The sequence below is a fragment of the Triplophysa rosa genome, linkage group LG21, assembly GCF_024868665.1.
Source record: "Triplophysa rosa linkage group LG21, Trosa_1v2, whole genome shotgun sequence".
Lineage (NCBI taxonomy): Eukaryota > Metazoa > Chordata > Actinopteri > Cypriniformes > Nemacheilidae > Triplophysa > Triplophysa rosa.
This window is the reverse complement of record NC_079910.1, coordinates 15573511-15861868: the sequence shown is the minus strand read 5'-3', so window position 1 is coordinate 15861868 and position 288358 is coordinate 15573511. Positions and strand designations below refer to the sequence as shown.

The window sequence follows — 288358 nt, the reverse complement described above, 5'->3', positions numbered from 1 at the left end:
GAACCGAGCCGAAATATTTGGGGTCTGGATTTAGGATTAGAAAGTGGGTTAGTCAGCATACCATGGTCAAATTCACTTGAAAGCTTGAACTAGGTCAGCATAAAGTGTGACGGTCATTGCACCTTCAGGACAGGCTTCTGTCCGAGCTAAACACACGATGACCCTTCACTGCAGTAGTGTGTCATGACCCTCCTATCTTTGGCTTACCCTGCTCTACTCTTCGACAGAAGAAAGACACGGCTGGAGCTATTTTTAGAGCTCAGACTGGTGAATAATAGATCGTAGTGCACGTTTCTCTGCTCCATCGTGCATGCAATAGTGAATTCAACACACACTGTATGTCTCATAACCAAATCTAACAATTTTATGATGTGATGTCAGAATAAAGCACGTTATCATCCAATGAACTGCTATGAATAATGAGATGTATATGTAATGCAGACCAATTCCAGCGTAGCACGGTCAGCTTTCTTTGTTTCAGCATTGACAGGGAAGCTACTGTTGCTAGGCAACCCACGATACAGGTCAATCATATCCAGGCGGCTTCCAAAGAGGAGCATTGGGCGTAGTTCTCCATTTCAGTTCATGAAATGTTAATGGTACCACATCTGCTGGAATCCCGTCTCTTACTCAGCTAATATGAGTGACACACGAGTGTTACACTGCCAGACTGAGAGCGGTGCTCCAATGTAATAAAGTGTTTTCACATTCCTTATAATGAATTTGAATCTGCGGCGGCAGATAACCGGTCCTAGGATCCGTAACCCTTACAGATGGCTTTTGTTGGTGTAGCCTGACGTAGCTGTACGTCAATTCAGGAATATTATTGTAAATACAAAAGCATTAAGTACATTACAAGTGTAGCATTTTATGATATTTTATTAAGCCAGTTTACTCATTCATAGTATTTTAAAGCGGCTTTCCAAATTGTTTTAGTTTACACAAGACTGCAGAATGCAAATGATGGATTCTAACAGCACGGAAATTAAAAGCTAAAGTTGAAAATTGATCAGTGAAAACTGGCTAAAGTATTCTCGATTTGAAAAAAATATCTTGTTGAGGCTGAAATATATTTTCAAATATTTTTCATCGCTGTGTTGTTATAAGTGCAGATGAGGGACAAAATGGCAAAATCCAACAAAAAGTTGGAATAATATTTCACATTCAGTATTTATATCGAGTTGTATTTCACATTCAACCAAATAAGTTTAAAAGTAATCATATAAATATATTTTGACATGTATATGAAAATTAACCAAAAACATAGACAATAGAAACCACAAATCTACTATTATCTTATCAAAATATCAGTGTTTTTAGTTCAATTATGATAATATTAGGAGTATTCAACCTACCTGATTTATATTTGACTAAAAGTTTACCCTGCAGAAAAAAAAACACAATGAAAACCATCCCAGACATTTTAATGGTCTCCAGTAAAATACAACTACGAACCGTTTCCCATTAAAACCATTACAAAATTCCTTTTTGTATTAATTATATTCATTATTATAACTATAAACAAAAACTAATTAACCAAATTTCAAAAAATGTAACAAAAAAATAAAAGCTAATTTAAAATATGGATAAAAATACAACAAAACCAAAAACAAAACTATGATATTTCTGCCACCAATAGAATCCATCACATAGGCCGGTTATTATATTAATAAATCTAGTGTTTATGTTCCTGAGGATAATGGAGACAATAGTATGTACTTCATAGTAGGGAGCCAGTTATTTTGATCTACAGTGCTTTCTACAAAAGTGACTCCAGTTTTCTTGGCATTTACGGTAATTATTATAAAAAACAGTAGCTGTGAAACAGCTGTTCATGCTAAAACTGCAACAATGCAACCTTTAAAAAAAAAGATTTAAAAAGTTAAGTGCTTCTTGCATTCCAGTTTTTCTATTATGTTGCCGAGTTTAACCTTCATGTTGCATTCATTTGGCAAACGATAAAATAAAATCGCTTAACCTAATTACGAATCACTACTACAAAGAACAGTGGGGAGAGAGAGAGAGAGAGAGAGAGAGAGAGAGAGAGAGAGAGAGAGAGAGAGAGAGCGAGAGCTCAACAAAGCTCGGGCTCCTCAGTACGCGCGCGCGCGCCAGCCTGTTTAAAACAGCGCGCGCGCCGTTGAGCGAACAACAACACTGAGCACGAGACGCGAGTTTTCTCGCCGACTACAAAATGACATTCAAGAGTATCGGAATAGCCTATGATGTTTGAATAGCGAGGGTGCCGAAACGAGGTCTTGCGGATCCAGATGAGGAGCGCACTGGCGCGCGGACACTTTGAGCGTCGCTTCAGGATCTCACTGAAGGAGAAATCATGGTACAAAAACTCATTCTGCTCTTCTTCCGCAGGAGACTCAGTCAACGGCCGGCCGTTGAAGAGCTCGAGAGCAGAAATATCTTAAAACGTGAGTGGTACTGACCTATCTTATAAATATAATGATAAATGCATGACTTAATAAATAAACTATGGGTGTATAATTCACTGTTGGTAGCCTACCTAAATATAATAAAATTAATAAATAATTGAATAACAATATAGAAATGATATTGGCTGCCTTTTTTACATTCATTGTTTAATATGTAGGCCTACATTTATTTATTTATATTTATGTTTTTATAGTGTACCCTACTGCTGCTCATACGTTTTTCTAAATAAAATGTTTCTCGTGGTGTTTTGCTCTGAAGGTTTAGATTAGTTTTATAGACAAATATTTAATTGAATCATTTAAAATGATGTCTCAGACTTAATAGTAAGGGGGAAACGGTATAATATGGGAACTCCTTTAATGCATTAAAAAGCGTCTGGTGATACACTACCGCAAATAGAAGGCAAAGGGCGACAACACAGAAGTTAGGTCTTTTATTATTCTACAATTCTAAGTGACCCTAAATTTATGAACAGTAGTATTTGCATTATGTAATGGTGTTGTTTTCCATTGGTCAACCTACCACATGAACTCAGTTGGATTGCTGTAATCCGTCAGATTAGATACAGGCAGTGGTGCACAAACCAGTATTGCTTAAACGTTTGTTTGCTGGAGGTGGGAGTCCCTCCAGTGACCCCTGCGTGAGCATCAGATTCTGCAGTGTCATGTTCCTGTGCTTGATTACATCATTGCGTGTGGTCATCACGTCTCTCTTCCTCTTTCAGAGAGGAACGATCAGACAGAACAAGAGGAGAGGAGAGAGATCAAACAGAGGCTTAACAGAAAGGTATACAACACGACAACTGAATTCAATGTCATGTTCACTTGAACATTGTTGCTGTTGGTTTGAAAAATGACATCTCGGATCAGCTAGAAAAATCGAACACTCTTCAGACGTTATCGGCTTATAAATAAAGATCAGGGTCTTCATTACATACTTGTGTGTGATGTGATTTGAGTTGTTTACTGAAGAACACCACTTGGATTGAAGCTCCAAGAAATCATACAGAACAGAATTGGGATTTCAAATCGGGAGAAAACGGCATTGTAAAGGCATTAGACACGGTTTTGTATAAACTGGCAGGTTAACTTTGGCCGGTCACTGTTTACCTTATAGCTCAACCAGAGGCCAACAGTCGATGAACTAAGGGAACGAAAGATTCTCATCCGCTTCAGTGACTATGTGGAGGTTGCCAAAGCCCAGGATTATGACAGGAGAGCCGACAAACCCTGGACAAGACTGTCTGCAGCTGACAAGGTATGTGACACAACGCTGATGTCAGCAAATCTTTACGTTAGTCAATTCAGATAGACAGCACAGGAAGAGGTGAAACGTGTTTGTGAAGCAAATCTAGTGTCAGTAGTTCATATGCTTTTTATATTTAAATAACCCGCACGTTTGATTGTGTTTGCTCATGCTAGAGAGCCCTGGGCCCAGTCGACCGTGTCACTTGAAGAGGCATTAAAGGTCCTTTTTTATTTTACAGGCAGCTATCCGCAAAGAGCTCAATGAGTTCAAAAGCACCGAGATGGAGGTTCATGTTTCGAGCAAGCACCTAACAAGGTCAGTATGCGTGTGCGAACCTCTCACAGATGCGTCTGGGCTATTTTTAGATTCACAGCACTAAAGAGGTTTTTCTGCATAACAGGTTGATTCTTCAGTGCAGAGGCCATTAGAGCTTCGTCAGCTTGTTTTCACTAAGAATAATTATAATCAAGTCTTGTTCAAGTATGTGATGGTCGTGATTAGAAAAGTCACCTTTGTTGATTTTCTCAACCAGGTTTCACAGGCCCTGAGAGGGTTTTCTTCTGTGAAGAAAATACTGAAGGTGACGTCTATGTTTAAATCCTGGACATGCCTCTTCCAGAGCCGTGGCGTCGGCCGTGGGATTCTCTTATTCTTCCAGCGCCCCGGGCCGAATGGTGTTTGGGTGTGCTTAATGCCGGCGGCTGCGTCTCCACCACGAGCGGCGGCAGGGAGAACCTGAGGATAATGTGCGGCCACATTAAACATGAAGCTGTCAGAGTGAAGAAACTGAGGAATTGCGTTTTTTATGTTTTTAAACTGGACTGCATTTCAGTGATTGCGAAGAAAAGATGAATTCGTTTTGGGTAAATGTTTGTGTACTTGTGACCAGCTCCGCTCTGAAAAACCTAAAAAAAATACAGTAAAAAGAAAACCGTGGGGGTTGATAAATGAGTTTCATATTAACTGTACAAAGTCCTACTGAACAGGGTTGTTCATGTCATCACTTGAAAAAAAAATCTTTGTAAGCACTACTTGTCTTGAAAATATACAACTTTTTGGAAAAAACTCTTGTTTTGTTTTTAATATGCAAAAAGCACTTACGCAAGTTGTGTTAAATTAGCATTTATTTGCTGCTGGCTACATTGTTAGTAGTAAGTAGATAGTGGTAGTATTACCATCTCAATATTAAGCTTTTAGTCAAGAAACGTTTAGAACAGTCAGACAAAAATATTTATTCTCATTTGTCCAACATGGAAAAAATAACACAATAGTATCTGTAGCTCTTTCACAAACATTCCATCCCACATAACTTAATCTCTTATCTCTAATCAGCATTTACAAAGGACATGAATGAAACGATATGCGTTTAAGTCACACAATCTAATATTATAATGTTAAAACATTGTCTAAATTATGCGTGTTAAATGAGCGCCTGCTAACTAACATCACTCTCTGTTACATAAGTTCAATTTACCGGCTCTTGCTGGTAAAGAATCTTGAGAATCTTTAAAACTATATACTAGAGAAGACTGCTTTCATTCTTGTCACATTGCTGCTGTAATATACTGTACGACTGTTTCTACAGTCAAACTAATATCTTCCTTGTTGAACTTTTCACACAAATAAATCTGACGCTGCTGAAAGAAGTGTAACAATCCACAAATAAACAATTTTCTAAGATTTACTTATTTAATGGCTTTTCCCAACTCTTGTTAAAATTAAAATCATATAAATACGCAAGAAAACTTTTTTTTCTAGAGAAGAGTACAAATATTCAACCAGTTAAAAAGAATACTGCTTTAAAAGAACATAACATTTGTAATATTCAAGCATGTTAACATGTTTTAAGAACATCTAAAATACAGTTTTTTTTTCTCAGGTCAGAATCTGGATGCATCTTGGAGGAACAAGGTTTGTAGTCCTCTTCTCACATTCAACAACTCTTCCTCTTGCTACGAAGAGAAAACAAACGGACTCAAACTTGACTGACTATAAAATATCTGCCCCACATTGTATCTGCTTGCAGTGGCTTTACTTCATCTCACCATTTCTTTGAAAAAGCGCTCCTGAACTGACTTCAAGGTTTTCTTCATCGAACACATCTAGAACGAAAAGCAAGTTTTAAAAACGAATTGAGATGTTTACAATGTAGTAACCCACCAAATTTAAATCGATCCTGGATCACTAGGGATGCTCTGATCGATCAGCCGTATATAGTTGAACACTGAGAATAGAGAATATTCGCAGATGTCACTCAATATAGATGGAATCCTCACCTCAGATGAGAAGATTTCTTTCTCATACTGTAAGCCATCGCACACCTTGGTCTGAATCGTACTTTTCAAATGCTGCAGCCTGAGACAAAAAAGTGGTCGTCGAGCACACAGATTACAAATCCAACAGTTGAAACTGAAAATTGTTTGTCAAATTTGTAGAACAATCCACAGATCTTCTTAGTGATCTTGTTTGTTTTTACATTAGACCTGGTGAATCTGCATACGTCATGTTTATGCAGAAGCAGTTCTATTTTTACCTCTTGGTTCCTTTCTCTTGGTATGTGTGAAAAGCCGAGGCTTGCTTTTTCCAGTACGCCTGTTCATAAAAAAGATTGAATGCGAGATTAAATGACACACACAAGTTTGTTTAAATCCATTGGCGCCTACCACGATTTCATTTTGATCCGTTTGATTTCTAAAATAGAAATGTATTATTTTGTGATTCCTAAATTACTCCTTTAATAACTCAATAATTTCATTTAGATACAGCAAAGTGAAGCGCTTTTTGAGTGGCAGCACTCTGTATTACCGTCAGCTCCTCCTCCATGTTCCTCAGAGCAATGTCATCCTGCTCCAGGTTTTTAATTTCACCCAGCAGGACTTGTTTTACTTTCTCCAGCTTCTGTGAACTACGTAAAGAAAGAAATATAAGAAAAAAGAGGTAAAGATCAAATCTGCTGAAGCCCTCCTCACCCTCCCTCTACACAGTATGTCTGACCTGTACTGATGTACTTGGACTCTGACGGAGAACATATGCTGCTGAAATGTCTTTAAAGACTGCCTGGTGTAAAGATCCACTCTCCTGGAGCGATGCTAACAAACACACCAGACAAGTTAGTAGAAAAAAACTAAGCTTACAGTCATGGAACGATTCGAGATCAGCGGCACGGTGTAAGGAAGTGAACCTTCAATAGCTGACAGTTAATCGTCTCTTGACCTTTAGCCAGAGACGATTGTTTTGATAAAAATTAGACGACAAGCACCTTGATCTTCCTCTTAAGCTCTGAGCTGAACTGATGGCAGATAAAGCCCACCTCCTGAGCAGGCTGTGTCAGCTCTGGATCTTCCTCCACGACAGACTGCACGCATCTCGACTTCATATAAGATGACACCGTCTCCACATCTTCAGCTGCAGGCAATGGACATATGAATATGTTTGAGTCACAGCACGTTCAAACACACACTTATTCGAGAGTGAGCTTCGAATCAGTTCTGTATGTGAAATCTCAAATTCCTCAGTAATTTGTTCGTAACAATCAAGCTTTAATTTTGTTCCCAACTCTTTCTCCCATGAGTCTCTCATTACTGGATGTAGTTGTTTCTCTGGCTCTTTTATTCTGGCCTCTTGGGTAGCTTTTCTTTCTTCGCCCATTATCTGCGACCGTCTCCTCCACTTCTTCTTCTTCGGAGCTCCTCTGATTGTTTACCGGTTGTTTGACATTGGCACCTAAGGCAGAGCAACAGAAAGTTATTCACTGAATCATACATCTCCATGTTAATCTGTCCAGTGCAGAGACATTTGAACAGCTACTTTAATGCTTTAAATGACTTCACACTTAAAAGAATTAAAAGCTACATTGGGTTTTTAGTGAACCTTTATTCTGAGGCGCACGTTTATCGTTTGACTTGAAAAGCTTTCTCGGCTTCATTTTCATAGCTAGCTGGGAGGGCGAGGGGGGTCTGTTTTCTTTGTCTTCCTCACTGTCCTCTTCTCTTTCCGATAGACTAGCGGAGTGGCACGAGCTGGGAGGCTTGTAGACGACTGACGGACCTAAAGATAAAAAAAGCTTAATTTTGTACCGTAAATACTAACAAATATAAACTACGTAACACAGAAATCTCATCACCTGACTTGAACTCAGGCATCTTATCCATACATCTCTTAAGGCATGCTGGTGTTTTCTAAAAACGTGACACGAAGCAGGTTACTAAAATGTAATTCTATCAAAAGATGTAGTTGTGAAACCATTTTACCTCCAGCTCGGTGCAGATCAAGGCCGTGTTGCTCACAGATTTGTGCGAAGACTGACTCATTGTTACAGAAATGATGGACCTCCTCTCAAAAGATGCTGGACTGGTCCTGTTCACGATGCCTCTCTGCTCCTCCTGCTGGTCTGCTGATATGAGTGAAGAGGACAGAGTGGATTTCTCTTTGCCTGTGGGGGTGATGGTGGGCTCAGTTGGGCTCAGTAATGAGTGGACCGGACTCAGTTCAACCTGCTGACGTGAAATAGAGGAAAAGCGAGATCTGAAATGTTGGAACAGCATGTGCTGAGCTCCGGTGCAGGTGGTTTTTCCAGCTTATTTTTATGTAAAACATTTAAATGATGAAAACAGAAAGTGAGGCTGTTGCATTTTGGAGCCGCCATATAATTAGAACCACCAGCTTAATGTGTCCTAAAAGCTGGAACATCTACTCTCTGATATGAAATAAAATCCTGCTTGTTTACCTGAGGAGCAGGTGGCTTCTGCTTCCAGCCTCTGGTGGATGTGGAAACAGGTGTTGTTGTGGAGACAGAGGGAGGTTTAACAGCACCTTTAATCCCCAGTGTTTTACACAAGGAGGCCTGGACGTCTCTGACAGGACTGAGCGAGGCTGGTGGAGGAGAGTCAGGTTCAATTGGAGAGATGGACAGAGAACGCAGGGGTGTAGTATGGGACCTCATCTTTGTGGTTAGTTTTTCATCTGCTGTAGAACAAAAGAGAGATTGTCTGTATTAATGTGCTCTCGTAATGCAAATATCTCCTTTACAGCAGTTCAATTCTTCTTACATCTCATCCTTTCGATGGAGGGAGGCGAGGCAAACGTGGAAGACAATCTCGCCATCCAGGAATCTTTATGTCCTCTAGCCGAGCCCCGAGCGGATGGGGTCTTCTTCACAATCTGATGCCCTGGACTATGATCCTTCCTGCTTGAATCATTATCTTTCTTTTCGCTTATCTTGCTGTGTTCTTTCGCTAAAGAGCTCGTCTCGTTCTTTTGTCCTCGTCCTGTGGTTTGAGCCGGGACGGTCTGAGGAAGTTTCGCCGTTCGCCCCAATGCCTTTTTCTGTGCGGAGGAGAGCGAGACAGGCTAATGAAGTCCACATCTTGACTCTAGAATAAAGTATATAACTGAGGCAATTCAGAAAGAAGTGAAAAACACATGCCTTAGGTGGTGGCGGCTTGTCGCTCTCTGATTGGTTGGACTGGTGGTCTGAGTCAGACTGCTCTTTGTAGGTTTTGGTCTGGGCTGCAGCTCTCTGAGGTCTCGCTGAGGGTTTGCTATTACCGATGCTAGCCTGAAATGTATCCTCCTGGCGTTCAACCACTTTCTTATGCCTCTTCTGTCAATCACCCAGTCCAGCAGAAAAGTGAATGACCCGTGTTAAAATGAGTGTGGGGTTAGAGGAAGTGAAAAATGAGTTTTAAGTATATACAGTATATATAGATTTATGAAGAGTTTGGTTCCAAAATGAGATGACTCTGTTTTTAAACATTTTCAAAAATCATGTTTTTTACAGCTAACACAATAAGACAATGTAAACATGATAACATAATCAAATTAATTTGTTTTTAAACGGATTCTCATTTTGGAACCAAACTCTTCATATATATATATATGTACATATAGAATATAGACCTTACCTGCTTTGGCTTGATTTGCTTCTTCGTTGGTTTTGGTGAAGATAAGGGTGTATATGGAGATTTAACTAAAACAGAAAAAAATATCTCCTGTGAAATCACATGAAAGGAGGAAGCAGGAACAGTTTTATTAACAGATGTTTCAGTTATTCCTTAAATGCAAATGCATCTTCGCACACCATCCGTCTTAACAGTAAAGTGTGCACACAGATGATCAGAAAACAACTACAGAATGATCCAAGAGAGAGAGATCTGTGTTGAGTACATGAAGAGTTGGCTTGTGGGATGGTGGGTTTGACTGGCTGCCTGCTATAGTCTGCCACTTTAGGTTTGGGTTTCCTGTTGGCCGAGTTGAGCCAGCTGACCTCGGTCATATTATCCGTGTCTGTATCGCTAAACAGATTTTTCTTCGTGTTTTTAGTAACAGCCTAGGATATAAGAACACGCACAATACCACCTATTATACGCTGATATTAAATCTGCATCTCAGAAATAATTGAAGAAACACTGAACCTTCGGAGGCTGAGGTCTCGAAACAGACTTCGTGCAAGCGGGAGAGTAACTAAGTGCACTAGAAGAAGAAAATAAACAAAATGTGCATTAAGATACAAGAACAGGGTTTCTTGAGAGGAAATGTAATTCTACTTGGCTCCACTAGAGGGGGCTGATTTGAAACATTTTAACAGTATTACCTGCTGTCCATTCTGGATGTCTCAGATGACTTCCCAGTCTTTTTCTGAAGCAGAAATGATTATTAATGAGAAATATTGAAAGCAGAGTTTCTTGAGGATGACTGTGTGCTTACCGCGTTAATGTTTGATGTGTCCTCTTTAAAGGCATAAACATCACTGAAGAGACAAAATATATTCAATCAAATATAACAGATGTGTTATATTTCAATATTCTTGGTTTAAGGGAATGAAGTAAGATGCAGTACTCGATGTCCTGGATTGGCTTCTTGGATTGTCCCAGTGTTTTGAGACTCCTGGCAGCAGATTTCTCCTGTAACACAACAGGTAAAAAGCATTATCTAGTGTTAAATTGACCTATTATGAAGCCTCATGTCTCGATGACTTACAGTGGAGGAAGGACACCAGCTTTTATTGAACAGATATCTGAAAGAACAGAAACGTGAGTATCATGTGGGGTAAGAGGAGAATAGGTGTGGCTGAATGAATGGTCAGTCTGGTACCTGTTTGTAGGTGCGATGTTAAGCTGGGCACCGGCCACAGGAGATGCTGCTTTGCTAGTTTTCTTGTAATGACTGGATATCATCTTCACCATACTGTCTGCTGTGGGCCGCTTCTGCAGAACATTACCACACGGAGACTTTTTTATTTCATTTATGGAATATACTGTACATTAAAAGGAAATAATGGACAGAGAGACGACACAGGCACTTACTGTACTCAACATTCAAAATCATTCATATTTTATGATTTGACCGCAAATCAAAAGACATCTTACATTCTGTTTGTCTGAGTATGAAGCCTCGTCTTGAACTCTCCTGCTCTGCTGTGCAGGTCTAGCGGGTGTGGACCTTATAGACGTCTTCACGTTCTCCTTCCCCTGACCTGTAGCACAGGGATCCAGTGAGGAGGCTTTCCTGTCTGTGGCCGTGTGGCCATCTGGACCCTGCTGGTCCCTCAGCACCTCCTCCAGTCTCTGAGTGAGCTGGGTGTGCAGCTGCTTCTGGGTCAGGGCTCTGAACGCACGCTGGGCCGGGGACAGACGCTGAGGAGGGGGGAGAGAACTTCCATCTGGAGATGGTTACACAAAATGCAAGGTTACGCAAAGCAAAATCCGATTCATATAATTAGATACATCTAATTGATTCATTAAAAATACTAGATCATAAAAGTGTTCTGTGATATCTGAGATGATGTGAAAAAAGTCGTATTTTTATTTGAAGAAGTAGTTCACTGTAAAATTTCATGATAATTCAAAAGTATGTAATTTTTTTGTTTTCTTGAAAAGAACCATTCGTTTCGCTGGACAATGAGCCTTCTGATGCTGCGATGAAACTGAAATTTGGACCTTAACCAACAGCCCCCCGTTTAAGTGCATTATATGGATAAGCTACCCTCAAAAGCCTCAATTTGTTTTTGACAAAAGAAATAAACACAAGGATGGCTAGTATGACATGTGGATGAGTGAATTATCATGTCATTTTAATTTTATAGTGAACTACTCCTTTAAAATGCATGTCATTTAATGATTAAAAAAAATTTTGTTGATGTCTTAGTTCAATAACCCCAATAATGCAATTTACCAAATAAAATCAATGATTCCTGGGAATCATGTAATGAATCGTGTAATAAAATAAGTGTTTCTGTGTTGGTGCAATATATTAAAATATAATTTATAATGAACTGTCTTCCGAGTTGTCACTCACTTGATATAGACCGGCTCCCCGAACAGTCTTTCGGCAAAGCAAACAGTGGTCCAGACACAGAGAATTTCCTTTTTCTCACAGCAGGTTGGGTGTCTGGGACTATGTTGCTATCTATTACATAAAGAAATAATACAACTAACTAGCAAAACAACCTTAAAGATCCAGTATATGAAACTTAGCGGCATCTAGAGGTGAGGTTACGAATTGCAACCAACACCTCACTCCACACCTCCCCCCTCCCTTTCGAAGCACTACGGTGGCTGACACAGGACTAAGATGTCGTCACGTTTTCACTTCTTTGCCGATGGAGATAAAGTGTTTACAAAACGCGCTCTATAGAGCAGTTTGTCCGTTTAGGCTACTGTAGAAACAACATTGTGAATTCCATGTAAGGGTATGTCGATTGTGTTTTATGTACAATATAACAATACCCATAATCTCCTGTTCATGCTGTTGGTCGGCTTGCTTCATCTCTAACACTTTGTCCACAGTAATCTGCTGTAGAGAGCAAGAGAAGAGAAGATTTATACATTTATACAGAATGATCAAACAACTAAAATAACAAATGAAGACGACTGTAGTACCTTGTGGTGTTTTTCTGCTTTAGTTTTGCCTTTGTTGCTTTTCTGTTCGTCCACATTCTGAACAGCAGGGGTAGACTAACAAAACACACACAAGATTTACTACAGACCAATACACAAAAACCAAACTGGTGGCTTTAATAGGATAACCGTGCATTAATGGAAATGGAAACCCGTACACGTGCTTGAATTGAGTGAGTCTGCCTTTGGTTGGTCTCACAGTGAATATTGAGTGAAGAAATACTGGAAGACGTTCTGGACAACATAAGATCTCTAAGCTGAAACCCTCTCTTCCTCTCTGAGGAACTCATCATCTGCAGAGCTGGTTTTAACTTTGCCACTGAGATGAGACAGAAAAACCATTTTTAATCATGGGCAAAGGATGATGTTATTTATGACTTTATCAGTAGATTAATGAACCCACCTGCAGGCAGCACACAGCTGGAAGAACAGCTGCCCTGTTTATGCCCCACACTACCAGTGATATACATGCAAGACTCAGATACTTTCATTGGGGTTACAATCTGAGAAAACAAGACAACATTTGCTCTCTTAGTTTAGAGCAATAAAACGAGACCACCTTCTGACCCCTTGTCAGAATGCTTTACTAAATATCGACATGTTTTCACAAAGCTATAACAGACTTTTAAAATACTCTTGCCTTGTTTTTATCTGGTGTTAGATGTGTGATGGGCTGGCCAGGACAGCCATGTTTTACGGATGATGACTCTCTCTCATCTGACACTTGACTTTCAAGGACAAGATCCTGTTTGATAAACATAACATCACAGTTACATGCTGGTAAACAACAGATATCTGTAATGCTGCTATTCCCTTTCTCTACTTCCTGGATATAGTGATAACCTGACCTACCTGTGAACTCTCCTGCGAGCATAGGCTGATCTGAACTGGGGTTTTCACAACAGAGGGAGTCTTCTTAACAGACTTCTAATAAAGGAAACAGAAAGATATCTGCTCTCAACGCAGCCCTTTTCTTCCCCTCGGCACATTTCATTAGCCGTAATGCTGATTAGCTTCTCCAATTTAAACCTCATCATAGATGTATTAAACAAATGATGAGCTCCTAATAACACTATAAAAACATGCGTTTACTCAGCATATCATGTCAAACTATTCATGTTTCATTCAAGTTGCAACAGATGACTCTTGATGGAAAGCTTTAAAAACACACTTAAAGACTGAATTTTAGATGATGTAACTTCTTTTTCAAAGGGATAGCTCACCCAAAAATGAAAACTCTGTCATGAATTACTCACCCTCAGGTTGTTCCACACCTGTATGAATGTCTGTACTGCTGAACACAAAGGAAGATATTTGGAAGAACGCTTGTAACCAAACAGATCTCACCCCCCATTTACTGCCATAGTAGGGAAAATAAATACTATGGGAGTCAATGGGGGATGAGATCTGTTTGGTTGCTGACATTCTTCCAAATATCTTCCTTTGTGTTTAGCAGAACAAAGAAATGTATACAGGCTTGGAACAACCTGAGGGTGAGTAAATGATGACAGCGTTTTCATTTTTGGGTGAACTGTCCCTTTAACCTGGTTGTACATGTACAGGCTGTACAACTCAAGTTCCTTTGAGACTACAAATATGGGTCATTTCATTCCTTTAGGGCGCTGAAGCCATTAGCCGAACCAAACATATTCATTTGTGCACTAGAATTGAATGAAAAGAACATCAATATGCTATTGACAAACTACAAATGATTTTGCACATATTGTCTCTTATTGTAATTTGATGCAAATTGTTCACATTATTGTTCTGACATCTTGGAGATGAGCAAATACTCTACTATGACTTCTGATCTTAAGATAAAGCATAAACATACATTTCAACAGAACAGATTTTTACAATCCTAAAATTAAATGGTTTGGATGAAGAATATTAACTTGACTTCCAGTAAAGGTGCCTACCAACAAAAACATGACATACTGTACTTTATAATTATGAGATAAGCCATTGCCATGTCATTCTCATAAACAGTCTAAGTTAACTCGCTTCGCTCACCCTGTTCTTAGCCTGACCATAAACTTTCTCAGTGGCTTGCAGGATGTCTAGAGAGGAGCTGAATTTGATGGTGACTCTGGAGCCCTCTAAGCTGCCGATGCTGACCGGGTTGGTCAAACTCAGGTGAAGAACTTTCCTTCCTTTCTCCACTGTGGAACCAAACATGAGCATAACACCGCAACTGAAGGGCAAGCGATTCTACAGTATACAATTTAGAAACAACACTGTTCCTAATACAATGTTAACACTACAGGTGTCACAAAGTTTTTCGTGGGTCTTGAGATCATTCATTGCAGATCTAATAGAGATGATTACCTTCCACTGTGTAACTTTGGACCTCATTCTCAGATATACACAGCGTGTCCCACTGGCCATCCTTACAGCAGAGAGCAAACGTTTACTGACTTTTGCAAATCACACCATACTGGACCATCATTACGCATTATCAGTTTTAAAATGTCTTGTTTTACATTGTAATGTATTGTAACTACTAAATAGCAGGACTGAAGGAGTACAGTCCCAATACCTGGGCATCCTTATCAGACACAGAGAAGTAAAAAGAGATGCTTTGACTCCCGAGGTTAAAGTCAATCCAGAACGCCTCAAGGTTTTCATCCACAGGCATGAGAAGCTGTAAATATAATACCACTTTATACAAAAGCTTACATGCATACTGTCAAAAAAAGGCAGACATAGTAAATATTCCAATACTCATTCTTGTAATATGTTACAACAAACCTCATGTTTGTTCAAAAATGCCTCCAGACAAGGGTAGGAATATACACTGTGGAAGATAAAACAAAACTTAAAGGGACAGTTCACCCAAAAATGAAAATTCTGTCATCATTCGCTCATCAAACCTGTATACATTTCTTTGTTCCGATGAACACAGAGAAAGATATTTGGAAGAATGTTAGCAATTTACAGTTCTGGGACATCATTCACTACCATAGTGGGAAAAAAAGCCTTTTTTTTGTTCTGTTAAACATAAAATTTGATATTTTGAAAGAAAACAAACAGTTGAAAACAGAACTGAAAATGACTAACATTCTTTCAAATATCTTTCTCTTTGTTCATCAGAACAAAGTAATTTATACAGGTATGAAATTACGTAAGGGTGAGTAAATTACGACAGAATTTTCATTTTTGGGTGAACTATCCCTTTAATATAGTCTGTAAAACTGTAAAAAATGTAACAAAGACAAACAAACAATAAAGTACCTTTTCCCATCACCTAGCATGCCATTCACCATATTGAGAAACCTCCTGCAATCCTGTCTCAAAAAGACATCCAAACCCATACATAATATATATATTTTTTTAATTATTGAAAAATTACTTTATTATAATTGAGGGCTATAATCACGGTCTCAAATTCAGACTCCTTGATCTTCTTGAATGCAGAGGAGACAAATGTCATGGTAAACCAGCGTTCAGCTAGTTCATTCCTCTGAGCTGGTGAAGTCATTCTGCAGAGAGCCTCCATTAAAGAAACCTGCAGGTCATAATCTAAACAGAAGCAGACGTGCAGCCACAGTCCAAGTCTTCAGACGGGTTTAATAACGTTCATAACAATATAGAATTGTTTACTTTTAAATGCTTTTTGAACCAAACATAATATTTTTGATTTTGTCGCTAACCTCCACCTTGTAGGACTCGGCTGGCCACATCGCTCCTAAATAAAGCATAAAAACAAGTTTAAAATTAGAGGAATATATTAATCTCTTTTCCTGAATAAACATAAATACTTACACCGTGTGTACACTGGACCTGGCGCGACACACGGCTTGTTCTAATGGGATTGTCACGTTGCGCCGCATCCAGTGTGGACAAAATGTCAAATTATAACGGGTTCCAATGCGTTCTATTGTCTCTTATCGTGTTGGGTGTAGACACAGTGTTACAGTATGCAAAAAGGGAACTGGTGTATTGCAAAAGAGTATGCACACATTGGAACATACTGATGTGAAAGGAAACTGACGACTGTTTCCTAGATGACGGTGATGTGATCAGTAAAGGTCTCACACATCACAATATAGCTTTACACACATGGTAAAAGACGAACCCAACATCTCAAAAGTATCCGAAAATCTGTTTGAAAGTTATTTTATGGTCACGTTTCCCACAAATTATGTTTATCAGTGAAACACATGACTACAGTGGTTTTCATTTGTCTTTTTCTTGTTCATTTTATTAAAACTATATTTCAATAATTATGCCGTAATGTTGTTATTGTAAAGTCACACCAATTGCATACTTATTTCGAACAAAGACTAAATTTAAGTATGCTTTCTTGGTTTTTAGTTTCGTTTTTTGGCTCAGTGTGTGCAGAAATTTCAACCAAAAGTATTCTTTTCGGTGCACCATAATGTAACACATCATTGTCACACTTACATCATAGTTGAGGCCTCCTGAGACAACAAGATCTTCTTTTTTAGCTCCATGGGAATCTTTGCTAGAATGAGATTAAGTTTCCTTGCCGCCTGCCATCAGAAGAAATCAAAAAATATCCATAATGTACATTCTTTCCAATAATGCAGTCTCCCACTTGTGAAAAGTCTGGTCAAAGATGCTAACATAAGTGACTTGTCATGACACAGTTGGATGTGCAGAATGAGTTTGCAATAAACTCAAAATTGCTTTCATACAATAGTGATGACTGAAGCTTAAAAAGGTCTCACCTCTTTCTGGATCATGACGTTTATTTGGGGATCAGAGGCCACTTTGCCAATGTGACTGAGCAGAGATTCAGTAACTTCGAATGTACCTGATGGATATTAAACATCAAATTAAATACAAAATGTTCTTCACCCTATTTTTTTATCTTTATCAAGGTTAGTTCATTTACGTTAAGAATCATAAACAAACCACTCACCCTCTTTACAACTTTCGTGAACAACCTGAAAAAGATCCATTGACGGATGTTATCGTTTTTATTTTCCTGTAGTGTTTTGTTATCCTTTTTGCTTATTCCCACTACAATAATAAACTCCACTGACTGTTGCACTAGCTTTTACCCCAAAAATGTGCAGTTACTAACCATCAGTGCATCAAAGAAGTCCTCAGCCACCTTTATCAATGGCTCATTTCTTGCTGACCCTGCCTCCGCCCATAGCTTTCTGGCTCTCTCGAACCACTGCACCATGTAAACATACATATTTAATCAGTATTATATTTTTGTGCCACCAAAAGAAGACCTAAAGACTGCATAAACAATGATGTACTCATCTTTCTTATAAGCCCCAGAGATATCATCACAGATATTCCTCCACCCCCTGGAAAGACCAGCCTCTGGCTCCACTTATGTAGAATGGTAAGCGCCAGACAAGCATTGAACACATGTCCAATGTCCAGCTCCTGCAGAAATACAAACAAATACATGTAAACAAGAGTTTCAAACAGTAAAGTCTTGTATTAACCATACATTATACATTACACAACAAACCCTGACAAAGAGCTTGTCCAGTTTAGTGATAAATTGTCTGGAACATTGAAAACTGCTGTCCAGCTTGCTTTCATTTTGTAGGAAATGTTCTAAAGCCTGAAAGTTATTGTGCTTGAGAGCCTCGTCCAGCAGTTTCTCCACCTGGATATAAAAAGATAAAGTACAACTTTGTGGTATTAAACAGAAACAATAAAAAATGGCCTAAATAACAAAAATGCACAGACTCAAATTCAGAAAAGTTCAGAGGAAAAACACGGTGGATGTCGTTCTTACCTGACGGTCCTTTAATGGTGCCATGATGCACAGAAATGGCCTGTTTAAAATGTTTAAGACATTAGAAATGAACTCTGGTCCCAATACAGAAAACCGAAGAAGTACTTAAATCTACACTACACTACAATTATGATGTCAGTCAGAATAAATCGTAGTCTAAAACAAGTCACGCTTTGTTTCAGATGTGAATATATTTATTATAAATGGTATTTATACTATTAAAACGTTGCAGATGTTTTTCTTTGTTAATTTGATGGCGTAACGTTACGTCGTAGCTAGCCTGTTAGCTGCGTCTGGATCTTACCTCAGGTTATGATTGACACGTCAGTGGTCTTCAGAATGAACGTTCGGCTCATTTGTAGATAATAACGAATAATGCTAAATAAAAACTGATAGGTTGAATTCAATTGGAATACAATACTAACGGCTTATTAACATACGCTTTTAAAAAGCATTTCGTGATAGACGATTGTATTTAACAGTCAGTTTGACAACGCGGGAAATTAAACGGGGTGCGCGTGCCCGTTTGCAGCTGCGCAGTGTAAAGAAACGTTGCAGAAAATGACATTTTGTCAGAAAATGACTTCTTATTTATTTCATAAACATCAGTGCTCGTGTTATTCCCTTTTACTATACAAATGTTATAAAAATGTACTGCAAAGTGAAATAAGTAGGTAAGAGTGCAAATCACAAAAAAATTACAAAAATACTTTAAAGTCACTTGCATGCGTTATCAGGTGAAAACTATCAGTGCTACATTTGGTTTTAACAGTCATAAATCTTTGCGTTTAAAGGTCATGTCATATGGCTTCAAGTTAGTCTTAGAATACAATTAACGAGACTACCTTCAAATCCTACAGTAGCCTATTTATGTACAAATAATGTAAAGAATGTGAAACCATGCAGTGCTCTAAACAGTTTATTCTAACACCAGTGCCCTCAGATAAAGTGTATCATGCTGTCTTCACATTCCTTTGGCACAGGCATGTTATAACTCTGACAGGTTAATTTGTAATTCTGTCCATCATTGCTATCCCAAAACTGAGTGCCCATGACTTTATAACAGATTGCAAACTCCAGCAGTGCACCAGGATGAAGGATGAAGGGAGGAACTGGAAGATGAAATCGAAAAGTATCACAACAAGTTCCATCTGAAATGGATTTGCTCACAACCCAGTAAGCCTTGGTTTCTGTGCAACTTTTCCAGTTTGTGAAAGAATAGCGAACAGTCACTTCTTTCTCGTATGCCAAGTTTACAACCTGAACGACCCCTATGATGCCAGGCTCGTAGCACAAAACCCGCTCCAAACACACTTTTTGATAACGGAGACGTTCGACAAAGTTTGAGGAGTCACCTGGTTGCACAGGGAACATCGGTTGCAAATACGGTAGTGCTATCTCCAGCCTCTTACTTGAGGTTAATTCTGCATTCATTAAAAGCCGGAAGAGAACATGCTCTGGGACGAAGGGGTCTTCTCCATTTTCGAAGACCTTTACATTTTCCAAGTCCAATCCCAAGGAGTCCACAAATCGAACACTCGTTCTGCGACTCAGCCTCCTCCTCTCTGATGGAGATGGGAGAGACTGACTCCGTCTCTGGATGATGGATTTGGTCGGGGGTTCACACAACAGGCCCGCAGATTGCCTTGGAGAGGTCCTTGGGCTAGGTGGACGGATTTTCACAGGTCTTTTCTCACTGTCTGTTTTTGAGAAGGGCATGCCCTGCAAATTCAATGTGGTACTTTTTTTTGAGTCACCTGATAGCCTGGCAAAAAATAGGTCGGCATTCATCTCTTCAGGGGGTGTGTCGTTTTGGCAACATCCCATAGACCAGGCCATGTTTACTTCTTTGCTGTGAACCTTATGCAGACAACCTCAGGACGAAAGACCTTAGAAAGAGAAACAATCGACGTCATATACTGTATATATATATTCCAGGTAAATTCCACGAAAAACAACGTGCACGTCTGTCATAGGTCACAGTGTGCAGCTGTGGAAACACGACAGATTTACTAGCTTTCCGTAATACATACATTTCAGATGGATTAATGAACACTCTCTTTAAGTAAACTGCATTTAACTTTTTCGAAACACCAGCGAGCGGCTTTGCCTTTAACGTTACTCGAAAACGAAAGAAGTTAAAGTTGCATTGTCTCACCAGTCAAATCCGTCGTGTTTACCTTTAAGACGCATTTGTAGATCCTTCGATGTTATGATGCCTATAAAACAAGTGCTTCGCAATGGGGGCATGGAATAACTCTGTGCAAAGGTTAAGGATTATACGTGATAAAATCGGCATAAAATGCATTTCATGCAAACTGCGCATAGCTGCGAGAGAGCGTGATGTCAAACGCAGGGGGCGGGGCCAACGTGTCAGCTGTGCACGGGAAATGCTGTCGGTGGGTGTGATCTAACGGTGTTTACTTTGTGGTGAATTGTCACGTACCCACAACAGCGGTCACGTACATCACGTATATTACGTTTGCCATGTTTTATATATGATACGCAGCTGTGCTCGAGAAAATAACGCGCTTTTGGCACACGCTTCACGGTAAACTTCAATTCCCATCATGCCTGTCCGAGGATCACGACGACAGTGATGCGACATACAAAGCAGCAGGTAAACAACACCGAACGAGCAGTTGAAGTGATGCGTAGTAACAACGATTTCAACGCGTTTCGCATATTGCACGATGTTGGGGATTTCACAACTAAGACGCAAAGCTGATAGCTGTCCGTGTTAAACGTAAACGGTAAGAAACGCGGTTTTTCGACGCGGTTTAAAAAAATGTTGCGTTCGAGTGTTTGACTTCCATGCAAACTATAATAATATATAAAGTGTCATTTCGCATTGTTTTTGCAGTTTTTTTCTTAAGCTGTGCGATACGTCTACGCGCTCACAAATGGGACATTTCTGGGCACAGATGAGAGCTTCGCAACTGCGATCTTACTCTACGTAGTATTTATTATTACGATGGGATCCATCATGCAGGAACGGACTGCGTCTGCGACACTGAAGAGGCTGCCAGGCAAGGAGAAGGTTAGAATGAAAAATGCAGAAAACACTGGGATTGTTGCCAGGTATGTTTGAATAGAGCAAGTTATTATGAAAATACAGAAATGACAGAAAATGTTCATGAGCAATGATGCTTTATTCGCAGCAATAATAAGCGAGGAGGAAACGTGAACCAGAATAAAAACCCCGTTAAGAAATCTGTGACAAGAGGACAAGAGAAGGATCCTCTGCCCAAAGCTGAAACTGTAAGTTTCTTATATACATCATATTTCTGTTTATAGATTAATGTTGGCAACAATTGAAGTATGTTCCCATGGTCTTTTAAAAGGTCCAAAATGGAATCAAACCAAAGAAAGCTAAGAGTCCAACTACTGGCACGTGCAAGTTGCGTGGGTGAGTTTTATATTTAGAATGCATTTAAAGGGATGAAAATCCTTTCATCATTTACTCAACCTCAGATTGTTCCAAACCTGTATACATTTCTTTGTTCTGCTAAACACAGAGGAAGATATTTGGAAGAATGCCAGTAACTAAACAGATCTCATCCCCCATTGACTCCCATAGTATTTATTTTCCCTACCATGGCAGTAAAAGGGGGATGAGATCTGTTTGGATACTGACATTCTTCCAAATATCACCACCCTAAATGGGTGCACATTGTTGAACATGGCTATAAATGTAAATGTGACAGACTTGGCCAAAAAGGCCATTTTTCATCTATAGACCCGTGACAAAATGTTAAATCGTCACTTTAAAAACAAATCCTCATAATGTTACAGTTCTCTAACTGTGTTTAGATTCATTATACCCCATCAAATAATCTTGAAATATCACATATCACGACATTTGACATGATATAAAAAAACGTTCTTGTTGTAGCACACAGGTCGAGGTTGACCTGAGGCCCCCCCGTCCCAAACTCTCATGTACAGAGCGTAGACAAGAGAGACAGAAGATACAGCTTGAGTATCACTGCTGTAGTGAGATGGTCCAGAGCCATGTGTCCTTGGAGAAAAGCAAGCGTGCTCTCTCACTGCCCTTGGCTCCTCAGCCAGTACTGCATTCGATTTCCCTGCAAAAACAAGTTTCGCACCTGGAAGCCCTCCGCCTCATGGAACACAAGGAGGACGACACAGACAGCGCCAGTGACCTGTCTGACTCCGAGAGGCTCCCTGTCCTGCCTTCCCCCTGCACTCCACCTCAGCTCAACCTCCGTGCGGAGGTGATCAACACCATAGACCTGCATCCCCACATTCCCGGACCCACGATGTTGGAGAACGATGATGACGACAGCTACGGCTACCCGGACTTCCTGCCACCTCCGTTCAACACGTGGAGCCTGAGGCAGCTCGCCATCTTCCTCAACACGGAAGGCAAACGGGCTCCGAGGCCTAAACCTGTAGGGCAGCTGGAGAAGTATCTTGAACGCCTCCTGCAGTTGGAATGGCACCAGATACAAACCATTCAGACTGAGAGCGAGCGGCACAGCGTACCCTTAATCCGTGCAAGAGGGCACGCTCCTGGTGCATCGGCAAACCGCCCCAGGCCTCACACCGCCCCTCCGACGCGTCTCAGTTCCCCCAAAAGCCTTCGACAGGGTCAGCGGGCATTTCCTTTGACCCTCGTCTCCTCCACCGGCAGCCCGTCGTCCTCTCAACTCTCTCGCCCCGTCTGCCCTCACTGCCACATCCGCTACCCACTGTGCAAGGGCAGCTGCTCTGCGTACGCATACCAGCGACACTCCCGTCTCAGTCCATTGCTTGAGCACAGAGCCCCAACGGCCAACGCCCAAAAGAGGAGCAGCAGCGAAAGCAGGGCCTCCGCCTCCGAAAACCACAACACATCCAAAAACCAGCACCTGCTCAGTCCTCAAACCACAAGAGTCCACCAGAAGCACATGCAGGCTGCGGGAAATGTGCGCCGAGCATCTCAGGAACTTAATCCAGGCAAATCCCATCCTACAAGTGGAAAAGGAAAGACCGGGAGGTCGAACGAGACGGATAGACAGAAAGATCAGGCCTTGGGAGTGAAATGCGGGAGTGCTGACAAGCGGGTTGCTGGCGCTGGCAAACGCGATGGTGGTGGTCCGGTGAAAAGAGGGGATAGAGATGGGCAGAGAGCCGAAACAGGGGAACTACGAATAAGAGCTAAAAGAACTGTGGCTGACAGCTGTGATGCTAAATCCACACTTGCCAAAAATACTGGCAAAATAAAAAATGCTCAGTATGCAAAGTAGTTAGCGCTTTGTCATTTTCAGGATTGTTTGGTTTAGCATTTGCAACAGCCTCAAAACATTACAATATCTCATACTGTAAGAACAGATCATGCCAACATTCCTCCAATTATTGTAGTTATTTGGTAGATAAAAATAAGAAAAAATCATGGCTTTTCATTGTTTTCAAATAGGAAGTCCATTTCTTTAAAAAGATTTATTTTGTCTGTCCAAGTACTTGCAATCAGGTTATCTTAACTTGCGCACAAATTCTGTGTGTAAAGAGCCGTTCGTTTAATTGAGGCATACTTAAACCATGTATGCATGGACACATCTTTCATTTGATGGAGGAATGACTATTTGTGATGTTTGACAACTAAGCACTATTGGTCAAAGAATGTATATATTTTTTAAGATGAATATTGATTGTTCTGTAACGGCTGTGCGTATTTTTGTAATGTGTTATTTGCAAGGACTTATTGTTGTTTATATAATAATTTATTATCTATTTATCACTATGGTTTGCCCTTTGTTTACTTTTACCATAGGACTAGAATGTTCCGTGTAATATGTTGTTTTTAGTTTTTGAACATATAACAAAGGGTTATGTATGTTTTAGATGTGGTGAAACTGTGATATTTGGATGGCTTATGTTAAGTTAAACTAGTGATTACGTTTTTGTTGATGGAGCTGGACCTGAGCTATAAGCCCTGAGGTTGTCTGTGTTTGTATACTTATTTATTTGAGAACTTTTCAGGTAATCATATCGACTGTCAGATGGCATGTTTTGTTTTTAAAGGAACAATGATGATAGTGGGTTTTTAGATTATATTGTCTAATATTGCACTTGAAAGCTGGATGATGCAGAGTAAAGCCATACATGGCTCTGCATTTCCATATTAGATGTATGTAGCATCATTTCATTTTGTATTGTTCCATTATCAGGCAAAACAAACCCAGAAAATGAACTTTTGCTCTTTGTCAAATTGTGCTTTTATTTTGGTAGAGTGTAATGCAGCTATTTTTATGAAATACAAATAAACCGTTTTCATTACACCATCAGTATATGTCTGCAGAATTTATTTCATGCAGATATAATAGCTGGGTAACACTTTACAATAAGGTGCTATTAGTTCATATTAGTAAATGCATTAGCTAACATTGGATGACAATGAACAAGTTTAGTTTTTCAGCATTTATTAATCCCTCCCTTACGAAAATTGACCATGGTTTTACTACAGTTAAAAGCAAAAAAACATGATTACTGTAGTAAAACAATGGTTATCACAAAATAACCATGGTTTTGAAAACCATGTTTTTTTGTAAAAACCATAGTAAACGATGGTTACTGTAGTAAAACCATGGTTTTGCCCTAAGTAATCAATGCACCAAAAAACCATGGTTACTACACTTGTACCACAAAAAAAAACATGGTTAATTTTCGTAAGGGTTGTCAATGTTAGTTGATGGTGCATTAACTCATGTCAACAGTGACAACGTTCGATTTTAATAATGTATTAATAAATGCTGAAATTAAAATGAATTAATATTAATAAATGCTGTAAGTATTGTTCATTGTTCATGCTAGCTAAGAGAATAAGGTGAGTCATTCTTGCAGATCATCCTCTTTTCAGTCAGTTTGAGCTTTTGAAGTCAGGTAGATGTTATAGAGTTCCTTTAGCAAATAAAAATGTTTATAAAAGGTTTTTTATCCCCAATGCAATTAGAATCATTAATTCAGCAACTCTTTTACCATGCAGGGCTTAAGGTTTGAACTGTATCCTTTTTTTTCTCTCTTTTATGCTTTGTGAGTATATAACTAGTTATTGTGACTTTATTTTATTATGTATGTTGTCATTATTCATTTTGTTGTGTTGGTGAGCCAAAGACAAATTTCCACTTAGGTGGACAATAAAGTTATACAATACAATACAATACAATAATGCATAAACTAATTGTTAACAAATAGCACCTTGAAGTGTTACCAATAGTTGTGTTCTCATTGAACTGTTTTCTTGTTATAAAACTAAACAAAGACATGGTGTGTACCATGTAAACCTTTGTATTAAAATACTAATATATGCACTCTAAATCCATATTTAAACACCTGAGGGTATTTTAGAAGTTGTCACAGTCTGTCATGATGTTATTGACTCATGTTGTCATGTCTTCTCAGTGGCGGATCTAGGATTTTTCAAAAGCAGGGGCCACAATTTACAGAGGGGGGCCAAGTGTAGTGCGCAATTCTTGTTCATTTTTCAATTGCTGCTGACACTACCAAATTTCTGAACAAAACACTGGAGATGAGTTAGAGAATGATGCAGGTTTATTAATGATAAACAGAGATGAGTACAGGTCAGTAAGTAAGCCAACACAACAAAAACGTTTCATATACTTATAAACATACTTTTGGTATGACCAAATACTCAAATCCCTTTATTGTCACTCAACCATATACACAAGTGCAACAGTAGGTGAAAAACCAGGGTGCAGTTCCGTCCAACATGGCAGTATGACAGATATGAGACGGAGAGTAGGCGGTCTTTTGTAGCTGCTCGAACGCCTTCAAACATGAGCGTCTACACCACAAACACAATCCGGTCGAATGTGGTAGAAAGTGGTAGAAAGTCGACAAGCTCAAAACGTTTCACACCCGTTTACACCTGTATTTAACGTCGTCCATTGATGCCGTCGCATCAACCAAATGGATGCTGCACGCTGGTGGTGGTTGTGGAGAGACCGCCCTCATTTGATTGTAAAGCGCTTTGGGTGTATAGCAATACACAATAAAGCGCTATATAAATGCCTCATTCATTCACTTGTGATCCGATCGACCAAAACGCACAGGTGTAGGCCACAGAGGCCCTGAGAGGACAGGGGCACTTCAGGGGGCCAATAAGATTTCAACTGGGGTCAGCTGGGGCCACCCCTAGATCCGCCAGTGCTTCTTCTGTCCTGGGAAAGGCTTTAAAATCTGCTGAAGTTGCTTTTCACGGTCATTCACACAGCCTGTATGAAACAAATCAAGTGATTTAAAATATGAATCAAATGCCGCAAACTTGGTGTCCTGTTTCTAAAGTCAAAACAGCACAAATCCCATGTCCATCAGAAAAGTAAAGTTATGTGTAGATAAGACTATCATTAAGCACAAAACATAGCTAAACACATCAAAAGTGTGTTTACTTGGCTTGCAAATCCCCATTTCCATTTTTATACTTCATTTTCATTTTTTACACATCATTTAATTTAAGTGGACATTAAATGTGCTATAGCCCCAAATCTCAAACACTAACCGAGGTGTGTATTTGCTATAAGGTAAGAACCCCCCAGAGCCTCCAGGCCATCATCTTTGTAGACAGGTCCATCGTTCCACATCAGGTCATATCCTCCGATCCTCTTCTCCTTGCCTGTCAGACTAAAGTGTTTTTGACAAGAGTGTCCAAGAGGACTCAGTTGTGTTTGCTTGTAATTTTATATCATTTTGTCAAATCTTACCGGCCCTCCATGTCTACAACGTGCAGGGTGTCTTCCAGCAGTCTGTATTTCATGTCAAAATCTTCCTGACTGCTGGCTGTGAGGGAGGGTGAGGCGTTTACTTCAATCAACCACCTGCACGACAACCGACTCACATAAAATACTTCAGTTTTCAGAAATGCATGATATTCCTACATCCACATGTACTTGGAATGTGAAATGTACTTGCGGGCAACAGATTTTAGTTTGTCAGTTGATCTTGGCAGCCAGAAATGACCGTTTCGTTTTCTCAAAAATACATAACACCATATGCTCAATGGATGTAAATCAGTAGGTTTTGCTATTTTAAACTTTTCTGTGTGGATACATTTACAATGAAGGAATGGAGCTTTTGGCCATAAAATGTCTGAGCCAATAAAAGTTAGCAATAGATTTGCAGTCATCAATCTACATATTTTAGATACTAGAACACAAACTAGTGACTTACGGCTTTAGATCCTGGTCCAGTAATATATCGTATCCGTACAACTCAAAACAGTGTTTGTCATTGATGATTGTCTTTTGTACACTAAGCAGGCTGCATATAAATATGTTGTCAATTTCTTTAAACAGAGTCTGCACTGTGTCCAAACCATGCTTAGCTGTCAGATACCGCCGCAACTGATGCATCTGCCACTTGCAACCCTAAAAATAAGGAAGATAAAGAGAGAGAGATTACCCGTTTTTGTTCAAGTTTTATTAAACGTAACACTACAGTGTACCTTCTACATACCTTCTCAGGGTCATAATCAGGAGCTGTTTTTTGCACGGCAACATTGGTGAGATGTACATCTGAGACATTAAGTATAAGGCATGAACAAGCAAATTCCATGGCTGTTCTCATACAATTAAACATGGTAAGAAACAGTGTATATGTGTAATCCAGAAATATATGCAAAAGATACATTGATCGTCGATACTGCTGAGCGAGAATCTTGTGTTGGAAAATCGTGCAAAACCCTCACGGTAAAGCCAGGCCTTCAGAGGAACATACTGAAAAAAGCATTGTCACAACTATGTGATTCGCAGCTGCCATATGTCAATTCTGCATCACTATCAGCTCTAAATAGCACACAGGGGTTTGGTGAGTAAAAGAGCAATAAAATAATTTTTTAAATATAAATATAGCCCACTTACTGATGTTACAAGAACATAGACTCTGAGGTCAAATTTTCTTCCTGGTAATAGAGGTAAATATGATTCATTAATGATCATAAAGTTCGGGCTAAATCAAATAAAAATCAAACATCCGATATACCAGAAATGAGGTACGGGTTCTCAATATAACGCTGAGCAACATAGCTCTCAACTTGAGCCTCATCTTTTTGTTCTTCTGATCGGGTCCCGTCCTAGAAAAACAACAGAATGAGCATGCCATAGCTGCGTGAAGAATCAAAAATTCTCCTTTTGTTTTCCAAAAAGCAAATAAGGAAAAAACGTTTTCTTTAAGATTGAAGTCGACAAATTTAGATTACCTTCCTCCAATCTGTGATATCTTTAAGTTTTCGAAACAGAAAAATGCCTTTCCCTTGTGATCTTGCCACCTGTTTTGGGAAGATATTGTAACAATGCATCACCTATTTGTCAGTACTGTACACAAGGTACTTGTTAGATGTTAAAATAACACTTCAGTTTTTGGACACCAACTGGCTTCATGATCCACGTGCTCCCTGGGTTTCTCTTGAACTCTTCTACAAAGATGTGATATTCACTTGGCAGTTCAAATGTACGGGGGAAAAAGTCACATTTGCTCGCCTCCAAACGGCCTGACTCCCGCTCCAGAGTTTTCCTGTACCTCTTTAGGTTCTTCACCATCAGGTTCTTACGGGTCAACTGTAAAATGCAGCACAACAACTTCTTTTACAGGTGGGAAATTGTTACGTGTCTAATATATTATAATAGAGTACATTCATTACTTTCAGATCATTCTTCTGCGTTTTTAGTTAAGGTGCAAGACTGACCTCATAGTGGTTGCGGAAGTGACATATTCGCATGTGTTCCCCCATGTAAGAGTGATCAAAGTTTTCTCTCAGCCAGCCAACATCACACCAGTTAAAGTCCCATTCGCCATCTCTGTATAGATGAATCAGGCACACAAATGCATTACACAAGGGTTTACACACGGCCGGGCGTGTTTACCATTTTGGGGGCCCTAAGCAAAGTCAACACCTGAGGCCCCCCCCACACATGCATACTAACATTTTTTCTTTGAATTGCACAACAGTAATATTGAGTATATGTAATTAATGAGACATCTACTGTATAACCAAATTTCAACCAAATCACAGCACACAAAAGTGTTTACAGTTTGGTATAAGAGTAAACATTCTTGGTTTTGGAATAAAATATTTGATATGTGCGCTTTATGACTGTGTATCTGTGCCAGGGGTTGCACCACTAACCGAAAAAATGTGGGGCAAATTTTGATAATTTAAAATGTAATATAATTTGAGTTATCAATAATCATTTAAACTAAATAGCATGAACACAAATCAAGTTAATGATATGGAAATTAATATGATTACAGAACCCTCAAGATTTCATTGCTTGCTTTCTAGACTATGGTGAACTCACATTCCACTTATAAAAATGAAATAGCTTAAAATATTTAAGAACTTCTAAGACATATTTAAGTGTATCAAATATATTTTCCTCCCTATGAAAACATAAGATAGATGCTGTGATCTTACTAACTAAAGGCTGACTTAAACTAGGCAATTGCAACAATTTCATTAGTTCTATTAATGTAATTTCAAGCAAAACACAAATCTACAAGTTATGGATGTGCTTTAGAAATAGGTAAATGTAAGCAGATTGACGTTCATTGCTAGATGGTATTTGAACTGATCCTACAAGCAACCTGTCTGTTTCCAGGGGAATCAGAGTTCAAGGCATTGAAAATGATTTAAATGCTTGTGGCTACTAGGGGTCCCCCAAGCCTGCGGGGCCCTACGCATTTGCGTGGTTTGCGTAGTGGTTAACACCGCACCGCTACACGGGGCACAAGGAGAATACTGGACATCACTCACTCTTTAAGCTCTACCCAGCCTGGTCTGTGGTTAAGGACGTCCTGGATGGTATTGGTCAGACCACATCTGTACCTTATACAGCTTCTCCCCTCCCTAAGATCACAATGAAGTCACAAACTGTTTATATAGGCCTACTGTTCATTCATATTTATCCAGTATATCATTTTGTCATCTATTTTCATCATCCGTTTTAATGGGTGGAAAACAAAACAGGTTACTGTAGATAGATCGTTCATTTAACAGACTTACCCCTCCTTTTTCTTCTGGTAACCTTTATGTGCAGCTGTCTGCTGAGTAGAGTAAGTTTATTGCAATTTGCTGCAAGTCTGTCACCATAACGCAGCAAACATTTATTAACTAAATACTAACGTTTATTTTGGAAGCATGCAACAATAATTTTCGGCTTAAGCACAGAATATCACGCAAATAAATGAATCATAATAAATATTACAGAAACTGTCTTACCCTATTTTTGGACATGACTGAAAACACAAGTAGCCTAAATAAACGACCTGAGTGAGACTACTAGCCCCGTAGTGTGTCTGTTGTCATGCCAACCACCGAGCGCACCAACTGCACTGCGCAGACCGTTCGGCGTATGACAACAAAGTACCCCGCGAGAGCACTCGGAAAAGTGATGTCATAAGAGGATCGGTCTGCGCAGCGACGCATGAAGTCGAGAATGCCCGGTTGTCAGCTGTCAGAAAGTGCAGTATTTTGAGAATTGTGATTCATTTTGCTGTTAACTGATCTACCAGGAAAAGAGCAATAAATTATAATGAATAGGTAGCTAATAAATGAACCAATTCACAATTATGAAACGATTTGTATGCGTTTACTTATGTGGTGTCTACTCTAGGTGGCAGCATAATCTAAATAAATTTTAACTATGAAAAAATACACACCGTTCCTAACCTTTGCCTAATTACTAATTACTAATAATTAGCTTCTTACGTGCATCTAGCCTATTTAATATTATAAATGCTATAATGAATATTATGAATATAAATATAAATAATGAATATTATTTTAAAATATAAAATAACCAAGAAACATAAAGAGAAGATATTAGGGCAGATTCAAACTTACGTGTCTATGGAAATAAACGCAAGTGCAATGCAATTCAATTTTATTTAGATGGCGCTTTTCACAAATTTCATTGTTGCAAAGCAGCTTTACATACATCATAATACAAAAAATATATAAAATTAAATAATACTAGAGGAAAAATTAAAGAGAAACTACGGTGTTAAGCTACATCGTTTTTCTCTATGCAATGTACACTGATGTCAGTGGATTGTCAGAAACTGTAAATTACTCAATTATAATTAATTGTATATTTAATTTAGGTATATTATTATTTTAAATATTGTTATCAGGACTGGGAGCCTAAAATTACAATATACCAGAACAATTTGCAATAATACAAATCGTCTGGAAAGAATATATTTGTTAAAATATGTTAACCTGCATGTGTTGTTAAACGCAATTTGTTTATATTTATGGATTAAACTAAATCAGCAGTCTCCCAGTGAGTAACGGTGGCAAGGAACCAAAATTCCAGCTTGGACTGACGACCTCTCCTCTGGTGTCCTCGGGAACCCGAGGACGGGACATGAAAAGCAAAACCTGATGTTAGCGTAGATGCGGATTTTGAATTTTGAACTTCAGGATCACAAGTAAGCAACTTTTGCTGAATCCGAAATGGCATACTTCCTTACTTATATAAGAAATAAGCAGCAGGCGAACGAATGTCGTCAGTATTCATAAAAGAGTAGGCGAGAAATTCCCGGATGGCTTACTGGTTACGCCCAGATTTAGAAGTACTCATGCCAGGGCCTCCTTCTCTGTTGTAGAGTACTTCCTTTTGCAGTCTGACAATGCATGAGATGCAAAAGCAACTGTTCTTTCAGTAGTGCCATGACACTGGGTAAGCGCAGCTCCAATGCCGTAATCTGAAGCATACTTATTGACTGTCGTCGGTAACGACGGATCAAACAATGCAAGGGCTGAGCTAGTAGTGATAAGATGTTTCAGACGGCTGAAATATTCCTGGGCCTCCTCCGTCCCCCAATGTCGCAAAATTGGGAATCAATTTGGAATACCAGACTGTGAGTCCGAGAAAAGAACGCAAGGAGTGTGCATCATGAGGAGGAGGCGCTTGCTGTATAACTAGATTATGATCTGGATTTGGATGCAACCCTAAAGCAGAAATAACATGGCCAAGAAACAGTAGCTCAGTTTTCCTGAAGCGGCACTTTTCTACATTAAGCTTCAAACCGCAGTTTTGCAAACACTGTAGCACGGCTTGAAGTCGCTTCTCATGTACCTCTGGGTGCAAGCCCATAAGGGACCCTTGTGAAACAATGAAGTCCATCATTGGTGACGAAAGATGTCAAATCCCTACTATCCTGATGCAGGGTCACTTGGTGGTATGCATTTTGGAGATCTATTGTAGAGAACATAGAAACCCCACGCAATTCCGTAAAAACTTTCTCAATTTGTGGTAAAGGGTGACTGTTGACCACCACGGCTTTGTTTGGCTCTCTTAAATCACACAAAGTCGAATTCCTCCAGATTTTTTTGGATGACCACCAGCGACGACACCCACGGAGATGACTCCACTTTTTCTATGATCCCTTCAGATTCCAGCCTCTTTATCTCTTGTGATACTGCATCTCTCACTGCAAATGACAGTCTACGCAGTTTCTGTTGTACTGGTGGCACATCTGAACGCACATTCACTTTATGTACAAAGCCAGCAGCCAAGCCCAAAGGCTCAGTGGAGTTTACAGCAGCTTGTCCGTTCTCTGCAGAAGATGCAACAGATCCAAGATGCAGAGCAGTGAAGAGATCTATGCCAAGTATTGGTGTTCCTCCTGTCACAATGTAGAATAAAGCCTGTTTATGATTACACTGGTATGTGGCAGTAATGTAAAGGGACCCTAAAACTGGAATATGGCAGCCAGTGCCCCCCTTAGATACTGTCGCTAACTCGGACAAACACAGAGAGTTCACTAATGTATTACAATGAGAGCTGTCAGTGTGAAAGCCTTGTCCCAAGAGTTTTTTCACACATTTTGCACACACTCTCATTGGGGAGCATTCTACCCTGTTGAAAAAAACAGTATATGCTGGGTTAGGTATGTTTTGATGCTGGTTTGACCAGCTAAAACCAGCTAAGGACCAGCACATGACCAGCTTAAACCAGCACAAACCAGCAAATCAGCATCAAAACATACCAAACCAGCATATGCTGTTTTTTTTCAACAGGGTAGTGGGAATTAAATATATCATGGAGGGATATATAAATGATTTTACAATAAATATGGTAAATAATAAGATGACTTTGGAAGCGAGGGTTTGCAGATCACAATGCAAGTGGGAGAAGCCGGTCGTCATTTTTGCAAGTGACTATACTGTTCATGTACCACAGGGTAAGATTAAATGAATTTACATTTAACCATTTTAATATGGAGAGGCACCGACATGTAGACCTTTGTTGACGTGAGAACAGTTAGCTATTTAGGTTAGTATGTTAGCATGGACTCGCTAACTTTACCGTTTTTAGCCAGTGATACCTTGCTGAAGCACATGATGACCTTAACGTTCTGCTTGAGCACATGAAAGTGGTAATAATGATGGTAATGACAAATGTTTTCTTTGGGATTTTCCGTTTTCCAGGTTACTGCGCCTTCATTTTGCTCGGTCTTGTTTAGGTTTAGCAAATGGAATAAAATAATTTCATTCCCAATCCTCTCTGGATACCTGGAATCAGTGTTACAAGTACCCCAGGCACATCGTTTTACCATAAACATGCTACAAAAGCATGTCCTGGCCAGATTCCCTCCACTGGCCCTTGTTAATCATGGCCTCCTAATAATCCCCACCCTCTGTTTTGGCTCTATCTCTCTCTCCTCTCTACCCATAGCTGATGAGTGGTGAGCGCACTGGCACCGTTGTACTGTGGCTGGATTCTGCACACTGGTGGTGGTTGAGGAGAGACCCCCCTTATATTATTGTAAAGCGCTTTGGGTGTACAGCAATACACAATACACATTCATTCAAACACCTTAAAACGACGAGAGCTTCGGATTTTACAATGCTTCTCTATGGCGCTGAAACCTCAAGTTGTCCGAGTTCCGGTCCCCGTCCAACTGATACTCAGCTATCATTGGCTCATCTGTGTTTGAGGGGAGGGGCTTAGCGATAGGTCAATTCGGCTTATATGGTCAAATTTCTTTGATCTAGTGAGCACTCTGGCTGCATTTTGAACCAGTTGGAGTTCATTCAGAAGCGTTGCCGGAGATCCCCCAACAATGAATGACAATAATCTATTCATGAGGTCATAAATGCATGAATAAGTTTCTCAGCATCTAAAACAGAAAGCATTGGCCGCAGTTTAGAGATGTTTTTAAATGTTAAATGTCATGAACGTGGGTGGTGAGGACAAGGACAGAGGACCCAGACGCAGACAGCGGGTAAGGGGTTAACAAGACATTTAATAAAATATAAATACAAAACAAACACCCACTGGGGTGTAACATAACAAAACATGGCAACGTGAACAAGGACTAACTAGACTAGACTAATAATAACAACAATTGACATAACTACAATAAACTAGACTACACAAAAGACAGGAACTCACCACAGATGACACAAACACAACAGTACAATGAACCGGCACAAGACAAGAGACACGAGATCAATATATAGGGAGATAAATTAAGAGGGGATAGGTGCGGGGCATGAACTAATAATTATCACTAACGAGGAAACAAGAGGGCAGGAACAATGACGAGACCTAAAGAGAGCATATAGAAGGCCAGAAGGGTCAAAATGCCTCTCTCCACATGAAACAAGAGGTTCTGCCATGGCTCTGTCACAAGATCAAGAAAAGCAAGACAAGATGGGGCAGAACCAGGACAGAAGCCCCTCCTTAAGGAGCGGCCACCTGACGCTTCTCAAGGCACAAACAAGACAAGACTGTGACACTAACAAAAACAGGGCAACATAAAACAATAACCATAAGATTCGGGGGTCACAAGAGTCCAAGGGGGGGCACAGGAGTCCGAGGGGAGTCCACACAAGGACACGGACTGGATTGGGCGGCTGCACCGGACTGGATTGCTGGCCGGCTGCACCGGACTGGATGCCTGCTGACACACGGACTGGATGCCGGCTGACACACGGACTGGATGCCGGCTGACACACAGACTGGATGCCGGCTGACACACGGACTGGATGCCGGCTGACACACGGACTGGATGCCGGCTGACACACGGACTGGATGCCGGCTGACACACGGACAGCATGCCGGCTGACACACGGACAGGATGCCGGCTGACACACGGACAGGATGCCGGCTGACACACGGACAGGATGCCGGCTGACACACGGACAGGATTGCCGGCTGACACACGGACAGGATTGCCGGCTGACACACGGACAGGATTGCCGGCTGACACACGGACAGGATGCCGGCTGGGCAACTGGCTAAGCAGGGCTGGGCATCGACAGGACAGGACAGGATGTCGGTGGCTGGGCAGCGCTCTCTGGCAGCTGGGCAGCATTCTCCGACGGCTGGGCAGCATTCTCTGGCAGCTGGGCAGCAACTAGGACACCGGCAGGGATCTGTGGCGGGAACAGGACACCGGCGGTCTCGACCCTGGAGGGGAACCCGATGACCCCAACCCTGGAAGGGAGCCCGGCGGTCTCGAACCCGGACGCGGTTCCGGCGGCCTCGAACCTGGAAGGGAGCCCAGCAGCCCCGACTCTGGAAGGGAGTCCGGCGGCTTCGACCCTGGAAGGGATCCCGCTGCGATCCCTCTGTCTGCTTGGTCCAATATGGCTGGTTCATTCTGTCATGAACGTGGGTGGTGAGGACAAGGACAGAGGACCCTGACGAAGACAGCGGGTAAGGGGTTAACAAGACATTTAATAAAATATAAATACAAAACAAACACCCACTGGGGGGTAACATAACAAAACATGGCAACGGGAACAAGGACTAACTAGACTAGACTAATAATAACACTTGACATATAACTACAATAAACTAGACTACACAAAACACAGGAACTCACCACAGATGACACAAACACAACAGTAACTCACCACAGATAACACAAACACAACAGTACAATGAACCAGCACAAGACAAGAGACACAAGGTCAATATATAGGGAGATAAATTAAGAGGGGACAGGTGTGGGGCATGAACTAATAATTATCACTAATGAGGAAACAAGAGGGCAGGAACAATGACGAGACCTGGAGAGAGCATATAGAAGGCCAGAAGGGTCAAAATGCCTCTCTCCACATGAAACAAGAGGTTTTGCCATGGCTCTGTCACAAGATCAAGAAAAGCAAGACAAGATGGGGCAGAACCAGGACAGTTAAAGGGATTGTTTACCAAAGATGAAAATGTTGTCATCACTTGAGTAATACAGTAAATAATGACAGGATTTTGGGCTAAACTATCCTTTTAACTTCTTGTTTATCTATGTGATAAATAGCAAATATCCACAGCAAAGTAGGATCACACAATTTACAAAACAAATATATTTAAATATGTTTTAATAGGCCTAATCATATTTTCTTAAGGTATGCAATGCATTTGGAAAATAAGTCAGATTCTTCCTAAATTATTTGCATTTATTATTTTCATTTATTTATAAATTGCCAAATCATGTTGGCTCTCTGTGATATCTATGGCCACAAAAGGCTGATAATGTACTGTAGCTGTGCAGCTCAGCCTCTCATTTCAAGTCAGTCAAAATAATTTTGATCAATTAGCTGTGAAACAGATCTGTCTACGTCAAAGTATAGCATATCATACAAAGCAGGGTGGTATCATGTATTTATCCCTGGATTACAAGAACATTTTTCACTGCATAGGGAAAGAATAACTATCTATCATTCCTACCATGTCCACTGCCTAGTCTACATTTTTTCATCCTTCATCTCTCCTTGATAAATATGTGAAGTAAAAGCAAGGTATCTGGTGAAAAACTTCTTTGTTCTTTGGCGGTGGTCCATAGTCGACAGCATAGATCTTCCCTAATCCATCTGAATCCATTGGAACGAAAGAGGAATGTTGGTGTGAAAGGATATTCGAGAGAGCGGAACAGTAGTTTTATCTGTGGGATATGGCGTGCAGTCTTTATCCTGACAGCTCAGCTCCTAAATAGGGCAAGATCCCAGAAAAGATGAACTTCTCTAAGCGTCCTGTCCTGGTTTGAGGTTTTGATGCTCTTAGAGGAAAACAAGAGCAGCATGACATGTGTTTCAGACTTAAGAAAAACTATTTTCAGGGGAGACATATTGATTCAGACAGATTTTGGACATGGTTCCAGATTTATGTGTGGGCAAAACCTTCAAACCAACCAAATCAGAATCAGAATCAGAATCAGAAGAGCTTTATTGCCAAGTGTGCTTGCACACACAAGGAATTTTCTTTGGTGTTGGAAGCTTCTAGTACAGACATTCAACACAATGACAATACAATATAATACGATTATACGATATCGATAATCGATATCGATATACGATAATACGATAATACAAATGCATCTGACCGTCTGCTTAGTGTTGCAAAGGACTTCTTGACATTTACAGCAAACCACTCTCTCTCCTCAAGACAGCTGTCCAACTCTTGCCAAATTGTTAAAGGTTTTTTCTAAATGAATGGATAAGACCAAAACTATTTAGCAGGTCTTATAAGAGGAAATAGAATTTTCACAATACAACTGCATTCAATCTATTTATTGTTCCACAATACTAACATTAATGACAGCTGACCTCTAAAAAACTAAATTACTCAATCAACATCTCTTGAATGCAAGAAAATAAGAAAAATGAGAGAACAACCCCCCCCAGATAAAATCAAACCGGACCATGCTGGGCCCTATTGACTTTCACAATACCTTATTCCTTATATGATCAGTGTCATTATTCCAAAAAGAAAATGTAAATTATTGTAATGCAGTAACTTGCCCCTTCTCTACAACTTTCTGGTAGTGCTGTCAAATCAATTAATCGCGATTAATCAATTCCAAAATAAACATTTATGTGTTTATATAATATATGTATGTGTGATGTGTATATTTACATGCATATATAAATACACAACATAAATGTATATATTTAAGAATAAAACATTTATATTTCAATATAGTTGACAAAGAAACTGTACATATGTTAATTAACTGTTAATATATATATATATATATATGTAAATATTTATTATGTATAAACATGTATGTGTGGGCATTTATTTATGTAACAAACCCCTCTGTAACAATGGAAAAAAGTCCTATTATTTCTACTTGAATATCCTGTTTATTATTAAATTAAGTTAACATGGAAATACATCGCATACAGATGTACAGTTGGTTGTGAACCAGTTCATTTCATGTCAACTTTTATTGCACAGTGATCTCTGAGCAGGCAACAGACAGAGCAATTCATTACTGCACAAGTTATCAGTCAACAACACTCTCTGTGTGTGAACATGCATTTCAGTGTATTCCGTTCTCTAATCTTTCCTTCTAACATCTACATACATTAATATACTGTGTTTACTTTCTAAGAATCTCTTATTGAACAAAGATTATATCATACAAGCATGCATCATGCACCTGAGAATTAGTGTTATAAAATAGCTTGTCATAAAAGTGCTACAGTCAGCTGCATCTACAATGAGTTTGATAACTCCTCCGGTACAGACTGTCGATCAACAAGATAACAAGCTTAATTGTCTGTGAAAGATTGTCACAGGGGGATCAAAATTTCCCTTTAAGCCTAAAAGCAATTACCTTGCCCTTGTTTTTAAAATGCTCCACTGGTGCAGTAATGCGAGGATAAAAACAAGAGGCATGCTGGGATTGATATAGGGACAAGCCCACGTGAGGGGACTGTGACCGAGCTCACTTGTATTAATCGATAAGGAATTATAGCCAGGTCACAGAACTGCAACATTGCCCTAGATGTTAACTTAACTGATGATGGATGCAAAAAGCGTGATATGTTTTCACAGGCATATTATTAGAACCTGAAGTGTCTGATCTAAGAGACAAATCAACAGTAGAAAAAGAGCGCCAGTATGCTATGGACCAGCTTTACTTATCAATTTACAAACATATTAGAAATCATTTGCTCAGATGCTCTGGACATAAAATTCAGAGGAAGATATCTGGAAGACTGTCAAATCTCATCCCAGCATTGAGTCTCATAGTATTTTATAGTACATAGTATTTTCCCTACTATGGCAGTAAATACAACATTTCTTCCTGTGTGTTCAGCAATGCAAAGAAATATATACAGGTTTGGAACAATCTGAGGGTAAATGATTAATCTATGCTTACAATATCCTATAGAGTTCATTCACCACAAAAATGTATTCATAATGTTAAATATTTTATGTTGTAAAATCTGACAAAATGGAAAAGCCTCAGAACAAATAATTAAGAGTTACTTCATCTTTGCCCAGAAATCCCCCCGTGTGCTTTTTAAAAATGTTCCCACTAAAGTGAATAATAATGCATAGGGAATATTACAAATCTCTTTTTACTTCAATTCAAGGATGTCGACTGTTTGCATTACATAAACACCACACTGTTATGTTATAGGCCCTTTGCGCAGGTCCCACACAGACATGCTTCCAAAATCTGCAAAGAGTTTTCTAAGGAATTCACTTAGTACCGTGGATCAGATGAGTCTGGGCTGTTCCAGGAAATACAGCATGCTGAGGAATTCTGGGAGGTCTTGTTCCAAATCCAAAACCTGTGCTTAGTTATGTGTCCAGGTTGATGCTGATCATAAATTCTTGATCACAAATTCTGTTGGTGTTGGTGCAGCTCGGTTTGTATAAACACAACGGTTGTGTGTTTAAGGGAACGCAGTATAACTTAAATTGACTGTAAGTCAGTTAAAGTGGTAAAAGTGTCTGCAAAATACATAAATGATATAAAGGCAAATGTTTAATCCAGAAAAGTATCTTTATTCATCTGTCTTTCGCACTGTTGCATGTTCCCTCTGTATCGCGTATCCATGTCTCTTGCATCACAGAAGTCGTGACACTTTGTATCGATTGTGTACTCTTGTGCCACTTGAGCGTTTCAGTCGCTGATGGCTGTGGTAAACTGACATGCCGTCAGGAACTGTACGCCTGCAGACAGAAAGGCAGGACAGATATAAAACTTGGAGATGGATGGCACTTCCTGCCGATTTGAAACTAAACAAATGTCAGAACAAAACACAACCAACAAAACACTTAGAACTAATCGAAATGTTCCATGAACATGTTTAAGACTTAATTCTTGATGGTACAATTCTAGACATTCTAGGCCATAATATGTCCAGTATTTCGTGATGTAATACAAAAGGTCCATAAATAAGCTGTAGGCAATTTTAATATGTGACCCTTGACCACAGTCATAAGAGTACATTTTTCAAAATTGACATTTATACATCATCTGAAAGCTGAATAGCTTTCCATTGATGTATGGTTTGTTAGGATAGGACAATATTTGGCTGAGATATTTGAAAGTCTGGAATCCAAGGGTGCAAAAAAATCTAAACATTGAGAAAATCGCCTTTGAAGCTGTCCATCAGAGGTGTTGTAGCAGGCCGTTGCTAAGAAGAAACAGGTTTGTTTTAACGCTCTCTATTGGCTCACCGCTGTAATGAATTTGTGGAGAGTAGATCAACACGAAAGCTGAAATTCTAAACTTTACATACAGTAGATACCAAACTTGAGTGGGTAATACCCAAAGAGCGTTTAGCAGCGAGTGACGTTTGTAGGCGTGTTTCCCTGCCATTTTTGTTAGCGATTTTGTTGCATCCCCTCACAAAAATAAAGTTTTTATATATTTATGGTAGGAAATTTACAAAATATCTTAATGGAACAAGCTCTTTACTTAATATCCGAATGATTTTTGGCATTAAAGAAAACTAGATCACTTTGACTCATACAATGTATTGTTGGCTGTTGATATACCCGTGCTACTTATGACTGGTTTTGTGGTCCAGAGTCACAAATGAGCCATTTTTAATCAAACCAAAATGAACGCACTGAGATTTATTGATATTCAAAGACGATTATTTTTTCACGTTAGTCAATATGTACATTTTTGGAAGGAAGAAGAAACAAATGCAAATGAAAACAAGCTTCCTTGGCAAAATATTATTGGAAAGGGCAGACAACTCAACAGCTTTATGTGAAAGGTGAAAATCTGGTTACCAAGACTCTTTCAGAAAATATGCTAGTCTTGTGCAAGTTCCAACCCAGAGAGAAATGTTATTGTTTAGAGGTTGCTATTTTATAGCTAAAAAGATTTGAGAGAGTTCTCAGTTGTGTTTAAGTATCAATTTAGATGTTTATCTTAAAATTGCTCTTAAAATGTTCAGATGATTGTAGAAAATAATCTGGATTTGGGTTCTTTTGATCTTCAATATAATTGACTTTTGATGGCAGATTTGGCCAATTGAAGCTGAAGAGAGGTTGGGTTGGAAGAGATGTTGCACAAATTTTCAGACTACATGTGAAGCCAGAACATTCCCACACAGCAAAATCACCAGTGTTAAAAAGGGTCAAATGAACTCTCACAGTGTTTATATAATCCACACTATGAGAGTGTGGATTATATATGCACTGTGAGTGTTAATTTGACCTTTTTAACACTGGCGATTTTACTGTGCAGTCGCCCTAAAAGGATTATTAGAATTTAAAACAGATAGCATATCTGAGGGCCGAACTCATCCACCCTGGCAGAAGACACTAATAAACAATATACAGTCAAAGACCACAATCTGTTGTATATTTCAATGAACACCCAACATGGAAAGCAATATGATATAATAATAGCAAAAACACTAATTGATTTAAGTCCCATGCTGCCATATACCTTGAAACCTTGCATATCATGCTTTGTGATCTATACAAGTGTAAACCAATATAATACTGAGAAAGAGAGAGAGAATCAAGTTTAAAAGAAATAATAAAATGAGTTGACATTGATGCACAGCAAGAGGTGGTGATTGTCATGAGAAAAAATCTTTCTGCGCTCTCGTCTGGAAGACGTTTGATGCAGATTATATGAGCCTCTCTCTGATCTTCCGCCACTCTCTTTGGTACGTTATGAACATCTCTCAGCTGAGATCAGAGGAGTTTGGTCTGATGTTGACCATTTGGTTTCACTGTGGAACCAGCGGTCCAAGCAGACCGCCCGAGGGCTGAATATCTATGGTAAGAAATTCACTTCAACACTACAGAAAATCATACTTCAAACAGCTTTGTGTCATCCGGCATCACTTTATTTCAAGTCCTGTGGCGTTGAGGAATAGTGTGCCGTGCGATAACTCATTGCTAATCATGACATGTCATTATTTTGGCAAAGCATGGAAAATGAAGCTTAAATTGGGTATTTTTAACACAATTGTTTTAATAATTGCCAAATTTACATTGAAAAATATTTGCCTGGAATGATATTTATTAATTTTTATCTGTTGCGGCAGCCAGAGGAGCCAGACTACACAGAGATGCAGAGAGGGACCAGCTAGATATTGAAACCAGAATTTAAAAAATCCAATTTACGCAATGTGTCCAAAAGATAATCTTATCCCAAGCTCTTTAAATTTGATGTTTAATACATTCCTTCTATGTTTCAGCACCATGGACAGTGACCATCACCATGGAAACTTACAACATCTCATCAAAACATGTTTGTGCCACGTAATGCACAAGTAACTATTTATATTATTGTATCTTATATATAAATGTATGTATATTATGTATATATTATGCAATTTGCAGTTCTGATAGCGACCGCTCCTACACAGACAAAAAAACAGCAAAAAAGCTAAAAACTTGATTTTAAGTTGTAGACAAAAGCTACAAAAACTATAAGACTATTTGGTACCTTACTAGCCTACTTTCATTAGCCATTTATTATTTATTTCACATTTTTTAATAAAAAAAACCCACTTATACAGCCACAGATTTCAGGAAGAAGCTGAAATAATTCACAATCGCAAGCAACGTCACGCCGTGAATGTTGAAAAATGCCTTTGAAAGATCTCTCCACTGGGATATACATTTTAAAATAAAAACATGTGCAACAACCTAAGGGGTATGATTTAGGAGTCTATAAGGCATGTGTTCATATTTTTTTCAAGATCTAATGATTTGATGGATGGCACTGTACTTATCAATATCAGTTAATAAGGTGTTAAGTTATTCATAATAAGTTCTTTAATGGAATTTATTGTTTACTCAAAGTTTGTTTTGTTCTTCCCTTAGTATATTATTTGGAAAAAACACATGATTAACAAATTGAACAACGATGCAAATAGCTTTTTCATCAAAGAGTCTTTACTGCAGTAGATGAGAGTGATTCTTCACAGGCAGCAATAATAAGTCTCTGTTTGCGATTTACAGTATGCAGAGCAAACATTGGCATATGGGAGCCAAACTCTCTGCCTTACATGCTTACAGCTTATTTTGGCTATTGCTCACTTGGCACAGACTAGACACACTGCATCAGTTAACCATAATGCTTAATGTGACCAATATTCTACTGTTACTTATAGCAGACATATCAAGACTGAAATTTACAAAGAACTGCATGGGGAAAAGCCAATAGCTTTAGTTGGGACTGTGACTGATTTTTTTTGCTTTCATTTGTATTGGACTAATTATAAATGTACTTACTGTGGTGTGTTGATCCAGATAATGCCCAAGTGACAGTAATACACACACTCTGTGTCTTTAAAAGAGTAACAGGTGCAGCATTTGGATCTTGGGTGGGAGTGTGACGTTGAAATGACTGCTGATGATTCTAACTGCTGATGTAAACCTCTGCTCAGATATTCAGAAGAGAAGACTGAAGGAGAGCTCAGCTTTGTGCCCTGGCCTTCTCTCATCCCAGATGATGGTGCACCTTTTATTTAAACAGAAGTTTGAACAGTAACCAAGCACACAAATATAGCCACAGACAAAAATAAGAAATCATTTCAAAGACCATTTTCAGTTTTTCTGAATGTAATACTTTTATGTATGTGTTTAGGTGAAATTATTATTTTAGTTTTATTCTGTGAACTACTAGCGATATTTCTCCCAAATTTTAAATAAAAAGATGGTTTTTATTTGTAGAAAATGAAAACTTGAGAAACAGGTCAAAATAACAGAAAAGATGCTAAGAAAGAAAACAGTATTCACGTTTAAGCAATACAACAGTCATATTAGTACACGTTAGGAAAAGTTCTGAAAATATTTTTCTGTGATAACCTGGAATTTTATCACAGTTTTCATGTGTCTTGTCATGCTGTCAGTCTTTCACATTGCTGTTGGATGACTTTCTGTCACTCCTGAGGTTTACATTTTGTTAAAATTCAACTAACACTGGACTGGAATGGCCACAATATATCTATAATTGATGATTAAATGAAAATTTGGAATGGGCTCTTAATTTTTTCCACGGCTGTATTACTGAAATACTACTACTAATAATAATAATAAATGTAATCACATAATAGTAAGTACACTATCATAAAACTATGAAATATTTTTTATTAATAAATACAATAAAAATAACTAAAATAGTATATCAAAATAATAGTAATGATTATATTTATATACATACATTAATTACATAAATACACTAACACGCATAATATAAACATTATAATGTATTGTATATGTATATACTAATTTACATAATAATGTATTTTAAAATAATAGGACTACTAGTTATTCTACATTTCAAGTATTTTCTCATTTTAAAAGTAGTAATAAGATGGCATCCTTTCGGAACTTACCGTGAGTCAAAATGTCAAGCAAACTCACAATTAACAAAACAGCATTAAGACGCATTTTTGCGATGTCCTTATTAAATAAACAGTGATCGTTTAGTTTCTACATAAAAAATCTTACAAAACAAGTCCATTTCAGAAACGAGCGCAATTCTGATCATCCTCTCCATCTCAGTGTAAAGGAAAAGTAGATTCATCTACACCCAAGACAGAACAAATGTATATTTATAGCGCGCGCTTACACCACCCACTGGTGACCGCGCGTTCACACACGTGCGCGCTGTTTTGTTTCAGTCATCAAAGGAAAGAGATTGGGCTCTGTCTGAGCGAGTCATGCAACAAAACACTGCATGCTTTGTAAGCATGACGTGTGCTAAAAGAAAAGTACTGTATGCCCTGAGAGACAGCAAACATGCAGTATCACTGAATGCAAATGAAGATTATTTTCAAAACCATTCGATTGAATTTGGGAGGAATTAATGTGGCATATGCGTCAGTGGTTGCAAGAGAAATCTTGCACTGCACTCAAAATGCTTATTTTGCTAACCTACAAAATGTCTTGACATTATTAAAAAAAGCAAACTTTCAAATTGCAAACTCAAGTGAACTGCTGACCTCAATTTCCTTTCCAGTTTAAAGTTTAAATGAAGGTTATATCTCCAAGAATTAAATATCAAGCCCATATCTTCAATACATAGATAACACATTATTAAATATATAAGAGACCTGAGTGACATTTTGTCACGATCGTGAGGTGTGGAGAACCCAATTGCAGGCAGCGGGGAGTAAGGGGTTAACAAAACAAGATTTATTAAATACAAAACAAAGACCCACGATGGGGCAGAACAGAACAAACAGGATAAATAACAGGACGAAGACTAACTAGACTAACTAACACTAAACTGAGATAACAACACTAGACATAAACTAAACTGGACACTTACTAGACTGACGGTGAAACAGCACGACAGGAACAGGCAATATTGGGAAACACTGGACGAGCAACAAGACGAACTGAATACAATGACCGAGCACAGGACAATGACACATGAGGGTATTATATAGGGAGACAGACAAAGGATAATTAGCAAGGGGCAGGTGTGGGTAATGCGCCGGCTGCACCGGCTGGGACGCCGGCTGGATCACCGGACTGGACTCCGGCTGCACCGGACTGGACGCCGGCTGGATCACTGGACTGGACGCCGGCTGGATCACCGGCTGGGACGCTGGCTGCTGCACCGGCTGGGACGCTCCTCCGCGACACCTCTCCCTCCTCCTCCGGTCAATCGGGCCCGTGGCCGACTTAGCCGGGCCCGTGGAAGACAGAGGGAGATCTGGGTCGGAGGAGTCCGCAGACGTCGTCCACGGGTCACTCCTCAACCACTAGCCACAGGAACCGCCAGGAGAACAGGGGACAGTGGAGCTCAAGCCGGAGGGTACTGAGTCCCACCGGACAGCGGCACACAGGACGAGGCCCTCCGGAACGGTCGACCGTGGGGTGAAAGCTCCGAGTGGAACCTCACCCTCGGGACCGTCCCGGTTGGCCACGAACCTGACCATGTCCGCAAACCCAAGGGGAGCCAGCAGCCTCTTCTCCGACGGAGCGAGGCGCTGAGTGAGGCAGCAGTTGAAGATCGCCTTCAACTCCGCCTCGCCAAACTCAGACGACCTCGCCACCATCGAGAATGCCCCGGCGAACTCCCAGTTCCCGTAACTCCCCTGACGGAACCCTAGCAGCAAGTGGGCTTGGGTGGCCCGTGAGGACGACGCCGTGCCGTCCTTTGGAGCTGCCTGCTGGGTTCGTCTTGGCTCGGTCATTCAGTCACGATCGTGAGGTGTGGAGAACCCAATTGCAGGCAGCGGGGATTAAGGGGTTAACAAAACAAGATTTATTAAATACAAAACACAAAACAAAGACCCACGATGGGGCAGAACAGAACAAACAGGATAAATAACAGGACGAGGACTAACTAACACTAAACTGAGATAACAACACTAGACATAAACTAAACTGGACACTTACTAGACTGACGGTGAAACAACACGACAGGAACAGGCAATATTGGGAAACACTGGACGAGCAACAAGACGAACTGAATACAATGACCGAGCACAGGACAATGACACATGAGGGTATTATATAGGGAGACAGACAAAAGATAATTAGAAAGGGGCACCGGAGAGACAGAGTATGGAAGGCCGAAAGGTCAACAATCTCTCTCTCCACATAAAACCTAAGGCTTTGCCATGACTCTGCTACAAGACCAAGAATAGACATGACATGATGAAGCAGAGTCATGACACATTTTGTTTATAAAATGCTCAAAGTTGTGTTTTTTTCTGTCTGTATTGTACTGTTATTTCCAATGTAAAAACATCCAAACTATTAGTCAGTGTTCTTGTAGCATATCATCATTATCATTAGCTGCATGGAAATAAAGAGGAATTCCATAGGAATTATGGGGGTAAATTAACACAAATAGCTCATTTGCAAGAACCCTAAATGAGCAATTCATGAGTTGTTGTTAGCTTCCAATCATCACAGACCAAATAGTGCATGGAGATTTGTGTGAGATTGTGTATTTTAGAGCAAAACTTGTGCGACTTTAAGCATTTTCAATATAATGTTTTCTGTTATCTATCTATATCTTAGCAAGAATTAAAAAAATAAATACTAAATCTACTAAAGCCTAAATCTACTTTCCCTCTTAGACATGTACATTTTATACCTGCAAGAAAAAGATGTCTTCTAAGAATAGAACAACACAGATCAAATCACAAGTAATAGCCTGAATGTGTTTCGTTTTAACAAGAAAGATCTTTTGAAATTAGAGAAATTATGCAGGAGAATTGTCTAGATGGCATTGCCCGTAAGTACACAATTTAGACCCATTTTCAAATACATTGGTCCTCAGAGGTGTCGTCCAGGAGTACAATAACTTGGCTTTTGAAACACATACACCTGCCTTCACAAGACATGTGGTCAGATTTAAAGCTCATGTGAGCCAAAGCTATACAGAGCTTTTGCCTTTACAGCACCATCACAAAAGAAGTTCCCCGGTAGTCGCTTATTATATTGCCAAATCCTTCAGTCTTGTGTGGTTGTTTTTTGTGAGTTTGAATGACATTGATGGTGGCTGTTTGAACAGCTAAAACGCATACAATGCCTTACAGCTCTAAAACTGCAGCCCTGAAGAATTGCGAGCATGCCGGGTACTCTGGGTGGGTGTTTGCAAAATGGTCCTTGAGACAGAAACACGCTGGGGTGCACTCACCGAGTTCTGCTTCAATTCATTAAAAAGAGATGCTCCAATGTAGACTTGAAATTGCATTGGAGACACTGGAGAGGATTCAAGCGTGATGAGATTCGACACATTGACAGAGAATATTGAGACCTGATTAGTTCATTATGTTGGAAGCGTTTATTCACGGATGGTTTGCAGACTTGCGCCTTCAATCTGCTTTGAGTGTTTTATGGTATTCTCCATTATGATATTACTCTCAGAAGGACGTTTTATCTTATATGTAGCTTTCCTAACTTCTCTTAGCATTTATCAAACGCCATAACATGATGGCAGAAAATTAATATACTGCCACCTTCTGGTCGAAGTGTTAATAGCAGGCTTTCACTGTATTAAATGTATGTAATATTTATGCAGACATTTATACACAGTAGTTGACTGTTGACGTCTATATGTATATTTCAGACATAACACATTTGCCAAGATTCAGCTTTCGTTTGATTTAAATAATCATTTTGTGTAACTTTTGTCTTAAAAAAATCAAGTAAGGAGGCATGCTTTTGCTTTATAGCTACACTTGGGTCTTAATGGTTCTCAGTCTCTTCTATGACAGGAAGAGAGGCTTTACTCATTCTAATAGCAGACTCCAAACACACGGGAACCACAAATGTCCTAACAATGTAAACAATTACTAGTATTACCATAGTAGACCACACACTAAGCTAAACGTGTAAGCTAAACGGCCGCTCCGGACATTTAGTGTCTCCGGCGGTGAAGATAGTCAGTTAGTGGGGGTTAACTGTGTTAGCTAGTGAGGGCACATTTTGATGGTTAGGAGAGCTCCTGATTCCTTCATAGAGATCAGACAACGGTGTGGTCTTGTAGAGCACAGGACGATATGTTGCCTCTGTCAGCTGAACTTCGAATCCTGAGAGACTTTTTAAAGTTGCTGTGTCCCCTTTTCTGGTTCCTGTGAAGATCGGACTATTCACTGACCCTGAGTGAGACTGAGTTCCTGCATTCTGTCCCCGGGGACGTGGTCCGTCTGTGGTGATTCAACCCGTAAAAGGGGGGTAATGTGTCTCATATGACTGTCTGTGTTTAAAATAAGCTTTTTACTGAGGGTTGTCACACTGGCGTTTTGTCTCTGCCCTTGCATTTGCCTGATTACTACACTATTTTGAGGAACTGAAAATAGACTGCGCCATAGACCAACTCAAACCTGGTCTAAAGTCAATGGCGCAATATTTTTTGTTTAAAAAAAGAGCGCATTAGTAGAAAATGCGCCTCTGGGCGGGTCCACATACAACGCGCTTTCACTTTACTTATTACACCGAGGGAAGCGCAGCAGCACACAAACATGCCGAATATAAAAAATGAATGGATTACAATGTAAAAGATTATTATTGTGTACATAAAGCTAAAAATCCGGCTTGTCATGTAGATGATCTGCTCGCGCGCTTTAACCTCACGCACGAGCAGATGCGTTTTCTCTCTGGAGAAGCGTCCAGTCTCTGCTCTTGCAAATTCCGCCGTGTAAGTAGCGAATCCGCCATGGCGCGAGCGCAACTGGCTCTTAAAGGGAATGAGAGATGAGACTCTGATTGGTTTACTGCACGTTACGCACAAAAAACACCCATTACTAGTTAAGAGAATCGGGACAACCCGTTTAGACCATGCGCCCGCGGACGCGCAGACCGTTTTCCCGTCGTTAATTTAGCAAAAGTGGATTCGGACACGCCCTGAGTGCACCTGCGCCGTGCGCTTTAAACCATGCGTTTAGATCGTGAAAATAGGGCCCATTGTATACTTATGTATGTGTGTCTTATGAGGACACTGAAACTATCAAACTCTACGTTACTATAACGTTACTGTAGATGGTAAGCAGACTACAATTTGCATTACAATTAACAATTTACTTTGGTTTGACTACAAAAATCAGTTTCATCAGATGCATGCGCCTGGCCCAAAGTTAAAGGCATTCACCCAAAAATGAAAATTATCAAGTTGTTTCAAATATTTCTTTGTTCTGTTAAACACAAAAGAAGATCGTTTGAAGAACGTGGGAAACCAAGGCATTATGGGACACCATTGGCTACCATAGTAGTTTCGTTTCCAGTAGTCAATGGTTCCCTAAAACTGTTTGGTTCCAAACATTCTTCCAAATATCTTTTGTGTCGAGTGCAACACTACAGATTTGGAACAATTTTAGACGGAATGAATGATGACAGCATTTTTATTTTTGGGTGAACTATCACTTTAACTTCCAGTCTGTGTTTGGTTATGGGTCTGGCTGTAACAATTTATTTTAAAATGAAATTAGGTCTACCGGAAGTTAAGTTTGGGCCACGTAACGTACAGCAGCTGAAACCTTCTATAAATAAAATATGGTTATTTTTCTTAAGGATTCATGCAATGAATTAAGGTTGGTTTTTGGTAACGTATGGACTACCTAAAGCGCACTGGTTATGATGAAAACAGTGTATATTCGGTTCAAAGATCCCTCTCGCAGCGGTGAGGAAGGAGTTTCGTCTATTCAAGCGCGCGCACGCCCCCTAAACGCCTCTCCTCCTCTCCTTACACCCATCCATCCACAGGAGATCTGTTCTACCCCCTCCGTCCGCTGCTCCGCTCATTAATCGCTTTCGGACGGTCTCCATCCTTTGACGGAGAACAGAAGCAGCAGGGCGGTGGCAATCGCTGGCGTGAGACTTCAATGGTCATCATTTGGACGGAAATCCGAGCGTCAGACCTGGAGAGACAGGTAGAGCTCTTTGTTGCGATACCGTCCGGTATATGCTCACTATTTGCGAAGTGACCGCGGTAAATAGACTGGATGTGTAGCCTAATCTTAGTGTTAAAAACGATGGCTCGGCATGTGTACCCTTGCAAGAAGGTTGAAATTGTGTGTTATCCGGACATTTGACAGCAGGCCGGGTGTCTCCACAATGAATGTCTTCTGTCCTTTGGTCATGTGGTTATTTTATCAACGTAAAAACAGGGTCTATTAGCGGACAGTGAAAGGATGCCGTTGTGTCTAACGGGTTATGCTGAACAAAACCTGTAACGAGCTACGAGCATGATCTTGCGCAGGTATACAAACCTATTTCACAGAGATCACATTGTATTTAAGAACTGAGCTTATAACAATCCTTACATTGGGTGTTAGTTGACTTGAGGCTATTGTCGCTATCTCCCCGAGGATGCCAACTCTTGCGTTTTAAACTGTTCTATGGCATCGTGTAGACTAGCATTTCATGCTAGGGTTTGCTTCACTATCATTTTAAACGTAGCTTTTTGCGGTGTAACTGAGATGTCAAGGCTGTATAGTTAATGAAAAGAGGGTGTGGCACCGGGGGCAGTCGCGCGCGCTTCGCGTGGCTCGAGAAGCCAATTAAGTGAAAGATGTTGAGACTCGAAGATAGATTGAGCGCATATGCTCGCGCGCGCATCGCATTTGTTTGCAATAACAGAGCTGCTGCAACAAGCAGATGTGAAGATGAACGTTTGACAATGCAATTCAAAAACAACTGGATTTGACTATGTTTTTGTTGAGCTATTTGTATTGTTGTGCGTGTCTGGTCGTGCGCATACAACACCAGTGGATCAACTCTGTGGAGAACTGAACTAGGTTTTGTTGGGTGAGTTTAGAATGGTTTTCTTCAACCAAGTCAAGTTGCTTTTCGGTATTCCCATGGTCATGGAAAACCAGGATGTAGCCTAATTGGTTTGTGTTCCATGCCTGGAAAAGCAATTGAAAGGATTAATGAAATGAATGAATATTTCTACATTTTCCAGTTATATTTTCTAGTTCTAGTTATGAAACCCATTGTTATTTTTGAATTGTTAGCAACTTTTAAAGACCTTTATTCAGCATTCACGAACTACTGGAAAAAGCATGCAAAAAATGAATTGGTCAAAAACAAAAACTTGGCACCATTGACTACCATTAAAATGGTTTGTTTTCCTAAATTCTTCAAAATATTTTCTTTTGTGTTCAACAGAAAAAAAACGATTATTCTTTCTGCTATGGTACTGTAGTCAGCGGTGCCCCAGAAATCTCAGTTGCTAACATTCTTTCAAATATCTTTCTTTGTGTTTAACTGAACAAAGAAATGTATGCGGGTTTGGAACAACTTGAGGAAGAGTAATTCATGACAGATCTTTTATTTTTGGGTGAACTATCCCTTTAATAAAAATAACCAACTTGGATTTTAAACTTTCTTAATAAAATAGAACAGTTACTTGCCCATGCAAAACCCACCCACAAGTCTGTGTGGTATTCTGGTCTTTACATATGATTATATGATTAGGGCCTCTCCTTGAAAGTAACTCAGCTGGATTTCTTTTCGCCTGTTTCATCTTTCCGCTAGGGTAAAATTGCAAGTTTGATTGCTTGGAAAAATAATAGCACACCTCAACTCAACAAGCCGCATGATTCGAGGTATCGTTCGCTTCCGTGGCATAAACAGAGCAGGCCGAGTTACGTCCTAAAGTTTGTTCAAATCCTTGAGCCTGAGCAGTAGTAATTGTGATACTTGCTAATTAGCTAAAAACCAACAGTTTAATTCCTGACAAGGTTGTTTATTGCTAGCAAGCGATTCTGTAGCACAATGTTTGGACTAATTGCACCCAGCATGCTATTAATGGCTGTACTGTTAGGAGATATATCTGACTGTCATCCTCCACATGCCTCCAACATACTCTCAGTGTTCCTATATGTTCCATGAGTTCCTCTGCTTACAGTATACTGACATTTAAATTAAAGTGTTGTACTGTATTAGATGCAGAAATGCAGGTTACTGCTTTTAAAGATTTCGGGGTAGAGCCCTTAGATTGATGATGTCACAAAGGTAATCAGGAGGTAATCGTGGAATCAGGCTAATCAATAAACTAAACACTTATTCTGAAACCTAAGGCAGCTGACTTGCTGCTTCCTTACAGCCATTAACTTAAACAAGCGGTGTTTGTTAGGAAGTAAAAATGTTGTGTATCATGGGAAAAAATGACAGCATGCAGGTTTGGAATGACATGAGACCGATTTTTTGTTTTGGGATGAACTAACTATGCTTTGGTTATTTTTTTAACCAGTCAATAAACTGTTCATATCGCTCGTGGGGTGTTACAGTCAGCAAAGTATACGTCAACCAGCCCATCAATGCGAGTTTAAATCTAATGTTTGGTCAAAATCTTGTCTAAGAAGCAACTGTCTCCCTCAGGAAAACTGACCATGGTTTAACCATAGAAATTGTTTCAGTTGTGGTAAAACCGTATTAACCTCAAATTAACTATCATAATATTACTAAAACTTTGATGTAGACATATGCCCGGTTAACCGAAAATATATATCACGTGATTTATGCACAATTTGTGAGTGCAGTACGGTAAAATGCTGCTGCATCCGAAAGCCAGAGGGCGCTCTCGTGCAGAAACTCCAAATACGCGCTGCAGAAGGAGACCATAACACAAGTAGTTCTAGGAAATGCCTAAGGACATGTTTTCATCACTGATCCTCAATCCTCCTCAGGTATTTTCATGATAATAAAGTATATTTATAACGATCATGTTTGACGGGTGTTGCTTTTTCAAATGCACGTTATAAGCGACTTAAACACGCACTGCTTTTAGATCGAGCAGCATTTCTACTGATCCCAGAGACGTGCTTCACGGACAAGCGACGCATCAATAAAATAATCGATATTTTGCATTATCGCAGCCAACTCGGTTTCAGCAGGATTTAGTGGTAACCGCGGTTAACCGGGCACATGTCTAAGTCACACTATAATCATACAAATCAATCCGCCAAAAAACATATTTACAATGCTTTTACTATAAGAAAACCATGGTTAATTTTCCTGAAGGAGACAGTGGCTTCTTAGACAAGATATTCACAAAGACAAATATTCAACCTGATCTCACGGGAATTCGTACGTATTTTATGAGGTGGCAGATTCGAATGACATCGTATGATGTGAATCGTACAATAACCTACGATTACTAGAAAAAAGCAACACTGAAGCCCCTCCCCTAATCCCCACCCCTAAACCTAACATTACCGACGCAAAAGCAAATAGTATTAAAATGTACAAAAGATTGTATGAATTCATCGAAATTAGCCATGCACCTTGTAATATATGAACCAATTCCTGTGAGATTGTGATGAAATATTCGATTTTGATTCCTCATTTATTCACCCTTCCTTTGTTCTGAACCTTAAAAGGTATCTGGAAGAATACTTGTTACAGAACAGTTTTTGGGCACCATTGACTATCATAGCAGGAAAAATGTATTTGTAAGTTTCGTTGTTCTGTTGAACACAAAAGAAGATATTTTGAAGAATGTAGTTCTGGTGCACTTTTGACTACAATTGTTATTTTTGTCAATGGTGGCCAAGAACTGTTTGGTTACAAGCATTCTTCCAAATATCTTTCTCTGTGTTCAGCACAGGGTGAACTGTCCCTTTAACTAGAAGAGATCCTATTTAGGTTCCATTATTATTGCCTCCAAGGCTAATGCTGCGTTCCAGACAACTCGGATTTATACGGAGCCGTGGAAGGGACATTGGCAAAAATAAACAGTCAGAAGACTTTCGCGTGCGCACACGATAGTTTCTCGTGTGCACGCGAAAGTTTCTTGTGCGCACGAGAAACTTTTTGCGCGCTCACCAGAGGTGGATACAGAAAGTAGATGATAGGTGGGCCTGTAAATAATAATTCGCATCACCCTTTCAACCGAAGTAATTTTTAAGAAAAATTGATGGACCGGTGTTCTGTCCCACTGTGTCGTCAAATGCAATTCAATAAACTTCGCTATACAAAAGAAACGGCATCACTGTGCAGTTGATTTAACACGGTCCCACGGCTTTGCGGTGCATGGCTTTCCCTGTATGCGTCAAAAGTCAGCGCGGTTTACTTGACTCATGTCTGTTACAGGCCTATCGGAGGCGTTTCCAATTTTTATAAAGGTTCTCTTGTGAAAGTAAACTCGGTGGGCACCTCAGGAAAATGTCTGCATGCTTTACAAAATATGGCATATTTATTGTGGACGATTTTGATTTACTAATTCGGAAGCCGGCTGAGTGAGTATATCAGTGGAGGCTGAAGCACAAATGCTGCCATTAGCACTCGACTCATTGGATGTTGCTGTGTGTATTTCACCTTCATTTCCAGGTGCCTCGCTGTGTGTTTCTTCAGCGTCATTGTCTAGATGTGGTTTTTTGAAAAACTGCCGCATGGATAGCTGTTTAGCCATGTTTACATGATCATTGAAAGAGAATCTACAGACAGCGATATTGGCGCGCAGCGTAACGGCCGTAACGTAACTGACTTAACGTGAGCACATTTGGATATTATTATTAATAAACAAACAATTCAAATGTTTTTATTTAATTTATACAATTCAAATTTAGAATTAAGCTTAAAATGAATATTTAATAATATTAAAAATAAAATTCTTGGCTCTGACTGCATCTGACAGCTCCGCCCCTGGCGCTCAAGAGTAACTTTGAATGTGCCTGTTATGCATAAAAAGACCTCTAGATAGCACCAGTTTAAATGAAATGTAGATACTGTGCAAGAGATGTAGAATTGGAAATTAATAGGCACATGTCTATATGCGAGGGGATATTTTAAAACGTTTGACGTAAACATGCACAACATGTATTAATGCATGAAGACAGTAACTTTTTAAAGGCAACATACATTACATAGCTTATTAATACTGCATAGGCTAATATGTAGGCTATGGGAAGAATCCTGGTGGCCTTGTTCATTGTCTGTACAATAGGCCTATACCAGAGTGATAATTCCTGGCATTCGTTGAAAATCACGAATCGGTTACAGCCATTTCATAAGCACGTATAGTGTTTGCCCATTGTCCTACAGACCGGCAGCATTTGAAGAACGCGCTGCACAGTCGAACTGCCAAGCACGCATATTTACATTTATATTTATTAATTAATTTGTTTCTAAGTATGTGCAATCCCCTGGGATCGAACCCACGACCTTGGCGTTGTTAGCGCCATGCTCTTTCCACTGAGCTAAAGGAGAGCTAATATAATAACAAGCTTCAATTATCTTATTTTATTGACGATGTAGATTATATAATTATAAGAGATGTCGTAAAATATCCGACTTCCGACCTCAGTACGTTCCAGTCAACCACGCTAGCTACCATATAACTCTTGAGAATAGCTACCAGAGAACATTATATGGTAGCTATTCAAACGTAGGAATTTGTTCATAAACCGTTTCTGGATATATTAACGTTCATGTTCATTCATGTAAAACTAGTTTAAAGTTTGTTTACGGTTCACATAAGGTTGCGACTAGCTAGTCGCCATCTTTTCTGTGATGTCAAATGACGCGCCTCGCTGAGGTCGGGTTTGATCGATCTGCCCCGAGGTCGGATAACCGACTTTGGTGCTGTAACCCTTCTTCTCCACCGTCCCGCAAAGCTAGCAGGTTGAAAAAAGCGTCCCGTTTGCTTTGTCTGTCCACCAAGGAGAGGACGGCTTAGATAGCAGAGGGTACCTGTATGATTGGATCAGGGCTGCAAAGATGTTTTGATGTTTTCTGTAGCTAACTGATGGAGGGGAGTCTCCCGTGGGAGCTTATTTGCCTATCTACAGTATGTGTGGGTGTGTTTTACGTATGAAGTTCTTTTCTGACAGAACAGAGAAATATAAAATATTCACAGGCCTGTTAAGCTTTGTGGTCTATAGGGTGACAGCATGACTCGGCCTGATTGCAGTGAGTCAGCGCAATCTTCTCTTGCTGCTTCATCAGAACCCTTTCACATTCATCGGATTCACTGACTTCATCTTTTAAATGGACAGCCAGGTGGAAAATGAAGGGGAAGTGCAGCGATGTGTTCCAAAGAGGCATTGGCAAAATATCAGATTTTTGCTCTGTTTTGCCCTTGAGGACTCCTGCGAAACGCAGGAAATGTGTAGATCAAGATATTTTTAAAGAAGGCATGTGTAATTAAGCTGGTTTTGGATTCACCTGACCCCGATTGGATTCATTTGCATTAGACACGCTCTCGCCTCACGCCGCAACAGACTCAAACAACGCAGGGGTCTTAAGATGCACATTTGAAAGCTGGACTTCTTTTAACTCGACTCGCTGTAAAATTGGACGCTCGGGGCGGGGTGCAAAAAAATCAGTGTGATGTGATGGCTGAAGATGATGTCTGAAGATGATGTCTGTCTCATTTGCATAACCCTGTCTGGATGTGTAATTGTGTAGATGGGGTGCTTTTTAGTTTCTCTTAACCTCAGATAATTGGAGGCTAATGCGAAGGCAAGCATCACTATTATGAGGGTTGTGGGTTTATTCTAAACCTTCAAAACCCAGGTGTTAAACATAGGTGTATGTGTTGCTTATTGAGAAAAATGAGCCATATTTATGGAAACGAATATCAGAGGCCAGAAAGCAACCTGTTAAAGAGCCCATATAGTGTTTATTATAAAGTTTATAATATTATTTTTAGGGTTTGCTGGAATACATTTACATGATTTAAAGTTGAAAAAACACATTATTTTTCTCATACCGTACATTAATGCATTAGCTGTGTTCACATTCTGCCTTTAAAGGCCTCCTTCCGAAAAGCCTTGTGTGCTCTGATTGGTCAGCCCATCCCCTTTGTTTAGATTGGTCAAACTGGAACAGTGTCTTCTCTGCTTCCGGTCTAGCTTTGCTTGAGTATGAGCCAAACTAGCCACGATACACGTTACTGGGTTCACAATTACAATTGTTTCACGATATTCTGAACAAACTTTGAAAAATGAAAATAAATAACAGATTTCTAAAACCCCAGCCATTTTTTTAAAGATTTTTTATTAATAAAACTTTCTGTAGCCTATGACTCTTAATAGATCTGTCAAAAATAAACCTCAGTTATGAAAATAAGATAAGAAAAGGAGTTTAAAAAGCTATAACCTGAGAGACCTTCTTAAAGCAGTATAAGCACAGAATAAAAAACAATAAATGTTGATACGGGTCACGTGGCTCAACAAATAGGCTTAAACAGATGTCGCCTTGGAATAATACGATTCTATCAGAATCTTTTTACAAAATGGACTATTCATATTTTGTGACAACTTATTACAATATGTTTTTTTAACGTTGTGTTCATAGGTTCTATCTACAAAGTCAAATAGAATGCAAAAAACAATTGGTATAGCTCTAAGATTAGATAAGTCAAATCAACAAGACACCCTGCCATCATGAAAATGATGTTTGCACAGACATGCAAGAGCTTTTTTTTTTGCAGTAAAATGTTGGCTCTCATTTTGACTAACCAATCTGAACCGATCAAGACACATTCTCATGATGGAAAGCATGCAGTTTGATGTCAGCGTCAGTGATGACAGATGTGTTTTAATGTTTGCTTCATTTTACAGAACCCTTAGTTTTGAAAACAGAAGCGCTCATTTGCATAACCCCTAATGAGCCCGTCTGCCTATATGCTCATTACAAAGTCCATTTGATCTCACAGTCGAGCAATACATCTCAAGCACAGCTCTTGAGACTCGTGAGCCGGTGAGGTAAATGGGAAAGATGTATTGACAAGCGAATAAGGCTGGCCAAAAGTGCCGCATAGTCATTTGTGAATTGAGTTGGTTACTTTGCCTGCCATTTTAAGAAATTCGTTTAATCAGTAAATGAGCCTTTTGTTACCCCAGGCATTCTGCCACTGCGTCCTTGCTGGGCCTGACAAGGGCTAATCTAGTTTTTTCTTACATATTTTACTTTTAGTCTCATATTTATATCAGACTTTCTGCTAGATCTGCAGCTTAAGTTATTTAATTCAAACCCTCACAACTTCAAAATCGTCATATTTAAATTCTCTCCACAGAGTAATTTCAAGTGCTTTGCCCAATGCTAAATTACTCACCATGAAAATGAACTTCCTCTGTGGGAAAGAGCAGCTAAGCAATGCTTCACAGTTGTTTTGGGGGCTTCCTTTCAGCCAAAAAAAACTCATCAAGACGAGAGCAATGTGAATCTTTAAACTCAGTTTAAGACCCAGAAAAAAACAAGCTCCACTTATTATATATTCTGATGTCAGTCATCCAGAGAATGCACACTGGCACCAATTCTTCCTTATTTATTTTTATTTTTTGACGGCCACTTTCTCCATTGACAGTTCATGTTTGTATCACCATGGCAACGGAATTTTACAAAGAGCACCGCTCTTTTTAAAGAACTTTTTACCTTGTTGCCTCAGTCTTGCATGGCTTTTTGTTGTCATCTTCCTGTCCTTGGATGGGTTCATAAAGCATGCCTCAATCAATGTGTCAACCCAAACTCTATCATTGTGTCACGCTGGATATTTTGAAGTAGCTTTTTCTGACAGCGGTGAAAATAACTATAATAATAAAGGTAGTAAACATGTTTTTCACCGGAATTGAACTTAATTTCATCTGGGATGAAGACGCTAAGTAAAATTAATCAAGCTAGCCCTCTGGCTAGTGATACGGCAAAATGATATGACAAAATGATCACTGTCTTAAGTATTTGTGTCCGTATCTGTTTGTGAACGCTGTAGAAAGGGAGGATTTCATTAGAAATGTATGGCGTGTCCTTGGAAGAGGATCTATGTCTAATTCAGTATGCATTTATTGCACGTCCTTGAACTGCTCTGTGATCCGAAGTGCCACATTCTCCCCCCACATTCCTTACTGATAATGGAAATAATGTAAAAACATGTTTAAAACATCAATACAGTATACTCTATATACAATATACATTATTTTAGAAATCAAAAATATATAGTCATGCACAAGTTTTCTATTTGAAAAAATGGAAACGTGTTATGAATGTGACAAAAAGGACACTGTTTTTGAGACATACTTTGTTGGATTTCTGTGAACTAAAATGAAGCAATAATACCCAACAAATGGAGATTGGGTGACTCTTTAGAACATTGAATAGTTACTATATTTTGATTTTCATGCACAGTTATGAGGAATATGTAACATTATGGATGTGACTATGAAAAATCAACATCAGACATTTTTATTATTTTATTTTATTATTTGTATTTTTAGGTAGTAAACATATGATCCATGTTTTTTAATAATCATACAGATGTAATATACAGGGGCAGATTTACTATTTATAGGTATGTTTATAGGTTAATTTTTTTTTTTATTCTGTGAACTACTAATTATAATTCTCCCAAATTTTAAATAAAAAGACTGGAGAAACAGGTATTTTTTAGACCTCAAATACTGCTTCTACTGTTTTTCCCCTACTTTGTACGTTGCTTTGGATAAAAGCGTCTGCTAAATGACTAAATGTAAATGTACTGCAAAGAAAACAAGTTCATATTCACTTTTAAGCAATATCACTTTTTTTTTTTTTAGGAAAAGTTAAAAAATTCTTTCACATTGCTGTTGGATGACTTTGTCACTCCTGAGGTTTGATTTTGTTGAAATTCAACAAACACTGGACTGGAATGGCCAAAATACATCTGGAAATGCTGAATAAACCAACATTTAGAATGGTCTCTTAAATTTTTCAATGGCTGTATTCATATTTTATAATACAGTATTTGTTTCAATTTGTTTGTAAATGTAAATAGGTATATTGAATTCTTCTGTGTGAAATAATCTTTTAATGCAGTCATCTAGGGTACAGATAAAGGCATAAAGTACGTTGGATGACAACAAGTGCTATTATATAGGAGTTTTCAAGGTTGGCCTTTTTACACCTTGATGTGATGCTGCTATAGTTGAGCAGGATAGAGACATTGTCCACACTTTCACTGGACTGCGTTTTATCCCATCCAAGCGATAAAAGGCCTCTCTGGTTTAAGGTTTAACACCTCACTGAGAACCCAACATGCTTGGCAGCTTTTCTATTTAACTCCTGTTGCTTCATAGGATGCCTTAGAAACACGGGCAACATCCCCCTGAATGGATTTCAATGGGCTTTAGCTTCAAACCGCTGACAGAAATGTCTCATTCTTGGGACTCTTCCTAGCTGGACTGTACCTCAGCCAAACTTGGGTCAGAGCAGATTGATGGATTGGAGGTAAACAGCATTAATATGAATGCTTCAATTAATTTGAGAGGGGCTGTGTATGATGTGCATGCTAACTAAAGGCCCTGAAGGAAGACGCTTTACTTGCTTTGTTTTTCTCCTCCTCTACGAGTGTGATTACGCTGATGATATCGTCACTTCTTTTTGTTCGCCACCGTTTGAAGACTCATTGGCTCGAGGCTGCAAATGAATCCAAAGTTAATATGTTTTGCCGCACATGAGCGCCTTGACACTTTATTTGTTTACATGAAGGCTGTTCTGTGCATTATGTCTTTATAGACGTGCTGTTTGAACAGATACATATGGTAAGTAGAGCTTGCAAAATTGAGCTGTCATATCCTCAGATTTTTATAAACACTCACTCAGTTGATAGAAAACTCTTTTTGGAACGCTTTCAAGCATTGAACAAGGGAGGTTTTGTGTCTTTTGTAAGGGCACCACAGTGAAAAGTAGTGACAGCTCCTTCAAAAACTGCTCTGGCCATCACTCTGTCTTCATGTGCGAGAGTAACCAAGAGGGGAATTTACTAAAAATCAATCGCGGCCGCTGGTAGTGTCGTTTATTTGCATGCACTGCACGTCTGTGTTGTTTTTGGTACACGACTAAAGGAGTTATGCAGGTCACGAATTATGAAATCTCCAAAACAGACAATTTAGCCTCAGCTGCATCATTTTCTCTCTTGCAAGCTGATTTTGAGTTTTGTAATCTAGTTGTGGAGGATGAAGCAGACCACCTTGATCTGGCATACCCAAGTACATTCCTTGCAGGCACTCGAATGGGCTTTTGTAAATGCTGAAAGTGCACCTGACTATACCATAAATCTGGTTATGGCCAATTACTGCTGCCGTGATCAATAGAAAATGCACACAAACACTTCTTAAATGAAATTCTAGTAATAGCGCAACATTAATAGTGCCAGACAAATACCATTCACTTCTGTGAATATGATAAAGCCTACTTTGCATCAAAAGAGAAATGTGTTTCACACTTAAGAGAAGACAACGTCTTCACCTAGAGGTAGGCTATACAATGGAGGATTCTTGGTTATTTTGTGTACAAAAAAATATACGAGTACATCCTACCTCGAGTCGCTATGATAAGCCTATAAAAATGTCTTATTAACATAATGGTTTTTAGTTTACTAAATCTAGAACTAAAAATATTAAAATAATTCTGTTTTTTGAAATCTAATAAAATATTGACCTAAATATTTTTTTGAAAAACTTGAACTTGAGGCAAAATGATTTTCTAAAAAAATGAGAAATGTTGCCTTAGGAATAACCTGAAATAAATTTAAGGTGAGCCTGAGGCATTAAAATGATTAAATTAGAATAAAAAAATACCAGACTAAAATAAAATTAATTCAACTTATATAGGAACATAAAAGTAAACTAATAAATTGTAAAATCACAAAATTGCTAAAAATGAATAAATAAATAAAAGCAAATTCAAATATTAATAAAATATCATAAAACTAAAACAATTATAATAGCTGGTGGAAAATTGGCTGAAAATAAAGTAATAAAAATACCTTATTAAATTACATGAGATTTTGTGTTTCAACCACAGATGTCAATAGAGAGCCCTGAACTCTGTACTGTACCTTTAAAAACCCACAGCGCTATTTCAGCGCATTTAATACTCGGCTTGAAGATTTAATGTAAAAGAACATTTTGTACTGAAATACGCCACTTTAACGTGCCGCAATTGTTCAGTGATTTCAGAGTCTATCCGTCATTGCATCTGCTTCGTGCACATTTTGTCCTTGCCCAAAATCCTTTCGTGTGAACTGTTGACATGTTTGTCTTGAGTTACTAGAGCCTCTGTCCTTTTCCTTTCTCCCAAGCTGGCATGAATTATGCCATAAATGATGGATTCCTTTAGCAGATTGCTCTACAGATGAGTGATCGTTCTCCGAGCTATGGAGAACCGCTCGCCAAGTGTAGATCTATTTCCCAAAAGCAAGGCTGCAGCGAGCGAGTGAAAGGGAAGACGCTCGGTGACAAATGGCGTAGTGTGACCGTCATTTTGCAGGAAATTATTCCCCATCATTTTCCTGGCGTAGGGGGCATTTATCTACGCAGACTGGCATCTTGAGCAACACTATAAAACTATTGCTGTAAAAAGGTATTGTTTGTATTCTGTGATTTAGTGTTTATTCTGAATGTAAACATTAAGGTAATAATATGAGATATATTTAAAGTGATTTTTTATTTTAGTTTGAATTGTACTTGAACGTCAAAGAGGCCGTAAACCAATGAGTTGTACCTGTTCTATGATCAAGGAATTGAAAATAAATCCAAGAGGTATGGCTACAGAAAACAGACCACAGGAAAAAAGATTTACAATTTCCTAGGCTCAACATTTAGAAAATTATGTTTGTGCTGAAACAGACATTTAGATTGTTGGTATGAGAACCAAAATCGACTTACCCAATTTTACCTCATGGCAATAACAGATACCTCATGGCAATAACTTGAGACCACGTCAGATCTGACCACTAGAATGTTCTTCTATGGTGGTATTTTTGATCTTTTTTATTTTCTCAAAATTCTTTTCTCCTTTTATTTTTTACTTGCACTGCCCTCCACAAAACCTAGACTCACCAAGAGATTATTTAATATACATTTTTTATAGGGGATATATTCGGGGATATTTCGCCTGAAAATGAAAATCCTTTCATCATTTATTCACTCTCATGTCATTTTAAACCTGTATGACTTTCTTTCTTCTGTGGAACACAAACGAAGATATTTCGAGAAATGTTTTAGTGGTTTTGTGTTCATACAATGGAAATCAATGGGCGCCAATGTTGTTTGGTTTAAAATGTCTTCTTTTGTGTTCTGCAGATGAAAGTCATACAGGTTTAAAATGACATGAGAGTGAATAAATGATGAAAGAATTTTCATTTTCGGGTGATCTATCCCTTTAAAGTTAAGAAAAATGTAAATAAAAAATGTGTCTTTCAACAAAACTACTGTGCCGTGCTTCACTACACTGTAAAACTTTGCTGTAATTTCGCAGCAGGTTTGCCAGTAATTTACTGTAAATTTAATGTACAATTTTGTTTTAAGCATAAACTTATCTAGTTTATATATTTTTCTTTCATAAACGAAGACTAAATATCTTGGGTCACTTTTCTTGTAAATGTATCGTAATTTAAATATCGTAAAGAAGTTGTAAATATTTTTACAGGAAAAAAAGAGAAAAATGCATAGGAAGAATGTAGGGCTGAAACGATTCCTCGAGTAACTCGAGTAATTCGAATACAAAAAATCATCGAGGCAATTTTTGTTGCCTCGAAGCTTCGTTTAATCCATTTAACTACAGTACACACGGAGCGCTGCGTTTCCCCACGGACCGTTATTACTGACGCACAGCTCGCTAAACTCTATTCATGTTACAGGGCTCTCAAGTCTCCCGCATTCACCGCGAGACACACGCATTTTAGTCTGTTCACACGCTCACACGTATGTCTCATTCTGATAAATAAGTGATAGCTTATTGAAATGGTGAACTGCTATTTTACTTAGTTTTAGTCTATTTTGCGAGTGAAACTTGTTTTCCGGCTGAATTGAGTCCATCAAACTAGATGCGCACTAGTGGATGCTGGATGCTGTGTTATTTACACATGCCATCTGACTGTTCTGCGTGTCTGAGTGAATGAACTGCACTTTATGAGGACATGAACTTCATCTCCAGAGTTGCTCTGAGAGTTTATTTCAGAACATTTTACTGAGTGACGCTAACACACTAAAAAATAAGCGTCTTCTGACGACCTGCCAAAATAAAAGTCTGGTTAACTCAGTATTTTTATGTGGACAAATATATTACCATTTAATAGTAAAAAATAAACTAAAACTAATTTAGATAAACTAAATGCATCATGCATAAGCTGAAGTTAGTTGATTACCTTTGAAATTATTCTTTCTATTTTTATTAATGTTTCTTATTTACACATTTGTATTAGGCCTATATTGCATTTTGAATGTAATATGGCAATGGAATGTACTAAATGGGTTTAGTTTTCACAGATATGAATGTATGCAATTTCAGCAATAAATATGTTAATTTTTCTAAAAAGGATACGAATTAGTTGTTCATTTTAAGAGACCCGTCTTATTTTCTCTTGTGTATTTAGTATTGCTCTTTAATAAAGAAAAAGTACTTATTATCCGAATACCCGATTAATCGATGGAAAATCAGTAGAATACTTGATTACTAAAATAATCGATAGCTGCAGCCCTAGAAGAATGTCATTTTTTGCAGTGTTGCTGTGCAAAAGCCAGTCTCTTCTTGCTCATTTTGAATCTCAAAAGTCAAAGTGTTTTCATTTTGATTAAAGTAATTGAAAACAGTACTAATTGGAATGTATATAGTAATTAAATCTACAGTAAGTTACTGTCAAACCTGCTGCAAAAACTACAGCAACGTTTTACAGTGTAGGTTTCACAGCGTCTGATGATTTATTCAAACATTGATATTAATGCTTCGTTTCAATAATAAAAAAGATTATAAAATCTAGTTCCAAGTCATCTTTTGTTTACAATGCTTTGGAAATCATGAAGCACAAAGCAAGTCGTTCTCTTTGTCTACCTCAAAAATGAATAGAAAGCTGGCCATGACACCAGAATTCAATATATAGTACATTTAGGCACACTGCGAAGTATGTGTCTCAGGATTATCTGCTCGTCCTTGAGCGTAATGATGCATCAAATTCAACTGCTTATAATTATTCCTCCCATCTTCTGGCTTTAGTCATCACTGTTTGTAGCACTCACGTTTATTTTTCTATTCGTGTTGATTGTTCGTAGGCTTTGGCGGTTGAAGGTTACTGTTTTGATAGCGCCTTGTGACTGAAAGAAAGGGTTGCCTCTTTTTCTATGTCACGGGTTACATCAGGATCACTTCTCAATATGTCCATATGGCCTTGGGCGATGCCAGCTCACCACTGCACCCCCAACGTGCAGCATGGCAGAACTGGCAAACCAGAAGCAGCAGTCTTGTTCCACAATGTCTGTGTGCGGTAATCTCATGATCACTGCAGAGACATTTTCATCGTTTGTGATTTGAGTATTATTACGCATTGACAAACACACACACTAATTATCTGCCATAGTAATCAGACATCAATAATCGGCATCAATAATCCGTTCAGATGGTTCGCGATCAAACCTGACTTCTGACATTCTATTAATAAACAAACTAAGAATGCTGTGTGTGCAAACATGCTTTGGCTCCGAATCAGTTTCAATTCTCAGTGCAGCACTTAGATGCCATGAGGCAGCTTGATCTCTCTATCGATGTTTTAATGACCCGTCATCATTTGTGTCAAAGCGGTTTTGATCACGGACAACGCTTTGCTGGAGATGATGCTGCTCTTCTCCTCACCGTGACATTTTGAGACTGCAGAAAGCGTTCATGTTAGTTTAATAAAGGCGTCAAGCAAATCATTTTTAGCTTGTTCAGAATTGTTTTCAACATTTACATATTTAGTTCATCAAAATATGAAGAATCTGGCATCATTCACTTATCCTCGTGTCATTTCAAACAAGTTTCTTCCGTGAAACACAAAAACAGACATTAGTCAGAATGTTCATGCCGGGTTCTTTCAAATAATGAAAGCTCCATGAGGAGGAGGCAAGTCACGATAGCTTTGAGAAAAAGACTGTAATGTTAGTCGTTCAATAGAATCACATAGCTCAAAAAGCAATATGGTTATTGCGGTTGTGTATATTAAAATTTGGCATGTGAACACGCATCAAGTAGTTTTGTCACAGTTTTTAAGGTCCAGTGTATGAAATTTAGCGGCATCTAGTGGTGAGGTTGCCAACTGCAACCAACGTCTAACTCCACAACTCCTTTTCGAAGCACTACGGTGGCTGACACAAAACTAAGATGTCGTCACGTTTTTGCTTCTTTGCTGAAGGAGATCATGTATTTATGAAACGCGCTCTGTAGAGCAGTTTGTCCGTTTAGGGCTACTGTAGAAACATCATGGAGAATTACATGCAAGGGGACCCGTGGTGTATGTAGATAGAAATAGCTCATTCTAATGTAATAAAACGCTTCATTATGTTGTATTACAGAGCTTCAGAAGCTTGGAATAGCTTTCCACAAAAGACAAAGTCATATAGGTTCAGAATGGCATGAGAGTTAAATGAATAAAAGCAGAATTTTGATTTCTGGGTTAGAAATCTTTATGAGAATATGTTTTGGCAGTCTACACCACTATCAGATTGGATCATCATCATTTTTCTTTGTGTGCAAAGGCTTTTCCCTCTTTCTTTCAAAGACTTCAAAATGGAGATGACATTGCCCACAATGGTGTGAATTAGACACGATTATGTGATCCAAAAGATGATAGAAACTATTAAGTCGAAGGAAGTGTTAAAATATCTCCTAGTGCCAATAGTTTCAGAGGGATTCACTGATGGTCCGTGTAGTATTTGTTAAATAATTTGCTGTATAATCATTAATCTTAAAGGTCCAATGTGTCATTGGAGGATCTAATGACAGAAATGCAATATAATATCCATAACTATGTCTTCAGTAGGGATGGGTATCGTTAAGATTTTAACGTATTTAAGTATTACTACTCTTATCGATACTGCTTATCGGTCCGGTACTTTAACGGTTTTCTTATCGGTTCTTATGTATATAAGAACAAAGACATTTATACAGATTTGGAACAACTCGAAGATGAGTAAATGATGACAGAATTTTCATTTTTGGGTGAAGTGTCCCTTTAGTTCTGTGTCAGCCACCGTAGTGCTTCGAAAGGGAGGGGTGGAGTGAGCCGTTGGTTGCAGTTCGCAACCTCACCACTAGATGCCGCTTAATTTCATACACTGGACCTTTAACACTGTCTGTAATTGTGTAATTTACAAAAAGTAAAAAAAAACTCACTGACATACAAAAACAAATGAAAACAAAAACCTTTAAGGAGAAAAATCGAGACTAAAAAGGCTGAAGTAGAAGCACAGCATGTCAGATTATTTATTATTTTTCTCAGTCTGTTGATTAGGTGTGTATTGACCAGAACAGTCATTCATGCATACCGATCCGAGGATGAAACGGATGCCATTAGAGAAACAAATCTCATGCGTGCTATTTGTTTAAATCCCTTTACACATTTTTCTTCAACACAAAAAAACCAAGCTTTACTTTGAAATTGCATTTGCACGCCTGTTTCTGTGCTACAGTGAAGACTCGTTCGTGGTTAGGGGCATATCTTTAAAATAATGAATTTCAGAGTTGTTTTTCAGGGAAGCATATATTTTACGAGTTATGCCTGTGAAAAATTCATGAAAAAAAACTCATTTCATTTCAAACCTGTATGACTTTCTTCTTCTGTAGAACACAAAAGAAGATATATTGAAGAATGTTGGTAACCAAACAACACTGACCCCCATTGACTTTCATTGTATGGACATAAAACCACTGAGACATTTCTCAAAATATCCTCTTTTGCATTGCATTGATGAAAGAGTCATATACAGGTGACAACACTAGGGTGACTAAATGATGTCAGAATTTGTATTTTTGGTTGAACTATACCTTTCAATGCCATGTGAAGACATGAATGTGACCGGTCGCCATTCATGATTGTCTGAAACATTTAGACAGGAATGTTAAGTTGATCCAGGCTTACATACTACTTGGCAAAAACATTTTTTACCTCAGAATAATTTTGGTTTAATCAGTATAATATGCAGCCATATTGCTTGCGGGGTTAATTATATCACAATTACATTTTTCAGTCGTTTTTTAAGTATTTATTTAGATCTCGCATAGTGCTTTACTTGTCTAAAAATGTACCAGGTGTTTAATCTACATTTACATTTAGTCATTTAGCAGATGCTTTTATCCAAATCCAAAGTAGGGGAAAACAATAGAAGCAATTTGTGCAACAAAAGAACAACAATGCATAGGTGCAGTGCAGTACAACTGGTCTCAGTCAGCCTATCACAGTATACGAAGCTAAGAATTTAGGAAAGAGATAGGAAAGTAGAAAAGAAGTAGAAGACTGTACTAATGGGTCAGATGTTGACAGAAGAGATGTGTTTTAGCCGATTCTTAAAGACAGCTACAGAATCAGCTGATTTTAGAATTTTACATTATACATTTACAGTATACACTCACCTAAAGGATTATTAGGAACACCATACTAATACGGTGTTTGACCCCCTTTCGCCTTCAGAACTGCCTTAATTCTACGTGGCATTGATTCAACAAGGTGCTGAAAGCATTCTTTAGAAATGTTGGCCCATATTGATAGGATAGCATCTTGCAGTTGATGGAGATTTGTGGGATGCACATCCAGGGCACGAAGCTCCCGTTCCACCACATCCCAAAGATGTTCTATCGGGTTGAGATCTGGTGACTGTGGGGGCCATTCTAGTACAGTGAACTCATTGTCATGTTCAAGAAACCAATTTGAAATGATTCGAGCTTTGTGACATGGTGCATTATCCTGCTGGAAGTAGCCATTAGAGGATGGGTACATGGTGGTCATAAAGGGATGGACATGGTCAGAAACAATGCTCAGGTAGGCCGTGGCATTTAAACGATGCCCAATTGGCACTAAGGGGCCTAAAGTGTGCCAAGAAAACATCCCCCACACCATTACACCACCACCACCAGCCTGCACAGTGGTAACAAGGCATGATGGATCCATGTTCTCATTCTGTTTACGCCAAATTCTGACTCTACCATTTGAATGTCTCAACAGAAATCGAGACTCATCAGACCAGGCAACATTTTTCCAGTCTTCAACTGTCCAATTTTGGTGAGCTCGTGCAAATTGTAGCCTCTTTTTCCTATTTGTAGTGGAGATGAGTGGTACCCGGTGGGGTCTTCTGCTGTTGTAGCCCATCTGCCTCAAGGTTGTGCGTGTTGTGGCTTCACAAATGCTTTGCTGCATACCTCGGTTGTAACGAGTGGTTATTTCAGTCAAAGTTGCTCTTCTATCAGCTTGAATCAGTCGGCCCATTCTCCTCTGACCTCTAGCATCAACAAGGCATTTTCGCCCACAGGACTGCCGCATACTGGATGTTTTTCCCTTTTCACACCATTCTTTGTAAACCCTAGAAATGGTTGTGCGTGAAAATCCCAGTAACTGAGCAGATTGTGAAATACTCAGACCGGCCCGTCTGGCACCAACAACCATGCCACGCTCAAAATTGCTTAAATCACCTTTCTTTCCCATTCTGACATTCAGTTTGGAGTTCAGGAGATTGTCTTGACCAGGACCACACCCCTAAATGCATTGAAGCAACTGCCATGTGATTGGTTGATTAGATAATTGCATTAATGAGAAATTGAACAGGTGTTCCTAATAATCCTTTAGGTGAGTGTATGTGCATTTTAAAAGATGCTTGTATTAAAAGCAACAGTGCATTTGATTCAAGATTTAAAGTCAGCATGAAATTAAAGATGATCATTCTAATTGTTTTACACAGTGGTGAAGTATTTATTATAAATTATTTATCCGTGCACATCATTATTTTTTTTATTAATTTGCACTTGTAATCTTAAATCAAAAACGTTAACCTCCTCTCCCTCTCAAAACGACCTCTCTTCACTTCTGGTCACGAGGAACGGCGCGAGGGCGGGGCTGCAATGATTGACAGATTTCAAACTGGCATTCAAATCTTTCGCCTTTAAATGATCCAATCAGTTGTCGATGGATGAAATCAAGTCCCGCCCTACATTTTTTTCTCATTTCAGAAGTCGTTTCCCTTGGGTATACGTCACCATATGGAAAAAAGACAATCGCTACTTCCGTTTCATGCTGACTTGGATTTGGGCATTTCCGTGAAAATGTCAATCTTACCACGAAAAAATATCATTTTTACCAGAGGTTTTTACTATACTAACAGCACAGATAGTAACATTTGGTGGTTCAAATACCCATGTGAGGTCTCCAAGTTTTTTAAGTATTTGTTTTATTTTTAGTGCATGATTTTTCATAGTCAGATAAGTGCCATTTTCAGGATTGTCACATCCATAACGGGACACATTCCTCATGAATGGGCACAAGAAAATTTTAATAATGTAACTCTATTTGTTGGGTATAATTGCTTCAGGTTTGTGCATTTTAATTCACTTAAAAAAGTTCACCCTTTTAATTCACCCTAAAAACCGTGTCCATTTTTTGTAAACATCCATAACGCATGTTTATTTCCATTTTTTTTAAACAGAAAACTTGTGCATGGACTGATATTTTTCTGATGTTTAAACTCTATCAACAAGGGTTTAGTAAAATATAAAGAAATGGTTCAGTATATTGGTAACAAAAACATTCTCTAAGTGTTTTCATGTCACATCCATAACGCAAAATGTCACATCCATAACGTTGGAATTGCCCATTTTATTTGTGGCCGTACACTATACACTGTGTAAAATGTAAGATAAAGCCAAAATATAGGGTTAAGTATAAGATAAATCTAAAGTAAAGTATAGGTAAAACATTTCAACTTTATGTTTACAACTAAAAAATAAAATTGTAAGCAGCGTGAGGGAAGAAAAAGGAATGTCAACTTGGATAACATAAATTATCTTTAAAATTGATCACTTGTGTACTTATTGGGAATCAAACCCATAATCTTACCGTTGCTAGTGCCATGTTGAGCAACATGAACAGTAGTACTAACACTGTCACCATCTTAAAGGTCCAGTGTGTCATTTTTTGGAGGATCTATTGATAGAAATGCAATATAATATACATAACTATGTCTTCAGAGGTGTAGACAGACCTTACACAATGAAGTGTTATGTTTTTATTACCTTAGAATGAGCTATTTCTATCTACATACACCGCGGGTCCCCTTACATATAATTCGCCATGTTCTGTCAGCCGTCGTAGTGTTTCGAAAGGGAGGGGTGGAGTGAGCGGTTGGTTGCAATTCGCAACCTTGCCGCTAGATTTCACTGACTGGACCTTTAAGTCAAGTGCTTGGTTATACGTCTTTTTAAAGCAACACTAAAGAACTTTTGCTCATGGCTCCCCCATGTGGTTGATAAGTGCAATTGTCTGTTACCGGTGTTGTAAATAATGTCGCTGTATAAGCTTCCCCACAGGCACCCAAAACATGTGAATTTTTTTAACTAAGCTGTTGGAACTGGCGAATGCAGAAACGTTGTTTGGAAACCATGTGGCACTCTTCCGCAGGCAGGGGATGGGCGGAGCTGTGTGTACCGACCCGAACACAGAACTTACAGAGTGTAGTTGTAGCCGCCATGAGGCTGCTCAAGTAGCAGTGGCAGAAGAATTTGTCTGGTTAAGAGTTGTTCTACCACTGAAATAATATTAGAGACATTATTTTAAGGTCGAAAAACTACAAAGTGTTGCTTTAATCTCCCCGGATATGTTTCTTGTAGTGCAAATTGGCATATGCATAGGTTTAAAAATCAAAGACATTGAATCTGGATGTTAAATGTTAATCTCGGCTTTTCTTGCCGCTTTAGTTACTAATGGCACATTATCCATCATCTGCTTACAAGCAAAATGTAATTATACAGTGGAATTATAGTCTCACCGATTATTTGCTTTATAAAAGGATCTTTAGTCCTTCAAAAGTCTTCACTCGTCCACCTGTCTGAGAACACATTTTGTCTTTTTAAACAGAATCAGATTCTTTCGATGTATTATTGTTCAGTTTTGTGGACAAGATATTGAAAATTGACTTCTGCTCTAGTGTTTATAAAGTGTTTATACATGATGGATAGATTTGGTGCAGAATCTTCATTTTATTACAATAGCATTTTTTTATCAACGATGATGAAAGTGGTCTGATAATGAAGTGCTATTATTTTGTGCAGCTAGGTGTGTCCCCTCAGAGAGTGTGTTTGGTTCCATTCTAATGGGTTGCTATGTGTTGTTTCATCTATTCTTGGATATTTTCTTTGGGGGAAAATGGCCACAATGTTGATTTTTAAGTCCGTTCATGCTGTGGCTACATTAAAGCAAACACAGTTTTCTGAACACTGAGCAGGGTTGACTGAGCTTTCAGAGGAAAGGACAGCTTTGCTCCCTAAGCCATTAGTTTATGAACCTTCAGAGTATTTAAAGTCTAAAGTTCAACCGCTAAAATCTGTCTTAAGAAAAACAGCCTTCCCTTTTTATGTGACAATACATATAAAAAGGAATAAATCAGACTGTTAATTTCAAGCTGCTTTTCAAGACTGTGTTCTCCTTCTATATTATTTGATGATATTGCTGTTTATGCTAATAAAAAAACAGTATGATGAAAAAACATTATGTTTGGCTTAAAGGGACAATGTGGAGATTTAGCGGCATCTAGTGGTGAGGTTGCGAATTGCATCCAACGGCTCAATCCACCTCTTCCTTTAAAGCCATTACAATGGTGGCTGACACAGGACTAAGATGTCGTCACGTTTTTGCTTCTTTGCTGAATGAGATAACGTATTTACGAAACGCGCTCTGTAGAGCAGTTTGTCCGTTTAGGGCTACTGTAGAAACAACATGGAGAATTCCATGTAAGGGGACCAGCGGTGTATGTAGATACAAATAGCTCATTAGATAATAAAAACATAACGCCTCATTATGTAACTTCTGAAATGCAATCTTATATATATATTATATTGCATGCAAAACTATGTATATTATATTGCATTTCTGTTAGGGCTGGACGATATGGCCAAAATTTATATTGAAATATATTTCTTCATTTCATTTGATACGATATAATTCCGATGACGATATGAACAATATTACAAAAAGCTAAATGTAAGATACAAGTTGAGAGAGCCCTCTGATATGAACAATCAAATGCTGATCAAAATCATACAAGATTCCAGCAGTGTGCAAAGCTACACATGATAAGAATAAAATCTTTTTGTATAGGCCTGTGCCCTTACCTTGCGTATCAAATATTAGAATCATGTTACCAATAAAAGAGAGAATAACTTCAATAAATGTGCTTCAAAGCATAATTCCATAACTTCAAAATGTGCTTTAAAGCATGGGCGTATCTTCAAAGCTCTACTGGGGCACAATCCTCCCATTACTTGACACTTTTTTCTTGAAAGCCTGCTTTTGACATATTCATCTAAATGAATAATCTTCATTAATTGACATCCACTGAATTTTATGTATGACTGTATTTCTGTAAACTTCATACACGATTTGCCATGCTCTCCTGCAAGTTGACATTAAGAACCATTTAAATTAGTTTCAGTGTCTTTCATACAGTATGCTTCAGTTTCTTAGATATAAAAAAAAACTGTACGAAATTTGCTTTTACAAGCATTAGTAAATTGCAGATCTGTTTTGTAAATGAATATACGGACAAAAAATATCAATGTTAAACTTAAACTAGAGATTTATACTGGGGCACGACGGGAGTGCCGCTCCATCACACCAGTAAAGCCGCTGCCGCGGAGCAGAGCGAGGGCTCAGACACGGACGTCTAATGTATATTGAAATATCGAAAATGTGTTTAAATCGTGAAAATGTGTCTATCGCGATAGATATTGTTATCGAATTATTGTCCAGCCCTAATTTCTGTCAATAGATCCTCAAAAAAAAACCACACATTGGACCTTTAAATACAAAATATTTTTTATCCAAACATTAAAGCTGTGGTTCCATTAATGACCAGACTGTTGGACCTCAATCTATTGAGAGTTGTAACATGAATTTATTTCTGCACTTTAAGCTGACCTTCTTAGACCTCATCAATATATTGATCTAATGACACATTAACTGAAACAGAATAAGCTGGAAAAACAAGGACCTGCTACTATTTTGTAGTTTTATTTCCTTCTGTCGTTTCAGTTAATTCATGTCATTTGTAGTTACTGAGGTTTGACTGTTATTCCGCCGTCACGTTTTTTAACACAGAGGTTAAAAAAACGAATTTCATCTTCCATTGTAAATCATGTAGCATATTCTTCCTGAGCTGTGGCACATACGATCATGTAGCTGTTGTGCTTACATGGGCACTGTGGGTTTGAATCTGACTTTAGACGCGTTTCTGTGATTTTTGTGATCCTCCCAAAAAAACTCTGGCCTTTTGGATCTAGAATTCTCTACAATCCAGCTACAATAATTAAAGAGCCAGGTGATTCAATACAGCGAACTCTTCTGCAGAGCTTCAGTTAAACCCAGTTCGTTTGTAAAAGAGAAAAGTCAGCGACTGGAGGTAAATGTACGGATTGGCCAGATCATTTAACGGTCTGCCTCTTTGCCTTCCGCGGGTGAATTATGTGTCAACTTCTGCACAGCGAACAGAGGCAAATGGGAGGTTTGTTTGTTTGAACCTTGGCGCTTATATTTTGTTATATTCTGAGGTTTTAAATGGAGGAGATGTTTGGGGCTTTTAGTACAGTGTGATGCAAGTGAATGAGATGGAAATGAAGGCGATTAGCATATTCACAATGGTATCAAATTGTCAAGCTGTGACACCTCAACTCCATTAAACAGAGAAAAGTTTATGTGATATAAAAGGATTGCACTTTTAGACAGGTTTTAAACGTTTGGCTTTTTTTAGATCCAACACCTACTACAACCGCTTCTCCAATCTGTCAGTTATTTTATAAAGATTTTTCTGGAAATCAAACAACAGCACAGAGGATAAATGAAATTGATTTATCTGTGCTGGTCCTCTAAATGTAGTGAATGTGTTGGTGACTTTACTCAAAGTGTATTTATAATAGAGTGTGAATTGTAATTTAATATAAGATCAATATTAGCGCATTCATTCAATTTATGATGCCGTGCAGACAGTGTTTTAGTAGTTTCTCATCAACGTGTCAAACATCCCTCGTTCACACAGGTCAGAGATTTGGTGGAGTTGTGTATTTAAAGAGACGGATGAACTGTGTATAGCTCTGTCTGTAGCACACAAGAACAAGTGGCAGTGCTGCTCATTAGCAGAGTTTACATCTGAAGAATCATTCAAAGTTAAACAAAGACAACATTGTTATATTGATGTTTCTGTTGGGTCAACATCAGATATGATTGTAGTATGAGTAAGCATATGTTCAGGACAGAGTGTAGACACTATTAAAACTGATTTCAAATCATTAACGTGGTCCAACCTCTTGCTGTGAAATGTGAAAAAAGAATTTTTATGCCACTGTTGCTGTAAAACAATCTCATAGTAACCGCGTCTTTCCAGCCGGAACATGAGCAAGATTTCAATTAGATATGATTTTAATGTTATTATAATCCTAAGGATGATTATGATTTAAATTTCTCGCACAAAGCTATGGCTTTAGAATACTGATTTTCCGGATAGTGTTTTTTGTTGTTGTTGGTATATCTATAACATTTTAGGAAATTTACTGTAAAATCCCCAATCAAAATTTATCCCGTTTATGTTGTTATACTACTAGAATTGTCCATTTTTTGCATTTTGCAATTTTAAAAAAAAAATCTAAAAAAGATGATTTCTTTGTTCACGTCAGTTTGACAGCTCAGGCAGAACATCTGTTAAAGAGACAGTTCACCCAAAAATGAAAACTCTGTCATCATTTACTTACCTTTGAGTTGTTCCAAATGTATACATTTCTTTGGTCTGATGAACACAGTGAAAGTTATTTGGGAAAATGCTTGTAACCAAACAGTTCTTAGCCACCATTGACTACCACACAACACAAAATAAGATATTTTGAAGAATGTAGGAAAGCAAACAGTACTGGGGCACTTTTGACTGCCATTGTCATTTTCCCTACTATGGTAGTCAATAGGGTCCAAGAACTGTTTGGTTACAAGCATTCGTCCAAATATCTTTCTCTGAGTTCAACCAAACAAAGAAATGTATACAGATTTGGAACAACTTGAGGGTGAGTAAATGATGACAGAGTTTCATTTTTGGGTGAACTGTCCCTTTAACTCCTCCCCTCCAACTGTCAGTCTGCTGAGCGAAACGCCTACTTTTCTAGATCCAATCCATTTGCAGAGGATAGAAACAAGCCACGCCCTCTATTTTGATTATTTAATATTCTGTTTCACTTACAAACATGTCACAATACTAAAACAATTACGATTTCCAGTTCACACATTTTTTAATATAGAAGTAAAATAAGAGTACATCGAATTAAAAGTAATGAAATAAAACAAAATATAAAAAAATATTGCCAGAGAAAAATATGTTTAAATAATAATGTTTTTTTGTGTGTTCCAAGTAATGAAAACTATAACGGTTTGAAACATCATAAGTAAATAATGAAAGAATATACATTTTTGTCTGAACTGTTTCTTTAATAGCATATTTAATATTCCATGTTACTTCCATGGACTAATTTTATACTAACTCTTTGTATTTCATTTTCCAGGACTATCAGTGATCACTATGTCTGAAAGAGGTTCAGCCACAAAGAACACAGCAGACGGAGACAGACGGGGCTACTCGGTAAGCCTTACATCTATTATTCTACAATATCTATAATGTATTAACCCTATAATATGATATATTCTAACATGTAACTGTGCACATTTCACATTGTAGAGTAAGAAATGCATAGCAGACATTCACCTCGACCACATTCAGACCAGTTGTTTTTCTATCTCCTCTGGAGAGCTGAATTTTAAAGCTACTGTACACACTTTCATCACTTTCAATTAGGATCACGATTCAAAGATGTCGGACGAGCACCGAGACACCGATGATTCCTCAGAGAAAACCCCAAGCAGGATGTCCAGATCCCCTCAGAAATCCTCCAAAAGACCAAAGACTGTACCTGTGAAAGTCACGCTGCTGGATGGATCTGCCTACGAGACCGGAGTAGAGGTACTGCAGTCGCCTGCGCGCGCTAAAACTCATTTGTGTTGTTTTCAAGAAACATGGTGCCAACCTCAAGGGCTCGCAGATATTTCACAGACTGTTCTCCAGTAGCGCTGTATACACACCGGCACGCGATTGCTCAAATAACAAGATTAGGTGAAAAGAAAATTATAAATCCAGGCGTTACAACGGTTTGATTGTTACAAAGTGTGGGTTTTAAGTGTTGAAGTGTTAACAAGCTGAATGATTTCATTTTAAACATTGAATTCATTTGATTTTGGGGTGAACTGTTTTAACGCAGTGGTTCTCAAACATTTTTGATGTAAGACCCCCTTTGTGTAGAGTGCATTGCTTTGCGGCCCCCCAAATAAAGACTTTTTATACTTTTTATATTTTTATTTATTTTATACTTAAATTTTTAATTAAACAAAAAACATATTCAGTTATACAATGCTGGAACATCAATTCTTTTTGTTGGTGGTCTTATTTTTCTAATGTTTGATTGCACAAAATTGATGATAAATGTTTATATTTCATAAAATGCCACAAAATCTGTGGCCCCCCTGGAACCATCTTGGGGCCCCCCGAGTTTGAGAAGCGCTGCTTTAAACGCATACCATAACAAAGTTATGATATTTTTGGCCGTGAATTTCAACTATAAATTGTACGGCCCCTGTATGCGCAGTAGCATTACTCCAACCTATTAGAAAAGCCCAGAACGGGCAAAACAATCCAGCGTGATCTATGAATCTCACATTTCATTGCCTTCATCGGCATTTCACAGCCCGCTACTGCAGGCCCATCTTCCCCACTGCAGTGCTCCTGGGAATGAGCTATGAATGCTAGTGTGGGCTGACGACGGGGGGATGTTCATTGATAGGTGAAAAGCCCTCCCACACTAGTAGCTCTCTAGGGAGCGTCACATACTGCTCTGAGATCAGCCTCACTTCTGCCTGTGTGCCCCGGAGGGTCTGGCCAGCTCATGGATATCCTGTGCGGATACAGACACAGCTCATCTCCGGGGTCTTATTCGTAGCTTTCTAGTGACGTGTCCCATCTATTTGCTATTACTGATGTTGCAACACCTACCGAGAAAGAAAGACTGTCCAATGTAAAGGTCAGAAGGCGTCTTATACGGCGTCTTCTACAGCTCGCTGAAGAGGGGGAGGATGGGAAATCTATAATGGTGACATGTTAGCGGTCCAATGGAGTAAATAATGCTACTGTCTTTCAGAGGAGGGTTATGCTTCACCAGACATGTGTGTGATGTCCTGGACCCCTGGCTTAAAGGGATAGTTCACCCAAAAATAAAAATTCTGTCATCATTTATTGTCATTTCAAAGCTGGATGACTTGCTTGCGCAGAACACAGAAGAAGATATTTTGAAGAATGTTGTTAACTGGCCCCCATTCACTTGTATTTGTTTTGTGTCCGTACAATGGAAGTCAATGGGGGCCAGTGCTGTTCAGTTACCAACATTCTTCAAAATATCTTCTTTTGTGTTCAGCGGAAGAAAGTCATACAGGTTTGAAATAACAAGAGGATGAGTAAATGATGACAGAATTGACATTTTTGGGTAAACTATCACTTTAAAGGGATAGTTACCCGACAATGAAAATTCAATCATCATTTACAATCTTAATGTACAGAAATTATTCTGGATTAAAATTCTGGTCCAAGCTGATCTTTTCTGATCATTGAAATAAACAGTGATTCACATGACTAAAGTAAGTTTTAAATGAGTCACTGTGACATACAGTATTGGCCAAAAGTGATGTCCAGAAGGCTTATTTGTACAATATTTGCAATATGATGTGTATGGTACAAAATGGACAAAACACTATACTTTTAGGGCATTTAATTGACTAAATAATTTGTCTGAAAAGGCAAACTACAGTATGTCACAGAATATGGGTTTTATTGTAATTTACTAAAAATGCACAGAAAAAAAGCTCACGGAAAATAAAGCAAATATTGACTGCAGTTTTATCTGTTATCAATATTTTCTTTATCCTCTCGTGCTTTTTTTGCCAAGTCTCCATGATTTTTTTCCAAAAGCTGATTACACTCCGAGCGCAACTTTTTGAAAACATTTTTAATAATACATTTGAATAAAGAGTAAAGATGCCAATTTTTTCCCAAGGGTTCCAAAGTCATGTGCTGTGAGAAACATAATTTAAAATCATTATTTATCAAATCTCTCAAATCATGTGTGCATACATTTACAATTTTAAACATTTTGGTCAAGGTTCTGATTTTAAGGCCTCCCCACTGCAGTATTTGAAGGCCCCCACCGACAAAACCTCACAATTTCTACCCAATAAAATATTTTAGAGCTTGAAGTTAAAAGGAAAAATTTTATTCATTTATTCATTAAAAAACATCTTGGTTTTTAGTTTTTAAATGCATTTCAGTGCTCATTTTGTCTACTTTTAAAATAGTAGTCATCTTGGGGTCCCCTTGTGGGCCACGGACCCCCTGTTGAGAACCAGTGTCTTAGGTGTACAGTACTGTCCCTTTAAATTGTGATGACTGCTGAAACACCGGATTGATCTTATGCTGCCAAGCTTGATTTAAAGCCACATGACACAATACCTCTCATAGTAATAAATGACCAGAGTAATAATTAAAGCCTGTTAATGAATATTCGGCTGTCACATCATTAATAATAAGGAGCTGCATGTAAACAGAGTACTGTATGTGTCATTGTTCTTACTCATTACAAACCTTTTGCAATCAGATGCTAACTGGGGTACAATACCGCCTGCAGTCATTGTTGGCAACAAGTACTGTACAGTACTGTAGTTCCTCACAACAGTGAATTTCAGTCCTCAGTGATCCATCTGAATTTATCTCATCGGTTGTATCGTGTTGGAATAATAACTGTGAAATTGTCTTTACATACTAAAATAATTTGTTTGGGTAATTGAGGTCGTAACAGTCCTTTTTTGTGGTAGCACACCCACTCTCTCTCTCTCTACAAAAACCTTGTGTTTCAGACACGCGCGCACACACACACACACACACACACACACACACACACACACACACACACACACACACACACACACACACGCACACGCACACACACACACACAAAACCTTAGCACTTCTGTTGCCATGGAAACAGCTGCGCTGTATCCCTGTCGCCGCGGGAAACGGGCTCCCTAGGCGGCGAGTGCTCAGTGTTTCTGTAGAGCGGCATAGCCAGGGCTGGTGTCTCAAGCGTGCTACATATGCCACTCTTTTGTGCAGAAATGATGGGTGTGGTGTGGTCAGATGCAGCGCAGATGCTGAGCCTCGACTTGTTGTAGGAAACTCCGAAAATAAAAGACAGGCATGAATTTATTTGGGATCTGCTAGGAGTGTTGGATTTGTCTGATGTTGTAACCCTGATGGTCTGTTGATGTTACTTGTTCTTGCGTTTGGGGTGCCAGAGACATGGAATGTACATGTAAAACAATATGTTTGAATAAACCGAATAATGAAGATAAGATAAAAAATAAAATAAAAATGAAAAATTATTGCATTATTTATTTACCATCAACTTACAAAAAAGATTTTTTTGAGAAATCTCAGTGGTTTTGTGTTCATACAATGTAAGTCAATGGGGGTCAATATTGTTTGGTTACCAACATTCTTCAAAATATCTTCTTTTCGTGTTCTGCGGAAGAATGAAAGTCATACAGGTTCGGAATGACATGAGAGTTAATAAATAATGAACTCATTTTCATCTTTGGGGTGAACTGTCCCTTTAAAATCAGTTCTTGTACGATTAGTGAAATTGGATGGTATATTATCTAAAATTTCAATGATACACTTGTTAAAAATATTCTTGGGGTCCTAAACCTCACAAACATTGAATGGGTAAGAGGGCATTATCGTCTTCACTGATGAAACACTAAATCAATCTTTTTTCTCCTTTTCTGTCACTTTTTCTCCATGCATGTTTGTGTGAGACAGAAGCTCTGTAAGGGGCAGATGTTACTTGATCTGGTGTGTGAGCATCTCAACCTCCTGGAGAAGGACTACTTTGGCTTGACCTTCAGTGACACAGAGAGTCAAAAGGTCAGAGTTCACCTCTTATCATCCTTCGCTGCTTCTCTTATTCAATTGTGTAATTAGTTTCTTAATGACAAATCATTATACAATAAATGAAGAATTCACTTGCAAAAACAGATAACTCAGTTAAAAAAAAAAAAGAAGCATTTTTTTATTCTGCATTCCAATTAATATCAATCAAACTGCAGTTGGGTTGTTTTGATTAAGTAAAAATACAGCTAACTAACACGATAAAACAATAAAAAACATGATAACAATAAAAAACACGATAACAATAAAAAACATGATTTTTGAATTTCTATCTGTTTTTGCAAGTAACTCTTCAAATGCAGTTAACAGAGAACATATTCAAGGTGGGTGTATATTTTCATGGCACGTTATTTCTTATTTAAACACCAAACCTCAAACTTTGAATGTCAGTGACCTCTGAATATACTATTTCCTTTGTGAACCCCTTCCTGAATTATATCCAGCTACATCTTTTCATGCATACAGAGCCGTTACCGTTTATACTGTAAGTGTGACTCTCAGTCATTTGAAAACCTCTCACTTATCACTTTAGATGAGTGTATTGATTGACTTACGACTAACATGTACAGTAGTCAAATGTAAACACATTTTCTTTCATTTGTTACTAGGCAACAGAGGATGTTGCCCTATGCGGGTGACAGGATGTTAACAAGAAAAATGTGTTGTTTTCCACGCACATACTGACACGACCTCTTTTTCTAAAAATGCCCCATCACCGCCTCTGTTGTGCACATAATATGAGATGATGGTGGTTGTTAAGTGGCTGTACGGTCCTACGAATCGGTCATTAGTGCAAGATGTGATTGACAGAACCGTTCTCGTACAAACTTCCAAACCTGCCTGAGCCACCGCACCTCACTAGATCCCCTCGGTCTAGTTCCACTTTACTGTTTTGCTCAGTGGTTGCTTGTGAACGCTGCTATTACCAGCGGGGATCTTTGTCAGGCCAGCAAAGCTGATAGACTGCAGTTTGAAATGTGAACGATTTTCCATTCAAAACCAAATGCATCAAATGTCGGGGAGAGAAACTTGCGGAGAGCGCAAGACGCTGGTGCGATGAAGTAGCATATCCAGGAACAGCGTGGGTACATTTTTCAAAGGTAATGGAGAAGATTTGTTACGGCATGAGGTTGTTTCGCAGGACAGACAGGCTGATACAAATAACCAGCGATTCAGTGGAAATATCTTGGGCTGAGTGGAGGAAAGAAGTGATTTCGTAGGCAATTTTATTCGCACTTACATCTTTCACATTTATCAGTAGTAATTGATGAATGTCGGTACTGTGAGATGTGAACGAGGCAGTTTTCTATTCATTTCATCCGGGCCGAGGAGAGGTGATGTTAAACGTTTTCAAGTGTCACCAGGCTTTGGGTGACCTTCCTGAAGTGCGGCGTGCGGGAGATGACATTTATCTACTCTTTTACTCTTCCTAGAATATTAATGCACTGACCATTTTATAGAATACGTATGAGGCGATTGCTCTTGCAGAGCCACTGAATCTGGTATTTTTGTTCTGTTTTTCAGAATTGGCTCGATCCTTCGAAAGAAATCAAGAAACAAATTCGTGGTAAGTGTAGTGAAAATAAAAGACTCCGGCTTTGTAACCTCGTCTGAGTGAGTCTGATCAATGTGTGTTTGTTGTTAGTGGGTCCCTGGTATTTCTACTTCGCTGTTAAGTTTTATCCACCCGATCCATCTCAGCTGATTGAAGACATCACGCGGTAAGTTCATCGTTCACGCGTTACGGCTGACGTGTGTCATTTTTGTGCCATTAGTGTCTGATGGGATTTGCAAAATTAACGATCGTTTCCTGAATTTGTCCCCATCTGTCATTGGTCTGACAAATAGTCCCAAAATAACGCCATTCAGGGCCCTAGACGAACTTTTTGCACTGGTTGCACTGCTGCGCCTAACTTTTTTTCTTAGGTGCACCAGCACAAAAGTTAGGTGCACCCAAATTTTCGACCGCATCGCATTTAACACCACAGTTTTACCAGTTCCCTTTTTTGTAAATCGCTGTCCATATAGGCAAAATTGACTTGTAAATGATTAACTAACAATCTGGCCATCATAAAGTTCTTTATTTGAAGCACAATTCTACAAGAAAGGTAACTTACTGAAAAAGTGTTGGTGCTTAAAGTGCTTCACTGAACTGAAACATCTCAAAATTAATGGACCAGGGCTTGACATAACCTGGGAGGTTGATGGCTCCGTGTCAGAGCATTGCTTATGATTTTCAGATGGATCAGGCCTTCTCACATTATTCACAAAGTTGTCAATCGTTCTTTTCATCTTCTCTCATCATCCGCGGCTACATCCACTCTGTTTAACTGACGGGCCTATAGGCTCCTCCCCTCTCTGTCTGACTGCAGCACATGCATTTTCACACGTACACACCAGAGGTTGCACTAGACTTTTTTATTGTCCGTCATTTTGACTGACAAGCTAGTAAAAATCCGTCATAATCTATTATTACCCGTCACTATGGTGCAAGGTGGCGTTAGGTGGTAATTAGTATGTTCGTGACGTCATCATGCTGTACTTGCGTCTCGGAACTTGTTGTATTTTAATACAACTGAATGCCCAATAAAGCCATTGTTGTTTATATTCATCTAAATATTTAATGTTTTAATGTTTATGTTCATATGTGATTCGATCTGGGAAAACCCAACACATGGTGCAAATTTATACATTACAGTTTTTGATACCATATTCAAGCCCTTTCCAAATCAGTTTTTATTTTGCTCATACCTTGTGTAGGCTATGTAACAAAAGTTATGGCTGAGGTCGGCTGAAGCGCTATGATTTTCAGGAACGGAATTTGGAGGAAAACGGGTTCAAAGTTAAGTGATGAAAATAAAAGCACAACAGTCCAGTATCACAAGTAAAAGTCACTTTATAGTGATGAAAGACTTACTCTAATAACAATTTAATACAAAAATATTTCCTAGTGTTGAAGTCTATAAAAATACTTTACAAAACCGTTTGAATAAAACGAAAGTAAGGAAAATGGTGCGGGCACACTTAAAGAACGAGAGCTCTGCCATTATCACTACACAAGGAAACTAGCAAACATTACGGACAACAACTAATGCAGTGAAGCAAGTTTTACCTTGTTTATCATGTGAATAGTGTCTGGACTTCTGATCATCCCATGTATGTTTTGCAATTGCGGTCCGGCTCACATGAGCAGCTGACCGGGGAGCTCTGTCATCTCACGAAAACATTGTATGAAAAAACTTTGCATGCCGTAGTTTACACAGGACTGGCGGGAAATGTGCATTGATACTCCTTCATTCTTCATGTTATGTGGTTTACTTTGATAGGTGAACTGTCTTTCCCGCGTCCCAGCGCGACATCCGACGGGTTTTCCCAGATCGCATCACATATGTCTAGTCAGTAGGTGAAAACACGCACGTCCCTTCGCGAGCATATCACGCTCAAATGAAGGGAAGCGGGGAGTTACAAATTGCCCTCATTGTAATCCGTCAAAATGACGGACGGACGGCCTTCAGATTTTTCCGTCACTGGTAAAAAAAAGAGAATTTTCGGTTAACGCGACCTCTGGTACACACGTACAGGAAAATCTGGACCACGGCCAATCAGAGGGGCGGTCCGCCCTTCACTATCACTGATTGGTTTAGACCACGATATGGGCCTAATGTGTGTCTTTTGTTGAATCACAGGAAGACTTTATTTCTCCCTCGAACGGCTGGTCGCACCGGTGCGACCTCAGATTTTTTTTAGTCGCACCATTGAGAAATAAGGTCGCATGTGCGACCAAATTGGTCGCACTCTAGAGCCCTGCCATTGGTTGAGCCTGTTCGGGCTGGTCAAAATGCTTCAACAAACAATGGTTTGAGTCACAGCGTTCACACTTTTGGAGAAAAACTGCTTGTATATGACTTGTATATAGCTGACTGCATAAGCTAGAGGTTATTATTAGACAGACTTATCTCCTTCCTATCTTTGTCTTATCTTTCTTTCTGTACAACTAACAAAAGTATATTATTGTTTACAAGTTGTGAATCATTTTCATGTACTTATTGTCCCCCTTTCCCCCAAATTCTCTTGCAGGATTCTCAGCATTCGCTCATTGTTGACACAGATGTGAAAATTGAATATAATGTATATGTAAATCGCATGATGGCAGACGTTGATGAATGCTTTTTTATAGGTGGAACATAAAGGTCAACCTTTGCAGAATTCAATATTATCATACATCTATAACCACTTAGCAACATGAGACATATTACAAGATACAGTCCAACAGCGTTTTGTGTAGATAAGTTTAGGATAACTTATTTATTCACTATTCATATATTTTTCTAGACCGTAGAGTAATAAAAAAAAAACTCATCCAAAAAATTATGTGATGATGAGAGGTCATTCTACCGAATGGGTGCCACTTGCTAAATGAAACGTCAAAATCAAACTTTCTTCTTTTTTTTCCAACACTGAATCTAATAACATATTCAAAATGTGTATTGGCCAAAGAAAACGGTTTCATTTTTTTTACATGTTTTTAAATGGAAGATGGATGCATTTTTGTAACAGGACTGAAAGTAACGGGAGTTTTTATTATAAAATTAATAAATACATGAAATAAAGCCACATGGCGAACATGCTGATAACATGAGGACATTGAGCAAATTGTAGTGATTTCCCAAAAAAACATTTCGAAATAAACGAATAACTTCCAGGAAATAATTTAGCTAACAGGTTTTTATGTTAAGATTCACCCTCTCCAGTCTTTGCGAAAATATCATGAAATATACAAAAAAGACAAATGAAAAAATGTACTTTTGTTATTCACATGACCTTCAGAAGACCAACATGATGAAACTTTCTGCTCTAAATATGTGTTGTGGAATCTTTTTTATGGTTTTCAGAGGATGAGGATTTGTTACGGAGTGAAAACCCATTTTACATTACATTGTTTTCAGATATTGATTATAGTTGAGTATTTCAATAAAAGCATTTTTCTACATACAGCTCATTTTTCTGAGTTCCCTTAGAAAAGTTCCTAACAGATTTGTAGATGTATAAATGTGGGCTGTTGTTTGACATGTTTTGTTGTGCGTGGACAGGTTTTACCTGTGTCTGCAGCTGAGGGAGGATATACTGTCAGGACGTTTACCCTGCTCATTCGTCACTCATGCTCTGCTGGGCTCCTATGCCGTTCAGGCTGAGCAGGGAGATTACGACCCGGAGGAACACGGGCCCGACTACATCAGCGACTTCCGCTTCGCCCCTAATCAGACCCGTGAGCTGGAGGAGAGGGTGATGGAGCTCCACCGCACCTACAGGTGGGAGCAGATTACCTCTGCAGGGAGCTGTAATCACAGATATTAGTCAACTGCAGCACAAGTGCTCCAACAGAAGAAATATTCAGCCACATCTCATAATGTTGCTTTTACACTTAAAAATGTGATGTTATAAATATTTCTTTAAAAATGTGTTTCTCATAATGATGACTTGTGCTCAGGGGCATGAGTCCCGCAGAGGCTGAAATCAACTTCTTGGAGAACGCCAAGAAGCTCTCCATGTATGGTGTTGATCTTCATCATGCTAAGGTAAGAGTCTGTAGATACGTTGAATTTTCTTGTATGTACAGAAAACACAATATGCACAAATGAAATATACACTAGACTAATGTTGTTCATGTTTTTGTTAGGGGTCTTGTGGAATCACAACAACATTTGTTTTTTAAATCAACACAGCCATAAAAATGTATGAATAAATACTTCAACTAAATTAAAAGCAACATAGATAGCATATGGTTAATTTTATACATGGGTCAATGACTTATAAGGATTTTCGACATGCCAATTTTATACTAAAAATAAATAATAATATGTATTGCAGTGATTTTAGTGTTTTTCATCTGTGAATTGGTCATAGCCTTAAAAAAGTCACGTGGTGCGACTGTGATTTATATTCAAATGACTTAATTTCCTTTACATCTTTTTTACAAATCTTTAGTAAAAGTGTTCAGAAACTAAGTATTTGCATATCTTTGAGTTTTGGTAAGTAATCATCTCATAATTTTGTTCTATAATTTTGTCTTCCTAAATTAACAAAATGAACAAACTTATTTTTGCTGAAAATTGCATACAACTGATATAAATGTTTTAAAAATACCATTCAGAGATTCATAATTTAGCCACAAAAATTATGTATATTTTATTTTAATATTATTGGTCGCACCACATGAGTGGTCGTTATACCTCATTGACCCATATATATATATATGAATAATATGTGTTCTTTCTTCTGCAGAACACAAAAGAAGATATTTCGAAGAATGTTGGTAACCGAACAGCTGCGGTACCCATTGACTTCTATTATATAGACACAAAAGCAATGCAAGTGAATGGGTACCGCTACCAACATTCTTCTTTCAAAATATCTTCTTTTGTGTTCTCCAGAAGAAAGAAATTGTATTAATATAAAGCTTAGCATTGTGAATTGGGTGAAAACGTGTTTGAACTCTTCTACACTTATGTTTTTAGGTATTTGCTCAACAACTGATTTTTGTTTATTTTTACCCACAAAACGTTACGTTGTGCAACGTTAAAGGTGAATGAAGTTGTTTTTGTTTGTATTTGTGTGTGCGTGTTAAAGGACTCTGAAGGCATTGACATCATGCTGGGAGTGTGCGCCAGTGGCCTTTTAATCTACAGGGACCGTCTGCGTATAAACCGTTTTGCCTGGCCCAAGATCCTTAAAATATCCTACAAGAGAAGCAACTTCTACATCAAGATCCGCCCTGGAGAGGTAGAGAAAAAGGTCTTTTGAGATTTTCCAGGTTTTTCTCGTTAGATATCGCTTGCAGATGCATGTTGCAGCACTCGCTAGATAAGGCCGCCACGACGAGACTAATGCCGTGGGTGAGAAAAACGGGCGTATAATCGGCATGATATGATTTTATTACAAAAGAATGGGAAGTTTTCCGAGCATGTAGAATTCCCGTACAGGCTTCCAAATGAACCCATCCTCCAAAGGCCCGTGTGGGTGCTCTTCCACAAAAGATTCACACAAAAGCAATGAAATATTCTTAAGCACATTTCTAATCACATCACTTAAAAAAAAACACCGGCTATAATTATTTTTCAACAAACACTGTTTATATTGTTTGAGGTTCTGCTCTTTAGTGTTCAGAGCCGCTGAGTGTGGAGAGGGTTTTAAACATTAGGCTGAGCTTTGAACATTTTTGCCTAGTGGGCACAGAGAGAAACAGAGAGAGGGAGAGATAAGCACACACTAAATGGATGTGGGGTTAGGACAGAATTCGAGCTTAAAGAAAGAGATTTCGCAGAGGTTTTTATTAAGCGTTAAAGAGTCTGCGGGTTGCATCTGCGTTGCTTTCTCTGGCTGCGCTCTCACAAAGGAATTCTCTGGCCCGGCACAAAAGCATCGCTGTTTTTTTGCCTCTGCCTATTATGTGTAAGGGTCAGACATGAATGCTTAACAATATTTCAGTGCCTTTATTTGAAATTCTTTTCCAGTCGGTATCTTATCAATGCAATGGGCATGATTCTGTGAGCCTTGTGGATATTAATATTTTCCGTCATTGTTATTGAAATTCTCTGAAGCACTCTTCAGAAATTTGCACGCCGTGCTGTTTGGATCAGTTTGAAGGCGCACAGAATTACAGCCTGCCGCTTGATCGCTTCAGCAGCAAACAGATTTTGCACTTTGTCAAATTGCCTGTCAAGTAACACGCTACCACTCTGCTTTCCCTTCACACCCCTTACTTTTCCCCCAATCACATGCCAACACTCCCCTGCACCTCAGTACGAGCAGTTTGAGAGCACTATTGGCTTCAAGCTGCCCAACCATCGTGCCTCTAAGCGCTTGTGGAAGGTCTGCATTGAACACCACACCTTCTTCAGGTAGGCCTGCACCGACCCACCACCCCTGCCACAGCAGCGAGCACTGAGAATGATGCACGTTTTCCTCTTTTGTTGTTTGTTTGCACCTTTCTTCATTTAGAGTCTGAATCACATACAGTAAAAGGGGTTTTGGTTTTTCCATCTGGGTCTTAAAACATAGTTTTAAGGGCGATTTATGGTTCTGCGTCAGACCTACGCAGAGCCGCCTACCCTACGCCGTGGCCTGACGCGCACCTCTCCAAAAATGTAACAACGTGCCAACTCGACGCGGACCGCAAGCACTGTGATTGGTCTACTTGAACCCCTCTCCCTTCAGGTCAAAAAACTTTGCAATAGCGTCGGGTTTACTCATACGCATTTCCGGATGAATTATCTAAAAAAAAAAGTTTTTCTGTATTTAACAACTCAACATGCCTGTGGACACTGACGCCTAGTGGCCATTGCCTGTCGACGCGGATAATGATGCACAAGTATAAACGAAAGGTCCGACGCAGAAGTAAAAAACACGCTTTAGTGTGATTTTGGATTTAGACAAGATCACAGTCTATTTCCAGTGTATACTGTTGGTAACAGTTACATAAATCATTAATCTGCACATTATACTACAAACTAGTGTGGGAAACTTTTCAAAATTTCTGTTCATTAGTTAACAAAGTTAAACACATTTAATTCAATTTCTGTCTTTGGAAAAAAGGGAAAAATAAGGTGAAACATCATTATTGGATGTTTTAAATAAACTGCTATAGCATACTGTACTTGGACCAACAGCTCAGGATAGGGTTGCATCAGCCATTTGTGAGTTCTTACTTACCTTGGAGCATAAAGTCCACACTTGAGGCTTAGTACCTACTAGTTAATTTGTAACTTAGTATTTTATTCGGTTGCATGATTTTTTTAAGGCAGAATGTAGCTAGTACTGTAGGTCAGAAGGTCTCCACAAAGTAATGCATATAGTTGCTTAACATTTACCTTCAAAATTGCAATAGCAGCTTTTAAATTGTGATCAGTTGTGTTGAAGTGCTTTCACTGAATGGTTCTTTGTGGAACCAAAAATGCGGTATCGCTGTAAAGAACTTCTTAAGCACATTTATTTTTAAGAGTGTGCCCCTTTACATCAAAACTATGCTAAGATGTAACTTTCAAATAGCTGGTTCAACCAACACCTGCATCTTAGAGGACCTGGTCTTGACTTCCGCTCTAATAATAGCATTAAAAAATAGCTATTGCTAACATTGTAAATGGTAGTACGCCAGACAACACTGACTCTATTAAATTACAGTTATTCCAACATTTTTTATTCTTTCTCATACGTTTTTCAGACACTGTTTCTGCTTCATGTGCCTCTCCTGTAGGTTGGTCTCTCCTGAGCCTCCTCCGAAAGGTTTTCTTGTGATCGGCTCAAAGTTTCGCTACAGTGGGAGGACCCAAGCTCAGACTCGTCAGGCTAGTGCTTTGATTGACAGGCCAGCTCCTCACTTTGAACGATCGGTTAGTAGGAGGTACCTGCTGTCCCGCAGTATAGATGGAGGTAAAAACCAACATTTTTGTGATCTATTAGTTAACTGGGCTTGACCTTTATTTGCAACAAAGGTACCAAACATGTGAGACGCTTTATGTCTGGTTGACTTTCAAAATGAATCCACCAAGTGCCAATAACATTCATTCTCACACCTTACGGGCTCACATTATGTTTAGAACGAACTAAATTTGTCAGCCCATATGCTTTTGAGACGTTGTTTTTAGATTTAACAGGCCACCAACCCATGTTGTATTTCCGTGCATCTCTTTTAGAATCTGCTTTAGGGGACACCATGGACCGACTCTCCCAGCACACCTCCAGTGAGCCCATGCCCAGTCTTCCCAGAGATGAGGACCAGGATTACCTGGATCCCAGTCTGGATCAGGACCTGGATCACGATCATGAAGCTGAAGATCAGCTGCTGGAGAGTCACTCCACCCCCTCTAGAATGGTGGAGCTCAAGGTTCTGTGCACACAACACCAATTAACTTTAACATCTATTTGATTTGTTTCTAGTTTAGGCTATTCTGTAACTTAAAGTGTAGTTCACCCAAAAATGAAAATTTTGTCATCATTTACTCAGCCTGAAGTTGTTTCAAACAGGTATACATTTTATTGTTGCACTGAACACAAAAGAAGACATTTAGAAGAATGTTTGTAACCGAACAGTTCTGGGGCACCATTGATTTCCATAGTAGGAAACGAAACTAGTATGGTAGTCATTGGTGCTCCAGAATGGTTTGGTTTCCTACATTATTTTAAATATTTTCTGTTGTGTTCAACAACAAGAGGGTGAGTAAATGATGACAGAATTTTCATTTTTGGGTGAACTATCCCTTTAAAAACAATGTTTTAATACGCAAAACTATTCAATAGTGTGTTTTAGTACCCTTTTGTGGTTTAATTCATTGTAGATTTGTAGATATAATAAGATATGAAATGATTGTGAAACAGATATTTATATATATATATATAATGATGTACAGTATACATAAACAAACAAAAATCACTTTAACCTCAAAGCTAAAGCTTGTATGAATATTGTTTTGCATTATAGGTGAAAATGCTAAAAGTTCTCCCAAAAAACATGAAACAGTTCCAAACACATCATGTACCCCTGACTAAAGGCCTGTTCACACTATGAATCATAACTATAAAGATAACAATAACTAGCGCTTACACCAACGTATGCTATGCTATGTGATCTTAATCTTCCCATTTTAAAAGCGTAAGCCCTTTAAATTTCAATGGATTTTAATTGGCTGTCAATCTTTTATTACGCATCATCTAGAAAAAAATCACTCTGATGTGATCCCAACAATATCAATCCTCTGTATATTTATTAGTGTGGACACTGGATGTAGGAAATTTAGCGGCATCTAGTGGTGAGGTTGTGAATTTCAACCATGACTCACTACACCCCTCCCTTTTGAAGCACTACGATGATTGACACGGAAGTAAGATGTCGTCACGTTTTTGCTTCTTTGCTGAGGAGATAATGTATTTATGAAACGCGCTCTGTAGAGCAGTTTGTCCGTTTAGGGCTACTGTAGAAACAACATGGAGAATTCCATGTAAGGGGACCCGCTGTGTATGTAGATAGAAATAGCTCATTTTAAGGTAATAAAAACATAACACTTCGTTATGTAAGGTCTCTAACATAGTTAAGTAGGTATTTTATATCGCAATTCTGTCAATAGATCCTCCAAAAAAATTACACACGGCACATTCAAATTTAGAATAATTTTAAAAACGTTATAGTTATCATCATAGATATTGTTCTTGTGTGAACGCGCCTTTACACGTCCCTGGCTGGTCCTTCCGATCAACAATAATCAGTCTTCCTCTTTAAAACATGCTGCTGTATTAATCTTGAATATATTTCTATGCTTGCCTGCTTTGTAACATCTCGATAAATTGAACTTCCCTTCCTCTAACGTCTTACAAACCCACCATGCCCCGTTTGCTAATATCCTCAATCTAATTCAGATTCTGCACTGTTCTCCCCGCTAACCCTTCACTGCTGTTCTCTAACTATCGCTTCTCTCTTCATCGTCTCGCGGACAGAGGGAGGAGGCAGGTTCTCCTGTAGACTCTATGACGGAGGTATTTTTGGTCTGAAGTATTTATCTGTTTGTCTGGTTGTCTGTATGTCATTGTCTGAACTGCTCTCTAAATCTGCACACACACCGCATGGCTTTAGATTGCCTTGATAAATAGAGACATGATTGCTACGTTGAAATCAGATCATGTGTTTTTCCAGTCGTTGTAGACTTCATGACTCGTCTTGAGATCCAAATGAGACCATTGTTCATGGCACAATTATATGGAGCGATTTTAGTCTCATTAATTATTCACGCGTAAAACAAGATACACATGCGTAAACAGTTTCACATGAATAAAACCTAATTTACGTGCACGAAGTATAAATATACATTTACAAAAAGCAATTCACGTGCGTAAAACAAAACTATTTTCTCATAAAGTACGTTTCGCAAACATACGAGTGTGCACAAATATTTTGAAAGTTTAAAATGTACACGTTTATCGTGTTATGTGAATGCGCAAATCGTCACTCACGTGTGAATCACCTTGGATGTCTGTGTGTGTGTTTTTGAGACTCTCCTGGCAGCGCAACCCCTCCCACGTGGGTTTTCGTACTTTTTAGCCAATCAGATTCAACCTTACCATTCAACCAATCATAAACGCGGAGAGCACAGGACTCAAGGAAAACGGCTCTGCGCACCTTTTGCGCAGTTTGACTTACTTCCTGTGTTGCCAATTTAGTGATTTTTCAGCCCCCTTAAGCGAGATATTTTCCAAAAGGCGGCTAGCTACAAATCTATGCACCCATACAAAACAATGTTTCCAAGAACTAGTTGTTTATTGTCCTTGTTCATTTAAAACATACATTGTATGGACATACAAACATGAACACATCTCATCTATCAGGCACAGTTTGTTACCCAGACGGATTTTTGCAGTTCAGTGGAAGTGACTGCTGGTTGTGTAGTTTTAAGTGGTCATGTTCACTCACTATTTCATACTTTTTTTCTACAAAATAAGTTAATAAAAACAGATTTATTGCGTGGCTGTATTGTGTTTTAATACAGCATCACAGCTCGGAGAGTAGATTAGCGAAGCTGTACAAACGAGCCTTTAGTGCTAACACTAGTGCTCCTCGAGTTCTGTGCTCTCCACGATTATGACTGGTTGAATGGTAAGGTTGAATCTGATTGGCTAAACAGGATGACAACCCAAGTGGGAGGGACAGCGCTGCCAAGAGAGTCTCAAAATACACACACACAAATCCAGGGCGATTCACACGTGAGTGACGATTTGCACATTCACATTCAATGATACACTTTCAAAATTTTAAACTTTCAAAATATTTGTGCACAATTGTATGTCTGTGAATTGTATTAAGCGTTTGTGAAACATTTTATGAGAATATAATTTTATTTTACACACGTGAATTGTTTTTTGTGAATGTACATATATAATTTGTGCACGTGAATTAGGTTTTGTGCATGTGAAACTGGCTACGCAAGTGTACATCGTGTTTTATGTGTGAATAATTAATGAGACTAAAATCGCTCCACACAATTATATTGGTTTAGCGGTTCTTTGTAATCTTTGTAAAGAAAGAAATGTGAGGGATAGAGTCAAATAATGTGTTTTGATTACATTTGTTCTTAAAGTCAACATGAAACAAAAATGAATCCATGTACTTTCTTAATTTGTTATTTCAAAGTAAAGAAATACTCATCTTTCATAACTTTATTTAATTACGTTTACGCATTTGGCAGGTGACAAAATGGAAGTGAATTTTACCTTGAAGGGAACTTTATTCTCATCATAAGCAAACGTTAGGTAGGGATGGTGAAGAACTCATGCTTCTGTGCAGTGTGTGTGTTTGAGAAAGAGTCCAGCGCTCTTAATGTAGTTTGCCTGCGGTTGTTGGCCATGTGCTGGTTACTCTGTTCCTCTGCTTGAGCTCATGATTGAATTGTGAAGGGTGAATCTGAAGCACATGCAGACTGCTCACTGTCACTGCAATACTTAGGCTCCTGTTGCAGGTGAATGCAGGCTTTCTAAAATCTTGCTTAGTTACCGCAGTCATTTTATGTCACTTAACGTTAATGTAATAAAGACAGCAGAAATTGCAATTTCAAAAATGTACTGTATGTCAGTGACAGAAATTGCTTGTGTAATAAATTCCTCCAGTTTTTATTAAGACCTGCTGTAGCTTTTGATATTCTATTTTAAGTGTATAGTTGCATCACGTGTGATGGATTTATTTTATAAGAGGTAATTTATGTACAAATTGCTAAATAAAATATTAAAGGATGCTGATTGGTGTTTAACAGTGGTTATGAATTTAATGGGGTTATGAAATTAATATGATTTAATGTTTGTATCACTGTGCACAGTGTTGGGAAAATTAATCTGAAAAAGTAATTAATTAGTAGTTACAAATTACATATTCAATAGTGTAGTTAGATTACTGTACAAATTACTCTCTCCAAAAAGTATAGAATTACTTATTACTAATTACTTTCTATATCCTACATCAATCTCAATTAGGATTGATTCAAGGATAGACATGAAACGGCTTATTTAAATCATTCAAAAAAATTATAAATAACTACATAAATTATTCTTATTAACTGACCAAAGTATACAAATGTGACCCTGGACAACAAAACCAGTCTTATGGGTCAATTTTTCGAAATTGAGATTTTTACATAATCTGAAAGATGAATAAATAAACTTTCTATAGATATATGAGTTGTTAAAATAGGACAATATCTGGCTGAGATACAACCGTTTAAAACTCTGGAATCTGAGAGCGCAAAAAAATCAAAATATTGAGAAAATTGCCTTTGAAGTTGTTAATCAGGGGCACTGTGGCAGACCATCCACTCACAAAAATAAAGTTTTTATATATTTAAGGCAGGAAATTTACAAAATATCTTCATGGAACATGATCTTTACTTAATATCCTAATGATTTTTGGCATAAAAGAAAAATCGATAATTTTGACCCACACAATGTATTTTTGTCTTTTACTAAAAATGTTCCCGTGCTACTTAAGACTGGTTTTGTGATCCAGGGTCACAAATGTGAGAAGCATACATTAAAGCAGTGGTCACCAACCCTGTTCCTGGAGATCGACCGTCCTGCAAACTGCAGCTCCAACCCTGCTTCAGCACACCTGTCTGCAATTATAAAGCAAACCTGAACACCTTGATTAGATAGTTCAGGTGTGTTTGATTGGGGTTAGAGCTGAAATCTCCAGGACGGTCGATCTCCAGGAGCAGGGTTGGTGACCACTGCATTAAAGCATACATTTTAAAGTTAGACTTTTTTATGTCTTTCCACTATTGAATATATTTAGTTTAATTACATCAGAAGTAACTAATTCAATTACAGAAAAAATAAAGAATAATCCCTTACTTTACCCCTTTCAAGGGAAAAGTATATAAATTACAGTCACAGAGTTCTGCGTGGACGGCTTGGGCCTCAAGCATGCAGAGGAGGCTTTGGAGAACCCGGAGCATTGCAGCCATTGCCTTGTGCTGCCGAAAAAGCTCCTGCGGCGTCGACTCAAAGTTGTCGCTACCCAGTGTATCGAGCTCGGCCTTTCTGACTCGGATGGGGGACACGGTGATGGCGACGCACCTCCAGGGGCCTCCCGGGGCACGACATCACTTAATTGGGCTGTCCTGCGTTCCCCAAAGAGGATATCTTCGCGGGCAACCTCCCGTTCGCCGATGAACCGGCTGGTTCCGGCAATGAAGACGACGTGGGCTTTCTTGGGGTCTCAGTGGACGAGGAGGCCATCCCACTCTCTGGTGTTCCCCAGGTTAATCCCCCGCGGCCTTACCCCAGTCCACCCTCCTGGACGTGTGCGAACGAGCGGCCACTCGCCTTGACATTGCGTGGCTGGCTCCGCAGAGCGTCACTGACCTGGAGAGGGATGTGTATGATGGGAAGTGCTTGGCCCCCCTCCCGGACCGAGGAAACAACTCTTCCCCATCCTGCCAGCGTGCTCGAAGCACGTGAGGCACTACTGGAGTGACCCGCTGAACCTCAAACACGGTCTCGCGGGTCTGGAGGTGAAAGACATGGCGGCTCTCAGCTTGGGTGATCCCCCGCTGTCGAACCGTCGATCGCCAGGCATCTCAACCCCGTCCAGGGCGGGCTGCTCACGCCCCCAAAGCTGATCTTGCCTGGCAAAATGGACCATTTTTCTGCCTCCATTCATCAAGCCACTTATAAATCCTCGGCCTTGGCTGTCAGGGCTCTTAATGTTTTGTCCCTGCTTTCCGCTTACCAGGCGGAAATTATGGAGGATTTGGGGTAGCAGCTGGACAAAGGATCCCCCTCGCCAACCTTGTGGAAGGAGATCCTTACGGTCAACAACCTCATCCTCCGCAATGCTCGTAAGGCTGTCCAAGCTTGCGGGTGCTCCATGGCACTTTCTGTGGTGGGGGAGCGCATTCTGTGGCTGAACCTGTCGGGACTCCCTGACAGTGAGAAGAGGTACGTTGCGGGCGCTCCGGTCGAGCCTGGCCAGGCTCTCTTCGGTCCTGCCGTGGCTTTGATGCAGCATCAACGTGTCGTGCGACGACAAAAAGAAAGAGGACAAGGCTTTCAAGTTGTGCCTCCCCAGGAAAGCAGCCCCGCGTCAGTTGCCCACTGCGACCGGGACACCCCCCAACCCTACCCCTACCGACTCGAAACGCAAGCGGTCGGCCTATTGTCCGACCTTTGGGGCTCCGAGTCCTCTCTTTCTGTATTAGAGCCCCTGTCCAAAAGACGGAGGTTGTCTCGCGGAGGGGTCTGCCACCCCCCCCAGAGGTTTCCCAGCCCGTGCGTTCAGTGGACGCTGTGTTCTTTCCCCCCAAGTCAGGGGGTCGGTTGCAAGGAAATGTGCTCAAGCAGTGTCACCACACAGCACACACATTGTTCCCCTCACCCAACTAATAAAGGCTTCGGCTCCGGTGTTCCCCAACACAAAACACACAAAAACACAATAAAACAAACAAATCTATTGAATTCCTCTCAGGGAGAGTATGTCTCTCTGCAGAGATAAAACCTCTTTCTAAATCCACGGATTTTGACATACGTGGACGATTGGCGAATTGGAAGAGAGCAGTGTGCTTACACACATCAACAAAATCAATTTTACACCCAGTCAGAGTGTGATTTTCCTGGGTTCAGAGCTAAGCTCGGTCTCCATGCAAACGCGTCTCTCCTGTGTATCGCAGTTCAGAGAGGGGGCGAGAGTGCAGTATCGCACATGCCTCAGATTGCAGGGTCTTATGGCTTCAGCTATCCAGGTTTTGCCTCTGGGACTCCTGAGAATGAGAGCATTCATGAAATGGGTTTTGTCACTACATTTCAGACCGATACGCGATTTCGGCCGCTCTGTAGCAGTGACGCGCCTGCACGGCAGCTCTTCGCCACTGGAGGGACGCAGACTTTTACTCACAGGGAACCCGTTTGGGAACGGTAGTGATGCGGAAAGTCGTGACGACAGATGCGTCCCTAACAAGCTGAGGTGCGACTCAGGAGGGCAGAGTGGTAAACGGTTTGTGGCCAAGCAGACTACATTTAGCACACATAAATTATTTAGAGCTCCTGACCATATGGAAAGCTCTGACTTATTTTCTGCCTTGCCTGCAGGGACATCATGTGCTCGTACTCTGTGACAATACAACAGCGGTGGCATATATCAATCGCCCGGGCGATTTACGCTCACAGAAACTTCACGCTCAAGCTCACAAGCTTTTGGTGTGGAGCGGGCAGTTTTTCCTGTCGTTACACGCGACTCATGTTCCAGGCATCCTGAACAGAGGTGCGGACCTTCTATCGAGGGGGACCCACTCTACGGAGATTGGCACCTCCACCCTCAGATAGTGGGAATGTTATGGAGGAGATTCGGTCAGGCAACCGTAGATTTATTCGCCTCACGCAAAAACTCCCACTGTCCTATGTTCTTCTCGCTAAAGGACTTGGATGTGCCCCTCGGGGTGGACGCACTGGCCCACCCATGGCCCAAGTGCCTGATAATTCCCACATTGGCCAGAGTGAGAGAGAAGGGCCCGTTACTCCTTCTAATAGCTCCCAGGTGGCCCAAAGCACTGTGGCTGGCAGGGATAATCCCTCTGTTATATGCCCAGCTGTGGCGCCACCCCCCGTTCCTATCAGTTCCTGACAGTTTGTGTTTCTTACAGGACCTTATGCATAAAGGCAGATCTTTTTCCACAATTAAGGTCTACCTGGCAGCTATTTTTGCCTGTCATGTGGGATTTGAGGGCTCAACAGTCGGCCAGCATCCTTTAATCCGCAGATTTATAAAGGGTGCCTGTCGCTCCTTGCCAGTCATCAGGAGAACCGTCCCTGAATGGGACCTCTCCATGGTGCTGGAGGCCCTGTCTCAGTATCCTTTTGAGCCCCTGGGAGGCATTTCCTTGAAGCTGTTGTCCTTCAAGACGGCTTTGCTTTTGGCCTTGGCATCAGCCAAACATTTCAGTGAGCTACATGCAGTCTCAGTACATCCTTCATGCACTTATTCTCTCTGAGTGGAGTTAAGGTTTTTCTTAAGCCTAACCTGGCTTTTATGCCTAAGTGCTTCCCTGCGTTCACCTCGGAGGTGTTGGAGCTGTCCGCTTTTCACCCTCCGCCTTTTTCCTCTTCGGAGGATCAGAGGCTGAATGCTCTATGTTCTGTTCGTGCATTACAGACATATATGACCAGGACCAGTGTTTTCAGGAAGAGCAACCAGCTCTTTATTTCATGGGCACCCCCTCACAATGGGAGTCCCATATCTAAGCAGCGCCTCTCACATTGGCTTGTGAGCGCCATAGCCCTGGCATATGAATCAAAGGGAGTGCAGCCCCCAGGAACCACCAGAGCTCATTCCACGAGGGGCTTAGCTGCCTCTTGGGCTTTGTTCAGGCGAGTATCACTGCAGGACATCTGCTCTGCTGCCAGCTGGGCTTCTCCCCATACATTTGTGCGTCACTACCGATTGGATGTCACCAAAACCTCGGTAGCACATTCTGTTTTAGGAGTGGGGTCTTCATAGCCCCTCCGTGTTATATTCCTTTACCTTCTGTTTACACATTGTAAGGGTTACAAAGGTTGAACGGGCCGGCGGGCCATGCACATTCATGTCACCAAGCATGCATTCACATTCCTGCCTGGGTGTTATTTATGTGCCTCATACATGTTGCCTGTCCTGCATGTGCACAGCAGCTGTGTGTGCATCACTGTTGCCAGGTGCATGATTATGGGACGCATCAAGCAATGCCCCCTTGGGGGTGACCGTCCTTTTTCTGGCTTACAGAACCTCACTGTGAGTGTATTGGGCTATCGGGGAGCTGTACATGTCTCTCCCATAGGTGGATCTCGAACACGAGATGATGAAAGAGAACAATAGGTTACTTTTGTAACCCCGGTTCTCTGAAACATAGAGTGGAGAGATCCACCAGCTTTGCCCTGCTTGCAGCACGAGAAGCGAATATACTTACTGAAGAAGAGCAGCGCAGGCAGACCTTATATGCTCTCAGGTAAGGGGGTGGGGCATTACCTGGCATTGGCTGCGCGCTTCTGTCTGTCTAGCCAGACTTGGTGCAATTGGAGGCTTCTGCAGAGGTCAGGTACGGATGCCCATACCATAGGTCAGGGCTCTAGACTAACTTTTTGCACTGGTGCGCCTAACTTTTTTTCTTAGGTGCACCAGCACAAAAGTTAGGTGCACCCAAATTTTCGACCACATCGCATTTAACACCGCAGTTTTACAAGTTCACTTTTTAAAAATCGCTGTCCACATAGGCAATATTGACTTGTAAATGATTAACTAACAATCTGGTCAACATAAAAGTTCTTTATTTGAAGCACAATTCTACAAGAAAGCAGGGCTCTAGACTAACACTTGAGAGAGGTGGCACTGGTGCTACTAAGTTATTCAGTTGGTGGCACCAGCCCTTAATTTGATAGCACCAGAGTCGTGGGGTGAGGTAAGAAAAAAGTCACTAAAACTTCATTAAAATGTGTTTAATACATTAATAAATCAATTAGAAATTAATACAAATCATTGTTTATGATTGAATTATTTTTATTGTATATGTAAACTCTCTTTCAACACTTTACCATATTTAAAGCACATCTTTCTTAAAGCTACTTTCTTCCTTTATTTGTAGTGAACGACTCCTATAAGAGAACACAATTCCTTTAATATCAGTGAGTGTTTTTGGGCCCGTCCGTTGTTGTTTGATGAACATTATAAACAGAGATCTTTATTATGCTGCTGCCCCTTTAAGAGCTTGCGCAATATACCGGAACACGTGTTTTGTTTCCCAACTGTTTGGTCACGAAACAAACTGAATACCTTTACAAGGTTTCTTGTTAATATGGGAATTTTTAGGTTATTTTGTGTTAATATGTCCGTTTCAGAGTAAGAAGGCGTGAAAGAGAACTCCGTTTAGTATTTTGTGCTCTGACTCTCTGGGCGCGCGCATGTCAAACAACCCGCGAGACTTGAAGGCTTTTCGTGATTATTCTTCATGAAAGCTGCATTGATACACGTTTGTCTTGTATCAATAGATACTTACAAATAAATAGTATTTAGCGTGATGTATAACGTTTTGTATGCTTTGCAGTATTGTTAGAGATCTAGATCTTTGCAGTATTGTTAGAGATCTTTATACAATAGTTTAGTGCATAAAGTTTAAACACGTGTTTCCTGCATTAGCTTCACATGCATACAATACTTGCAACACATTTCGTTATCTTTGCTGTTTTGTACCTTAGCCGGGGAAATTCTTGTATTCTGCATATTTATTTAAGTTGCAAGATTGAGTGCTTCACTCGTCTGCTCTTTCGGTCCTTCGCCTCTTACCCGTAACCCGCGAATTACGTCTTTGGGGGCGGGGAAAAAAAAAAAAAAAGAATGGTTGAAGGAGGGGAGACGAAAATGAGTGACTGAATGCGCAGCTTGCGCAATATAACATTTCTGCGCATTAAATTTATAATACGCAAAAATTATATATTGATCAGTTTGACAGTCGCACCGGTGCGACCATTAAGAAAAACTTGTCCCACTGGCAGGAAAATCTGTCGCAAAATGAGACCATTTAGTCGCAGTCTAGCGTGTCAGAGCATTGGTTATGATTTTCGGACGGATCAGGCCTTAACTTAACATTCTTAACGAAAAAGTTGTCAATCGTTCTTTTAATCTCCTCTCATCATCCGCGGCTACATCCACTCTGTTTATCTGACGGGACTAGGCTACTCACCTCTCTCTGTCCGACTGCAGCACAGCATTTTCAAACGTACACACATACAGGAATATCTGGACCACGGCCAATCAGAGGGGGGTCCGCCCTTCACTATCTCTGATTGGTTTAGACCACGATATGGGCCTAATGTGTCTGTTGTTGAACCACAGGGAGACTGTCGCAGAGACTTTCTTTTCCCTCGAACGGCTGGTCGCACCGGTGCAACCTCAGATTTGTTTTAGTCGCACCATTGAGAAATTAGGTCGCACTCTAGAGCCCTGTAGGTGGATCTCTCCAATCGATGTTTCAGAGAACCAGGGTTACGAAAGCAACCTATTGTTTTTATTTGTATATATACACTGATGAAATAGTATGTTTTTATATTTGGAAAGCCATATGCAAGGTTCTGGTCATATAATTAGAATATCATCAAAAAGTTGATTTATTTCACTAATTCCATTCAAAAAGTGAAACTTGTATATTATATTCATTCATTACACACAGACTGATATATTTCAAATGTTTATTTCTTTTAATTTGATGATTATAACTGACAACTAATGAAAATTCCAAATTCAGTATGAATTTGGAAAGGATTTTTAGAAATCTTGGCCAACTGAAAAGTATGAAGATGAAAAGTACGAGCATGTACAGCACTCAATACTTAGTTGGAGCTCCTTTTGCCTGAATTACTGCAGCAATGCGGCGTGGCATGGAGTCGATCAGTCTGTGGCACTGCTCAGGTGTTATGAGAGCCCAGGTTGCTCTGATAGTGGCCTTCAGCTCTTCTGCATTGTTGGGTCTGGCATATCGCATCTTCCTCTTCACAATACCCCATAGATTTTCTATGGGGTTAAGGTCAGGCGAGTTTGCTGGCCAATTAAGAACAGGGATACCATGGTCCTTAAACCAGGTACTGGTAGCTTTGGCACTGTGTGCAGGTGCCAAGTCCTGTTGGAAAATGAAATCTGCATCTCCATAAAGTTGGTCAGCAGCAACTTTTTGATGATATTCTAATTATATGACCAGCACCTGTATATACAAAGCCTCATTTAGATGAAGAAATGCTTCTGAAAATCTAATTCAAAGGACAATAATTGCCCCTGTATTTATATTTAGGTTTTGCTATGTTTTAGAGTGTAACATTTCATGATCCAGCCAAATACAGATAAATTAAAGGAGCAATGTGTATATTTTAGTGACATCTAGTGGTGAGGTTACGAATTGCAAACAACGGCTCACTCCACCCCTCCCTTTCGAAACACTAAGGTGGTTGACACAGGACTAAGATGTCGTCACGTTTTCGCGTCTTTGCCAAAGGAGATCATGTATTTATGAAACGCGCTCTGTAGAGCCGTTTGTCCGTTTAGGGCTACTGTACTGTAGAAACAACATGGTGAATTCAATGTAAGGGAATTAAAAACTACGCTGTGTTTGTAGAAAGAAATAGCTCATTCTGAGGTAATAAAAACATAACGCTTCATTATGTAAGGTCTTTATATTTTATAAATATACTTTATATAAAAATTACACACATCACCTTTAAATCTCGCCTAACATTTTTTTCTTGTTAAATCTAGCAAACCTTTGACTTGAAATACATTGCATAGGCTTCAATGCCATTTCATGTTGACTTTAAGAATTTAAATAAGCCTCATATGTTGCTATTGATTTAGTCTAGAGGCTAAATTTCTGTCATAGAAAGGTATCGATTTCTGTCAAAGCGGTTTTGTAGATCAGGGATGTCACTGGTATATTATTATCCATGCTTGCAGATAATTTCCAGTACATGCCAGTCTTCACCTCATAAAACATGTACAGTATGAATACGTTGAAGAAATTTCAGGGGATTTGTGTCACTGGATTGGATATATAATTTTATTCAATTGTACACGTGTATGTGACTAAGCAGAATGTAAACCTCCGGGGCAGTGACACAACTCTCTTTCACTCTCTGTACTTCCACTGCAAACATCAACGTCTGTATAAGAGTTCCGTTTTATGTTTGGCTGCCTGCTTTATAAATTCAACCATGCTTTGCCTCTCTGTCTCCACTACCTCACTTTTCCTCCGTTCCTTGGCTTGCACCATACCCTCCCCTTCCACCACCCCTTTATCCCAGTCGGACCAGGACTTGGCCCCACGTCCTAAACAGGAGGTACTGTTTTTCATAGACCCACAGCCTGAATGTGTTTGTAGTTTGTCTTTTTGTACTCATCTTCTAGTAGAAGTAACAGAAGATGAGATGCAGGTCCATCTAACATTTTGTTTGTTATCTGCACCAGAATGATGTTTAATGTGCTGCTTTTGTTGCTGGAGAAACAATATAGTGACTCGTTCCAGTTCCATGAACAGGCCTGGTTTTGACATGTTTGATTTGTCACTATAATTTCACAGTATTTTACAGCGCAACACAAAAAAACCTCCAGTGTCCTTAATGTTCAGTCAAAGGATTCAATGAGTCTCCATTCGTATTTCATGCAATTCAGTAGCATTTCATATCGGTTTATTGGCATTTTTATTTTGTATAATGTGCATTTTTTCACTGGGAGGCCTATCTTTGCACGACTTGCTATGTACAGAATGAACATACACATATTTGTCCTCCAGTGAAACCATCCTTAGCAGAAGGTAAGTGCTGCTGCCCACTGACCTGTTTGTTTTATAGCAGTTCCTGGATAAACCAGAAGACGTGTTGCAGAAACATCAAGCCAGCATCAACGAGCTGAAGCGAGCCCTGAGAGAGCCAAACAGCAAGCTTGTTCACAGAGAGAAACGTCTCTCTGGAGCTTCTTCCGGCAGCACTCCTGAGAAAAAATCTGTGAGTAGCTGATTCCTACAAGGGAGAAGTGTGTCAACTTTTAAAAAGCAAAATGTTTTATAATTACTGCTATTTTTGTTCTGAAACTGCTTTGAGATTCCTGATCTGGATTAGTTGGATTTTTATCAATAGTAGCTTGTTTGTTATTTATGCACTTTTTTCTGTAACTAATCTCTCTTTAAGTGGATGCTGTTGAACCATTTCATGTCATGGCTCTGGTCAAGTGCTAGTAGCGATTCTGAACCTTAATAGAAGCTGGCTGTGGAGTGGTTTATTTGAACACAGCATGAATTCATTTTTATAATTAAAGTTAGAAAGGCAAGACTATTGCCTTAAAATAAAAGTTAATGGCATTTTAAATAATTTTGATGGGTTATGTAGACTATTTTTGTCCTTTTTAGTTTTTTCAAAACATCCATTCAACATTAACATAAATCTCAACTTGATAACATGAGTTTTACCTCCAGGCATCTCTTGTCTAATATTTAGCATACTGAACACAAGATTTGTGCTATGCAAGTTACACTAGAGTTTATTGTGGCACTGAAAGGCCATTGAAACAGTTCACTCTATTGATATATACTGTAGGCCTCAGAGGAGTCCGTATTGATTGAGAAGCAAGATGGTTGTCAAAGAGACCTTACCCTCAGTAAAAAAGAGGAAAAGAGCAGGAGTCCTAGAGTAGCTTCATTAGCCACTGGATTCAACAGAGAGGCAGATGACAGAACGAGAGAGAAAATCCTCTCCCTACACAGCGACACAAAAGAAAAACACAGTGTGTCCAAAAGGACCTCCGCAGAAACGATCTTATCACCAGAGAAGCCCCTGAGAAATAGAGCTAAAAGCCCTGCTCTAAGGTACAACCATTTCCAGGGCGCTGGTTCCTTGGAGGAGAAAGCGTACGATAATGGGCACCCGCAGGAGAGATGTTTGTCAGAGAATGCGTTTCATGCAAATGGATACGATGAACATGCAATGGAGAGACACTGGGTTAGAAAAAGAAACATGGGTGCAACCCATGGAGAAGATGAAAGGGGAAATCAGGACGTGGAAAAAAGCTTTGGTGAGGCTTCTCCCAATGCAGCTATAGACAAACATATGAGAAATCAATATCATGAAAGCAGATGGGGGAACCAAACCTCAGAAACAGAGCCAGACATCAGATCTACTACCATGCAAAAGCAAACCCCTAAACCAGGCACTGGAGATGTTACGGCAGTCCAGAGACACGACTCCAGTGCCAGTGACACATCGCAGTCTGAGGTGAAACGAATAGTTCCATTGAAGCCCGAGAGGTCAAAAAAGCTGAAGGGCAATAAAGCAGCCAAGCTACAAGGACACTCAAGTGAGAAAAGCAGTTCCGAATCATTTGACGAAGGGGAGAAGTCTAAGGAAGAGCAAATTGCTTGTGAGAATACTCTGTACAGCTTGTCGCAGCACAAAAATTCTGCCGTTCCAGTGGGCAATGGAACTTCAGCTAAGCAAGACGTGTCCCGTAATTATCACAACAGAGAAGTCAGAGAATACAGCCGACAGTATCTTCAAGACAGGCACCAATTACGGGATTTAAAAAACAGCGCTGACCACAGACTTAGTATCGAACAAGATCACGTTCTGTTTGAAGATCCATCTTCTGTGTTTGACTTTGCGAACAATTCAACGTTTTCAGCCTTCGATCAGATTCCCCATTTGTACCCACCCATAAAATCCCAGAGGGCGAGAGATGCACGCACCAAACAGATCCCCAAAAGTGATTCCAACAACAGCCTTCACAAGAGCTCAAGCGTGGAATCTTCCAAGAGAAAATCAGTGGTAACAACTGCTTGATATCTGCTTGTCACTCACAGGAACTAAAGCATCGCATGAAACTGCACATTCATTGTAGTTTTGAATAGCGCACGTAGCAATAAAGCATAAGCACCTGTTTCTGAGGACAGATTAGCAGAATAGTCTGTATTTTACCATTGGCTGATTGAGGTGTGGTACCAAAACCGCTGTCTGATTGGATTAGGATGTGCCACCTCCTTTTCCTCTCCCACCTCCGCACAGCTCAACATCTGCTTGCGCATTTGAGAAAACACTTATGATCTTCCACATAATCTCCATCGCTTAAGCTTCAGGCTTCCGTTCCACTGACTTTCCACCTGGTGTGCGGTCTTTCCTTCCAACATTCTTTCTCTGGTTCTCTCTTACCAGGCATGTAGTTGTTGCAAGGAATCAAAGGCTTGTGCACCATGCCGTTATGCTAAAATGCCATTTTTGCAAACCAGAGGGCTTGTGCAAGTATGACTTTCAAAAATGGCCATGTCATGTTATTGCTCATGAGACAGGCTCTGAAAGTTGATTTAACAAGGAATGGTTTTAGCTGGCGTTTCGGGAGATAATATACCCTGAGTCATACTACAAGAATTCAGATTTGCCCTTGAATACAAAAAATGAATTTATTTTGCAAAAGTGCGGGCAGCCTTGAGGTTTTATCTCATTTTTTGGCCAAAAAGCCTGTTGAGACTCAGCTTTGATAGAGCTTCTGTCACTAGCTAAAATCATCCAGCATTAGAACACAAAGAGTTTGATACAAAGAATTGCTGATAAACCTTTATTCTGGCAGTAGAAAGACTGGACTAGAAGAGCCAGAGGAATAATCTTGAATAACTGCTCATTGGGTTTTTTCAGTGGCACTTAGTGCCAAATTGCACCCTGCTGTCATATTCTAGTTTAACTTTTAATTGTCATGGTGCAATTTGCTGTAGTCCACACTGTTTAAGACGTCTCGTTTGTATCGATGTATCGGTCAGTGTATCCGATCAGTCGCTAATGTTTGCTGTTTGGTTCAGGGCCTAGTCTGGGCTCCTTCCCTGTTATCTCAAATTTCAGTGCACTAACTTTGCATTGCTCTTCCTATTATCTCATCTCACATTCCAGGAGCCCCTTCCCACCCCAGCAATTCATGCGGAACCTCAGGAGGACGCCCAGGTGCCTCATTTTTCCACTCATCTCACCTACTGCTACCTCATTGCTAATCCACAAGCTCTTCTACATTTGACATAACCAGCCTTCTGTCTTCAGCTCTCGCCATAACAGCATGAAATTAATTGCATGATCCGCAACCATCCCACTCCGAAATCCGATACAGAACTGTCTCTTATTGCATCCAACACATTGATTCCTTGGCATTGTGTTTGCAAGTTCAAGGCTTGCCTCAATTAGCATGAATCTAACACAAATTTGTGAAAACAAAATGTCTGTAATGAAACAGATAAGGCTGCTGAGAATAACATAGGAACTACAAACATATAGTAAAGTGCAGTATACTGGGGGGACATGCCCCATAACATTGACCTTGTAGTATTTTAGTCCTTCCTCAGAGACACGTAATGCTTCTTCATTAGGAATATGTCAGTTTGTCTCCTGAACTAATACCTGCATCCCTACTAGCCTCTTTAACCATCAGCCATTCTAAATGTGTCACAAGCTTCCTGTCTTGTGAAGAATGTTACCTCCATAGTATTGTCTTGTTTTGTATGTTTTTCAGTCAACATTTGCTCTTGTGGCACAGCTGGTTCCATGCACCAAGATCTGCTCTTTTTTCTGCTCCTTCAGAGAGAGCCCTGGGAGAGACGCTTGGGATCGGTGTCAGAAGATGACCCCGACCCGGACGCTCTGTACCTGAAGGAGACCCACCTGGGCATCGAGCGCAAATGCTCGAGTATCACCGTCAGCTCAACGTCTAGCCTGGAAGCCGAGGTGGACTTCACCATCCTCATGGACTTTCAAACGGGCATCGAAGAGTTTTCTAGAGGCATGTCCGAGCTGGGAGAGAAGGATATCTCGCCTGAGTTTGGCTTCTCTGAGCGGTCCACCCATCCAGCGTTTATACTGGGAGCAGATCCGATCTATTATCCTGAAGACAGACCTGTGGAAGTACTGAGGCCCGTAGAGAAACCCAAACCCATCGTAGAGCAGAAGCCCCTGGAGGAACGTAAACCAGAGGTAGACTAGCATCCTTTCTGTTTCAGTTGAAGTGGCTGGCTAACCCAATCACCTGCTGGAAATGTAGGATGTGTAAATGTGAAGATTGCAATCACATCCCATTTTATTTTCTCTCACGTTCTACAGGGCATATCAGAGCACCGCATGAAATTACATTGGAATTTGAGTTCATGATTGATGCTAATTCCATTCCATTTGACGCTCCCTTCTATAGTTGAATATCTTTCAGTTCAGGTTTGGTTGCTTTCATTTTTGATTTTGTCATTGCATCTTATTTGTTTCTTTTTCTTTGACCCATGACTCATCGTATGCTGCCCCATCTTCCTAAATCTGGTGATCAGTTTTGAGTTATAACTTTATGTGTTTCATTTCTTTTCCAAGCCTTTCGTACCCAAGAAAGCTCCACGGTCAGTAAAAACCGCTCAAGCCCTAAGGAAAGACTCTACAGAACAAGCTAATGCCCAGTCGATGAGGCGTGAGAGCTCCGAATCGCCCCCAATCCAACCTCTGAGCAGAGAGAGCAGTGAAATCATTGCCTCCCAGGCTCTAAGGAAGACTGAGGTCAAGATCGAAACGCAGCCCAATGGCTCTGAGGTCACAACAACCATAATGGAGATCGCAGACCCGGTAGAGACCTTTTGGCTCATCATGCTTTGCTGAGGAAATGTCACAGTATAAGTTAGAAGAACATGCTGTGAAGATGATTACGTGTCAATTACCATCAATTACATAACCGTCTGAGTAATTACCTACCTTAAATGTCTTAATACTGTACTTACATCTCTTAACATCTCTATTTGCTGTTATAGGACCATGGTATGAGCAGTATGCGAGAGGCTGCGTACTCAATGGTAGAGAGGGTTTCTCCTGTAAGTGATATTTAAACTCCAAACTTATTTCTGAACAAACTTCAGCTAACTTTCGAGGTGGTATGATACAATTTTTTTGCGTGACAATGGCTTAATTTATATTATTGTATAGGTGAACGTGGGTTCATTAGGCAGAGAAGGTTCTCCTCTAATGGTAACTGAGAACGTAACATCGGCCACTACAACTCATGTTACTAAGGTATCAGAAATGTACTGTAGCCTTGTGTTTAGAGTTTCTTTTGACTTTCCAGTTTGAAAATGATGGTTTACATTCACGTTTTTGTTTTACAGACCGTGAAAGGAGGCTACTCAGAGACTAGAATTGAAAAAAGGATTATCATTACTGGTGATGATGATGTTGATCAAGATCAGGTTTGTACAGAATTGTAGGCGATTTTTTATTGTAATTTGACAAGTAATTTCAATCAAAGGAAAAGATAATAAATCTGATTATTTATTTGAACCTGATTTAAATAAATACATACATTTTAATGAGTCTCTAGCCCTAGTGATTGCCCATAGTATTTGCATCTGGAACTATTTTATATAGAATGTTATTAATGTACGTAGCTAGTATTAAAATTGTTGTAATATTTAATAGTGTAAAATACAGTATATGTAAATTGACTTTTTTTGTTAAGTTAATGTTGTTCAGACTAGGTCATTATTAAATCAAGAGTAAAATACTTTAATTTCTGACTGTAACATGATTGTGTTAACCTACAAACATATTACCTTATCTAAGATTTAAAGTAATAGTTTATTTAAATTCTGTCATCATTTATTCACCCTCTTGTCATTTCAAACTTGTATGACTTTCTTTCTTCCACGGAACACAAAAGATACTTTGAAGAATGTTGTTTACCTGCACCCATTCACTTGCATTGGTTTTGTGTTCGGTTTCCAACATTCTTTAAAACAGCTTCTTTTGTCTTCTGAGGAAGAATTGGATCATTTTTGGGTGAACTATCACTTTAAGACAACTGTGAGGTTATTTAACTTTAAGATGTTCTTTCTGGAAACCCTTCATTAGATTTCTTTCAGTGAATAGAAAATATTGATAATCTCTTTCTTAAATTTAAATGTAAGAAAAAAATTGCAGTTAGGAGTAATTTTCTTTAAAATGTTTTTTGAATCCTTATGTTTTGAGAGTCTTATTCTGAACTAGTTCCTTTAAAAATACTGCAAATTATGAATTTTATGACATTTTTACATGAGCTACTTTTTCAGTAATTAAACTATAGAAAACATAAAATCATACTAAACTAACTAAATATTTAATCTAATGATGCATTATTTTGTAGAAAATAGAAGGCTATTGCAACATATACAAAAATTAAGAAACCATTCCAATTTTTCATTTCAAATCATCATTTCTAGATGTATTGTGATCATTGCAGTCCAGTGTTTGTTGAATTTCAATAAAATCAAAACTTAGGAGTGACATAAAGTCATCCAACAGCAATGTAAAAAGACTGACAGCTTGACAAGACACATGAAAACTGTGATAAAAATCCAGGTTAGCACATAAAAAAATAATTGTCTATCTTTTCCTAAATACATGTAAAAATATGACTGTTGTATTGCTTAAAAGTGAATATGAACTTGTTTTCTTTGCAGTATTTGAGGTCTGAAAAAATACATAGCATCTATTCTGTTATTTTCACCGATTTCTTCAGTTTTCATTTTCTGCAAATAAATGCAAATAGAAACAATATTTTTATTTGAAAGAAATATTGTAGTTCACAGCATGAAACAAAAATGACAATTTTACCTAAACACGTACCTATAAATAGTACGTTTTGATAAAAAGAAACGGTCTCTGAAATGGTCTCTTAATTATTTCTGCAGCTGTAGATTGTGACTGCATGCACAGCCCTGAAAAGAACTAGAATGTCTTCAACAACAAGCGTGTATTTTAATAAATACGTGCAAATTAATTAGCATCTCAGAAGACTTATTAGCAATATATAAGCTGCTTATTTTCCCCATTTAACCTCAGAAATGACTTTTCACAGGCACTCGCCATGGCAATAAAAGAAGCCAGGCAACAGCACCCTGACATGTTGGTAACCAAGGCTGTAGTTGTCAGGGAAACAGAATCTTCCACTCAAGACCTACATGAGGAATCCAAGGTATTTGTAACCGCCGGTCCCCGCGTGCACAATTAATCCATCCGTTTTTAAAATGCATATTAGGTTTTCACTGCAGTGTTTATCTGTCATATTGGGTTTGCTGGTGTATTTCTGTTTGACGAGTGTAATGATGTGCCAAAAGCGGTTCAGTCATCTCAGTGTTAACTCTGCACAGTTTTAAACTGAAGTTTTAATATATGACCGGGTTACATTATCTTTTATTTCGGATTTTCTCTCCATCAGTCCTGATCTTCTCGGTTATTCATCAAGATGTTTCTCAATGACTGCCAGTGGATCATCAACATCTGGAAACCTCTTTCACCAAGCTTCAAGACCCGGGACACCAATTCTTCCACACACATGCACACACACACACTGCCTCCCTGATGTCAGGCATATTCCTTCCTATATAATTTCTATTTTGTGTCTACATTTGCTGTGGTAATACAGACATCGGTCCAGGAGGCACAAAATCTCCTCGACTGAGCACCGCTCGGTATGGACAGTCTCACATCAATCAGAAGATTTAGTCGCCATCATAGTCTATTGCTCTTTCATCACGAATGTGAAAACTAACCAGTTGTACTCTAAACAGCGCAACGGTGACCTGTCGCATGAGACACGGGGATTTTCGATGAACATTGCTGAAGATTACGCTAAAGCCCAAAGTATAGTTCCCTTTTCACACGTACGCGAGGGACAGCATACAGTGCATGTGACGCGAAGTCATCAGAATAGTACGCGCATAGCCAAAATTTTGTTACCTTGCATACATAGTACGCACAAGTCACGCATGCGCATTCCATTTCTTGCAGTAATTCCTTTAACCACCAGGTGGCAACCGTGTCCTGGGAGCGTCGATTCAAGGCAGTAGAAGAAAACCTGACCTCTGTAGGCCCGGAGATGTATTGCAATATGTTGTAATGCGCATGCGTTAAAACCGTGTGTACGTGTATGATTTGAAGGAAGTACGCATATGCGTACGCTCGTGTGCACGTAAAAAAAGAAGTATACCACAGGCTTAAGTGGAGTGACAGTAGCGTCTGTCAAGTAGTTTTCCTAGAGCTCACGGAGATGTTACACGGAAGACCTTTTTGCAAACACCGAACTGTAGATTAAAGCCTAGTGTACTAGCTAACGTGCAGACAGTTTGTCCATGCTTTATAGATCCGCTGTTATGTTGCTTTTAGATTCTGAAACTCATTTGCATGTGGCAAAGCAGCGTTTCACAGACACATTTTCATAGACAGTCGAAAAAGCTAAATACAGGGGTCGATGTCCTTGAGCAGAAAAGAACAGATTGTAGACTAAGTAGAATGACCAAACTTGTCATCAGTATTTATGTCCATATTGGTTTTTAATATGAGCATACAGTATTAGACATGTACATTTTATTCCGGCAATTCCTGCGTTTAAGTTTTATAGTTTTGACAAAATCCCTTTTTTTGTTATTGTGGGGCCCGTACATATGCTTCGTAGAGATAAATAAAAGTAATTTTCAATGCAAACTTTTCCAATGTACTACTAGTAATCTTTAGATCTTAGATAGGAAATATCACAGCGTTTGACCTGTTTTTAAATGCACGACAAAACCAAACACATCTGCTTTCTGAATGCTCCGATTCTTCATCTTCTACACCTAACGTTAAATGGAGAAATATTATGTAAAGCCCAAAGAGTTATATACATGCCAAACACTGTTATTCACCAGTGTGTTATATGCATGTGACTCCATTTAGACCTTATTAGACACGCAAATGATTTACAATTACTTTCTAACAAGCCGAAGATTTTACAAATTCCAAACAGCTCAGCAAGTTCGTGTGATTATTGTATTATTTTTCTGCTGCCTCATACAATGCTGTGCCAATGAAAATAAGGAAAACAACTTTAAAAGGTTCTGGTTTGTAAGATACGATTCCTTTCTCTGTGATAAATGTCATGAGCCTGTGGCTTGGTTTTCAGTGAAGCGTGACCCGTGAGCCATGATTCTCTTTCCAAACATCCTAAAGCAGTAGACGTCCTGAATGAGTCAGGATGTGTATGTGTTGTAGTGTTATATGGATGAATGAGCTTTGATTTGTATGTGTATTGCCAAATAAAAAACTTAGGAGACTTTAAATTAGAATGAAAGAATGCCAGAAAAGCTCTTTGATGATCATATTTGCTAACATGGTGAAAGGCTTGTTCTTGTGTATCTATTTGTTCAGGACGGTGCACTATCTGTGAATATTATGACACCTAACACAACTTGCAGACATCAAAAAGGAGACTTGAATAAATACCTTCAGCTGATTTCTGAAGACTTAGATGCTGTTTTTGAATATAAAGAAGTGCCATGTGAAGGTTGACAGTCACAGTTGGACTCAACCACAGCATTCTCTCATTAGTTTTGTCTCATTACAAGGCAGCGTCCTTGGTACATGTCGCATAGAAAACGAACTCTGGAAAAACACGTTAACTTTAGAAAACTCTGTCTTCAGCATCGGTTTCCCTAAGATTCCACCTGCCAGCCACTTCTGTTTACACTGCTATCTGGTACTTTCTACTGCTTGATTTTGTGTGTTTGCTGTACAGTGTTCAAAATAAAAAAGAGATCCATTCAAGTGTTTAAGCGTCCACTATTTACAGATGTGTTACACATTTTGTATTGCTTCTACTGCCCTCTTGCGGTTCATGGAAAACACTCCAATTCAGAAAAAAGCACATAAAATGTAATGAAATATCAGGCGAAGCGTGAACCTTGATGAACCTCGTAATTTACTCATCAGCAGTGTTGGGTGTAACCAGTTACTAAGTAGTTACTGTAATTAAATTACTTTTCCCTTGAAAAAGTAAAGTAAGGGATTACTCTTATTTTTTCTGTAATTTAATTACAGTTACTTCTGATGTAATTGAGCTAAATACTTTGTGTAATATGTGTGTGTGCAGAAGAGGAATTGACATCAAAATTCAAAGTCTAACTTTAAAATCCATGCTTTAATGCATAATTCTCACATTTGTAATTAATAATACTACTTTATGTAGTTGTATATTATTTATTTGAATGAATGAAAAGAGCCGTTTCATGTCTATCCTTGAATCACTTAACTCCTCAAGGTTGATGTAGGATATAGAAAGTAATTAGTAATAAGTAATTAAATACTTTTTGAAGAGAGTAACTTGTACAGTAATCTAATTACATTATCGAATGTGTAATTAGTAACTAGTAATTAATTACTTTTTCAGAGTAACTTACCCAACACTGCTCATCAGCATTACGAATCCGTATACTGTACTGTTCACTCCGTCTCTCAGTAAAACTGCACCTGTTACAAACATTTGAAGAACCATTTTGAGTTTTTATTACTGACCTGAAAGCGAGAAAACATCGTTTTCAAAGTGCCGTCACTCAGGATCTACTAAGCTAAAAGTTTTTACCCTGAAGACGTGACAGGTGTTCCTTATTGTAGGCTACACTGACGCTAGTCAACTTGAAGTCCCAAATAATGATGATGTCACAGTCACTCCCGATTTAGCATCTTCATTAGGCCATCCCTTAGTGATGGGAATTATAATTCATTTGAGTCATTCGTTCTTTTTCAGTTCGTTCACCAAAATGATTCGTTCACTGATTCGTTCAGTGACCATTTCTATAATACGCCAGCAGGTGGCGAAAAAGAGTTGTGTTATGTCAACGAACGTATTAATGGACGTATAAACTGATTACAGGCTTTATTAAAATGTGTCTCTCTGATCTACTCATTAAATAAATAAAAATAAGTCTAAATAAGATGTTCAGATGACCAACGCACAAGGTTTTTCTCCATAATTAAAAAGTTAATTGTTTGGTCATTTACACATTCATAAATCTGGGATTATGTTAAACGTGAAGTTTATGTATTTTAAATAAACAAGCGTGCAAAGTAGCCTACCTGTAACTGCGCTTTGCATCCGCTTTCTGCTGACTGCTGAACTCACATTCTAAATGACCGACCTACAGTGTACACTCTCGTTCAATACGCCCACATGACGTCACGCATGTTCCGTTCTGCGGCGAAGCAGTGTATCGTTACTTCCGCTAGCACTCCAGTTCATAAGGTGGTGGTAATGCTCCTATAAGATGGTTTGCCAACAGCCAGTAAAACTCAAGAAGAAGTTACTTCCGCTAGCGCGTTATCACTCGCGTCACGGCCTCGCGCAGTTCCCTCACGGCCCTCGTCCCGCTCTGCTTGTCACAAACGTCTTGCAGACAAATTTCCACTAACGACAAGATCAAAGCTAGAGAAAGGATACAAATTCTTCGCTGAACAGTACCTGTTTGATTATGAAGGTAAGTGTTTTGGTTTCTTTTTGTGTTAGCGAAGATGCTAGGATAAGTACTTGACCACGTGTTCTGTCAGTTTTTTTTTCACTTGTTGTTAAATTCCAGCGCGACGGCAACACGGAAGTTCTTCTTCTTCTTCTTCTTCTTCTTGTTTGTTGCAAGACGGATGTTATGATGCACTGCTTTGCGAAAAGGCGGAAGTTAAGTGACGTCATTGTGAAAAGGGCCTATTCGTTCATTTCGTTCACGAACGAGATCTCTCTCTCTCTCTCGTTCAGACTCAACAGCGACTTGGTCAGTGTGGGCGTATTCGTTCAGTGGAAGATCTAACCAATTACACGTCCCTTCACAGCCGGAACTGGAATGCTGTTTGCTGTCGTGACGCGAATGAGGGCTAACAAACAAATACTTTTTTGTTTTACAGTTTTTAGAGAAGTGCATGACATGAATTAAATGAAGTCGTTTTTATTTGAAAGAACAATAAATGATACAAAATGCTCACAAAACACCTGTGCTTGCAGTACAATAACTGAGTAAACAGGGCTTGACATTTTCCATGCAATAAAAATGACCATGTTAATTTTTCCTTGTTACATTTAACCATCAGCTTGCATTATTGAATTATTTTCGTAAGGATCTTTACATTGTGTCCGTTTCTGTACTTGTTGAACAAGAGACCTCATGTTTCATTTCGTTTACGAGGCAGAAGTAACAGCTCGTTCACGAACGAGAATCAGCGGGTCCTGTCGCTCACTTACGAACGAGATGACTGATCGTTCATGTCGTTCACGAACGAGAATCAGCGGGTCTCGTTCAGAAAAACACAGGCTCGTTCAGTGAAGGGCGTATTCGTTCAGTACATTCAACCAATCATATGCTTTGTCAAAGCTCACTCTCGAACGCCATTGGCTCGCAAATTAGACACTCTTTTAAGACAAGACGCTCTGTGCTCGAGGGAGAGATTTCAGTGAACGAGAAATATGAGTCATTGCATTTCGTGAACGAGAACGATTCGTTCACTTTAAAGATTCGTTCAAAAAGAACGATTCGTTCACGAACGAAACATCACTACCATCCCTTCATAACTGTGTTCTGTCGCATTTTTACGCATTTCTTTTTTTTTTGCTTTTTTTCTTCCCTGCTCTAGTTCTAAAAAAATTAAAGAGCTTTTTTTTGTATGTCTGTCACGCTAAAACCACTTTGTCATTTGTTGGGAGAGACAACATGTAAAAGGCATCCTCATTTCTAGACCACTTATAGAGGGTATGCACGTGTCGTCACTTTCCCACGTGAACACGCCGGAACGCACCTGCTTGAGTGGTAAGAGACCAAATGGTCCAGAAGCACTTCCTGTTTCCGTTTTTTATTTATTATTAGTATTTTTAAGTATTAGGTTTTTTTTGCAAAAACAGATCACAGGTAAAACATTTCAAAATCATGTTTTTAGTATGTTATCATGTTTTATTGTGTCAGTTAGGTATTTTTGTATGAGTTATTATTACTCAATCAAAACAACCCAACTGCCGTGTGATTGATATTGATATGCACAATTTAAAAACGTGATTTTTGAAAATGTTTAAAACGTAGTTATCTGTTTTTGCAAACGAACTCCTCATATAAAAAATACATCTTTAGTTAACATTTTAAATCGGTTATAAATAGGCCTATTCTGTTGTTCATTTAGTAATAAACAAATGAAACGGGGGTATTCCAGAAAGCTGGTTATGTGACATACCCGGATAAGTTTAAGGGTTAGTTAGCTGATAACCTCTACTGTCGGTTCCAAAAACAGAGATAACTTTCAAGGTATGTAAATTACCATGGCAACTCACTCTCTGAAGATGTTCCAGGGTTAGTTCATTTCAAGGAAATGTTACTGCGCTTCAGGGGTTGTCTGCGCATGTGTGCGCTTTTAATGAGCGTCAAGTGGGCGTGGAAGCACAGAATACGTATAATATTATAATTTTACAGCAATATTACAATTACATTTCCAGTTTCACCTATCGCAATTCGGCATTTTATTATTAACTTTTTTATTTAGCCTTTTAAAATGAAATAGTCTTTAAATAAAATAATGTAAGCTGTTATTATTAAACTATTATAAGGCTTTATGTATTTATATTGAATACTGTATGTATAGTTTCAATTAGGTTTATTAAAACATCATATATCACTGGATGTACGTATATGCACACCTTACAATTTCCAACAGTTAAAGGATGTTAATAGTGATGTAGTTTCATTCTCTACCACTGTCACAGCAGACCTTCATCCTCTAATGCAAATTAATTATCATGGTTAGTGTGCACTGAAATGTAAACAATATTTTTTTATTATGATAACTGTATCAGTTTCTACAATTAAAGGAGTCTCCATTCATATGACTACATCAGCAACTGTTCAAAATAAAGCTGATACATTGCAAAGTCCGTTTTCACAAAACCAAATAAAAGTCGTTTCTTAAGGAACAAAATAGAGGTTTAATATGCAGCCAACACAATTAGCAATGTAATTAAATACATGTAAAATACACGGTTAGAAAACCATACACATGGTAAAATAACAAATCTAACAGAGTGAATAAATATTTTAAATATCTTTGTATAAAAAAATGTATATATACTGTAGTAGCCTACATAAATCTAAACTATCTTTATATTTAATAGCGTTTATAGTTTTATAAACGTATGAATTCAGTTACACAATATTTATGTTTTTAGCACTTTATACACCGATGCAGATTTAAGTCTTTTGAGCAACAAACCCTGATTTATAACGTCGTTTCACAGTCAAAAACTTTAAGGCCCGGTTTCACAGACAAGGCTTAAGGCTAGTTCCAGACTAAAATGAATGTGTGACCTGTCTTAACTCAATATAACTTGCCCAGAAATATCTTCAAATATATCAGTGCCATTGTTTTGTGTCAAGATGCACACCAGTAATGTCTTCTTCTAAGGCATTTTTACAAAAGCGACATAAATATCCTAATTTAACTAAGGCACAGTCCTGGCTTAAGCTAAACCGTGTCTGTGAAACTGGGCCTAAGCTTCTTAACCGTCTCCATGGGTATTCGTGAAATCTGTGATCTATTGGCAATGTCTTCATGTCGTTCCTGTGAGCGCGCGTTAACTCTGGGTATCTTTCGGCAGGTTGATTAAACTTACTCTTCAAACGTGTTCTGGAACCGATACCCAGAGTAAGCAAGGTTTGGGTTAATCAACCCAGAGTTCAGAGTTCAGTTGACGGTAAATTAACCCTGCTTTCTGGAATACACCCCAGGAAGTTATTCTGGACCCAGTAATATAGCAAAGATTGAACTGAGAGCGTATACATCTATAGATGCCTGTGTGTACTAACAGTGGCAGCCGTTAGCAAATGCATTTACTTGAACACAAACCTGACACATAACATGAGCCTTCTCACTGTTCCCTCTCCCTATATTGGAGAGGGGTCTGGCTGCAGCCGATGGGGCGAGTGGAAATACGTCACCTCCACTCGAAGCGGATATACGTCACCTAATTCTGACCTCAACCCAGAAGTAATTTATGAAACGGCGCTGTTTTAATGTCAATAAATACTTGTAATGTTTTAATGCTACAAAATTATTGTTTAAACGTTATTAAATAACTTTAATGTTACTAAATCCAGACATTGCTTCCAGGTTTGTATTTAGAAAGTAAACATAGTTAGCAGTGAACAATAAATGAAACAGCAAACAAATTAATTTTTATAAAAATGAAAAATGTGAACACAAATAATTTAGGAATTTTATATTTAAAGCAAAACATCATACAAAACAACCACAGTAAAATATTGAATAATTTCCACAAATTTTAATTGTTTTTTGAGTGAAAGTGAGTTGACAAAACACATCAACTGCAAGTAACAGTAAATAAGGATCAACGAACGTTCTTCTCATTCTTCTTCTTTCCTTTTAATGGCGGGTCGCAACCAACATGTTTAGGTGTATATCTCCACCTACGGTACCGGGGTGTGTAACATCAGGGTTTTCAGTACTTCAGTGGATTATATAAAAAAATCGAATTTTCTAAACCTGTATTTTAAAGAAATTCATGCAACATCAGCTAACATTGGCGAGACATCAATATTGATCTTCAAAAATATATAAATCCATCGTGTTTATTCATCCTTTTTGCGTAATTTCACGCAAGCCATATGCGTTGTGCTTGCATTGCACGTTAAGACAGCGACAGTCTGCAAGTAGTGTAGGGATGCTGAGATAAAATTACCCGAGTTAAAGTTCGAACTTCGGAGAGCTCAGCTACACCATTTTGCCGCTTCTTTATTATTGAGTGGAGGTGACGTATTTCCTGTTCGAGAGTGGAGCTCCACTCGCCCCATCGGCTGCAGCCAGCCCCTATTGTCTCCCTTTATACTAATGCACTTGTGACAACTAAAAATAGATGACAAACAGTTTCTTTTATGTTTAGTTTCTGGCCGATAGTTAACTGCTAGTTGTATAACTAACAAAGTTAGCGAGCATACCCTATGCGTTCAAAAGTAACGCTATGTGAAAAATAACATTGTTCCCCAGTTTATGATTTAGGCATACGTGAGATATTTTTAGACACATACCCAAATCATAATCCACACCAACAAAAGACAGAAGTTTTTTAATCTTAGGTTACTGTTATAAAGTGAAACGCGAGCATGTTTAATGATCATTTATTGTGTTTAACTACAGCTGTCGTCAGTGTTGTTGTTTGACAATGGCAGGGGAATGTGTTAAAATATCAAATTGGAGACTGTATTCTGTCCTTTGTGGCACTAAACAACACAACAAGATGATATTTTAAACTCCTTATGTAGCTGAATCTGTGCTGGTTTGTATTGGCCGCGTCCAGTTTTCCCTTTGTTTTGCCTCCAGCTAGCGCCGTGACGTTGGCGAGAAAGGGGTCTATTCAAGTGCTGTGCATTTGTAAACATCCTTTATAAGAGTTTCTCTAAACACATTTTCTATGGTAACTGACAGCATATCATACATTTTGTCTACAGAGTTCATTGCCAATAATTTAAAACGTTCTCTTATCAGCTGAAGTAACTATAGGCCTTCATATAGACGCCTTTTCTGTTAGTAAACATTGTGACTCGTTTTTGTGGGCGGAGCTTAGGTGGAGGCAGAAAGATCCCCCTGACCGCATTACTAATGCTAGGTAGCGCATTTTGTTTGCTTGCTTTTTGACAATGACTAAAAAAAATCTGATTACATTTTCACATGTAAGGTCACTCACTGACTAGGACCACGATTGTTTTTGAAAAAGTTGACTTTAACGCAAGGAATCTGGCCAACCTGTACGCGCTCACTCAATGGATCCAGGGAGGAACTGACAGGATTACCTCCAGTTAAGTGGCCTGACATCTACACCTACCAGACAGAGAAACCAAGCGTGTATAGTAAAGATAAACTGAGAGCGTACACATCTATAGATGCCTGCGTGTACTAACAGTGGCAAACGTTAGCAAATGCATTTACTTGAACACAAACCTGACACATAAGATGAGCCTTCTCACTGTTCCCTCTCCCTTTATACTAATGCACTTATGACTTTTTTGATGATCGTTTCTATTCAGTCCGCTTGTTTTATTGTGTTTAACTACAGCTGTCATCAGTGTTTTTGTTTTTCAATGCCAGTAGGTAGGCCTATGTGTTAAAATATCAAATTGGAGTGTATTCTGTGGAGTGTATTGGAGTGCGTTCAATGCAGTGTTTTGTGTCTCAAACAAAACAAGTGATGATACATATCAAAACAATAGTAGCAGCAGAGTATGATCCTTCCAAGATGGCGGCGCCACTGCAACATGCAACATAGGGCGTGACGTCAGCGTCACATTTCTATACAATAAATATCCTTTATATTTCCCTTTCATGCTTCTTCTTCTTCTGAAGTGCTCATTTTATTCTTTGTGTCATTTTACTGTATGGTTAAACATTAGTACCTTTCAATCATTCAATTAACATGAAACGAGCAAGAAATTCCCAAGAAAATATGCCTCTTTACCATCTGTGACCAACAAGAAAAATGGTCACTAACCCACACAAATCGGAAGAAAACATTACTTGTGTTCCTTCGTTTATTAAAAGCAGACAGTCCATTCAAATACTGCCACTACAAAGCCAGTTCATGCTAAACAGCTTGAAAATAACGGAACGTAAGCATTATTTCATAGGTATTTCAATGACCACCGATATTACCTATTGAAAGCGCCTCAACGGAATAATAAACGCTGTTGTTGTTTTTACAATCAACTGAAAAATAAAGGAAATGAACAATTGAACACATCATGACAACTGAACAAATCATGACAACTAGTTAAGGCTGTTCTGGTCCTGAGGATATCTTACATACTGTTTCTCATCAAAGAGGCACACGCTAGGTCACACAAAGGTCCCAGCGCTCGACAGAAGGAACGGCCAGTGAGCTCTTTTTCTGTATACTGTAAGGCCAGCAGCATTGACTTTGTCTTTCAAACAGACAGGATCCATGTCAACATTTTGGGACTGTAAACTCTGTCTGATCTGAGGACAGCTGATCGAGTGTTGATGAGGAAGATCAGGTAAGGAAAATGTCTATGAGGTATGGCAGTAGAGATCCTCTTCAACGGAGTTCATTTAGTCCCAGGGTTGCTATGGAAAAGGCATATGCGTGGTTCTCCACTGCCAAGCATCTAATGGATGAATATGGATTCGTCTTAGACAAAAACACATCCCTGCGTGTGAATCCCTAATGAACCGCATCTCATTTTATGCACCTTGAACATCCGATGGAAACCGCACATTTAACATCTGTCAATATGAAATCACTCAATTTATCCAAAAACTCCATTGTCTCCGCAGCTTTGGTGTCAGTAATTGAAACCGAGATAGCAAACTTCCTCTTGAAAAAGCTAGAGGAAACATCAAGTGGATCCACTTGTGGTGCATGTTTGTACTGTTCTCCCCGCTGTAGAGTTCTTCTGTCATAATAAAGTCCTCACCGTACAGAACGCTACTGCTACGAGCGATGGTAGTGCTTTCCTCTCTGTTGCTAATCCTATTGCATGTGCAACTGTTAAAATACAATAAAATGAAACAAATATCAGTCAAACAATACAATTAAAACACTTTACGTGGATATAGATACATCAGAAATATTTAAATAAAAATGATGCAAAAAACATGACCGTGTGTTGCATTAGCAAACACAACAAACATCCGACTCAAAACTAGAATGACCAAATATCATATTATCAAGATGTCCTTCAAATACTCTGAATATCGCAAGTCGCAACCTGATACTTATTTAACAAAGAGAATACACGCACAGCACAAGGGTCGTGAGTTCAAACCTGCTATCCTGGGAATGGTGATCTGTCGACTGCTGCTTCCATCTCCTCCCTCACTCACTGGTTTAATCTGGATGATGTAATCCTCATCCATAGGCAAAGAGAGCTCCAGAGATGTGCTGTTAGTCTCCACCACGCTGGGCCGAATCTGTCTGCTCTGTTTGTACATGACCTTCAAAAACAGCTTGAGAACTCAATCAATGTGTAAAGAATGATTTACAACAGACCCATGACGTACTGAATATCAATATGCATGCCGTATAATATAGACGGATTCAAAGCAACAACATTAATTAACCCAACGTTACTGCGCATGCGCACATTCGTGGACTGCCCTTAATTTACGGTACACATTTGCAAACAATTGTGCGCTAGTAGATTATTTCTGATAACAAGCAAAAGAAACCGAGAAGAACCGTTACTTGGCTAAACTCCAATATTTTGAATGTAGACTGCGATACCAAGCTCAACCACTAGATGTCAATGTACCATCTATAGTATAAATCAAACAGGCTAAGTAATGTTAGTATGTTCGTACCTTATATCCCATAACTTCAGATTCATTCTCCAGTGCCTTGACTCGGTCCCATTTGAGGATGAGTTTGGAATCTGTGGTATTCCACATGACTTTCGCTGGGGACTGGCTCGGTGCTAGAGCACAAGAAAATATACTGAATCATTCTGAAAAGTCGATGTTATGTTAAACATGAAGCAAAAACTCTATATGTAATAACATTTTTTACAGATAAGAAAATAGTCGCAAAACCTCATATGTGAATATGGCTTTGTTCATAAGTGGGAGAAGTGATGTAAGGTCTGTAAGCACATAAAACTGAATTACAACGTCACACTTACGGGGTCTTTTAGTGGTGACGTTGACCTCAGCACTGTCAGGCCCAACACCAGCACTATTGTAGGCTTTAAGTTTGATGTAATATGTGCTGCTGGGGTCCAGTCCACGAATAACAGCTGATGTCCTGTTTCCCACAGTCCTCATCACACTGGCTGTGTCCGGTTTGTCTTTTGTACTCCAGTACCTCAGCTGAAATTCACAGTCAACTGTCATCAGCCAGAAGTTTCGCAACGTTTAACACCATGTCCTAACCAAATTAAACAGTGAATCTAAAATTGTTGGTTTCCATTTTGTTTAGCTCCACCCACAGAGAAATCTCATCGGTTCAAATAGCTCAAATCTTTGTTGGTTATTGTACTGTACTATTAAGAACACTAACAATAGTAAGTGTACTAACTAAAACTGTCCGATTTATTGGAATTAGGGCTGGGCAATTTAACGTGTTATTATTGCTTTAACGCATTGAAGCGGCCCTAACACACGCGGTTTCTGCCAATCTCATATTAATCTTGAGTACCTATAGAGTAGTATTGCATACTTCGTATCTTCGAAGAGTATTTAGTTTGATCACATTTATAAAAGATAGATACAGCTGTACGATTATTTCCGAAAGCATACGGCGCGTGCGGGGGGGAGGGGTAGGCTGAACTAAAGCACGTGCACACCCATTGCCAACAAAACACAGACATCAGTTACACTCACCGCATGCGGTTCATGTCCAGCATCTTTTAGCGCTGGGACGGCTCCATATATCAGTTTCAAACGATCTCCAAATCCAGCGTTATATCCACCGTTTATATAACATTCATCACCCAAACGTAGTGAACAAACAAACACCTGAACTTTGTAAACGTATGCTCTCTCTCTCTCTCCTGCGCACAAGTGAAAGTGACGTCTGCGCATGCTCCTTCTCCTGCTCTCCTTGCTGCTGCGTGGGTGTGCCACGTGCTTTTCCGGGAGAATTGTCCAATAAGGGACTAAGAAAAATAGTTACGAAACAGTTTTATATGTTCGTAAAAAACTTTCAGAAACCTGTACGATCGCTGGGGGAGTGTATCGAGCACAGAAATACTATGTCATATGCCCAACTCGTTTTTTGACAAGTTGACCATGTTAAGCATGAGAAGACGGCACGTTTAACATCGTAAAGAAGTCAGAATGCATGACACACCGTTGCACCACCCCTTTAATTAATTAATGCCGACAATTATTTTATCGTGCATTAACGCAGTTTTATATTAAGTATTATTTTATTTCGAAAGTCTGTTGCTCACGGGCTCTGAAACGTACAGACAAACCATGGGTCACAGAAAGGGTGGGATGTTGATCGGTACTGGCTTGGGATGGGCGTCACCACGCGTCTCAACCAATGAGATTTGGGGTTGGTCTAGACTGCTGAAACGCACACATGAACCAGGAACACCAGAACTGAATGGAGAACTCTTACATGGACATTTCGTTTTAAATCTCTTCCAGACGGCGGAGTTGATAGAACAAACCACTCCATTTCGTCTCCCCTCCTTCAGCCATGCCCTTATCTATCAGTGTTCTCACCCCACAAAGACGTAATATGTGTGGGTGTAAGAGGCTTATTTAATGCTAATGATGATAAAGCGGAAGGAAATCAATAGCCTGCAGAATACAAAAGATTCCCCGGCTAAGGCACAAAACTGCAACGATAAGGAATTGTGTTGCGTGTATTGAATGCAGTGTGAGGCTAATGCAGAAAACGTGTTTAAACACGTGCGCCTAGAGAGTCAGAGCGCAAACTACTAAACGGAGTTCTCTTTCACGTCTTCTTACTTTGAAACGGACAAATAAACACAAAATTACGTCAAAATTCCCATATTCGCAAGGGTCCATGTAAAAGTAGTCCGTTTTATGAACGTTAACAGCTGGGAAACAAGACGGACATGTCACAGTATATTAACGTAAATAGCTGTCCGAAAGGCCGCCGAGTGGCATGACTTTCATTAAACGGACTTTGGCGTGGTGCCATAGACGCTCTTTCTGCATGTGCTGAGAGCAACGCAAACGTGCTGCTTTCGTATGCAGTGTAAAAATACATTCTCGATGTGACAAATTCGGACATTATCACTTTAGTACAACGGGCATACAATAAAGCCAGCCTGCGTCTCTCAACAGCACATTGCTTCTCGTGTTGCAGGCAGCCTCGCTTCACCGCTGACCACCACTCGCTATTAGATACAGACAAACACGGACAGAGCCAGTTCAGAGTGTAATTGAGCGCACGGAAATAATTTAAACGCAAAACCGCAATTCACTTACACGTATTGAACCGTGGAGGTCGTACCGAACGGTTCAATATTATATTGAGTATCGTGGCATCCCTAGTACGTAATTAGAAACATTTTTATTACAAATATTTTTTTTAACAAATATTTTTTATTTACTTCCTATTTAAGTTGATCACAATTTATGTTATATTAAAATATGAATTTTGCTTTTAAAAAAAGTTAATTTTCAGATCTTTTTCTTTTGTATAGTAGGGGCGCAATCTAAAATCTTGCCTAGGGCACCAACAGAGGCTGGGCCGGCCCTGGTGTTGAAAGAGAGTTTATGTTACATTAACATTACATTTATTCATTTGGCAGACGCTTTTATCCAAGTAAGAGAGCATACTGTATAAACATTTTGTCAACACACTAAACAGTACCGTTAGTTTACAAGGCCATGCTACTAGGAGGACGTATAAGCAATAAAATCAATAATCATAACTTGTTTTTCTATATCAAACTAGACAGAATGTTAATGCCCTGGCAGTGGCAGATGGTTTCATATTTACAGTAATTTGATTACACTAATGTTTAAATTGAGATTAACATAAATATGTTAAGTTAAAATAGTTAATGCTACTACAGTATGTAAAGGAAATACTGTTGTAAAAAAGCATATAATTTGTTATTGTAAAGTGTTTGCAAACTAAATCTTATTGTACTTTTGTTCATATAGCAGTACTTTTAAAATAAAAGTGCACAATACATTACTTTTGAATTCATTATTGAAATTTACGCTTAACTATGCGATTAATCGCAGAAAAGTCATGCGATTAATCGCGATTCAAATTTTTTATCATTTCCCAGCACTAGTTGGAATACTGTTTTACTGTTACCTCATAACCCATTATGCGTGTCCTGCTGGTGCTCCATGGTAGAGGCTTCCAGCTGACCTCTACTTCTGAGGCTGACAGGCTCTTGACACGGACTCGACTGGGGGCGCGACTCGGCTCTGTGGTCAGAATAATCATTACTGTAATGTATGATTATTATGAAAAGGTCCATGATTACAGCACTGATGCACTTGCAAAAGTTCTTCTTTGATTTTCTCAGATTAAACACAAAGAACATAATGTCGCTTTCATAGTCTACATGACTATACTTAAAGGCACAGTTCACCACAAAAATAAACATTCTGTTATCATTTATTAACCTTCATAAAACCTGTACATGACTCTTTCTTCTGTGGAACACCAAAGAAGCTATTTTGAGAAATGTCTCTGTGGTTTTTGTGTCCATACAATGGAAGTCAATGGGGTCCAGTGGTGTTTGGTTACCAACATACTTCAAAATATCTTCTTTTGTGTTCTGCGGAAGAAAGAAATCTATACATTTTTCTTTTCTGAGGATTTTCTTTTACCATCCTCTGCTGAGTATATAGTAGTCACGGGTCCAAAAGGACCTTCTCCTCTGTTGTTATACACTCCCACTTTCACTTGAAACGGAGAGAATGGAGGAATGCTCTCGTTTTTGAAGATATATCTAGATGCATCAGGGGAGGTCACGGCCGCCTGCATCCAGTTCTGACCACCGAGAGGACGAAAAGCCACCACGTAGCCGAACCCCGGACCACACTGCAGCTCTTCAGGAACCGGCTGAGGAGGCCCACACGTACAAGAGAAAGACAGTGAGAGAGAGATCATGTCACAGCAGTGTTACACAGACAGCTTAAGCTCAATTTAAAGACAGACTTTGGAATATTCCTTTCACGGTGCTTGAGCATATGTGGGTGCAAAAATCCATAAACATTTGCTTTGCCTGACTGAAGAGTGACTGCCATTTTTAAACAAGGGCCGTTGAAATGACAGGCTAACTGAGTTGACACCATGATGGTTCTCTTTTTGATACAGGCTGGTGAATATAAATGTGTAAGGAGCTTGTCGCGTTACCTCCCATGTGATGACAAGCTCAGAGCGACTGCCGCCTCCTCCGCTAACCCTGGCCGGGGTCGTCCTTGGCACTGCAGTGTTACAAACAAGACTTTTACAAGACACGACAAAAGAAGACTGCAGGAAAGGCAATATTTTCCTCCGTCTGTTTAGTCTGATGCCTCTGAGTTGCCACTGTACTTATGAGAAACATGGCCACAAGTAGGGCTGTCACGATTATTGAATAATCGTCTCATTGCGATTGTTTGACCTCATCGAGATGGTTTCAGATCATCGCAATTATCGCACATCTCTATAGAAGACACTAGGGCGAGCTGTAGTGCATCTGCATATTGCATATTTTAGTGTATATATTGTAACTAAAGAATGATAATACCGGTCAATTGTACCAATAATCACTTAAAAAAACTTTAATGCTTATAGCCTACCATAAAAAACCTGTAGTAGAATTTAATAGTATTATTAAGCTAATCTCAGTGTGAAAACCAGTCTACCAAAATTTCATTGACATAGAAGTAAACTTTTATTGTAGTCTTGCAAGTGAGAAAAAAACAGACTAGAAGCTTTTCTATGACTGATAGCATTTTAATGGTGGCTTCAATTCACTCCTGATCAAACTCGTTTTACATGTATTTAGCAGCTGTATTAATAAAACATAGTCTTATATTCAGAACAATATGGTCGTTTCAAAGCCGAATAAAAAATGTATGAGAATTAAATGTCAAAGCCCTAAAACAGACAATCTTCATAATCGCAATGATTTATTAGTCTAATCAAGACTTTGTCTAATCAAATCTAGTTGAAATTGGGCCTTTGTTCTATAAATAGAATCTTGAAAACCAAACCTCATGAGATGGATTTACCTAAAGATGTTCATCCAAATATATTTCTACTAGGGCTGTCAATGATTAATCGCGATTAATCGCATCCAGAACAAAAGTTTGTGTTTACATAAAATATGTCTGTGTATTGTGCATATTAATTTTGTATTTATAAACACATACACATAAGTGTATACATATTTAGAAAATATGTACATGTACATATTTATATTTATTCATATTTTAAATTATACATGAATGTTTATTCATTTGTATATTTTATATTTTTCTTAAATATGTGCGTGTATGTTTTTATAAATCCAAATGTAATATACACAGTACACAGACATATACTATCTAAACACAAACTTTTATTCTGGATAGGGTTGGGCGATGTCTACCAAATTGGCATCGGACGATGCATACAGTGAAACATCGCGATGGACGATGACATCGGGGGGCGGGGCATATCAGTTTGCTAGATGGCCATCTGCCAAAACATTATATCAGTGCTCTACTGTAGACTGCCACCAAAACACATTTTGTGACCAGTTTTCAAGACAGCATGATTTTTTTTTCACAAGTACTCGCATATGTACGACCTGCAAATTTGGAATTTCTTCTGGTTGTTATTTCATGTGGAAAGACGAGTAGATCGTGAGCCCACCAGTGTAGGCTGTGTGTGTGATAACTGCGCGGGTCACGTGGCACTGATGTTTCCCGCTGCCATTGCGGACACGCACACTTCGACACGATGTCATCGTCTATCGGCCCAACCCTAATTCTGGAATCGCGATTAATCGTTTGACAGCCCTAATTTCTACATCTATTACAGACAAGGGTAAAAGATTAAACATTATGTTCTAGTACTCACAAGAATCTTTGGTCTTTATTTTTTGTGAGGGTTTGCTGGGTTCCCCGGTGCCTATAGAGTTGGTGGCCAGCACTCTGAACTCACACTCCACCCATGAACTTAACTCCACAACACGAGCCGTCAGCTGATCTCCTCCTAGAGTCTCCGGCACTGAGGTAGACAAACAGAGAGATGATAATCTGAAAGTATTTTGAGAATTCTCAAAAAGAAAAGAATGATCCAAGTAAAATGCGAAAGATTCGTAACTCTTCTGCTAGACTAGCTCCATATACATTGGAAGATCTAAAATGAATAACGATTCAACAAAATTATGGAGAAATGGCGAGTTTACACAAGACTTAGATGAGACAGTTTTCAATCTTGATTGTTTATCTACTTGCACAATAGCTGATAATAACTTTTGTTGATTTAAAAAATCAGATTGCAGCTTTAAATTAGTGAGTAACTGGCAGGTAAATGTATATGTTGAATCTGTGATCTCAAACTTTCTCTAATCAAAGGTAGTGTTGACAGTAAGTTGTGCTTTTGTAGAATAAAACAAAAGAAAGAAAGAAAGATAAAAGCACCAAAATTTGTGCGAGAAAAGACACATGTACAAACAGACTGTCTGATTAAAAAAGATGCACAAGCAGACTTACTAATAGATAGATAAACATAGATAAAATATTAGACCCTGGACCACAAAACCAGTCATAATGATCTATTTTTCTTTTATGCCCAAAATCATTAGGATATTAAGTAAAGGTCATGTTTCATGAAGATATTTTGTAAACTTCCTACCGTAAATATATCAAAACTTTATTTTTGCACCAAATTCGCTAACAAAAAATGGCGGGAAACACGCCTACAAACTTCACTCGCTGCTGGCCGCTCTTTGGGAATTACCCACTCAAGTTTGGTCTCGTCAACGTCATTATAGCTGTAAGCAAACAGAGGGTGTTAAAGCAAACCTGTTTCTTCTTAGCAACGGCCTACTACAACACCTCTGATGGACAACTTTAAAGGCCATTTTCTCAATATTTAGATTTTTTTGCACCCTCAGATTCTAGATGTTCAAATAGTTGTTTAAAATTGTGCTTCAGAATGCTTCTGCGTTTTTGTTGATTGGGTTACAATTGACTAGTCTCTCTTTGCTATAGCAAATAAAAGCTATTTCTATAGAAATAGATTTACACAAGTAATGCTGAACCGGATATGCCCCCTTGCGTCCTTGAAAAAGGCCTATTGACTTGCATTGGTTTTGTGTCCATGCAATAGAAATCAATGAGGACCAATGGTTTTTGGTTACCAACATTTTTCAAAATATCTTCTTTTGCAGAAGATGGTGAGTAAATGACGAAAGAATTTTCATTTCGACGCGAACTATTCCTTTAATATATCGCTACTATCCTTCTGAAACCTCGTATCTCCATACTTTGTGTTTTTTTTTTATATAAATCATTATTATTAGTCACCCTTTATGTTTGTCACTGAGTTTTGCAAATATCTAACCAATAGAAAGTATTAAAAAGCTCTTGTCAACTTTGACATCACAGTATTTAATCATTTCAAAAGTAAAGTGTTTTTTCCATTTCCTGAAAAACAGCAAATTTGGACATACAAGGTTTCGGAAGGACAGCGACGATATGTTAGTGACTAGTTCACTTGCTACTATGTGGCAAAAAAGTTCAACTTTTTCCTCCAGTTATTAGTTCCACCTCAGAAGTCTCTACAGTATCAACATGGTGTCTATACTGTATTGTTTCCTGACCGACTGGAAACCCGAAAGTTGTGTAACACCCAGACTATCAGAGTTCAGGATTTGCGCAGGTGCTTTTCAATTCCGTATGCAGCACTGAATGGACAGATGGATTGTGGACATTATGTCTGAACAATCATATGCCTCTAAATAGATTTGCTTATGAAAAATCACCACGCTTAAGGCAATGCTAAAATACTGAAAAGAATTTACAGGCCTTGTGCCAAACTAATCTAACTTCAATAATGACTATACAACACACTCGCAGAGCGTTATGAAAGCAGGGCATTTTCATTCCAGCTAACCATTCTTGCACACCTGTTTTGGCAGCCTGCCACCCGAGAGAGAAGGGACTTCTGGTCTGGATGTTGTAGGCAAAGACAGGACTGTGGTTATCAGGACCCGGACGCCACAATACAAAGGATGTTGTTTCTGTGATCTCATCAACTCTGATGTCCAATGGTGGGCCAGGGGGACCTGTGAGGAAGCGGTTGTGCAAAGTTTTGTACAGTTTAGTAAACGTTTTTTTTTTATGTTTATGTAATGCGTGTTTAATCGTTCAGGATTACCTCGTACCACCACATCTGTCGCCATGGACGCACTGTCCACTTTAGTCTGTACGGCACAAGTGTATCTCCCAGCATGCCTCAGCTGAATGTTACGAATCATGATGTCACCAGCAGACGTCTGTGAGCACATACAACCATAAAAATCATTTACTGTAAAAAATGGAAATATTATACAATATATTATAATGCACTGCACTGCATTATTAGAATCGAGAAACAAAATGATCCTTTGAATTTTTGCATTTTAAATGTCATCACAATCATTAAATGCAATGTTTTAAATGTAAGTCTTTAGGGAGCTATACACACCCCGCCAACTTTTTCAAAGTACCCCCCATGGCTTCCAAAATTGATCAGCTGCTCATTGAAGAACCATGTGAATCTCACTTCAAGGGAGGGGTCACGAGTCACCTGGCATGGAATGACAACACTCTCTCCCACTGTAACGTCCAGCTGGGTGGCTTTAGAAATGATGATTGTTGGCTCTGAAATAGCAATATATATGTGTATCATACTAGTTCTCTGTGCATTGGTACACAACAACAGCAGTAGCTGTACTGTAAATAAGTGCATTATGGTGAGGCTGTTAGACACAGCTGGTCGCCGGAGATGTGACAGGCGTACATGATAAGTGAACTTGGCATGTTCAAACTCAGAACAGTACAGCACTACTACCACTAGATGTCACTATGACGCTGTTTTCATCTCATAAGATCTCACTAAACGCACCACCGAAAACTCCTAGATTCGAGATTTTGTGTCACACACAGAGTTGTGTAATGTATACAACAGCCAGTGAAATGAAATCTGGAGTTTTCAGGAAAAACTCTGTAGTCCTTATTTAGCAATTCATCATCACCTTACATTTGTACTGATTTAAATGTAAACTTCATCTAAACCTTAGCTGTCTGGTAAAACCATATGTGACCCTGGACAACAAAACCAGTCTTATGGGTCAATTTTTCGATATTGAGATTTTTACATAATCTGAAAGCTGAATAAATAAACTTTCTATAGATATATGAGTTGTTAGAATAGGACAATATCTGGCTGAGATACAACCGTTTAAAACTCTGGAATCTGAGAGCGCAAAAAAATCAAAATATTGAGAAAATTGCCTTTGAAGTTGTTAATCAGGGGCACTGTGGCAGACCATCCACTCACAAAAATAAAGTTTTTATATATTTAAGGTAGGAAATTTACAAAATATCTTCATGGAACATGATCTTTACTTAATATCCTAATGATTTTTGGCATAAAAGAAAAATTGATAATTTTGACCCATACAATGTATTTTTGTCTTTTACTAAAAATGTTCCCGTGCTACTTAAGACTGGTTTTGTCATCCAGGGTCACATATATATATATATATATATACAATGAAAGTTGAAAATTGTTATTGTAAAAAGCCTTTGAAATAAATAAATAATAAAAACTAATTAATTAATTAATTGACAAAGGTTCAATCATTTATATCACTTATCTTTGAATTCCCTTATGCTGAAATGACTGTACTGAGAATGCCTCTTTAACTCCACCAACACAGGAATCTTGCTGCAATTTTATTTTAACTGTTTGCAAATGAACATGTCAAGTGAATGTTTTTATGATTCGGGCTTTCATGTGAAAATAAGAGCGCGAGTTTCTATAGAAACCAACTTCAAAAACAAGAGGGAAAACCGAACGGCGGTTTCAATAGAATGCTGGTATTGTTCTTGTCGCCTGTCAAACGGGTGAAGAACCCACCGGCTTCCAAAAAAAGCGTTTTAGATGAATTCAACCCTTAATGAAACACAGCACTGTTATTCCCACACATATCATCATGCATTTCTAATGCTAGTCAAATAAATCAATTCTCCATTAACCACAAGCACAGTTCCTCTACAAGCTTTACTCTTATGGGCTATATAGACAATATAATATTGTCACGCAAAATATAATGCATCGCAATGTAATTAACACTGTGATTGTTGTGTTCGAGTGATATACTCATAGTTATTATCATAAGCAAACCCAAACCTTTTCGTGAAATCACTCGCTGCATAAAACCTGTTCCATTAATGAAGTTTAGTAGTGCATGATGAATAAACTTGATTTGTTATATTTGAGTGTTCTTTTGTCACACCGGCACATACATTTACCAAAAGTAATATATTATTTAATCTAAATGGCAAACAGTCTTTAATACTGAAGCATCCCAGCATACCTTTCACCACTAGTGTGCCAGCACTGCTTGCCACTCCAAACTGGTTTCTCGCCACACAAGTGTATAGACCTGCGTCTAGTTTGGTGATGTTGGATATCCGGAGACTGCCATTATCCAGCACAGAGACCCTAGACAACAAAGAGAAATGATGAAAGCAGTGCATTTATATACATCCATATAAACAAGAGCCCAAATCAGATATAATATGACACGAGCATCAATATACTTCAGTCTGGTCATAGAAGTCAACGGGCAATGCGGTGTGTAATTGCTACGTGACTCCTGTGTTTGTTAGCTCCTAATGTTTGTTAGCATCGAGAAAATGACACATATTTTATGTTTCACAAACAGAAAAATAATTTACAGTTACGGACTGTTTTTATTAAAACTGAAGTACTGCTTTTATGGTAACTAAAATATAGGATCCCTCCTTTCAAACGAGTCTTCCGTGGTTATTGCTCCTTTGTAACTATCACCAGCATGACACATCAAACTGCTGATTTCTCCTGCGAGTTACTCATTCTTCCGCTTTCTGTTCACATCACTGTGCTCAGAGGACATTCAAAACACAGCTTTTGGCTTCACGGTGATGTGCATGGCAATCTTTTCCCTCTCTCCCATGAAATCCGTGGTCACAAGTATCAGAGGACTAGTTTCACTAAACCATAAAGCCACCGTGTTCTGGATCTCAATACCGTTGCAGTACAATTCACATCCAATTTGGAACATGTAAAGATAAAAGTTCTCATAAGGCACACAGATGCTCCAGACGGTGTTCCAGACGGTTCTCATCTTTTGTTTAACTAAGAGTTTATCACAGGGCCACATGGCCACAAACCTCAAGTAACCGTGACATGCAAAATACAAGTTACACTTGTATTACACCTCCTGCCAATTACCATACGAAATTATTTCGACTACGTTTGAACAAACAATACAACGTTTTTAGCTGCAGTAATTTAAAATTAATGTAAGTCTATGGGGCAAGGCATTGAATTGTGCAGTTTCAGCACAAGTACGATTTGTAGGGAGGGGTGGAGTGAGCCGTTGGTTGCAATTCGCAACCTCACCGCTAGATGCTGCTAAATTTCATACACTGGACCTTTAACGACTTTAACAAAAATATTTAGGTTTTCAAGCCCTCCAGAATGCCTTGACTTGCAGTAGCTTGTAATATACCGAGAACATTAATTTAAAGTAGTAATTCAGAATTTGATCACATTGTTGTCACTTGTCTTCACGTTCCTCCGTATTCCACTTCAAAATAACGTTTTATAATAACTAATAAAACCTACACGTTCATAATCTCAGATCCAAGTTAAAAGTGAAAATGAGTTCTGTGTCGCTTTAATTTGGATGGTGCAGGGTGATGAAAATAATGCTGGAGTGCAGAACTTAAGATCTGCTTCATTTACACCATGAGCTTTCGCCATGTGCAGTCTTCATAAACAATGCACTTCTAGAAGAGAAAAAAGCTTTCTCACATCGCCATGGGAAACAGACCAAGTAATTTTTATGGACATGCTGATGTTTAGCGAGTGGAATTTTTAGAAATGGAGGTGTGCTGTGCTTACAGAAGGCACGTCTTCTAATGTCATGAGGAATTATTTTGAACGCTTTTAACCAAAATGACAATTCCATCAAGCAGACATGTGGTACAGTCTGTTTTTAGCTAAAAATACAGCGAGAGAGAAAAAGCGACACATTCAGTACAGCTGGAATTATGCATAGATTGTCAATGTGAATACTAAAGCTGTGCAAAACTGGAGTTTCGTGGCTTTAAAAGGAACTTTGGGTATAGAGCGATGTATGGCTTAATATATGAACAATGGCATTGACTTTATAAATGTGAAATAAAAAAACTGTGTAACTGTCACAGTATTCATAAACTGTGAAAAAATATTTTTACTCGGAGGCCGCCCTTTTTTGCGTCAAAATCCGTGACATCAAATGATCGCAACCTAAAACTGTTCGCTACAGCGAAGCACACACGTTTTCCACACATAAAAGTAAAATATGAGACGTCACGCATAAGATCAGATAAATAAACACACAGCGACAGTAGGTGGCGGTATGTCCTCTTGACACAAGCCAGCCTGCCTGCCATAAAAGAAGAACGAGTTCAGCAAGCGTCTGCACAAGGTAAACGTGCATTAAATCAGCTTTAAACCACCGCCTTTAAGACAGTTAAGACTATTTAAGACATCATCATCCACCATTACCGTATACTTTATACATTATGAGAATATACTGATAAACACAATAATAAGATGCTTGCGGTTTGGTTATTTATTCTGTATTAGAGCACACGTGAATATTAACCCCGTCAGCTAATGACCGAGAGCGAGAAGACAGCAGACCTCCGTTACACTTCGATCGATCCGCATGTGTTTAACTGATAAAGTGAAGTTGACGCCGTAGTTACTGTTTATTGCTAAAAGCCAAAGCTTATGACTACACGTGCACTGAGAGGAGGACCGACCAATCACAACAGCCTGAGAAGCGTAAGCTCGCTGATATGGTATGGGTGGGACATCTTCAGACACACGCTCGAAGCGGGGAACCAATCACGACAGACCTGGTCAGCTTTACCAATCAGAGCGTTTCGGGAGGAGGGATTTTATAGAAACCGGAAAAAATCTAATCATTTTGTGAGAAGAGGGACAGCGGTGAACAATAGACTTGAAATATCTGAAATATAAAGCGTTTTTTTAAAACATGAACATCCATTGTTAAACACCCAAAAAACATCATCAAAGCTTTCGAAAACAGCCAAAGAATGGCACCTTTAACATAAAAACATAAAAACACAAAAAGCTTATATTGCAGTCATATTTGCATAGCACAGTTTTCCAACAGGTGCTAGATTATAACAAGCAATATTAGTCATGAAGAAATGAAAGCAACATTCTCTATTTACTACCCACATTATTACTAGAAAAGCCTGAAAAAGCTATTCTTTGCCTCTCTCTCTCTCGCTCTCTCTCGCTCTCTCTCTCTCTCTCTCTGTCAGGAGTGCAACAGTATTTAATGAGAGACCCTGTCCTTCTTCCTAGCCGGAGCTGGAAACTGTGGGTGGATGTTAGCACAAGGCTGATAGACAGTGATGGCTACTAATGATTTTCTCACAGAAGCTCCATGCTCACCGCTTCAGTCTTTCTCTCTGCCATAGCGCTTAAATTCTCAATAGATTCATATTAGTGTATGCCATTGTCTAAACTTTTTTAAAAGCTTCTGATCTGGAGGCATTAATACTCTGGTTTTTACTGGTTCTGTCCTGTCAATGTTATATGTGACCCTGGACCACAAAACCAACCGTAAGGGTTCATTTTTTAATTGAGATTTATACATCATCTCAAAGCTGAATAACAAGATTTCCATTGATGTATGGTTTGTTAGGATAGGATCATATTTGGTCGAGATAAAACTATTTGAAAATCATGAATCTGAGGGTGAAAAAAATCGAAACATTGAGAAAATCGCCTTTGAAGCTGTCCATCAGAGGCGCTGTAGCAGGCCGTCGCTAAGAAGAAACAGGTTTGTTTTAACGCTCTCTATTGGCTCACCGCACGAATTTGTGGAGAGTAGATGAACACGAAAGCTGAAATTCTAAACTTTACATACAGTAGATAACAAAGTTGAGTGGGTAACACCCAAAGAGCGTTTAGCAGCGAGTGACGTTTGTAGGCGTGTTTCCCACCATTTTTGTTTGTGAATTTGCTGCATCCACTCACAAAAGTTGACCCATACAATGAATTGTTCGCTATTGCTACAAATTTGACCGTGCTACTTAGGGATGCACCGATACCATTTTTTAAAGACCGAGTACGAGTATTTTTTTCTGGTACTCGCCGATACCTATAACCGATGGCTGTATAATGTACAATAATGTTAATAAACCAGTATCTTACTGGTACATTTTCTTTTTTTCTTTTGTTTTTAGGTCTACTTAAATTTAAGTACTATTTTTTAATCAAGTTCTATTTTTATGATATGTAGCACAATTTTACTAGCACATTTACTTCAGTTTGCTAAAGTAAACGATATACTCTGTGGTCAAATTATAAAAAATGAAGGGGGGTGGTGTGGTAAAATGTGAGTGTATTATAGCTTGTTCAAGTCAAACGGACTTTTATTTTGACGGATCGCCGCAAATGGTGTTTGTTTGTGTTCGTGTCCGCGTGCAGTGAAATGCTGGCGCTGAAAGCTCCACAAGCACAATGCGTTCAGTACACGCAACCGCACCACTCTTTCACACACGGTAACGCAAAACAAGCAGAATACATATTTAAACAGTATCTGAATATTTTGTTAACTGTTACGTTAGTTGTTAGCTGTTCAGCGCTAATTTCTTGTTAGGAAATTCCTGGATTCCTCGATTCCGTCCGCGTTTTCCGTATTGCGGAAATCATAGGGCTCCATATGTATGTCACGTGAGGTATCGGTCTTTGGTATCCGTGTGTCATTACGAGTACGAGTACATGAGCTTGGTATCGGGCCGATACTGGTATCGGTGCATCCCTACTATGACTGGTTTTGTGGTCCAGTGTCACATATTAGGATTACAGACCTGATTTTGAAAGATAATTTAGATGCCTGCTGAATTTATCTTGAAGATAGAAATCCTAATCTGAAATTAAAAATCTCAGTAAATCCTAATTTTCATGATTATCCTTAAATCTGATGCTACTGGCTGGATATTCATTGCCGTCATTCATTGCTCATAGAGGTAATTTTATTCAAAATGTATTTGCTAAAAGTTTATGGGTCCATGACAAAATAAAATCCTTTAAAAATGGATGTAATGCATATTTTTGACTGAGCAAGAGGTGTTTAGACATGTGTTTAATTACTATTACTATGAAAAAGCATTTTCCTTGTTTTACATTGGTTGTTACACCTGACAGAAAGTGAACACAGAAAGTGCACCCGCCTACTCATTACATGAAAGTTGCTATCTTTCAGTATTTGAAAGAAATCTACAAACTGTCAAGGAGAGAGAACCAAGCGCAGACGGCGGTACAATAACTTAAACTTTTATTAACAAAAACCCACGATGGCGGGAAAACCAAAACTGAACAAAGAAAACATGAAAACAAAGACTTCCCATGAGGAAGCAAAGACTAGACTGGACTAGACCAGACCAGACCAGACCAGGACACGAGGTAAGTATAACAACTCGCACGCAATGAACCAAAACGAAACAGCACAGGACAGCAAACACAAGGGCATTAAATAGTGGAACCAACAAGGGATAATTACACTAGGCAGGTGTGGGGAATGAAACACTGGCCCTAAACGAGGAAACGAGGGGGCGGGGTCAAGAGACAAGACATGAGAACACATGGGCATCATAAACAAACAATGACCATGCGCTTCCACACAAAACATGTAGGGCTGCCACAAGACTAGAAAAGCAAGACAAGATGAGGCAGGATCATGATACAAACCATTCCATTCAGCCAAAATAATCACTTTGGGTCCTCTGAATCATGCAGTATCATATTTATATAACTTGTTCACTTCTTAATTAAAGGCCCATGTTTGCGGTTGTACCACCGTGACATGTCCCTTACAAAAATTAACCATGTTTTCTTGGCAAAAGTGTAGTGATCATGTTTTTTTTGGTGCATTGATTACTATTGGCGTAACCATGGTTTAACTAGAGTAACCATGTGTTGGGGGTTTTAAACCAGTTTCTCAATTATGTCAACATCTTTAAAACTACAGATATTTGTGAAATTTGTTCATAGGAAATGTATTGAATATAAAGTTATGCCATAGCGTCTTATTAATATTTTTATTTTTTAATAAGTTTGGGTAATACAAAAACTTTTACAAGTTTGAGATACCAAAACATAAACTAATATTTATTATTAAAAACACTGAAAATGTATTTAAACTAAATATGGTTTATAGAATAAAGTGACACATGTCATACATATTTCAAGTTATGTTAAAAGGAATAATGCCACTGGACACAAAAATATGCATGTCATTGACCCTTATGATTCAGAAATGTAGTCCAAAATTTATTTATATAAAACCTTTTGTCTGCCTGTCACAAGGTAAATCACAAATAACTCCTATAGTCATCAAGACAAACCAATGAACGTTATACGTAATATGTAGCCTAGTCTACACGATGAAAGTCGCTATATGCTAAAGATCAAACACTGTAAGTTCGAGTTATAAAACTTCAAACTCTGTAATCAGCGGTTGATTGGTTGCACAAGTTTAATATCGTAAATGTTTTTCTGAAACATTTTTATCCATCAACTAAATGCAGACGTAGCGAATGTTCTGTCGAGTTTTTTATATGAATAATTAAGCCTCGGCAGCCTACATATTGTTGTGTCTGTATCACTTTGAAGAACAGGTTTTCGGCAGACAAAGGGAGAGATTGGATGGAAAATATACCTGTGGCTCTCTCGCAGGGCTTCTTTGCCTTTCCTCCAGGAGATCATGCCACGCGGGGACATGCGGGGTCTGCACTCAATCAAAACATCCCCGCCCTGCCGAGCCAATGTCTGTGCCTTCAGCAGGCTGTCTGAGAAATCGGGAGCCACTGCTGAGGTGAAGAAAAAAAACATGTTAAAATAATGAAATGGATGGACCAATAGATTGATAGATACTAGGGCTGTCAAACGATTACTCGCGATTAATCACATCCAGAATAAAAGTTTTTAGTTACTTAATATATGTCCGTGCATTGTGCATATTAATTTTGTATTTATAAACAAATACACATATTTATTTTTACCAATAATTTAGATGATACATAAATATTTATTGTATATTTTTCTTAAATATATCCTGCACTTGCTGCTATTGCACTTCTGGTTAGACAAAACTACATTTCGTTGCCCTGTACTTGTACATATGTAATGACAATAAAGTTGAATTAAAAACATACACATAAATTAGATTAGTATATTTTTCTTAAATATATGCATTTATGTGTATGTTTTTATAATTACAAAACGAATATGCACAGAACACAGACATATTATAAATATATGTAAACACAAACTTTTATTTTAGATGCGATTAATCACGATTAATCGTTTGGCAGCCCTGGTAAATACCTTTAAAAACCCCAGCATTAAAGTTTGTAAATGTTGGTAACCAAACAACACTGACTTTTATTGACTTCTATTGTATAAACACAAAACCACTGAGACATTTCTCAAAATATCATCTTTTGTGTTCCATTGAAGAAAGAGTCAGAAACAGGTTTTGAATGACATGAGGGTGAATAAATGATGACAATTTTAATTGGATTAACTTTGAAAGTCACTGAGTGCAGCTGCTAGGGTTGGGAATCGTTTCAATTTTATCGATTCCGATTCCAATTCCGATTCTGCTTATCGATTTCGATTCTTATCGATTCCCAGTTTCGATTCCACAGTTGAAGTAAAACATTTAGATATCAACCTGTATGGTCATTTAGCCTGCTTATTGACTTGTTTGCAAAATATATTTATATATTTATGAGCACCGTTTTGTGTATATTTACACATAGAAACACACCTTTTCTGATTTATTACAATTTGTATTATCATAGTTGAACTACATCATGGTTAAAGTGCAGTTACTATAATGCAACTATGGTTAATTTGTGATTCCTGTGCTTTAATGCAAATTCTACAGCTAAACTATGCTTACTATAGTAAAAAAATATCGATAATTTTCATAAGGGCTTTTATTGAGATATCAGCAGATCATGCAACGCATGTACTTTTCTGAAAATATGCAGACAGGAATTGAAAAGAGGAATTCAAATTTTAATCTCAAGTATCCGATTCCTATTCCTTTCGATTCCGATCCGATTCCTAGCCTTTCGATTCCGATTCCAAATTGGAATTGATTTTCGATTCCCAACCCTAGCTGTGACACATCAGAGGAGACCTGGCCCTCCCGGCTGAGTCTGGTTTCTCCCGAGTTTTTTTTCTCCATTTATTTATCATTGGAGTTTGGGTTCCTCGCCACAGGGCCGTGTTGGCTTGCTCACTGGGAGGCTGCCGATTTTAGATTAGCTTAAAGGTCCGGTAATTTCCGTTAATGTCACGATCCCAGTCCGTTTCCCCTGTGTTTGTGAACTTTTAAGGTACGTACAGACCGGGACGTTAATCGCACGCGCTTATCGCCAGCGTTTTTCGAGACATTTTTCGGCGTTCATACCCAAACGATTTTCACTGGCGATGAGCGCAAATTCACTCCCTGACATAGATGGCGCTTAATGAAAAACAGAAACACCCCGGTACACAAGGAGGCGCTGCGCAACTTTATGCTTCTGACACTCGCTTGTCACACAGAAGAAGAATTCATCTTGCTTCCTCTTCATCAATGTGTGCTCGGTAAGACCGTTTTGTGCTTGAGCGCCACCAAGTCGTGTTTTACTGTAACTTCAGCAGCTCCAGGCACGTGAACAAAAGCGCCAATCTCATTGGAAGGCCAGTTTATAACGCACGCGTCAAACCAAAAAAACAAGCCAGAGGCATTAAAAAAAGACACTTTTACGCCTGCCGTTTTCCGCGTTAAACGTCGACGATAATCGGCCCGGTGTGGACGGGCCCTTATGTTACTTCCTGTTCTTTGCCATGTTTTGTAGTCCTTTGTAGTTTTTAGTGTTAATTAGTTCTTCCAGGTGTGTCTTGTTATCTTGTTAGTTTCTATGTATTTAAACCCCAGTGTTTCCTTTGTCTAGTGTGAGTCGTTGTATGTTTGTTCCTGTTACCAGTGTCATTACTTAGTGCCCTTTGGATTATTTTAGTTCCTTGTTTCTTTGTTCTTTTATTGTTTTGTACTTTGTGTTGTTGTTTATTAAAATCTAACGGCATGTGGACCCGCTGCCTCCCTGCCTGGATTACTCAATGTTACAGTTAACATTGCTTTACTAGAATGATCTTGCTTGTTCTATAAACACCATGCACTGTGCTGTGTTTTACTTTTTCTGTTTGTCTTATTTTCTCCTGTAAAGCTGCTTTGGAACAATGCACATTGTTAAAAGCACTGTATAAATAAAATTGAATTGAATTGGGAGAACTGTCCTTTTAAGATCTTCATGTAGCATTTATACAATTTTTTATTTATTTTTAACCCCCCAAAAATGACAGATCATTTATAGGCCAGTGCTGCCTGGTTTTATATTTTGTATCTAATCCTACGAACTCCATTAATGTTTGTGGTTTAAATGTCTAAATACTTTTTGCTTTGATGGTAGTTTGGAAAAATGTGAAAGGTATTTTCTTCCAGCAGCCTGTCAAATTGCTTTATCTCAATCTCGCTCTCATTTTCACTAAATCTCATCGTCTGCTCACTTTCCACCGACAGACGAGGAGGTAAAGTTTTTTAATGCAATATACTCACTTAAGAGCGTGCTCAAAGCTCCGCGCTATCCCCCCACGCCGCTAAGTCAAACCGAGTCAAGCCAGCCAGCACAAACATAAAGGAACTGAAGTGCAAAGACTGTCTACCTCACATCTTCCCCAGGCAGCAATTTCAGTGTACTAGACTTTCTCGACTGTTTGGCATCCGTCTGCACTCAGCGCTGACAGCATCAAAGCAGCCATTGTGCTGACAAATGACAAGAAGGGGAAACGGAGCACCCCACTCATCTGATGCACGATGAAATGACCTCGAACATCAGCTCCTTTAATCTTCGCCGCAGACATGGGTTTGATCATTGATCTGTCAAAAGTTATCCTGCTCCCCGTGATTGCGGGTCAACTGTTTATAAATGCAGCGCAAAAGGCCGTGGTAAGACTAATGTGCATTTCACCGATAATGTGACTGAGAAACAAAACTGTGCGCTGCTGAACGAACAAAAACGATTTAGAATTCATGTCATTTGTCTTCTTTATACCAGTCATGCATGTGCAATTCCCTTTTATGACACTTTAGGGATGGGACATGATGGATTTTTTATGTATCTTTTCTAATTTTATCTTTTTTTTTACTATTTTTAACACTGCTGCTTTGATGCCAACTGTCGGAAAAAGTATTTCCAGCTTCTCCCTTAAAGAGTACCTAACACGAGATCATGAAAATGACATTTCAGGCAGCGTGTAACGTTGCCGTGTGTGAATGTAAGCAGTCTGCTGTAATCCGAAGGTGAATGAATAACAAAGTTATTGGCTTGGAAAAAAGGGAGTCGACTCTGAATCACGCAAACGAGTCGTCCCTAGTCCGATTCGTGAACCGCCGCAGATTTAAGTCACTACATATAGTACCCCCGCCTACGTTTTGCTAGGACTGCCCACGAAAAATTCACTCTTCCCCCCCAAACACTGTAGCTCGTGAGCCTCATTCGCGGTAAACCAATCACAGCAGACTAGACCATCTGACCAATCACATCAGACTAGGCTAGTGGAAAGGAGGGGATTAGACAGACCAATCGCAGAACGAATCATTTGAGAGTCAGTCAAGAAGTAAGGTAAGAATAACTGCCTATTGTTACGAAAAAATAATAGTGTTTTTACACCTTCTATGTACATAAACTTGTTGTTGGACACTCCATAAACCAAAGTAGGACCCTAAAAATCCCTAGTTACTCTTTAAGATCTTCAAACACTGGACAAACACCCAAAATCTTTATTTCCCTTTCAAAATAAAAGTTTACTGCCATCCGCATTACATTTAATACATACAATTACAGCTAGTGAACCCTAAAGAAGCCAAATAATTTATGTCTAACTTAAAGCTGCACATTTTTTTTGTTATAAATAAATATTAACTGATTTTTTGTTTATTTAAAACTAAACAAATGTGCAGTTTTAGGTTCTTACACTGTGTCTACACGAGACGCGACACGACACATGCCTTGTTCTAATGGGATTGTCGTGTTGCGCCGCATCCACTGTGGACAAAATGTAAAATTATAATGTGTTCTAATGCATTTTATTGTCTTTTGAGTCGCATCGCGCCGCATCCGGTGTAGACACGGTGTTAGACATAAATTATTTGCCTTTTTCAGGGTTCAGTAGCTGTAATTTTTTTAAAATAAAAAATCTGTTATTCCGCGATAACTGTATTAAAATGTTCTGTTTACCTTACCTTGATTTACAACGGTAAGCATATAATAATGATGTAAATGTTGAGCTGTCGGGTGACTTCAACCCACATGAATGTGAAGTAACCAAAAGTGTTCATGGTTTGAAGAGATGGCGGTATAGAGGTAAAAATTACAAATTAGTCTTTTCGTATACAAATGCATCTGACCAACTTCATACTGTGAGATCAGTACATACTTCAGTGACGGCAGATGCTTTTTATGGACAAGCAACTATTAATTTAGTGAGCATGAAATCACTTACCGATGACTCTGAGTTCAGCGTTGGCAAACACTCGGCCGTGCCGGTTCTCAGCGATACACTGGTACATCCCTGTATCTGACAGAGTCAGACTGCTGATGGACAACGCACCGTTCACCACCTGGATCCGGTCCTGGAAACATAACAACCACCACACAAGAATGCAACTGTGACAAAAAACAAACCACACATTTAACACTTCTGATTTTAATGTTTAGCATTTATGATTTTTCTGATGCACATCAAGGAATTTATTCGATAAATTATTTTGCGTTTTAGTGCATTTCTTATCTGATAAAAAAATGATATGGATTACTTGAGCGCGTACGTCTATGTGCATTTTTAGAATTTATGCCCATATTGGGCGTTTCCATCAAACTTTTTATGTGATATTTCTTAAGTCAGGAATAATTGACGACGGGCCGTTGAATTAATAGAAACTGCATTATTTTCTAAGAATTCAACAGACCGGAGTCAATTATATCACGATTACCACGTTGTTCTGATGTTTGCTGTCAAGACATTTTAAAGTAATTGTCCTTGAATGCGCTCATTTCTAATAGGACGCTAATTTAATAGGACTAATGTCTTACGCGTCTCATCTCAAGCCGTGGTTCTCACAGTGCACACCCTAGAACGTTCGTCAGCCAATCAGAATGAAGCATTCCACAGCCCCGTGGTATAATAGAAAATATAACATAATTAAATATAACAAAGATGAAATATAACTACTGTCACGTAAAGGATTGTAGGTGTCTACAACAAAACATGTGGGTAGACTATACATCTCACCTGCCAACACAGGCCATGTCATTTCCCATTATGCCCGTTAAGGTCAATACTGTCATGATTCTGCCTCTTTTGGTCATGTTTTTCTAAGTCTTGTGGCAGGATCATGACAGACCCACGTGTTTGGTGTGAGAGAGACATGGCATTGTTTGTTTTGGCGTGCCATGCGCTCTCTCCGGTCTCGTCTTTGTCCCCACCCTCTCATTTCCTCATTATTGATTGTTAATGATTTCATGCCCCGCACCTGTTCCCCTCTTGATTTGGGTACCTATTTAATGCCCTTGTGTTGCTGTCCTGTGCTGACTCGTTTTGCTTAGTACCATGCTATGTTTGATATACTTACCTTGTGTCTAGTTATTCTGTTTCCCTTGTTTTTGCCCCCTCGTGTGAAGTCTTTGTTTTTGAAGTTCGTATTGTTTCGTTTTACCCCATCGTGGGCCTTTTTGTTTGTTATTAAAGTATTTGTGTTACGCACCGCTGCCTGCAATTGGGCTCTTGCCGAGTAATTCCTGACACAATACAAATAACCCCAATAATAGGTACAAAAAGAAAAATCAGCCACCTGTGAGCTGATTCATAAATGAAAACGAGGAACCTACTTTTAATCAACTGATAGGTTTGAAGAAAACAGGAGGAATTTAAACCCACACTAGCCGTGGAGAGCCGCTGATGGGCGGCTTGTCGTTTTTCGCCCTGGCAAAACATTTACTCGTAAAGCTCGGTTACTCACTCGAGTGCGAACAATATGAACGGTGCGTTCAGGTTGAATGAGCAGAGATTTAAATGGCTCAGATATCCACACTTACGCTCTGCATGTTGGCACTTCAGAGTTGGATGCTTTATACCACTTGAATTTCATTGTTCTAGTGCAGCTAGGAAAAGAATATAACTCTCCGCCCATGTGACCCGCTCTGACATGGAGTGTCGTATAATCTAACCGATATCACAAGGAGACAACATCGAACAGCATGTGCGCTCTGTTGACAGGGGTAAGACAGAGAAGTTCAGCACAGCCTCTAGCAGCGGAGACAAATGCTGGCATAAATCAGTTTTATGGGGGTAATTAATTAGGGGTGACATTCTACTGAAATCAGCACTTTCCCCCCTCGGCGGGGGAGCGGCGTGAGTGGGCTGTACAGCACCAGACTGATTAAGTCGCCCACCTGAATAGACATTGCCACAATATGGATGTTGACTTGCATGAGTGGTACTGTTGCTGAGGTAAACATTTACACAAACGCATGACGATTTGGCATTTCAGTGAAAATAATATTTAAGTTGGCATCAAGAAAAGTTTTAAAAATAAATTCCAACTGTCCAATTTCAGTCTTTCATCTAAGATGAATCAATTTATGGTTTAATTATATATTTTAGCGTTAAAAATAGTTTTTTTAACAGTTGTTTGCACACAGAGCTTGTTAAGTTCAGAGATTACCAGAATAACATTTCACTAAAAGCTGTATATACTGTACAGTATACGTTATAAATAAAAATCTTATTATAAGATAGTAATAACACGTTTTCACATCTTGTCATTGGAAGATCGAAAAAATGACCAAAAAAAAGACAAAATACAGTAGCTGGCTATACTTGTCTATATTGGTGGTGTACAGCTGAATCATGAATGATATGTCTATACATAGAATTTAGAAATCAGAATATATCATTTATTTAAAAAACCCATAGAGCTCATGCCATATATTTATCTGGTACAAAAATGATATTAATGGGATATATGCACACGGAGCGATGACGTATGTCCGCTAAAATCTCAGCCAGCTCTGTTACATCAGGCGCACGTTGCGTCCATTGGAAACAATGGCTTCAAGATGCACATAGGATTACGGTCAACAACGTGAGTCTAATTATCCAAACGCTACGTCGTACATCAACAACCAAAAAGGAGAAGCACTTCAGGCTATCCGTTTCAAGGTACATTCACAAATATATAAAAAAGCCAAGTAAACTTTTGCATTTACTCGAGGCATGATGACGAAGGCACGTAGCATTGTTCAGCCGTAGTGTTGTCGGTTTGCTGGAATTTGCATTTGTAATAAATAAACAACTAATAAAGCTAAACGAACCCTAAATTTTACAGGGAAAACCGAAGCATTTAACAACAGTATTTAGCGCAAAGTCAAACATAATTTGTGTTGATGTCAACTGACCTAAAGGTAATTGTGTAACCTGTAAGTAATCTGCAATTTTACGTTATAAACAATGGCGATTCAGAGGCAAAAGTTACAGACTGCAGCTTTCAATAAGTTACAAACTGCATTCTAAAAAAGCAGAATGTTATATAAAGCCAAGCTTGCCACTTGAGGGATAACATTCTAGGAAAATATGCAAACAGTATTGGCATGAAACACAATGCGCTCGCTCAGTGATGTAGTGTTTTGTCATGTTACTGTATATTACTAGTAGAAAAACCAGCTTGTTACTTGGTGTCTGGTAAGGAGATAAACGAGCTTTTTCTGTTCATTGTAATCAAATAACAAACGACACCCACCCGCTGCTCTTCCTCTGACTACACAGATGACCTTTGGTCTTGAGATTGATCAAATGCTGAGTTAGCTGATCGTGACATTTACAAAATGCTAACACCTCGGCTCATTAAGAGTGCAGCCCTCACGCTGAGATTCTCTCCGAGTGATAACACAAGCTCTGTTGTACATGAAATGCAGCACGGAACCGCTGTGAATCTTATGAAAGCTAAAAGGAACCTGGAACGCATCTTTAAAAATATGACAGTTTTGCAGGATCAACACTGGGGGGTTTCCAGAAAAAATACTTTTATTATTTTTCATCATTTACTCACCCTTTTGTCATTTCATACCTGTATGACTATATTCTGGAGAACACAAAACAAGATATTGTGAAGAATGTCCCCCATTGTATGAAAACAAAACCAGACATTTCTCAAAATATCTTCTTTTGTGTTCCACAGACGAAAGAGTCATATACAGGTTTTGAACAAGGTGAATAAATGTTGACCTCATTTTTATTTTTGGGTGACCTGTCCCTTTAAGTCAAAGGTTGGGTTTGTAAATTTGTAACTTGTAAACAACCATCCAAATTCCTTCATCACCTTCCGCCACATTAAACCTCATTACTCAGCAGACCTCTAGCTCTCCAACACGAATCACCCACCTCAAATGACTCCAGCAGTTCTCCGTTCTTCAGCCACCTGTAGGAAGGTTTGGGCTTGGCGCTCGCCTTACACTCCCACAGCAGAGATTCATCAATGGCTTTCTGCACATCCTGGGGCTTCTCCAGGAGATGAGGGGGAGCTGAGAGCCATCAACAAACACACAACACACGCCCGTTGTCAAAAACACACAGAGCGCTGCGGATGGAAATGAATTTTCAACAGCTCTCCTGACTCCCAGACAGACTTCGAGTTGATTATTGATTAACCCCTTGGAGGAATCGGTAAACCAAGCAAACGGTTTATGAGCCAATTAATGAACAAATCCAGATGATCAACAAGGCATCGGAATGAAAAATCATATTACCACATGAATAATTCATGAATAACACATGAATAGTTTTATGGAACAACACCACCAAAAACACAAATCAACTTTTGTTAGTGCCAATGTTAAAGGGGTCATATGGCGCGAACACGTGTTTTTCTGTGTCTTTGGTGTGTTATAAGTTGCCCATGCATGTATTAGACGCGTAAAATTGCAAAAATCAAAGTGTGGGAACAAAAGATGCATTCTATCTAAAAGCGAATGCTCACCCAGACCTGCCTGAAACGCCTCGTGTAACCACACCCCCACAAATCTACGTCAGTTCGTGGTATGAGTTGACTAAGACCACCCAAATGTATACGCAAGTAAGGTGGGCGTACCTGTCAGTACAATTGCTTTGGAACCTGATGTTCCAAATATGGTAAGAGGCGTTACATTTCCATCACACGCTTGCAGTATTCGACCAATCACTACACACTGCTTAACTGGCCAATCATAGCACACCTCGCTTTTCAGAGCCATGAGCTTTGTAAAAAATCTGCGCATTTCAGAGAGGCGGGGCAAAGAGGAGATACAAACATGCAGGGTATGTGGAAAATACAGCGTTTTTGAACCTTAAATCCTGTATACACATTGCATTACATCTATATTATTACAACGATAATATTTGTTTTAGCCGTGTCATATCACCCCTTTAATATAATGACTCTATTGATTGTGTAAGGGATAATGTACAGGCAGCCGGTTGTTATGGCAGAAATAAGCCCTGACAGTGTGATCAGGTATCACACTGAAGCGGCTTATTTTGCGATAACAGAGAGTCATTATTTATTTTTTTATAATTACACGGCCACTTGCCACATGAGAAAAAACTGGACATGAAATAGCTCATATTTAGCGAATGCTGACCGCGAGGAAAAGCCGTTTACTTTCGGTTTTAAGGTAAGAAACGACGTTTAAATGTCAATTTGGTTTAATCATTTGTAAATACTGTATAATGTCATATATGTTATTAAAAGACATATTTATATTTAAATTGTCAAAAAAACCTGTCAAAACCTGTGCTGCATCCGGGTGTTATTAGTTTTGAGAGGTTGTTATCCGGGAAAAACGGACCTGCAAATGTCGCGACTGGCCAATCAGAATCAAGCATTCCAACGAGCCGTGTAATAATGTAAGTTAATTTATAATTATCATGAATACATTTACAAACAGGAGAAACCTTCATAGCTGTAGAAAAGAATATCTGTCATAGCATTGTATTGGAAGCCTAGTTAAAGTTTATGGGGTATCAGTCTCACTTTTGGACCTCATCATTTTGGTACTAGCCATTATGTAATGAACAACAGCGGCTCATATTGATTATTCCATAGCCCCAACGGCGGTGATAGATGTCTTGTAAAGTAGAGACTATAGAAGATTATGGATTTTTGCCAGCCAAATCATTGAAATGACAAATAATTACAACACGAGAATAATCATGAAAATCTGACATCCAGGTCATAAAACCTCATTGGGTAATCAATTAAACCACAGTCTATCGATTTGATCAATGATAAGCCCATATATCAAAACATTCATAAACACCTCAACCATTATGATGCACAGAATAAAGAAAGAGAAAACATCATTTACAGAAATAATTTCTGTGGCTAGTTCAAAACAAGACTGAACTGATTGTGTGTTCGTCTCAATGTGCAAACAGTGCTTGACATATAATATCTAGATCACTTTCTACTTTATGCAAGAACTCAAGCTTCACGCATAAGGGAGAAGCATTTGCTCTTTTATGTTTAATTTTGTTTTCTTTTGTGTTTACAAAAGAGAGAAAGTCAGGTGTGGATCTACGCGAGGGTATTTAAATGATAACAGATTTTTTTTGGCGATCAATCCATGACTGTAACATGCAGTTGCGTACGGTTGATTCATTGTTACAGTGCTCAGAAATGTGTTCGGAATGCGAAAGTTCGGAAAGTCTCTGCCCTGGCTCATTGTGTTTCAGATGTATGTTTTCATTCGTTTTAATGTAGAAAAATTGCTAGTTGACACTGCGACAGGCATAGTTAAAAAACTTGACTGGTACTGGAAGGCGATAATTAGTACTAAAATAAAAGACCTATTTATTTGCGTGGTGTAGTGGCTATACTGGTAATGGCGCTGTCACGTACTTTATTGGGAAGATATAAAAGTTCAAAGTTGTTGGTCAAGATTATTTTCTAATTACACATTTTAAGCAAGCATAAAATCTGGAAAAATAAACGATCAGATTTAAATCAACAGAATTTTCATTTTTGCATAAAATATTTGGAAATATTTCAGACTTACCATAGAATGAAAGCCGTCCCTTTACAGTGTTTTTGCCTCTGGAGTTTTCAGCCACGCATTCATACTGTCCTGCATCCTCCTGTTGGAAATAAGGGATCTCCAACACTCCACTTGACTTATTAACATCCACTTTTCTGGGAAATGGATTTTCATCTGATCTTCTCCAGCTGATCACAGGAACTGGACTGAAACCAAGTGAGAAATCTAATTGTTTGATGGGGCTTCAAACTAAATTCTACTGGATAAACTGATCTAAAAATGAGTTGAATAATAGAAATTTCACTATATCCAGAACAAATGTGTCATTTAAACTAGGAACTCAGACAGGAACTGCAAAAATAATCAAACAATACTTCTCCATGATCTGCAATATTTTGGATGATTACACACTTAATTATTCTAGAAATTCCTTTAGCTTTCTTTTAACATAATAAATGTAGCAAATTTCGAAGACAATTACTAAGGATGTCATAATTTCACATATGACATGAATGACCAGAGGTGGACAGTAACAAAGTAAATTTGCCTGAGTACTGTACTTAAGTACACTTTTTGAGTATCTGTACTTTACTTGAGTATTATTTTTCTGAGTACTTGTACTTTAATTTGACTACATTTGAAAGACAAATATCATACTTTTTACTCCACTACATTTATAAAAAGGTCCAAAAGTAGAAAATGGTTTCTATGCAGCGGGGTTTCCTGTGTGCACAATTTATCTGGCTTGCGATCTACCAGGACCTTTTACTGTTGCCAAGTATTTCAGTTTTTCTAAGCTCGCGGTTTTCCGGCAAGCTTTGAATGGCCATTTGGCAGATTTTTTTAACGCAAATCTGGCAACTCTGGGATCTTCCCCGCTAAACTAATGTAAACGTAGGCGCTGCTACATCGTTGATAGCGCTCTGAAAAGGCAAATAGACCATTAAAAGAAGAAAAAGGCACATGTTAAAGTGTGGTGTAATCATCTGTGGGTTACGATCAGTCAAAGATCGTTGAAACATTGTCATGAAAATGATCGGCATAGGCTAAACGGTAAATAAGCATCACATACACCTTGAGCTACGCGTGCATGTTAACTTCTGATCTGCTGCTATATCATTTAAAGCGATTTGGAAAATGAATGATGTTTTTACTGAAGTAACTATAGTTGAAGTATTCCTGTTGAAATAAAAACAATAGAACCCTGCCCAAAATACAACATAACATGTAATGGATTTAATGGTTATAATGGGAATTGTACTATGGATACTTGTTGTCTACTTGTATGTGATGGATTCTATTGCTGGGATGGTAAATCCTATTGGGATAAAACCCAAAACACACTACAAAGAGGAATTTAATTTAAAAATCTCATTCTAATTAAAAAATTCATTGTTTTTTTCAGCAGGGATGGTATTTGCATTAAAACCACAGTATCCACAAATTTACCATTTTCTAAATATAGGAACCATACTCCAATTAATAATCTTTAGTAAAACCACAGCAACTAAACATACCATAGTTTCATTATATTCATTATTATACTAGCTATAGTTTATGTTTGTAGTTAAATTATGGTAATAAGTCCAACAAACACATGGCTTCTACACTTTACTATTTACAAGAACCTTACTACTTACTGGTAAATTGCTGCTAAAACTGGTAAAGGGAATATAGAAAATAAAAGAACACTGCTCATAAATACATATAGGCCTAGGGGGCTAATGAGGATAATTAGGCTAAATGATCATACAGGATTATATCTAAACTAAACATATATGCGCTAAACATATAAAGCTCTTACAGGAGTTGCTCACTGCAAAATTTGCCCCCATTGACTTTCCATAGTAGGAATAAAAACTACTATGGAAAGTCAATGGGGGCAAATTTTGAAGTGAACTACTCCTTTAATACCACTGATTCTGTGAGCTACTCGGTGTATTCAGTAGGGTGCTTCAGAGGCATAAGGTATACGACAATAAAACAATGCACAACTGACATAAAGGAAATTTACTTTTAATACTTGAGTACTTTTAAAAGCACGTACTTCTGTACTTTTACTCAAGTAAGAATCTGTCTTTACAACTTTTACTTGTAGTGGAGTAATATTTGACCAGTAGTATCTGTACTTTCACTCAAGTAAGGAAGTTGTGTACTTCGTCCACCACTGTGAATGACGGTTATGAAGCAAGCAGCGGAAGTCATTTAGCCACTGCTTGCATGTAAAATTCATGAAAACACTCTCACAGAGATGACAACTGTAATGTATTTACTTTCCCAAAGCGAAGCACTCCAGTTTCACTGTTAACCCCTTAGCAACAGCCAAGATTTCAGGGAGCTGAACTTCAATTTTTGGCTCATATTCACCCATGATGCCTGAAACACAAAAGCATCATTTCACATCAGAATGTTTACAACCACACACAAGTCATTTTATAAGATAAATTCACAAAGGGACATCACCATCGCTGCGGAGCACAAGTGGCGTAGGAGGTCCCTGTACTGTGGTCTGGGTCACCGTGTTGGTGACGACACAAGTGTAGTTTCCAACGTCCGAGGGTTCGACTTTAGCGATGTACAGGTTGCCGATTTTCTGTGACACGAAGCGCCGCGTGTCCTGCTTCACAAATGAGGGATATTCATTGAAGATCCAAGAAAAGGTCAACTCTGCAGGAAAGACAGGAAACAAATATCAGCTCTTTTGAATGGGCTAGACCGAACCATGTTACTTCAGAGATGTAAAAAAAACATAAATGGCTATATTAATTCAGCTCAAAAACCTTTTGATGAGAATAACAACGTCGCCTAAATGCAGTCGTTGGCCATATTGGCAATGGCCAAGAGCAGCGCCTGTATTTTCAATACAGCGGACAAAGAAAGACTGGAATCTTCAAATTGAAGCAAAATGAAAATTCTGTCATCATTTGCTCACCCTCTTGTCATTTCAAACCTGTTTAGCTTCATCTTTCTGCAAAACACAAAAGAAGATATTTTGAAGAATGTTGGTAACCAAACAACGGCAGAACTCATTGACTTCCATTGTTTTTTTGTCCGTACAATAGAAGTGAACGTGTAGCTCTGTTTGGGTAACAGCATTCTTCAAAATATCTTCTTTTGTGTTCTGCAGAAGAAAGAAAGTCATAATGGTTTGATATGACTAGAGGGTGAATAAATAATGACAAAAGTTTCATTTTTGGGTGAACTGTTTCTTTAACAAGCTCATTGGCTCTTTGCATTTTGGTATATTTCACATTCAAGATTTTTATTGAGAAGTGAAGCATTCCGCTTGCATGACGAGGAGAATCAACGTGAGACATTTTAAATCTATACAGTTGTTGATCATTGACACTGATAAAACATTTACTGCTCATACTGACAGCATCATACATATTTTATTCTTGTTTCTGAGTCGACCGACTACAAAGCTAACCAAATGCATAAACAAAAAGGTTACTAAATCAGAAATGTATAAAGAATACAGCTAATCAATCTGTCTCTCTGTTAAAGTTGAGTAACTGAAGTTAAACTAAATGAACAATAACTGAACAAAAGGGTTTAGAAGGCTTTCTTTTAAAATAAAGCAGGAGTTTATCAATGCAAAACAGTGCTTTTGTTGCGTGCGTGCTTGCCAAAAAGCATTCAAGCAATGACCTGTTTTCTTCCAAAGACACGAGTGATTTCACCCTGCGTTGAGTTTTATTAAAAGGAACCTTGGGTATAGAGAGATGCATGGCTTAATATATTATTAACAATGGCATTGACTTTATAAATGTGAAATTAAAAAACAGTGTAACTGTCAAAGTATTCATAAACTTTGAAAAAAATTAAATAATCAGAGGCCGCCATTTTTTTACGTCAAAATCTGTGACGTCAAAATCTGTGACGTCAAATGGTTGCAACCTAAACCCATTCTCTTAGCGCTACAGCGAAGCACACACGTTTTACATATATAACAGAAAAATATGAGACGTCCAGCATAAAATCAGATATAAATACACAGGGACAGTAGGTGGTGGTATGTCCTGTTGACACAAGCCAGCCTGCCATAAAAGAAGAATGCGTTCAGAAAGCGTCTGTTCAAGGTAAACATGCATTAAATCATACCTTTTAAGTCTCCGTGAACCGGATGTTGCGATCGTTTTTACTTCCCTATTCTGACACATTTCCGAGTCAAAAGGAATTTCAAAGGAGAAAATTAGCGGGCGTGGCTTGTGTTTTTCGCTGCGAATTGATTGGATGTGTAAAAACAGCTGTTGCATTGATTTTGAAATGAAACTGGCAGCAGACTGACAGTTGAAGGGGAGGAGTTAACGGATGCTCCGGTCAAGCCGACTAATTTACGTCATTTGAGATGGATAGTCATTTCAGGGCGGAAGTGCATTTTCACATTTTAACTGAAGATTATGAGGGTACATGAATTTTAAAAAGAAAATGACCCACATTGACAAGCTATTTACTATAAACGCTGCAATATTTCATGAAAATATAAGAATTGTCATTTTTAATTTCACTGGGACTTTAAACAACTGTCTTTACGACATTTAAGACTATTTAAGACTATTTAAGACTATTTAAGACATCATCATCAACCATTGTCATATACTTTATGTTTTACCATTGTCATATACTTTACACATTATGAGAATATACTGATAAACACAATAATAAGATGCTTGCGGTTTGGTTATTTATTCTGTATTAGAGCACACGTGAATATTAGCTGTCAACTAATGACCGAGAGAGAGAGAAGACAATAGGCTACGGATGTAAATCAACTTCAAAAAGTAAAAATCTGAATAAAATGCATTTTATAATGGCTTAAAACATTGTGTATACGGTATACTAAATTCGCAATGATTTTGGTTATTAATATGTATGTTTGTATTGTTTCAGACCAACAATATTAAAATGTATGAAAATACACCACATAGCGTCTTTATTTTCTTTCTTTATTATTTAAGCATTATTTTATATATATATTTTTTTTATCATACAGCACCTTATATTTACTGAAGAACTGATTAGTGTGTCTGTGTTCACTTTGGCTGCCTGTGCGTGCAACCATTTTAAAGGAGACATCAGATGAAAACCCTACTTTTTCTGTGTTTAAGTGCTATAATCGGGTCCCCGGTGCATCTAGCAACCCAGAAAACGTGAAAAATAAGAACCCAGTAAGTTTGTTTTGGTGTGCCTTTCCCTGCAAGCATGTGAGAAATCGAGCCGTTCAGATTTCACTCCGATTGTGACGTCCAAAGCGGATTTTATTATGTTACCGCCCCTTAATCTACACAGTTCCATCCACCGCGCTCCGCCATTGTTGTCTTCACAAGCGATAGCGGTGTACGTGAAGCCATGGCTATAAATCCATCAGAAACCATAAGTGAAAACCTGCTTGTTTGTGCGAATCACTTCAAACCAGAGTGCTTTATCAACCTGGGACAGTACAAGCAGGATTAGCTTCAAAGTTGTTCCTCAAGAGAGATCGAGACCAACTGAACGAGACAAAACTGCCGATGTAAGTCATATTTATCAACAGTCTGAATTGACGTACATGTACCGTATATATAGGAGGATAACGTTAGCATAAGATAGCGAAGGGAGCTAAGTCAGACACGGGCTAAATAGAACATTCAAAGCCAGTGTTAAACTAACTGTATATAAGTACAGATGGACACTTGGAGTTTAGCTGTATGAATGTTAATACATTATGTGCGTTAATATGTTAAGATGCGGCAAGCTGTTTGTTTTGCTAAAGAACAGGGGCGAACACTGCGGTTAGTTTCGTTTTAAACGTCTCAAATCATTCGTGCTTAGGCTGAAAAATCTGTCACAGCAAACTAGCTCTCACGTTGTGTGTGTAACGTTATAACTTGTCAATGACAAACGCTAAAATCCATGTAATTCCGCTGAGATCTGCAGTGGATTCCGTGGATTTTAGGCAAGCATACACGCACAACGTAAGCGCATTAGCTATTTGCTGTGACTTATGTTTTGGTCTCCGGACGAATGATTTGAGACGTTTAAGACAAAACTAACCGCAGAGGAATTAAGGAAATATCATTTAGCTAAACCATTGCCATGGCAGTACTACATGTGTGTTGTGTTGACACGCCGGACAGAAGGGGGGTGGGGTTTGCTGTAACTCATTATCATTTAAAGAGACATGCACCAAAACGGGTTGCTGTGAGCATAGCTGTTTTTGACGAGGCAAGAAGGGTTTTGTTTACACAGCCATTGAATGTTTTTAAGTAAAATATGTTCCAGACATTTCATGAAGACCCTAATAAATCATACCAACTTGTTGAAAGTGCTCGTCTGATTAGACCTTTAAGTCATCTACAATGAACATGGCGGCCTCCTTAGGTTAAAATGAGTATTACATTTAGTTTTATTTAATAGAAATGAAAATATTTGATGCGTTTCTATTACTGCTAGCAGTGTAAGGCTATTACAACGTATTAAGCCATACATCTCTCTATACCCTGGGATCCTTTTAAAGCAATAAGGTCTGATGTGTTTGGACTAACACTAAACACAGTTATTAAGACAGCAGGCTCAACGAAAAGCACATCAAGGCAGCATTGCTCACCTTGACCAAGCTTTTAGATGAGAAGTGACAGCTTTGATACTGTAGATTCCATATTATATGTTTTCACTATGTTGTGTATACTTTATGAATTTGCAAATGCTTAAACAGAAGTCTGTCGCAGAACGGCAAACCAAAAATACATCTAAAAGAATCACAATTGAAATGAATTGAATATTTGAAAAGGTTTGCCTCACATATCATTTGACCTGTGTGATGTACTGTATAGTGTGCCACTTAAAAGCATTAAATCAAGAGGAAAAAAGGAGGTAATATATGCTTATGCTATGGGCAGTGAGGTTGAAAAGCCTTTTATGCTTCGAGTTAATTACAGAGGACCATAATTGCTGGTTGGGGCAGTACGCAAGAACAAACGCTAAAAACTCCTAGGACGACAAACTCGCACACGTACAGAACGCAGGGCAAATTGCAAATTACAAGTATATTTTCAAGCATATTACATCCTCATTCATCTTTATATTTTCATATGAATAAAGTGATAGTTTGCTATTCCAACCATAATAACAAGACATTGTCAGAACTTAAGTTCTGACATAATGTAACGAAATAAAACTAGCACAGCTAGAAGTCAATAGTGTTTAGATCTGACCACACCGATCAGCCATTGAGTACTGTGAACTGCAGAAAGATGTGTACTAAATATTGTCATTATATTGACGGTCACCACCTTGCTTTAGAAGCAAAACAAAATCAACAGGCTGTTAATATACAATAAAATGCCTCACCTCCCATATATGGTGGGGGACCACAGAGGAGAACTACACCTTGGCCCTCTCTGACATTCACTGGACTTCTCCTCTGAGTTTTAAACTCCTCCAGATCTAGAAAAAGGCAACAGAAACAAACAGAAATCTTTTTTTAAATATATGAATGATACATATTTTATAAACATTTTTCTATTGAATCATAATTCACACTGCCCAAAGCACTGGTCCAGAGAAATGAACAAGAAAATACAACTTCAAAATAAAAGACATGACAAAACAACAACACAAAACCCTTAAACAGTCATAAGGGTAGGAGGACAGGTTCATTCCTTCATTTGGAAAATTTGGATTACAGTGCAAGTCTTATAGACAGTTTCAACGGACTAAGGCCTAACTTCCGGTCTGTTTTTGGTTATAATATAACGATTTATTTCATATTTAATTTATATTAATAAAAATACATTTTATTGTTTATTAATTGTATTAAATTACATTGAAACTAGTACTCAACAGTTATTGAGTCTTTGCACCGGAAGTTGGGTTTGGGCCAAATAATGTGTTTATGTTTGCTTTTATAAAATCTTTATATCATGGGTTGGATTCTTTTGAAAAATGCAAATGTTCTCCTCTGGTGTTCCACTGAATAACGTTTGGAACGACACGAATGTGATAAAATAATGAAGCAATTTTTTTATTTTTGAGTAAACTATTTCTTACTTTAACAATACCATTAACTTCACTAACTTATACAATTATGGAAACAAAGTAGAAAAGATAACTTACAAAATAAGAGCTCTTTGAAAACCAGAATAAACAGCAGAACTCTGCTTCCTCGGTTTTCAAAGCACACGAGGACATCTATAAATGAATAATGAAAATAAATCAACAAATAAAACGAAAAAAAAGTGAATCTTTAGTAACAAATAGAGAAGATGTCAGGGTTTGGCAGAAGAACCCAAGCGCAGGCAGGCAGTGAAGGGGTTAACAGATATTTATTATAAACAAAACAGAAAACAGAACAAAAACACCCACAATGGGGGAAAAAACAGAACTAAGAAATATATCTAAATAAAACAAAAGACTTCCCACGATGGGGAAAAAACGAAAGGTCACAAAATAATAATACAAACAACAGGACGTAGACTAACTGACACTGGGCTTAACACAACACTAGACAAGAACTAAACACTTACTAAGACAGACGGTAAGTAATCCACAGCAAACAAGGGCACGAGTAGGCACAGGGCACGATACAAGAACAATACACGAGCACAAGACAAAGAAACACGAGGGTATTTAAAGGCAAGACAAACGAGGGATAATTACATGGGGCAGGTGTGGGACATTAAACACTCGGGGAAGGATAACGAGGAAACGAGAGGAATGGGACCAATGACAAGACACTGGAGAGAACGTATATTATTGTCAAACGGACAACAATATGTTTCTCTCCACACATAACCTAAGGACTCTGCCCCGATCCCACCACACGACTAGAATTTCATAAACAAGACGGTGGGACCGTGACAGAGCCCCCCCCTTAATGAACACCCCCAGGTGTTCACCAAGGGGTTGACAAACAAGACATGACAGACTGGGAGACAGACAGGACAAGGCAAAACAAAGAAAACAAAATTAAGGGCAAACATGACAGACAACAACAGGACTTGGGTGGACATCAAAAATAACAAACATGGGAGGGGGGGAGGGACCAAACAAGGGCCCATAGGGGGCAGTCCATAGGGGTGGGGAAAAGTCCCAGTCCCCGGCTGCGCTCGAGGGCGCGGAGTCCTGGGGGACTTAGGGGGAGTCCTCGGGGGGACAGTCTTTGGCCCTGGAGTTTCCCAGGGGCCGGCTGGAAAGGGCTTGACGCCGGCTGGAAGGCCGACGGACGGGCTTGACGCCGGCTGGAAGGCCCTGACAGGCTTGACGCCGGCTGGAAGGCCGGCTGGACAGGGCTTGAGCCGGCTGGAAGGCCGGCTGGACAGGGCTTGACGCCGGCTGGATCACCGGCTGGACGCCGGCTGGATCACCGGACTGGAGCCGGCTGGATCACCGGACTGGACGCCGGCTGGATCACCGGACTGGACGCCGGCTGGATCACCGGCTGGACGCCGGCTGGATCACCGGACTGGACGCCGGCTGGATCACCGGACTGGACGCCGGCTGGATCACCGGACTGGACGCTCGCCGGCTGGTACCGGACTGGACGCCGGCTGGATCACCGGACTGGCGCCGGCTGGATCACCGGACTGGACGCCGGCTGGATCACCGGACTGGACGCCGGCTGGATCACCGGACTGGACGCCGGCTGGATCACCGGACTGGCGCCGGCTGGATCACCGGACTGGCGCCGGCTGGTTCACCGGACTGGACACAGACTGGACACAAGACTGGACACAAGACTAGACACAAGACTGGACACGACTAGACACAAGACTGGACACGGACTGACACAAGACTGGACGCCGGTGCACCGGATGGACGCCGGCTGCACCGGACTGGACGCGGGCTGACCGGACTGGACGCCGGCGCACCGGACTGGACGCCGGCTGGACCACCGGACTGACGCCGGCTGCACGGACTGGACGCCGGCAGCACCACCGGACTGGACGCCGGCTGCACCGGACTGGACGCCGGCTGCACCGGACTGGAGCCGGCTTGGAAGAGCCGCGCTGCCCGCCGCTGCCTCTTTTTCTTCAGCCGAGCCACCCGCCTGGAGGTCGGCTGAAGGAAGGATGTAGAAGGCATGGCTGGTTCCGGCTGGGACTCCTCGGAGGTGGACTCCCAGGATGCTCGCCTCCCCCGCTTGCCAACGAGGCTGGATGGTGGAGAGGCTGCCGAGAGTGGGAAGGATGGAGTGGCGGTGCCCACAACCCCGATCTGCAGGGAACCACGCTCAGGAATCGTGACCAGCGGAGATGGGTAGCTGGTAATTGCTGAGGCCGTGGACTCCGATCGTTCCGCGGCGGACAGCCACACAGCGTCGAAGTCCAACGGTCTCAACGCCCTCATCTCCGCCCGCAAAAGTGGGTCCCTGAGACCGGAGTTAAATAGCACCGCAGCTCCTCCTCCCCGAAGACGCCATTCTCGCGACGTCCAGGAACCTGTCCACGTACTCATCCAGCTCTCGTTCCCCTGGCGAAGTCCGCAGAGGAGGCGAGCTAGGTGGGACCGCCGGTGCTCATGCTGCCTGCTGGGTTCAGTGATGGCTCGTGGATTCTGTCAGGGTTTGGCAGAAGAACCCAAGCGCAGGCAGGCAGTGAAGGGGTTAACAGATATTTATTATAAACAAAACAGAAAACAGAACAAAAACACCCACAATGGGGGAAAAAACAGAACTAAGAAATATATCTAAATAAAACAAAAGACTTCCCACGATGGGGAAAAAACGAAAGGTCACAAAATAATAATACAAACAACAGGACGTAGACTAACTGACACTGGGCTTAACACAACACTAGACAAGAACTAAACACTTACTAAGACAGACGGTAAGTAATCCACAGCAAACAAGGGCACGAGTAGGCACAGGGCACGATACAAGAACAATACACGAGCACAAGACAAAGAAACACGAGGGTATTTAAAGGCAAGACAAACGAGGGATAATTACATGGGGCAGGTGTGGGACATTAAACACTCGGGGAAGGATAACGAGGAAACGAGAGGAATGGGACCAATGACAAGACACTGGAGAGAACGTATATTATTGTCAAACGGACAACAATATGTTTCTCTCCACACATAACCTAAGGACTCTGCCCCGATCCCACCACACGACTAGAATTTCATAAACAAGACGGTGGGACCGTGACAGAAGATAGTAGTTGAGAGGATGTCTGAGTTTCACCTGCATTGAATTCGGTGACGGGGCTGTGTCTAGAGAACGAAAAATTCAAAAGGAATATTCATGAATAACACATCCACTCTCAGCACACGACAATCCCCTCACGTCTCTGTGACACAAACTATGTCAGCTCCATCCTCAAAGTGGGGGTTTAAAGCATCCCTCTGGTAGGAAAAGGAACTTTTTTCCCCGCTCAACTACCAATATCAGGAATACATTTCTTCCAGAATGTTCAGTCTGCAAAATTTTCACCTCATGTAACATCTCATTACAGAGTTTTTACAATGAGGCCAAAATAAATAAAACGACAGCTCTCTGCCATACAGATGCAATAAAACCGTCTTCTCTTTTAGATACTGTACATACAAAGCATTCATCAGGAGAAAGACACACTCCAGTGACTCTAATTGTCTTCTCGGTTATCAACTATACCTTGTGTTCTGTTCATTGCTCTCGGCAAAGTAAACACCATGAGCCCTTGTGAAGCCACGGTGATTGAATACAGTATTGTATTGTAAGTAATGAATTTGTGACCTGTAAAAGAAAAGGGTGAAGGGAAATTCTATCCTCAAATATAGTGTGTACGTATTAAAAACAAACTTGATGGCAATTAAATCAAAATATTGCATTCGAAATGAACAAATAAATAGCATTTTGGGTACCAAGTTTTACACTGCCTGTCTGCCAATTAGATGAGACTTCATGTCTTAAACGGGGAGAATTACCTGCGAAACTATTATGGTTGGAGTGCAGAAGGCACTTAAAGAGACCCTTAAGACAAATTTTCAATGAGAAACATGCTGAATTCACTAAACGCTTGCTCTGTTTTGCGTGTGGTATTTTTAAGTTACTTACTATGCAAAAATGAGTTTAAGTAGATGTAAATGTTGCTTAAGGTACCTAACACTGACTAATGTGTTGTCTAAACCAAATTGATAGAATCTTGTGATGGGCTGGTATTTTTTTATGAAATATTTAAATAGTTTTGCCATTGATTATCTAAATAATATACATCGGAAAAGTTTGTGTTTAAAAAGCATGTTGGGGCACAGTATACCCAAAAATGAAGGTTCTGTCATCATTTATTCACCCTATATTATTATTTTCTTTCCTCTGCAGAACACAGAAGAAGATATTTTAAGGAATGTTGATAACCAAACAACTTTGGACCCAATTGATTTCCACGATATGTACAAAACCACAAAGACATTTCACAAAATATCTTCTTTTGTGTTCCACAGAAAAAAAGAGTCATACATTTGCTCTATACAGGTTTTGAATGACATAATTGTGAGTAAATGATGACATTTCCAAATTAATTTCAGCTCTGTTCTTGTCATCACACTGAAGGTTAGGCTTGCAACAAATTTTGAAACATCTAGAATCCATATCTGTACACTAAAGTATTCCCTAAAGTAGCTTCGGTCCTCTGCATGTCCTCTGCTGTCTCCAAACCCCCAAATTAAATTGTGTTAACCCCATAAATTAAAGTGGACACCTCATCAGATTCCCTTCCAGCATTGTTTAGAAAAGTGGTGCAGCTCAACGCTTTAGTGTTATGTCTTAAAAGAAATAGTACATTACATAAAAGAAGAGTTAGACTCCATTTCAAAGTCACCAACTTTGATCAAACTGGTTATCGAAACAGTATATTTGTTTATGCTATAATATATGCTTGACCCTTTGATCTTCAGCAATGGTTTCCAAAATGGGATACACTTACCCCCAGGGGTCCATTTGAACCGAATTTGTGTATTCCTCACAAAATAATTAATGTGTTCACCCGTTAAAGTTCAATGACATTCATGAAACACCAGCAGAACAAATTTTTGTGTAAATCGTTCGTAAAGTTGTTCTGACGAAAATTTTCGGATTCGTAAACTTTTTCGTATTTTCATGTTAGTTCGTACGAAAAAAAGTACACGCAACATTTTGTATTCTTTTTGATGAACTGATTACACTGCATTTCGACGCACTGTGTATCATAATGATATTTCACGAGTTCCTTTGCCCTGTCTTTTTCATTCTTCGTTTTTTACTCTTTGACTTTGGGTAAAACGCAGACCTCGTCACTGTCCCTTTTAACACAGCTGTCCAATCACAGTGGAGGAGAGGCGGACAAACAGTACATTGACCAACCATCACACTTATACAACACAACAATGGAGAAGTTAACATGGCTGGTTATTGCATTTTTATATTCATTCATAATCTTCAAAATAAGATACTCGTAACATGTTACTGCCATGGATATTCCTACTCACATCTACTAACGCGTCTCCGGAAAAATGCGCAGTGCATCCAAAGCGTTCTCAAGTGCCACCAGCTGGTTATTTTTCTGAAGAGCACCAGGCATCATTTCAGCTGGCTAAACATGCTCTGGCGGACACACGTTAATTTATTGTTAGGCATATAGCCTATTAGTCTTTAATTCATTTATGTATATAACGTGCCAAACCTGAGAATGGAATCCAGAGGATTCCGCAGCATTCCCAGATACGTAAATTGCATAGCAGTAATTTACAGTATAGGCGGTGATTATTCTAATAATGAATGAGCGTGCATGCACGCCTTATTTGCGAATGATTGGAATTCATTAACATACACACATTTTACTATCAAATCTGACGTCACGAAGTATTTGTGAATCTGGAGAAGAGCTTTCGGGAAGGTCTGTTTTACACGCAAATCACTACTCATATATTTACGAATGTTTCATGAATGAGACCCAAAGAGCGCAATGCCAACCAAATTAGTCAATATATATTTTGTGGCCAAATGTGAGTGTGTGTCATATGTTCACCATTTAATAATAACTAGATTCACTACTGCACTTTTCCCATAACCGTAACATTACTGGCTTTCGCAATAAAAACCCTTGAAAAAGAAGCATGATGAATAAATCTACACATAGAAAACGCCTCAAAGTCTCTCAACAAACAAACAAACATCATAAAGACATACAATTCACCTCCCTTCTGAGTTTTAAAAAAAGGCTTTTGTCCTTTTGAAGCTTGAGAAGGCAGTCACCATCCACTCCCACAGCAAACCCCAAAACGTCTTTTAAAAAAATCTGTATTTTGAATCCAAACATCAAAGAAAGCCAGCGGGGTTTTCAATGTCACAAGGGTGAGTAAACAATAACAAAAATATATAGTTTTTAGATTAACTAACCCTACAATATTTTGTGTATTGTAGTTTATGCCGTATGAAAACATTTAGATGCCATGAGCAAATCCTCTAAATAAATGAATATTAGTGCAAATATGCAAATGCATTTTTTGTTGTTCAAATATGCAAATGCACACATACACTCACCTAAAGGATTATTAGGAACACCTGTTCAATTTCTCATTAATGCAATTATCTAATCAACCAATCACATGGCAGTTGCTTCAATGCATTTAGGGGTGTGGTCCTGGTCAAGACAATCTCCTGAACTCCAAACTGAATGTCAGAATGGGAAAGAAAGGTGATTTAAGCAATTTTGAGCGTGGCATGGTTGTTGGTGCCAGACGGGCCGGTCTGAGTATTTCACAATCTGCTCAGTTACTGGGATTTTCACGCACAACCATTTCTAGGGTTTACAAAGAATGGTGTGAAAAGGGAAAAACATCCAGTATGCGGCAGTCCTGTGGGCGAAAATGCCTTGTTGATGCTAGAGGTCAGAGGAGAATGGGCCGACTGATTCAAGCTGATAGAAGAGCAACTTTGACTGAAATAACCACTCGTTACAACCGAGGTATGCAGCAAAGCATTTGTGAAGCCACAACACGCACAACCTTGAGGCAGATGGGCTACAACAGCAGAAGACCCCACCGGGTACCACTCATCTCCACTACAAATAGGAAAAAGAGGCTACAATTTGCACGAGCTCACCAAAATTGGACAGTTGAAGACTGGAAAAATGTTGCCTGGTCTGATGAGTCTCGATTTCTGTTGAGACATTCAAATGGTAGAGTCAGAATTTGGCGTAAACAGAATGAGAACATGGATCCATCATGCCTTGTTACCACTGTGCAGGCTGGTGGTGGTGGTGTAATGGTGTGGGGGATGTTTTCTTGGCACACTTTAGGCCCCTTAGTGCCAATTGGGCATCGTTTAAATGCCACGGCCTACCTGAGCATTGTTTCTGACCATGTCCATCCCTTTATGACCACCATGTACCCATCCTCTAATGGCTACTTCCAGCAGGATAATGCACCATGTCACAAAGCTCGAATCATTTCAAATTGGTTTCTTGAACATGACAATGAGTTCACTGTACTAGAATGGCCCCCACAGTCACCAGATCTCAACCCGATAGAACATCTTTGGGATGTGGTGGAACGGGAGCTTCGTGCCCTGGATGTGCATCCCACAAATCTCCATCAACTGCAAGATGCTATCCTATCAATATGGGCCAACATTCTAAAGAATGCTTTCAGCACCTTGTTGAATCAATGCCACGTAGAATTAAGGCAGTTCTGAAGGCGAAAGGGGGTCAAACACCGTATTAGTATGGTGTTCCTAATAATCCTTTAGGTGAGTGTATATGCCTTCTTTCATTAAGAAAATGCACCACATAATCATTAGCCTGTCAAACATGTATAAACCTCGCCGGCAACTAGATACTATACTCAATTCAAATGAAGCAGAAAAGCAAAAGAGATCAACATGATATGTTAATAACAGAAAGAATGATAAATGGCTACAGTACACCAAGTGACTAAGAAGGCTTAAGATATCTAATCCAAGTAACATCAATGACTACAGTACTTGCTGTAAAACTTTGCTGCAGCTTTGCAGGAGGTTTGCCAGTAACTTACTGTAGATTTTATTTACAAATTTGTTTTAAACATAAACTTACCTAGTTCTTATATTTTCTTTCATAAAACAAGACTAAATATCACTTTTCTTGTTATGTAAATGTGTCGTAATTCAAGAAGTTTTAAATATTTTTTACTAGAAAACAAACTAAAAATGCTTAGGAAGAACGTGAGGATTTGCAGTGTTGCTGTGATAATGCCAGTAATGACTCCAGTCTCTTGCTCATTTTGAATGTCAATAAGCCTTTTAATAAAAACGTGTTTTAATTTTGATTAAAGTAAAGTTGAACTCAAATTGAAAACCATTAATAGGAAAGGATTGTTAAGTAGTAATTAATCTACAGTAAGTATACTGGAAAACCTGCTGCAAAACAACAGCAAAGTTTTACAGCGTACTTACTGTATAAGTATAATATAGGGGGTTTGTATAAAACATAACATTTTCTTAAAAATGTTTCATTTTATGCTTGATTTTTATTTCCTTTTCATAATAGGGTTCTAGGTGGAGGTCCCTGGGTCTTTCAAGGTTAAAAAACCCAAATCTCCCATTTCATACAATATTTGTAGGCTTTTTAAGGTCACACTTAAAAATGTATGAATGTCATTGCATGTCATTAGATAATAGAATATCAAATCAAGAGGCATCTGCACACAAATAATGCTTGACATTCTCAACTTAAAAAAAAAGAAATCTAAAAAAACTCATTATATTTCTTAGTTGGTCATACTGTACTGTATATGAGGGTGAGACACATAAAGGAAGGTTTCAGGCCAGTTTATGAAAAAGCTCTCTGGTTTACCATTAGATCTTTAGAATAAGAGAACGATCATTTTGGCAGCCATGGCAGGCTAGATCCAGGTAATTGAGAGAAAACGGTGAACACATAAAGCCTAGGGACCGACATGCGTTCCACCCCTTAACTCCACAGAGGTGTTTTAAAGATCACACTGGGCTTGGCAGTAGGAAACGGATCTTTGAACTCAATCTCTACCTCGCATCCATCACCATCACGTCAAGTAGATTAGCACCAAGTTCAACTTGTCACCAGAGAGCCACCAGAAATCGAAGTTTTGTAGAAGAGATAAAATAAGTTGTACGGAGTAACCAGGGCATCAGTTAGAGCATTCTAATGTTAAAGATGTCCTTTTGAATATACAGCTGCGGAAAAATAGAGACATATCCAAATGTATTGTGGCCATTTCAGTTCAGTATTTCTACAAAATCAAACCTCAGGAGTGACACAAAGTCATCCAACAGCAATGTGAAAGACTGACAGCATGACAAGACACATGAAAACTGTGATAAAAATTAGGGATGTTCCAATACCCTTTTTTCCTTCTGGATACCGATTCCGATACCTGAGCTCAGGGTATCAGCCGATACCGAGTACTGATCCGATACCAGGGTGTGTATCTGTATACAGCTGTATATACTAGCCCTGTGTGAATTGATATAATTATTTTATGGTGTGCTTTAGACTTATCTCTTAATAAAACATGAACAAATACATACAGTAAATTAGAGAGTATTTTTATTTTCTGACAGACATTTGACAGTAATATTATTTATTTTTCTTAAGTCACCGTTTTACTGGCTGGTTGGTCCACTCTGAAATACTGCCAAACAGCGCTAGCACTGGGGATGGGCATTTTTCAATAATTTCATATGAGAATATTTGCGCTCATAAAAAACGAATATTCGTTTATTTAAATTAAGTGAAAAAATACGTAATTTGTTTTGTTTTTATTTAGTCACAATTTCACATCAAGCTTATAACTATCATTAAATATTCATAATGCACTAATATTAGATCCTGTATATAGGGTTTTTAATGTTGAAAAGATTAGCAACGTTGGAAAAAAATAGAAAAATACATAAAAACTGCATTTAAACCTGCACGAAGCGAAATCATACAAAAACCAAACATACAAAACAAAACGTATATTGACAGTCTGTGATATATGGTTATCTTGTTTATTTTGTTTAACATGTTCTTGATAAGAAAAACAAGCATAATACAGTAGGTCTATTTTACTCTGGTGAATGTCTGTTCAACAAGCCGACAGTTTACAAGCCGACAGCGGAGAATGTGAAATGCGTTGCGTTGCTCTTCTCTAACTCCCGGTAACAAAACCCAGATCTGACAAGAATATCTGGCTTTATTGTTTATAATGTTGATAATAAATAAAGTAAACAGGCTTCATGATACCTCCATACCGACTGTTAATTGATCCTAAAAACAAAGACGGAGCCATTTTAGTGCTTGTTGTTTATTACGTGACCGGCATTTGAGGAAGAATGACTAATTCTGCTGATCACCACCGCAAACATTGTTTTCTTTGTCGTTTCATGGTCAGTGTTTGTCTTGTTTAGCTTTGCATTGCATTAACATCAATAAGTAAATTCAACTAAGCCTAACTAAAGAATTTCAACGCGTTTTAAAACAAACACCCGTGCGGATTTATTTACAGGCTATACCTTGAAGGCGACGACCCTGAAGTTCTTTGGAGGAAAATGCAGGTTTTAGGTATGGAGAAAGGTACCAGTCTTATGCTGAGGCCAAATTTATAAACATTAGTTGCAGTGAAATGTACATTTTAATGTTTAAAGTCATTGAAATCAGCATTAGTTAGCCCAACATATTTCTAACGAACAAACAACCGCTCCGAAAAAGTCATGGTAATAAATAAATGATCAAATCATTTAATATTACGTTGGTATTTTTATACCAACTTATATACAAGTAATGTAATGTTAACGAATTCTGTGGCTCACCAGTTTTTAAAACATTTTTGGTGATGTGAGCTGAACATAACACGCGATCCGTCAGGCTGTCGTGTGTGAACTTAAAATATTTAAACTAGCTTGCGATCTGACTGTAGAAAGATTTAGGACACATGCAAATTATTTTTTATATTTTCTGTACATTATAAAGTCATTATAGATGAAGTGAAGAAGCGTTAAATAAGACAAGACAATTCTAAACCTGTGGTGATGATGCAGTTTTTTTCGATGAAAAATAAAAATATTCAAATAGCATTTTTAATTTTCTAATAATTATTGTGGATCGAATATTCGTGCATGTCCCTAGAACATTTTCATTTCTTCTTCACAGCACAACTTTCTGTGTTTGTATTCTGAGCAGTGAAGAAGCATTGCCATTTGCAGCGTTAAGCAAAGCTAGCGGGCATAACTAGGTCCTGTTTAAGAAATTGGTATCGGATCGGTACATGGATTCAAGTACTCACCGATTCCGATACCAGAATTTTATGTGGTATCGGTGGAATTTCCGATACTAGTATCGGTATCGGAACAACCCTAATAAAAATCCAGGTTATCACATAAAAAAATATAATTTTTGAACTTTTTCTATATAAATGTACAAATATGACTGTTGTATTGCTTAAAAGTGAATATGAACTTCTTTTCTTTGCAGTATTTGAGGTCTGAAAAAATGCAGAGCGTCTTTTCTGTTATTTTCACTTGTTTCTCCAGTGTTCATTTTCAGCAAATAAATGCAACTAGAAACAATATTTTTCATTTGAAATTTGATAGAAATATTGTCTGTAGTTCACAGAATGAAACAAAAACTATAATTTTACCTAATCACATTCCTATAAATAGTTTATTAAAAAAACCTGACAAAGAATGGGTTCTGTGCACAAGCGTGGTGACGAACTTCCGGTGTTGTCTGCGGTCGGGATATCAGTTTCCGGTTTAATTTCTAAAACGACTTACCATACCTAAACAACGACTGGGGAAAGCCACATTTCAGCCTAAATGTACTTTTGATAAACACTAGCTGTTGTCAAAAGAACGAGCCTTTATTCCACTGATTAGATGAATCACATTACGCGTTTTCTCCTCCATAGAAGTCCATTATAAGGTAACAGCTCAGCTCACGTGAGCGCAAACTGAGAACAGAATTTTTTTCTGATATCATACTGATGTTTGATATCGGTGATAATTTTTTTTTAATAATTTGGTTTAGCCGTTTTAGAAATGAAACAACGTACCGTTACTTTATTGAGCGTGCGTGGCGTAGACCCACATGTTTACCTTAATTTCATCATAAAATGAATTGAATCATAACACAACATGTAGATAGCAGATATGTTTACATGAAAGAGGGGAACTAATACATCATATTAGATCTTTCTCTACTGTGCCGGTGGACTGAATAAATCTAAATTCAGATCTCATTATTCAGAGCAACAGATAAACTGTGATGACCCCTCGTCTGTAACTTGCATTACATGGACTACAAAGGGTCAGTAAACAATGCGGATAAAGTAAATCAAAGTAAAATAAGCTTTTTAAAGAGGTTTTATGATTGTTATATTTGCAGTAAATAAGCCACTGCACTCGAAGATTTGAATCACGATACGACCCCTTTTATTTCTTGGTTTGTGCAGGTTTCATTTTTATGCAATATACGGACCATCTGCCCTCTGCAGTGCTATTTGTAATATTAACTTGAACTATATTCAGAGCCCATATACTATATCACCTTTTCAGCGGTATATCGCTTTCAAGTGATTTTTCAAAGGCCAAATAACTAAAACAGTGACTCACAGGCGATGTGGAGACTAGCCTCTCTGCTGAGAATGGTCCCGAAAGAGTTCGAGGCCAGACATTGGTAAATACCAGCATCTTCTTCTTTATTGAGCTGGCTGATTCGCAGGTTTCCTCCTGAGATGCTGTATCGAGAGCCAGGTTGAGGAGAAATGAAGCTGTCATTCATTTTCCACCTATAAAACACAAGGGGAAGTTAAAAGAAAAGTGGAGAGTGAACCGAGTCAGATTTTTCCTCTTTTTTTGACTGCAAACACTGTACAGTGGTTTCAAAAAGTTTGGGATACTTGTATGAAAACTGAATTTCATTTACATACAATTGTTAAAGGGAAAGTTCACACAAACTCAAACAGCGGCGGTACCCATTCACTTCTATTGTACGGACACAAAACCAATGCAAGTCAATGGGTGCCATCGCTGTTCGGTTACCAACATTCTCCAAAATATCTTCTTTCGTGTTCTGCAGAAGAAAGTAAGTCATGCAGGTTTGAAATGAAAAGAGGGCAAGTAAACGATGACAGATTTTTTTATTTTTGGGTGAACTATCCCTTTAAGAAAAACTTTTCTTATAACTAACTTTCCTTGTAAAAGCCATTTTTGCATTGACTTTGAATCACCTGATCTTGTGTTCATGTTTAGAAGATGCAGAAGTTATAAACATGCTCCACAAAGTTTTATAACGAAAATGTCTCCCAACACTTTTTGTCTGTATCTACCAATATTTATTATGAATCTTTCTTTGAGAAATGTGTTAATGCCTGCTATGTCTTTTATTACATTTGTTATGCATTACAAAGACATTTAATGTCTTTTTTGAGCCAATGTACGTCACAATAAAGTGACAACAAAGGGTAGTAAGCAGAAAGACACGAATTCAACAACAGATTGGTGACCTAGTCCAGTCACCCCTGGGACAGCTAAAGCCACAATACCTAAGAGAGACGGCGAAACACTGCTACAAAAGCCCAGTCTGTACGTCATCACACAATAAATCAATATAGTCGAGTAACGTAATCACTGCCTTCCCTTTTATTAAGCCGTAATAGTTGGAAAAAAACAGACCTCATTGTCACAGAGGAATACAAATTAAAACAAATTAGTCTGCTTTGTGTATACCACAGCAAATGAGGGTCGTCTTATTGCTGAAACTGATGCAAACGGTGAATGATTCTCCATAATACACTGGCCGTCCGGATTTAATGCAGACGTGATCCATGTCAATTACCTGTCTGATTATAGGTACACTGAAAATCAATACAGCGCTCATAAAACGGATGATAGCATGAGATCATGTCTCCTCGCCACACAAGCTGAAAAACACGTAACGACTTTTACAGATTGATAGAAATACTGTGCTGCACCGGTTAATGCATCTGACTTGGGCGAGATATATTTGCAGTCTACTGTTTGCTCCGCCTGTCACTCAATGATGTTTCTTATAGGGAAATAAATTAGTTGACTAGAATGGCATTCTGGGATTGTGCTCTAGACATTTTACATTATGAATATATTGAGTATGTGTGCCTGTCTCCTGAGAAGAGTAAATGTCCAAGCAGTGCTGCTAGAAACATTCCACTCTTTATAATTTCATCCAAACCATGTATTCATATGCCAAATATAAACATTTATAACTTATCAGCTAAAGGGAATTAGAAAAATCACACACATCTTTATTAACATTCAAACGCTCTGCATAAAAAAACAGTATCTAGCATTTCAAAAATCATCTTTGACTTGATCAGATATTTGCGTGTAATTCTTTTCTAATTTGAAGGGATAGTTCAGCCAAAAGTAAAAATTCTGTCACCATTTATTCATGCTCGTGTTGTTTAAAACCTGTATGACTCTTTCTTCTGTGGGACAGTTTGTGGGAAGATATTTTGAGAAACGTCTTAGTGGTTTTGTGTTCCTACAATGGAAGTCAATGGGGACCAATGTTGTTTGGTTACCGACATTCTTCAAATGATCTTTTTTGTTTTTCTTTTTTTGGGCCCTCGTCTAAACTTTGTGGTCTGGGACACTATTGAGATGCTCTGTGATATAGCGTACTTAATTGGTATCCAATACAAATTTGTCCTTGTCCTTTGTCCAACATGTTATCATGAAGTGGGCATTTGGATGTGAGGTGAGCCATTTAAGTAAATATAAGAAAAAAACTCAATTTTGTAAATATAAATACATATTATGGTTATGTAAGTGGGTATGTTTTGATATGTTTTTATAATAAATAAGCAGTCATGCATGAAATACTATCAACTAAAGGCTGTTAGTATACCTCATGTTACAGCACAACAATGTTTGCAATCCTGTCACCGTCAGGAAGTGAGCATATAACCTCCGTATACAGGATGAAGACGTACTATATTTGAGATTTATTTAATGTGAAAAATGGGTTCTTCACAGATGCTTTGATTCAGCCAAAATTCAGTTTTGGGGTAGAAGCTAGTGGTATAAATCAGTCATTTGCTTTCAACAACAACAAAAAAAGATGTACTGCAAAAGCTTCTAGCGGTTAAAATGTCAGAGATCAGGAATCAAGGAAGAACAAGAGGGCAGCCACAACTAAAAGAAGCGTCTGAATACTTCGCTTCAAAAAGGAAATGAAATCCAGTTAGACTCAGCATGGGTCTCCAACCAAATAAATAAATGAACGACAGAGAAAGGCCAATCCATCTCAGACCAGCAGCTGAGATTGTTTTTGAGATAAATCAAGTATAAATAAGTCTCTTGCTCTATGGGAAGTTAATGTGTCCTTGGATTCTCTTTTTGGAAAGAAACATCCAACGTACTGTACTCCATGCTGAGAGAGGTGAGGTTTTACAGAAGAGACTGAACGGTTTAATCAATTAATATAGACAAAAGAAATGATCAAACCAAGCGTGTCTGTTGTTCGGGGGACTCACCTGTAGGACGGGGGTGGATGTCCCTGGGCTTCACAGCTGAAGGTGACCTCCCGACTGGGCTCATTAAAATGGAGAGGGAAGACGACACTCCCCGGCTGTTTGGTGAATACGGGCCTCAGAGGACCGCTGCATTCTAAGGTGAGAAAAAGAACTCTGAATTACCATGCTAGTCAATGCTTATTTAAGTAGGCTGTATGCTAGAGCTGGATAAACCTTTTAGAGCAAAGGAGTTGTGTTTATTGGATGATAGCCTAGCTGTCCATCATGAGCTGTGGGCAGCAGAGCTTTGGGCTAATCGAAGTACACATGAGAGTATTGTTGGCAGGATGCTTGTTATACTAGACTCACGACACTTAAATCACAGAGATCATTATGAGCAAATCACGTGTTAAAATGCACAACACGTCAGCCTAATTTAACAGGGCACGGAGTAAAAATACCTACATAGATAACTGTTCTAGCATGTAGTTTTTATACTGTCTGCAAGTTAAGAATCAAGTTACCAAAAACACCAAAATACCAGAAGAAACACAAGGTCCCACTTAAGCTTGTTAATGCAATTTCCTCACACCACAGACACTGACTTGGAGGGGAGTAGCTTAATTATGTGTATCGTTAAAAGCGGAGAACTTTCGTGGTTTATTATTCTCTGTAATTACATGTTGATGGTTAGAGCAAAGCACTTATTCTGTCCTATTAAGCACAAATGGCCTTCAGCGAGCTGAGACATCGACCAAACAATGAGCAGGACAAAGAGTTTTTATGCAGGAGTGAATACAATTTGCATAATATAAACCTCATTGTTTTATGCCGATTAATCCAGTGGAGCCTGACGTTGCTGCATTGTCCTAAAACATCACAAATGTTTTGTTTAAAACAGAACATATAACAAACTGAATTTTGGCAAGTCTGAGTTTAAACTGTACTGTACTTCATCTGTATACGTATTTGGGTGCTCTGCAATCTGTAGTTGGCGGGTTTCACCTTTAGGACCCTCAAATATGATCTCACAGAGGGGCAGAAAGCAACTATTGTGTAGACTCTGAAAAATGTTGGGTTATTGTCAACCCACCGTTGGGTCAAAAAGGGACAAACCCAACTGTTGGGTTAAGTTAATACAGAAAATGTTTATATTAGACCCAACAATGGGTTAAAATAACCCATTATTTTGAACTGATACAACCCAGCATAGGTTAATTTATAACCCAACGGCTGGGTTCCCTGTTGGGAAAACTAGCAAATGCTGGTTAGCTATGTTTTGAAGCATGGTAGCTGGTTTAAGATGATCATGTGCTGGTCCTTAGCTGGTCATGAGCTGGTTATGTGCTAGTCCTAATCTGGTCCCAAGCTCGTAGCTCTGGACCACCTGATAACCAGTTCAGGAACATCTTAAACAAGTTCTTGACAAGCACATGACCATCTTAAACCAGCTCAAACCAGCTGCCATGCCTCAAAACATACCCAACCAGCATATGCTGTTTTTTCAAAAGGGTTTGTCCCTGTCTGACCCAATTCTGTGTTGAAAATAACCCAGCATAACCCAGCGTTGGGTAATAAAGGGACACGCCCAGCCGTTGGTGTAAATTAACCCAGCAAATGCTTTAAATTTGACGCAACAATGGGTTAAAATAACCCAGCATTTTGGGTTAAAACAACCCAGCACGAGTAAATTTACAACCTAACTGTTCGTTCATCCCTTTTTGACCCAACGCTGGGTTGAAAATAACTTTAAATAGTGCTATTAATAATTTAAAGTGCTTCTAGAATCAACATTGATTTGTGACTGTTTCCTAAACTTCAACTCGCATCAATAGAGTTCGACCACAAAATGAATTCTCATCTGACCTACTTCCCGGTACAATGTCTCTTATATGTTATTATCCCCCATTTTCTGTAAAATAGTCTTTATTTTATATATGCACAATTTAGAATCTTTTAGACTGTAAATCGTATTATATTGTATTGTCATTGTGTTAAATGTCTGTACTAGAAGCTTCCAACACCAAAGAAAATTCCTTGTGTGTGCAAGCACACTTGGCAATAAAGCTCTTCTGATTCTGATTCTGATTCTGATTCATCAACATTGAAAAGCTAAATTTAGATTAAAGGCATCCTCTCGAGACATTTTTAAAAACAATCACACGCTGTATTTCAACATAACTTGTTTATTCACCTTGTTCAGATACAAAGTTCTAGACGGGTGTGGGCTGAATTAAAGCATCTGAAAATTCAAAACTGTTTTTTCCGCACCACAAACACTAAATTGCTCTTCCTAGCGTTCAATTAGCATCTCACTAGCGTCGGAGAGGTGGAGTTCATTGTGTTCATCTGGATGATAATAGAGTACAGAAGAGCTCTCGGTGGAAGTGTTTGAAATCTATTGAACGGGGAATAAACTGCACCAAGGCTAATTTCAATCTCGCTGTCAACAAGGGCTTTAACTCTTAAATGCTACTGGAAACATGAGAAGACGTGAGAACGAATGATAGTGATACTTCACAACCATAATATTGACTCAGATTTCCCATTAGCCACCAAAGTGCAAGTTGCATCATATTGCTAACAGCTTGGCTTCCTCCCATTGCATCCTCTTATATGATTTAGTTTTTTGCTAAAATTGCCGTCTGGCTAATCCTGTTACCGCTAACCGTACGGCTAAACAAAACATCTGCAGCACTTAATTTGATTATCAACATCCGTGTGCGCCGATGTTTATAATCTATGCGATAAACACAACCTCATGTTTGTGTATGGGATTCACATGTACCCACCAAAATGATCTTATGCAAACTTATGATGCATGGGGATATTAAAGCTAGTTAGTAATTATCGAGTGACTCAGCCAAGCTAAACAAAGGCCGCTTTTATAATTAAGGCTCTAAAATGCGTCAGATGGGGGCGTCCGTATTACTTGCCGCTAAAGCGCCTGTCTACATAAGCGTCTGTTTTACGTAAGTTTTGCTTTTTGGTGCAATGACTAAATGAGACATTTGGTACCAAATTCTGGACATGAGTGTTTAAATAAGATATATGTGGATTCTGGAACCTAAGGCTGAGCTTGAAGCTGATGCAAACCTGTGAAATTCCCCAGAGGTTGTGCTTTATACAAGGAATTAATCTGGTAATTGAGGTTCATAGGACAAGCCGACACTACTGATAATTTCGAAAACACTGTTTAATTATAACGTTTAGGGACACTGCAAAGTCAAACATTGCGAAACATTATGAAAACATTGATGGGTAGTAAACTAAAAAGCATGTCAATCCTGAGGATTTTATGTCACATTGTAAGGGTTCAACTGTGGGCTGTAAGTGTGATCTCTCTCAATGTACCACAGCTGTCTAAAGAGACTGAGAAATTTTGTCGTGTTCAGAGCCGAATGCTAACAAGAAGTTTACACAAAGCCCAAAACCTTGGCGGACGGGGAGGTCATTATGGAGGAAGTTGAAGAAAGCAGGTCTCTCTCTCTCTCTAACTCTACCTGAGGGAAGAATATATGTGGCAATGCACAACAACACCCCCAACAGCAAACAATGCTGTAGGAAGAGACAAGGAACAATTTAGGAGCCCAAATAAAAACTAATATTAAATTCAATCAAATCTGACAGGCCGATGCATTCGACCATCTTAACTCAGCAGGGCGATGGGGAGAGGGAGTTTGTTTAGGTGTGGCCTGCAATCTGTGTTATTCTGATTCAAGGGTTTTAGGTTCTTATTCATCAAATAGAAGAGCCAAATACACACAACAATCACACACGTGTACACAAACAGCTGGCCATGGAGGTCAATGTGAAAAGAATCATGAATTTAAAACGTGGGATGTTCAACTAAGAAATTTCCCTTAACCCATTTTCAGAAAGTTGCTGATTATGTATACGTATATGATTATGTAAATATATATGATTAAATGTGTCTATATAATTGTTAAGAAGGAACTTCACCATTGTTCTGCTAAATGTATTATTTAAGTGTCAATCAATGTTTCATATACATTTTTTGCAAATAGGGATGTTCATTTATCCGAACATTAGCCGTTAACTGATAAGATTTTTTAAATATTAAATTGGCATTAAACAGGTTACTGAATGTGGGCCTTGACATTGAGTTGTATGAGCTGTAGGTTGGAATCCTACTTGAGACTTTTCTTAGTCTCTCTCACCAATAATTTCCTCTCTGGAAAACATATGGAAAATGTTTTGCATATAGATGTAATTTTTCTCAATCAAAGCATATTTAATCTGTTAGAATTACATCAAAATGTGCATCTATTTGTGTCAGGGTGCAGTTCCAATTACCTGATGCCATATGTTGAGTACATCAACATTATGAAACATTACAGTAAACTGTTTAAATTGGCGAAATTGTTTACAGTTTTTCAGTTCACTTTTGAGAGAAGATGACGCAAATGAGTTCAGGGCATTAGAGGCCTCTTTACGTCCAGGTGTGCTGGTATTTTCTCTAAATTTAGTTTCTTTCTCTTAATTAAGATATCACATAATAATTTCGAGAAGGTTGGATGTTCAGTTGAGGATTGCTGTTTGTAATGTTTACAGATTGAATGTAATTAGTATTTAAGTGGAACTAATAAACACACCCAAATCGTTTCACAATTCTCTATATGCACCCAGATGAAAAATACAGTTGCTCTTTAAAAGTTCAAAAAAAGGTCCCATTTATGGTTCATTAAGGTTTTGATTTTGTATTAGATGTTTATTGGGAGAAATAGAAAGATATAATTGTTGACATACTGTTAAAGAATAATACGGCTTGCCACATTATTCAAATCGGTATTGAAATTCCCAAGCAGTCATGTGAAATGAATGGGCTCCTATCTCAGAAGTAGTCTCTATTTGCATTGATAAATCTCTAACTTTTGCAGTCCTTTCCAATTGCTGTATTGCAAGATTATCCTGCCAACCTAATAACGATTCTACAAAGTAACATAACCTGTCAGGTTTTTTATCTAACAATCACACTTGTCATTAATTCCTGTACATCATGTAAAACTGCAAAGGGCAAACAATCGTTCTCAAAAGACTCAAAGACTTGAATGTCAAAAGGATTGACTGTGACCCTCCCTTTGATTGAAAGACAAATTTAACAGCTTCATCAGACAGAGATCAATAGAGGGCTTTTGTGCTTCCACTCAGCTAAATGAGAGCATAAATTGTGTTCTACAATAATATAATGGCTGGCAGATCCATTTGCACATTAACCTTTTCATGTCTCTCACAGGGCTGTCAAATTACATCTTCTAACTTTTTCCAACTTTGACAGACGTGCACAAAGCGAAGAGATCTTTATATCAAGACGTCTAAAGGCTGCTTGCTTTGAGTCTCATGCAATTGTGCACAGATCACTGACATTGCAGTGACAAAGGTAGATTCTTCTCAAAGAGAGAGATATATAGGGCAAGTGTACATAAAGGTAAAGGTAAATTAATGTAATTATTATTTATATTATAATACAATAACATATTTAAAAACATTTGGCTGTTTTTCTGTGTATCACTTTAATTTGATCAATTACATTTTTGTCACTACTCCAGCTGTTGTGTCCCTTTTTGGACCACTATCAAATATACTTTAAAACAAAGGGCCTCTTTGATGCCTACAGACTGTCTTTGCTCACTTTGTGTCACCTGGTTTTACAATTCACAAACCACACAGCACCTTTAATTGCTTCCGGAAGATAAGAGACCTGAATAGGGAGTCCGCCCTTAGTAGTAAATGACAAGGACAAATGTATGCCACAGAAACAGATTGGCAGTGTGTAGAGCAGGTTATTAGGATGCCTACCTGAAAGGCGCCCCATGAATAATTGCAGCACCAGCAGTTTCCATGACAACCCCATTTTAAATATTGGAGGTCAGCAGGAGCTCACATTCAATTCAAGGTAAATAGAATGCCGCCTTTGTCCGGACTGGAAACTCTGTGCCCTGGAACCACAAGACAAGACGAGAAGAGTCAGGAGGGGTTAGCCGGTCTAAAGCAGATATACATTAGTTAGTAACTCTTGCAAACAAAGAAAGAAATCAAAGGTGGTGATGATGCAGTATTTGATGTCATACAAGAATAATATTAGGTAAATCAATGGATAATTTAAAGTTATGGTTAAATACAAAAATGTGTAAAGTTTTGTTAAAATGCAATAAAAAGTGTTGCATTAATACAGAACACGAGTTAGGCTGCTCTTGAGTCATGCAACTGAGCAATTTCAAATGAGATCTCTTTAATATCTCAGTTATTTCTTCCTAGATTAAGTGGAGAGCTCAATTCTTCTCAATCTCCTCTTTCTTGTTTTTTTTTTTTGTAAACTAGTCAATGTTCCTTGTCTCCAGCTCTTCGCAATGGGTGGCAGATTGTTAGGTGATGACACCTAAACTCTGAAACTTTGAGCTGCTTTTTGTTATTCTCCGATTCTCACATTTTCACATTCTGTCTTCTCTCAGACATCTCAAAAACGTGCTTAGATTTTCCAAGAAACCAAAGTCTGCCATCAAAATTGAGAATCTTCAACATGAACACCAAATTATCTGAGCATTGCTATCTACTATACAGTATATTCACTTTAAAAAATAAGTTGAGGAGAAACATCTGAGATAGACTTAAATCAACTCAAAACTTAAATCTCAAGACCCGTATGGCCAATAAACTTTTCTTTGGGTGGGTACTACTGTATGGCAATATGTGATCATAAAACTAAAGCTTAAAACTAAAGTACCTACTCTGATGGATGAAAACATCAAAGACATAATTATAGTTTAATGAAAGTACTCCCAATGGCTCCACTTCAGTTTCTTTTTGTCAATATCACACAAGGCTTTTAGAATAGTTGAGAACTCTGCCAAACCTTAAAATCCCCTCATATCATTCACTGTCTTCCACAAGTCTGATGATCTAGACGGCACATTACACAAGATTACGCAACCCCTCCAGCGTCAATGTAAATTCAGAACTAATTTCTCTCTTTCCTTGCACGATTTCAAATTAAACTAAAAGAACTTTAGTTTGAGGAATCATATTTATTTTCATACTTTTATGTAAAACCTTGCCTACAAATACAAAACAATCTGACTAGTACAGTATCTTCACATTGGTGTCCATCACTGACATGTTTTATGAAAGCATGACGATTTCATCGCACGCACACTCCTAGCCCGAAGTTAACTTCCGGTCTGTGTTTATAACAACTTATATTACAATTAATTTATATTAATGTTTTATTGTATATTAATTGTATTTAAGTTAATTTTATTAAATAAACAATTTGTTGAATGGGTTGTGTAACTTCCCCAAAGTTTAGCCAAGTAATGGATCTTCTGCTGGTAACCCTAAATAATACAGGCTAGACATACTTTTAACTTGCTAGCTAATGTAATTTATTTGTTTTGTTTTTGCTTGTTATCAGAAATAATCTACAGGGACTCTATTCTTTGCGTGTATGTACCGGAAACAGAGGTCGCGTTAACTGAAAATTATTTTTACCAGTGATGGAAAAATCTGAAGGCAGATGCATTAATTATTTGCGGGCGCTCTGAAAAGAGGGAGAAAGCGACGCAGTCCTAACATTTCTATGATAAAGTATTAAACATTTAGCTCCTTACATCGCGCTCTTTCACAGTTGAAACTGAACTCAAGCTCGATTTCTGTCAACAGTAAATCCCGCCTTCTTTTATTTGATTGGCCAACTCAATCAGATTGACATTTAAGAGTGCCGTTAGACAGCTGAGGTAGATCAGATCTGAGATCAGCTGTCTAGGCGTTTTCTACAATATTGGCAGTACTAAATAGTACAGTTTGTCCTATTAAGCAATGTTTCTCACCACAAAACTACCGAGGTCTGGACCTCGGGGACCTCAATGGTAGGCACGGCCATGGCAGTGACGCGGTGTTTACAGTGTTGTTTTCCTTCAGAAAAGCGACTAGCGTCTTTTTGGATAAACCTTAACTTTCAGTGAGTAAAAAAGTGTCTCTCTTGGCGTCTTCTCTGTTTAGTGAGCGGCAGAAGCAGCACATTCGTGACCAGCTTACTTGTGAGTGAGTACAAAACACCTTTTACAAGCACCTGTCATTGTTACTGACCAGACATATGAACATTGTCTGTAATTATTATTTTACGTCTGACAACAGAAACATTAAATATATAAATGAATATAAACAACAACGGCGGCTTTATTGGGCATTCAGTTGTATTAAGATACAGCAAGTTCCGAGAGTAAACGCAAGTACAGCGTGATGACGTCACGAACATGCTAATTAACACGTAAAGCCACCTTGCACCATAGTGATGGATAATAATAGATTATGACAGATTTCTTACCCGTGAAAATGACGGATAAAAAGTCTAGCTCAACCTCTGACCGGAAGTTAAGTTTGGGCACATGCGCAATTACGTTTGTTTATGTTGTTGCTTTGAACTTGTCTATTCAGAACATGTGAACAGCTTTCTCGATTGTGTAATCGTCTGGGACAGAAGCGTCATTGACTTTAGGCGAATCAGAACAGCGTCTGTGCTAAAATACACGTGTGCCAGTTTTCATCTTTTATGTAATCACGCCTGGTGCTAACCAATTCTAACTGGAGCTAAATAACAGATATTTTTCATTCAATGCTATGCATTACAGTATACAGTAAATGTACAATATAATGCATGTTCATGAGATTATATTAATGAGTTTATCGACTTTGGTTAATCCTTTGGTCAGCGTTTAGTGGCGTTTGCTGGTTGTCTTAAATTTTATGTGAGATTTTTATGGGTTGTGGCACCCATATGGCAAATTTTCTTAATTGGCTTTGGTACCATATGGCAACTTTACTTAAAATTTAATGGACAAAAAGCTGTCTAGATGTGGTAAGAATAAAAAATTGTCACGTTTAAGGGGGCTTTACTTCACGATGGTCATCCAGCAAGAAAATAGTTTACCTTGCACTACAATGTAGAAATCATTACCAATCCAACTATCAAATGCACGAATGCTCACCAATGGCAGACGCATTAACAAAGAATGAACAGATTGCAGTATCTAAAAAGTCTTTACCTAACACTGTAAGGTCTTTGTGAAGGCCTAATTTCACTCGTTCATCTTGTGAAGATGAAATAATCCAGGCATCCATATGACAAATCTATACACACAAGCAAGAATCCTCCATCATTAACCCTGCCATCCACACGGGATCAATAAATGGATCTGACAAAATGACAGCACACCTTTGCCTTAAGCATTACAACACGTGCTTTCTAAGTCATTTAAATGTTTGTTTCGCTTGTATGATTGGCAGAAAGGGGAGCTCCTCCAAAAAGAGGAGCTGTTTGGAATATTTGCGAACGTCCACGTTCGCACCACGACTGGACAAAAGCGAGGGCGAGTGCAGAGCAGAACAGGTACCTGAACAAGACTAACCCAGTTTTATAGAAAGCGGCGGTGAGCTTGACCTCGGCACTGAAATCCATCAATTTTTCAATGAAGTCTGTATTAAAAGACGCTCTGCTTGATGGGATTCACACGTACCGTAATGCATTGGTGCTCTCTTACTTTTAATCATAGATGAGACAGACACCCACACTTTCCTGGCAGGATCTCGGGAAGAAAGTAAAACGCTAAATCTTTTATCTGGCTCTCCTGACTTTACAAACACCATCTTTAACAAGAGTTTCCCTGTTAAACCGAGACTGGGCTCACCTTGGCGCTGCCCCCGGTGTGCAAAATGAACTGTGGTAGCGGAAACCACAGCTGACATAAAGAGCAGCAGTGTGAAACTCTCCAGCTGATTCTTGTGCTCTCACTGAACTCTAATCCGCTGGGTGGGAATGAAAAATTAATGTTCGGATTCCGAATCAGACAAGAAACCAGAGTTACATGATTTATCTAACTAGATCTGTCTGAATGTTTAATAAGGTACCACAGTAAAACCTGCGGGATTGTATTCGCACACACATTCAATACTTATCGTGCAAGCTACTGCTAGAGTTTTTTCAAATTCGATGTAGTTTGAAATGTTTTTTAAATAACAGGTGTGACATTCAGACTGAAACATTTTGTACATGTTGTTAATTGCCTGTGAAATTGATAGTGCCGAGATCTAAAGCTCGCATCTGGTAGATATGGTTTAACGCCTGAAACTAGAGCTGCTATCTCAATAATACGCCTTCAACTGCATGACTGAAGTATTGCTGGGAGATGGGGAAAAACTTACACTGTTTGTCACATGAGACAAGCCTCCCTCTTTGCCTTTTCTCCTCACCTCGACACAGAGATGTGTGCAAATATGCCCTGATGCCTAATGCTTTGAGAGTGTGTTTTTGCCTTATACGCCGACAAGCCAGCAGAGTGCAGCAAAAACTGCCTCTACTTTTTTCTGTCTCTACTTTTAGTGCATATTACTGCTGAATGTGAATGAGTGTGCGCTCATCTTTATTCTGTTTGCTCTGCATATACAGTATTGCCTTATTTAAACAAATACAGCCTTGCATCTCCAGTCTCGGGAAAATAGAAAAGTGAATAAAAACAGGTGTTCTTCAGAAGTGCGCACGGTGACGTAAAGTTGAGTTGCTCAGAAAATAACAGGTTCGGCACCTAAAGCTGGTATGAAAGGAGCGACTTGTTTTTAATCCAAAGAATCAGGTATATTGTTTAGTGTGCTTGCTTGGCTAGCTTTACCTCTTGTCTAATCTTCAGAATAATTATGGGAGCGCTGAATGAGAAACTCATAAAATTAAAAATCACCTGTATTGTAAATCAACGCCATTGTCCAGCAAAATGACAAGTCTCAAGTTGTACAGATTCTTAAGAAAAAGAATGTCAGAAATGCATCTAAATAAACCCCTTTAATCAGCAGAAAGTGTGTTTACAACCCAGAACATCTCAAGAGAATTAAGTCATAATTATAGTTCGACTGTATTTTGCAACTGTAAAATTAGTATTTATTTAAAGAGACAGTACACCTGAATCTGTCCAGGTCTGCAAGGCAACATAAACCCAACTGGGTTAGTAATTTGGTATAAACTCGTTTAACAGTAAAAACAGGTATTGGATGGTTTATTTAGCCTGAAGATAATGCAGCATGATGTGTCGACAGATGTTGATGTTGAGATTGTTCACTGGACAAAATGAGCATGGTCACGCTTTCAGTAGAGAATCCATCCACGCTAATTCACAGCAAGTGTTCAACCTGCATGTGATTTAACTGATTGATATGGCACGTTAAATGTTATTTTCAGCAACAAATCAATTTTTGTTCATTGTTATTAACAATTATTAAAGTTATATTTAAATAATGAAATGGATAAAGAACAACCGACAGGATTAGTCTAGATAATGTGATGAATGAAAAGTTTCCGATACCTCAGTTACGCGAAATGTTTTGTACAATTGGTTTGCGCTAATCTCGGGTAGCATACATAAAAAAGATCTGTTTCCGTGAAAGGACTCAAACTTACCCGTTTCACTTCACTCTGCGTTTAGCATCTTCGCGTTCGGCGCTGTAACACCGGCATCTTCTCTTCAGCCATTCCTCAACCTCACAGTCCCTTACCTGTGAGCTTTTGCTCTTTTTTTCCCTTTTTTCTGCCTTCCAAAACCCAAGATACTCCACTGGACCTTTTCAGACGTGTACAGCCCACTGGACTCTTCAAAAGCAAACGAGAAGTAGAGCAAACCGTATGCCGGTTCAGACGCGCTGATCTGATCCACTCCACTCCGAACACTGCGCCACGCGTAACGCGCGTGAACCCACTCGGTGCCTTCACATCCCCGCTGTGACGCAACGCGAACTTAACATCACTTGCACATAGCAAATACAACATCGCATTCGCATCCCATGGTACAGTAGAGAAGTAGGAGGGTTCTGCGTAGACGGATAGCTTCTTGAGTCATAAAAAGTGCGGGAAGACCCCCAGGGTTATACATCAATAATGAAATAGCAGACTTGTGCATATTCCTTATTGGATAAGAATTGGCTGAACTACGCTTGCTTAACTGAATATTATGTTTGTCTCTATGATAACAGGCATTTGGAATAGCCCATTCGTCTTAAAATATCTCATGAATTAATGAGGAAATTAAATGGTATCCCTCCAGCTCATTCTGTGGATAGACTGAAGAAGGCTGAGCTGAGGCTGAACACTCTCATAATCCATGCAGTGCCATCAGAGATCTAAATCAAAGGATTTATCATCCTTTTAGCGGCTGTTACTACGCCTTTCAGTTCTCATTTGTGCTCGTGTATCAGCGTGCCATGTTTCATTACAGTGTCACAGGTCTTCATGCATTGTGTTGATTTGCAAGAAAAGGAAAAACACACATCAAAGTTGCTGCTTTAATTTCTTTCCTTGCAAATGAGTCTGGATCCTTTTCTTCATTGGGAAAGAAACAACTTTGCCGTATCAGTTGAAATAACTGTTGGATATCAGATGCGTAAGGAACAAACGAAATGCTTTCTTGCGGATGGCACTTGAGATTTAAGAAGTCTAATGTGAAGAGACAGCACAAGGTTGAAGCTTTAGGTACATGTAGTACAATAGCCACAATCTTATACAACACTTTCACATTGATTATATTCTCCAGTATTATATGTTTGTGGCACGGTTGAGTGCTGTAATTAATTTTGTCCTCTACATGGATGAATAGGTCATGTTCGTGCCATTCCAGTAAATACGGGCTTCCAATTTGAATTCAGCTGCAATACTGATTTGTCAAAATATGGTGTGATTTACATTCTTCTTTAAGAACCAGTTTTCCATTTATAATTTCATTAATGAACATTAAAGGGATAGATCACCCAAAAATGAAAATAATGTCATCATTTACTCGCCCTCAAGTTGTTTAAAGTTGTTTCATATTCAGAAATATATATGGAACCCAAACAGTTCTGGGTCACTACTGACTACCATAGTAGAAAAAGAAACTACTATGGTAGTCAATGGTGCCCCAGAACTGTTTGCTTTCCTACATTCTTCAAAATATCTTTGTAAGCACTTCAGCAAATGGTGTAAAAGTGGTCTGTTTTATTTAATCAAGTCTGGCGTTCATATTTTCTTGCTCCCAATTACAGAAAATAATTAGCTGCACTACAAGTATTATGTCTCTTGCCAAGCTAATAGTGTTTTTATGGTGTTTGTTTTGTAACACAGTATTTTTTCACATGGTGCCTTAAACGCCTAAATTGTAACATTCTCAATGACAATATTCTCCTGCACATACCTATAACATATCCATCAATAAAATGCCTTGTGTTCCAGGAAACCAACCGGGGCCATTGTGAATTATTCGTCACCAGCCTTATTGAAGGGTCACCGTATCTGTGATGTATAAATCTGTACCAGGATCAAATAATTATACCACAAGTTTCAATAAACATCACATTTTGTTAAACCAAGAGTTCCAAGTTTCAGGTGTGGGTTTGATCCCATTATTCTCCAATCAGCATATATTGGTAATTTAGGGTTTGTCGGATAGTGTGATATGAAAACATATTAAAATTTTGTTTTTAAGTTTATATGTTTTTTTTTTTTTTGTATTCAAAACCATCCAAGGGAACATCTAAGATCTTTTCTGACATTTCTGACTACAAACTGATTTTTTTTGTTAGTTAAACTAAAATGTCCTTTGAGAACAGAGAAAATGTTTTTTTCTTAATACTTCAAAATTTTGTACACACAAAAAATACAACTTTTACTGTCACATCAGGTGGGTGGTGGGAATAAAGGTGAGTAAATGATAACAGAATTTTCATTTTTGGGTGAACTGAATCTTTAAAGGGCCATTGTATGACATTTAGCGGCATCTACTGGTGAGGTTGTGAAATGCAACCAATGGCTCACTCCAACCCTCCCCCCTTCCTATCAAAGCACTACGGCGGCTGACACATGGCAAAGATGTCGTCATGTTTTCGCTTCTTTGCTGAAAGAGATAACGTATTTACGAAACGCGCTCTGTAGTAGTTTGAGGGCTACTGTACAAACAACATGGTGAATTGGTACCTGCGGTGTATGTAGATAGAAATAGCTTCTAAGATAATAAAAACATAACGCTCCATTAAGGTCTTTATACACATTTGAAGACATAGTTATGCATATTATATTGCATTTCTGTCAATAGATCCTCCAAAAAATACCACATTGGACCTTTAATTCACCTCTATATAATCTCTGACTGGTTAAACTCTAAGGCCCGGTTTCATAGACAAGGCTTAGCCTAAACCAGGACTATGCCTTAGCCTAAATTAACTATTTAAGTCGCTTTTATTAAAATGCCTTAGAAGAAACAATTACTGATGTGCATCTTGAGACAAAACAATGGCCCTGACATATTTTAAGATATGTCAGGACAAGTTATTTTCAGTTTAGATAGCTCAAAATTCATTTTAGTCTGGGAGTAGTCTTCTGTGAAACCAGGGCTACAACTCACAGCTAGACCTTAATTCACTGACTCTTACATAGCTTCATTCTTATGGATTCTTTTACTAATGACTCATTGCATATCTTTAATATCATTTTTTATTGTCTAATTATTTTAAAATAAGCTGGTTTGACACGTATTAAGCTTGAAATTGAATGATTCCTGGAGATAATGAGAAGTAGAGAGCAGAGAGGATTACACTGCTAGACAATGAATTCCTTTGAATTTAACATAATTATCCAAATTAATATGACTTGAATTGCATTTAGAATCACGAGAATTACTTGTAATACATACAGGTAATACCCATACCACGTTTGTTTTGGTACCTGTGTGGGGTCTTCTATTGGTATTTTATCCAATAAGCCTAACACACACATACTACATAAATGTGAAATGTTTTACTCCAGCTGCCATGGTATATTATTCTCTCTCTCTCTCTCTCTCTCTCTCTCTCGCTCTCTCTCTCTCTCACTCTGTGCTTGTTTGTGTTTATCACTGATGTACAGTACACCCACAAGTTCACTTTTGTCCAATCTTTATTCTGCATCACCGTTTCAGATGTCTCTGTGGCTTTCGGATCACGTACCTTGACCTCGTATTCTATCAGGACTAAATCCAAATATTGCAGTGTTGGAGAGGTGCTTTGAGAGGTGGGGTGATAAGGCAGGGCATTCATAGTCCTGACCCCTCCTCCAGAGTGCATGTCTGTAACTGCCTTTGAATAATTCACTCTGATAGAGCCCTCAGCTCCTGCTGATAAAACCTTGCTCATCCCTGTTCAACAACATTGATTTCTTTTCTGATCCATACATCTTCCTAAAACGTTGTGCAAAAGCATATAAGATTGTGAGACAGACAGACAGACAGACAGATACTAGATTATATAGATTTACTTATAGTTATAGTATAGTATAGAATCTGTTATAGTATTTAAATTGCTTATTACAGACAAAAAACATCAGATATATAAATAAAAAATTTGTCAAAAAGTCATGCATGAGTCTGCAAAGCATCATCAGAGCTCCATTAGCCTTGAAACCAGCTCGCCCTGGTCGAGGGTTTGAAGAAGTCAAGTTAATATTCTTCATAATCCGAGACTCTCTGAGAATGTTCAAAGTGAGTGCTGCACAGCTCCTTTTTTAATAAGGGGGTTCTTTGTGAGGAAATATTGAACAGATCCACTTTGAAATGCAGAGTTCTCTGCTCTTAAATCAGAAGCTTATCAAACAGTGTCGCTTCAACGGAGGCAGGAGCTTTTACATATTCTTTACCTGATCCTTGGATTCAGGACTGGTAAAGGCCACTTGACTGCTAAACCTCTGCTGGAACATTATATTGAAAGTCAACATGAAATCAGAATTGAACCTCTTAACTTTCGTCATCTACAAAACTGGTATTGTGGTTCATGCGTTCGGTTTATTATTGAGATCTTTTATTATACCATTAACCATGCTGCAATGTCTTGCTTTTCCTCTCTTTTTCTTTTCTGCTGACGTCATATGGGCCATTTGAGTTGTTGGATCATTTGAACCAATATGCATTTTGTTATGTCTAATTTTTAAGATCTGACAGAAGATTCTGACGGAAGTTCACATCAAAACGGTGAAAGTCCTGTTAAAGAATGAAATGAGTTAAATTGGAACAAATATTATTGCTAGCAGATAAATCCAGTTACCAAAACAAAAAAGCCAAAACCAACACTCTCAATTTTTGTCATTTGAAAGAAAACACAAATTTAAGTCGTTGCCCAATCACTAGAAAAATGACTGTTTGCAATTTCAGCGTAATGGATGTGACATTTTGAGTCAGAACTTACATTTACATTTACATTTAGTCATTTAGCAGACGCTTTTATCCAAAGCGACTTACAGATGAGGGAAACAATGGAAGCAATTGGAACAACATAGGGACAACTAAAAGCATAAGTGCAATAAAAGAAAATTGGTCTCATATAGCCTATCAGAGTAAACAGAGCTAAGGGTTTTTTTTTTTTGAAAGAGTAGAAAAGAGATAGAAGTCAGAACTGATCGGTCAGGTGTTGACGGAAGAGATGTGTTTTCAGACGGTTCTTAAAGATGGCTACAGAATCTGTTGATCTTGTAACAGCGGGCAGATCATTCTATAAATGTGGAACCGATCCCGAGAAGGTACGTGAGAGAGATTTTTTACCTTTTTGGGATGGCACCACAAGACGTCGTTCATTTGCAAAGCGTAGAGATCTGGCGGGTATATAAGTCTGCATTAGCGATTTATAGGCCAGGAGCATAGTCTTGAATTTGATTCGAGCGACTATAGGGAGCCAATGTAACTTAGTGAAGAGAGGAGTGACGTGTGCTCTCTTCGGTTCATTGAAGACCACTCTTGCCGCTGCATTCTGGATCATCTGTAGAGGTTTGGTTTTGCAAGCTGGAAGTCCAGCCAGTAGCGCATTGCAGTAGTCCAGTCTGGACAGAATAAGAGCCTGGACTAGGATTTGCGTAGCATGCTCGGATAGGAAAGGTCTAATTTTCCTAATATTGTAGAGGATGAATCTACAGGACCGGGTGGTGCTGGCAACATGATCAGTGAAGTTAAGCTGATCGTCGATCACCACTCCCAGGTTTCTGGCCGTTCTGGAAGATGTAATAGTTGATGAGCCCAGTTGAATGGAGAAGTTATTAGGATTACAAGCAGTTCTGTTTTAGCAAGGTTCAGCTGCAGGTGATGGTCGTTCATCCAGAGCGAGATGTCGGCTAGGCATGCTGAAATGCGTGCAGAAACAGGCTGAAATGACAGGTGGAGTTGTGTATCATCCGCATAGCATTGATAGGAAAAGCCATGTTTCCGAATGACAGAGCCTGGGGATGTGATGTATATAGAAAATAGCAACGGACCAAGCACTGAGCCCTGAGGCACCCCTGTGAATTATAACTTCTCAGAGAATGTATTAATTGCCAAAATATTGATTCATCGTTTTATATTTGACTAAACCTCTGGTGATATCAGAAAAACATCAGTCTATAAAGATTTCTATCTTAAAAATTCATGTGTTATAGATGTGACAAAAAAGGACTCACGTTTTTGAGATACAGCATACTTTGTAGGATTTCTGTGAATTAAAATGCACAAACCAGAATCAACAATACCCAGCACATGGAGAAGGGATGACTCTTCATAGACCAGAAAATAGATATTTTATTTTCATGTGCCCTTATGAATTATAGCATGTGTTATGGATGTGACAATTCACCAGACTATTATAAACAATGCTTTAAAAACGTTAAGAGAGACTTTTGAAACCACCAAACATTGATATCATACCTCTCAGTATAGTGAAAACCTTTGGTAAAAACTTGATTTTTTCATGTTAATGTTAACATTTGCATGGAATTGCCCATGTCAGATGTAACCCACCCACTTCAAATCCTCAAAGACCCTATGTCAGCATAACTCATAGGTAGATTGTTATATATAACACTATGTACCATGCGTAAACATTTATTCATTACGGTGAAAAACATTAATTACTACCAAGGGAACATCACACCAAACATCAATTGAAATCAGAGCATGTAGGTTGCAGAAAAGAAGATATTAAAACCATCTGCACTTAACAACAATAAGTTTCCCATGTGTGTGACTTGCAATCCATTGTCATGTGTCATCACTTCAAAAACGACATCTGCTTTTTCTACACAAAAAAATAATTTCTCTGATCTTGCTTAGGTAAAAGTGCAATTTTGCAGATGGCCCAATGTTAGACATAGAATATGACCAACTTCTTTATGTGATGCATAAGCACACTGGAAATCCACCATTAAGATAAGAATGACTGATCTGTGAAAATAGACCAGCAGCGTGTGGTGCTCACCTTGAAGGTTAAAGCTATTTAGTCTTTGAAAGAATATTTGGAGGAAATTGTCGGTCATGTACAGTATTAGATAATTCATGGTAATACCCAAAGTCATTTCGCTCTGTATTGCCACGGAAAAGAATGTACCATCCTCGCATTACACCATTACATAAAAACTCAGTGGTTTATGTAAGGGCTTGTCGGTGGAAGCACCAAGGATTTGTCCTTGATTTTTATGTTGTGTTCTGTGCGCCTGAATATCGGAGGTTTCACAGCACGATGGGGCCGGAGTAAAGGGCCGCAGCGGAGAGAGAGAGGGGGAGAAAAGGATTATAGATGGCACAGAAATTAAATTTTCGGCCTTTTCTCCAACCGAAGCCACCATCTGCCGCTTATTTGACAATTTCAGATTGAATTAAAGTGAATCCCTTTTCCTAATTCACAACAGCTGAGAGTTGATTCAGACTGAGCCGGAGAAATCTAATGGCAGCGCTATTACGAAGCCCCGTGTTTAACCACAACAAAGAGATATCATGCAAACAATGATATCCACAGCATGATATAATAAAATTGCAGTCATGAACAAGCCCGAAAAATGGATTGTTCGATTCGAAAAACATCTCAGTGTGAATCTAATTGTAGGTTTGAGCCTGGTGGACATATTTCAACTTGATGAAACGCCTCGTATCTCATATGAGCTGCTATTGTTAAACAATATAGGGAAACTAAATGTTAGTCCAATGTTTCATTTTAAAAATACAATAATTTCCCTTTTTTCAGTCTAATGATATGCTGTAATTCACCCCTTTAAATTGTGTGTGTGTGTGTGTGCGTGTGTGCGTGTGTGTGTGTGTGTGTGTGTGTGTGTGTGTGTGTTTTTCACTGCATGAGCCAGGGAAGGACAACCATCCTAACGTCAGTAATATGACAGCATTTTTCATCTCTGCTCTCGAACGAGAAAGAAAAATCAATATTTAATCAAAACCAGATTTTGTAGACACGATACAATATATTTACCTTCGCTGTCATTAAAGCTTCAAAGCCGCGTTCAAACTATGCAGTGACAGTACAAAACAGCTCCAAATTAGGAAAATACTAGCAAAAATAACACGTTGTGAGCAAATGATCCACACCCTCCTACATGTTTTATATGTGTATAACCAAGGCCTGTTGGCAACACAATATCAAGATTTTTCGAGTGAGCTCACCTCTGAAAATATTCACCAGAGCAATGACCGGTATCTTGATGAACTCTGCAGGAAAAGACAGCAATTACGTCCTCTCTCTCTCTCTCTCTCTCTCTCGCTTCTGTCTCCTGATGTGTCCCCTGTGTGATAACAGAGCCAGGGTAATGGGCTCAGTATAAGCTAATGGAGACTACACCACAGGATGCTCCGCTGGCAGGTACCCCATTCTCCTCCGCTCCTTCAACCACTTCACGAGAATATCATTCCGTAATTTAATAGATATCTGTTGAATGAGACTTCTTCTTCGTGCTGTTGGGGTCTGTAATAAATACCTACATTTAAAATAGAGGTGACAAGATCTTACCTCAACGTATTATTATAATGCAAATGTGAACATGCAACAGCGTATTATTTGCGACAATATATTCAAATGACTGTGGATCTTCGGGAGTCGCATAAATTACATTCTGAATTCAATTAAGTGTAATGGCTGATCATCCGAGTGACCAGGGCAATTGGTTATCGTTAAAGAAAGTCATCAATTTTTGCGCAATAAGATTACAGGTCAGCATGTGTAATCATTTTAGTTATTTTATTTAAAGAATTGGTGCTAGTTAAATTGTGTGCATATTTTATGAATGCAAAGAATGCAGCCTACGAAATGTGCATCCCAAATGCGTGAAAGTGTGTTCATTTTAAAGTTAAATAGCCTGAGGGTTGCCAGATCTGCGTAACCATACCAGTCCGAATTGCCATCGAAAACTATCCCAAAACTGTTGAATTAACTGTTGCTGCATCCCAATCCGCATACTCTTCGTCCTAAATAATATTCGAAAATAGAATTAGTATGTCCCAAATCATAGTATGCTGAAATTAGTATTCCCAAAGTACCCGGATGGTCCACTGTTTCCCATGAATCCATGGACACTTAACGGCTGATAGCCTATTACCCACAACTCACATTACATTTGCATTTACATTTATGCATTTGGCAGACGCTAAAGCGACTTACATTGCATAGTATTCTGACTATGTGCAATCCGCTGGGATAGAACCCATGACCTTGGCATTGCTAGTGCCATGCTCTAACCACTGAGCCACAGGAAAGCTAAAAAAACTGAGCCAAAATGAAAGCATTAAAACATTACAAGTATCTGCTAATATTAAACAAGCACCATTCCATAAATTATTTTCGGGCTGAAGTGGGAATTATCGAATTTCAGAGAGCACGTGAAGGCAGCATAAATCCTTCCACCTTCAACCACCGGGAAAAAACACCTAAATCCTCCAAAAAGCTGTGGATTGGCAACAAAACCCCAAACGTGATCACACCTGTGAAAACCAGACTAAAGTCTCAAAATCTAATTACTAGACAAAGAGCATCAAAGGTTAATTTTAATCATAATTTCACTATAATTTTAACCTTTGACCTGGCCTTAGTCAATATTAAAGTCATCAAGTTATATTTTCACAGAAAGGTCTTTACATTATGTAGAATGAATTCTACATTCAATGGATTCATTGAATAACATCAGTTATTTTAGTGAAAATCGTCTTTTGTGACCCCAAATTCTAAAACTGTTGATGGTTCCAGATGGTTTGAATAGACCGTTGGTGGCATTTGGCTGAGGATGACACGGGCAGCTTGGCTCACAGTGAGTTCTGGCAGAAACATGTTGTCAGACTAAAGGAAGAAAAGGTCATGATGGCAATGTATGAGGAAACATGTCTCCAGGAGCATGACGTGGGATTTCTAAACCATTTAACAGAGAGGAGCAAATAGCCTTATTTGCACGCAGGTCGCGTCTTTGATGTCGTTTTCACACCTATTAACAAAAATATATTTTTTTGGAACTGCAACACACATGTACAAGAGAAAGTGAAATGAAACCAAATGAGTTCTTTACTAATACGATGTCATCATCTCTTATGAAAAGACTTTTTATTCACAGCTGTGCTCCTGTAGACAAACTGACTACATGTTCTAATAACAGTGAATTAATAATTCATGTATGTGATTGATGAAGTGCTTCAGACTGGAGACAAAGACTTAACGGTGTGCGGATGAGTCCATGTTTCGTGTCTCGAATGTTTACGTATAGTGTTTTTTCTCACTGCATTGCTTTATTGTTGCCGTTGCATTTAAATGGAAAATGGTTTCCAGTCATTTAAATAACACACTAAACATAGATTACAAAACAAGAGAAGCAAACAAACCAACAAATAAATGAACTGTGTCTTTAGACTGGACCTCAACATCAGCCAAAACATAAACTGGGCCAAGATACGTGTGCAACAAACCCATATCAAATAAGATTTGACAGGGTTGCTGATATGTCAAAAGCAAGGCATTTAAAGAGTTCAGATGTGATGTGGGTCAGGTAAATCTCTTTATGGGCAGTGCAGAGAATCTCCCGAGAAAGAGATTAGCTTGAGGCCACAGGCGCTAAAGCGAACGCTTCAGAGGAGTCGGTTTCTGCCCAAGAGACGTATGATAATGCTTGTGACACTCAATGAGGCAAAGCTTCAGTAACTGGAGGAAAATACACAAAAAGCAAAAACCCCTGGAGCAAAACAGAGAGAAAGACAAAGGGCATTTAGTAATAAGAGAAGTGGAGACGTGATGAGAGCAGTTCTCTTTGGATGAACTGGACATTTTTAATACCATAATAAGGAGTGTACAGTATGTCACACAGGCTCATACAAAAACAATAAATCAAAGCTGTTATATTTAAGCATCTTTAAAGGTCCAGTGTGGGAATTTTAGGGGGATCCATTGACAGAAATGCAATATAATTTACAAAACTGTCTTCAGAAGTGTATAAAGACCTAACGTAATGAACCGTGATGTTTGTATTACCTTAGAATAAGCTATTTCCATCTACATACAGAGCGGGCCTACATACATGGAATTCGCCATGTTGCGCCACCATGTTTTGTACAGTAGCCATAAACGAACAAACAGCTCTACAAAGCGTGTTTTGTATATGTTGTTCTTTTTCGTGTGTTTTTTTAGAGGCAGCTTGCATTGTCACTAAGTTGAAGATGCACGAAAGAAAAAGTAGTAGGAGAAGGAATAACTTACTAGTAGTCGTTGTCGTCTGGCTTATTCGAAGCGCGGATCGTTCTTTGTTAGAAGTTTTGATCAAATGGAAGACCATGCGTATTGTACTCAAGAGCCAACAGAGCGTGAAAAAGAAGGGCAAACGTGATGCTGCCAGACGAAGTAGGAACAGACGACTGCAGAAATCCAGTCTAAACATCAATGTAGCTATTACCAGCTGGAAGGAGCTGATGAAAGACCGATGTTTTCAAAGCGACGCCAAAGTTGCCTGTTTTCTAGGGGACCGGTAAGCTAATACAACTTTAGCAATGTAAATGAAAACTGTTGTTTGATAGCTTTAGCTACAAATGGGCATAACCTCAGAGAGAAGTAACATTTTTCCTTGTAAGTAGACATCTGCCCGATTAACCGAAAATATATATCACGTGATTTATACACAACTTGTGAGTGAATACGGTAAAATGGTGCTGCATCCGAAAGCCAGAGGGCGCTCTTGTGCAGAAACTCCAAATACGCAATGCAGAAGAAGACCATAACACGTAGTTCTAAGAAATGCCTAAATGCTCCACCCCCTTGGCTCTGCAGCGAGCACCTTCTCGAATTATCAGAAATCTTGGCATTTATCAGCCAACTTCTTGAGGTGAGCCTGACTGAAAGAGTATTCAAAGGTCTATGCTGGGCTACTGTTGGCTCATTTTCTTTATTATTCAGTCCAAGTGTCCTTTTTAAAGTCCCTGTGAACCGGAAGTCGCGATCGTTTTTACTACCGTATTTTGAAGTATTTCCGAGTGAAATGGAATTTGGAATGAGAAAAATAGTGGGCATAACTTTCGTCTTTGTCTGCAATTTGACTGGATGTATAAAAACAGGCATTGCATTTTGAAATGGACAGATGCAGATTGACAGTTGAAGGGGAGGAGTTAACGGATGCTCCGCCCAAGCCATCTAACATACCTCATTTAAGATGGAAAGTCATTACAGGACGGAAGTGCATTTTCAGATTTTACCTGAAGATTATGAGGGCACACAAATTTTAAAAAGAGAATGACCCACATTGATATTTACAAAAAATAGGCATTGTAATTTTGAATTTCACTGGGATATAAAAAAGGTAAATGTTAGTTTTGTAATAAAGGAAATCAAAGTGTTGGCACAATTAAATTTTCGTCTGCAAAATGTCAAATAGCAATTTAAGCATACGCATTTAGCCTATATGACAAGGTCAAGAGTAACATTTTCAGTGAAGTGACCCTTAACTCTTTAACAGAAAGGAAAGTATCTTGAGCATGTAGACTAATACAATCAATAGCCTAATGGCACACTGAAAGTCCTGGGGCTGTTTCAGTCTCTTTAGATGTTTCAGTTCAGAGGTTCTCATTATCCTCTACTTAAGAGAAAGTAAACACTGGTGCTATTGAAGAAGAGCTCACACACTCCCTAAATTCACCGTTAAATAAGAGACAACAACAAGAATTGCTGAATTGACTGAATTGAAGTCTGAAGGCCACATTCTTCAGGCAAAGTAGTCCACATGCCTCTGTGTTGAATTTCAGAATGATGTGAAAAAGAGTTACTGTACATTGTTTGCTTGGATTTAAAAAGATTGTCATCAGACGTTTTCCATATATTTCTGTTTAATGTGATTATATTTTTTGTCTCATGTAGACACTATTTACGAGCAATTGACACACTTGAAACAAAGGCAGAGATCAGTATTTGTATCTCAGATTAAATATAAATAACTTAATCTGCATATAACTGTACATGTACTGTACATGTTAGACCAAATGTTTTCACAACAAACCTAACAATGATCCGTTTGGACACTAATCATATTGTAGAATACTGCTGATTTGATAAGGGTTAGTGATTTCCCAGCATGCTCTGCTACATGACCAAATTATACGGGTACTGTCACAGGTGTGTTGTTGAACTTTTTGCTGGATTTATTTCATGCTCTTGTGTGTGTGTGTGTGTGTGTGTGTGCGTCATCACTATTTGTTATTTGCTGTATGGTGTTGTTCAGAGCTCAGCTTTTTTTAAATGATGTGTTAGCTGATGTTCACTTTCTGTTCTCTGTTCATCAAATTGGTGTTAAATGTGTTAAGTTGCTGCGAACTGATGACAAATCCACTTGTTGACAGAACTAAAACATCTCATTGCCTTGTGTTGCCGTGATTTTTTACTATTAGATTTTTCAGTGCACAACATGGCCCAGAAAATATGAGAAAATAAAAAATTCTTTATTTGCCAATGCAAATTCACCTTCTCACGTAAGCAAATGCTTTAAATAGCACCTAACAACTCGTATCAGAATAGTTTGTAAGCAGACACCAACTGAAGGTAAACCCCTTTCACAGACTAAAATAATTCATTTGATTGCCATTAATCATGGATTAGGTGTCACTCAACTGTGGCTTTATCTAAGGATAATATCTCTGCTTTTGTAAGAGCCTGATACAGTGGAGAGATTCCATATTCTGTCTCTACAAATAACAGTAAGAAAGAAAACAACTTGAATGAGTTTTTCACAGTACTTACCACATAATGAGCAATCTGGAAATTTCAGCGGCATGTAGTGGTGAGGCTGCGAATTGCAATCACTCCACCACTCACCCCTCCCTTTCAAAGCACTACGGAGGCTTACACAGGACAAAGATGTTGTTACGTTTTCGCTTCTTTGCCGAAGCAGATAACATATTTAAGAAACGCTCTCTGTAGAGCAGTTTGTCCATTTAGGGCTACTGTAAAAACAACATGGTGAATTCCATGCAAGGAGACCCGTGGTGTATATAGATATAAATAGCTCATTCTAAGGTAATAAAAACAACGCTTCATTATGTAAGGTCTTTATACACCTCTGAAGACATAGTTATGTATGTTATATTGCATATCTGTCTCCTCCAAAAAACTACACACTGGACCTTTAACAAAGGTAAAATACTCCAAGGTCTCTCATTGCAATTGAACAAAAACTACAAGGGTGAACAAGGTTGGTTTTTATATTTAACATTTCTAAGGTATGTTTTTAGCCAATTACTTAATGAAACACACTTTGACAAGTCTTAAAGTCATAGTAGTTCATTGTAAAACACACTGATCTTTTGTGACAACATGCCCCTATATATTTAGGGTAGCATGTCCCAAAAACCTGCCATTAAACAACCAACTATATGCTTTTCTAAAACAAATAAAACTAATACGAAACACCAAACAATTTACAAAAGCTGCAAAAAATGCAGGGTAATAAAAACCACTGTCTGTGACAACTTGCCCCGGTGTCCCTTTTTACTGTATGTGTAAAGAGTAGAACCACAGCTCAGTTTGAGAGCAGCCCTGAAGTTCAACTGAGTGTGGAGTTCACATTTGATGTCTCTCAGAGCACTATGACAATAAGCTTTGATAGTGACAAGCCCGAATGATCCTCCTTCCACTGGGTGGCATGTGAGGAAGAGGCCATGATAAAAAGCTGACATGCAAACAGCAAAGTGGCAAAGGAGCACAGGAACGCCAGAGATGACATAATGAGGACAATGGAGTTCATTTGATATGCTGCTTTGGTGAGAGCATACAGTGTAAAAAGATACATGAAAAAAAATGTGTTGTTGTCGGCAATGCAGAAATACAGGGCTGGGGGAGAAATTGAGCAGTGGTGCTCACATGAGTGATGCAGGTTCGAGTCTGGACTGTGATGTGTCTTTGATACTAAATCATCTGTGACCAATGGGGAGAGTGGGGCACAACCTAATGCATTTTGGTTTAGGCTCAAATAACATTATACAAAATATGTGAGTTAGATTATTCATATTTTTACACAAACACATCCTAAATTTTTTATATAAAGTTGATTTCTATCGTTCTTCACTCTTAAAAATAAAGGTGCTTCACGGTGCCATTGAAGAACCTTTTTTGACTAAATGGTTCCATAAAGAACCTTTAACATCTGAAGAACCTTTCTGTTTCACAAAAGGTTCTTCGTGGTGAAAAAAGGTTCTTAAGATTATAAAAAGGTAAGAAAGAGATGGTTCTTTAAAGAACCTTTGACTGAATGGTTCTTTGTGGAAGCAAAAATGGTTTTTCTATGACATCACTGTAAAGAAGCTTTATTTTTAAGCGTGTTGTACAAATAGACCAAAAGTGACAGAAGTGTAAATGTTACAGCTTTGCATGTAAAATGCAAAAAAGTAAAATTTGAACAAATCAGTATTCTTCTATCTACATACAAAATGGAGATATTGTTTGTGCATCTGTCAATTAGTGCTGGGAAAAAAACGTTTCCGCCATGTAATCATTTTTTTGGGGGGTATTTTTCGATTATTCGATTCAATATTGATTCTCAAATCCATGAAGCAACCTTTCTGAAAAAGGTTTGTGCAAACGATGAATAGAATCGAGACCTTGCTAATTTGAATCTGAATCTATACCCAGCCCTGCTGTCAATAATATATGTGTAGCTATCCATACAAACTATTCTTTTATTATAGACTAAAACATATGGATAGACATAGACAAAAGGCGCAATGATGAAAAAACATAAAATAGTCAAATAAAATAAAATATTTATTTACCTGATATTGTAATTGCATTCAGCATTTCGATATATGGAATTTACATTGTTTTGATGTCATTACTGTTGTAAACTTGAAAGCTAAAGAAACCAAACAAGCCAGCAGATACAAAAAAACCTTACAACATCAAAACTTCCCACAAAAAAAAGAAGAAAGAATTGCTTTCCTGTGACTCATTTGTATTAAAAAGAAGCACAAGGTTGCTCATATACAAAAATAACCTTTGTTGATTTTGAGAGAGGAGTTTAAACCTGCAGATGAATGCTCTGGGTAGGTGACACGAGAAAAGTAAATAATCAGGTAAGGGTAAAGGTGTAGACTGACTCATAGTCTTTTGAGAACAGGTTTATGCATCGAGTCGCAGTTATTTGAAGTGTCAAAAAACCACACTACCGTATGCTTAAAACACACATGGGAGAAACACGATTGTGTTAATAGAAAGATACTGAACAATTCAACAAAACAAGTCTGTTTATTATCTATTCTAGACACATTCTATGTTTGTGACATTTGAATTGCAATAAAACATTTAAATGAATAAAATAATATTAATAAGTAGTTCATCTTAAAAAAGAGAACAGTCCCCCATACTGCTTAAACTTGAACCACTTGGACAGAAAGTTTGATGATTACTTTTTTTATATTTACATGTTAAAAAGTGCAGGGTTTGATCTTTTTTATTAAAGTAACAATACCGGGTTTTTAGGAGGATCTATTGACAGAAATGCAATATAATATACAAAACTATTTCTTCAGAGGTGTATAAAGACCTTACGTAATGAGCCATTAAGTTTGTAATACCTTAGAATAAGCTGTTTATATCTACATACAGAGCGGCCCTACATACATTGAATTCGCCGCCATGTTTTGCACAGCAGCCCTAAACAGACAAACAACTCTACAACGCGAGTTTCCTCTTCCTCTCCCCTGCGGTAAAGTGGTGAAACGGATCACGGGTGATCCGTACGGATCGTACTCTACGGTTTGACCCGTGGATTAAATGTAAGTTTATTCATCATTGAGTAAAAGAGTAAAACGCGCTCTCTCTACAGTTTTAGCGCCAACGCGCTCTTGCTCTCTCTCTCCAGTATCTATACGAGTACAATATTAAAGCGGTTCCAGATAAACAATGACGCTCAAAACTGCTCCGTCACACAGCTAATATTACAACAAAAACAACAACATATCTTGGTTCTAACAAACAGATAAACCAATGTTACTCGCATACTGATCCGAATCAAAGCAACCTCCTCGGGGGTGATTTTAAGACGATCTTTCTCTCCAACGTCTCTCTCTGCTGGAAAGTATCTCCATAGATATCTGTGAGTATCTCTGCTAAAAGCCGTAGTACCGCGGGTCTTAACGCGTCTCTGCTGTAAAGACTTTATAATATTAACGCAGGTCCTGCCTAACTTTTATCCATCTTTTTATACTTAAAATCCACAGACCTTTTATTTTATGTAATACATAAGACATCGCTCTTTCTACAGTCTTTCTAATGCCCGCATGATCTCTTCCCTGCGTCAACATGAGAACGACATCTTTATGTACTATGGTGGCCACCGTCGTGTTTGAACTGAGCGATTCGTTGCAAATCTATAATACAAAGCTAGTGGCCGCTGTAAATCAAAAACTGCGCCTTTAAGGAAATAATGTAAGTTCAGTCGTCAGTTTTAGGAATCCACAAGTAGTCCAGAGAAATAGTCACATGGAGTCATTTAGAAGTCATATTCAGGCAAGTGGTCCACCTGATCTCACGGGAATTCGTAAGTACAGTATTTTACGAGGTGGCAAACTCTGATGAATTCGTACGATGCGAGTCATATTTAAAAAATCTGATTCAAAATGTATGATTATTAGAAAAAAGCAATACTGAAGCCCCTCCCCTAACCCCACCCCCAAACCTAACATCAAAGCAAATAATACTAAAATGTAAGAATAAAATTGTGTTGGGTAATCCAGAATACCAAACTCTGGCCCTCAAACACCTGTGTGTTCATGTCATGCAAACATCCCTTGCATTAGACCACCCTCTTAAAATGAATGAACTGGCATCTGTTGAAATGATGAATGTCTATCGATTTCCCAATAAAACATTTGTCGTATATTATTAGCCGCAGTATCATAGAAACATATTGTTCACCTTCGCTGGTCAGTTACATGGTTAACATCACAAATCCATTTTTCGCTTTCTTATCCTTTGATTTGAGCCAGTGGTCGGCTTGCTACATCTCCACAGAGAGAAGGAAGCGGAATCAAACTGTGTTTGTTCAGCAAAACCTCGCTGTGCTGTGCCAGCCCTCCTTATTCACCGCTCTGCTCTCCCCTCGGGTTTATCTTAGATACAGATTCAGAATCACAGAGCCACACACTTCAAAACAAGAACATTTGTACAGGTTAACCCTCATATCTGACATCTACACATATTTGCATACTTTATGAAGATATTGATACATAAGTGTCATTGTGCCTGCTGTTGTTTACTTTTATGTTGAATGTTTACGTCTTTTTGTGTCCTTATTAACCCAACAGTACGATGGCTGCATTGTCTGTAAATGTTGAGACAGTCAAAGTATCTGCAAGGGATATGATTAAAATGTTCAAAGATATTGAAACAACAAAAATAATTATAGAAAAGCCACACACATTTGTAGGAAAATATGAAATGTCACTCAATTAAGTCGAGCCATTTTTGTTTATCAATTAGCAGAGAGGTAAACAATTTAACCTCTTGGGACGCACAAGTTCGTGTGTGGTAATGACATCACTGTCTTTAACGTTGTTTACAATGACTATATAGATAACGGTCTAAAAATATTACCAAGATTCACAAACTATACATCGCTTGAAAGGTACAAGGGTTTACTGTCAGTATATGGTCTCTGTTCTATGCTACAGATGCTTCAGCAACAGTAATATAGTATTTGTGACAGGAGTGCAAATAACAACATGCAACAAATGGAATTCAAACCTTTGTTTTGATATAGCGATCATGAGGGGAACCATCAAAAGCACAGGCGAGAGCTTGTGAATGCATTTTTAGACAAAGCATGAAACCTAGAATTGATGTAAACCATTATTTTTTTCACAGTGTGAGGATTGCTTTCAGAATACTTTGTTCTTTCAAGACAGAAAAAAATTCTCCATCAAAAAAAGAAAAGAGAAAATATAATTACCAAAGCTTTGGCCTACTTCTTTTTGTGCAAGATTTGCTTTTAACTACTCAGTCTCAGCTTGAGACGGCACGCCTACAAGGCCGCCCACAGTCTGTTTGCATATACTGCAGACAAAACTGGACAAGACTTTCTCAGTCTACTGCAAGTGCTGGTCGGATTGACTGACTAATTCAATTTTTTTAATACGGGCGCCGTTTTTATTTGCTGTACTTAAGGCCTGTTTACACCGAGGACGGAATGATAAAGCAGGGCTTGACATTAAGCATTGTCATGTGGTTGTCCTTCGGACAAGTAAATTTGACATTCACTTGTCCGAGTACAAAAATTACTTGTCCAAAGATAAAAAAAAATGATATTTCATTTGAATTAAAATATAATATAATCAATATAATTGTTTCGGATTTAGATTGGTCAAGTTTGCTTCTAAGCATTTTAACTAGTGTCCGCTTTGGCCGCCTGAATTTGGTTATAGGCCTACTCTCCGTGACTGCTATAAAACAAAGGCAAGCAGTAATTATTATTAGTGTTAAGGCTGTAAGTTAACTTTTTTTGCACATAGCACTGGTGCTAGAGAGGTTTAAAGTTTGGTAGCACAGGCAGAAATGTGCAAGTGTAGTTCATTATGAATAGGCAGATAACTGACAAAAGACATTAATGTTACATAAAGAAGGATAAATTAGGGCCATATCATTTTTAGATTACCTAAATTTGTTTTAATATTTCTAAGTTCTGTGTTTTTCCTTTTTTACTATACAATAGTGGTATATTTGTCCACATAAATTACTGTAGGTTACTATAGTATTTACTATAGTAAACTGCAGTAAAATTCCTACTATATTGTTTTTGAACTTTACTATAGTATACAGTGTTTATCAATTTACTACAAGGGCACTTCAGTTTTCTATAGTACACCACAGTATTTTTTGTCTGAGTGTTCAATTTAACGGGACTTTTATTTTGACGGGTCTTTGGGAAGACGCTTGTTTGCAGATAGCTTCACTCAAACACTAAAACGCTCATAAAATAAACTCTCAGAGCAACTCTGGAGATGAAGTTCATGTGTTTATGTCCTCATACAGTGCAGCACAGATAAATCTTCGACCATCACTCGTGTTGTATGTTAAACTGTGCACACAATTCACTCAGACACGCAGAACAGCCAGATGACATTTAAATAACAGGATTCCGCATCCGCATGTAGTTACATGGACTCAGTGCGGTGCGCATTGATTATTGTTACACACAAACAAGCACAACCACGACAAACACGCAGCTCTGTCTAATGCACATATTCTTATTATTCTACATATATGTCGCACTGTTCTTTTTTTTTAAGTTACTTGTCCGGTCGGGCAAGTAAAATTCTCTCTCACTTGCCCATACAAAACATTCACTTGTCCCGGACAAGCGTTAATGTCGAGCCCTGGATAAAGATAACTATATAGTTTTCGAGATTTTTCACCCAAAGGTATGGTGGCGTATTGCTGCCACTTACATTTTATTTTTTCCACTCAATTATGTCATTAAAACGAAATATGTTGTTTTAACGAGATAATATCTCATTTAACGTCGTTAAAACGATATAATATGTTGTTTTAACGAGATAATATGTCGTTAAAACGAGATAATATGCTATTTCTATCTACATATACCATGGTAGAGCTGTAATCGTGTATGGACAGAATTCGGTAAATCTAAAGACAGAATTCACCCCGACAAGTACATTTTGATTGACAGCTTTTTAAAAGCCCGAACCCGTTTACAGCCCGACATTAGGCTATTCAAATGTGCGCACGCACACGGCTTTTGAATGAATCATTTATACATGATTCATTGTTCATGAACGTTCATGAAACGTTAAATATACACACACTTAGAATATTAAAAACATTGTATTGAAATATTTTGTATACTCAATATTTTAACAGTTCTTACTGAGAAAGTGCATTGATGTACTGCATACTTGTATACCAGTATAGCTTATCCAGACATGGTGGGATCCTCCAAACACAGCATAACAAAAGGAAATGTTACAGATAGAATTGAACTGTGATCAAATAACAGTGATGTGCTAGTTGCTCTGTATGTTTACATAAATAAAATGAAGTCCGTCTGGTATCCTGTCCAGTGTCCAGTCCGGTATCCAGTCCGGTGCTTCCGGTGTCCAGTCCGGTGCTTCCGGCCTTCCAGCTGACGTTCAGCCCTGTCCAGCCGGCCTTCAGCCCTGTCCAGCCGGCGACTCAGCCGGCAGTCAGTCCGGCCCCTAGCCGTGTCTGGCCAGCAGCCAAGCCTGCCCAGACCAAGTCCCCCCGAACTCCGCGCTCTCAAGCGCCTCCCCCTAAGACTGTCCTACCCTGTCCTAACCCATTTGGACTTCCCCCTTGAACTCTTTTGTTTCCCCACCCCCCCTCCCATGTTTGTTAATTTTATTGTCTCACCCCAACCCTGTTATCGTGTTTTCTTGTCTGCCGTTAATTCTGTTTGCCATGTTTTGTTTAATCTTGTCACTGTCCCAGTCTGTCTTGTCTCGTTAGTCGGCCCCTTGGTGAACACCTGGGGGTGTTCATTAAGGGGGGGCTCTGTCATGGTCCTGCCTCCTTGTTCATGATTTTCCGGTCTAGTGGCAGGATTGTGACAGAACCCTTGTGTTTAGTGTAGAGAGAGACATGACATTGTTTGTTTTGACCTGTCATGCTCTCTCTCTGGGTCTCGTCATTTGCCCCGCCCCCTCGTTCTCTCGTTAGCTTCCCTTCAGTGTTTCATCCCCGACACCTGTCCCTTGTTAATTATCCTTTGTTTGTTTCCCTATATAATACCCTCGTGTTCATTGTCCTGTGCTCGTTCGTTGTACTTATGTGCTTTTGTACTTACCTGTGTTCTAGAAGTCTTCGTCTTTTGCTCGTGTTCCTGAGTCCTTGTCTTGCCTGTGGATTACGTGTTTGTTATTTACCCTGCCCTGCCTTTGTTACCCTTCCGTGTTTTGGTGAGACGTTGTGTCGTGTTTAGTTTTAGTTATTTTTTGTCCTGCTGTTTTTGCCCCCTTGTGGGAAGTATTTTGGTTTCTGTTTTTATAATTAGTCCTGTACTCGTTACCCCATTGTGGGTGTTTTGTTTTTTGTTTAAATAAACTCTTGTTAACCCCTTCACCACCGCCCTGCCTGCAATTGGGTTCTTCCTCCCTCAAAACCGTGACAAACAGTTTAGCACAACGTGGCGATCTAACGTTAACCAGACTGGAAAACAGTTGCAAAAGGAATATTAAAGTGGTCACCATATCTAATTTTTCTGCATTTCGTGCATTCATTTGGTTTCATAATAATTATATTTAGCTAAATCATGCAATAACATCTGATTTACCTGCAGTCTTGTCCTCGTGCAAAATATAATGGCGGCCTTCAGACAGGTGGCAGTCATTCGGTGGAGGCGTGGCCTGATTTAAGAATAAACTCTTGTTTCACACACACACACTGTCTTGCAGAAAACAATAGTAGTGTTGTTTTATTACTATATAGTGTTAAAATAATGCCAACACTGGGAATTCAACACCGTCCCTGAACATTTGACACCAGCGATTTTGCTGTGTAAATAGCCAAAATGTTTATATTAAAAAAGTTCATTTGCAAAGAAATGTAAAAAATAATTACCAGAACATGTCTGCCATTGATCAACCAAACACACAGCCCCACCCCAAGCTCACTCCAATGGTTTCAAGATTCAACATTTGAAAATATTTTACAATGTAATGAAAAGCATTCCAAGTTTCGATTGTTTATGCAATACAGCAAATCTCCTTCACAAAATAATTGTATGATGACACTCGGATTGATGTTGTTGTTGACACTCGTAAAGGACCGACAGAGTGTAAAGTCTTGACCATTGAAACTGTGTCAGTGTGGGATTAAAGCTCACTTATCTCAATTATCAGTCAGTCACATTTCTTTGTCTCCTTTATCTCACGCTCAGTTCACAAACTTATCAGATGTCTATATTGATCGTGCACAAGTTAGATAACAGTCTGCGGGCTTCGTTCTGTCATAAAGTTCTCCATCTGACACCAGTGCTGACAGCACTGCTGCCTGTTACTGTTTGACATTTCATTTATGTTAGTCTGGAGGAGTTTCACAGACGATGTTAAAGTTTTTCTGTCATTCTCATTGTAACTGTCTGCTTTGTGTTGTTATCCACACTCTAAGAAGAAAAGCTTCAAAAATGAACCTTCCTGGAGATTGCAACTGTGGGGGAACCTTAAAGGTTCATTTTTTAAATGCCAAATGCCAATTTTGAAATTCCAATTGCAACCCTCTCTTAAAGGTGCATTAAAGAACCAGCAGAGTTCCTTTTGGAACCCTTTTCTAGTCACCATTTCAGTAGTATTATTATTATTACTATTGTTATTATTATATCACACATTATACTATAACATTTCATAAGACGGACACAATGATTCTCCATTAAATATTTATTGCGTGCATGCAAAAATTTCAGACAAAACACAAAATGACAATACATTTTATTTAACACCTGATTGTGATGTGTATGACATTAACAAAGTAAAATAATTATGAAATAAAGCAACACCACCTCACTGCATACATTTATTTAAACAAACAAAAATGCCCATTTTAATCTGTAATATGTGATCATTTACTCACCATCATATTCCAAACCCTCCTGACTCTCTTTCCTTAGCAGAGCACAAGAGAAAAATGTTTGCTTATTGACTAGCGTTTTTGTATGTAAGTGAATGGTGACTCAGTAACATTCTACCTAACATCAGCCATAAACAGAGAGAAAGTCCATAAAGTAATGTAAGCATTGAAGAGCTGTGTATATCCCAGTTGTATGATCCTTCAGTATTTCAGTTTCAGGTCTGTTTTTTTTTTTTAAAGTGCAATAATAAGTCAACACACAAAAAAAATTACAATTACCTTTTGTCATGGCTCTGCTTCCTTAGTCATGTTTTTCTTGGTCCTGTAGCAGGGCCATGACAAAGTCTTTGGTTATGTGTGGAGAGAAACATATTATTGTCTTTTTGACAATAATATACATTCTCTCCAGTGTCTCATCTCTGTTCCCCTCCTCTCGTTTCCTTGTTATCCTTCCCTGAGTGTTTAATTAACCACACCTGCCCCATGTCGTTATCCCTCGTTTGTGTTTCCCTATATATACCCTCTTGTTTCTTTGTACTGTGCTCGTGTATTGCGTTGTGTATGTGCAGTGTATGCCTTGTCTTCCCGTGTCATTAGATGTATTACAGTTTTTCATGCTCGTGCTCGTGTTCCTGCTGTCCAGTTCTTGTCTGTTCTAGTAAGTGTGTAGTTTAGTTCTTTTCTAGTGTCATGTCAGTTTATTTGATAGTTAGTCTATGTCCTTGTTATCCCTGTCTTTAATTTTCTACCCCATCATGGGTTTTTGTTTTGTTTTGTGTTTTCTTTTCTTATAATAAAGTCATTTGTTAACCTCATCACTGCTGCCTGCATCTGGGTTCTTCCACTCCGTATCCGTGACACCTTTTGCCCATCAGCTGCCACATTGCACTGATGTAGGCTTCACTGACACCTGAGAGAAATAAAAACGGACAAATTAATAAAATAACAATTAACTTTAACATCGTCAACTCTGTAGTTTTAGATTTAGAGCTTAAAGACATCTCACACAGTAGATCACAGTAGAGGGGTATGTATAATCAGTAAACATCAAGATGCCACTGGCTGAAGTAATGATAAGGATCATTCATTCATGTTCATATTGCTGTTATTGTTTATTGCCCAAAGATTTAAACAAATATAATTTTGATGTTTTAGCATCATTATTTCAAGAAACTATAATAAATAAATCCCCTTAAAACTGACCAGAAATACTGAATGGAGAGAGAGGCAAGGAACCTGAATATAAATAATATGTTATTTACCTGCGATGGTAATCCAGATCATTGAGGAAAACTTGCTCAGCGTCTTGCACGGACAAATTCTGCAGCACAGCCAAACCATAGTGTATGGTGGCCTACTAAATACAAAATGTTCATTTAAATATACCTTTATACTAATACATAATAGCAAACCACTTTACTCAGATCTCTACATAAGTTCACCATAATAGACATGATGTTTACATACCGTACAGTGGGCTTTAAAAGTGCAGAGCAGGAGAAGGCACAAATGCATAACATGGGTGGACATAGCACTAGAAACAGAACACCACAGATCAGTGAAACTCATTTGTGTTATGTTGTGGATGTGGATGCATTTTGGATGTGACGTCTCCCTGCACTCGGGCTTGATTGATCTGCCCTGAGTTCATAGGTCGTATGTCCGACTATGAGCACAGTTTCCGATGTTATTTCCAAGTAGTATATGGGAAGAAGCATTCCGAATTTGCTTGGACGTTGCAATGGCTCTTGAAATCATAAGGCTTTGTTTGAAATAAGTTAAAACGATTGGAGATGTTTTTCTCTGTTTTTCATGGGGAAATGACATGTTTATTGTTTGAGATGGTGGTGTCCTACTCTCAAATTGTTTGTGCATTTAATTTTTTTATATATTAATCTATAAATATGTAAATGTAAACTAAAGTAGGCTAAAATTATGATAATAAAATGATATTAATCAGAATATAATAACAACAACAACAAAACAGCAGAAAATAGTCCATATAGTCCATCTTAGAAAAGGTTCAAAAAGGAACCTTGGTAACAGACCAGGTTCTAATTCGAACCCTCTTGTCACAAAAGAACTTCTAACAGTATACCAAATAACAAAGGGTTACTTATAGAACTTATAAGTTCAACTTTGAACTTTTTTATTATTAGAAGTTCATATTTGAACTTTAAAGTTCTTTTTGTAACTCTAAAGGTTCAATCTCTTCTAAGAGTGTATATAATTCACCTCTTCTATGATTACCCACAAGAAAGCATAACATCCCCCTGTATGACATAAAAATTCTTACACGTGAGTGTTTTACAGATCCAGGGACAAACAATCAGTGCCGATCCTAGACGACTGGGTGGACAAAAAAATACGGTGGACAAATACTGAATTGTTTTATAAGTAATTCATTACATCATTTGGCAAAACTAAATAAGACTTTAAAATAGTACAAAAACACATGCCTTCTTGTTCTTTTTCTTCTCGTTGTTGCCATTTTTTTCTCCGTCCAGACTGAGAGCTCTGTTTTAAAGCCATGGTCATATGTAAAGACGCATATCAGCAAATCATGCACTTGTCATTACCTGCCGCCCACTGCATGATATCCGAGTATGTAACAGTAATTAAATAATTAAAAAGGAAATTTCCAAATGATTCCTCTAAAGTTGAAACCGCAAGTTATAAAAATAGTATCTTGTTTACAATAGTGTTTTTGATTCAGTACTCAAGGGGGCCCCCTCGTGGAGCAGGGGCCCTACGCAACCTGCGTAGTCTGTGTACAGGAAGGATCGGCTCTGCAAACAATAAACACTATGGCTTTTATAATAACTCAACACTCAAATTAATAAACACCTATCCTGTTTGGAAATGCCCGGTAGTAAAGAAATAGTCTTCTGTCCTTTTTTAATTGTACGGTTGAAAATGCCTAACCTGGTTTGGAAACGCCCAATAATTGAGAAATGCCACTTCCGTGTTCTGCAGAAACATTTAAAAATGTAAATAAATATTGTTTGCCCTTAGAGGACCTTTACAAATTCCCAGAGAAAAGACTTCTGGGTTGAATTAGATAAATATTGAGTTGAAATGCAACGATAAAATAATGAAATTCTATTAATGTACTAACAAATTAACAACGTTTACCTTTTTCTGGAAAATTACTTTTTACGAATATAGTCTAACTAGAAAGTAAGATGACATTTTAGCCATTTAGGTTTCCAGGCTTTAAATTTATGGACGAAATGTGAAATCTCACATCAGAAACTGTTAAAAAACCCAGTGTACTTTCATGTCTGTAGAAAATCTCCTACTTAAATCCATGATCTGTTTGACTAAGCCTTCTTAGTGAAAAGTACACTAAACCTCCATCTGCATCTCCATGAGTAACATTTTTTTTAATCCATATGTACATCATGTTTCATTGAGGTAATGCATTATCTACCAGCAAATGGGTCTTACCTGCACGATTTCTCATAATTGTTCAGACAAGTTTAATTTCTGCCTGAGACTGGCCAAAATCCAAACTCATTTCTGAGCTCATTTTATGCTTCAGTGCATTGAATATAACACAGACATATTTTAAGTTCATAGCTATGTGGATGAAAAACTGTCATGACACACGAAGGAGGAGACTCAAGTGCAGGGGTAACAGACAGATTTTATTAACAAAAAGACAAAAGCAACAAAAACACAATCCAAACACGAGATAGTCCTGGTGGTAGGAGGCAGACAGTCCACGGGGAGAAACTAGACCCGTAAGAATCAGAAAGGGAGAACAAGAAAGCCCCTCAGGGATAACGACACCGCCGTAGAGGTTAGGTGTGGGGAGATACCTCGACCCAACTAACTCACGAGGAGAGATTCCGTAATACTCCGAGTGGAGATGCGGGTCCAGTAGGAGGTGAGGTGCCTGACCACCGAAGAGAGTTGAAATCCGGAGCGCCAACGGAAACTGAGGGATAAAAAATAAACCAAAAAACAGGGGATGCACGAAAAATCAAAACTATGACCAGAGAAGGGAAAAAGGCTGAGGCAGGAAATACTGAGACTAAGACTAAGACTAAGACTAAGACTAAGACTAAGACAAGGCTTTAACAGAGCTAGACACGCTAGTCTGAAGCAGTCAGCACAGGCTATGACAACAAGCAACGGTCTGACACAAGACGAGGGTACAAGAGGGACTAAATAGGGAAACCTAATGGGTAGCAGGTGAGAAAGAGAGAGGTAATTAATAAACTAATGGCCGGGACGATCTACAGGTGAACAGCGTGATGAGGTGATGAGAAACCGGTGAGGGGAAAGCCTGACGGGGAGACACGAGGGCGGGATGGTGACGTAGACACCGAGCGCATGACGAACTGTGTAAACAACTCGCATGTGCTAGACAAAAAACAAACAAACCTCCGTGCCAGACAAAAGACCTGCCGTGCCCAGGGTCACGACAAAAAACACTACCTGAGAAAGTTGTGAAATATGTTCCTTTTTACAAATAATAACCAAATTTATGTTCAATCATTTCACAACAATGCGCCAAAAGTAGCTAAAGCTGTCTTTTTAAATACATTATGTAGATGTTAATAATTGAGAACATTATTTATATAGAAAATGTTCCATGTTCTTGACCTCACAGTAAAACAGGATTTAATTATGAGCATGCCACAAAGACAATGCTAAGATGACTCATTCATGCAACAGACGATTTCACACTTTCTATGGCTAATTACATTTATTTTATCATTAATTAAAATACACCCACTCACATATTTGAGTAAGTAAAAGAGATTAATACTGTATATGGGGCCCTCTGGGTTGTTTTAACCCATGGTCGGGTAAAATATGGACAAATCTATCCTTTGGGTTAAAATGAACTTAGAACGAAAAAGTTTGAGAACCAGTTTTAGAGTGTAAGTTGTGTAAGTTTGTTTAAATAAATACTTATACTGTAATATTAGACTTGGAATTTTAATTAAACCAAAAACATATTATGTTATACAATGCTGGAACATCAATTCTTTTGGTTGGTGGGCTTATTTTTCTGATGCATAAAATTTGTGATAAATTTCTATATTTCATCAAATGCATCCTGGATCCATCTTAGGGTCACCCAAGGGGCCACGGCCCCAAGTTTGAGATCCAGTGCTCTAAAAAATACTGGGTTATTTTCAAACCAGGCATGAAGCCTACCTTTGGGTTGTAAGTTAACCAGTGCTTGGTCGTTTTAACACAAAAAGCTGGGTTGTTACAACTCAATTTTGGGTTAAATATAAACATTTCACAACAACAGTTGGGTTTGTCCCTTTTTTTTTAGAGCTGAATTGTTTCCACCCAAAAGGAAGATATTTCGAAAAATGTTGGTAACCTAACAACGGCAGTACCCATTGTCTTGGAATGGTTTTGTGTCCATACAATAAAGGTCAATGCGTACCGCCATTTTTTGGTTACCAACGTTTTCAAAAATATCTTCTTTTGTCTTCTGCAGAAGAAAGTACTGTAAGTCATACAGGTTTGAAGCGATATCATACCACTATCATTTTAATGCATCACATTTTATGATGATATTCCACCTATACATGTTAGAGCCATACTTCAGGTTGAGCTACAGGAAACCCAAAAACACTGGATAAAAAGTCCAAAGGCTTTAGAAACTGTGACTGTACTTTCAAGGTCTGACCAGCACATTTTGTCAGTAGAAAAGACTGTGAAACCAACCGAAGTGTGGAAACAAATACCAGACTGTGAAACTCATGTCAAGGACTATACACACAAGGTTGTAATGTATTTGTGCCTTCAATGTCACCATCTGTTCATCACAATACTTCGAAAGCCATTCCCCTGAGACGGTGTGTTGAACATTATCTGGTCTAATTTTAGCAGGGCAATTTTCAGTGATATCCTCACATTCCCCTGTCACTACACGATTATCGCAACCTCGCAACCTACATTTAATTAGTTGCTGCAAGTCAATTAGTGTCCCGTAGACCACAACTGAAAGGAAAAAATAGCCTACTCAAAGACAGACAATATAAAGAATTATGTTATAAATAAAGAGAAAAGAAAGGGGTTTGATACTCCCAAATCAGTTTTTACGATGGTCAATAAATATGAAAAAAATATTATACTAGAGAGTTTGTCAGGGATTATCTGCCAAAATCATGATCAGCCCGTTTCCAAGCTCTCAGGGGAAGAAATTAAACAAATACTTCAATCATTTGCTCTACATAAAAAGATCCAGACGTGTTGCATAACAACATACAATAATAGAATATTTCCAGACAACTTTGCTGGATGCAGCTCATCCTTTCCATTTTTTTCAAAACATTTTGTAGGACAAATTAACTGGAACAGATGGCTCAGGCTTGCAAAAAGCACATTTCTTTTTTTTTTAATAGTATTTTTATTAGGATTTTAACATTTTCAAAAAACACATTTCTGAAACAAGAATTATATGTTATTTTCTGTAGTGGATTAAAGGCAACGTGTGCTGAGTAGGCAGGTCAGAAAGCATCATAGACACACTGTTAGTTCCATATGCAAAGTCTTTCTGAGTACTTAAAGGATTAGTTCACCCCAAATGAAAATTTGTTCATCATTTTCTCGCCCTTGTGGTGTTCTAAAGGCAAATGCTGCTTTTTTTCAAAGAGAACTTTTAAAAAATCTTTACACAACATGACAATTGATAGTGACCATGGATGTCAAGCTCCAAAAAATACCCAAATCACAATAAATATACAATAAAACTACCCCTGTTTGTCATGCAAAGATACACTGCTACACTGTAAATTGCTGTAATTTTACTGTATTTTACTACTGTTTTATTTGACAGATTTTCGCTTGTGGTCTAAATGCAGAATACAGTAAAACGTGTGAAATTATCAAAATAACCTGCACATTTACAAGTTGGGTGTAAAATAAGAAAACATGTTTTTACTGTACAAAAATATTATTTTAAGTTTTTTCTGGTGCTGGAATATTACCGGTTGTTATATTTTTGTTAAAATCCCCCTTTGTTTTTTCACAGAAAAAAAACTGAATTTGCTAGTGAGTAATGATGTAAACTAGTCCTTCCATGATTTAAATTTTTTTTAAATGTACCTTCACTTTATATATTCATGCATATGCTCCTTCTATCTCTATTTAGGCCAAAGATAAAAAACAACAACAGCACGTCACACTCTACAGAGCCCGTCTGGTCACCCGTCGGAGAAAAAAACCCGCAAATCCGCAGCCAGTTTTGTAATTCGTTCCCTCAGTTTACAAAACCGTTCTCTCGGATTAATAAACTGTGCCCATGAGTTTCCAATCCGTGCTCTCAGTTTTGTAAACCGTCCCCTCAGTTTTTGACATCTGTGACGGATTGGAAAATTGTGGGTACAGTTTATTAATCCGAAAGAACGGTTTTGTAAACTGCGGGAACAGTTTTAGATTCTGTGAGTAAATTAAATTGAAGGGAACGAATTACAAAACTGTGGCCAAGGATTTTCGGGTCTTGTTCTTTTTTCTCTGACGGGTGACCAGACGGGCTCCGTATGTTCCCGTTCCTCAGACCAAGCTGCTTTCATCAGCAGCGTTCCTCATTCGCTTGCATTCCTTTGACTTCCTTCATTTTTTTCACTACGAGTTCTCGTATCAACGGCGCTGTAACTCGCATCTAAATTTCCACGGGAGTACCAGCGAGGGTTGATCATCTGAGGTGTCCAGCTGTGCTCACACCACCGCCCCACTCGCTCATTACCGGCCTGGCATCAATTACCCGAACGCGGCATGATTTTATGAAATATTCAAGTGAAGCAAAAAATCCCCTTTGCACCCGTGTTTCACAGCCTGCCCATTCAACTTCTCCAAAAAGGTTTGCTCTCAGAAGCGGTTATGCAGATTGCGCAAGTGGACGGCCGAGTGCTGATTAAATCTGATTGTACAAAGGTTTCTACACCGTTATTCATGAGTGCCACTGCGGGTGCTAATTCAGGATCAGAAAATCAGTTTTACATATGAATAGCCAAGCGCTTTGCTGTAAATAACAGCGCCATGTGTGATAAATAACAAATGATATGGTTTTTACATGTTGGTTCTCATGGGGCAACGTTTCTCCAAACGAAATGAAAGGAGTATATTATATGCAGAAAAACACCAACTAAACCGCCGGCTTGCTGTAGATTTATCTCATTACGAGCAACAAACCTCGACAGCTTCCTTTTCTGATGGTGTTTCTGAAAGTCAATTTGTGTTTTTAGTGCTTTCTCGGCTAGTTTTGTTTTCTAATAAAGGTAATTCTCTGATCAAGTGACGTGATTTAGATTCCAAATCCGTTTTAAACAATTTGTGAGCATGAAGCAAAATATCTGTTTTCCATTATTAAAATTAAAAGCTTTACAAAATACCAAGGTGGTGCCACAATCTTAAACCCATCCACACGAACATGGGTGTTTTTTAAAACCATTTCTTTTCCAATGCGGTTAGGCCGTTTGTCCACACGCAAATGCAGTATCAGGTCACTGAAACAGAACTTTATTGAAAACTCCTGCCAAGGTGAAAACTTTCAGAAACTCTGGTTGCAGTTTGACGTGTAGTTCTTCAGCAATCTTGTGTTCTCGCTCTACATCATCATTAACCGTCAAAGTCCGGTTCTAATACTCAAGAACAGACAATGCATAGAAGTACCCAGATGTGTTCTTGATATCAAGGAGGAATCGTATGAAGACATGTGCGTACTGAACCCGGCTGAAGTCCCAGAAGTCATTGCGGTGCATCCATCGGAGTACATTCTTCCGAGGTTGCCTCGCAAGACCGGTCTCCACAAGAACACAAGTCCGTTCTTAGCGTTCTTGAAATTGAGAAAAGGTTACAACCTTTATTTAGGCTTCTGATTGGCCAACAAGGCTTTACGGTTAGGGTTATATTGCCACCTGTTAGTTTGGGGTGCTCTTGACAGTGCTTTATAGCGTGTTTTTGTGTTTTCATGAGGACAAAGATTTTTTTAAATGAATGAGGAAAACTCAGTTTATAAGAATACCTGTGTTCGTGTGGGTGTATGGCATCAACCTTATAAACGTGAAATAAAAACAGTATAACCATCATGGTTTTTATAAACCTTTAAAAAACTCTCACTCGGAGGTTGCCATTTTGTTTTGCGTCGTGCCTGCAGCACTTTTTACGTCATGGAAAACGTAAACGGTGGCTTCCTTAGGTTAAATTGAGTATTACATTTAGTGTTTTTTTAAGTAACGAAAACATTTAATGTGTTTCTAACAACCAGTGTTGGGTAAGTTACTCTCAAAAAGTAATAAATTACTAGTTACTAATTACATATTCAATAGTGTAATTAGATTACTGTACAAATTACTCTCTCCAAAAAGTATTTAGTTACTTATTACTTATTATTACTTATTAAGTATTCTTATTAACTGACCAAAGTATTACAAATGTGAGAATTATACATTAAAGCACAGATTTTAAAGTTAGACTTTGAATTTTGATGTCAATTCCACTATTGCACACACATATTACACAAAGTATTTAGTTTAATTACATCAGAAGTAACTGTAATTAAATTACAGAAAAAATAAGAGTAATCCCTTACTTTACTTTTTCAAGGGAAAAGTAATTAAATTACAGTAACTAATTACTTAGTAACTAGTTACACCCAACACTGCTAACAACAAATTTCAGAAGTAGAAAAATGGCCTTAAGGGTGACAAGAGGGTGAGTAACTGATAACTATCACTTTAGTTCACCCAAAAATGAAAATTCTGTTATCATTTACTCACCTTCTTGTCATTTCAAACCTGTGTGACATTCCTTCTTCCGCAAAACACGAAAGAAGATATTTTTAAGAAAGCTGGTAACCGAACAGCAGCAGGTGCCAGTTAACAAAATTCTTCAATTTGTGTGTGTGTGTTTTGCGGAAGAAAGAAAGTCATACAGGTTTGAAATGACAAGAGGGTGAGTAAATGATGACAGAATTTTCATTGTTTGGGTGAACTATCCCTTTAACCCTTGTGCATTTTGCATCTCTTGTTTGGCCTCAGGGGAGGTGTCATATAGAGATCTACTGATCTTCCACCACATGTGAACCCGCATGGATGAAAAAAATCCAGCATCCTCCTCTGCAGAGCTCCGAGAACAAATACACACACAACTCAAGCCGACTCAAACGAGGACCCCAGAGACGCATGAATCACGGGCAAACGGCAGGCCCGGGTCTCGTGTTTTCTCCTTGCCTGTGGCAACATTTGAGTTACTGAATAAAAGTCTTATTTGCTGTATCATAAGTTTACACAGCCTGTTCATCGCTCTTATTGGAATGACTGCAGTATTATAATAAGTTGTTGGCTTTTGAACATCCAATTAACTGCAACCACACCTCTGTTCTTAGTGGGCTCTTCACATAAGAGGTTGAGGGTAACTGGTGAGATTGGGCTGGATTACAAGACCTCACTTCGGATGCAGTCATGCACGTAGTGCGATACAGCGAGAGGTTCTAAATAAGCATTGAGAAGCAGATACGGCACATTAGGCTCATAAATTGAAGGGCGGTAATGATGAACCGAGTGTGGGCATTTGATGGACAGTGATGGCTCCCCAGTGAGACCGAGGCCTCCGCTGAGTTTTTTTGTTGGCTTGTATGGCAGTGATTGAGAGCGTATCGGCCCCTTTGCTGTTAGAAGATCTCATGGTGATTGGAGAGAATGGAAGCAGGGCTGAACATTGATAGCACTTGAGTAGCTTATCGCATCTGTGAAGCTTTTTAGCCCATGCACATTGAAAGAGGGCCTGAGTGTAAACACTTATCTGGCGCTCCAGTGAAATATCGCCGTAGCGTCCTCACTAAAGGACTTTCTTACAATAGATCACCCTGGTGCCTTCATTTCAGTTTGCTTATTGACTCACTGTAGTTTTATAGGAAGCTGAGTGAATAATATTAAAGCATGTTTCTTCCATTCACAAGGTCGAGACTGTCCTTACAATTCTGTCTAAATTCTGAACTTCTGGTTTGTTCTGCAAATGATATATGTGACCCTGGACCACAAAACCAGTCAGAAGTCGCACGGGTATATGTAGCGATACCCAACAATACATTGTATGGGTCAAAATTATTTATTTCATGCCAAAAATCATTACAATGTTAAAGGTCCCATTCCCCGCGATCCAATTTTCAACCTTAGTTAGTGTGTAATGTTGCTGTTAGAGCATAAATAATACCTGCGAAATGATAAAGCTCAAAGTTCAGTGCCAAGTGAGATATTGTCTTTAACAGAATTCGCTTTTCAAGGACTACAGAGAACGGCTGGAATCAGACTACAGCCCTCTACTTCCCGGGTACATGATGTCACTATTCCGAGTGCTTTTAATAGCCTCCGCCCAAAGGAATACGCCAAAAAGGGGCGAGGCCTACCTTAGAGAAGAGGAAGAGCCGCTGGAATAGTGTTTGGTTATCAGAGATTGTAAACATTTGACTGAGCTAAGCGCTAAACTACTTTCACTTTCATCACAGTCATACAGCTGGTCATAAGTATTCAGCTACACACATTCTAAGATAACCAACGGTCAAATAACAGCTTCCATGACTTTAACATCGGCTGTGAAAGCTGTAATACACTGATATTGTGTGTGTGCGCATACCTCTAAAACACTTCAATGAAACGTCCTTTGAAGTCCTGCTTGCAAATGTCTCCTAGTCAATCTGCTTGTTTTATTATCCAATATAAAAAGGCAAAACTAACGCTTCTGTTATTAGTGTTAATTAATATAACCGGTCTGACCCAATCGGTCCGGTGTCATTTCCTTCGCCATAGTAGGGAAAAATCGCGATCTCTAACAAAGGATTGGCGTTTGCACATGCACTAGCAGACCTCCGTTACACTTCGATCGATCCGCATGTGTTTAACTGATAAAGTGAAGTTGACGCCGTAGTTACTGTTTATTGCTAAAAGCCAAAGCTTATGACTACACGTGCACTGAGAGGAGGACCGACCAATCACAACAGCCTGAGAAGCGTAAGCTCGCTGATATGGTATGGGTGGGACATCTTCATACACACACACACCCCAGAGCCCCAGAACCCCAGAGAGTTCACGGGAGCGTCACGTGATTCATGGAGCCTTCAGATAGTTCCAGGAAGTTATGTTTTATCTTTAAATGCTTTATTTCTTTATTTCTTTCATTTTTTTATTCATTAAATGGCTTTCGTCTTTAAATGGGTTAGAAGTTTACCTCAGTTGGTCTGTTTAGTCGCAGCTCCATATGCGTTACTAGTAACTTCCGGGAACTATTGAGAGCCTCCTTGTGCTGTGAAAAAACTGTTCCATTGGAGTCAACGGAGTTGGCAGAACTCTCTCTCTCAATGGCTCTGACACACTCTAAGTGGGGAACCAATCACGACAGACCTGGTCAGCTTTACCAATCAGAGTGTTTCGGAAGGAGGGACTTTATATAGACCGGAAGAAATCCAGTCGTTTTGTTAGAAGAGGGACAGCGGTGAACAATAGACTTGAAATATATGTGAAGTATAAAGCGTTTTTTGAAATTAGAAACATGAACATCCATTGTTAAACACCCAAAAAACATAATCAAAGCCTCAAAAATGGCAAAAGAATGGCTCCTTTAAGTAAAGATCATGTTCCATGAAAATATTTTGTAAAAACAAAAAATATCACTTGCGTGCATTTTGAGACAAAACAATGGCACTGATGTATTTCAAGATATATGTACGCAAGCTATTTTGTTGTTTGATGTCCAAATTCGCTGTTTTTCAGGAAATGTAAAAAACACTTGACTTTTTAAATTATTAATTACTATGTTGACAAATTAACAAGCACTTTCAATACATTTATATGTTAGATATTTGCAAACTCCAGTGACAAACATACGGGGTGACTAATAATAATGATTTATGGCCAGGGCAAAGATTTCTCACTCGAAGTGTGCGCACAGACGCCAGTTCTCATACAGCGCAGGGCTACAGAACTAAGTTCTCGATCGCTTTTTTTTGCCTCGTATACACTGTAAAATATAAGGTTATGTCAAAAGCACACAAGATTCACACAAAAACAGTCGGTTGTGTCTTCATTATATCGATCAGTGAATTAAAGTGACAGCAGGCCTATAGCCTAAAAACCTGCTGCTGTTTTTGTCGTCAATGTTAATGAAACAACAAAAGACAAAATCACCAACTACACTTTACTGAAGAAGTTTTTTGTCTTAATTTCAAACCAGTGTGTTTATTTAATTCACACAGTGAAGCCGCAGTGTTTCATTTCTACATTTTTCAGTTTCTTTGTTAAAATGCTACCGTTAAATAGACCCAGTGTACCTGATAGTAAAATTAAATTGTGAAATAAGATGTTGTCAATCCATACTTTGGCCTAAATGGTCAATCATTCTTTCTTTCTTTTGAAGTAGAACCCACCTAGGTATGTCCTCCAATCAAGACAAGCAGCAAAAAAACTAAACTTTTATCCGAATCTCCGAATGTTAAAAGAGAGCAAACTGCAAAAAGCAACTTTTCTGCAACCGACTGATTTTAAGTCCATTTTTATGATGCAGTGCTTTTCATCCAAGACAGTGGTGGCTGTGTTTCTGTAAAATTAATGCAAAATAATAATAATAAATCAAATTCAATTAAATAAAAATGAAATCCTGGCTGCCCTAAATTAGAGAGAGTTCTCACAAGGTGCTTGATTTGGTCAAGCAATGGTGAAGAAGCCTCACGTGTTGAATCTTTATGCATCAACATCATTCCTCACAGGAGTACATATACAACACTGATGTCCAAAACAAGAAAATACTGGTGTATAAATAAATGCTTGCTTAGTTACGCCTGACATTTTGAAGGGATAGTTGACCCATAAATTAAAATTCTGTCATCATTTGTTCAATTTCAGCACAATACAAAAGGAAAAAGCATCCTCATGTAACACAGAGGTTAATACCAGATAAATATTGCAAAATGACTCCATATGACTTGTGTGATACAGTGTATGTTTTACATAATTGCTTTGTATGTAATGTAGGTTATTTGATCATTTTTAGTGTTTATTTTATTATGAATTGAATTAGGTCATACATCTTTCCAACATAATCATATTTGTCTGATTATAAAAAGATAAAACCTAATTTGGCTCATTTTGTTAGTTTATGAGGCACTTAAGAACAAAAGATGTCTCAAATCCTTGCCTCCGTATCTGGTGTGACACAGTGAGATGCGCCATAATTCAATACAGACAAATATAAAATGTGTTCCCCTGCTCAGTATTCCCTTTTATTGTACTTAAAAGAGAAGGCATTCTTCAAAACAGGACAGGATTTTCATTTTAAGTGAACTGTTCCTTTAAGAGCCCGGCGACTATAACAGGGAATTAAATGTCCACGATTTACAGCTTCAACACCATCATCGTATGACTGGTGCATTGTAGTACAACATGAAATTTTGTTTCCCGTTATGCGTTCCTATGTGTCTTTGTTTACAGCTTAAAACCTTTTATGCTTTACTGAATCAACCGGTTTGAAATGCTTTTATAGACATTTTAAAGACCAGAAGCCATTACGAGCACGCGTGGTGTATTTGTGCTGAGCTGTACATTTCATATAAGTCATATAACACTGCTCCACATCCCTGTTTGTGTCAGGGAACATTAGTCTTTTTTGTATTTAGCTGCAGCTCACTCTCATTTACTCCGGCTCTAAGGAGCTGTGACTCAACCCCGACGGACAGCAAAGCTGACTTACTGTGAAAGTGGGAAGGCACTTGTGGGCATATGTGTGGTATTTTTACTGCTGGTCCCTGCACTATACTGTACATTCCTGCGCTCCTAAGTGTCCACTCATTCAGCCAATTCTAGTACACTGTGTGGACAAAAGTATTGGGACGTCCACTTCTAATGAACATGTTTGACTACTTTAATCATTTTTGTGAGAACAAATCTTAAAGTGATAGTTCACCCAGAAATGAAAATTCTGTCATCATTTATGAGTCAAACCTGTTTGACTTTCTTTCTTACGCAGAACACAAAAGAAGATATTTTAAAGAAAGTTGGTAACAGAACAGCAGCGGCACCCATTCACTTCAATTGTATGGACACAAAACCAATGCAAGTCAATGGGGGCCGGTTAACAACATCAAAATAACTTCTTCTGTGTTCTGCAGAAGAAAGAAAGTCATTCAGGTTTAAAATGATAAGAGGGTGAATAAATGATGACAGAATTTTTATTTTGGGGTGAACTATCAATGCCATGGCATATAATGATATTCTAGAGAACTGTGCGCTTCTACTTTTATTTCAACAGTTTGGGCAGGGTCCTTTTCTATTCTAACATGACAATATCCCTGTGAAGCAAGCAAGGTTCAAAAAGAAATGATTGATTCAGTCTAGTGTGGAAAAAGTCCAGACCTGAACCCATCTGAACACATTCCTAGACGTGACTGACCCAATCAGGAGATGGCACCTTAATTTGGAGGGAACGTTAATTGTCTTTGTCTTCTAACATGGTGTTTTGCATGTGAAAGCTGATTGGATTTTTGCTAAGAAAACTTCTAAGAGTTTAATAAAACTAATGTGAAAAGAGTTACCAAAACACAACATTAAGGAAATCACAAATCCAGCTTATAGACACCAAACATGATCTACATGTCATCTTGGTTAAATGAGTTGCTACAAATCTAATAATTCCAGTAGTTATTCACACATTCATTCAAACTACTTTGGATTAATGTTTAAGACAGACATAACAACAAGAACATCAATACATGGAAAGGTTATAAATGAATATATGTACATTTGTATAGAGATGTACAGTATTTAGGATTGGATGTCTGTCCCCAAAGTCTCCCTACATTTCATTAGATCGTAAAAGAGTCTTGATGGTTTGGTGTGAGTTGCTATGGTCACCAGAGATCTGGTCCTGCGCATAGGTGTTGGTTGCAGATTGGGGGTAGACCCCCTGGTGACTAGCTTGCTGGTTGGGTGAGGGGTGTTGTTATATTTAAGAAATATAACTAGTTATTGTGCGTCTGATCTGTCTCAGGCACTACAAAGTATACATCATTCTCCGTTGTCCGTTGTGTTTTGCTTGGCAATGGTGACTAACTGGGAGAGGAGTTGGGTTTTGCTGAACAGCATGTTCGACATGTAAATAGTTTTAATTAACCTAGAAGTCCTGTCATTGCAATGCCCTAGACTACATCTATATTAGCTGCGTTGGGGTTATTTTCAATGCTTGTTTGTTGAAAGATAAATTATACAAGCAAGCACATTTTCCTGTTTGTTTGTGGTCATTGCATCTGGTAGAACGCTGGTTATCCATCACACACCTGCCAGGACTGTCCCAAGAACAAAAAGGCATAAACAGTATTCATGCATTTTCACAGAAATGAATTGTAGTTGTTATAATCATTGCACATTTCTCAGATTCCTTAAAGGGATAGTTCACTCTAAAATAAAAAAATGTCCTTATCTATTCACCTTCATGTCATTTAAAACTCTTTCTCCAGTGGAACGCAAAAGAAGATATTTTGAGAAATGTCTGTGGTTTTGTGTCCACACTATGGAAGTCAATGGGGGCGAGTATTATTTGGTTACCAACATTCTTCAAAATATCTTCTTTTGTGTTTTGCAGAAAGTCATACAGGTTTGAAATGACAAGAGGGTGAGCAAAAAAATTAATTATTTTTATATTTGCGTGAACTATTTCTTTGTCAAGAACATGAAAAGCTCAGAATCTGTTTGCGAATATAGAAAAATATATTGGAAATTTATCTCACGACTAGTTATTGTAAATTCAAATCTTGCCTCAATGCAATCCACCTTCCCAAAGTCTCTCCAGTTTAAGAATAATCAATGAAAAAGGTTTGTTGTGTTCCTAAATGATACTTTCCTTCGGGCCGATGCGGACATACAGGTATTACCATTTCGCTTGAGAGTATAAATCATCCAACACTTGTACTGCTAATGAATATTTCATGAATGAAATTGCACTTTCACTAAAATCCAATTGTGCCAACTACACCACCCCACAGATCACGCTCACTAACACATCCTATGCAGTGTATGCAACAGTTTTCTTCAGTTTGAGTCCGAGAAAGTGTCATCTAAGATTCATCTCATCTAATGCAGTTGGACTCCAGAACTTAATTATTTTTGTATGTACATTTTGGCACGTCGTGGTCAGATCTGCCAACTGCTTCCCGTGTGATGTGTTATTGTGAATATCTACAGCATCATCAGTAATTCAGCGCTGTTCTTCTGAGCGAACGAGAGTAAATGCAGACAGGTTGTTAAGAAACTGCCCGGCTGAGATCAAGCATTTTAAAATTTTACAACCCGTTTTCTATTTATTACCACTATCCATCAGACACTGTTGTTTAAATGTTTTGACAAGGATGTACAATTACATTTGGCAGATACTTTTATTCAAAGCAACGTACAATGCATTTAAAGGAACAGTTTATCCAAAAATAAAATTCTGTCATCATTTACTCGCCCTCAAGTGGTTCCAAATCTGTAAATGTCTTTGTTCTGATGAATACAGAGAAAAATATTTGGAAGAAAGCTTGTAAAAATTTCCTGGTAATTTTTTTGTTCTGTTGAACACAAAAGAAGATATTTTGAAGAATGTAGGACAGCAAACAGTTCTGAGGCGCTTTTGACTACCATTGTCATTTTTTCTACGATGGTAGTCAATGGTGGCCAACAACTGTTTGGTTACAAGCATTCTTCCAAATATCTTTCTCTGTGTTCATCAGAACAAAGAAATCTATACAGATTTGGAACAACTCGAGGGTGAGTGAATGTTTATTTTTTGGGTGAACTGTCCCTTTAAGGTAAGCATGAAACTCATGATCTTTGCTTTGTTAAAGTAACGCCCCACCAATTGAGCTACAGAGACACAAAGCAAGCACATGTATGAATCTGAAGACGATCCTAGAGCCCACGCTGGTGCGGAGGACAGAGCCATCGCCAATGAGCAGCATCCTTCCTTACATAGATGTGTCACTTTTGGTGAGATGTTTGGCGAGAGCAGCGTGGAGGGATGATGACATAACCAACGGTATAATACCGGGAGAGAATCCAAAAGTCGATCTTCCCTAATAACAAAAAATATTCAGATAACAAAGTGTAACAAATAGTTGTATCGCCCGACCTTTTTATAGCTCTTGTACAAATCTGTGGTGCTAATTATTGTGGTAATGTTTATTTTCATATGGCATCAATGTTTTAGTGTATATTTAGCTCAAGTATATTTTGAGATTATATCATTAATCACGATATATCGGTATATTGCAAATAAACAAAAACGGTACAAATTTTCATATATTTTTAAAGTATTTTCCAGTTGTCATTGTCAGAAATTCTTGAAATGTCTGTAGCACATGGAAGGTGGGATGAAGCGATGATGGGTGACTACGTCTGAAACTTGGTTCGTGAGGACAGTATTGGGCATAAAGGACAAAAACGATCAAATGTACACTTCTGAAGTTTTGGACGACTCATTATTAGTAACTGTTAATCAGTTATATTAAACTGTTGTTTTGAACTCAGTGAAATGCCAGTACATTGTAATCTCTGAGTACAAGTAATAATACAGAAATGTATAAATGTGTGAAATTTTTGTTTTTGTGAGTACCGTCGATGGTAAAAAAAATTATGTGATTTTCGTATTCAGCATGTTAAACTTCATAAAGAAACAGTCAAAATAAATGCGAAACTCAACTTGTCACTGTAAAAAAATGATTCTGTCATAATAGAATTCATGAAATTAATTGAGTAATCTTTACTTAATACAATTGTGTTCTTGTTTTTTTAACCAACATTTAAGTTAATATTATAGAAAAAATCTTGTAATTCTAAATGCACAAATAATTGAGTGAATTCAACTTAATTGTATCATGTTCAACCCACTTAAACTTGTATAAAGGATCTTTACTTAAAGAATTCATGTAGTCCCAACACAAAATAATTAAGTTAATTTCCCCAACTGAGCTGCGAATTTAGAGTTCCCAGCATGCTTTGCGTGCGACAGCATTATAAGTCATTTTTGTGAAAAAGTGCTATTTTATGTGCTTTACAATACAATGAAAGACTTGATAGTGTTTACTGTTCAGTCAGAAGAGATTAACATTTTGTGTTTTTGAGTTTCGTTGCCATCGTTCAGAAGAGTGGTGGTTGTGCTTAGGTCATGGGAGAGCTCATGATGTGTGTTTTTACACTCAGTGAACAGTAATGGTGCTAATGCCAGTACTGAGACAACGCTCAGCTTACTTGTACATCATATATGTTGTAAACAATAATAAATGTTAAACTTAAGGTAAAAAAAAACATAACAAATGATTTTGGCACAACAATCTGGCATTGTGTTTGTCCCACCTGTGCTTCAACAAAAGAATTCATCTCATTGTAATTCCACAGCCTGAACTACATCTGATCCAATTAAACACATAGTTAAAATCTGACTTTTCTTGAGTCTGTTAATTTGATACCTTTAACACAGTCTTTTTTTCTTACCGCAGTGGGGTCTCTTAAGAGACACTGTCAGATAATTGGGTACTGTCTTGTGGTTGATGTTAGTAGCCTTATCCTCTAACAATATACAACAGACCTCACTTGACCTCTAACCAGCTTAATAAAGACTGTGTGTGTGTGTGTGCTTTCTGAATCATCTCATTTCAGCGGTGTGCACTGGCCGGGTTTGGGTCTCCGTTAGAATTTCGCCCATATGATTTGAATATGTTTTGTATTGGCTAAATGTTTGACTTTTGTAGCAAAAAGCTGTATGCTTTAGTTGTAATCCCAGAACATTAAGGTTTGTTTAAACTAAAATATGCCAATAGCAGAGTCAAGCTGTGAGTGAGAGGAACAAAGTGCCAACAAATTCCCCTCCCCTCTTAAGGATCCAACCCGGTATCACGCCAAAGCGTGTAACAGACACGCCGGTCAGCTCTAAAATGCGTGTCAGTGTCACGTACATTGTATAGGCATGAACATGACACGCATGTATGAAGGTGGAGTAACGTTAGCAGAACGGGGCGATTTTCTTATGTTTTTATAATTCATGACGTGTACTGGTGTACATGGTATGTTGTGTACATTTATTACTTTGTGCGCACACTTTCGACACATTTTAGCACGAAACCCGACCCCGCCCCTACACCTAAACCTAACAGTTTGAATATTATATAATATAAAACACAACACATAACAGGCAGATACGGCTACAGATGCTATTTATTCAAAAAGTGCTATTATTCCAAGCGTTCCGATGCCAAAGAACATCGATCCCCTTCTCTGTCTGCCGCAAAACCGGTTCCGGTTGCGTACAATTTCAAAAATTGCCGCCAGAACATCAGCTTCGATTGTGAAATGGCATTGGCTCTCGTGTGTCTCGTGACTGGTTGCGTCATTACGTTTGCTTACGTTATGAAACGCCATTGGCCGTCCTGCTCCGATTGAGCGTATACGCCACTGCGTGCGTTCCTGGAGCGTGGTCGTAGGTTATTTACTGTAAACCTACTGTGTATGATATCGTATGGCTATAAAAGACTTGGAATGCAACGCGACTTGTTCGTAATGTTTTTATACTGTTTTTACTGTGTGTTTTAATAAATGCCCGTGGGTAGGTTTAGGGCAGGAGTGGGGTTAAATGCTCTTAAATATCTATTATTTTATATATAAGTACAAATAATACGTATTTATAAAATCGTTTCAGTTTTACAAGTGCAAAGAACTGAGCATGTCATGTTCACACCTAGAGGAGGCAAAGCGTGACACTGACATGCATTTTCGAGTGGACCAGCGAGTCTGTTACACGCTGGCGTGACACCGGGTTGAAGGATCTGAAAATACTCCAGTCCAGATCCAGTCAGGGTTTTCTTCCTCCTACTCCTTCCTGCTCGCTGCACATTCACTAAGAGAAACCCCACTGTGAGCGGTCCTGGAGCAAGAAACAACATAAACCGGCTCTGGCTTTATACAAGATGCCACATTTATGCTTCAGCTGGAGTGTTCCAAACACAGTCAAGCAGTGTATACAAGCAGTGGATCATTCTAATGCTGGTAAATACATTTCAGCACTTCTACGCTCTAAATATTTCATTAAAGGGATAGTTCACCCAAAAATTTGGAAATCATCACCCTCTTGTCATTCCAAAATTGGATGACTTTCTTTCTTTTGCAGAACACAAAGAAGATATTTTGAAGGATGTTGGTAACTAAACAACATTGACCCCATTGACTTCATTTGTATTGACACAATACTGAGACATTTATCAAAATATCTTTTGTGTTTCACAGAAATAATGCCTGAACTGACAGTTCATTGGTTGTGAACGTAAAATGAAATAAAAACTTATCTGCATTTTGATGTACTTAAAGGGATAGTTCACCCAAAAATAAAAATTCTGTCATCATTTACTTCCGCAGAACACAAAAGAAGATATTTTGAAGAAAGTTGGTAAAAGAACAGCGCCGGCACCCATTCACTTCTATTGTATGGACACAAAACCAATGCAAGTGAATGGGTGCTGGTTAACAACATTCTTCAAAATATCTTCTTTTCTGTTCTGCGGAAGAATGCAAGTCATACAGGTTTGAAATGACAAAAGTAGAGTAAATGATGACAGAATTTTCATTTTTGGGTGAACTATCACTTTAAATGTATATGTGTCATTATATTTATCTTTTTGTCTTACATTTACGGTTTAACATTGACGTGCATGTGTTGCATACAGTATATGTTTTGTTATTTATAATAATTTTAAACTTTAATTTAAAAGATTTTCTTAAAATCTAAAGTTGTATTTGTGATCTTAAATCATTTGCATTTTAAAGATACGTCTTATTTCTCTTTGTCAATCATTTTATGTAAAGCACTTTGAATTGCCCTTGTGTATGAAATGTGCTATATAAATAAACTTGCCTTGCCTAAAAAAAGTACTTTGGTTGACTTTTGGTTTTTAAAATGTGCTACAAATATATTTATTGAAATAAAAAATACTGTTGTTCAGTATCAGGGGCGTCTTAATGTGCCACATTAATGTCCAAAGCTTGGAGCTAAACTCTCTCTGCAATGTCCAGGTTTTGCCTCAGGTTTGAAAGTTGAAGTTTGAAAAACCCAGTGGCATAAATCCGCAAGGATATTTACAATATTCTGCCAGCTTTAAGAGCTTTCTTTCTGGACTCATTTCGCCTGACAGATGCTCTTTTAATTCCTGTGGCTCTATCTCTCCAGAACAGAGCGAATCCTTATGCTGCAGTCAGCGACTTTGGCACCTCATTTACACTTTGAACCCCGTGCAGTAAGTCTTGACAGGTCTTCGTCCCGTCCGCCCAGATAACCCTGTCTTCTCAGCTATTGTCTACACATGACTTGTAACTGATTGGAAATCCTCTGCAGTGTATAAGCAAACACACCATGTATAGTCACGACCACAGCCTCCTGAGAAAACTGTCTTGATGCTATAACTGAGTGGATGTTGAATAATACATGCATGTCCTGGATGTACGCACTGTAAACATTTCGCCTATCTTGCAATCTGTCTTATCAAAGCAAGTTTTTGTATTCGATCGCAAACTAAACAAGAATCAGGAGACCTTTGCTTGTTTACAATCCTTGTGATTTTAAGGCATCATCGGTGTGCTTTATTGTGATATTTTATAAAGAACTTGTTTCATTCAACTCTAAGGAAATCCCATAATGCATTTCGAGTATTAAAGAGTATAAATTATATTAAAGTTTGGGTTTTGAGTTGTTGTGGAAACAGTCTGTTAATAAGGTCTGTAAAATGTGCCCTACAGATCAGGCTGAGGGATGCGCTACAAAAACTCATGAAATGAATATTTAACCATCTGTGTTCCTATAACTCAAATGGCAGAGCACCGCCAAGGTCATAGTTGGATTTTCAGAGAGCACATGGACTGGTAAAAATATACCCAATGACACTATGTTGCTTACAGTAGATTAAAGCATCTGCCAAATGCATACAGTAAATGTAAATCAGTTTAAGCCTTCTAAAGCCTTATGCTTGTAAAACATAACTGCTGCAAGAATACATCAATAAAATGATTTTTGCTTTTACTGGAATTTTTTATTTTATCTGACTATGTAATATAAAAAAAACGTAAGAAATTTGTGATGACTAATTTCAAAATAGTGTTTGGCATGAAAAAGAATAGGTGACACCTTTCATTAAGGTTCCCTACGGAAACCAACCGGTTGTACTATAGTTAAAACCAAAAAACATGGTTACTGTAGTAAAACCATTACTAATTTCATAAGGGATAAACCAATAATAAAAATAGCATTTAATCATCTTAGTTAGTGTCGATATTAACATTTGGTAGTGCATTTTTTTAAAGGTTTATGTGTTAAAGGTCCAATGTGTCTTTTTTTGACAGAAATGCAATATAATATACATAACTAGTCTTCAGAGTTGTATAAAGAATGAAGCGTTATGTTTTTATTACCTTAGAATGAGCTATTTCTATCTACACACACCTTACATGGAATTCGGCATGTTGTTTCTACAGAGCGTGCTTCGTAAATACGTTATCCCTGTGTCAGCCACCGCAGTGCTTGGTTGCAATTCATAACTTCACCACTAGATGCCGCTTAATTTCATACACTGGACCTTTAACATGAGGGCAGAATGAACAAACAAATAAACAAATGTAATGGCTGAGTTACCCTACACAACTTTTTAAATCTGATCACATCATGATGATTTTTTAAGAGGTTACGGAGTGAAACTGCCTACGCATTATACACGAAACAACTGAGAATCACACATTACCAGACTTTCAAATCATTCACAAACACAACAAACTCACACAGAAACATTATTTCTGAAGACGCATGACAGAAGACACAAACATGGATGTGCAGCAGATAAAAGTGAGTCTAATGTATTTGGATGCAGTCTTGAGTGGGCGAGGTATGTAGTCTGAAATGGGCTCAAAATATCAAACGTGTTTTACTCTGACTGTCCAAAATATGCAGATTGCCACAGACTTTCTACAAATCAGGGCAAAAATCTGCAGCAAACGTCGTGTAGTGTATTCATTAGATCTATAAACGCCGTAAAACTGTATTCATTGTTAGTTTATGTTACCCAACACTGTTAAAAAAAATTCTGTAGGTTGCCAGTAACTTAATTCAAAGCATTCTGGGAACCAAAATAAAAAAATCTGAAAAAAGGTTAATGAGGATTTCTGGTTCCTGGAATGCTTTGCATGAGGCTGTTATTTTATAGTTTATAGTGTTATAGTTAAGTGTTATAGAAGAATAAAATCAGATATTTAAACATTGATATCTGCTTCAGTGAAAGACTAAATCACTTTAAAGTTATAGGACATTGTGTTCAAAATAAATAAGTCATACAAATTGCACAAAAATGTTTAAACTTCTGTCTATGTTGCAATTCACGTGCAATCATTAAAAGCCTGTACACAACTCTCTATACATTCCTTAATGATGTAAATAATAGGCCCTATGTTTCACGAATAGGTTTTAAAAAAAATAAGGGTGGCATTAACCACATTTAATGTTCAGCAACTGTGATTTGATTGCAGGTTATTTTATTTGAGAGATTCGCAATTTAAAAAGAAACATTACATTTAAAAAAGTTAAAATAATTGCAAATACAAGATTTTAGAAAATAGTCCTGTTACCTGGCAACCAAAGGTTTAGGTAATCAGTGCAATGAAGGCATAGAAAAAATGAACTCTTATCATAAATCACAGCAAAACTTGAATGCTTTTTAGACGATCAGACTGTGTAGTGAGGTCAACGGAAATTGTGTAAAAAATATGCCAAACACCTTTTCATTTCTTTCTGAGGACCACAATACAAACCAATAACTCATAATAGCGTTTAATTGATTGGTTCTGGCAAGCTCTGAGTGAATCTGTGAGAAATCGGTCTGCGAGTTGGTATAGCAACGTGTGACCATTGAACGAAATATTTCAGGTACATCAGTCTTGTTTGGTGGTAAGCATCATGTATTATGACTCTGTGATTACATCAGATAACAAACACTTGCCCACGTTAATGTTCAGCTACAGACAGTTATGAAAATGTATAGTGTATTCATATAAAAGCCTGCAGCAAATGACACTGTGAAAAATAGCACCAGTGGGTTGATCGCCACTTATAGCTTCTCACAAATGCCTGACAGTTCTTCAGAGGAAGAACTGCATGCATCCTCAAAACGCCTTTTTACTGGCAAACATGTCTGGTTCTGTTTCCTCAGGCCTTGATAAACATGCTAATATGTTTGAATGCTATCTTATACAAAGAATTGAAGTAGCTGATGAGGCCTAGCACTAGCAATACAGGCTGATTGGTTCGAGACCCAGTGAACACACATATACTGATCAAATGTGTACCTTGAATATAGCAGGATGACCTTCATACTGAAAGGGACCCTCTGCCAAAAAATTCTGTCATAAATTACTCACCCTCAAGTCGTTCGTCAACCCTAGGACACCCGTTTATCCCCAAAGCGCAAATTAAGATAGTTTTGAAGAGGTCCAGGAGCTTTCCGACTCCTCCATAGACTGCAACGTAACCAACCGTCAAAGCGCAGAAAGTGAGTAAAGACATCGCTGAAATAGTCCATGTCACTCCAGTGGTTCAGCTTTAATTATATGCGACAAGGATACTGATTTTGTGCGCAAACCAACAAAATAACCCTATATTCAGAAAGCTCCCAGCACTTTGGTTTTTGTACACCACTACTGTAGATACACCCCATTTTTACCATTATCATTTTTAACAAGATGTCTCTACTCACAATTATCACCTTGAAACTGACACCAACTTATCCTATTTAAAATGACATTTATTAGCACATTACATATAGGACAAGACAAGTCTGCTAGATGATTTTCACATAGTAAATCCAGCAGGTCATTATATAAAACGGTGAGAGAGCACTGAATCATGTATAGGTGGTATTGTAAGACTATAAAGGCATTGCTTCAGTTTTGTGAAACAGGTATATATGTTTTTGACAGAGAGATGGCGACGCGGGGATGAGCGTACAGAAGCCAATTACCGTGTTTTAATGGGAGACAGTGGTGCAATTAACCACATTTTGTTCTTCCTCAACATTACAAGCAGTGAATCCCCACGTCTCTGATCCCATTAAAGCCGCCCGAGTGAAGTGGATTTAAACACGGCCAGCCAATCTGTTATTTATCTTTTTGATTAAATCTCAGCTTCGCTGTTTTCCTTCCCCCCTCTGATCGTAGTGACACTTCTCCAATATATAACAAATTATCCCGTAACTGTTCTGAACCCGAAGGTTGCTCAGAAAAGTAAACCTCGGAGATATTCTAGCAAGGTAGAAACCAAAGAGAGTACGTTTTGAAAGTAATGTACGCTCATAAAAAATAAAGATTCCCGCGTCAGCGTTTTAAAGCTCACATTACAGTTTTTGAAACGCATCAGAATTATTTATTCGTCCATTTATCTGTTCTGCGCTACATTCGATAGTGTATTTTGGTTGTTTACTGTTTTTATTTTTTATCCATTTGCATTTACTACTCTAGCTAACCAACGCTACATCAAGTAAATGCAGTGATCAAACGCTCTGCTTCATGTCATATGTAAATATTCAAGCTTCCTGCCTTCATGTATTTTTTATGAATGTGTTACAGCATCCAATGCACTGCATGAAATAAATCAGTGAACTTGACTAAATAGAGACCTAAGGTCGCTAACATCAGTAGTGTATATGGTAACATAACGGTTCCTTGTCTCATTAGAAAGCACTTTAATGTTAAACTGTATTCTCTGTAACAACCTTTCTTCAGTCCATTAGATCCTGTTAAGAGTGACTGCGTTAAAATGGGACATTAGCTCTGTTAACTACTCTTAAATAGTGGAATAAGTTTGGGCAACTTTCTGTTTTCTTTCATTTGTTGATTTGCTTTTTACATTAGAAATTCTAGTTATTTATTTTATTATTTTGAACAAAGAGGTCATAATTAGGTACGTTAGCAAGGGCCAGGCACTGTTGGTATGTTGGTACATTCTTGTTCACCTTCTTCTGAAGCAAATTCATCATTTATAAACGCTGACAGTGCGTGAGCATCAACCACATCTCTCACAACATTGAAAAAACTCTTCTGTGAATAATGGACAGGCAAATGAAAAAAATTATAAAATAATAAATACTAACCCTCTCTCTTCCTCTCAACAGGTATTGTTCTGGCTTTTGTGGAAACTAGTAACTTGGTTTTAGCACCTATTGTATTATTGCTCCTGTATGACATTTCGCTTTATTGCTCCCTGAACGCTCTTTAAGTCGCTTTGGATAAAAGCATCTGCTAAATGATTAAATGTAAATGTAAATGCACATTATGTGGTCATGTGGTTATACTGGAACATGTAATGTAAATGTTCATGGTTGTACAAAAAGATGACAGAAAAATTGCACGCAATTCCATGCAAATGTCAACCTTAAGATGAAAAGAAAGAAAAAGTGATGAAAAAGTCACATCTATAACCGACGGCCCGTATTATTCCTCATAAATAAATACAATTACTAACTTTTTTATGTTCTATAAAGAGCCATTTTATCTCCATTTGTTGGGTATTATTGCTTTTGGTTTGTACATTTTAATTCACAGAAATCCTACAAAGTATGCTCAAAATAATCAAACAGATTAAGCAATGTAAACTTAATTTTATAAAAAAGTTCTACTTACTTAATTATTTTAAGTTCCTGAAACACATTTTTACTCTTGAATAAAGTATAATGATTCTTTTTGATTAACTTGAAGTTTTGACTAAAACTTAAAAAAATGAACTTGCTCCTTGTTCAGTTTACTTCATTTAAAAAAGTGAATTCAACACAATTGGTCGAGAAGGATTTCCAATTCCCAGTATGATTTCCGTCAGACTGCATTAGGACAGTACATTTTAAAATATGATTATTGTATGTGTTTTTCAGTAAAGGTAAAGACTTGTTGGTGTTTAATATTCACTTATCTTAGATATTTAAAAGACTTTGACATATTTGTCAGTTTTGTGGTTACCATTGTTCAGGAGTGTGGTGCATGTGCTTAAGGTGTGGGAGGCTACCAGAGCATGTGAGCGGAGCGGGGCGAGCGAAAAATAGTTGGAGCGCGGAGCGGGTTTTTATCCACAGGCCGGAGTGATCGCTCCGTCTCGCTCCGGTTCCGCTCCGATACCGCTCACACCACGAGTCTAGGGCAAGCACAAATCCACCCAGAATTCACCTGTGCCTTCAACAATTAACAAAACTGTCAGCCTACACTTCAAAAATCGTTCGTTGTGAAGGAGAGATGTCTGGTGTAAACACAAGCATAGCAGTGGCGATCCGTGACTCCTCTTCGGGGGAAGCAGTAATGCGAAGCTCGGCAAAACATGTATTTAGCCCTGTCATGTGTGTGTCGCGTCATGTCAAAATACGTGCCTGCTGCAGACGCGTCGAAAGGGTTTTTAATAAAAGAGACGCTCTTTTATCATAAACCCTTTCGACGCGTCTGCAGCAGGCACGTATTTTGACATGATGCGTGATGCACAGGTTCACGTGAAGCGATGAACATGTATTTTGAATTCCAGCTTCCCCTGAAGATGAGGCACCGATCGCAGCTGAAGCATAGACTAGAATGACCGCGATCAGTTCCAGTAGCCGCGTCGGAGCCGTAAAGTGCCGCAGATGCGTGCGGTGTAAACGAGGGGTAAGGCTTCGGTTGAAAACGGCAGGTGTTAGGCATGCAGATGAATTTTTAATTTGAGCGAGCGTGGAGCGATTTCACCGGAGCGGGATGAAATTGTAGGTGAGCGGGGAGCGGAATTGAGCGGAGCGGTCTGGTGCGGTTTTGAGCGGTGGAGCGGGGGGGGCGCGAACACCCACGTGAGCGGGGAGCGGAAATTCTCACATGCTCTGTTCACGTGCTCTGGAGGCTACATGTAACCTGTAACGTGTTATGTCATCAGTAAGCAATAACTGTGATAATGCCAGTTCTGAGATAGTCTGTTCTTGCTCAGTTTGGGTTGTGTAAGTCAAGGTGTTTGATTTATGCAAATTAAGACTAAGAAATAGGTCAAATAAAGAAACTGAAAACAATGAGTGTAGTTAACTTAAAAATGCAACTTTGTGTACCTATTTCTTAAGTTCTTTCTACTTAATTTCATGAGAAGGATGAATTAAATAATTTAGTCACACTCACTAAGATTGATTAAGAACTTTAATTTAACAGCAATCGAAATTTGAAGGTTCTGCTTATTTAAACCAAGAACCTTTTAAAACGAGTAGCCTTAATTTTTTTAGCATTGCCAACTTATATGGGTTTACAGTGTGCATAACACATTAAGTTTTCTCTCTTTTAAAATAGAAAACTCGTGCATAGACTGATATTTTTCTGATGTCTGGAATCACCAGGGGTTTAGTAAGATGGTTCAATCTATTGGTAATAAACACATTCTTTGAAACTTTATATTGAAAGTTTGGGCTGAAAATGTCACATCCATAGTGCTGGAATTCCCCAAAAGTGTTTTTTAAAATCAGGGGATACTCAATAAAAATGACAAGTATTTTTTTATTTTAAAACACTATCAAAAGTCCAGAAGCCACCAGTGAAAGATTCAGAGTGTGTGCTTGTGTGGCATCTCATGAATACTGAATGAGCGATAAACAGCAGAGGTTCTCACTCCATTAGCCAGTCGTGCAATGTAAGCTTATTAACGCTGCTCGACTCTCATTATTTCTTTCATGGCTGAGAGTTTTCTTGTTCCTGCTGATGCCACAGCATTTGCTCTGATTGGCTCGCTGACATGTGCGATCAGGCAGTCACTATCTAAAGCGTTGTACCACAAGTAATGGACTTCTAACAGACGTCTTTGCGTAATTGCCTTTCCAGTGAAACAAATCAAGTTCTGCACTAATGTGAGAACAAGTCCAACACAAGACCCAACTCCCATCAAAGCCAAAGTAATTATTTTGATGCCAAAATACTTTTTTCTTAATCTTAATAAGCAGGGACATCTATGAATAGCTAAGTAAGTCATTTGTAGGTCCAAAGTGTCTCTAAAAAGTGTAAATACTGTGCCTTTGTGGTACATTGGCCTGTTTTGTCTGAGCATCCCAAACGATGTTAGTTTGTACTTTTGTTTTTTTTCCACCAGCGGCAGACGGTGTGTAAAGGAAACCATGCGTGAAATCATTAGTTTTCAATTCAGTTTGACCACACATAAATGATGCTGCTTTAGTCAGTGAGTCTTTTGTACAAACTGGTCATTTGTAAGATTCATTTTCAATTACAAGAATAGCTGCCGTTGTAGCAGATACTGTAGCAAGTTTTGAAGCAAAGCCATAGAGTTTATCCCGCTCTGTATAACCTTTCTTTCACCTGTCATAATTTCTGTCACCACTGTCTCAATAGTTGATTTTTCACTATAAAGAGATATTGCACTATACATGTTCAGGCACCGGCTGTGAATGAAATACTTTCAGATCTATTATTTTCATATCTTTTGACAAGAATTATGGCACCAAGGGAACACAGAATGAAATATGCTTTGTTATAACGGTGAGCTTCTTTTCAGATCCTTATTAATATATGGCCGTGTTCAAAATAAAATATTGTGAATATTAGCTTATATATTGCCACTGACGTATACAATACATTATTATTTCATATATCTTATGAAATTATTAGAAATAATGATCTTTGATTTTTTTGTTATTTATTTTCTCCTATTTTCTGTAAGGCTGATTTCAATACAGTGGTTCAAACTGTATGAATGCAAAAATGACTAAATGTTACCAGCAAGATGGAAAAAAAACAGATGTTACATTTAGAAATGACACAAAGTAAATGCATAAAATGGTATATGATACCTGGTTGTGCAGGGCTGTATATATGCAGGATTTTAGAAATACTGAGGTCCCTGATACTGTTCGAGGGTCCGACACACTCTCCCAATTTAAATCTAGATTAAAACACATCTTTTCAGCAAAGCATACATATGATGCATACCAGTATTATCCCTTGTTTATTAAAGCAATAAGCCCCAAGAAGCAGTGGGTTACAGTGCATTTTATAACAGCTAAGGGCGTTGTGGCACGACGAGAAGCAGAGTGCCTAAAACCCCGTAGCTGTTATAAAATGCACTGTAACCCACTGCTTCGCAGGGCTTATTGCTTTTATAAAACGGTTATTCCATATGCTTAGCAAGGTTTCATAAAATAAAGTAAATAAAATGATATTTAGGCTATGTGGTGCGGTCAGCTGTTATATATTGAGGTATTTTATAACGGCTTAGAACTCCGCTCAGCCAATCAGAATCAAGGACCAGAACTGACCGTTTTATAAAAGTAAATGAACAGCAGCCACGCTTATTGTTCTCTCTCTGCCCTCCTCCCCTACCTCCGGATACCCATCCCGAGGTAACAGATTATGCCGGCTCAAGTAGGACCACCTGCTGTCATCCTCCTGTGAGAGCCTGCGGACTGACTGACAATCCAGAGGAAATACACATTACACCAGTACCAGCTGATCGTCACGTGCCATCCTCATGCGAGAACTTGTGGACTTCATATGTGCCATCCTCCTGTGATATCCTGTGAACTTAAGTGATCATCCCAGCTCCAGCCCAGGCAATCTCCGTCAACAATCGAGAGCAAAGATGGACTTGTTATTTTAAAGGGGTCATATGACACGGCTAAAATGAATATTATGGTTTGTTTTAGATGTAATGCAAGGTGTATACACGATTTAAGGTTCAAAAACACTGTATTTTCCACATAGCGTGCATGTTTGTATCTCCTCTTTTCCCCGTCTCTCTGATTTTTTAAAAAGCTTATCGCTCTGAAAAGCGAGGTGTGCTATGATTGGCCAGTTAACCAGTACGTAGTGATTGGTCGAACACTGCAAGCATGAGATAGAAATGTAACGCCTCTTACCATATTTGGAACATCAGGTTCCAAAACAATTGTACTGACAGGTACGCCCACCTTACTTGCGTATACATTTGGGCGGTCTTAGTCAAATCATACCAAGAACTGACGTAGATTTGTGGGGGTGTGGTTACACGAGGCGTTTCAGGCAGGTCTGGGAGAGCATTAGCTTTTAGATAGAATGCATCTTTTGTTACAACACTTTCATTTTTGCAATTTTACGTGTCTAATACATGCATGGGCAACTTACAGAATAAAACACCAAAGACACAGAAAAACACATGTTCATGCCATATGAACCCTTTAATACTAATACTAACATTTGTCTTTCTTCCTGTAAAGCTGTTTTGCAACAATGAAACATTGTGAAAAGCACTATATTGAATATTGAATTGAGGTCTTGAGTTTGTCCCAAAAAAAAGACTTTCTTGATCTACATTTGTGCACTTTAGGACGTTTTGAGTACAAATTAGATGACATTAGCTAAAACCATGTCTGTCTTTTCATGTTTATCAGTGAAAGGTATAAACACATGGTCAATTGATATTTCTTTACAAATATTACCAGATTGAATTTTACTCAATCTTTCATGAAAGAGCATTTGGGTTTGGAATGACACATAGGGAAGCGAGTAATAACAGAATTTCCATTTTTGAGTAACGAAACGATCAAATTTTGCATCCCGATGCCCCACATCGTTTACGAATCATACAGTAGCGCTTTTTATCATCAATAGTAAACTCAATACACAGTAAGTTGCCAGCTAGCATTCCATATGTTTTCCTCACGGAAAAGTCAACTTGACAGCTGTGGTTGAGGAACGTTACCTTACAACCACCCTACGATTAACAAAGCAACAAAGAATCCCACACAACTGTCATATTTCACCTCCCCGTGAACTAAACGTTCATTATTTATGAAAGCTTCACAGCACACGTCCTCCAACTTCATGTACACTCAGCGGCAGAATCACTGCTCTCCAGAATAATGGGCGGATGAAACCTCATCTACAAGAGCCCAGGTGTATTTATTTACAAGCCCTTTCTTTATTAAAGAATTGAGAGCGGAAGCATCAAAACCTAAAGAGGGTAGGGTCAGGGTTAGGGTGCATGTTTATGTTAGTTGAGTGAAAACAATTTTTGTGTTGACCCAGAAGAGGGTCATCCCACATGGGTGTGGATCACCCGCTGAGGTACTTCGGAAAGCACTTTAGCCGTGGCTTTACGTGATGTAAAAATAACCTCCTGTACCTGATGCTGCTATAAGACATTCACACAGCAGTGAGTCACAGTAGATCTTCTATACGTTTCACAATGTTCCTTCACCTTCATGTTCTCATTTATAGATCGCTTGAGTGAGAGCAGCGAGAATGCCTTGCTGAGAAGTCGTGTTACACTTTTGAGAACGATTCCTATTTGTGACAGCCATGGAGGGAAAAAATCCAATTAGCACAGGATATAGCATTATATCAACGTACCTTTACAAAGTTTCATGTGTCATTCACAATCGCTCATATTAGAGAAGTGAATAGAGCACAAGCGTCCTTTGTTGTTGAAAAGGAAGATTCATACTTGAAACGACTTGGTTATTACGTCCGAAAACCAAACAATTGTGTCTGTTGGAGGATGTGAAGGGCATTGGGTCTAGCCAATCAGAACAGCTCATTATGAATACTGTAGCTTTAGGATACTGTGTGCACTAGGGTTGTAGTCAAGACCACCTAAAAAGACCAAGTCAAGATCAAGACCAGACCAACACATCACTCAATTACTGAAAGATCCTCATAACTCTAACGCTAAAAAATCATAATAAAAGGAAGTCATTGCACAGGTGAATTTTGTTTGAGAATTTCTAAGAGCAAACAAACACGTATTTTACATGTTTTATCATCAACCTACAATTTTTGTCCAAGCAAATATGCCAAACGTTCAATTTTTCAAATGCAAAAAGAACACCCAACATATAATTACGTTTATATAAAAATGACTATAAATAGTAAATTCATAAAAACAGAAAAGATCATTTTACCCAAACATATACCTTTTTTGTTTCATTCTGTGAACTACTAACAATATTCCTCCCAAATTTCAAATAAAGTATTGTTTCTATTTCCATTCATTAGCAGAAAATGATGCTCTGTATTTCATATTCAAGTTCATATTCACTTTTAAGCAATACAACAGTAATATTTCAACATGTATTTAGGAAAAGTTCATCATTATTTTTATGTCATGCTGTCAGTCTTTCACATCGGTGTTGGATGACTTTAAGTCACGCCTGAGGTTTGATTTTGGTGAAATTCAACAGACACTGGATTGGACCGGTCACAATACATCACAATACAATTATACTGTATATGAAATACAGTAAATGTTTACGAGCAGTCATTGAAAGTGTAAACTACAGACAAGCTAATTTGTCTTTCAGCTCTTTTGGCCATGATAGTTAGATAGCTCTCTTGTGATATTGCTTAATTTGATCAAATGTTATAATATGAAAAACAAGGTCTACAACACTGTCGTGCACTTTTGCAAACAAATCTTCAAAGCCATTGAAGAGATACATGGTTTATGCACTGCAACCTGCAACCGCCTCTCTCTCTCTCCCTCCAGTAATGTATAATTCAAATGAATTGACTCCTGACACAAGGTAAACATGTTCAGTACAGCCAATATGGCCTCTACCTATAAGTGTACACATTGCGTTTGATAGCCATAGACCAGACTTGCTCCATTCAACACTTTTGACAAGGACAAGGTCTGTCGACGGGAGAGCTTGATGGCGGGGTAATCTTTTGTTGTTGTTTAGGGGGTTTACTGCTCTATAGAGAAAGCAATTTTAGAAAGGATAAACGAATAATCCGCCACGATACAGGGATTATCGCTGAGAATGACCTTTATTTCGACGCTAAGCATGGGGTGCTTTTCAAGTGATTTAGCCATGGATTTATCTGATTATAGTTTGAATGCCTATTTAATCTTGAAGAGATTTGGATGAAAGAATGGCAATTCACCTGTAAAATCTGCATGAACTCAAAGAGTGACTGATATTGCGAGCAAGCACATCACACAGAAGCTACAACCAAAAATTCAGTCTCTCGTTACTTTCTCAGTCTTGTGTAGGTGTATTTATCTGCGGCACATAAAGGTTAAAAATTTCAAGTTAAAAAAAGTTTTTCATGTATTGTACATAAATAATTGGTACCTTTGAAGAAACTTTTAATAGCACAATGTCAATAACATTAAACTGCCATTGGTTGCTGTGTGTAGTGTGTATTCTTTTATTTTTTAAGGCCAATGCTGCTTGTGAATATTATCAGGGCAGCCATTTCAATCATATCAAGACCACAGTCCTACCTACTTAAATAAGGAGAGATATTTTTTCATATAATTCCATATAAAACAATATATTAACCTATGGGTGGGTATGAGAGTTTTAAAACACAGCTGTAACTTAAATGGAAACTCCGCAAAAAAAGGAAAATTTTATCATGAATTACTCAGTTCTGGGGCAACATTGACAACCATAGTAGGAACAATTATCGTATTAACTTTTGGTTCCGTTAAACACAAAAGAAGATATTTAGAGGAATTTAGGAAAGTAAACAGTTCTGGGGCACCAATGTAATTTTTCCTACTATGGTAGTCAATGGTGCCCCAGAAATGTCAGTTGCTAACATTTTCCCAAATATCTTTCTTTGTGTTCATCAGAACAATTACATTTATACAGCTTTGCAACAACTTGAGGGTGAAGAAATTCATGACAGAATTTTTTTTTTTGGTGGAGTTTCCCTTTAACTCTTACTCCAGCATGACCTTAAAAACAGATGGGTACATTTACTGTTGACCTCTTCCTTGTGTGCACCAGCATATCCAATTTGTTAGAGAAATGGCTCACCTTTATGAGTAATAGGAACACTGCAAATTTGGCCTTGAAATGGCCATTTCTGTGATCGTAAAAACAGCTGTGCATAGGGACAATTTGCCTTAATTTGACTGACATCTCAACATCTATAGTATACAGTATATTCTGAGTTACCATGACAGCTGGGTACATTAAATAAAAAAATATTTTAATATATCTAGAAGTATGCTTGTTTGATTTGATTTAACCATTTCTGTTGTGTAATATTACAAATCTTTGTATTCCTACATAGGAACAGTTCACCCAAAATAAAAATTCTGTCATCATTTACTAAACCCCAAGTTGCTCCAAATCTGTATAAATTTTGTTGTCCTGCAACAAAAATGTTTGGAAGAATGTTTGTAATCAAACAGTTCTGGGACACTATTACTAGTACGAAAAAATCTACTATGGTAGTCAATGACGCCCCAGAACCGTGTAGTTTCCCACATTTAAAAAATAACTTCTTTAGTGTTCATCAGAACAAAAAAATGTATTCAGGTTTGAAACAACTTAAGGGTGAGTAAATTATGACATGATTTTCATTTTTGGGTGAACTGTCCCTTTAAAGCAACACTATAGAACTTTTGCTAACGGTTCCAACATGTGGTTGATAAGTGCAATTGTCTCTTACCAGTGTTGTAAATAATGTCACTGTATAAGCTTCCCCGTGGGCACCGCAATACACATGAATTTGTTTACTAAGCTGATGGAACTGGCAAATGCAGAAACATTGTTTGGAAACCATGTATCACTCTTCCGCAGGGCTGTGTGTACCGACCCGAACACAGAACTTACAGAGTGTCGTTGTATCCGCTAAGAGGCTGCTCAGGTTGCAGCGGCAGTTGAATTTGTCCGGATAAGAGTTGTTCTACCACTTCAATCATTTTAGAGACTTTATTTTAAGATCGAAAAACTACAAAGTGTTGCTTTAACACAACAGTTTCCATGGTCAGATCACGTAATATACAGAATGTATGTTTCATTTTAGTCCATACAATAGACAGTATTGTCTATATTTAAAGTGATTCAGGATCATGAAAAATGAGCAAATGAGTATTAATGTCCCCATAATTTACTGTCTAATTACATAGACTCGTGTGCTTTAGACACTACATGTAGTGCACTTTTGATCTTGATCTAGTGACCGTCTTGTACTCATTGTAGAACTGTGGGACATGTGGAGGCTCATGCGGACCGGCTGTAATTGTAGAGGTTGTGCCCTCAGAAGCACTGTGTGTCCTGTAATTGGTTCACCTCTGTATTGTGGAGACGCACTGCGCACAAAGGTCATTGGTCAAAAGGCACTCTGAAGAAGAGCATGTATCAGACTCTGAAAAGCTTTTAGCATTACCACAGCACTATGAAAACATTTAACATGTAACATTTAACATGACATTTAACGTGTGCTCTGTGGAAATCAAACCCACAACCTTAGCATTGTTAATAATAATGAATATTTGGAGCATATGAAACATATGAGTATAATGAAAATATATAAGAATGATTAAATAGAAAGTGCACCTAAAAAATAAAGAGATGACTAAAAAGAACACGATATAATGTAAAAACTGTTTATTTAGCCTAAATGTTTATGTGGTGAAAACTGAAATCATTCAGGTTAAGAGTAACAAAATGTCTTGATAGACTTCTCTTTGCTACATTTCAGAGGAATATTGTGCTTGAATACAAAACATGGCGAGAAGGTAAACATGATTTTTGACAAATGACTTGCGTAATACCATAAGAATGAATATTTTACACAGAATATTCTATAATAAAATCTCCTGAGTACAAGCAAAAATATTTTCAGGCAGAATAAAATGCACCAAACACAAATGCAAAAAGAGAAATTCAAAAAATAAAAACATCTCTTATCTACATGACGTGGAGTGCAAAACATGCTTTACCTCTCGCATATATATTTTAAATAGCAAAAATCGTACAAAAATTCTCATCTCATGTATGGGCTGAAGGGTTGTATTTTTTCAATAATAAAAATGTCTTGTGGGATTTACAGGCTGGATTGACCTTAGTCTTATAGACACATGGAATTTAAATGAATTGTCATGTAATACAAATCATCTTTCTGAATCATCTTATTTCGGACTGGATACAGAATAATAAAATGCAAAATGCTGCAAAAAACAACAAAAGTATATTGAGGGACATGACCATACTTGTAGGATGCAAAAAGCTAATAAGGCAATCTTGAATCTCACATTATTTATAGAACTCTGTCAGTTACATAAACCTCAAGCTGACATGTAGTTCATGTGAGTTCAGAACCACATTCTGTGGAATAAAAATATTGGATCTAACTATTAAATGCTGACCCATGCTTAAACAGAAACAATATGTTTTTTGGATATATAGAAGCATCTAAACATAATTGTTTTGTCTCATTGTGTCAGTATTTTGCTGAAAGGTGAACAGAGAGGTTATGTGATTACCCACACAAGGAAACATATAAGCGAAAATTGCGCTGTCAAGATATCAGTTCTGTGACAGACCATGAATTATTTATTTTTATGGTGCAGAAAATGTGAAAACGTTAATCCAGCCGTAAGCTTCTGGTCCACATTAATTCTAAGGTGCATAAAGCATTGTGCTTGTTTTGTTGTTATAGACAAGCCTGCAAATAAGGTTTTTGCTAAGCCAAACATTTTAGGGATGACTTTACAATAAGGTTGTATTTGTTTACATTAGTAAAATGAACTAACAATGAACCAAATAGTTTTTTAGCATTTATTAATTTTTTTAATGAGAGTTAATGTTAGTTTAGTGTGCATAACTAATCTATTTCACTCAAAAAAATGTAACTTTGATTTTACGTGAAACAATTTACACTCAAAAAATTGAGTAAATTTGAAAGCTGGCAAATCAATGAAATACTGTTTAAATTGAGTAAATGTAAGTAAAAAATTAAGTAAATCTGAGTAACTCATATATTTCAGTTAGAATTCACCAATAATATTAAGTGTATATTAAAAATTGTATTTGTTAATTATTAAAGTTAATTGTTTTTTCATTAAATAAACTTAAATTATATATATATATATATATATCATATATATATATATATATATACTGTATATATACACTGATAAATTAACTGTTGGATTTTTAATTATTAAAGTTAAATTCATTAAATAAACTTGAATAATATATGTAAACTGAGAAATTAACTGTTGGATTTTTAATCATTTTTTTTATGTCCCACTAAAAAAAACAGTTAAATGATTTAAAAGATTTTAAGTTTTATTTTTGTGATATTTACTAAGCCCACATAATTATTTTTTAAGATGAATAAATGCTGTAGAAGTATTGTTGATTGTTAGTTCGTGTTAGCTAATGCATTTACTAATGTAAACAAATACAACCTTATTGCAAAGTGTTAACAAATTGGTAATAGTTTACCCCAAAAATAAAAATTCTGTTATCGTTGTTTCACCGTCATGTTGATAAAATCTCATACTGTATCATTTTCTTTCCTCCATAGACGTTTAGCATTGGCATGTCTTAACGTGCCATACATGCACATATGGAATGCAAATACTATATATGCAAAATGTTTGTCTTTTGTACACTCAGAACTACTGTATGGCTTCAAAAAAATGGTGTATGGAGTCATATAGACTATTTTTGTGAGGGTGAGTAAACAATGACTGAACTTTCATTTTTGGGTGAACTGTTTCACCTTTCACCCTTTATAGTAACACTGTAAAAAAATTCCATTCACACACAAGCAACCTCGTAAACACACATACACAAACATGTCTTTTTCCCTGCAAATTGTTTAAAAGTCCGTAAGGTTGCACCAGCATCTTAAGAAGTAAATGGAGGGTGTCCGTTGGCCTCCACCGACGCCCTGCGTCTGTAACCCGCGTACTCGCCGATGAACGAGCCGTCTTCATTAAACTCACAGTCGTCGTCCTCTGATATTATAGAGCTGTCTTCGCTGCTGTCGTCCTCTTTGATGCCTCCCAACAATTGCTGGCTGCTCTTCAGAGGTTTTTCATCACTGTCAAACACCAAGTAAAAGGAGTCAAATTCGGCTGAGAGTGACAGAAATCAGACTGAGACAGAGTGGGGAAGGAGGGGCAGAGGGCAAGGATGCAATCACTGCTTTCTGCTAATTACTAATTGCAAAGGCTTCAAGAGCTGGCGGCAATTGAAAAAGCTCTCAAAACTAGAACGAGGGAAAATTGCAGAGCGCCAGCCGATGAGAGAGCAGAGTCGAAAGACGCCGCGCGTGTGTGTCTGTAGACAAACAGTGTGTCAGGTTACTTTAGTCCCTGAGGAATGATGGGACAAACCAAAATTAGCTGCCAATTTGAGAGCGGGCACACTGCCAGCGAGCCGGTGTCTCTGTGAAGACAGGGGGTTCACCTCATAAGCTCCCAATTACTATGAGACACCGCAATGTCTCAGAGAGCGTGCAAATAAAAGGCGACAGAAAATTCATTAGGATAAGATGACATTTGTCCCCCTTTAAATTTGGAAATAATAGCCCTGCTGACCAGAGGCAAACATTTTATGGGGGAGACTGCATTGCGTGGTTTTTCAGGGACATCGACTCTGTTCACACAGCAGCACAACAACGGCTCCCGACTCGTCACAACGAAATGACGCAATCGGTCACAAGACATGGGCGAGCCAATGGCTTCGAAGCTGACGTAACTCTTCTTCTGCCTGCAATTTTTGAACGGCTGTTGTTCTTCACCGGATGTGAGATTTACGGCAGACGGTGATCGCTTTCGCATGTTCCTCATATAAATCGATCGTTGAACCGACCTAAGAATATCTGTAATTTTGAACAACATTATGACTGCTTGCATCTTGTGTTTTATATTACGATAAATAAACTGTTACATTACTTGCTCAAACTGCCTGAAAACACAATTATCCTGGCCGTTAAACTTAAATCAAACCCCGAAACATCATCATTGCAAAATATACACAATATACAATTTCATAACGACGGTAAAATTTGCGCACCCTGAACGTCGAAAAACGATGCCAAAGGGGTAGCCTGCGCGTTAAAAAGTGATACCGAGGGGCGCTGACCGAGCATCAATATGTGACGAGTCGGGAGTGAGAATGTGTTGACAACAATGTTAAGTGGGTTGTTGACATGACATGCCATTTTCATAGTCAGTTTCATAGGACGTACCCATCTGGCCCGGAGTTAACTCCCGGTCTGTGTTTGTTTATCGGTCTGGCAAGTGGCTAATAATATAACTACATTTAATTTAATTTACACTAATATTGATTTATATTGTTATTTTATTGAACCGTCTATAGGTCACCTATTTAAAAACTATTAGTCACACCATAGGACACATTTACAATACAGTTCAGGGGTGTGTTTCCCAAAAGCATTGTTAACCAACTATGGTCGCAAGTTCCGTCGTTCCAGGATAGTTCAAGATTTAACTGTTTCCCAAAACCATCGTTCCAACGATCAATCGCAAGCAGCATCGCAAAGTTGCGTGATTGGAACTACAGGTCTAGAGCATCGTTCCTTATTATTATGACATGTAGAATTACATGCATCAAGCTTTTGATCAAAGTAAGCAAGCAACACGCAGTGCATTCCATATCCATCATTCTAAATATATACAAATTCAATTTTACATCTTTTAGTTTGTCAAGAAAATAGAAGAGCTATTGTTTGAAAGGATGACATGCGTGCTCTATGACCCTGGGGAATCCCTGGGAGGAATGAAGTAGGAGGACACTTATAAATGAATTAAATATTGTGAAATTAAACAACAGATAACAAAAATAGAATAACAAAAGTAGTCCTTAAATGCAGTGTATGTTATTTACAGCAAGAATTTGACGTTAATTCGATCTTAAGGTATTTATTAGTAGACGTCATTACTCCACCACCTGTGTGGCGTCATCAACTAGATTGCTGAACCAACTTGGTTCAAACGATTGATCTCCGACAGGGTTACCACGGTTTCGGGGGACAGTCGTAACTACATCGTTAATTTCCCCAATGATGCATCGTACTATGGTGGTCAACCAGCAAGTTATGTCGTTGTTCGGGAAGCGTATTATAAGTTAGTAACCGTATTATATTTTCTCAAACATCAGACCTCACAGTACATGGATTTATGCGTTTTTTCTTCAAAAATGCAAAAGAAATTGCCCAAAAAACTACCCAACTACCCAAATACAACTCTTAAGAACCTAAGTAACTACTTAAAACTAAATTGTGTGTAAAAGCATATACAGTAATGATTTATAATTGTAGCTGTCAGGACAGATTTCACTGGAATTATTTCCGCGTGTAAAAAAAGCATAATCTGCAATTTTATGTTTCAAACGGAGATGGCGATAGAGAGGCGGACAGCTTTAATCTCGTAATTTTCATAATTTTAAATTTGTCATTTCCTTTTTTTACTTATATTCATCTTTACTTCCTAATTGGTTAATTTTTTTAACCAGTCGTATCAAGCATTTCACTACATGTACAGTATGTATGTGACCATTAAAACTTGAAACAACTAATATTGTAAAAGCACAAGCTTTGCAGGTTGTCCTTCCTCGAAATCATTCATGTTGGGTTTATTGATCTCACTACGGTTACAGGCATTACTCACGGGTTAGAGAAGGGGATTGACTTCAGTTAACTGTCCATACGGGCATTATTCCATCTACAGGACATCTCGAGAGTCTCACCTCTTTAGTAAATTACCCTGTCAAACACTTGACTGTGTGAATGAAGCCATACATCTTTAACTTCCTTATAACCATATTTCACTACAGTATATCACATAAATGATATCAATGCTGTAACATGATAAAGCAGCTATTCTATTCCCAAAAGCATAATACATCAGTAGCCTTCATGTGTGGGCCGTTTTAAGACTCTGGGGGTTACTGTCATACACCGAGGGTGCTGCAGACACACTTGCCTATCTGGCTTCTTCTGTCAGCAGATGTTGGAGCGTGTCTGGTGCTGTAACTCCCTAAACAGGGGCAGAGTACAGATCACACTCCGAGCCTCTGCTGAAACTGCATTTCTTTCCTGAGGGAGGAATAAAACAGGGATTTCTGTGTCGAAGTGTAATGAGATGGAAACACATTTACGCATCTGAGTTGCTCAGCATGCACGTATAGTTAAGTTAACCGCACACGCCCCCTTCTCTGGCCCGTTTTCCTTCCAGGTTTTTAATGCGCTCTCGAAATGAGATGGATCAGGTGGTGTTGAGATCAGCGCTGTGTTGACAGTCTCTCAAGATGAAGCTCTCTAAATACACAGAAAGACTTGTTTTAAAGGCGCAGAGGCTTAACCTAAACAGCAAACAATCGTGCCATCTGTGCCTCGTGACAGACTCTGGTAAGGAGAGGGGAAATGTAACACATGAGAATAATACATATGATTGTGTGCAATAGTGTACTGTCTTCAGCACAAGCGTGCCATGTTAAATATTGAAGCTGGATTGATATTTCTGTCAACCAATCACTGCCTTCTGCATTTAGGGTTACATTTTGATGTGCAACAACTAAGATATATGTGAATGAATCTATATTTTGGTGTTTTATAACGTGTTGGTCATAGTGAAATCTCAATGGTCGAAAATTCTGCTCCACAAAACTGCGCTTGTGCATTAAGCACCAAATATGTTCTGATCAAGGTTATTTTAGTTAATTAAATAAAAACTTTGAACACAATACTGTTTATTGAAATCAAATCAAATTATTTGGAAAAACTTAAACTGAACGAAAATTTTTAATGTTGCCTCAGAAATAAACTGAAATAAGTTTAAGGCACTAAAATGATAATAATCAACAAAACCTAAAATAAAAATAAATGAACATTTATTAGCAATACATAGCAACATACTAAATAAAGAAATACAAATACAGCTCACAAATCCATGTCAACTGCAGCTGCGCAGTGCGCAAGGGTGACTACACGCGACTGAGGTAGGCTATGAAAGAACGACGAAACTAAAGTAAGTTTCTAAATAATATCGATCGTTAATAGCCCCTGTAGATGGACGTCAGAATTTGTTTATGCAAAGCAGAGAAATAGAAGCGGAAAGGAGATGATGAGTTTGAGGGAGGTGATACTTGATAAAAAAAACTACTGTACATCCCCAGTCAGGTCTCAGACATTAACGTTAGAGGAAAATCCCAGGAAAACCTTTGTCAAGTCTGTGAAATTGCATTGTTGCTTAGAAAAACGTTTGTGTTCTGTCCTTTCAGAAATGAAATTAATATATAATTTACTAGCTCTAGTTTAGGACATCACATAAAAAGTTGGCAGTATGGCTCAGATAACAATGTGCTAGTAAAGGCAGTACAGTTTAATGCAGTACAGTTTGTTCCAAAAATGAACCAACTTTGTTTGCACATGGCTGTTAAACCAGAAAATATTGTTTTTTTAAGATAAAATATGTTCTTTATTTTAATTAGAGTCATAAAATGACTGGTTTCTTGAAAAATGTTAATTATTCATTGTTATCATTGTGTAATGAATGCAGATGTGCAAGAAAAACCATTTTTCCATACAGTGCATGCAAACATGTTAATAAAGTTTATGTTAAGTATGTTGAAGATACTTCAATATTTTTAAATAGGCTACATAAATGTTTACCATCCCCAGTATTGTTGCACTGTAAGAAAAGTGGTTTAAGCAAGGGAAGTTTGTGTAGTGCATTGTGTTGCAAAAAAGTGATAGAAAAGTCATGGGGGCCTGTGCCCCAGCAGAGCTTTAGGTCTAGCAACGCCCCTGCTGCGCTGTAAACCCATCTTTTAAAAAAGGCAGAATATACTCTAATAATATAAAGGAATCTTCCAAACCGATTTTTTTTAGTTTAGTTTAGTTTTTTTAGTTACGACTATATTATATATCTCTAAAATAACGGATAGTTTAACTTTTTTTTTACAATGTGTTGCATCGCACCTGGCAAGGTCACCAGGTATAAACCATCCGATTACATTTCGCATGGTTCCAAACATTTACCTTTTTTTCCATTTTCCATATTTGTGACTACTGGATAATGATTTTATATGAATCATTTCTGAAAATTACAAGTTTAAAATGCCATGATACTTCCAAGTTTCCTGTGTGAACCCTAGTATTACAAACAAACTATAGACTGAGCATAACACTCAACAAAACTACCAACACAAATCACTACGCTGTGAACTAAACAACAGTCTGGTCCATAACTGTCATTCAGTACCTGTATAATGTTTTTTGTGTCACTCCAGGGAAGTGTCATGCATGTAAGGTTTGCAGGAGAGAAAGGCGTTAACAGATATCGTCATGGAAACTCAAGACACAAGAACATGCGTCAAGATCTGTATCTGAATTATCACTGAATCTCTCTGACCTGTAGTCGCATGGAGCGTCTTCATTCATGCCGTGAGATTCCGGATCAGCTGGAATTTCCTCCTTTTCCTTCACTGCAATGAAACATTAAAGAGATTATTCATTTGTAAAATAGGACGTGTTTGAATACAGTGGAACTACTTCAAATAGACAGTTTTGTTCAAAAGGTCTTCTCAAGTGGTCTGTACAGTGTAAAACAGATTCAACAGCCATCCTTGATGTCATTTCAAAGACAAAAATGTTATTTATAAGAAATAATATTGAAGTCCACCTGAATGCATTCTGTAGCCGATGATAGACAGTGCATTTGTGCAGGAAAGACTAGAGGAATCTGGTACGGTCTATCTCGCTCAGTGGATGCAAATCAAGGACACTGTCTGTCTGCCGACGGAAAACGCTTTGAATGCTGAATGGTGATAAAAAAGAAACGGCTTCACACAGGAAAAAGCTTGTGAATAGCTTGAGGCATCTATTCTTTATAATTTGGGAAGACAGTATGGCTAATCGGCACAGTGGTGTAAGAACAGGGGAATTTAATATTTTCTGATCATGCATTTGACTCGTTTTACTTTCAAACAAGGACAAAAGGTCTTTGCATTGTTATGCACAGAAAATCTGTCATGGTTATGCATGTGTCTGACTCCTTAGAGGACATAACACGCTTTTCTTAAATCAAATAAACCATTTGATATTGATTAGAAGTTGACATAAAACACACAAACTCAGAGGTGAATGTATAAAATACTGTGATGTAACAGAATAATAACAAAATTGAATTGTAAATTTAAGCCTTTTGAACAGCTTGAGGGAGTATTATTGAACTTCAATTCCACATATCTTCCGCTAATTGCATATATAATATGAACAGTTTTTTAGTTCTTTCCAAGAAATTTAAACAGAGTTCACCAGCAACGGGAGCAAAGATTGGGGGAAATAATACCATGTGGACCTTGAGCATCTTTTAAGGATGCGAGTTATGTAAGAAATATAAAACCTGTTAAATCAAAGCTGGTCTAGCCAAGATTATATAATATCATTGATAACACTTTACAAATAAGGTTCGATTCGTTTACATTTGTCAATACATGAACGAACAATCCTACGTCATGTAGTAACAGCGATTCGACAGTCACGTGCCGTGAGGGCAGGACATGAGAAACGGGCTTTAGGCGGTGCCAGCAGGTGAGGACAGAACCGCGCAACACAAAAGCACCGAGCTAAGGTCAAGACGTCATGACCACAGCCAGTCGAGACCTCAGACAAATGGTGCTCATTCTGAATACATAGCCGTAGGAGCTTGCTGTGACCTTTGAAGCTATTTGTGTCTTACCTGCGTACTTGCCGCCTTTCTTCCTGAACACAAAACAGCCGATGAGGACAAGCAGAGTCAGCAAAGCCATCACACACATCAGTGCCACAATCCACTGCTGGGATGCCTCCAGTTGCTTACTAGTAGCTGCAAGGACAAAACAGAGTTACCATCACATAAAGTCACCCATCTATCCAAGTTTTGATACAAAATTGAATGTCCAATGAGATGGAACAAATCCTGTTAATGCATTCAATGGGATTTTAGATTGATATACTAACTCAACCTCCGTCGCTGTTCTCAACTTCTTACCTTTCTTCGTCTTGAAAACCTCCTCAAAAATACTAAAGTCATCAAGCCTGCGTGAAGCCAGCAGGCGAACTTTGTACACAGTTCCAGGGCTGAGCCCTTCAATGAGGTGGAAACCTTTAGATGTGTTTACAGCTTCAGAAATCTGCCAGACACCACCACCTGAAGGAATAGCCGTATATCCCGTTACAGTACAACCCGCCAGCAAAATCCAAAAGAGGGTGAAGCGAAAGATTAGAAAAGCTGACAGAAGAGTACGATGCACTATATAGTCAAAGGTATGTGAGGACTTTTAATTTGACATATAGAAGTGTTTAAAACAAAATATATTTTTTAAATTATAATCGAAAGCACGGAAAAAAAATTACGATCTGTGACCCTGGACCACAAAACCAGTCATACGTAGCAATAGCCAACAAAACATTGTCAAAATTATCAATTTTTCTTTAATGCCAAAAATCATTAGGATGTTACGTAAAGATCATGTTCTATGAAGACATTTAGTAAATTTCCTATACCGTAAATATATCAAAACTATTGTTGTGAGTGGATGCAGCAAAACAAAAATGGCGGGAAACACGCCGACACTCAAAAAAATGTATCATAGTTTATAATTGTGTATTTTCATCCTTTTGATTTTATATAGTTAAATTGCTTAGAATCAATGTAAATTTGCTAATTGTGACAACTATTCGATTTAATTAGTTAAAAGTTATGTGAATTGTTCAAATATAGCTAGCTGTGGAACAAGCCAGATCTAATTAGTTAAGTAGTATTAGATTTTTTTAAACACAATTTTCCTTAAATGGAATCGTTTAGAAGCTGAAATGACGCCGATCCTGTAGGTGGCGGTATTGCATGTCATGTCCATTTGTCAACTGCAAAATCCAGACATCGATCGCGACCAGGTTGCAAGTTAAGTCACATCTATATTAATCATCTTTTAAATTTTGACAGTTTTATGTGTATGTAAATGTGTTATTACTGCTGTTAATATTGTAGTACACTACTATCAATGCTCTGTCTGTCATATTTGAGTTTAGATGACTAGCTAGCAAACGTGCACATGGTGCTAATAAATAAAAAAAGGACTTGCTTAGCCATTTTCAGAATTACACGTATTACTAAAACATATTACTAATATAAACATTTTGATGATATACATTTCCAGATTTAAAAAAAATAGTTTCTGAGAAAGAGTATGACCCACGTGTATTTGTTAAATCCGACAGAAAAATTGTAGCTTCTAACAGCACCGTATGAGCTATGACGCTATAGTGGCTGTGTGCAAGACACATTTCAGATTTCAGCCATGATCTAAAATTAGCAAATGTGAGCATGAGTATATAAATCGATATTACTCTATGAAACAATTCACCATGGGAATGTAAAGCTGATGTCACGTGGCTCACCACCAAGTAGGATCGCACTCAGCTATACTTTTATTGTCTGTTTATGATTTAGCTTGCGTAAAACAGTATAAATTACATTTATTCTCTAATATTTTGCAGTAAGTGATGTTTTCTCTTTTTTATGCACGGATATGTGAATGTGGCATTGAAAAGTGTGTGACGCTCCATTCCCATACGAGTGGCTGAAACATTTCCAAAACGGTCGCAACTGCAGGTATCTCTGTCTACCAACTTGACTCGCTGCTGCCCGCTCTTTGTGAAGTACCCACTCAAGTTTTGTATCTGCGTAAAGTTTAGAATTTCAGCTTTCGGGTTCATCTACTCTCCACAACATCATTACAGCGGTGAGCCAATAGAGAGCGTTAAAACAAACCTGATTCTTCTTAGCGACGGCCTGCTACAAAACCTCTGATGGAAGCTTCAAAAGCAATTTTCTCAATATTTCTCAAATTAAATAGTCCTATCCCAACAAACCATACATAAATGGAAAGCTTATTTATTCAGCTTTCGGATTATGTATAAATCTCAATTTCAGAAAATGTACCCTTGTGACTGGTTTTTGCGGTCCAGGGTCACATTTGTCTTCAGGTAAATTGAGGGCCATGCCAAGCTTGATTATTAATTAAAAAGGTAGTCCAAAAGTACACCATTTGTGCCAGGTGTAATGCATTAAATAGTAATGGAAGCCGATGGTGTGGTGGAGGAGAGTTTCTTACGTTGATTCATTATCGCAACATAGAGCTCTGAATCAGAGTCATCTCCTGTGGTGCTCCAGTGGATTCTTGCAAAGGTGTCACTTATAGAGGTGGTTACGTTGAGCACAACTGACAGAGAGAAATCAGAACAAAAAATAGAGATAGGGTTGATAGAGTAGGTCAGTGAGCACAGAAGAAACCCAATACAGTCCTTCAACCATTAGCAACAGCAGGAAGACATCCAGAAACGTAAAGAACACATTCTTCAAGTCAACATGAAACAGCACTAGCAAACCAATGTGACATTTCTGAGTGAAATGAGACATTCAATGAGACAAAAATGTGGGATGAGATTGTATGCCTTTATTTTTATCTCTAATTGAAGTGTGAAGAATGGCCCTTTATATTCCAAATTGAAGAGATTTCATGTTGACTTAAAAGACTAATTCCCCAACATTCCCAAGGATGGAAATGTTGAAATATGAAGACAAAAAATATGTAGATAGATGAATGTACGGATACCTAAGTTAGGAAAGGTTTTGATGACAGTAGAAGTGCCCAAAGTAGGTGAGGTGAAAGAGAAATGTTGCCCTGCAAGAGAAAGAGCATTCAGACCTCATGCATTTCCCTGTAGTGTGAGTGGTGTGGAATATAAAACTCAGAAACATATTTAAAATTCTTATCTAGAGCCTTTGTGCAAAATACTGTACACGCTGCATTATTGATCATCGCCCTGCATTATTAAATAGTTACAATTTTGCTTAATTAAAATCTAACATAAAACTGGTCAAATAAATACAGGTTTTACTCCAAAAAAACTTGCAGAAAAACCTAAATGCAAATAAGGTAAGCACTTGATTTTACAGTGTTTTTGTTACACATGTTACATGTACTTTCTATAGTAATAACAGTAAATGATGCAGAATTACATACAACTAACCCTAAACCAAATCAGACCCTAATCCTAACCCTATAGTAAATACATGTTGTTAATTATATTTTTCAGTATTTAAATGTATAATTACACTGTAAGGGGCCATTCAGACAGAACGCGTCTCTGCGTCTAAAACGGAGAGGTATGGTTTTTTAAAAAGCGCAGCCTAGAACGCGAGGGTCTCGAGACGTGGGTATCCAGACACCGCCACTATGCGCCTCCTCCGCCATGTTGCCGTCAATTAAAACAGTTGTCATGCCAACTTGCTACTGTAAACAGAAGCTCGCAATGCTTGCCCCGCCTCCAAATTCTTCTGATTGGTTCACTGCTTTTGGAACTGACATTGATGAGCAGCGCTGCATGTAAAAGTTGAATTTTTTTAACTTGACACGGCGTCTTTAAAACACGAGACGCGAGCGTAACGGTCAGGCACGTCCGTCAAACGCGTGTTTACATAGAAAAACAATGGGAAAGTTGCGCATTAGAATGGAAAAATGCGTTCTGTCTGAATGGCCCCTAACAAGGACAACTTAAAAAAGTTCAAACTGCATATGTCAAATCAACATTTATATCAGGCGTTCAGAGCTCAAACAAACTGGGGACAGGTCTGTTCCACCAAGTTTATGGAAAGCAGAAAAAGGCAAATAAATAAAATGCAACTAACCATATATCGCCACGGAAAAAAATAAGAGACCATTTCACAATTCTTTTCAGTTTTTCTAAATGTACCATTTTGTAGGTATGTGTTTAGGTAAAGTCTGTATTTGATCAGACCTCAAATACTGCAAAGAAAACAAGTTCATATTCATCCCTTTTAAGCAATGGAACAGTCATATTTGTACATTTATTTAGGAAAAGTTCCAAAATATTTTTTATGTGCTAACCTGGATTTTTATCACAGTTTTCATGTGTCTTGTCATGCTGTCAGTCTTTCACATTGCTGTTGGATGACTTTGTCACTCCTGAGGTTTGGTTTTGTTAAAATTCAACAGACACTGGACTGGAATGGCCAAAATACATCTAGTCACTGTCACTAAGCTGTGTGACATACTTTTATGGACAAAATGAAAAAATACATATTACCAATAAAAATGCACTCAAATATGGCAATAAAGCATAACCACAGAAACTGTACAAAGCAGAACTACTGCTTTATATCAACGGCCCATTATATCTATTTACACCAAAGGTTATATTTATATGTTCTTTACTAAATTAACTCTGTTTATTCCTGTTAGATACAAGAGTGGTTTTGTCAGCATTGATTAAGACGGTGTGTTTTGTTCTCTTTAGCAGAAGTTCGGGGACAGTGATATTGATTTACATAGAAACTTTTAAAAGACTAAAGTAAATTTTAACAGCAGTCAAGGTGAAATAACAATGAACAAGAGCTGTCAGTGTGTGAGCGCTTGAAGGACAACTATGCTCTCTTTCTTCACTATTCCTGCTTACACAACATACAGAAGAAGTAAGTATTGCCATCAAACTAATGCCATAGTACTACATCTACTGGCCCTTTCATTAGTATGACTAATGTTACAACTACAACATTTTCCCATTGCGTTGTTAGTTACAGTACTAAAAAGAGCATTATCAAGCATGACGGACATATTTTTTTGAAAGGGAGATGTTACGGTGTGTTGTAACCCAGGGTATATTATAACAGATTACAACTATTATTTAATTTGTACTGTATACTGAAAATACAGGATTATATCAATAATTTTACAGAAAGAGTTACAGACATTAAAACAAACTGTGCTACAACCTTAATAAGTATCTACACATATATCTGCTATATCTAAGTGCATACCAAGTATGTTACATACTCAATTGAGATGAAGTGACGTCATAATGTTGAAAGTTCCTCCTTATAAGACGGTATAGCATTAAAAGCATGAAAAATATGCATTATAAACTACATATCTTCAAAAACGTCCATAATTTATGTGACCATAAGCTAATGCTGAGAAGTTTTCCTGATACAGTAGCTTTAAAGATTAGCATTAAGTTGCATTTAAAGGTCACAGGAATGAAAAAAAAATGCAGATGTCATGGCAGAAGCCATTTTTATGCTCGCAAAGGTTACATTTGCAAAAAAGGGGCAACACATAGCCTACCAACTAAGCTGCAAAAAGCTACACACGTCGGTATGTCACACATACAGTTCTCTGTTGAAGAAATTGGAGAAACTTCTGGAAATGCATGTTCGGGCAAAGTGACTAGTTCACGAGTGATAAGAAGAAAAAAATAGGAGCATAAAAGGAAATGTGCAATTCTTATCAACACTGTGGCCTACAAAAAAATCTGTAGGAATATATTTATTTCATTTTTCTGAGGCAAAGCTACTAAACAATGTCTGGCAAATGATTTTAAGGCGTGCAGATAACCCACCATTTCGTTCATCGGATCGCTGCGAATTGTGCATTTTAGAGCGAGTCTAATCATTTTCCAGCGTTCAACAAGATCTTGCCAAAAGCGCTTCTGGGTGGTATAAGTGCTGCTTAATAATTTCTGAAAGAACACCTTGCGGCTGTGCTTTAGTTGTTACTGTATTTCTCTGCACTGACACTTTTTCATTGACTTCAGAAATGGATTCTGACACCAGCTCAACTCACATGCTTCAGGGACGGTTCCTCCCTCCTCACTGGCGACCAAACCACAGCCCACCCGTGTGCACGCGCTCAGATAGAACTTATACTGGTGGTCTTCCTGCAGATCGTGCAGGACCCACTGTGTCGTGTCCGGTGAGCTGATGTTCACCGAGTTAAGCTCGCCCAGGGTCTCACCAACTATAAAAATAAAACATCATGAATTCAACAATTTTAAATGAAAATATAAAAAACACGAAATTCTACGAATTACTCCAAAAAGGAGTAACAAAAAAGTCTATCTTTATTTACTATTTTATTTACATAATATTCAAATGATATACTACAGTATAATATTAAAGGGATCATATGGCATGAATACGTGTTTTTCTGTGTCTTTGGTGTGTTATAAGTTGCCCATGCATGTATTAGACACATAAAATTGCAAAAATGAAAGTGTGGGAACAAAAGATGCATTCTATCTAAAAGCGAATGCTCACCCAGACCTGCCTGAAACGCCTCGTGTAACCACACCCCCACAAATCTACGTCAGTTCGTGGTATGATTGGACTAAGACCGCCCAAATGTATACACAAGTTCCCACCAGACGCGGATGAAGCGTTAAGCGCGAGTGATTTTCATGTTAAGTCAATGCAAAGACGCGATAGGACATCCTGCGGCGCGATTCGCGCGAATGACGCGATTTGCACGAATGAGGTGTTTGACGCGCGTAACGCACGAGTTGAAAGATCTGAACTTTGGCAAAGATTCGCGCTGCGTTATCCAATCAGGAGCTTGCTCTAGTAGTGACGTGCAGCGTCTGTGCACGAAGGCAGCCCAGAGAAACAGATAAGCAGCGCAACTGAAGTCTATTTGAATTATAAACAGAGAGCGTCTTTGCAATAACTAATCACATATTTAAAAACTGCAATACTAATTTATCGCTAGAAATGCAATCAGAAGTTGTTGAAAGTGAAAATGAAACTTGCATTTATACAAAACTATGCCCCCAACGGGCGTTTCGGCCGCCATTTTATGTTTTCGAGCTTGCGTCTGTTGTGAATTTCACGCGCGAATGAAGCGAGTAAACTCAAAATGTTCAAGCGTCCAACTACGCGTGAATAGCACAAGTCGCGATTGGTGGGAACGCTTGGTAAGGTGGGTGTACCTGTCAGAACAATTGCTTTGCAACCTGATGTTCCAAATATGGTAAGAGGCGTTACATTTCCCTCACACGCTTGCAGTATTCCACCAATCACTACGCACTGGTTAACTGGCCAATCATAGCACACCTCGCTTTTCAGAGCCATGAGCTTTGTAAAAAATCTGCACGTTTCAGAGAGGCGGAGCAAAGAGGAGATACAAACATGCACGGTATGTGGAAAATAAAGCGTTTTTACACCTTAAAAAATGTATACACATTGCATTACATCTAAAACAAACGATAATATTTGTTTTAGCCGTGTCATATGACCCCTTTAAAATTGTCAAAAATTTCTTTGTTCTGTTAAACACAAAAGAAGATATTTTGAAGAATGTATAAGCAAACAGTTCTGGGGCGCTTTTGACCACCATTGTCATTTTTCCTACTATGCTAGTCAATGGTGGCCAAGATTTGGTTATAAGCATTCTTCCAAATATCTTTCTCTGTGTTCATCAGAACAAAGACATTTATACAGATTTGGAACAACTCAAGGGTGAGTAAATGATGACAGAATTTGTATTATTGGGTGAACTGTCCCTTTAAGTCATTATTAAATAAAAATTAAATAAAAAATAAATGAACCTTCAAGTGAATCTGGCTCACGAATTGGACTAAATCATTTATTTAAATGTAACTGAATGTCATTGAATAAAGAGCATGTGTGGTACAGCATAGACTCATTTTATGGTACTGTACTTATACAAGTTCTCTTTGTTATTTTTGGAGCTTGTCAGGTGATTTAAAATTTCTGTTTGGTGTTCCACAGAAAAAATAATAGACCAAATCGCTTTACAACAAATAACAGCAGAACTTTCATCTATGGATGAGCTATTTCATTACGCAACATGGATTGTCAAATTCAGTGAGGTACATGATGTAACATAATACATCTGCTCTTACTTGTCTGGTATTGCAGCAGGTAACCCGTGAGAAAGCCGTTGGTCTCGCGCGGAGGCGCCCACACTAGCGTGATGGAGTTTTTTTGAAAGTTTGTGGCTCTCAGTATATGAGGTTTGTCGGGAACTGTGGGAAGATGTCAGACGCCACAAGTAAAGAGACATCTAAAAAAAATTCTGTTCAACTTCTCACCCAACACTACAGTATATAAGTTAAGAAAAGGTAAGAATTAACCTTTTAAAAAAATAAACAAGTAAAACTCTTGAAAAATGTAGCAGTAAATTTAGCACAAAACCAACAAAGTTTAAATATAAACTGAGACTGCGCTAGAACTTAGCAAAGCCTCAGCACGCTGAATTTGAAGGCTTAAAGTGTCTAGTGCCAAAGCTTTGCTTGCCTCCCTGTGGAGTTGTGAAAGAGACGGCGCTGCTGCTGGGCCCGTTCCCTTTCCTGTTGAAGACGTTGACAGTCAGGTTATATTCAGAGAAAGGCTTCAGTCCTGGCACCATGGTGTGACTTCTGTTTCCAAGGATGGTGAGAGACTGCTTCTCTGAGGGGATTCTCTTAGAGGTCAGAAGACTTTGAGTCTGCCACCAGTGCACCTGGGAGCGAGAGATGAAGTGGAAGAAAGAGGAGGAATGCAGGAGAGGAGGAAATATTTAATGAGAAGATACAGCGTTTAGAGAGAGAATCGGAGACACGGGGAGGAAGATAAAGAGCAATTAAAAAAGAATAACTCGGCACACGGGGATAAACTAAAGAGGGAGTCTGTAATAGCTTTAAATATTTAGCTTGTGGCTGACTGAAGAACCACAGACCTCTTCATCTGAGAGGTGCTGAGATGGTGGGGGCACAGAAGGGGTCGAAAACTAACCATGTATCCTACAGGATGACCCCTGAGAGCGGCATGAGGCACCGCTAACCAGCTGACCCTCAGCAGTGTGGAGCTCAAAACCTCCACAGATACGTTCTCTGGAGCTGCTAAGGGCACTAGAAAGGACAACAGAACAAAGGTCAAGGTCACGCTCTATAAATAAGTGCGCCATAAGATTTCATACATTACAAACATTTCTAAAGTAGCATTGGGGTGAAAATCAGCATTGGTTTAGGTCATACGTCAAAAAAGGGGGCAATTCTCGCTATTAACAAACCATTAACTAAGACTTTTTCCCCAATAAACTCTTAATTTGTTGCTTATTAATAGTTAGTAAGGTAGTTGTTAGATTTAGGTATTGGGTAGGATTAGGGATGTAGAGTATGGTCATGCAGAATATGTGCTTTATAAGTGCTTATAAACAGCCAATATGCTAATAATAGGCATGCTAATAACAACTAGTTAATAGTGAGAATTGCCCCCTATACTGAAGTGGGTCAGGCTTTATTTTAAGGTCCAGTTCTCGGTTTTAGTAAACTATTAACTACGACTTTTGCTTAGTCAACTCTTAATTTGTTGCTTAATAATAGTTAGTAAGGTAGTTGTTAGGTTTAGGAATTGGGTAGGATTAGGGAAGTAGGCATAACAATAACAGGCATGCTAATAAGCAACTAGTTAATAGTGGTTTTAGTGTGTGTAATCAAAACAATTATTTAAAAACTATTTTAAAACGTTTTTTTGTGTCATTTTCGGTATCGGGTTCGGCCCAGAATTTTCACTTCGATCTATGTCTAAGTCTATGTGGTATTTTTAAAGTCCGTTGTGGTCAATAATTTTATCCCTTGAAACTAATCTTTGACCATCAACATTATATATTTAAACTTTTTTTCCCTGTGAAAATAAATGTTCCTGCCCTAAAATGACTTCATTAAGTATACACAAACACATGAATATGCAAATTAGCCCCGCCTCCACTCAATGGCACTCGGCAGTTCCAGGCGCTGCTGAAAGTGAAGTGAAACTGAGAGCTGACACAGCAGTGCAGCGATTGTTTCAGCCCGAATCTAAGCGCCATCTTTGCATATTTATGTCTCACTGCTGATCCACAGGGGTCAAATGAGTTGATGTGATTGGTTACAGGTTTACGATGTCATTAATCGGAGCAGTTTCGAACCGCATTTTTTAAACGGTCTTTGGTAAGCTGCAGTTTTATGGAGAAAATACTCAGCAATGGTTTAAAATGGTAAATCTGCACGTGGTTTGTCTTAAACCATATTAAAAAAATATAAACATACTGTATAAACAACATTAAAAACTTGATTTTCACCACAGGGGGTCTTTAAGGGGGTTATTTTACAGTATTAAGAAATGATTTCCACATGAAAAAAAAACGTTTTGTGTTTTAAGGGACAGAATGATCAACTACAGGGGGAAAGGGTACTGGGGCAACCAAGACAAAAATGGATTGTAGTTAACCCTTGTGTATTGTTTGGGTCCAAGGGACCCATTTACCACAAAAAATATTGTTTTGTATATATGTAAATATGTGTTTATGGTGTCTACATTGCTTGTAATGTCGATAAACATCTGTCAAGTATTTTTACATGAATTTTCTGTCTGTATTAAATCAAAAACCAGATGTTGCGTGTCCACAACACCCGTGAGCATCCAAAAACATGAACACCACACAAGGGTTAAGTGAAACAAGGATTGTATTGGGGAAAAGCACTACAGAAAAATAATGCAGTGAAAGACTTTTTTGCAACCGCAGCAAGCAGAACTGTCAAGATGTAACCTACAGTACAGCTACACAAACCATGTTTATGCGTACATACTGTACTGTACAATGCTACAAGAATAACAGGGACATCATGATGTCTCATACAGAAACAAAACCAGCCCGACCTGTTGCATCATCCTCAGGACAATGCCAAATGTCAACTAGAGACAAGGGGAGAATTGGGAAAGGAAAAACAACAAATGGTATCACATGCAGTGAGTACTTGACAAAAGAATGTGCCGATCCACAAAGCACAAGCTAAAAGCTCAGCAGAAAAGATTGATCCCTGTTAATAGTGGATTAAATCTCTCGCTCTTGACTAATCTCTTAATCTGAAGCATTTATTGTTGGCTGATACTGGACGTGCCAGAAGACTGGCTGGGTAATACACTGTCATACTCACGGTCTTCCCCCGAATAACCCGATACCACTCTGGGTTCTGGTGCCCACCCGTGCTTGTTGTGGGCCTGGATCTTGATCTCGTACGGGACAAACGTCGGGGTGTTTTCCACCAGAAATGAGTGTCTCTTCACCATCTGCTCTTTCCAACTGTCCTCGACCCCCAGGAGCCTGTAGCTCAGTTTATATTCCAAATCGGGACTGTTGTGCTCCACAGGCAAGAGAGGCTGGTGATTAAGAGAAGAACTGGGTCGATACACTTGCAAACATTACTGTGCATTTGGATCATTGAACATTTAGGTGTGTGTGTGAGTGTGTGAGTCATTTGCTGATGGGTTTGTCAAATTTGGCATGGGGACTTCTTTTCTTGGGTTCCTCTCTTGGCTTTCCTTCAGAGGACAAGCCTGAAAACATCAAGACGATGCCGGAGGAGGTTTGATTTATTCATTGAGCAAACCTGGCCCACGAATGAAGAATCGCTCATATATTTGACTGCCAGTGACAATTAGATTATTATCTTTCAATTAATACACCAAACGTTCCCAGAGAAAAACTGCTCAGAGGTTGTTCTTTCATAACTCAAGAGGTTCTTCCAACAAATTAAAAAAAGTAAGTTTGTTGACTGGACAAACCATTTTACATTAAACATGGGTTTAGAAAGTTCCCAGCATGCATTGCAGCATATAAAAAAGATGACGCTTTGAGTGTTTTATATATTCATTTATTTATGGGTAGTTGACAACTAAAGCGTAACATGTGTCCTATGGTGTGACAGCAAACATTTAGAAAACAAACTGTTAATAATTTATTATTTTATATTATTTATAATATGAAATAGAATAATTTATCGTCATTGTTCGTCTTTTTTTCAAATTTTTTGCTGTGACACCATAGGACACATAACGCTTTATTTGTCAACTACCCAAATGTTATTGTTGTCACTACAAGTTGTTGTATTTTGTGATGTTTGATGATTGTCACCACGATTAAGGTTGGTCTTATTCAAAAAATCAAAAGACAAGACGATTTTTTGGTCTTTAATAGATGTACTCAACAACAGGACAGTGGAGCGAGAGACAGGAAGTTATGGGGTGAGAACATAGACCGTGACGTCCCCCGTAGGTTTGTGAAGAGCAATTCTGAAGCCTAAAGTGGGCGGAGCCTGCCGTCGCCATCTTGGCAGCGCGTTACTTCCGGTTAATCGAAAATGGGCAAAATGGCAGGACGTGGGTGGAGCTGAGGTGCCTGGTTGGTGAAACCACATGTCACTCAAGTGGCCACGCCCTTAATTATGCAGAATTTAAACGCTTAATATAATTTAAATGGATGAGTTATAAAAAAATTCACCCCTTACAGTTGTCATGAAGGCAAAATTAGCTATGTAGACCAAAATCATGTTTTGTACCAGGCTGTAAAAATGTCTTTTTCTGCTATAAAGTTGGGCATTTCAACATGGGGCTCAATGAGATTCTGCTCTGTTTTGCAGTTTAAGTTTCACGAGAGAGACCGGAAGGTTGCCGCTCGGGTGAGAGAGGGGGATCGGGAGCCGGGACTCAAACTTGAGTAGCCCAATGTGCTGCTACACAAGTCGAACCACATCTTTAATTTTTTTATTCCTAAAATGATTATGTTAAAACTATAAACAGGCACAAATGAGACAATAATTGACTTACAGTCTAGTGTACAATAGAGCTTTAAAATGTAAAATGAATTCAAATTTGGCCCAATTACGAGAAACGTTTCGATGCAAATTAGACTTGCAGATTTTGGCTTCTTTGTAAATCTAAGCACAGTCTGAGACACAACTGAGATCTAAACTCCAGAACAGACACATGTGAGACCCTTGCGATCTTTTTCCCAAGATGCTTGACTTTCAAGCCAAAATTTCAATTTGTTTTCCATTTAATATCATTGTGAGTAGTTTCAAAACTTCAACATTTCATGCCTGCTTGCCTTATGTCATTGCTTTATTCTTGCTTCTAACCCATGCATAAATGCATACGTATTAAAATAATTTAACAACGCTGTTCACATTCATTTTATTACCTCCCAGCTGATGTCCATTTGATGTGGCAGGTGACCCTCAATCCTAATGTTTTCCGGGTTCCTGTCAGGAGCTGTACAAATGTGAATATGAATAATTGAACATCTGTCTCAGTCCATGATATCATTTCACTCTAACACTGTCGACGTGCATCATGCGTGACCACGTCCGAGCATTCGTTGATAGTCCAAGACAGTGCTCGCTTTTAAAAGAGCATTAAAATTGATGGAGCTTTTATAGACATCTGTATCATTTTCTAAGGGTAAATTCTCACAAAGACTTCAAATAAGTGCAAGGTGAACCAAGGAGAGCTTGAAGATGGTAATCTACCAGTACCACAGGCAATGTAACACAGAAGCCCTACCGCAAGGAGGTGTTCTGTATCGTTCAGAGGGCATGCTGGGATGGCTTCTTCCGACAGCGTTGACGGCGATGACTCTGAACTGGTAGTTAATGTGGCAGTAGAGCGTCAGGGGGGCTGAGACCTGACTGCTGGCGACTCGTAGAAGCTCCTTCCACTTCTCAGGCTCCCAGTGGTTCTCTTCATACTGGATGATGAACTCTGCTCGCAGACAGACAGCACGACGGTCATTGAATGTACAGAGTACGTGCTCTCAATACACGGTGGGACGGTCCCAATGGGAGCCCACTTAAGATAAGGGCTATGAGCAGTGGCTTTCACACCACTTTATTAAATTCTGCTTAAAGCCAAGAGAAACTCCAGAAGTGTTGAAATTGTTAACTGTTATGCATGAAGGGTACATTAATGGAAAAAGTTTTCTTTGGAAAAGTGTATTTATAAGGTCTGATGTACCTGTTATAGGGCTGTTGTGATCAGAGGCAGCTTCCCAATGGAGCTTCACGCTTCGCTCTTTCAGGTCAGAGAGCATCAGCTGGACCGGTGGATCAGGGACATCTAAATCACATTACAAACATTAAAATTAGTTATTAATAAGGTTAATATCATAATTACAACATTTAAAAGAAACAAAAAATTAAAATCCTTAAGCTACTCCAGAGGTGTCTCCCTTTTTTCAGCTAAACACAAACAATGGGCTTAAAGGAGTCATATGACACGGCTAAAACGAATATTATTGTTTGTTTTAGATGTAACGCAATCTGCATACACTATTTAAAGTTTAAAAAACGTTGTATTCTCCACATACCGTGCATGTTTGTATCTCCTCTTTGCCCCGCCTCTCTGAAACGCGCTGATTTTTTACAAATCTCATGGCTCTGAAAAGCGAGGTGTGCTATGATTGGCCAGTTAACCAGTGTGTAGTGATTGGTTGAATACTGCAAGTGTGTGACGGAAATGTAACGCCTCTTACCATATTTGGAACATCAGGTTCCAAAGCAATTGTACTGACAGACGATACAATGAGATTTACAATTACGCCCACCTTAACTACGTATACATTTGGGCGGTCTTAGTCAAATCATACCAGGAACTGATGTAGATTTGTGGGGGTGTGGTTACACGAGGCGTTTCAGGCAGGTCTGGGTGAGCATTCGCTTTTAGATAGAATGCATCTTTTGTTCCCACACTTTCATTTTTGAAATTTCACGTGTCTAATACATGCAGGGCTGGGAGGGTTACTTTAAATATGTATTTCGGTATAGTTACAAATTACTTCATAAAAAATGTAATCAATAGCATAATCCAAGTATCACAATATAAAAGTAATGTAGTCCGATTGCTTTTGGATTACTATGGATTTTACTTTACAATTACTGTTTAATTAAATATTAAACAGTTTCTCATTGACATCTAGTGATTAAGCTTGGTATCGCAGTCTAAATTCAAAATATTGGAGGGCCAAGTTTAGCCAAGTAATGGTTCTTCTGGGTTTCTTTGGCTTGTTATCAGAAATTAACTACAGGCACTCTATTATTGTACCGGAAGTAAAGAGCAGTCCACGAACACGCGCAGTAACGTTTGTTAATGTTGTTGCTTTGAAACCGTCAATAAAGTAAGATATTTTTATACAAAAAATATTCAATTTAAAATAAATTATTTTCAAACAAATTCTTTCTTTTCAGATCTGGAAAGGTATGCAAGTGAGTACATATAAGATAACTTTTATTTTTCAGTGCACTATTCCTTTAAATACACTTTATAGGAAAGAGAACATCATTTCTGGTGCAGGGGGACATCTGTAGAGTCTATCAGGATTTCAACTTGTATAGATAAGGGTGAAAATGGATACATGACTGATTTTAAAGATTTAAATGACACTTTACTCCAATTTGCTGACTGCTTGATGAACATACGCCATACAGAACTCAAAAGCTCTACAACTCTGACAAGCTCTAATCTGATTGGCTGCCTTTAGGCAACTTTTGAATGTAACCAGTTTTTTTATCATCTCACCCGAAACCAAGTCGTAATTACAAGGCGTCTAATTACTGCTTTTAAGGAAGAACTAAAAACTGGATTTGCTCAGCCAGTTCAGTGTCATCAAAACTCTGAAATCCCTTTGAAGTTTTGTTTGAGCCATTTACTGTAATAGGAAGCAACAAAGATATCCACATGTGAAGTTGTGTGATCGAAATAATCTATACTTACTGTAAACAAATTATAACTGTTAATTTGAAATGTAAATATAATAAAGCAATCTAGCAAAGTATTGTTATTTAGTCCCTGAAGTTCATTTTATATGATTTCAGAGAGGCTGTGTCTAACCTAACACAGTTACATATGCAGAAGCCTGGTTTTGGTCCAGCGATGTTCGAACAACGCAGGTGTAATTTCCTTCATCACTATGGCTCACATTGGTTATCTGGAGAGTCCCATGATCTATGGCATATCTGCAAATGAAAACAATTGTATAATCATGTATTTCTGGCATTAGCAACAGAATCATATTCACTTTTCTTTATGTAGTATTCCTAGTGTTTACTATTGTATGCATTGATGTCACTTTCCCACGTGAACACTCCGGGACACGCACCCTTGCATGCCAGGACACGTTCCCTTGCATGGTAAAACACGCAGCAAAAGGGCTGCTTTTAATAGGAGAAACAAAGAAAACGAGACTAAAACACGCAATTATTTGCTGAAATCAAAAGCAGTCGATCGGTGATCCTTACACTCAAAAAATCCCTAAAAAATAGGGCACAATATACTGTATTAATATGAAGCAATTTTTACAGTTGTTTTACCTGTATTTTACATTTTGCACTGCATTAAATTACATTTTAGCATTAACGGAAATGTCCGTAAAATAAAGGACGATGTACTGGTAATTTTCTGCCAGTACTTTATCAGTTTTTTAGGGGATTTTTTAAAAGTGTACGATTTACAAAGGAACCAGGTGTCCTTGGACACTGATTTGTTGCGCGAAATTGCATTTCCTGATATTGTAAGCAGCCCTTTTCTGGAGTGTTTTGCCACTCAAGGGAACGTGTTTTGGCGTGTTCACATGGGAAAGTCACGTCAAGTGCATACACTGCAAAAATAAATTCCGTAAAAAAACGAAAATTTTCTGTCAACTGGATTGACAGTAATATGCCGTAAAGTAGTTTTTTCCTGTAAAATTACAAGATATAAGGATATATATAATAAATAGTTTTCCCCGTTTTTCTTGTAATGTGATGTCTTTTTGTTTAATTTGATAGTTTTTGATCGTATTTCAAAAATAAAATCTTGGAATTTCCCCCCCGTGTAAAATGATGTGTTTTCCTGTTTTTCTTGTAAATTTGCTGCCTTTTTCTGTAATTTTACGTGTTTTTTACTGTATTTCGAAAACACACAAAAAAAGTAAAAAAACTTTTTAAAAAACAAGGGTTTTTGTACAGTGTACCTTCTATACGGAAGTGACTGTCAGTATAGGGTATAGATTTAAAGAATTAGTCTTGAAGCATGGAGCTAACAGTCACAATAATACAATTTGACACAACATCACAGGACAAATGTGTAGAAGATCCTTTTGGAAAAGAGGTTATAACCACTAACCACTAACTAAAGCACCTTTTTATTTTCAAGAGAGACGACATTCCTCCCACAAGGGTTTAGTAATACTGATTAAAGCTTGCAATTACATTGTAATCTTTGTCATGAGATTACATTGTCATGAGAATTGCTCATGATTACAAAGTGCAATTACTTAATCCATGATTCTGGCACTGAAAACTATAAATACACAATATCTGCAAATTCTTCCTGTTTTGATGACACTTCCATAGAAAGAGTATTCACTTAAATGGATATTTCACCCAAAAATGTTTCATCATTTATTCACCCTCATGTCATTTCAAACCTGTATGACTTCTGCAGAACACAAAAGAAGATATTTTGAAGAATGTAACTGGACAACATTGACCCCCATTGACTTTCATTGTATAAACCACAGAGACATTTCTCAAAATATCTTCTTTTGTGTTCCACAGAAGAAAGAGTCACATACAGGTTTTGAACCACATGAGGGTGAATAAATGATGACAGGATTTTTATTTTTGGCACAAAAAGTAAAAAAAGTTCACCAACCCTTCTGAGAGGTTAGAGATGATTTTTGTACCATCCTTCACCCAAAGGACCTCCAGCTCTCTGCTCAGGGTGGGGTCGCACTCCACCTGGCATTCCAGTTCTGCCATAGATCCTCTTTCAACACTCATATCCTGAGGAGCTTCTACAATCCTGGTTGAAGCTATAAACAGCAGAACTTCATTTTCAATACCGTCAATGAATCTTGCAGAACATTTTTCAAAAAAAAGAAAGAAAAAAAACGTGCTTAACCTTTAATGAAAAGTTCAGTGAAGATGCTGGCCGTGCCCTCCGAGTTGTTCGCGAAACATTTGTACTGGCCCATGTCTTCGTTCTCGACTCTGTGAATCTGCAGGGAGCCGTTCTTTAGGAGAGAAAATCTCTCCCCATCTACCGAGCCCTCTGGGTCTTCTCTTCTCCTACAAAACAAACATTGAACCCTTCTCAGGTCTCTCAGAAATAGGCGCCCATGGGAAAGGCCTTTACCGCCGTGTCTGCAGATGCTCTGTTGATAAGACTGAACCCGGCGTAGCCTAGTTTTTTAGCTATAAACTTGACTTTCAAAATGGACCAAAGGTTTTTGAAAGAAAACTTTCTAGGACAAAGGGGGTAAAAATACGAGTGCAAAAGAGGGATCCCCCAGAGAGCGCAGTCATCTCAAAAGGGCTATAGATCTTTCTGTGTCTTTTCCCAATGTATTGTGCCGTTTTCCTTTATTTAATGCACTTGACCCCACTGGACCTGCAGTGTTGCTGTCGGGCATTTGTGTGTAGCTACTGTCATGCAGCCATTATCTGAAAACTATTTCATGTAATACCCTTCTAAAAAAGACCTGCAGTTGGTGGATCAGCATAGCCACACGTTTAAATCTTTGCTGGACGATCAGCCTGCTCTTTCTCTTTTCGCTGTTGGCATGTTCTAGTTGGCCACTGCTGGTAGGTATCATAACCACCCATCTAAGAGCAAAACTCATCTTTTTAATACTGACAGATATCTAGGACATTGTACTCTGGTCATGATTTTCCTGCATCTCCATCACATTGCATTTATGGCTTAAGTCAAAGGTTCACAAAAAACCTGCATTTGTGACAGAATTCTCTAAAATGAGCAGAAAGTTAATGCTGTGAATATTATAGTGATATGAATAACTCTTTTTTTATGTTTTCATCAAATATAAAGTTACTAAATTGTAAAATGTAAAATAAAGGTAAATGTAAATGCAAAATATATAATATAGTTATCCCCCCCCATGCCCACCAGGAAAATCACTTGGCCCACCTTTCATCTCTATCTGGAGCCAGGCCTGGTTTCAGTGGCAACAACATAAACGTTATGTGGCCCAAACTTTAACACCATGTCAACACCGGATGCGGCGCAGTGCATGCGATGCGACAAAAGACAATAGAACGCATTATAACTAGTGCTGTCAATAGATTAAAAAAAATAATCTGATTAATCACACATTTTTTCTGTGAATAATTGCACATAACATTAATGTTAAAAAGATCTGACACCCTTTACCATTTTCACAGCTCTTTGCATTCATTTAGGATTTTATTTAACACGTTGAAATCTGTGTTTACGAAAAAGCTACACAAAACGGGCTTTCTGACATAATCTTGTGTGGTTTTGTTCATTCACGCACTAAAGAGAACTTAATACTGGTGCACTGTCTGACAGAGATTCACTGAAGCAGCCTTTCGCCCGTGACTGTATACACCAGACGGGACCGCTGTCAAGTTGCGTTGTGCCGCGTCCCAGAACTAGAAGCTGTCTATCTACACTGAACGCGTCAAAGCCATGTTTCAAATCATGGTTAAATGGTTTAAAGGCCTTTACATGAATAAGAGCGTGATTATATAATGTAACGCTAGATAAAGGATGACCAAATAAACGGATGCTGCATTAATTGCGTTAAATATTTTAAAGCATTAATCTGACAAAAATGGATTGCATGCGTTAACGCGTTAATGTTGACAGCCTTAATTAGAATCCATTATAATTAAAAATGTTGTCCACACTGGATGCGGCATGCCGTGACACGACAATCCCATTAGAACAAGCTGTGTGTCGCGTCGCCTCATGCCGGTCACGTCTGGTGAAGTTGCGATCGTTTTTACTTCTGTATTGTGATACATTTCCAAGTGAAATGGAATTTGGAATGAGAAAAATAGTGGGCGTGGCTTTTGTCTTTCTCTGCGATTTGATTGGATGTATAAAAGCAGCCGTTGCATTTTGAAATAGAACTGGCAGTAGACTGACGGTTGAAGGGAAGGAGTTTACGAATGCTCCGGCCAAGCCGTCTAACACACGTCATTTAAGATGGATAGTCATTACAGCACAGTAGTGCATTTTCAGATTTTAACTGAAGATTATGAGGGCACACAAATTTTAAAATGAGAATGACCCACATTGATAAACTATTTACAATAAACGCTGCAATATTTCATGGAAAATAATAATTGTAATTTTAAATTTTATTGAGACTTTACCTTCCGGTAGAAATCCGCAAAAAATCAATATCTGTTCACTCATTCATTCAAACGCAGACCGGAAGTTAATTTCGGGCCAGGCACATGCATCCGATGAAACTGTCTATATATCAGCAAATACTTTTTTTAACAAAACACATATGAACACAGGCTTCCCACACTTTCTGGGAGAAATATCAGCATTTATTAAATGCATGATGTCTTTATTTTATGTCAAACATAGCATAGGGCTGTCATGATATCAGATTTTCACTTCACGGTTATCATGACCAAAAGAAGTCACAGTAAAGATATTGTTACTTTAATGATATTGTTAAGTCTATTTAAATGTTTTTTTAATAATGCAATAAGTCTAATTCATCTTTACTTTTATTTTTTTCATTTTTGGACAACAAATTACCCACATAGTTCACCCAAAAATACAATTTTTTATTTCCAGTATTATCATATGCGTATAATTAACAAAGTATTGATTATCATGGTCATATTGTCATCCAATGGGCAGAGGCAATAAGGTGCTATTTGTTAACAGCAATGAATAAAGAAACATGAACATTATTCCTTGTTAATGTTAGTTCATGTCATAACAGGTTTCGTGTTAGTTCATGGTGCATTAACTCATGTTAACAGTGACAATGTTTGATTTTAAAAATGTCTTACTAAATGCTGAAATTACCGTGAACTAAGAATAATAAATGCTGTAGAAGTATGGTTAATTGTTAGTTCATGTTAGCTAATGCATTAACTAATTGTTTACAAATAGCGCCAATTTAACAATAAATAAAGGACATGTTCAAAAATGAACAGTAAAGTAAATGTTTATTAAAAACTAAAAATATCTGGCTTTTGGTGGTTTGCGTGTGTGTGTGTGTGTTATTATATATTATGCTGATATCTCCAAAAAGTTTTATATCAATGAATCAATAAATCAAACTATGTAAAACATGAACTGCATTTTTCTTACTGTTCATAACAGTTCTTATGTGTTTGCTGGTAATTTATTCAGTTATAATTTATTGTTTTGTATATTGTTATGGTTGAAATGAAAAAGCAAAGAATTTTATAAATTACCCCTGATGTTTCCCTTTATTGAGTAAGAAGTAAAGTAATATAACATATTTATGAATATTTGGCATAAAACGGAAAACAAAACAAAATTAATTACTATGACTAATTAGCCTGAAAATAATTCAGAATGTTGTATATTATTCATTTTGTGGTGAACAATTAATTTGTGTCACAAAATAATATTTACTCAAAATCTTAAAATGTGCTTCTCTGCAGCGAGTTTCTAAACTCTAGCTACTTTTCTACATCCAGTCGACAGGCGGTGGCAAAACAAGCCTCTTTTTTAGCATTTGATTGTCTAGGAAATAGTCACAAGTTGATCATGACCTCTGGCTCACGGGAACTTTAAAAAACTCACTCCAGAGGAACAGTTGGGACATTTTAAAGGGTCATATGACACGGCTAAAACAAATATTATCTTTTGTTTTAGATGTAATGCAATCATCTAAAGCTGAGATGTCTTCTAGACAGGCTGTAATGCGAGTTGCCTAGCTATATATCGAGCTATACACGATTTAAGGTTCAAAAACGCTGTATTTTCCACATACCGTGCATGTTTGTATCTCCTCTTTGCACCGCCTCTCTGAAACGCCATATTTTTTACAAAGCTCATGGCTCTGAAAAGCGAGGTGTGCTATGATTGGCCAGTTAACCAGTGAGTAGTGATTGGTTGAATACGGCAAGCGTGTGAAAGAAATGTAACGCCTCTTACCATATTTGGAACATCAGGTTCCAAAACAATTGTACTGACAGGTACGCCCACCTTACTTGCGTATACATTTGGGCGGTCTTAGTCAAATCATACCACAAACTGAAGTAGATTTGTGGGGGTGTGGTTACACGAGGCGTTTCAGGCAGGTCTGGGTGAGCATTCGCTTTTAAATAGAATGCATCTTTTGTTCCCACACAATTTTACGTGTCTAATACATGCAACTTATAACACACCAAAGACACAGAAAAACACGTATTCATGTCATATTTCATGATTTCAAAGATTTCAAAGATTTCATGAACGCTCTCGCAACTTCACTCCAGTTCCTAAACTCACCAGTGAATGGTGGCGGGCGGAGAGCTGAAGACTTTACAGTCCATAATCACACTCTTCCCCAACATGGCGGCGTACTCCAGATAATTCCGTGTCAAAAGCAAAGGTGGGTGATCTGAGGGAAAGCCAAAACATTAGTCAAAACATTTAAGCGCACGGACACATCAAACAGCAGGGGCGGCATATGGCTCACTTTAGTGTTGTAGTTTGAAACAGAGGCATCCGGAATACTCCCGGATTCACAATTAAACTTTAAAAAAAGCTATTTGCATATAAAAGAGCTCTATTTTCCTGCCAGCTAAAAACAGAAAAAAATGTGGCAAAAGTGATTTGTACACACACACACACTCGCGCGCAGTAGTGTTCTTCTACAGTATGCAATTACAAATGAACAGCTGCTTCACACCCTTAAGCCACGACACACGCTTCATATCATAATCAAATCCAGAAAAACTTCAATGAGAACCTCCATCTTCCCTTATGCTGCTATGATTAAGTGATGCATGTAAATGAGGTGTGTTGCTCACCATTATTGCCCTCAAAACATCACTATACCCTATCCGCTGACTCCAGATTGACTCATAACAGTGTGAAATTAAGTACTCACTCATGACCAGGATATTAGCATTGGCGATGATGGTCCCGTGTCTGTTGGAGGCCTCGCACTGGTATACCGCGCTGTCGCTCTTCTGGGCTCCATGTAAGATTACGCTGTCATCTAGCACTTGCTGATTTGTGGAGGGGAAATCTAGGAAGCAAGCGAGTTTGAATTGGCACCCATAAAGTGTTATAGACTGGGACTAGAAACAGCCCTTGGGCTATCACAGCCAACAGCAGATTGAGGCTCTCACAAGACAGAAAGACTAATTCAATTTTTCAAATGGGTGTTTGATATGTCCAGTCCATCCCTGGTTCATATTTTGTTTAATCCCATAATAATTATAGCAACAAGATACATGCAAGGTGACCTCACATGTGACCCCGTCTGTGAAATCCAGGCTGAAGTCGTATAATCAAATTACGATATTATGAGCCATAAAAATTACAAAAATAGCTTGTGTGTTTATTGCTGTAAATCCTGTTGGTTATATAGTAATAGATTTCGGGATACAGTCCTCAATTTTTCATATATAATATAATGAAATTAATGATTTTATTAAAAAGAAATACTGAAAGTCGGCTTCCTAAACATTGATTTCAATCTTTGACATGGCCTTACTCAGTCAATATTCAAGACATCAAGGTTGTATGTTTACTAGGGCTGTCAAACGATTAATCGCATCAAGAATACGTTTGTGTTTACATAATGTCTGTGTACAGTGCATATTCATTTTGTATATAAAGTTACAAAAACATACACATACATGTGTGTGTATAAATATATAGACATCCCTAATTTTTACAGAATGTTTTGTTTACATTAGCTTAGTTGGTTTTGTGTAGAAAACAGTAAATCGCAAAAAATAACTAGCTGGGTTTTTACAGACTGGGTCACAGACACATTCACTGTTTTCACCTAACATCAATACATTATTTCACCCCGGCATGTCAACCGTGCCTTCATATTTGTCGCAGTTTACTTCGTTTAAATCATAAAAACTGTAAAAAAGAAGAAACAAAAGACCATTCAGTAACACATTATGCATTGGCTCTAAGCCGACCGATTCAATCGAATGACCATGATAAGGATGGGAGAGAGAGTTTAAAACACACCATCCAGAGGCCGCCCGTTTCGTTTCCAGGTGATTGAAGGTTGTGGTTTTCCTGTAGCCGAACACTTGATGTGGATGTCAGATCCAATCTCTGCTAAGAGATTTGTCACTGGCTCCTCCTGCCAGCTGGGGGGCTCTGAGAAACACAATATGAATGGGGATTAAACCAGCCTATTGTTAGGAGCAACACTGCCCCCTTGTGCTTGAAATTGATATGGTTTCACAATTATCAACGTGGAGGTTTATCATTTAAATAAATACAAATCTGGTGTTTCGTGGTCAAATATACTGTATAATAAACAAATACCACAATAGTGAGACACTTACAAGGAGCTATCCCAAAAAAATTCCCTGATATTTTCGGATTTTATATGACTATAAAAAGTCACAAGACCATACGATCTAGAGAACGACCACGTACCCTCCATAACAACATGGAAATGCCGAACATCTTCTCCCACAGAATTCACTGCCGTGCACGTGTATTTCCCATCATCCTCTGGCATGATGTCCGGTATGATCAAAAGCTTCCCGAAGTTGTTGACAACTGCACGCTCCGGTAAGGTGCCCCCCATCTTAGTCCACTGTATTGTAGGTGTTGGCCTGAAAAAACATTGTTACTCGTGAAAGTGCTTTTTCTTCTATGCGGTCACAGAAAAGTGAACTTACAGTCCTTCTGCGATACACTCCAGCTGAAGCTCATCTCCTTTTTTTGCATGACTGGTTGAATGACCTGAAGGTGCTATAATGCCCGGCTTCCTCTCTGGAGCTGAATAAAAGACGAGTGAGAGCAATTGGCTTGCTTACATAAACTATGATGGACACAATATAGTGGACTTCCTATTTACAATTACACAGAAGAGATGTGTTATTTTGATTTTATATGACATGTTTGACACATTATTTTTAATGCCACTTACTATAGAAGAAAACAGAAATGGAAAAGTGCTTACGTAATAATGGCTGGTTAAAGAAAAGCCAAAAGGCAGGTCATTTTTACATACTTAAAGTGATAGTTCACCCAAAAATAAAAATGTTGCTCACATTTGCTCACCCTCATGTCATTTCAGAACTTTATGACTTTCTTTCATCCGCAGAACACAAAAGAAGATATTTTGAAAAATGCTGTTAACTGGCACCCATTCACTTGCATTGGTTTTGTGTCCGTACAATAGAAGTGAATGGGGTCCAGAGCATCAACTTTCTTCAAAATATCTTTTGTGTTATGCGGAAGAAAGAAAGTCAATTTGAATTGACAAGAAGGTGAGTGAATAATGACAGAACTGTCACTTTAGGGCACATTTGATATGTTTTACTAAATTTGTGACTGTGTGACATATGACTCACCAAACATACTGTCATCATCCTTGCTTGAATTTACTGGAACAAAAGAAGCATTTGCATTTTTAGCTCATTTAAATCATAGTAAATAACACACACAAAGAAAAATATAAACACACGCATCTGTAGAGTTAATAAAAAATCATTTGGACATGTAAGCTTGAAATCTTCAATGCAGTAGATAAAAATATTTAAGTGGCATCTGTGAGGAAGTGAGTTTTAAACTTTACTCAAAACTAACTTCACTTTTTTGAGCCTCTCCGGCAATTATTTGAACCCAAAAGCGATTTTTAGTGGATGTACAGAATGAAATCATCCAGTTCAAGATCTTCTTTTCATTTCCTCAGAGAAATCTGCCACCAGTGTTGGGTAAGTTACTCTGAAAAAGTAATTAATTACTAGTTACTAATTACACATTCGATAATGTAATTAGATTACTGTACAAGTTACTCTCTTCAAAAAGTATTTAATTACTTATTACAAATTACTTTCTATATCCTATCAACCTTGATTAGTTAAGTGATTCAAGGATAGACATGAAACGGCTCTTTTAATTCATTCAAATAAATAATATAAAAGTACATAAAGTATTATTATCAATTACAAATGTGAGAATTATACATGAAAGCACGGATTTTAAAGTTAGACTTTGAATTTTGATGTAAATTCCTCTTCTGCACACACACATATTACACAAAGTATTTAGTTTAATTAGATCAGAAGTAACTGTAATTAAATTACAGAAAAATAAGAGTAATCCCTTACTTTACTTTTTCAAGGGGAAAGTAATTCAATTACAGTAACTAATTACTTAGTAACTAGTTACACCCAACACTGTCTGCCACATACTTGTCCTGACCCTCACAGCCATGCGTGGTTTCTGAACGATAGTGCGTATCTTGGGAAAGGAGGCAAAACAGCAATAGTCATCGTGGCTGTCCGGCGCCAGCGTATTAGAGAAGTACAGGTTTCCGTTGAGGCCCATGGACACCCTCTCGTCCTGCTTGATGTGCTTCAGATCTGAGAACAATACAAAGGGGATGGTTGGACTAACATGAGCAGCAGGGCATTGGAGAAGGCAACCATCCAAACATCCCACAAATAGCCCCTTTTGACAGACCTCACGACAGATAACAAGCAGCGTGAGAACAGCTTTCAATGTTCCTGCGCCCCCATAGAAAATGTAGGAGGTTCAACACGATCCGAGTCCTTTTGAGCTCAAGTAGTGAAGTGTGTACGCCGTAATAAGGCCTTTCGTATCGTAAAAACAAGCAATACTAAGCGGGAACGAAAACACAACACATACGGAGCAGATTTGCTGGTCTATTCAGAAAAATAAGTCTTATCTACTATTGTACTGATGGTTTGCTTTAAGGGATGGGACATTTTTGTCACATTTCCTGCATGTGTATGACAAAGACATTCTTCACAATTTGAACCGAAACACATTTACCATCATGAACCTGTTATTAGCTGAGGCGTTTTTCAAATCCCAGTCTGGCGCCATTAAAATGGGAGTTGTTGAATAGTATGCACGCATTGTTTTTTTTGCACTACAATCACAGACAAAGAGATGATTGACACCATAACAGAGGTTGGAGCAGCTTAAGAAGTCTGAATAAGTGATTTTTAACCTAACAACAGCATTAAAATAAGTTTCCATGTAGGTTCACATCATGAGACAGATTTAAGGGGTCTTAACTACAGTACCGGTACAGTTCATCCAGTACAGTTGCCGAGGTGGAACCCCTGTTGGTGGGTTACACTCCAAGAGCGCCGAGTCTCCCTCCTTAACATCCAGTGGCTCCAACGTCACTCTGGGGAACTTGGGCACCGCTGTGAGCAAACACAAAATCAACACAAGATACGCTTTTTTTTACAATACAGCTCACCAAAAAAGTTACAGAAAAAAAGACACGCAGAAAAATGAAATAGGACAAAAAGGTGGTTTCCTCTACAGGGCTTAGGACTAGTCCTAGACTAAAAGCTGAAAACACTGAACTGACTTGTCTTAAAATACCAGTGACATTGTTTTGCTTATAAATGTACAGAAATATTTTTTTTATAAGGCAAGTTTGTTAAAATTACCTAAATGTCCTAATTTAAAGGAGCAATGTGGAGATTTTAGAAGCATGTAGTGGTGAGGTTGTGAATTGCAACCAATGGCTCACTTCACCCCTCCCTATCAAAGCACTTCTTTGCCGAAGGAGATAACGTATTTAGGAAATGCGCTCTGTAGAGCAATTTGTCCGTTTACTGTAGAAAACAACATGGCGAATAACATGTAAGGGGACGCGCGGTGTATGTAGATAGAAATAGCTCATTCTAAGATAATAAAAACATAACACTTCATTATGTTAGGTCTTTATACACCTCTGAAGACATAGTTATGTATATTATATGGCATTTCTGTCAATAGATCCTCTAAAGCATTACACATTTGACCTTTAACTAAGGCCTAGTCCTGGATTAATATAATCCCTGTCCTGAAATCCGCCCCTCAATGTTTGCAGAACCTGTATACAATACAATACAATACAATACATCTTTATTGTCAACCAAGGTTTAAATGAAACTGCAAACAAAGTCATATTCATGTTTAAACAACACAATGCTACCGTTTTACAGTACATGTATTTTAGGATGGAACAAGCCTGATATTTTCAGTTTCCACGTGTCTTTGTGTTCTCTCATTGCTGTTGTGTGACTTAATGTCATGCCACAACACCTGGACTGGAAATGAGGGGGGATGCGGGGGGACGGAGTCCAGGGAGTGAATTTAAAGGTGGGACAGAGTTCCACCTCAAAATGGGAAATCCATGAAATAGCCTCTGTATACAATGCACATTTCATACATACATAAAGTGGCTTTTTCTGCATCTATACATTAAAAATATAAAACATGTCCCCAACTAGAGTCAAGAATAGTGATCTACAGTATGAAGGGAATGAAGGGAACGGCTGGATGACCAGACGTGGCTGATATAGGACATTGGTGTATTGCTTGCTGTAGGATATACTATAAAGCTGCACTAGCTGTTGGGAGCTGTATAACACAGGACACGTGTCTTGAACTGCACTAGAAACCGAAAGAACGGAAAAACACTTGAGGTAAACATGTAACATGAGAAAATAATGAAAATGACTAAACTAGTTGAGCGGCATCATTTTGGATATGCTGAAAGCACACATTATGCAAATTTATGGAACGGAGATCTTTTATTTTACCATAATATTTTGTTTTTCCGTCATCTGGAAAGTTTTTCATCTCAAAAAGTTACTATCCTGGGCCATTTGGCACATTTACAGTGTATTTTACAACGTGGTGCTAAAAACAGGATTAAAATCGTTGCCGTAATATCAATAAGGACAATGTGTCCTCCAGCCTTATGTTTCACCTGCCAAGTTTTCCTGTTATTTTAATATATTAGAATAGATAGTATTAACTTTTAATACAATATTAACACAACTGCCAACTACTAAGAAAGAACTGCGTTACCATGGCAACTAACAAGTGACTAATCATGAGCGGCCACATCACGACAGGCGTTCCACCGGCACGGTTAAGCGTGGTTACCTAACCATACCAATAAATCCAGGGTGGGAACAGTTTGTACTAGTATATGTTGAACTGAGTTAAAACACAACTGGAACTATTACTCAATGTTTTCCAAAACAGCTTTTGTTTCATGATAGCAGTTGAAATGAAGATATCTATGAAGAATGACTTACATGGCACAATAAATTCAGTTTCATCTGATATTGCAGTTCCAAGCTTGTTTGTGGCGTAACATCTGTACTTTCCCTGGTATTTCACTTTATCTTTAATGTTGGGTATCACAAAAGTCCCATTAGTCTCTTCTGTTGAGAGTCGAGGGTCTTTATGCGGGTAAAAATCCATTCCATCTTTTGTCCAACGGTAGCTGTTGGAGAAAAAACACATTGTCAGCGAAATATGTCAGCAATGCTTATATTACAACCATTAAATATCATTTATTCCTAGTAAAAAGACATTGAGTCGGTTACAAACATCAATCTGTCCACCAACTTGAGATTTCACCCCAAAATAACTCCATATCATTCCATACTTCTATCAACTTCTTTAATCTAAGAAAATATTTGGTGTGATTGCTCATACATACTACTTTCGAAGTATAATAGCATTTTGTTTATTCTAGGCTTGCATGTTGCACTTTCACATTTTTAAATGTACTGGAATATTTTTTGGTCTATTTTAGAGCAAACAGGAGCAGCCATGGTCACTATAAACTGTTGTATATGAAATTATTGGTTCCACAGAAAGAAAAAACAAGTCAAACAGGATACAGGTATGTCACCAGTGTGAAGAGATAATGACACAGTTTTAAATGTCAAACCGAAGTTAATGACTAAACAGGACATGAGATCTGACTCACGTTGGTCTTGGGTTGCCTTTGGCCTCACACTTGAGGATGTAGCTGTCATCATACGGTAAGGCAATGAGAGAGCCTGAGGTCTGACCGGTGATGGTCGGGAGCTGCTCCACTATAGCAAACAGGTCAAAAGATAAAAGAGCCTTACTATTTAAATGCAAATGTGTGCTAAACAGGAAACTTCTGGAGGAGTTCAATGTTCAGTAACAAGTCCTGTTGGATAATGACTTGGAAGAACTGTCATGGAAATGAGCTTGCATAGTTGTTGTCTATAGTTGTAGTTAATTTAAAAACATCTGAGAGTAATTTAACTGTCCTGCTACTTACCGTGAGGAGGAAAGTAAACACCAAAGACACTGGAGAAGACGATCAACAGGAGCCAGACGCAATGGTGGCTCCCGAGCCCCCTCATTCCAGCCAGCAGATGCCGCACAGAACGGCGCAGGAAATAAAGCTCCCTTGGAAATTTCCTCTTCGATTGAGCTCTC

At 38.5% G+C, this 288358-nt stretch overlaps 8 protein-coding genes across 25 annotated transcripts in view; 3 read left to right on the top strand and 5 right to left on the bottom strand.

The window, feature by feature from the left end:
- The window catches only part of phactr3a (phosphatase and actin regulator 3a), a 14098-nt gene extending 9351 nt beyond the window's left edge, over nucleotides 1–4747 (top strand). The window contains exons 6-10 of the mRNA XM_057319798.1: nucleotides 2371–2426; nucleotides 3173–3234; nucleotides 3565–3705; nucleotides 3935–4011; nucleotides 4229–4747. Coding sequence (XP_057175781.1) covers nucleotides 2371–2426; nucleotides 3173–3234; nucleotides 3565–3705; nucleotides 3935–4011; nucleotides 4229–4244 — 352 coding nt within the window. The 3' untranslated portion in view covers nucleotides 4245–4747. The remainder of the gene's footprint in view (nucleotides 1–2370; nucleotides 2427–3172; nucleotides 3235–3564; nucleotides 3706–3934; nucleotides 4012–4228) is intronic.
- Nucleotides 4748–4759: 12 nt separating this feature from the next.
- Nucleotides 4760–18827, bottom strand: sycp2 (synaptonemal complex protein 2). Of its 5 annotated transcripts, none has more exons than XM_057363029.1 (45): nucleotides 18629–18827; nucleotides 18325–18364; nucleotides 18052–18192; nucleotides 17835–17963; nucleotides 17647–17751; nucleotides 17482–17506; nucleotides 17288–17373; nucleotides 17001–17089; nucleotides 16247–16281; nucleotides 15973–16115; nucleotides 15828–15880; nucleotides 15345–15390; nucleotides 15133–15237; nucleotides 14922–14982; nucleotides 14607–14755; nucleotides 13446–13520; nucleotides 13234–13338; nucleotides 12997–13096; nucleotides 12752–12912; nucleotides 12576–12650; nucleotides 12423–12489; nucleotides 11992–12102; nucleotides 11064–11356; nucleotides 10789–10901; nucleotides 10675–10711; nucleotides 10534–10598; nucleotides 10402–10444; nucleotides 10289–10332; nucleotides 10110–10167; nucleotides 9862–10024; nucleotides 9600–9664; nucleotides 9122–9298; nucleotides 8745–9021; nucleotides 8423–8661; nucleotides 7947–8192; nucleotides 7820–7874; nucleotides 7567–7743; nucleotides 7279–7419; nucleotides 7007–7101; nucleotides 6691–6785; nucleotides 6502–6601; nucleotides 6230–6288; nucleotides 5973–6051; nucleotides 5742–5798; nucleotides 4760–5648 (listed from the first exon to the last, which is right to left on the bottom strand). In XM_057363029.1, exons 2-45 carry the CDS (start codon nucleotides 18346–18348, stop codon nucleotides 5577–5579), a joined length of 4635 nt encoding a protein of 1544 aa, XP_057219012.1. In that variant the 5' UTR covers nucleotides 18349–18364; nucleotides 18629–18827; the 3' UTR covers nucleotides 4760–5576. The 5 variants fall into 5 exon arrangements, with proteins under 5 accessions (XP_057219012.1, XP_057219011.1, XP_057219010.1 ...); XM_057363028.1 differs by having other exon boundaries at nucleotides 6956–7101; nucleotides 7585–7743; XM_057363027.1 differs by having other exon boundaries at nucleotides 6956–7101; nucleotides 7947–8189.
- An 80-nt stretch (nucleotides 18828–18907) lies between these two features.
- ppp1r3da (protein phosphatase 1, regulatory subunit 3Da) lies at nucleotides 18908–20682 on the bottom strand. Of its 2 annotated transcripts, none has more exons than XM_057363056.1 (2): nucleotides 20483–20682; nucleotides 18908–20213 (listed from the first exon to the last, which is right to left on the bottom strand). In XM_057363056.1, exon 2 carries the CDS (start codon nucleotides 20161–20163, stop codon nucleotides 19264–19266), a length of 900 nt encoding a protein of 299 aa, XP_057219039.1. In that variant the 5' UTR covers nucleotides 20164–20213; nucleotides 20483–20682; the 3' UTR covers nucleotides 18908–19263. The 2 variants fall into 2 exon arrangements, with proteins under 2 accessions (XP_057219039.1, XP_057219038.1); XM_057363055.1 differs by having other exon boundaries at nucleotides 20505–20682.
- A 60-nt stretch (nucleotides 20683–20742) lies between these two features.
- On the top strand, nucleotides 20743–24992 carry fam217ba (family with sequence similarity 217 member Ba). 2 transcript variants are annotated; one of them, XM_057363051.1, is made up of 5 exons: nucleotides 20743–20944; nucleotides 21188–21405; nucleotides 21486–21585; nucleotides 21669–21733; nucleotides 22220–24992. In XM_057363051.1, exons 2-5 carry the CDS (start codon nucleotides 21299–21301, stop codon nucleotides 23574–23576), a joined length of 1629 nt encoding a protein of 542 aa, XP_057219034.1. In that variant the 5' UTR covers nucleotides 20743–20944; nucleotides 21188–21298; the 3' UTR covers nucleotides 23577–24992. The 2 variants fall into 2 exon arrangements, with proteins under 2 accessions (XP_057219034.1, XP_057219033.1); XM_057363050.1 differs by having other exon boundaries at nucleotides 20743–21077.
- An 884-nt stretch (nucleotides 24993–25876) lies between these two features.
- Nucleotides 25877–30659, bottom strand: ttll9 (tubulin tyrosine ligase-like family, member 9). Of its 2 annotated transcripts, none has more exons than XM_057363054.1 (14): nucleotides 30560–30659; nucleotides 30344–30381; nucleotides 30095–30187; nucleotides 29027–29138; nucleotides 28713–28898; nucleotides 28541–28609; nucleotides 28324–28414; nucleotides 28203–28243; nucleotides 27971–28058; nucleotides 27799–27857; nucleotides 27514–27710; nucleotides 27048–27161; nucleotides 26846–26967; nucleotides 25877–26561 (listed from the first exon to the last, which is right to left on the bottom strand). In XM_057363054.1, the coding sequence occupies exons 1-14, from the start codon at nucleotides 30572–30574 to the stop codon at nucleotides 26482–26484; spliced, it is 1305 nt and encodes a 434-aa protein (XP_057219037.1). In that variant the 5' UTR covers nucleotides 30575–30659; the 3' UTR covers nucleotides 25877–26481. The 2 variants fall into 2 exon arrangements, with proteins under 2 accessions (XP_057219037.1, XP_057219036.1); XM_057363053.1 differs by having other exon boundaries at nucleotides 30344–30384; nucleotides 30560–30628.
- A 20028-nt stretch (nucleotides 30660–50687) lies between these two features.
- On the top strand, nucleotides 50688–115180 carry si:dkey-178k16.1 (band 4.1-like protein 1). 8 transcript variants are annotated; one of them, XM_057363034.1, is made up of 23 exons: nucleotides 50688–50917; nucleotides 77514–77590; nucleotides 77804–77968; nucleotides 81926–82030; nucleotides 83579–83621; nucleotides 83700–83775; nucleotides 87145–87363; nucleotides 87543–87630; nucleotides 88682–88834; nucleotides 89855–89952; nucleotides 91305–91480; nucleotides 91744–91934; nucleotides 93539–93577; nucleotides 104888–104923; nucleotides 105434–105586; nucleotides 106175–107398; nucleotides 109187–109576; nucleotides 109958–110203; nucleotides 110386–110445; nucleotides 110558–110644; nucleotides 110737–110817; nucleotides 112464–112580; nucleotides 112824–115180. In XM_057363034.1, the coding sequence occupies exons 2-23, from the start codon at nucleotides 77531–77533 to the stop codon at nucleotides 112827–112829; spliced, it is 3813 nt and encodes a 1270-aa protein (XP_057219017.1). In that variant the 5' UTR covers nucleotides 50688–50917; nucleotides 77514–77530; the 3' UTR covers nucleotides 112830–115180. The 8 variants fall into 8 exon arrangements, with proteins under 8 accessions (XP_057219017.1, XP_057219016.1, XP_057219014.1 ...); XM_057363033.1 differs by having other exon boundaries at nucleotides 88682–88846; nucleotides 105437–105586; XM_057363031.1 differs by having other exon boundaries at nucleotides 88682–88846.
- Nucleotides 115181–120670: 5490 nt separating this feature from the next.
- cntn3a.1 (contactin 3a, tandem duplicate 1) lies at nucleotides 120671–188861 on the bottom strand. The gene is made up of 23 exons (XM_057363045.1): nucleotides 188253–188861; nucleotides 182612–182751; nucleotides 176813–176945; nucleotides 173910–174085; nucleotides 160694–160789; nucleotides 155825–156028; nucleotides 155635–155737; nucleotides 153383–153567; nucleotides 150732–150871; nucleotides 146796–146925; nucleotides 141898–142048; nucleotides 135478–135605; nucleotides 133581–133756; nucleotides 133272–133389; nucleotides 133021–133179; nucleotides 130965–131114; nucleotides 129270–129340; nucleotides 128741–128975; nucleotides 128217–128332; nucleotides 125086–125272; nucleotides 124769–124881; nucleotides 124234–124402; nucleotides 120671–123953 (listed from the first exon to the last, which is right to left on the bottom strand). The coding sequence occupies exons 2-23, from the start codon at nucleotides 182664–182666 to the stop codon at nucleotides 123865–123867; spliced, it is 3084 nt and encodes a 1027-aa protein (XP_057219028.1). The 5' UTR covers nucleotides 182667–182751; nucleotides 188253–188861; the 3' UTR covers nucleotides 120671–123864.
- A 61750-nt stretch (nucleotides 188862–250611) lies between these two features.
- The window catches only part of chl1a (cell adhesion molecule L1-like a), a 74116-nt gene continuing 36369 nt past the window's right edge, over nucleotides 250612–288358 (bottom strand). For 3 of the 4 annotated variants that reach the window (XM_057363041.1, XM_057363040.1, XM_057363042.1), the window contains exons 2-26: nucleotides 288198–288358; nucleotides 287874–287982; nucleotides 287191–287381; nucleotides 285169–285294; nucleotides 284308–284478; nucleotides 283465–283497; nucleotides 282787–282886; nucleotides 282539–282720; nucleotides 282119–282253; nucleotides 281013–281153; nucleotides 280409–280520; nucleotides 276053–276219; nucleotides 275804–275963; nucleotides 274001–274125; nucleotides 272129–272230; nucleotides 271679–271876; nucleotides 271317–271387; nucleotides 269275–269497; nucleotides 267092–267207; nucleotides 266615–266819; nucleotides 266221–266343; nucleotides 264144–264317; nucleotides 261114–261182; nucleotides 260613–260720; nucleotides 258329–258646 (exon numbers count right to left, since the gene is read on the bottom strand). The exon at nucleotides 288198–288358 is cut by the window's right edge and continues 24 nt beyond it. In XM_057363041.1, the coding sequence (XP_057219024.1) occupies nucleotides 258366–258646; nucleotides 260613–260720; nucleotides 261114–261182; nucleotides 264144–264317; nucleotides 266221–266343; nucleotides 266615–266819; nucleotides 267092–267207; nucleotides 269275–269497; nucleotides 271317–271387; nucleotides 271679–271876; nucleotides 272129–272230; nucleotides 274001–274125; nucleotides 275804–275963; nucleotides 276053–276219; nucleotides 280409–280520; nucleotides 281013–281153; nucleotides 282119–282253; nucleotides 282539–282720; nucleotides 282787–282886; nucleotides 283465–283497; nucleotides 284308–284478; nucleotides 285169–285294; nucleotides 287191–287381; nucleotides 287874–287982; nucleotides 288198–288282 (3507 nt within the window). In that variant the 5' untranslated portion in view covers nucleotides 288283–288358 and the 3' untranslated portion in view covers nucleotides 258329–258365. The other variant, XM_057363044.1, reaches the window with a different exon arrangement.

Bases quoted from the DNA above. Each gene is read 5' to 3' on its own strand.
- ppp1r3da (XM_057363056.1), bottom strand. From the start codon at position 20,163: ATGGCCTGGTCTATGGGATGTTGCCAAAACGACACACCCCCTGAAGAG.
- si:dkey-178k16.1 (XM_057363031.1), top strand. From the start codon at position 77,531: ATGTCTGAAAGAGGTTCAGCCACAAAGAACACAGCAGACGGAGACAGA. The intron at 88,847-89,854 runs GTCTTTTGAGAT...CCTGCACCTCAG, and splicing joins CTGGAGAGGTAGAGAAAAAG to TACGAGCAGTTTGAGAGCAC. The intron at 104,924-105,433 runs GTACTGTTTTTC...TTTGTTTTATAG, and splicing joins CCCCACGTCCTAAACAGGAG to CAGTTCCTGGATAAACCAGA.
- sycp2 (XM_057363026.1), bottom strand. From the start codon at position 18,348: ATGGCACCATTAAAGGACCGTCAG. The intron at 14,756-14,921 runs GTAATCATCTCT...TTGGTTCCACAG, and splicing joins CCAAAGTTACACAGTGGAAG to TGGAGAAAGGAAGGAAAGTT. The intron at 7,875-7,946 runs GTAAAATGGTTT...TCACGTTTTTAG, and splicing joins TGATCTGCACCGAGCTGGAG to AAAACACCAGCATGCCTTAA.
- ttll9 (XM_057363053.1), bottom strand. The intron at 30,188-30,343 runs GTAAGTCTGTTA...TTGTGATCTTAG, and splicing joins TACCAGAAGAAAAAGGAGGG to GGAGGGGAGAAGCTGTATAA. The intron at 29,139-30,094 runs GTGAGTGATGTC...TCATCTATACAG, and splicing joins GGCTGGGTAGAGCTTAAAGA to AGATGGCGAATGGGACTTTA.
- cntn3a.1 (XM_057363045.1), bottom strand. From the start codon at position 182,666: ATGGGGTTGTCATGGAAACTGCTGGTGCTGCAATTATTCATGGGGCGC. The intron at 160,790-173,909 runs GTGAGTCACTGT...GCCTTTTTCTAG, and splicing joins GGCTAGTCTCCACATCGCCT to ATCTGGAGGAGTTTAAAACT. The intron at 129,341-130,964 runs GTGAGTACTAGA...GTAACACTGCAG, and splicing joins AATAAAGACCAAAGATTCTT to TGCCAAGGACGACCCCGGCC.
- fam217ba (XM_057363051.1), top strand. From the start codon at position 21,299: ATGGGATCCATCATGCAGGAACGGACTGCGTCTGCGACACTGAAGAGG. The intron at 21,406-21,485 runs GTATGTTTGAAT...CTTTATTCGCAG, and splicing joins AACACTGGGATTGTTGCCAG to CAATAATAAGCGAGGAGGAA. The intron at 21,734-22,219 runs GTGAGTTTTATA...TTCTTGTTGTAG, and splicing joins GGCACGTGCAAGTTGCGTGG to CACACAGGTCGAGGTTGACC.